Raw genomic sequence first — 231,156 nt, 5'->3', positions numbered from 1 at the left:
ATGAACTAAAATTTGCTCTTTAAAGTCAACAGTTTTCTCTATGTTATCAGTATTTCACATCTCAGAACCAGGAGTAGAACATTCTTTCCCTTAATCATTCTTTGTTTTATTTTCAAAGATCAAGTACAATTTGTACTAGTTTGATTAAAATGTTACAGCAATTACAATTTCAGAACTATTATACTAGATAATGTTTTCTGAAAAATTAACTTTTTTGGTTTTTTCTTGATTTATTCTAATAACAGCATCACATGTACATATGAAAAATGAACACTTGTAACTGGAAAATGAACTGTAGGGTGGCTTGTGGGGTTTGGCCAATGAGTAAGGAGGAAAGTGGCACTAAAAGGATGGTGGGGAAGATAAGGTTCAGATTACATAGGAACTTAAGAGTCTCCAGTAAAGACTGTGTTTTAACTGCAATGGAAAGCCATTGAATGTTTCAAGCAGGAGGATGACTTGATTTAGGCTTTTAAAAATGCTGGCAGCCCTGTGGAGAATTACAGGAAACAAGAATAGAAGCAACTGATAGGAAATTATGGTGTTCAGATAAGAGATGGTGGTGGCTTGGAAAGGGAAGGTGATGAAGCCAAGAGAACCAAAAGGTTTACTGATAAATTTGGGTAGGAATGGTATGGAAAGAAAAGGAATCCAAAATTTCTCCAGTCAGCCACTTCCCAGTCACAAACACACTTCTCATCTGCACCCCCCTGCCACACACACACACACACAGAACCTTTATACAAATGAATCATGTCATGTCACTCCCCTGTTTGATTCTGTGAGCCTGAAATCCAAGAATGGCATATGTGGCTCTTCCTCCCACAGTAGCTTCATTTCTTGGGTCACTTCACAACCCACCCTGCCGATAATGGCCTTCACTAATTTCTCTAAAAACTACGGACGTGGCAAAATTAATAATAAATCACTTCTTAGTATCTTCTAATAACTAGTTCATAATCAAATTTTCAAAATTGTCTCAAAAACAAATTTTTTTTTTTTTTTTTTTTGAGATGGTCTCACTCCAGTAACCCAGGCTGGAGTGCAGTGGTGCGATTTCAGCTCACTGTAGCCTCAACCTCCTGAGCTCCAGCGATCCTCCAGCCTCAGCCCCACAAGTAGCTGTGACTACAGGCACAGCGCCACCACCCTCAGGCTAATTTTTGTATTGCTTGTAGAGAGGGGATTTTGCCACGTTGGCCAGGCTGGTCTCGAACTCCTGAGCTCAAGCAATCTGCCGCCTTGGCCTCCCAAAGTGCTGGGATTACATCTGTGAGCCACTTTTTCTAGGCCTTTTCTAGGCTGGGTGTGGTGGCTCACACCTGTAACCCTGGTATTTTGGGAGGCCAAGGTGGGCAGATCACTTGAGGCTAGGAGTTCAAGACCAGCCTGGTCAACATGGTGAAGCCCTGTCTCTACTAAAAATACAAAAATTAGCAGGGAATGATGGTGCCACGCCTGTAGTCCCAGCTACTTGGGAGGCTGAGGCAGGAGAACCACTTGAACCCAAGAGGCAGAGATGGGAGTGAGCCGAGATCGTTCCACTGCACTCCGGCCTGGATGATAGAGCAAGACTCCCTCTCGAAAAAAAAAAAAACATTTTCTACACTTTGCAAAATAGAATTTTAAAGCCATTGGTGTGGGGGCGGGGACTAGGCAGCAGGGAGGGGCTTTAAGAGAAGAATCTGAATATCTAGAAGTCTGGCTTCAATACAGAAACTTCTAAGCTTATGTCATAACTCATAGACTGTTTGTTCTATTGCTTGTTTGTTCGCTGCTTTCGCTGCAAAGGAGATAAAAGTTCAATTGAGGAGAATTTTCAAGAATGACAAGCAGGAGGGTTTGCAGAGTAAATCCCTTAAGTGAGTCTTAGAGAGAAGACCTGGAATACACACTGGGCCAATCTCCACAAAGGGAGAGTGCTAGAAAGTCTAGCAAAGTTTCTGTAGATAGCACAAGAAAAGGAAGCTATGCCACATTTCCCAGAGAGTGGCCTCAGTATTCTGCAGATCTCAGAGAGAACCTCAGAAACTAGAAATGTGCCAGGGTAGTAAAGGAGTAAAGGTGACTGAGTTGGCTCTGTTAAGGGGACCCAGGGCAGCCTCGTGAGCCTCTAGCCCTGTGAAGGCTTTATCAGGATCATGGTTCAAGCAAACAAAAGCAGGATGCTGGTCCCCAACGATGAGGTGAGATGAGTTACATCTGCAATGGGGACCTGCAGAAGATGAATGGAGTCCAAACATAACCTCCCTGGTGGATAAGAGGAAGGGAACTAAATCTGAAAGCTGCATTTAAATGACTTTAAATCTTAAAATGACTGAACTATTCAGAAGTGACTAAATTATGTTACCTGCCATTAGGCAGACTGAAGATTTAAGAAAAAATAAGTTCAATAAAGAAATACAAAGTTTTATGTTTGCAAATATAGTCAGTGATTGAAATTCATACATGCTATATGTCCATATGCGCATATTTTGATGAATACATACTTAGATATTTATAGTAAATACCTCTAGCTGATTAGATTAGGGAATTTTCATTTTCTTCTTTTTACTTATATGTATATAAAATATTTGTTACATTAAACATGTATTTCTTTTTTGCCATAATAAAATAAAATAATTTATTAAATAAATTAAAGAAATGATGGACTATTATTCAACTTTATTTTTATCTAATTGTAGACTTACAGAAAATTACAAATTTAGTACAAATTGTTGCCTCATATCCTTTATGCCACTTATTTTAATACCGTACATAACTATAGTACAATGATCAAAATGAGGAACATTGGTACAATACTATTTCTGAACCATTTTTTAAAATAACCAAGACAATGCTGTGGAAATGATAGAAAATAAAATATTTTTTGACTTACTAAATTTTCCTACAGTTAATCAGATTTCTCTAGATTTTGGGCAAAATCCTGAGTGAAACCACAGCTGACAGGGCCAAAGGGATATAAAATTAATGCCAAGTAAAAATATTCTTAATTAAATAATACAATGAATATGAAGTGCTGCCCTGGAGTAAGCACTCAATAAGTGCTATTGTTGTAATAGAGTTATTGTCTAACAAGTCCTCTAGCACTTAAGAAATATGGTTGATTGAGGCCTATTTCCTGATTGAGGCTCAATCAGCAAGGTTGTTCCTAAATAGCAGAATAACATTGTTTGCAGAAGCCAGTCATTTTTCCAGGTGCACGTCCTTGAAGTAGACTGAGTTGTTTCATCAAGCACTAGGAGACACTCTAATCTCAACTCCGTCTCTGAGAAATCTATGGTGTTCCAGATTATACAGGCCTTTCCCAGGAGATAATTGTTCCCTCCTCCTTTAGTCCTTGACTCACTAAATGCTCTTACGTGGCTCAAGCCCAGGGTTGCAAGGCATCAGGCCAGCCAGGGATCTGCTCCCTCCTTTGCTTTCTGCCCAGGGTCCTTTCCCCAGCTTCAGGGAAGTACCACTCTAGGCCCTGGAATGATTTAGGGTTTCTGTCATCGTCCTGCCAAAGTAATCTTTTTATTTTAATGAATACTGCAAGGATTAATAAACATTTTTTCTGCCTTTTTTTTTTTTTTCTTTCAAGATAGGGTCTTGCTCTGATGCCCAGGCTGGAGTGCAGTGGCACAAACAAGCTCATTGCAGCCTCAAACTTCTGGGCTCAATCAATCATCCTACCTGTCTCCCAAGTAGGTGGGCCTACAGGCACACACCACCATGCCCAGCTAATTTTTGCTTTTTTTTTTTTTTTTTTTTTGGAGAGACAGGGTCTCTCTAGGTTGCCCAGGCTGGTCGTGAACTCCTGGGTTCAAGTGATCTTCCAACCTCAGCCTCCCAAAGTGCTGGGATTACAGGCATGAGCCACATGCCCAGCCTTTCTGCCTCCTTTATGGCTAGAAAATTAAAACTTCAACTCTAAATACACTTTTGTTATAATAAAGAAATGCTACTTTTATTTATTTATTTATTTTTTAGACAGACTCTTGCTCTGTTGCCCAGAGTGGAGTGCAGTGGCGCATTTAGCTCACTACAACCTCTGCCTCCTGGGTTCAAGCAATTCTCGTGCCTCAGTCTCCTGAGTAGCTGGGACTACAGGTGCATGCCACCACACCTGGCTAATTTTTGTATTTTTTATAGAGATGGGGTTTTGCCATGTTGTCCAGGCTGGTCTCAAACTCGTGAGCTCACGAGATCTGCCTGTCTCAGCTTCCCAAAGTTCTGGGGTTACACTGCACCTAGCCTAGAAAGTGAGCAATTATATTGTAGTAATAAATCACTGGTTTCTTTTTTCTTAGCAAATGGGTTTCACTATGTTGCCCAAACTAGACTCAACTCAGGCTGTCCTACCACCTCAGCCTCCCAAGTAGCTGGGACTACAGGCGTGGGCCATCTCACCTGGCTGTAAATGGCTTTTTAAAAGTCATTTTTATCACAATTCACCAAACTATTGCATCCTGTAGCAATACTTATGCTAACCCTAAAATTAAGGTTTAACTTGCTAACTTGCTATTTCAAATAGCCTTTTAGAAAGTTAAGAAAAAACCTCACAAAAAAACCACATTTCTCAAATTTGAAGAAAAAAAGCAGGGTGCTGTGGCTCAAACTTGTAATCCAAGCATTTTGGGAGGCCAAGGTGGGAGGATCATTTGAGCCCAGGTATTTAAGACCAGCCTGGGTAACACTGCAATACCCCATCTCTATAAAAAAAACAAAAACAAAAATTAGCCAGGCATGGTGGCACGCACCTGAAGTCCCAGCCACTTGGGAGGCTGGGGAGAAAGGATGGCCTGAGCTCAGGAGGTAGAGGCTGCAGTGAACTGTGTTTATGCCACTGCACTCAGCATGGATAACAGAGTGAGACCCTGTCTCAAAAAAATTCAAAACATTAAGCATTCCAATAGATTTTGAGAGGAACTTAATCTGATCCAATAGAATTAGAAATTCTAAGAGACTCAAATTAATAAACTGATGAAGTTTTAGGGTTAGAATATATTGATATCCTATTGCTATCATATATATATTAAATTAGCAAACACATGTTAATTATCTCAATTAATATTGAGTTGCTAACTTGGTAACATTTACAAGTAAAATTTCTAGCCAGGTGTGGTGGCTCATACCTGTAATCCTAGCACTTTGGGAAGCTAAGGTGGGAGAATCGCTTGAGGCCAGGAGTTCACGGCTGCAGGGAGCTATGACCACTGCACTCCAGCCAGGGCAATGGAGAGACTCTATTGCCAATTAAAAAAAAAAAAAAAAAAAAAAAAAAAAAAATTCCATTTCTTAAACATTTTTAGGTAAGGCATTGGGTTGAAGAGGAATAAGGTGGGATATCCCCCAAGAGAAACATTAAAGCACTAATGACCTAGGTTAATGTATTGAAGTCTGTACAGCTGGCTGTAAATATTCAGAAAATTCAGCTTATTAGGAAACATCAATAGTTGGCTAAATTAGCAATCTATGAAAAAGAAGGATAATCAAAAAGGACAAGACATATTTTTACTCATAAAAGTAGTTCAGATTTTTTTTAAATGCTGCAGTGAGAAGGGGGGAAAGAGTAGAACAAGAAGTTCAATCTGTAACTGACTGAACAATCGAGATAACTCACTAACTTCAGACTAGCCAACTTTAGATTTTTTAAAAGAATTGAAAACACAGCTAGCCTGGTATTTTAAGAAGACTTCTTCAAGATATTTCTGGTAGAAAAGAAATGACTATGCACTTGTTTAAAAGTTCCTATTTATTTGAACAAAAATTTGGATTTAGAAAATAAATGGCAAAATTGGGTACAGGCCAGGTATGATGGCTCATGCCTGATATCCTAGCACTTTGGGAGGCAAGGCAGGAGGATCACTTGAGCCCAGGAGCTTGAGACTAGCCTTGGCAACACGGCCAAACCCTGTGTTTACAAAAAAACATAATATTTAGCTGGGTGTGGTGGCGTGCACCTGTAGTGTAGTCCCAGCAACTCATGAGGCTGAGGTGGGAAGATCACTTGAGCCTGGCAGGTCAAGGCTGCAGTGACCTGTGATCATGCCATTTTACTACAGCCTGGGCAACACAGCAAGATCTTGTCTAAAAAACAAACCCTGGTACATATATATTTTTTAACTAGATACCAAATAGAATTGTTCCCAATCTTTTCACCAAGTATCCCTTTATTGTAGAAAGATCATCTAAAACTTGATCAGTTTGTTCAGTTTTTAATCAAGAAATTTTAAAAGCCAATCAAAGCTTCTAATTAGCACTAACAAACTTGAAATGATATAATTTGAGTAAAAACAATTTTAAAGGCTTTGTTTAACCTATACATTCTAATTAATGAGATATATTTAATCATATTTAACATCAAAAATAGGTAATGAGTATTTTGCCAGGGGTTCCTGGCCTTAGGCTGGGAATTACAGATGATGCTATATACACACGCAAACAAAAATACATGGCCATGAAGTATAAAAGGTGAGTAATGAGGCCCAGCATGGTGGCTCATGCCTGTAATCCCAGCACTTTGGAAGGCTGAGGTGGGTGGATCACTTGAGGTTAGGAGATCAAGACCAGCTTGGCCAACATGGTGAAATCCCCTCTCTACTAAAAATACAAAAATTAGCCAGGCATGGTGGCACGCACCTGTAATTTCAGTTACTTGGGAGGCTGAGGCAGGAGGATCACTTGAACCCGGGAGACGGTGGTTACAGTGAGCCAAACTGACGCCACTGCACTCCAGCCTAGACGAAAGGCTGGATAGATAAATAAATAAATAAATAAATAAATAGTAAGTAATGAATTGTCCCTAAATACACAAAGGAAAGTAGTGCTTGTCTTTCATGAGCTTATAAAACAAAGGTGCATAAAAAGAGACAAAAATCACTAAAATACCAAGGAGATTAACAAAGTACAGTGAGAAAGATAAAAAGTATTGTGCTCTGGGAACAAGGCTTTGCCTTGGGTATTCTGAGCTTCAAGGACTAGGTGAGAGCTAAGGGGAACTAGGAATGATGAGTGGATTTCAATGCCCGTGTTGCAAATGGGTCTTCAAAGCCAAGTCACAGAGTCCACAGAAAAAATGATGGATGAATGGAATGTTTGTTTTGAGTAGGAGGACGTCTAATGAGAAACTATATAAAACAATGAATTGAAAACTCCATCCACCTAAAGCCAGAAACAGTGCAGTTTTGTATTTCTCAATATAGGATCTGAGGTGGCTAATGAAAATAAAAAGGGTAAATATTTTCCTAAGCAGTAAGGCTTAACATGCTTTTTCTTGTGGTTATTTTGCTGAGTGGCTGTCCTGATGGCCACCACCCACCCCAGCAGTCCCTTGGAATCAATATTGCCTATTAGCAAAAATCTTCCTTAATGAAAATGTATTTCAGAAACAAAATAAAACAAAAACAAAACAAAATGGAGAGACTATCACAGCAAACTTTAACTCCTTATAATTGGCCTATGTCCCCAACATATTTCCTCTCCTACCATCCCCCAAATCATTAAACATCACTGAAAGAATAAAATAAAGGTCACATAAGTCTAAGGATCCTACTATAATACTACTACATAATGAGGATCTTGTTATCCTCCTTCTACCTGTTTACAAAATATCCTCATTCGGAGAGCTAAGGAATAATTACAAATACTACTGCTTTAGGGCCCGGCGCGGTGGCTCACGCCTGTAATCCCAACACTTTGGGAGGCGGAGGCAGGCAAATCACGAGGTCAAGAAATCGAGACCATCCTGGCCAACATGGTGAAACCCCGTCTCTACTAAAAATACAAAAATTAGCTGGGCGTGGTGGTGCGTGCCTATAGTTCCAGCTACTCAGGAGGCTGAGGCAGGAGAATTGCCTGAACCCGGGAAGTGGAGGTCGCAGTGAGCCAAGATCACCCCACTGCATTCCAGGCTGGAGACAGAGCAAGACTCTGTCTCAAAAAAAAAAAAATTGCTGCTTTACTTGAGATAGTTCAAAGTCCTGAAATAAACACAGCAAAAATGACATATTTTTCTCTACCACCACTGAAGAGTAATTATCCCCAAAGGCCTACCACCAAAGTCCTCATTTCCTCATACCGCCAGTAGAATGCTTTTCCTCCAATCATGCAATTTAATCTAACGACTGTAAACACGGAGATTAAAAGTCACACAAAAATCACAAGTTAAATAAAAAGAAAAAAAAAATCCACTAAAAAAATCTGTAAGTGACAGCATATTAACAGACTAAGCAAAAGATCCAAAACTCACCTTCTGTTTTTGAGAGGGAGTCTCGCTCTCTCACCCAGGCTGGAGTACAGTGGCGCTATCTCAGCTCACTGCAGGCTCCGCCTCCTGGGTTAACGCTATTCTCCTGCCTCAGCCTCCCAAGTAGCTGGGACTACAGGCGCCCTCCACCAGGCTCGGCTAATTTTTTTTTTTTTTTGTATTTTTAGTAGAGACGGGGTTTCACCGTGTTAGCCAGGATGGTCTGGATCTCCTGACCTCGTGATCCGCCCGCCTAGGCCTCCCAAAGTGCTGGGATTACAGGCGTGAGCCACCACGCCCAGCCACTTACCATTTTTTAAACTAAAGCTATAGCATTTTAGAAAGTACTTGAGAAATTAAGTTTATAAAAATAGGGTAAGGCCAGGCACGGTCCAAAAATTAGATGGGCATGATGGTGGGCGCCTGTAATCCCAGCTATTCAGGAGGCTGAGGCAGGAGAATCGCTTGAACCCAGGAGGCAGAGGTAGCAGTGAGCTGAGATTGTGCCACTGCACTCCAGCATGGGCAACAGAGACTCCATCTCAAAAAACAAACAAACGAAAAATAGGGTAAAAATGTGCTGAAAACTAAAATTGTCTCATACTTGGTAGAGTCTTCCTGCAAAATGTTTTGTCTGCAAAAATTAATGTCTTATGAAACCCTCTTCTTAGGCTGAATCATACACAAGATAATATTCAAGCCAATTCACTTTGTACTTGTCTTCATGCTTGCTTCACAGGTGCAGGGATATTAGCAGAAGCCTTTTCCAGGTACACCAAGTACTCTTGAGGAATTTCTGAAGGTTTTTGTGCTGCCTGTTGATGTTGTCCTACACCTGCCTTTGTTTTATCAAATGTTTCTGACCAGAACATCTTTCCATTATAATTTATTCCTTAATGCCAACACATCCTTTTGGATGCCTTGTTCTGGTTTCCTGAAAGATAACTGCAATATTTTTTGGTAGGAAAAAAAGTTCTGTCTTGCAATACCCAGAAACTTCTGGATACACTTCTCGACATCAGTTTGAATTTCTCCCTGATTAGTGCCATTAACAGTCATAAAACATTAGTCCAAGACAAGTGATATCATCTTAAGCAAATGACAGGGAAATTACACACCTCACTGATGTTTCATATTCCACTGAAAAAAGTTTAGTCAGTGGAGTGGCCACTCCTGCAGCAAGGGAAGCCAGGTAGTGATGAGCCCAGCTAGAAGTTTATTACCGTGGAAGAGAGAACAGATTTAGGGGATTTAGGGGTACAACTAGTGATCTTCTACAAATCCTAATGTTCAATAACAAAACTTTTTTTTTTTTTTTTTTTTTTGAGATGGAGTCTTGCTCTATCGCCCAGGCTGTTGTGCCGCGGCACGATCTCAGCTCACTGCAACTTCCACCTCCCGGATTCACACCATTCTCCTGCCTCAGCTTCCCGAGTAGCTGGGACTACAGGCGCCCACCACCACACCCGGCTAATTTTTTGTATTTTTAGTAGAGACGGGGTTTCACCGTGTTAGCCAGGATGGTCTCGATCTCCTGACCTCGCAATCCGCCTGCCTCGGCTTCCCAAAGTGCTGGGATTATAGGCGTGAGCCACCACGCCTGGCCGACATAACTTTTGACAAGTATACAAGATGAAATGCAAAAGTTTTTTATGGTAAAATGCCTATGTCACTGAATCAAAGTAACAGAAAAGATGCAAAATTAGAATCAGGAGTACAGACTTTCTCTCTCTCTCTCTCTTTCTCTCTCTCTTTTTCTCTCTCTCTCTTTCTGCACATACAGCAGAAAGTCTACGTGAGCACACAGCAAGGCAGCTAGCTGCACACCAGGAGGAGAATCCTCACAGAACCCAACCATGTTGGTACCCTGATCTCAGACTTCCAGCCTCCAGGACAGTGAGAAAGCATATTTATGTTGTTTCAGCTACCCAGTCTATTTTGTTATACAGCCAAACCTGACAAATAAATACGGGTTTGTCCCTATATTTTCTTCTGTAGATTTTAACTACCATTTTTAAATGCAAAAGTGTATTAGTAGATGTTAGATAGCATTTACCATGTAGAAGAGTTATTATGCAGAAACACTTCATACAAACATATTTGAAAGTCTTAATGCTGTTATATAAAACAAATCAAATTTCTACACAAATACAAGAAACCAAAAGAAATGTAATTCCACATCAACTGTTATCCAAATATCTAGAACAGAATCATCCAATAGAACTTTCTACAATTATAGACATATTCTGTATCTATGCTTTCAATAGGGTAGTCACAAACTATGTGCGGTGGCTGAGTTCTTGCAATGTGGTTAGTGCAGCTATGGAATGAATTTTTTTTTCTTTTCTGTTTTTTTTTTGAGAGAGAGGGTCTGGCTGTGTTGCTCAGAAAATGTTTTGTTTCTCTAACACAAAACATCCACACCCTTCATCAGGATTTCCCAAAATGGACACTGTTGAAATTTTATTTATTTATTTATTTATTTATTTATTATTTTTTAGAGATAGGGTCTTACTTTGTTACCCAGGCAGGAGTGCAGTGGGGCAATCATGCATCTCATCTCCTGCAGCCTTAAACTCCTAGGCTCAAGGGATCTTCCAACCTCAGCCTCCCAAGTAGCTGGGACTACAGGGGTACACCACCATGCCCAGCTAATTTTTAAAAATATTTTGTAGAGACAACATTGTCACATTGCCCAGGCTGGTCTTGAACTCCTGAGCTCAAGCGATCCTCCTGCCTTGGCCTCCCAAAGTGCTGGGACAGACATAAGCCACTACACTCTGCCACTATTGAAATTTTAGACTGGATCATTCTTTGTTGCGAAGGGGAGATATCTGTCCTGTGCATTGTTGAACGTTTAGCAGTATCCCTGGCCTCTATATGCTGGATACTAGTAGCACCCCCTCCCGACCACTTGACAGTCAAAAATGTTTTTTGGACATTGTCAAATGACCCGGTAAGAGGGGAGAAAAATCACTCTCCATTAAGAAACACTGCCTTACATGATCTCATTCACACATGACTTCCTTTTTTATTTAAAATAACACCACCTTCCAAGTCTAACACAATTGTAAATACCATCTATATGCTGATCACTCCCAAATATATATATGTATCTCTAACCCGGACTGCTTTTTTTTTTAACTTTCAAGTTCAGGGGTACATGTGCAGGATTTGCAGATTTGTTACACAGGTAAACATGTGTCATGGGGTTTCATTGTACAGATTATTTCATCACCCAGGTATTAAGCCTAGTATTCATTAGTTCTATTGTTCCTGATCCTCTGCCTCTTCCCACCTTCCACCCTCCAACAGGCCCCAGTGTATGTTGTTCCCCTCTATGTGTTCATGTGTTCTCATCATTTAGCTCTCACTTAGGAGGACATGCCGTATTTGGTTTTCTGTTCCTATGTTAGTTTGCTAAAGATAACAGCCTCCAGCTCCATTTGTTTTCCTGCAAAGGACATGATCTCCTTCTTTTTTATGGTTGCATAGTATTCTATGGTTTATATGTACCACATTTTCTTTATCCAGTCTATTAGGTTGATTCCATGTCTTTGCTATTGTGAATAGTGCAGCAATGAACATATGCATGCATGTGACTTTATAATAGAATGATTTATACTCTTTTGGTTATATATTCAGTAATGGGATTGCTGCGTCAAATGGTATTTCTGTCCTCAGGTCTTTGAGGAATCACCACAGTCTTCCACAATGATTGAACTAATTTATACTCCAACCAACAGTGTATAAGCCTCTACAACCTTGTCAGCAACTGTTATTTTTTGATTTTTTAATAATAGCCATTCTAATTGGTGGGAGATGATATCTCATTGTGGTTTTTATTTGCATTTCTCTAATGACCAGTGATGTTGGGGCTTTTTTTCATATGATTGTTGGCCACATTAATGTTTTCTTTTACGAAGTGTCTGTTCATGTCCTTTGACTACTTTTTTTTCTTTTGCCCACTTTTTTAATGGGGTTGTTTTGTTTCTTGTAAATCGGTTTAAGTTCCTTACAGATGCTGGATATTAGACCTTTGTCAGGTGCATACTTTGCAAAAATTTTCTCCCATTCCATAGGTTGTCTGTTTACTCTGTTGATAGTTTCTTTTGCTGTGCAGAAGCTCTTTAGTTTAATTAGATCCCATTTGTCAATTTTTGTTTTTGTTTTAATTGCTTTTGGCGTATTCATCATGAAATATTTTCTCATGCCCGTGTCCTCAATGGTATTGCCCAGGTTGTCTTCCAGTAACCCTGACTTCTCTCAGCTCCAGGTTCATATCTAATAGACATCTTAAGCTTATAAATAAAAAAACAGAACTTTTGATTCCACCTCTCCACCTCAACATGCTTATTCTTCCAGCTTCCCACATTTCAGTAAAGAGTATGCCAAAAAACTTGTAGTCAGCTATTCTTAATTCTTTACTTTCCCTCATACCATATGCGTCTTATCCCTCCTATTTACTCTCCTTCCAAAACACATCACAACTTACTTATGTCCATCTATACTATTATTATACCATTTAAGCCACTGTGACTTCTCATCTGAACTATTGCAATACCTTCTTGACTAAATGCCTTCCTTTTTAGAATGTAAAGTATATTATGTCATCATCTTACTTAAAACACTCCAATGAATTATGTTTGCCCTAAAACAATATCCAAATTCTTCCACAGTACATTATCTAACCCCAGCCTATCTCTTTCATCCTATTTCACATCATACTTTCCTCAGTTCTCTATGTTCCAGCAACACTGGCCCTCTTTCTGTTTATGACATAGGTACTACCAAGCTTGTTCAGACCTCCAGGTTTCTGAAGTTTCCTGTATGTGCACCTCCAGATCCTTCCACACCTGGCTCCTTCTCTTGCTTCAGACCCCGGCTCAAAAGCCACCCTCACAGGCCTTTCTTCACTTCCTGATCTACGATACTATTCCCCAGTTACTTTCTATCTCAGGGATCAACAAAGATTGTTTTCTGTAAAAGATCAGATGGTAGGCCGGGCGTGGGGGCTCACACCTGTAATCCCAGCACTTTAGGAGGCCGAGGCAGGGGGATCACCTGAGGTCAGGAGTTTGAGACCAGCCTGACCAACATGGAGAAACCCCGTCTCTACTAAAACTACAAAGAATTAGCTGGACGTGGTGGTGTATGCCTATAATCCCAGCTGCTGAGAGGCTGAGGGAGGAGAATCACTTGAAACGGGGAGGCGGAGGTTCCAGTGAGCCAAGATCGTACCATTGCACTCCAACTTGGACAACAAGAGCGAAACTCTGTCTCAAAAAAAATAAAAATAAAAATAAAAAAATCAGATGGTAAATATGTTCAGCTTTGTGGGCCATGAAGTCTCTGTGACAACTTTTCAATTCTCTTATAGTAGCACAGAAATACCCACAGGCAATACATAATGGGAGTAGCTGCATTCCAATGAAACTTTATTTACAAAACGGCCAGCCAGACACAGTTTGCCTACCATTTCTATCTCATATTTCCTGTTTTATTATCTTCACAGAATTTATAACTAACTGGAATTAATTATTATTTTGTTTTCTTGATCACCACCTGTTTCCTTCTCCTAGATAAACACCAAAGCAAGAACTTACATTGTTCACAGCTGATCCTATAGCACCTAGAAGAGGACCTAGTAAATATTAAGTATTTGTTGATTAAATAAATAAAGTAAATCACCTTTTCTTGCATCTAAGCACAACTTAGGAAAGTAATAATATAAAAAATCAAATTATATCCTGCCATGAAATATACTTTCTTCTGTAGATTCTTGTGTTATTATATTGAGTATTCCTTACCCAACATCTTAGGACAAGAAGTGTTTCAGGTTTCGGATTTTTTTAATTTTTTAATTTTTTTTATTTTGGTATATCTGTGGCCAGGTGCAGTGGCTCATGCCTGTAATCCCACCACTTGGGGAGGCCAAGGAGGGAGGATCGCTTGAGCCCAGGAGTTTGATACCACCCTAGGCAATATGGTGAGACCCTGTAATTCCAGCTACTCAGGAGGCTGAAATGGAAGGATCGCTTGCGCCTAAGAGTTCAAGGCAGCAGTGAACTATGATCAACTCTACTGCACTCCAGCCTAGGTGACAGAAAGAGACCTTGTCTCTATTTTTTTTAAAGGAGTATTTACATATATATAATGAGATATTTTGAGGATGGGCTCCAAGTCTATAAATGAAATTAATTTATGTTTCTTATATACTTGATGCACATAGCCTGAAGGTAACATCATACAACATTTAAAATTTGTGCATAAAACAAAATGTGTGTACACTAAACTATCAAAAAGCAAAGATATCATTGTATCAGTCACCCATGTGAACAATCTTCTTTTGACTGGCAACACTGTCATTCCTGATTCTGAATTTATATGCTACTGATAAGCAATCATTTTCTTACACTTATTTGTACATAAGTACTTAACAGTAAAAAAAAAAAAGGGGGGGGGACATATCATTAAGATACTGAAAAAAACAATGTTTTGGAGGTAAGTAAGCAGCACAGTAGCATCACTAGAATGCCTATACCATCCATTAACGAACAACATCAACAATGGCAGGCTTTCAGTCTCCACTTACAATGCTGTACAGGTGAGCCTTGAAAATAAAAACATGGATTTAAACTGTGCGGGTCCACTTATATGCAGATTTTCTTCCATTTCTGCCACCCCCGAGATAGCAAGAACAATCTTTCCTCTTCCTCTTCCTCATTCTTTGCCCATTTAATATGAAGATGACACAGATGAAGACCTTAATGATGATCCACTTTCACTTAATAAGTAGTAAACATATTTTCTCTTCCTTATGATTTTCTTTATAAAATTTTCTTTGCTGTAGTTTATTGTAAGAACACAGCATATAATACATATGACATATAAGATAATATGTTAATCAACTGTTTTTGTTATTGGCAATGGTTCCAGTCAACGGTAGGCTATTAATATATAAATTCTGAGGGAGTCAGTTATATGTGGATTTTTTTTTTTAAACTGTGTAGGAGGTCAGCGCTCCAACCCCTGCGTTGCTCAAGAGTCAACTCTATTTTGATTAAAAGGTTGCTATACACTGTATTTTATACTTTTAGATGAGAAGAAACATCAGAAACTGTTGAGGGTCCAGGAAATGAGTCCTCAAGGGATAAGAAGGCATTCTGCTGGATGACCTTTTAAAATATTTCCTCCAGAGTTATCTGACTCATTAACAATAGTTTTTGTCTTAAAAGTCTCTGATATCATAAACTGATATGATTTTTTGTTCTGTGATAAATGCATGCTATTCTAGTCCTTTTTTGTTTGTTTGTTTGTTTTGTTGTTGTTTGTTTGTTCTGAGACAGAGTCTTGCTCTCTTGCCCAGGCTGGAGTATAGTGGTACTAGTTTGGCTCACTGCAACCACTCTCTCCCAGGTTCAAGTGATTCTCCTGCCTCAGCCTCCCAAGTAACTGGAATTACAGGCGTGTGTCATCATGCCTAGCTAATTTTTGTATTTTTAGTGGAGACGAGGTTTCACCATGTTGGCCAGGCTGGTCTTGAATCCCTGACCTCAAATGATTCGCTCACCCCTGCCTTCCAAAGTGCTGGGATTACAGACGTAAGCCACCGTGCCCAGCCTTGCTCTAGTCTTTGATAAGTCCATCATACATTTTTCACCATGTTATCCACATGCAGTTTTTCTGCTGTATAACAATGTCATCTTCATTGTCATGTTGGAGCTCAAAAAGATTTGGATTTTGGAGCATTTTGGAATTCAGATTTTTGGATTAGGGATTTTCTGATTAGGGACACTCAATCTGTAGTTGAAAAAAGACAATTGATAATCCCTCAAAACTTCTCAGAAAGCAATTTCTTATCCAACATTTTTGATATTTCAGAAATTTTATCCAAATCACTGCTGTTTCCAGTGAGAACTTCTGCTGTAAATTACACAAAATACATCTAACATGTTTACTTTTAAGTAGAATAAATTCATACAAATCTGACAATCTTGATAAAAATTACAAACCTAGAGGAGAGTAGAGGAGGTCTCCTTCACTAGAATACATAAAAAATGAATCATATTGTTACCAAAACACCATGGGTTCAGTCTAGGTCCCGCTGTTCACCACACAGAAAGCCAATCACTGAGATAACAATTATTGCCAAGGAAGAAAGTTTTCATCCAGTGCTGCAGTGGAAGAGATGGGAGATCAGTCTCAAATCCATCTCCCTTAACAATACAATTAGGAGTTTATATAGCAGGAAATAAATATAACAGTGTGTTGGAAAACAGAAACTAGAAAGGGGTAAAGATACAAAATGAAGGGTCTGGCTTCTCACTGTCTGCATTTGGGCATCTGGTTTCAGTTCTTTGATACTTTTTGAGAGACCTGGGGGTCTCTCCTGAGGAAGGAACTCAGAGAAAAGCAAATACATGTTTCAAGCTTTAAGACCAGAAGGACCAATTTCTATGTTTATCCAAAAAAAAACTATTTGACTATTGGATTGGTCTCAATCCCCGCATTCTATTTATCAGTTCCTTAATTATGAGGAATCTGGTCATTGATCTTTCTGAATGCTGAGGAGTGGAATTTGACTCCATATCATGGGTGACCACATGGCCAGCTAGGAATCCAAGGTTAATCTAATACTATAGTTTTTTTCTGAAACACAATCTTTCTCACTCCAGTTTCCCACTTCCACCAAAGACAAGTCACAGCAAGACCAACCTACTTGCAAAATAAGCTTCTGTCACTATACTTGGCCTGATTACCCCCACAAATACAGCAAGAATCATTGTCCATATAGGGCCTCCTAAACTAACTTTGCTGGAACCTCTCACAAGGCCATTTCAGTCAAAATTCTGGGAAAATAACAAGCTCCTCCAACTGTGTCTCATTAGAAAAGAAAACAGGTTCTTATTAACCACATGCAAACAACCACATTGCCATGAATTAAGAATATTCACAAACAGTTTACAAATTCTGGAGAAATTAGGCAAAAAGAGAAATATGCCTCAAAGTCTGTTTACAAAAGTATATTCTACTCAATATACTTAAAGTATCCTTAAAGGCTATATAGCTCAAAAGAAAAAAAAATTCTCCATACTCTGAAAAAAACAAAAAGAATCAGCAATAGTTCAAACAAAAAAAGCCATGAAAGTTATTTCAGTCCTCCATTAGTTCAGTCCATGCAATCAACTCTTGCTCTGCTTCATAAAGGGTTAGCAATCTTTATTAACATATCAGCCTTAGTGCCCTCAAAGTTTTCTTTCTAATGTAATGGTACAGTCTCCAAAGTTATCAGAAACCTGCACTCAAGAGTCCTTTCACGAACTCCCCCAAAGTTCTATGGACTGTAGCTAATCATAAGTCACTTTTTGAGAAGGATCAAAACAAAACAACAATTGTAGATGGCAAAATTTAGCACGGCCATAAAGACACAGTTGACAAGATAATTTGGCTATTTCCATGGCATACAATAATTTAATAATCATAATTATTACTGATGACATACATTAGGACATACCAGAATTTTAGGAATCTCATACAATCCTGAAATACATTGGCAACACATCTAGAAATATGACCCAAAGGAAGCTAACTACCACCTCAGATTTGACAGTGCTTTTTGCATAATTCTAACAGAACAAATAAGCCTAATATGTCTCTCTTGGAGAGAGAGGCAGGTAACTTCAGGGAACCTAATATCCAAAAAAGTTTTTTTAAGGTCAAAAAGATTGAATTTAAAACCTGAAATTCCACTCTTGGAGTCTATCAAAAGTTTAAGACACTTCATATCACAAAATAGGACCATAGGTAATTATGATATAGTCATTCATCTAGCTGAAATGATAAAACAAAAATGTTTACTCTTTGATAGGGGACAGACCCAGTCTCCCAAACAATAAGACCTAATAAACTCAACGTGAAGCCAACTAAATGTGTCTCCTTGCCGTCTATTTTTTTTTCCTGCAGTTTACTCAAAAGGTAAACACAAATCTCTTAAGATCTCTTACATGAAAATTTTGTTCAAAAGAAAAAACCAAATTTTATATTTATATGGTATATTATTAATACTAAAGCTGATTTAAATAAAACCTTACAAACAAATCTATCTAATTTTAATCAGTTTGACCATAAAGTAAGATTTCCAAAAAATTTTTATAATCTTTTATGATTTTTTATTAAATAGCTGATTAATGCTCCAAGAAAACCCTGTTATTCAGACATATGGTCCCAGATGCTGGCCTTGCATCAGTATGCTTTTGATATTAATGTTTAATTTACAGAAACAGTCTAAACTAATCTTATCCCTCAAAATCAGCACTTAACAATCTCATGCACCCACCTCTTCCACTATAGTCCCTGGGCCTAGAGGGACTAAATAGTTTTAATTTCCAGCCCTGTGTCTCATGAAAGCAGTTAATTTTCATTGTTGCCTTCTCTAGCATCTGAAGACGATGCTTCAACTTGTGTCAATGCTCAAAATTTAGAAGGGGTAAGTGCCTTCTTAAGACCCAGTAGTCAAAGTCCTTAACAGCACAAGGATTAGTTAATAGGGTGTTTATACTACAGAAATTCCTATCACTCTCTCTAACATGTTACAAATTAAAACACTGTGATTTGGTGTATAGGAATTATTGCCTATAGTACTTCAAACCACCATATTAAAGTAGTTAGATTACTCATTGCGTATGTCTAACTCTAGCATTCTAGTGGTAGATCTGTGACCAAAAGCATCAAAAAGTGATAGGTCCTATGCCAACTCACCAAAGTAAGACAACTAACCTTTCTCTCCATTATTTAAAAAAAAAAAAAAAAAAAAAAAGGCAAATGCAAATATCAGTTCTGGAAACTCAGTATGAAGATAAATTATCTCCCTTCCCTTAAACTCTATGCTACAAAACAGTCACAAAGTAAGAACAAGCATACAATATTTTATTTTCAGCTATTTAAACGAGCATCATCATGCATTTCCAAGATTGGTTTCTAGATATGGTACTGACAACTGTTTAGGTAACTTTCACCATTAAAATCTTCAAACCAACTTAACACTTGTACATATTTTATTTTCAAGTACACACATGAAGGCCTAACAGTGATAAAAAGCTTAGGATCAAAGATCACTAGAAAGTCTCTCCTTTAAAAAAAAAAAAAAAAATTACTACTTAATTCAAGTGACTGTCACTTAATTTTAATAATGGTTAATGCAACTAAAGTAATTTCAGAGAAATCCTAGTCAAAGTAATTTCTTTAAGAACAAGGCTGGCTGGGCACAGTGGCTTACACCTGTAATTCCAACACTTTGTGAGGCTGAGGCAGGCAGATCATCTGAGGTGTGGAGTTTGAGACCAGCCTGACCAACATGGTGAAACCCCATCCCTACTAAAACTACAAAATTAGCCAGGCATGGTGGTACATGCCTGTAATCCCAGCTACTTGGGAGGCTGAGGCAGGGGAATTGCTTGAACCCAGGAGGTGGAGGTTGCAGTGAGCTGAGATGACGCCACTGCACTCTAGCTTGGGCGACAGAGTGAGCCTCCGTCTCAGAAAAAAAAAAAAAAAAAAAAAAAACAAGGCTAATCTTTCCTGAGCATTAAAACTTTGCACCCATATCACAGTTTTTCTTCATGACCTAAAGGAAAAGATCTGAAATCAATTCCAATTACTGAGTGAACTGAATTTCTTTGGAAATAAACACCATTTTAAAAATCTTAATCTCATCTAATTTTCCAAATAACAAGATATATAATATACTATTTCTGCTTAGAACTTATAAAAGTAAGTCTTTTATGTACTTTTTTTTTTTTTTTTTTTTTTTGCCAGGAACCCTAAAGCTCTCATGACTCTCGAGAGCATCAGAGTAGCAAAACCAATCAAATTTCAAATACCTGGTATCCTCTATCAATTTTTAGAGGCTTGATAATGGTAGCTTAGGGATTTTTGGATTCTTGGAAATTCATGGGAAACAAAATGACTATTCATAGAACCAAATAAAAGCCTTCCATTAGAAACTAAAAAAATCAGTGGTGTTATATGTGTTTATATAAGTAAAATGCAAAGGAGAAAAAAACAGCAAATAAATGAAAATTAGAAGAAAAACAACAAATAAACAGGAAACCACCCCCCAATTTTTCTCTTACTTGGTTTACCAGGGAGGCTATAGTATTGCCTGGAGCCTAAGAAAACACATGATGAATATTTTGTTGCTGATACACAATTAAATGTCTTTAAGTCCACTAATACCATTATGTATTTTTTGCAATTGAGAAATTCACTTTAGGTTCATGAGCAGTAAGTACTTTAGTGCTGAAACTATCTATGCAGAATAGCAAATATAGTGTGAAGCAATGCAAGCATATATGTGAAATTTGGCTCCATGCTAACTAAATCTGGTTTCATGCTTAACTTCATTAAAAAAGAATGACCAAACTGCCAATGTATTTCTTTACAATATTTTTTATTTTACTTTCTTCAAGATTAAGAAATTTATGAGCAGCGTTAATTTGCTGAATTTCTCCAATTTTCTAGCAGGCTTTAAAGAATAGTTTACTATCCAAACTTTTTCAACTTTTTTTTTTTTTTAAATAACCAGTCATTTTACTTTAGGACAAAAATTTACCTTACAATTTATCATCCTTTCTCATATGAAAGTATTCTCTTTTCTTTATAACCTTCCTTACCAAAAACACATCTTCATAGCTGTAACTTTCTTCTCATCACTCTCCCCTACCTCTTACTACTTTGTTTCACAAAGTACCTTTTTAAGTCCATATTTTGAATTAAACTTTAGATAACTTCCGAATTAAATAAAAATTATTATTTTTCTCACTAAGGACACCTCTTTTTGGTACATTCTATATACAGAATAATATATTAACTATAATTCTTATCCCTAGACCTTAAATTTTAGTGAAAACCTGGGAAGCAAAAAATCCTGAGCTGCCTATCAGATATTATCATTTTATAGATGAAAACTATTCCATAATTTTTACAAATATGTTTCACCATATCATAACCTTTTCTTAATTGGAAGTGACCCAGATATCTAATGAGCATTAAAAATCATTTTAAGATTTTAAATTACACAAAAAAACACCTACAACATTTATCCCATTTACAAATACTCAATTCTTTCATTTTTAAGAGTTTAGACTACTTCTGAAAACTGAGATATTAGTCACAGCTAATCATCATTTAAAGTTATTTCCTTGTTAGCCTTTATTGATTGATTGATTGATTGATTGATTTACTTATTTATTTTGAGACGGAGTCTTGCTCTGTCACCCAGACTGGAGTACAGTGGTGCAATCTCAGCTCATTGCAACCTCCGCCTCCTGGATTTAAGTGATTCTCCTGCCTCAGCCTCCAAGTAGGTGGGATTACAGGTGTGCGCCACCATGCCCAGCTAATTTTTATATTTTCAGTAGAGATGGGGTTTCACCATGTTGGCCAGGCTGGTGTCGAACTCCTGACCTCAGATAATCCATCCTTCTCAGCCTCCCAAAGTGCTGGGATTACAGGCTTGAGCCACCACACAAGCCTGTTTTATTTTTTTTACAGCCAGTGAACATCAGGTACTCACCTACGTAAGAACCTTAAATACATAGGTATTTTTGCCAGTAACTCAGAAGATTCAGCTAACAACATTGAATTAGTCTCATTTGTCAAGGCACACAAACCAAGATCATTTTGTTTTGGCTGGGTTTATAGTTTTATAACCTTCTATGCCAAAGCCTGATACTTCAAAATATCTAGCAGAGACAAATACAAAATCCAGACATAAAGGTATGCTGACAATTCTGAAGAGATTTCCATTTTTATATTATCAATAATTTTAAAGCCAGCTTGTTTATTAAAGGTTTACATAAGTCACATGAACTTGAAAAATACTTTGGGCTTAATATATTAAGTGCTCTTTTATTTATAAGCCAATTTAGTAGACACAACATATAATAAATGTATATACCTAAACACATCTAGACACGAATACACACACACAGACAAAGATCCAACAGCTTTTACCTCAGAACTCTAGCCATGAGATAGCAATACAAACTCACCAGTTTACATGGCTATGCTTTGTTTGCCTCAATAGGTAATCCAGTGTATTAGTCTGTTTTCATGCTGCTGATAAGGTTTAACTGTAAGTCCAATTAAACCTCTTTTTCTTCCCATCCAAGACTTGGAAGAAAAAGAGGTTTAATTGGACTTACCGTTTTACATGACTGGGGAGGCCTCACAATCATGGCGGGAGGTGAAAAGCACTTCTTACACGGCAGCGGCAAGAGACAATGAGGCAGATGCAAAAACGGAAAGCCCAGGTAAAATCATCAGATCTCATGAGACTTATTCACTACCATGAGCACAGAATGGGGAAAATGCCCCCATGATTCAAATTATTTCCCACCGGGTCCCTCACACAACACGTGGGAATTATGGGAGTAAAATTCAAGATGAGATTCGGGTGAGGACACAGCCAAACTGTATCATCCAGTGAACGCTGTGAACCAAAATTTTGGGTAAAGCAGTTTCCATGGCAGTTTTATTTTTAAAGGCCAAGCCTCCTAGGCTCCAAGGAACACTGAAGCCAAACAGCAGCACCACAGGAGAACACTACATACTAACCAGGCCAGGCCCTGCTTAGAACAGCAGCACAAAAACCTGAACACATGGAACTCCATTTCACTTGCCCATTTAACAGCAAACTCCAGATTCCAAACAATATTGGGGTGAAACAATATTACAAAAGGATATTAGTTTATCAAATTCAAATTTCCCATGACTATATTGACACACACACAAAAGAATCACCAAAACACAATCCAACTGCTGCAGTCACAAACTAGCTCCAACAGTGTCCTCTCTCAACAGGTTGGGTTTGGCCAACCTGCAATCAAAAATTCCTTCAGAATTTCTCAAATTAAGAGGAGCCAATCCCTCTGTCTGATATCCACAAAAGACACTCACACAACAATTGTGACGTACACACAACAGTTACAAACAAGCCTGGACGCACACACAATTACAAACAAGCCCCCAAGAGGGTCCAAACTGAAACAAGGTGTTTCACTCTCTTACTCAACTGGGCTTGTTCATCCTGCAAATGGAAATTCCTTTAAAAATTTCTCAAATTGAGAGGAGCAGATCCTGCTGTCTGGGCCCACAAAGGACACTCATCTATTCGTATACATACGTCAAATTTCAAAGGCTGTTCTTTGTAGGCTGTCAGGCACATAGTTGGGACTGGCTGCCACAAGGCCATAGACAGACCAGAACTTACCTCTTGCCAAAACTGGGAGGTCAGCTGATTAGAGGTTTTCCAAGACTTACCGGCCCCAAAGCAGCTGAGCAATGCATTCCAGGTCAGGGAATGAAATCTGTTACCGAAACACCAGGGGTTCAATCTAGGTCCTGATGCTCACGGCACAGAAAGTCAATCACTGAGATGATTATTGCCAAGGTTCAAGAAGGCTTTTCCAAGAAAGAAAGCTTTCAGCAGGTACTGTCTAGGGAGATGGGGGATCAGTCTCAAATGTATCTTCCTGACCCACTAAAATTAGGGCTTTATATAGCAGGGAACATATGTAACAATGTGTTGGAAAACAGAAACTAGGGAGGGGTAATGAAACAGAACGAGGGATTCTAATTGCCTGCATGTGGTGATCTGGTGAGTTTCAGTTCTTTGATACTTCTTAAGTGGCCTGGAGATCTTCTCAGGAGGAAGGAACTCAGATAAAAGAAATATAAATTTCAAGTTTTAAGACCAGAGTGTCAGTTTCTATGTTTATCCAAAAGAACTGTCTATGGCAGGAGTCCCCAGCCCTTGAGTGGCAGGCTGGTACTGGTCCATGGCCTGTTAGGAATTTGGGCCTGTGCACAGCAGGAGGTGAGTTGCAGGCAAGCGAGCATTATTACCACCTAAGCTCCACCTCCTGTCAGATCTGTGGCAGCACTGGATTCTCATAGGAGCCCGATCCCTATTGTGAACTGCCCATGCGAGGGATCTAGGTTGTGTGCTCCTTATGATAATCTAACTAATGCCTGATGATCTGAGGTGGAACAGTTTCATCCCAAAATCATGCCCCTCCCCAGCCTCCTGCCCTAGTCTGGAAAAATTGTCTTCCACGAAACCGGTCCCTGGTGCCAAAAAGGTTGGAGACCGCTGGTCCATGGGGCTACTGGATCAGTTTCAATATCCCCTTCTCATCCCACCTCCAATTGCTCTCCCAATTTGTGTCCCTTCTTTTCTTATATTCTTTGTGCCATTCTTTAGGTTTTTCCACTTAGAATTTGTGCTTTTACAAGAAACATAAAAATATCAGTAGCACCCATTGTGGGTATTTTTAGACCTCAAAATGTTTCTGGAATTAAACCACTTAAATAACTTTTTTTTTTTTTTTGAGACAGAGTCTCACTCTGTTGCCCAGGCTGGAGTGCAGTGGCATGATCTTGGTTCACAGCAACCTCCAACGCCTCCTGGGCTCAAGTCATCCTCCCACTTCACCCTCATGAGTAGCTGGGACTGCTGGTATGCACCACAACACCTGGCTAATTTTTTATATTTTTAGAAGAGATGGGGTTTCACTATGTTAGCCAGGCTGGTCTCGAACTCCTGACTTCAAGTGTTCCACCTGCCTCAGCCTCCCAAAGTGCTGGGATTACAGGCGCGATCCACCATGCCTGGCCTAAATGACAAATAGTTTGAATAGAAGATCACTGTAATTAGTATTAAGGCTTAAAAGTTTTCATATCTTTTGGCTAAAGGAAGTTGTAAGGTGTTTTTTGGAATTTAAATCTAAAATTATTTCTACTTGCCTTCCAATTCAAAATTTATTCAACTCTTAAAATGAACCTTGAATAATACTGTAATTTATTCTCTAAAGCTGGAGGTGGGAAAACCCGAGAATACCAGCTAAAGAAGGAACTAATAAAAAATGAGGCCTATACTTGGCCTATCTAAAAAAGATTAAGCAAGAGGCATGATAAATGGTTAAAGTATGACCCTCTAGGACTTAGCAAAATTAGGGAGTTCTTTTCTCTCCAGGCTAGACCACCCTTACATTTTTTCCACCAAGACTATTTTACTGCAATACCTAAGATAGTACTGAATATTTTGTATTCAATTTTTCATTTAGTTATTTGAAAAGTATTTATTGGTCAGCTCCTAAGTGACAGAGCCTTTTCTACTAAACACTGGAGTTACAGAGGTGACAAGTAGCTGACAATCCAGCTTATTTGGGTAGGTCTTAGTACTGTTTGTGAGCCAGACTGATTCAGTTCCAGGCTGTCATTGGAAAATAGATTGGACTATCCCATTGAGAGTCACCAGGAAGAATACTTCAGAAGGACAAATGTTCTGGACCTATAAGGTTCTCTCATGGGTTAGTTGCATAGGGGAGTTCTGCTGAGTGGTAGCCTCCTTTCCTCCACTGCCCAATGCACCTCTACCTGTCCTTCCCCCTAACACCCCGATACTTGTAAGGAAGCAGCTTGGACCTCCAAGATATCTCTGGGAAGGTACTCCACTAACAAAGACCTTTTCTGTTTAGAAAGGTTTCCTCCAGGTGTGGATATTCCTCAGGGACCTAAAGCCTCATACAATCCCCAGAGAAAATCATTCCTCTACCACCCTCTTCGCAATGCCAAGAGGCTGAGATTTACTGTGCTATAGGTCCCCCTAAATCACCACATACCTAGGAGCTGGCCCAGAAGGAGTTATGTTACTGAAGACTCAAGTTGCTTCTAAAAGGGAGGTCACCTCTTCGCTGCTCCATTTGGGGTCTCCTCTATACTCTTCTCCACTTTTCATTGTAATAAAACCATTAGCACAGTTGCGTGAGTTACTAGTTATTTCCGGGAGGTACTTCCCCATCACCCAGAAAGGAGAGAGCCTGGTTTTTACTTCTCTCTCCCTGTGGGGATCCCGGGGAGATCTGGGACATCTAACCTCTTCCTATCAAGCACATGTGCTACAGACCCCGTGGAACCTCTCATCAGTTTGGCCAACAAGAATCTGGCATTTACTGGGGAAGAAACCTACCTTCCTTCGTTCATCCTGGCATTGGTTATGGCCTACTTCTGCCTCTGGGTCAGCCCCAGAAGAAAACAGGTTTTTGTTTCTCTGCCATTTCCCAGTCCACCCTTCAACACCACGAGTATATATGTTGACAGTTCTGTGGTCAGAAGGAGGCTGTGAATGCTCGTTAATTTTTACACCATAATCTCCATTTCATCAAATGTTCCCGAAGTTCCATGTTTGCATTTTTAAATGCCGGAAGATATATTTATTTCAACCCTTTTTTTCACTCGTCTTTGTACAGTCATGCTGAGAGGTGACAACATGCTAGCAGCCCTCACTCTCGGTGCCTCCTTGGCCTTGGTGCCCACTCTGGCCAGGTTTGAGGAGCCCGGGTGGGGACTTGGAGAACTTTTGTGTCTAGCTAAAGGATTGTAAATGCACCAATCAGCACTCTGTCAAAACAGACCAACCAGCTCTCTGTAAAATGGACCAATCAGCTCTCTGTAAAATGGACCAATCAGAAGAATGTGGGTGGGGCCAGATAAGGGAATAAAAGCAGGCCTGGTAGTCTCAGCAGCAACCTGCTGGGGTCTTCCTCCGCACTGTGGAAGGTTTGTTCTTTTTCACAATAAATTTTGTTGTTGCTCGCTCTTTGGGTTGGTGCCACCTTTATGAGCTGTAACACCACAAGAGTCTGCAGGTTTACTCCTGAAGTCAGCAAGACCATGAACCCACCAGAAGGAAGAAACTCCAGACACATCTGAAGGAACAAACTCCGGACACACCATCTTTAAGAACTGTAACACTCACTGCGAGGGTCTGCTGCTTCATTCTTTAAGTCAGACCAAGAACCCACCAATTCTGGACACAGTGGCACCAGGCCAGCCTTGAAGGATGGCCATATGTGCCTGCTTGGCACAAGATCGGGCCCCAGCCTGGAGTGCAGCACAGATGCCAAGCAGGTCATGAGCATCTGAAGCACAAAAACTACTATTTCCAGGGAGCTTTGAAAATGTACCCTCTTCATTCAGGACTACGCTTCCCTGAAAGGTCCACAGGGCTTTGTGCTGGGTTTCAAAGCCTTTCTTTCATCTGGACTACAGAGACCAGGATTTATCTGTATCTTTCCCTTTGCTGAGGAAACAAAGGCAGCCCCTAGCTTTCTCCTGGTGAAGGTGTCTGTGAAGCCTCTCTTAGACTTGACAGTTTGGCACCTCATGGTGTCAATAAAAGTTCCAAGAAATTAAGACTTTGGATGGAGTGGAAAGTGTAGGAGACTCCACCGCTGCCGCTGGATTCTCCTGTGTCAAGCAGAGACAGATGAATAGAAAGGGACAGGAGACCCTATCTATCCCCCAGGTCTTTTCCTGCTCACACTGACTTGAAAGGTCTCTTGTTCTTTAGTGGTCCCAGTGCCCTGGCATCGACACCTTAGGCATCTGCTGCACAAAATGAGGTAGGAGCAGTGCAGCCACTGGCTGTTCTCTGTCTCCAGAGGGGACATGTACATAGGGCCCCAGCCTTCCCTTTTCTCTTGCTCCTGGATCTTCAGTCCTCAAATTCCACTCAGTTCCTGCTTCAGGAACTAATTCCCCCAGTCTAGGTTCAAGGATCCCTCCCCTCCAGCATGAATTTTCAACCTCTGTCCTCCAACTCTGATATCCTAGCTTCTTTCAGACTACTTTTCCTTTGGACTCTGGCATCATCCATTGTTACTTCATATTGAGAACGTCACACCTCTGGTGTCCCACTACTGTTGGTGCTACAAGTCAGCCAGGGGCTTTCAGAAGCCTACCTGGAAAGCATAGTTCTGTTCTTGGGTCTCAGTTTCCCCACTTGGTATGAAGGCCCTTGGATTCAGGACAGAGAGAAAGAACATGTGGAGATAAATGGTCTTAGCAATTACCTTCAATGGGCCTTAGTCCTCTAATTTGTTAAATGGGAACCATTATTGTTAACCGGAAAAATCAGCCTATACGTTGTCCCCATCCATCAGATTTTCCTACCTAACAGTGCAACTTTTTCTTTCTACCCAGAGGGGAAATCAAAACCATAGGGTATAGAGGAGAGGGACCACCATTACTCTCCAGATACTCTGACTGAGGTTAGTCATGTGGCTGTGTTTGGCAGTTGCAGGTATCAACCAGGGTCATGCTTGGGAGCTAGAAAAGCCCTGGAAGCTACTGGTGAATGCTGGTGTTCCTTATAATGGGAAGATATGAATATGAGGCCACTCTGGGGGAGGATGCCCTTGAGAGGAAGGGGAGGTAGGTGGACCAGTCAGGTTCCAGTTCCACAGCTATCAATTACTCTCTGGGTCTCCGTTTCCCCTTCTGTATAATATGTGTATGTAGGGGAGGGATGTGTTGGCGGGAGGAAGTGTTTTCCTGTGTTAAGAGTGGTCCTACACCAAGAAAATTAGATTATTCGTTTAGGTTCTCATCAGACCGCCAGAGGTCGCTATTGACTAACAGTATTCGTCTGAAGAGCTATTTAGTCTGTTTAGAACTTGAGGACATACTTTCATAGTTTTATACACATTAGTTAGAAAAGTGAAACAACATCTTAGAGTAAGGGCTTCGATTTATTCAGTGCTCTAAGCACAGAAAAAAGGGGTCTATAAACTCAGTGGTTCCTATTGGAATCTTTAAAAAATACTGACTTCTGTGTCTAGGCATTTTGAGAGGGGTTCTGTGTCAAGGATGCAATGAAAGATAGTGGTAGGAAAGCTTGGTTGGAAGTTGGAGACACAGGCCAGATAATGCAGGGCCTCGCAGGTCAACCTAAGAAATTTTACTTTTAATCTCAGTATCATGAGAAGCCATTGGGATGTTCTGAGTAGGAAAGTGGCACTATCTTTCTCCCTCTCTCTCACATTTTAAATTCGTGAACAAGTATTTGTTAAGTATCTACTATGTAGTTAGGTACATATAGTGAGCTTTACCTTTAAGTAGAAGTATAATTTGGAATAATTTTCTTAGTCATATGTGTTGTGGTCTTTTAAAAAAAACCTACATATTTTAAGTATATACGTTTATCCTTACAGGTATATGCCTGTAATGTTTCAGCATATGCATATACCTATAAACCCATCACCGCAATCAAGATACTGAACATATCCATCACTCCCAAAAGTGTATTTGTGCTCTTTTGTAATCTCTCCCCCTCTCACACCCCTGTCCCCTATTTAGACCCAGGCAAACTACTGCTTTCTGTTACTATAGTTTATATTTTCTAGAATTTCATATAAATGGAATTATATGGGATGAACTATTTTTTTGTCTGGCTTCTTTCACTCAGCATAATTATTTTGGGATCCATTCATGTTGTTGTGTATATCAATAGTTCATTTCTCTTTATTGCTGAGTAGTATTTCATTGTATGGATAAAACACAATTTGTTTATCCATTCATCTGTTGATGGACATTTGGGTTGTTTCCAGTTTTTCACTATTACACATAAACTTCCTATGAATGTGTTCACAAGTCTTCTTAAAGACAAATGCTTTTAATTCTTTTGGGTAAATACTTAGGAGATGGAATGGTTGGATCATGTGGTAGGTGTATGGTATATGTTTAATGTTGTAATAAACTACCAAACAGTTTTTACAAGTTGTCATACCTTTTGGATAACCACCAGTAGTGTATGAGAGCTCCAGTTGCCCCCATACTCATCTACACTTATGATAGTCCTTTTCATTTTAGTCATTGTAAGTTTGTAGTAATTTCTAATGGTGGTGTTGACTTGCATTTCTTAACTAATGATGCTGAGCATCCATCCTTTATGTGCTGATCTGCCACTATGTATCTTCTTTGGTGAAATATCTGTTCAAATCCTTTGCCCATTTTTTTTCCATTGTAGTGTTTAAAGACAGTTCTATATATTTCTGGAAACCAGCAAATATTTTCTTCTGGTCTTGTCTTTTCATTTCCTTAGCAATGTCTTTCAAGAAACAGAAATGTTCAATTTTAATGAAATCCAATACATATTATCCTATATGCATATTTATATATATATATATATATATATATTTTTTTTTTTTTTTTTGAGACGGAGTCTCACTCTGTCACCCAGATTGGAGTGCAGTGGCGTGATCTCAGCTCAGTGCAACCTCCGCCTCCCAGGTTCAAGCAATTCTCCTGCCTCAGCCTCCTGAGTAGCTGGCACTATAGGCACAGGCCGCCACGCTTGGCTAATTTCTTTTATAGTAGAGATGGGGTTTCACCGTGTTGCCCATACTGGTCTTGAACTCCTGAGCCCAGGCAATGTGCCTGCCTTGGGCTCCCAAAATGCTAGGATTACAGGCATGAGCCACCGAGCCCGACTTATAATATATATCCATTTTTTTCTTCTCTCTGCATTGTATTTTTGGTGTTGTATCTAAGAAATTTTTGTCTTACTCAAAGTCGCAAAGATTTTATGTTTTCGTCTAAAAGTTTTAGGTTTTACATTGTCTATTACTTATTTTGAGTTAATCTTCATATGGTGCGATGTTTCCAAGTTTACTTTTTGCATATTGATTAACTGTTTTCATGAACTACTTGTTGAAAAGACTATCTTTATTACACAGAATTGCATTTGTACCTTTGTCAAAAACAATGTCAATATATTTTTATTAAATATAGTGAATTATATTGATTTTTTTCAGATGTTAAGCTAATTTTGCATTTCTAGGGTAAACTCTTCTTTGTTAATATATTATTTTTCCTATATATTGTTAGATTCAATTTGATAACATTTGTTTAGAATTTTTGCATCTGTTGAGGTACATTGGTTTGTAGTTCTCTTTTCTTGTGATGACTTTGGCTTAGTCATCAGAGTACTGCTGGCCTCATAGAATAAGTTGGGAAGCATTTTCTCTTTTAACATTTCCTGAAAGATTCTGTAGAATTGGTATTTGCTTTTTCTTCCTTAAATATTTGGTAAATGTTTACATGAAATCATCTGGGCTTGGAGTTTTCTTTTTGAGAAGGTTCTTAGCTACAAATACAATTTCTTAAATAGATACAGCTATTCAGATTATTTCTTTTTGAGTGAGCTTTGGTAGCTTGTGCTTTCAAGAGTTTTTGTCCATTTCATGTACTTTGTTCACTATATTAGCATAAAATTATCTATAGTATTCCCTTATTATTGTTTTAATATCTGAAGAATCTTTAATGATGTCACCCTTCTAATTCCTGATACTTGTAATATGTATTTTTACTCTTTTTTCCCCCCCGATAAGTCTGGCTAGAGTTTTACCAATTTTATTGATCTTTTCAAAGAAACAGCTTTTGATTTTATTGATTTTATCCAATGTTTTTCTGTATTTGGTTTCTCTGAACTCTGCTCTGAACTTTATTTGCTTTCTTTTGATTACATTGGGTTTAATTTAGTCTTCTTTATTCTTGTTTCTTTTTTAAAAAAATTTTTCTTTTTAAAATCATTTTCCCCTATTCTGAGATCTAGTTTCTTAAGGTAGAAGCTCAAGTCATTAATTTCAAGCCATTCATCTTTTCTAATGTAGGTATTTTTTATTTGTTTGTTTTCATTTTCATTCAGTTCAAAAAATTTTCTAATTTTCCATTTGGTTAATTCTTTGAACTATGGCTTCTTTAGAAGTATGCTATTTGGTTCTTACATATTTGGAGATCTTCCAGACATCTTTCTGTCATTAATTTGTAGTTTAATTCATCATAGCATCTTCCTCAAATTGCATTGGTCTGGCCAGGCACAGTGGCTCATGCCTGTAATCCCAGCACTTTGGGAGGCCGAGGTGGGTAGATCACCAGAGGTCAGGAGTTCGAGACCAGCCTGACCAACATGGAGAAACCCTGTCTCTACTAAAAATACAAAAATTAGCAGGGTGTGGTGGTGCATGCCTGTAATCCCAACTATTCGGGAGGCTGAGGCAGGAAAATTGCTTGAACTCGGGAGGCGGAGGTTGTGGTGAGCCGAGATCATGCCACTGCACTTCAGTCTGGACAACAAGAGCAAACCTACGTCTTAAAAAAAAAAAAAAAAAAAAAAAACGAATTGCATTGGTCTGATGTTTTCCTCATTATTAAATTGTGCAATTTTAATAAAAGTGTCTCAGAAATGATGCTGTATTCTTATTGCTTCCCATCACATGATACACAATTTCGATTTTTCCTGTTTTTCCTATTGACTAATTCTGATTTTCTCCTTTTGGTAATTATATTGTCCTTTCCTTTGTCAGCAGGGAGAAACTTGCCTCCCACTCTTCTTAATATACTGTATTTACTGAATAGACCAACCCTCCATGCCAGGCTGCCCCTCTCACACGAACACCCTCACATGAACACTCCTCCTCTCTGCTCAGGCTCTAACACCTCAAACAAGCCCACCCCATGTGTGGATGCCCTCCTTGTCCTGCATGAGTGCTCTCCTCACTAATCAGGCTCTGACACACCATGGCAATGCCCTCTTCACCCATTGTGGCCTCTGACTTCCCACACTAGGCTGTACCACCCCATCATGGATGCCCTTTTCATTACATTTGGCTCTGCTTCCTCACTTGCATGGCTTCCTCCTCCCCCCACTATGGTGGTCTTACTTTACCCCACTTAATAGTTTTAAGATGAATTTTTTGGGTGACAGAGAAAAGGAGGGGGAGGAAAAGGTGCAGTACTTTTGAAAAAGGTCTCTGGCTGTTCTATGGAGAATAGACTAGAGGTGGGCAAAGAGTACAGCAGAGAAACCAGTTAGAAGGCATTTGCTTAGGTAAGAAATGATAGTGACATGGACTGGGTTGGTAATCGTGATATGGTGAAAAGTGGTCAGATTCTAAAGGCAGAACAGTCAGGACTTGCTGATGGATTGGATGTAGGGTGTGAGAGAAAAAGGGTCAGCCGGGCATAATGGCTCATGCCTGTAATCCCAGCACTTTGGGAGGCCAAGGCGGGCGGATCACCTGAGGTCAGAATTTGAGACCAGCCTGGTCAACATGGTGAAACCCAGTCTCTACTAAAAATACAAAAATTAGCTGGGCATGATGGCAGGTGCCTGTAATCCCAGCTACTTGGGAGGCTGAGGCAGGAGAATCGCTTGAACCCGGGAAGTGGAGGCTGCAGTGAGCCGAGATCGTGCCATTGCACTCCAGCCTGGGGCACAAGAGAGACTTCGTCTCAAAAAAAAAAAAAAAAAAAAAAAAAATACAGGAAAAGATGGGTCAGTGACATTCCAGGGCTTTTGGCCTAAGTGACTGGTGCTAGTTACCTAGTTAGGGAAGATAAGAGGTGGATGCAGGGCACGAAGGAATCAGAAGTTTAGTTTTGGACATCTGAAGTCTGAAAATGACTGTTAGGCAATAAAGATGTTAAATTGGTGACATAGTTTGGATCTGTGCCCCCACCTAAATCTCATGTTGAATTGCAATCTCCAACGTTAGAGGTGGGGTCTGGTGGGAGGTGATTGGACCATGGGAGTGGATTTCTCATGCATGGTTTAATACCCTCCCCTTGGTACTGTCCTCATGATAGGGAGTGATTTCTTGAGAGATCTGGCTGTTTAAAAGTGTGTGGCACCTCTCTCCTTTCTTTTTTCTGCTTTGACCATGTGATATGCCTGCTCCCCCTTCACCTTCTGCCATGATTCTAAGTTTCTTGAGACTTCCCCAAAAGCTAAGCAGATGCCAGCAACATGCTTCCTACGCAGCCTGCAAAACCGTGAGCCAATTAAACTTATTTTCTTTATAAATTACCCAGTCTCAGGTGTTTCTTTATAGCAATGTGAGACTAGCCTAACACAATTGGATATTCAAGGTAAGAGCTCAAGGAAGCTGAGAGCTGGAGATATAAATCCGGGGGTTCTTAATATTTAGATAATTTTTTAAGTGATGGGATTGGTTGATTTCACTGAAAGAGTGAGTATAGATGGAGAGAACATGTTCATCTAATTTTAGAGTTTAGAGAAAGGAGGGATAGGATCTAGTAAAGTAGACAGAGGAGGAAAATCTGAAGTGGACTGTCAGAAGCCCAGTGAAGAGGATGATTTAAGAAGACAGAGTAATACAATGGTGCTGACGGGTCAAGATGCAAGCACTAGTTTTGGCAGTGTGGTGGATCTTAAAGGCAAGGATACCATCTAAATACAGCAAGCCAGGAAATCTACAGAAGTGGCCTGCCTGTACCACTTTGGCAAAGAAAACTAGGGAAGAGAGGGGAGAGAAGAGGAGGCTAGGGAAGAGAGAAGAAAGGTCAGTGGAGCTGTTGTTTGCACCTCCTTACACCCCACCAACTGCTCTATCTGAAGGCTAAGGGCTGAACACCTCAATGCTGGCACTTGATTTCCCCAAGTGCCTTGGGCTTCTCTGACCATCGTGATGGTGTTGTTTAGAGATGCAGAAACCACTTCATCCATTGCTCTGAGAGAGTCATGTTCTATTCTTCCGGAAGCATGCTTACAACACCAACCTAATTTTTAAAAAGTCTTTCAGAGGCCCCTTTTTTTAAGAAGCAAAAATAATGGAGCCACCTATGCAAATAGTGGTCAGCTACCTTTTGGGAATTCCTATACACTTTCCTTGTTTGATTTTTGTGACTTTTCCAGAAAGAACTTTGAGGAAATATAGAAATAAATGAGAAGTAAATGGCATTTTGTGAGTGACTTTCTCAACACGTCTTCTAAGATCAATGCAGATATCCCGAGGCACCTCACAGATGCGATAGGGAATCAGTGCTCCAGAGATCCAGAATCCTTCTTTTCTAGGCTGGTTGAGTAGAGCTCTTTGTCCATGTTGTTGCAGAACCATTTTTGTAGCCATCCCCAGCAGTGCTGTCACCCAGAAGAAACTGGGGGGAGCTTTTTACCCATATAGTATCCTAAATCTCCCCAGCAAATACAGCTTGAAGAAGTTCTAGGGCCAGGTGCTGTGGCTCATGTCTGTAATCCTAGCACTTTGGGAGGCTGAGGCAAGAGTATCGCTTGAGTCCAGGAGTTCAAGATCAGCGTGGGTAATATAGTAAGACCCTATCTCTTCAAAAAAATTTAAAAATTAGCCAGGCATGGTAGTATGTGCCTATAGTCCCCGCTAATCTGCAGGCTGAGATGGAAGGATTGCTTGAACCCAGGTGGTCAAGGCTACAGTGAGTCAAGATCACACCACTGCACTCCAGTCTGGGTGACAGGCGAAACCCCATCTCTTTAAAAAAAGAGAGAGGAAGGAAGGAAGGAAGGAGGGAGGGAGGGATGTTCTCAAGACAACCTTTTTCAACAGAGTGCTACCCTAAGTGCATGTGCTATGGGCTAAATTTTGTCTTGCCCCCAAATTCATATGTTGAAGCTGTAACCTCCAATACCTCAGAATGTGACTGTATATAGCGATAGGGCCTTTAAGAAATAAGATTAAATAAGATCATAAGGGTGGGTCCTAATCTAATATGGCTAGTATCTTTATAAGACGAGGGAGAGACACCAGGGATGCAGGCACATGGAGGAAAGACCATATGAGCACATAATAAAAAGGTAGTCATCTTCAAGCCAAGGAGAGGGGCTTCAGGAGAAACCACACCTGCTGACATCTTGGACTTCTAGCCTCCAGACCTGTGAAAATGAAATGTCTATTGTGTAAGCCACCCAGTCTGTGGTATTTTGTTATGGCAGCCCTTGCAAACAAATACAACCTCCCATAAGGAATTGATGGTGTGCCATTGCTGCCCCTGCATTCGTAACAGGAATGCAAGTGGGCAGCCACAGCTGCTGACAAATGTGGAAACTAGACACATGCCCCACCTTCCCTTGGGTAGCATGTCTCTTCCCAAAGAATTTTAGATGAGTCAGGTGCAGTGACTATACTAAGGAAGAAGACACTATCTCTAGGAAGGACTGGAGTTCCAGGCTTTGAGCAAATCTCACTTCTTTATCCAAAATAGATATTCTTTTTATGCAGGTGAGATTACATTAAAGTCAATATCAGTCTTCATTAGGAGGAAATTGAATTAGGAGAATTAAGTCTTGAAGGAGAAAGTTAAGCCAAAAAGAATAATATGGCAGATAGTTGTAGAAATGAACCTTTTTTACTATTGATTGTGATATTTGCTCTCAAGTGTTGTATCTAGAACAAATAACTGGTGGACTATTAGTCTGGTTGTTTTCCACAGAAGCTTTCTGTGATTTTTTGCAGCCTTAGTTCCTGACCTGAGCTACCTCCATGTCTACTTCTCTGCCTCACTGAGTTTGAAGAATCTGTTGTCTCCCATTACTTAGAGATACTTTATTCATCTGAAGGGCCTAGGAAAGGGAGGCAAGTTTAACTGCAATCCAATTGCATCTAATTTACAAATTCTTGAAATAAAGGGCTCAAGAGGGTGATTGAACTGGAAACTGACTAAAGAAAATTTTGCACTTTCATTTATGTCCCTGTGTGCCTAAACAAAACAGCATCCCTCAATCCATGCTAACACATACATTTTCTAGGTGAATTGGAAAAAGTTATACTACTTGTTTCATCTAAATCTGTTTTAAAAAAAGGGAAAGCGTTGCGATCGTTAACTCCACGCTGAGATGTCAGGAATGGATCATTTACTACATAGTTTTAGGAGCACCGGACTGAAAGCCAGGGGATTTCCCTCCTAGTTCTTCTATCCTCTAGGGTTCAAACTAGTCTTTTGTCAAATGCCTACAAGATGAAATCCATGAATTCTTTCATTAAACAAATATCTTTTTACCAAGCACGTTCAAGGCGTTGCTCTTTCGCTAAACTATTCTAGAATTTCCACTATGTTTTAGCAACTCTTCAGAGTGTTTAGCCTCGAGTTGCACCCCATTTCAGTTTTTGCAACCCCATCCTCCAGAAGCTCTGGGGCTACTGAAGAGACATGAATAACGCTCCTGAAAGTAAGTACAAAATGTTACAAGATAGATGATGAATTGTCAGAACGTATTCAAAAATCAAAACATCTTGCCTGGCCCGAAGCAGTAAAAGACGAAAGGCAGGACCCAGCGGTCCCCGCACCCACCAGCCACTGAGCGTAGAGCGGTGGCGAGTTCTGGGCGGCGGAGTACGAGGCGTGGAGACCGAAAGCACTGCAACGCGTGAGCGCGGGCCAGATGGGCGTGACCGCTTTCCCGAAGCCCGCCACGCCCAGCGGCTGCCCCTTTAAGTAGCTTAGCCGCGGGCGGGGCCGGCTGGCGTTCACGTGACTCGGCGTCGCCGGCTCGCTCACGGAAGTGGTCCTACCTTCGCGTTCGGCTGGGGGTCTCCGGGCGCCCTGCGGGGCGGGCAGGCTGGGCCATCCAGCAGCCGGAGGTCGGGATGGTGCAGCTGTACAACCTTCACCCGTTCGGGTCACAGCAGGTGGTGCCCTGCAAGCTGGAGCCGGAGCGGTTCTGCGGCGGGGGGCGTGACGCGCTTTTCGTGGCGGCGGGCTGCAAGGTGGAGGCTTTCGCGGTGGCAGGCCAGGAGCTGTGCCAGCCGCGGTGCGCCTTCTCCACGCTGGGCCGGGTGCTGCGCCTGGCCTACAGCGAGGCGGGTGAGTAATCCGGAGAGCCAGGGGCCGCCTGGGGCCCGGCTTGGGGCCTCCTAGCTAGCGGACCGAGCGTCCGTGCTGCAGCTCTAGCTGGGGATGGGACTTCTTGCTTTCCGGAACTTGCCGGATGGTCTCCCTGGGTCTGGCATCTGATTGCTTGAAGTCTCATTGAGCTATGCGGTTGTCGCGGCAAGCATAGGTATGAGCTTGCTTCTGTCGGGGCGGAGACGCTGATATCTCCTTTTCGTTTTGGGTCTCCGCAGAAAGGCCTCTGGCTGGATTCCACTCATCTCGGATACTTAAGCAAACAACAAAAGACTCTTTAGTGCAAAGATTTCAAAGACTTACCAAAAAAAAAAAAAAAAAAAGGAGGAGTAAGGAGATTGGTACTGTATCCTGAACCTCCAAGTACTCCCAGCTTTAACAATTATTCCAACTCACGGCCAGTCCTTTCACATCTGTACCTCCATCCACTTCCGGTCGGTTTTTGAAAGCTCACATTATATGTTGATTTTTAAATGTGTGTAAGTAGAACTCAAGTCTTAGATTGCGCCCCTTCTCTTCTCTTAAGCAGCTGTGGCCGGGCGCAGTGGCTCACGCCTGTAATCCCAGCACTTTGGGAGGCCGAGGCGGGCGGATCACGAGGTCAGGAGTTAGGCCAGCCTGGCCAATTTAATGAAACCCCGTCTTTACTGAAAATACAAAAATTAGCCGGGCGTGGTGGCGGGAGCCTGTAGTTTCAGCTACTGGGGAGGCTGAGGCAGGAGAATCGCTAGAACCGGGGAGGCGGAGGTTGCAGTGAGCGGAGATTGCGCCCTTAGACTCCAGTGTAGGCGACAGAGCGAGACTCCGTCTCAAACAAACAAAAATAAAACAGTTGTAAGAGCAGCCATTACTCTTTCCCACCAGAAATGTAAAGCAATGCCAAGGAAATACTGTGTGGGTGAATCCTATTTTAGAAAAATCCAACATTTAACACTAGATCCCTTTTAGGTCACAGAAGAATTTACCATAGAATTCCTTTAATACACTTACCTTCGATTCATACTTTACAAGATGGGTGTAAAGTTCGATATTTACGGTGCAAAAGCTGGTGGCTGTGGTATTAATGAAGCGGAGAGCTTGAACCTGAAAGATTGGAGATGTCTCTAATCCCTACCCTGCAGCTGGTTCGGTGTCAGTTTATAGAAACCGTGGGGTCTGAATTTATGTTAAAAAAAAAAAAAAAAAAAGTTGAACTAATAGATTAGTGATATCCAGACACTGGGATTTTGTGTTAGTGATATCCAGACACTGGGATTTTGTGGCTCAATTAAAAACTGTGGGGTTACCATACATAGCATCTGACTGCTTATTTTGTCAAGACATATGCAGGCATACCTTATTTTTTTTGCATTTCACTTTGTTGTACTTTGCAGATCCTGCGTTTTCTTTTTGGTTGTTGTTTGTTTGTTTTTTGTTTTTTTACCAATTGAAAGTTTGTGGCAACCCTGTGTGGAGCAAATCTGCCAGTTCCATTTTTCACACTGCATGTGCTCGCTACATGCCTCTGAGTCACACTTTGGTAATTCTTGGCAATATTTCAAACTTTATCATTATTATTATATCTGTTATGGTGATCAGCGATCTTTGATGTTACTATTGTAATAGTTTTGGGGTGCCATGAACTGTGCCCATATGAGATGGTGAACTTAATTGACATGTGTGTGTTCTGATTACTGCTCTGATAGTCTCTGCCTCCTCAGGCTACTCTATTCCCTGAACAACAATATTGAAATCAGGCCAATTAATAACCCTACAATGTCTTCTAAGTGTTCAAGTGACACTTGGATGTCTCTCACTTTAAATTAAAAGCTAGAATGATTAAGCTTAGTGAGGAAGGCAGGCATGTCAGAAGCTGAGATAGGCTGCACGGTAGGCCTCTTGCACCAAACACTTAGCCAAGTTGTGACTGCAAAGCAAAAGTTCTTGAAATTAAATGTGTTACTCTAGTGAACACAATTGATTAGAAAGCCTTATTGCTGTTGGGAAAAAAACTTTGAGTGCTCTAGATTGAAGATCAAGCCAGCCAAAATACTCCCTTAAGCCCAGGCTTAATATAGAGCAAGGCCCTCTGTTCAATTCTGTGAAGGCTGAGAGAGGTGAGAAGCTGCAGAAGAAAAGTTTAAAGCTAGCAGAGTTCAGCTCATGAGGTTTAAGGGAAGAAGCTGTCTCCATAATATAAAAATGCAAGGTGAAGCAGCAAGTGATGATGTAGAATCTGCAGCAAGTTATCCAGAAGTCTAGAAGATCCAGCTAAGATGATTTTATGGAGGCAGCTGTTCTAAACAACGGATTTTCAATGTAGACAAAACAGTCTTAAATTGGAAGAATATGCCATCTAGGAGTTTCTTGGCTAGAGAGGAGAAGATAATGCCTGGCTTCAAAGAACAGGCTGACTCTTGTTAGGGGGTGATGCAGCTGGTGACTAAATTGAGGCCAGTGCTCATTTACCATTCTGAAAATCATAGAGCCCTTTTAAAAATTATGCTAAATCTACTCTTCCTGTGCTTTAGAAATGAAACAAGCCTGGGTGACAGCACAGCTGTTACAGCATTGTTTAAGCCCACTGTTTTGATCTGCTCAGAAAACAGTATTCTTTTCGAAAGATTACTGCACATTGACAATGCACCTAGTCCTTCAAGACCTCTGACGGAGATGTAGAAGGAGATTGATGTTGTTTTCATGCCTGCTAATACAGCATCCATTCTGCAGCCCATGGATTAAGTAGTAATTTTGACTTTCAAGCCTCATTAAAGAAATACATTTGGTAAGGCTATAACTGCCACAGATAGTGATTCTTCTGATGGATCTGGGCAAAATAAATTGAAAACCGTCTGGAAAGAATTCACCCATTCTAGACGTCATTAAAAACATTCAGGGTTCATGGAAGGAGGTCAGATACCAACATTAACAAGGGTTTGGAAGTAGTCGATTCCAACCCTCATGGATGACTTTGAAAGGCTCAAGACTTAGGTGGATGAAATAACAGTAGATGTAGTGGAAATATCAAGAAAGCTAGAATTAGAAGTGGAGCCTGAAGATGTGATGGAATTCCTGCAATCTTATGATCAAACTTGAATGGATGAGGAGTTGCTTCTTATGGATAAACAAAGAAAGTGGTTTCGTGAGATGGAATCTGTTTCTATTGAGGATGCTGTGAACATTGTTGAAATGACAGCAAAGGATTTAGAATATTCCATAAACTTAGTTGATAAAGTAGTGACAAGGTTTGAAAAGACTGACTCCAATTTTGAAGTTCTACTGTGGGTAAAATGCTGTCAAATAGCATTGCATGCTACAGAGAAACCTTTTGCGAAAGGAAGAGTCATTTCATGGAGCAAACTTAATTGTTGTTTTTTTATTTTATTTTATTATTATTTTTTGAGACAGAGCTTCACTCTTGTTGCCCAGGCTGGAGTGCAATGGTGTGATCTCGGCTCACCACAACCTCTACCTCCCGGGTTCAAGCAATTCCCAGCCTCAGCCCTCCGAGTAGCTGGGATTACAGGCATGCACCACCATGCCCGGCGAATTTTATGTTTTTAGTAGAGATGGGGTTTCTCCACGGTTGGTCAGGCTGGTCTTGAACTCCCGACCTCAGGTGATCCACCCACCTCGGCCTCCCAAAGTGCTAGGATTACAGGTGTGAGCCACTGTGTGCAGCCCATTGTTGTCTTATTTTAAGGATTTGCCACAGCCACCCCAGCCTCTGGTGACCACCGCTCTGATCAGTCAGCAGCCATCAGCATCGGGGCAAGACCGTTCACCAGTGAAAAGATTATGTCTCATTAAAGGCTTGGATGATCGTTAGCATTTTTTAGTAATAAAGTATTTTTAGTTAAGGTATCTACATTGCTTTGTTTTTTGTTTTTTTAGGTATAATGCAATTTCATACCTAATAGACTATAATCTAGTACAAACATAACTTTTTTTATGTACTGGGAGGCCAAAAAATTTATATGACTCTTTTTATTGTGTTATTTGCTTTATTGCAGTGGTCTGGAAGCAGTCCTCCAATATTTCTGGGATATGCCTGTGTTTTTTTAAAAAAAATGAAAAGTCTTACTATTTATTGTCATTATTTATAAAAGAAAAAACACTTAGCATCAAACATTGGATATCTTTAGCTTTGTGAGCAACTTACTCTGCTGTCATTGGTGTTTTTGTTTTTGTTTTTGTTTTTGCCTAATGATAACATCAACAGGCCTGCACTGGGCCACGGACCTGTTTGAAAACCTCTCATTAACTCTTTAAGTTCCCTTTTAGCAGGAATACTGCTATTTTGGTATTTCTTATAAAATCTGTCTTTAATGGTCAGACCTGTTACAACATTGGTAGTTTTCTCTACGCCACTCCTTTTAAGGCATAACAGTTCTCACTTTCAAGAGTTCTATTGAGTAACAAACTCTCCACTTTCAACTTTTATATGTGTGTGTGTGTGTGTGTGTGTGAGAGAGAGAGAGAGAGAGAGAAAGACAGAGCCAAGCATACACACAGACAGTATGTTTACATGATTTACTTCATTCTTCCACGTGGATGTTTATTTTAGAATTTGGAGTGGCAGGTATTATGTAAACTTCTAGCTTTCTTGCCTATCAGATCCTTGGATGGCCACTACCTATGCATACCAATCACTTGGGGAGTTTTTAAAAATCCCCATGCCCGGGCCACACCCTCAGAGATAACAGTAGTAGTTTCACTGGAGTGAGGCCAGCACTGGGGTAAGTCAGATATTTAATCAGAATTGAGAACCACTGACCTAGAGCAGTACTGACTGCAGGAGGCCATGAATAGCATTATAACCTCATTAACGAGGCCTTGAAGAATAAAGATGTTTTTATAATCCAGTTGGCTGCCTTAAAGCAAGTTCAAGAGTCATGTGGGATGGAATTAGCATCACGGGTCTTGTGGCTCAAGGATAAGTTTCAGTCCACAGCTTGAACTTCAACCCCTTGGGTACAGCTCCTGTTAATCTACCCGTAAAGGAACATAAATAGGGCTGACTCCGGCTATGATGGTATCCAGAAAACTTGTTTTCCACTTCACAGCATTTCCCTTTTGGCCCCTTCCTTCCATTCACAATAACTGGGACATGAGGATTTCTGCTCAATGCCCAGCGTCCTCCTCTGTAGCAAGTCTTCCTCATCAAAAATGGAAAGAATCTTACATCAGTCATCTATATTTACTAAAAATGCTTTTCAGGTCTCTACTCAAGCAGAAAACATTTTCAGGTTTAAAAAAATCTCAAATTAGCTAAAAGTTGTTTTTAAAATAAAATTTGGGGGTATTAGGGATAAAGTAGATAGAAATTTTGAAGGATGGGGGCCCCTGACATCATCATCAGTAAGGGAAAATACATTTAGGCTCTGTGTGTGGTACAGTTTGGCTGTGTCCCCACCTACAATCTCATCTTGAATTGTAATCCCCATAACCCCCACGTGTCAAGGGCGGGACCAGGTGGAGGTAATGGGATCATGGGGGCAGTTTCCCCCATGCTGTTCTCATGATAGTGAGTTCTCATGAGATCTGATGGTTTTTAAGTGTCTGGCATTTCCCCTACTCACACTTATTTTCTGTCTTGCCACCCTGTGAAGAGGTGCCTTCCACCATGATTATAAGTTTCCTGAGGTGCCCCCATCCATGCGGAACTGTGAGTCAATTAAACCTTTTTTCTTTATTACCCAGTCTCAGGTATTTGCTTATAGCAATAGTGTGAAAATAGACTAATACAGTGTGTAAAGCAAAGAAGAGGGGAGACCTGAGAACTCCCCACTCCTGAAAGAAGACCTGGTGGCCAGGGTCAAGTGCTGTGTGGGGATCTTTGGTGGTAGACACTTGTTTATGGGGTGTCTAGGGGTGGTGGGGCATGGAGGACACAGACCACAAGGCTGTCATTGCCTGGCCATTAGTATAAGTGTACTAAACCAGCCCCAGCCCATCTACCCCTCCTACAAGTCCTACTTTCTCTCAGTTTTCCTGAAGTCTGAAAACATATTTAGATGCCTTATAAGTTATTTCTGCCTTATGATACAATTTTGTCGTAGGAGTACAACCTTTAATCTGGTGTTACTGTTAGCCATGTTTGTGATCTTGCTACATAAAAGGGAAAGCTTATTTTTAAAAATCAGTAACTCTAAGCTCAAGAGCAAAAATGAGAATGATTTTTCAATGTACTTAATAAAGACAGAAGCTGAGTGTGGGCTACATAGTGAAACCCTGTTTCTACATATGTGTGTGTGTTTGTGTGTGTATATATATACACACACACGTAAATGTATATATACATTATATATATATAATGTGTGTGTACACATGTCATTTGAAGACGTGTGTGTGTGTATATGTGTGTGTATATATATACACACACACACACAAATTAGCCAAGTATGATGGCTCACACCTGTAGTTCCAGCTACTTGGGAGGCTGAGGTGGAAGGATCACTTGAGTTCTGGAGACGGAGGTTGCAGTGAACCAAGATAACTTGGGCAACAGAGCAAGACACTTAAATTTAAAAAAGGTAAAATGAGGCACCACACACATAATACTTAAAAAAAATTAGTTCCCTTCTCTTGTAAAGGGTTATAGCCTCAACAGACTCCTATAGACTTGTATTTCCCTTCTGTCAGTTGGGGAAACAGCATTATCGGGAAAAGAACATAAACTTTTGAGCTAACCAGATCTAGGTTTGAGTCCCAGTTTCCTAATTTGTTCGTTATGTTGCCTTGGGCAAGTTACTTTGCTTGTCTGTGCCTCAGATTCCTGATGTGTAAAACGAGGAGGGAGATTTATATCTTGAAGGGCTGTTGTGAGAATTAATTGAAGGAACTCTAAAGCTCTGATCATGAGGATTGTCAGGTAGGCACATTTAGCAAGTGCTGGATCATCATTTAAAGACCAGGTCATTACTCTGAAAACACACAACACAACATGGACAGTATCTACAATTTGCAGACTATAAACACTAGTTAATATATGAATTTTATAGAAGAAATGGGCATGTATTTATAGGTATATGAATAAAAAGGTTGTATTGTAATTAAATATTCTTAGTTTTAAAATTTATTTACTAACTTGAATATGATACCAAAAGTATAGGCAACAGAAGAAAAATAGGTAAACTGGACTTTATCAAAATTAATGACTGTTGTATATCAAAAAACTTATCAACAGATTGAAAAGACAACATGGAATGGGAGAAAATATTTCCAAATAATATGTCTCATAAGGGATTAATATCTAGAATATATATAATAAAGAACTCTTACAACTCAACAACAACCAAAAAAACTTGATTAACAAATGGGCTAAGGACTTGAATAGACATTTCTCCAAAGAAGAAAATACATAAACAGCAAAAAACATGAAAAGATGCTCAGCATCCAAACCACGGTGAGATAGCACCTCACACCATTAGGATGCCTGTTATTTAAAAAAAAGCAAACAGAAATTAGCATGTGTTGGGGAGAATGTGGAGAAATTGGAACCCTTATACATTGCTGGTAGGAATGTAAAATAACACAGCCTATGTGGAAAACAGTACAGCAGTTTCTCAAAACATTAAACATAGAATTACCATATGATCCAGCAATTCCACTTCTGGGTATATATCCAAAAGAATTGAAAGCAGGGACTTGAATGAATACATGCATACCAGTGTTTGTAGCAAAATTATTCACAAGAGCCAAAAGGTGGAAACAGTCCAAGGATCCATTGACAGGTAAATGAGTAAATAAAATATATCATATGAACATACAATAGAGTATTATTTGGCCTTAAAAGCAATGAAATTCTGATGCATGTCACAACCTGGATAAATCTTGGAGAAGTTATGCTAAGTGATACAAGCCTGATACAAAAGGAAAAATACTATATGGTTCAACTTACATGAGGTACCTAGAGTAGTCAAATTCATAGAGATAGTATAATGGTGGTCTTGCCCTAGGGAGAGAGAGAGGAATAGGGAATTATTGTTTAACCGGTGCAGAGTTTTTTAGTTATAGAGATGGATGGTAGTGATGGTTGCACAACAATGAGAAGATACCAGTGCCACTGATCTGTAGACTTAAAAATGGTGAAAATGTACATTTTATGTTGTGTGTATTGTACTACAATAAAAAAAAGTTTCATTTATTTACTGGGGGAATTTTAGAAAGATGGAGGCCTCAACTTCATCCCAACTCTGTCCAAACTGCTTCCCTGGAAAAGTGAACAAACTTAGGGCAGCTACAGGATCCCTTTAGGCATTCTGTGATCTCCAGAGAAAGAACAGGTTCAGGCTGCATCTCTGTGGCATAAAAAGAACCATCAGCAGGAGAAAGCTTGCTGCCTCTAGAAGCCAGGATCATTTTGGAGGAGGGAGCCTGGTCAACCCAATGAATGTCTGCAGAAAGGGGCAGCACCTGCTTGCTTGCCTCATAAGTACATGGGAAGTCAATGTAATGGCAGCATTTCAATTTCAGTTCATTGGAAAAGGGCCAGTTTGCTTAATAGTGTTAATTATATAGAGTCTACATTTGGAAGAAGTGAAATTGGATTCGCTGGCTTATCCCCTTCTTTACCCACAAAATTCTAAAGATTAAAAATGTATATTTTCTAAACCTCCACTAAAAATAGAAGAAAATATAGGAGCATATTTATGTAATTTGGAGGACATGGATGGGAACTCAGAAGGCAAGGAGGAAAAGATACACATAGTACTAAATAAAAAGGGTATGGTAAAAGATGCCATCAGCAAAGTCAAAATCAGACAATAGACTATCTAAAACCATTTACTATTTATAGACAACAGAAGGTTTATATCCCTTCTAAGTAGAGAGCTACAGTGTCATTATAAGAAAAACAAATGAACAACTTAATACAAATTGGACGTTATGCAGAAGAGAAACTATACATGGCTGATGCAGAAGAGAAACTATACAGGAAAAGATGGCCAGCTTTATAAAAAGGTCTAGAAAATGTAAGTTATAATAGCCATGAGAGTCCATGTTTCTCCCATTGTGTAGAGTCAGTGCTGGTGAGGATGTGGGGAAATAGGTTAGTTTAAGCAGTGCTGCTGGCGACATGAATTTCTATTATCTAATTGATAGTAATTGGGCAATATTGAAATTTAAAATGCTTATGTCCTTTGGCCCAGCATATCTCACTTTTGGGAATCTGTACCATTACAATAAATCCCCCAGGAAATATATAGCTATAAGCCTATGTATTACTATGAAGCATAGTGGCAAAAAAAAACAACCTGGAAATACATTTAAATGCTTATGAGTAACAGAGTTATTGAATAAATTATGCATATGTATATATGGGATGTTGAACATATTGAAAAGGATGTTAGATATCCATGTGTCAGCCTGGAGGGAGAGATTTATTAATAATTTTTAGAAGTTGCAGATTGTTAAACATATTTAATGCGATTACATTGTTGTTTTTGTTTTTAAAAAAGACAAAATACCGCTCTGTGATGTCTGTTTATATGAGAGAAGAGTGTTGAAAGACACATACCAGGCTGTGTGTTAACGTTGGGTCCCCAAGGGGGAGATCATTATGCTTTTCATTTTGCATCTCTTTACCACTTTACCATTTTGACTTCCCACAAGCAATATATGTTTATAAGTTAAAACTTATACAATCGACAATTTAGAGAAAATTAACTTGGATTTGTATTTTCTTTGCTATTTCCAGCTTTATCATGTTTCTCAGACTTAGGACTTGTGGGAAGGAGAGGGTTTGAAGTGTAAGTTCTGCTAATCTGAGAATTCCTTAATGTATACTTAATTTTGGTGTCATATGTCACACTAGTAGTGAATTCTGTGTAAGTAGAGCTTTGTTGGAACTGCAGACTTAGAGCTACAGTAAACACTTAATTTTACATTTTATTCCTTATATTAACTTTCTGTATGTTACGTGGACTATTAATAGGTTGTCTTAAGACACTAAAATGGGGAGAGATTGCATTTCAGAACCTCAAAGCCTAATGGCAGTTAAAAATACACCTAAGATTTTGTTACTTAGGGCTTATTCTACTCAGTCTTTAATTCAACCGTTGGTGTTAGAATTCATTAATAGTACTCATGTCAGCAAGGGAGGTGGTTGTATTTCTAATTACAAATTCTCAGTATAATCTTCATTCCTTCTCAGGAGATTATTTGGTAGCAATTGAAGAGAAAAACAAAGCTACATTTCTACGTGCTTATGTGAACTGGAGAAATAAAAGGACTGAAAACTCTCGTGTGTGTATCCGAATGATTGGGCATAATGTGGAGGGAGCCTTCAGCAAAGCCTTCAGAGACCAGATGTACATTATTGAAATGCCGCTTTCGGAGGTCCCCTTGTGCATTTCCTGCTGCCCTGTGAAAGGAGACCTTCTCGTTGGCTGCGCAAATAAATTAGTCTTATTTAGTTTGAAGTACCAGATCATTAATGAGGAATTCTCACTGTTGGACTTTGAACGTTCTTTAATTATACACATAGATAATATCACTCCTGTTGAGATTTCTTTTTGTGTTGGATATGTTGCTGTCATGTCGGACTTAGAAGTCTTAATCCTAAAACTGGAGCTAGGCCCTAAAAATGGAGAGAGAGTTCACCACAATCCACATAAGACCAACAATCGAATGAGACGGACGGAAGAAGGTAAATAATAAATCTGACTTGCTTTCTTGTTTTTGGAATATAGAAAACCTTCACCTTTGGCAGTCTGAAGGTCCGTGGTATATATGGTGCCCGGCCATGTTATTTATAGATTTAGTTATTCCTATTTCATGGGATTTGAGTTTATGATCTGGCTGTTCATATCTTATTCTGTAGCACGTGAATATATTTATCAGTAGAAGTAAAGGAATGACCACTGCTAGATGAGGGGCTTCTAGTCCTAGTCCTCATAGTTACTAGTTGAATGACCTTGGGTTAATAATACCATCAAAATACCATCTCTGAATTTCAATATCCTCATTTGTAAAATGGGGATAATAATACCTACCCTGTTGTACTTTATCAGTTGTTGTGGAGATTAAATGAGCAAATGCTAAGTCTTTTCACAACCATAGTGCCTTGTAAATGTGTGCATATTATAAATAAATAAAATTACTGTATGTCTGTTTAATTGGTGAGAGGATGTTGTAAAATCTAATTTTCATTCAAGCAGGACTGTTATATTTTATTTTTTTAAGGCATCAGTAATGAAAATTCACAGCTTGAGTCAGATGATTTTGTTATCTGCCAGAAGCCCCTGGAACTTCTTGGTGAAAAAAGTGAACAGTCTGGATTATCTGTTACACTGGAGTCTACGGGATTAGCTGATGAAAAAAAAGAATATTCCCACTTTCAGCACCTGCTCTATAGGTATTATAGTGCTTTTTATTTACAGCATTGAATGTATATATGCCTGCTTAAAGTACATGGAAGTTATATTTTTCCCTTTCTCTGTCTTTTTAAACCCATAGACGTTTTGCTCCTGATATTTCGTCCTATGTATTGTCTGATGACATCAAGCTACATTCCCTCCAGCTGCTGCCCATTTACCAGACTGGTAAGCATGATAGTGTAGGAGTGTGACAGTGCAGCAAGGTGAAATGCTCTGTCTGGGCTGGAAGTGGAGACCCATGCGGGTAATAGGTTTGGTGGTTTGGTTCTTCCACTGGAGTCTCCTTGTGACCCTTTAACAAGTTTTTTTTTTGAGACGGAGTCTCGCTCTGTTGCCAGTCTGGAGTGCAGTGGCGCGATCTCGGCTCACTGCAACCTTTGCTTCCTGGGTTCAAGTGATTCTCCTGCCTCAGCCTCCTGAGTAGCTGGGGTTACAGGCGTGTGTCACCACACCCGGCTAAGTGTTTTTGTATTTTTAGTAGAGATGGGGTTTCACTGTGTTAGCCAGGATGGTGTCAATCTCCTGATCTTGTGATCTGCCCACCTCGGCCTCCTGAGTTCAGGTTCGTAAAAATGTATCATGTAATAAAAAAGATGGAAAGAAAGGTATATGCAAGGATAACAATAAAAGAGCGGTATGCACCAGTAAAGTGGTGTCATGAATGCTAAAATCCCAAGAGTTGAAGCTTGGAAAAATGGCGAGGATGACAATAGTTTTTTTTTTTTTTTTTTTTTTTGTGAGACGGAGTCTCACTCTGTTGCCAGTCTGGAGTGCAGTGGTGCAATCTTGGCTCACTGCAACCTCTGCTTCCTGGGTTCAAGTGATTCTCCTGCCTCAGCCTCCCGAGTAGCTGGGAGTATGGGCGCCTGCCACCACACCCGGCTAAATTTTTTTGTATTTTTAGCAGAGACAGGGTTTCACCATGTTGGGCAGGATAGTCTTGACCTCCTGACCTTGTGATCTGCGCGTCTTGGCATCCCAAAGTGCTAGGATTACAGGCATGAGCCACGGCGCCCAACCTTTATTTTATTATTATTATTTTTTATTTACTTTTTTTTTGTTTTGAGACAGAGTTTTGCTCTTGTTGCCCAGGCTGGAGTGCAATGGTATGATCTTGGCTCACTGCAACCCTCTGCCTCCTGGGTTCAAGCGATTCTCCTGCCTCAGCCTCCCGAGTAGCTGGGATTACAGGCATGCCCGGCTAATTTTGTATTTTTAGTAGAGATGGGGTTTCTCCATGTTGGTCAGGCTGGTCTTGAACTCCCGACCTCAGGTGATCTGCCCGCCTCAGCCTCCCAAAGTGCTAGGATTACAGGTGTGAGTCACCGTGACTGGCCCAAAATTCTTAGCAAATACCTGTGGGTACTAGAAAGGGAAGTCATACCTGCTAGTTCGAGAAGCCATGGAGAAGGCATGACAGATTGAACTCATTTCCCTTTTTGAAATGGCCTCTACACCCAAAAAGGAAATTGGAGACCTGTTAGAGCTGAGGTATGTCTGGGTTCTAGCTAGGTATTTCGCAAAGCTCAAGATTGGCTTGTGAACTAGGTGTAAAAATGTGGACTGAATGGAAAATAATTTAGAGCAGTTTTCAACCCTGCCACACAATGGACTTAACTGAATGCTTTTTAAGATATTGATGCTCAGGCTCTACATGCAGCATATCAGTTACAGGGCCTGGGCATTAGTATTTTTTAAAAGCCCCCCAAGAGTCTAATGGGCACCATGATTGAGAATCACTAATAGGCCCTGCACTCAGTTCTGGTCTGATTAACATCTTTAGCTATTACCTAGAGAAAGATACAAATATTATTCCGATTAAATGTTTTTCTAGCCTTCAATTGTTTTTTCTTTCTTTTAGTAAATATTTATTGAGTACCTACTATGTTGAGCATTGTGCTGAATACTAGGGAACTAACAGTGAGTGAAGTGCTTGCTCTTATGGAGCCAGTTGTCTAATGGGGGAAGGGAGACAGTTGAATAAAGGCAGATTCACAGTTGCACCCTGAAATGAGTGATCTGTGGTAAACCTCCCTGTGAGAGCCTATAACAAAAGACCCTGACCTCAAGATTGAGGAAGAAGGCTTCCTGAGAAAGAGGATCTGAAGGGCGAATTGGACGCACTTGGGAATAGGGTTCGGTTGGTGCAGGTGAGGGGAAGAGAGCCTTCCAGGCAGAAGCAGCAACAAAGGCTCTGTGGCAGAGGGAGGATCACATTTGAGAAACTGAGAGAAGCAAAACTAAGGGGGCAGCAGTGAGACAGGGCTGGAGACCAGACAGGACCAACAGCCATATTAGAGGGCCAGCTAAAGATCCAGTGAGCTTCCCATAGTAGTTGGAATAAAAACTCCAAATCCACTCCATGGCCTACATAACCGTAACTCTGAGCCCATCTTGTCCCACTCTCACCCTGCTTACTATTCTTCATCCACAGTGGCCTTTCCCTCTTCTTTAGAGACGCCACATGCACTCTTATCTAAGATCTATTATTTGCTCTTCTGGTGCTTAGAGTGTACTCCCCTCAGACCTTGTGTGACTGGTGCATTTAAGTCATTCAATTCGCAGCTGAAGTGTTACCTCATCACAGAGGACTTCTCTGACCTCCGAATTTAAAATATCCCTTCTCCACTCACACTGGGGTTTACTTGTTTACTCTTCATCCCAATCCCCATCACTAAAATGAAGGCTCTGTGAAAGCAGTTACATTGTCTTGTACACTGTTGTATCCCTAGAATCTGGAACAGCAGCACTTAGTAAGTACCTGATGAATACTGACTGAATAGACGAATGGATGGGTGATATGTATTTGAGCTGGGCCCTAATGGATGAATAGAATTTTTAGAAGATAGAGATTTTGGTAAGATACTACATAATGGGAACCAACATTTTAGGAGGTGCAAAATATGTGTATTTGGAGATTCGTGAGCAGTTCTCTTTGGCCAGAGCACAGATGTGTGAAAAAAAAAGAATAGGGAGAAAAAACCTGGACAGTTGGCTTTCTGCCAAATATGGAGAGTACAGAATTGGACTTCTGCTATTAATTGGTGTCCTTGAAGGGTATCAGTCAGGGTACTTGTTAAACAACTTTGGTTATGAAAAATTACAGCCACATGTAGATAGAAAATAGTGCAGTGAACCCCCATGTACCCATCAAAGAGCTTCAACAGTGTTGCTCCATGCTACATTATTTTGATGCACATCACGGAGTTCATACTATTTCATTCATAAATATTTCAACATATGTCTCTAAAAGGATTCTTTTACTTAAACTCAAAATACTATTTCACATTATAAAAAAATTGTTGCCAGGCGCGGTGGTTCATGCCTGTAATCCCAGCACTTTGGGAGGCTGAGGTGGGTGGATCACAAGGTCAGGAGTTCGAGACCAGCCTGGCCAATATGGTGAAACCCCGTCTCTACTGAAAAAAAAAATAAAAAAATATATATATATATACACACACACACACACACACACATACATACGCACACAAAAATTAGCTGGGCATGGTGGCGGGCACCTCTAGTCCCAGCTACTTGGTAGGCAGGACAATCGCTTGAACCCAGGAGGCGGAGGTTGCAGTTAGGCGAGATCACGCCACCGCACTCCAGTCTGGGTGACAGAGTGAGACTCTGTCTCAAAAAAAAAAAAAAAAAAAAAAAATTTTTGTTGATACCAACAGATATCCAATAAGTGGTCACGTTTCTCTGATTGACTAAAAAACTTCTACAATTCATTTGTTTGAATCCTATTCCAAATAAAGTTCATACATTGCAATTGATTGCTATGTCTTTTAAGGCTCTTTTAATATCTAGGCTTTCCTTCCTCTCTTTTCTTTGCATCTTATTTAACAAGAAATTAGACTCTTTACTATAAAATTTCCCACAATCTGAATTTTGCTAATTGAATCCTTACAGTGTCATTTAACATGTTTCTCTGTCCACTGTATTTCCATGTGAGTTGGTAGATGGAAATGTATGCTGTTTAGTTTGGTAGCCATTGGTCACATACTGCTATTAAGCACTTGAAATATGACTAGTCTGAATTGAGATATGGCATAAGTATAAAATACTAGATTTTGAAGACTTAGTACAAAAATGTATATAATATCTCATTAATTTTTTGTTTATTGCTTCTTGAAATGGTAATATTTTTGATATGTTGGGTTAATACAATATTATTAAAATTTTAGCTGTTTCTTTTTACTTTTTAAAATGTGATTACTGGAAATCTTTAAATTACAGATGTGGCTCACATATTTCTATCAACATTGCTGGTCTATCCTCAGGCTTGTTCAGATTATTTATTATTATTGTTATTATTTTGAAACCCAAGTAGTGTTGAGCTCTGCCAGTGGACTGTCTTTGTGATGTTAACAGCCATTGATGATCATTACTTAGATCTGTTAATTTAGTAGGAGTTGTACAATGTTGATATTCTAATTATATTACTCCTTTTTTATTTCTTGTCAGCATTCTTCTATAAAGAGCAACTTCCCCTTTGCAACTCTTTGGTTACCCGCTGATACAGTTTGCATAGCAAATGATTATTTCCCCCTTTACTGGTTTCATGGTGTTTTATTTTTTTCATTTTTGCATGCAGGTTCTCTTACTTCTGATGGAAAAAATTTGTCTCAGGAAAAAGAGTTGCTGAGTCTCTTTTGCTTTTTCTCCTTACCTCATGTGGGCTATCTCTACATGGTTGTGAAATCTGTTGAATTGATGTCAGTCTACCAGTATCCTGAGAAGTCTCAGCAGGCAGTACTCACGCCACAATTTTTGCACGTCATTACAAGGTACTGTTACAGGGTCACTTGCTGGCCTGTGAGTCACTTATTTGTAAATTTTTGAGGTACTGCCTAAATCTGTAAGAATTTTGTGAACTAGCAGAGAGTACTCTAAATGCATGAGTTACATGTCATTGCAAGTCCGTCTTTTGATGACCCATACCTGCCTTTTGAATGTCAAAGATTTAGACCCTGGTTTTGTCTTTGTTTTCTTTCCTTAGACTGAATGGGGATCCCTGTAAGGAAGTATAAGATTCTTCTTAAAGGAAGACTTTCATAGGGAATTTTAATGAAAAGTCAATGCAGCCAGTCAGAGTGTCTCTTTATGTTTCTTTTTAGATTTCTTAATTTTTTTTTTCTCACTGCTACCATATTTTTCTAGTATAAATTGAGTTATTTCGTAATAGTTTAGAACTGTGAAGGGGCCAGAGAGATGATCTTATTCTCTCCCTGATTGGCACAGATAGGGAAGTAGTTACAGAGAGGTTAGAATTGGTCAAAGTCATGTGCTATGTGGTGGCAGATGTGTTGAGTTGCCTTCCCCTGTTATGCTGGCATGTAAACTGGGTTCACAAGCAGTAGCTTGATTTCATTTCCTTTTAATATCAGCAGCATATGATGGTTTTGGTTCTATTTCCTGTTTTTTGAGCTTAGATTATGTTCAGGGCACTTTGTTGTGTCCTCTGACCAAGCAACTGTGAATAAGATACACCAACCACTTTCTAAAACAACAATAGAAGAGAAAGTTAGAGAGACACACAAGAGTCATAGACACTGGGAGATTTGTGAAAAATGTCTTAAGACCTCATGAAAGTGCCATTGACATTGGGAGGAGGGAAATTACTTCTGGCTAAGTTGTATGGGGAAGTTTTCGATAGCTGATTGTGTTTGAAGTGAAGCATGAAAGCTAGCTAGAATTTTGGTAGATGAAGATGGAAAGAGATGTGCATTATAGATTGAAGGAAGACTATGAACAAAAACTGTATCAAGTTTTTAGGAACATCCAAAAGTTAATTGCACAGGACAGAGATCCCCCCACCACTGAGTGGTAGTATCAAAATCTCTAGCAGGTGCTGGAGATTCCAAACTGCATAGAACCAATCTGGAGATTCTGATATCCACTCTTAGTGGTTGTACTCCCTTCTCCACCTGATTTCTGGCTTAAGGAGAAATGCTGCCCTTGGCAGTGTGTTTCTTAAGTGAACAATGTGGAGGTAGCTAGTCTTTCCAGTGTCCAAAATGTTGGGTAGTGATGTTCTTTAAATATGAAGAAGCTGAAAAGTAGACAGGTGGTGAAAACAGTGCTTGAGAGAGAGCTCAAGGATTTGAAAATTAAACTAAGGACTTTTAAAGTTTTAACCAGAGAAAGTAATATGATCAGAACATTTTAGGAAAATTAATGGTGGCTGTGGTGGAAGATGGATTGAACATAGATAAATAAACTATTGGAATAGTTCAGGCAAAGATATTAAGGGGCGGTATTCAGGCAGGGTAGTGGTAATGAAAGGAGAAGGGAGGATGGATGGGAGAGGCTTCAGTGGGAAAGTTAAAAGACTTGTCTGATGGGATAATGGGGATGTAGGAGGCATGAAAAATCCCACCATGGTTTTGCCTGCTTTTATGAAACAATGGAGGCTGGTGAAATGTGCGGCAAAAGAGATGTTTGGTTTAGACATTTGAGTTTGAGATGCTTATAGATTATCGAGAGAATGCTAAGTAGGCTTTTGGACACATAGAACTGTAGATTAGGGTAAAGAGGAAAGCTTAGAAGTTTTATTACCACCAACAAAACAGTTGATTATTAAAGTAGTGAGAGTGTATATAGAGAGTGAAAAGTTATTAAAGAATTAAACTCTGGTGAAGGTCTTGCTCAGTAAGCAAGAGGAGAAAGATGAAAATTTTTAAGGATGCAGAAGAATCTAGGAAACTATACCATCTCAGACACAATGGAAAAAGAAAGGGAAGAGGAAGGAATAAAAATACTGATTTCTGTCCCATCATATAGATGTAAAAGACTATCCATCTTTTTCCCATCTGATTGCATATACTTGAAGTACACTGAGAATTTAGTGTGTGGACCCACTAAATCTATTGCCCCATCTGTCTTATTTATAAGTTACGTACAAGTTTGGAGTGTAGAGTCTTGAAAGCATTATGTTATGAGTTTGAATGGACTTGTAATTCGTGCATTTTGACTGCCTCCAGATAGGAAAATTCTGAGCTTATTATCAGCACTAAAGGAGACTGACATCATTAACTTGACTGTGAAACCATTAGACATTAGAATAGCAGTTATTTTATGTACATTCAGATTCTTTTTTTTTTTTTCCAAGCCAAACTGTATCCAGCTTCATTAAAGATACTTTCCATAAACAATCATGGTATTTCAGGCAGGACATGGGCAGACAATCGTTAACAGTATACAACAACTTTCAAACTCCCTTCTTCAATGGACTGCCAAAAATCAGAAAGCCACTATAAAACCCAATGAAGTCTTCATCTGATGCTCTGAACAGGGAAAGTTTAGAGTGAGGGTTAACATTTCACATTTAGCATGTTGTTTAACAACTTTTCACAAGCTGACCCTGACTTTCAGGGAGTGAAATGAAAATGGCAGAATTTATCTGAAGATCCACAATCTAGAAATGGAACCACTGCTGTTTTTACAGGTGCCATCTCAGTGGCATCACTGGAAAGTCCAGATTGCCGAACACACTGGTAACCAATGACTAGGGGTTAGTTCTCAACAGATGTCTAGGCTTAAGGGAGTTAAGTCTATGCTGAAAGATGGAAAGGGAGAAGAGGACATAAAAACAAATTTGTTTTTCCATACCACAAGGCTTTTGTGCCAAGATGGCCATGTGTGTCAAAGTCAGGGAATCCCTCCTCCTGGGAGCCAAGAGGAAGTCTCTCAAAACTAGAAGGGAACGGTGTTTTCCCCACATCAATCCAGCTTTGGAGACATTCTGTTACTGACATATGCCCCTTCCCTGCAAAACAACAATGAAGTGTTCTGTGTGCTGACAACATAGCTTTAAAAAAAAAAAAAAAAAGTAAAAATTCTGCATTTTTATAAAACTTGATAAAAAATAGTATTTCAAACTGTACAGTCACCAGAAGTACACAGTTATCAAAAATGCACACACTTCAAATGGCATCTCCAGCACCTTCAGCTGTGCTGCTCTGTTTGGCATCTCTGTTTTCTGCAGGGTTATTCCCCTCCTTGCCAGCATCAGCTTTTCCCTTTTTCCCTTTGGGTACCTTCTCTTCCTTCTTTGCAGGGGCCTTTTTAGGCTTGGGCTCTGGCTTTGGAGGAGCAGGTTTAGCAGACAACCTCGCGGATGTTCTCTGTGGTTCGTCCTTCACCATGGCTTTATCTCCTTTAGCATCCCCTTCAGCCTTTCTCTTGGGCATAGTGGCGACGGCAGCAGGACGTGGGTGCTGGACGCGGGATGCAGCGCGCGCAGACTTTGGTCGATCCAGGGGTCGTTGTTGTCTCTTCTTCACACTGCTCTACATTCAGATTCTTAATAAGAATCTCCACTCCTGTTTTTCAAATCAAATCGGAGTTTCGCTTTTGTTGCCCAGGCTGGAGTGCAATGGTCTCAGCTCACTGCAACCTCTGCCTCCGGGGTGTAAGCGATTCTCCTGCCTCAGCCTCCCAAGTTGCTGTGATTATAGACACCTGCCACCATGCCTGACTAATTTTTTTGTATTTTTAGTAGAAATGGGGTTTCACCATGTTGGCCAAGCTGGTCTCCAGCTCTGACCTCAGATGATCCACCCGCCACGGCCTCCCAGAGTGCTGGGATTACAGATGTGAGCTACTGCGCCTGGCCCATCTTTTTTATTTTACCCAATAGATAAATGTTTCAAAATCGCTTGTCCCGTAAGGTGGTCTTGAAAAGTTTCTTGAAGATTGGTATACGCCTAAAGAAAGCAATAGAGATTTTTTAAGAAGCAAAGAACAAAATAAAATCATGTAAAATGCCAACTTTATAGAAATATGTAAGTAGGAAAGCCCCCCATGAAATCCTGTTCTCCCAGAGTTAAGCATATCAAGACTTCTTTTTTTTTTTTTTGAGAGGGAGTCTCACTCTGTCGCCCAGGCTGGAGTGCAGTGGTATGATCTCAGCTCACTGCAACCTCCATCTCCCTGGTTCAAGCAATTCCCCTGCCTCAGCCTCCTGAGTAGCTGGGATTACAGGCACCTGCCACCATGCCTAGCTAATTTTTTTGTATTTTTAGTAGAGGCAGGGTTTCACCATGTTGGCCAGACTGGTCTCAAACTCCTGACCTCAGGCAATTCACCCACCTCAGCCTCCCAAAGTGCTGGGATTATAGGCGTGAGCCACCGTGCCTGGCCATGTGGTTTTTTTTTTTTTTTTTTGTATTTTTAGTAGAGACAGGGTTTCACTGTGTTAACCAGGGTGGTCTCAATCTCCTGACCTCATGATCCACCTGCCTCGGACTCCCAAAGTGCTGGGATTACAGGGTTGAGCCACCACGCCCAGCCGAAACCCTGCCTTTTTATCTCTACAATCTAAAGGTCATTGGTTTTTGTGGTCATAGCTATTCTCAACTGTCCTTCTGGTCCCACTGCAGGTGCTTTTTTGCTTCCCTCTCTCTCAGTTTACTTCCCAAGGTTGCTAACTGTACTGCAGATTTGTAAATGGTGGTGCTACTGTCCTAGTTATTGTCAGGACTCCAGAGGTCATTTCCTAGAACTTTGCAGAGATAGAGATGGCAGTGGACTGAGGCTGAAGTGGAAGCACCAGCAGATGGAGAGAGACCTGACTACCTCTTAAATTGTGCTAAGTCTCCTAACTGAAAATATCAGAATGCCTTTCTTTTTGAGGAAATTTTTTTAAATTTAATATTACTATTAGGTTTGCTTTAGTCCTTTTTCTTTTATTTTAAAGAATTCATTTTTGCTTCTCCCACTTTATAATTTTTTTGTAAAAAGGGAGGGAGAAGGAAGGAATAAAAATATTAATTTCTGTCCCATCACATAATGGGACAGAAATATACATCATTGTGTAGCAATTTCTAAGTTAATTAACTGTTTTTAATGTCAGTATTGGAGGGTTGACCTAGATGGCAACCAGGCACTTACTGTGGAGTCCCTAGGTCCTTTTTGTATGCAGAAGCAGCCTGAAGTTGTGGAAAGAGGTAGAGGAGTGTGAGGGGTCAGGAGACCTGGGATCTAATTGGCTGTACTCTCCAGAGAGGCGGTGGACCAGTCATGAACCTTTCATGCCCCAATCTTTAAAACAAGCTGCTGGACTAGATAATTCTGAAGATGCCTTTAGATGGTCTCTCATTTTCAATTTGACCATTGGATTTGAGTTTGCATAGTCTATGTTGTCTAGCATAATCCAGGATGAATTTCATCATGAGGTGGGTGAGGAAGAACAACAGTTAAGAAATGGGTTTTAATCTTGGTTTTGATAGACACCCTTCTGTACCTTGGGCAGGTACTGGGGACATCATTTGTCTGTAAAATGAAGATATTGACCCAGTTCCATGGTTCCTAACTAGGGATGCACATCAGAGTCACATATGGAGTTTTGTAGAAATATACACATCTAGATTCAACCCCTAGAGATTGCAATTCACTGGGGGTGTTATGGGGACCAGTTGTATATTTTTAAAAGCCACAGGGATTCTGAGGCATTCCTCTTACTGAGAAGCAGTTTAACTGGGCAATATTTGACAGATACTTGACTGCCACCCCTACCATTGGCGTGTTTGCCTGTGAAACCCTCCCTGGTGCGGGTATGTTGGTTCTTGGCCTCACTTTGCTCAGCAACCTGGTTCTTCCTCCTCAGTAACAACCTGCAGTGTTTCACTGTACGGTGCAGTGCGGCGACAGCTCGTGAGGAGGACCCGTACATGGACACCACCCTGAAGGTAAGAAATGGCTTATGAATACAATGAAACCTTACGATCACAAAGGAGCACATGAATACTCGTAGATTTGCTCTCAGACCTAAGCTAGGCAAGAACGAAAGAGCTTAAGGTTGTCTAATGTATTGAATTAGAACTTTTGGATGTAAAATAGTAAGGATTTTGTGATTCATGGCTTAGTTGACAGTTTTTAAGATTGCTTTGCAAACATTTCACTCTGAATTGATTTAGTGAATAGTTTTTAAAGTTTGGTAAAGAATATAAAAAGTGTGAACTGAGAGCAGTTCACAACTATAGTATACTACAATTTTATTTTTTATTTTTTTATTTTTAACTTTTAATCTTTTCGAGGCAGGGTCTTGCTCTGTCACCCAGGCTAGAGGGCAGTGGCACAATCATAGCTCACTGCAGGCTCTAACTCTTTGACTCAAGTGATCCTGCCACCCCAGCCCCTCAGGTAGCTGGGACTACAGGTGTGCACCACCATGCCCTGCTCATTTCTTTATTATTATTATTATTATTATTATTATTATTACTATTGCAGAGATGGGGTTTTGCTATGTCGCCCAGGCTAGTCTTGAACTTCTGGGCCCAAGTGATCTGCCTGCCTCAGCCTCCCAAAATGGAGGGATTACAGGCATGAGCCACCATGCCTGGAGCAATTGTATTTTATTAAATGGAAATATAGGTGGCAGTTTTACAGAGCTGTTAACAAAACAGTCCAGAAATCAATATACTTAAGAGCACAAAATTGAATACAATGCATTAAAATGATTTGTTTATACTATTATCAGCTATGCCTGTAATTTTGTATTTTATAAGCCTTTGATAACCTTCTATACTTAATCTAAGAGTTAATGGATAGGGTAGATCAGTAATCTCATTTTTAGTGCGAAGTGCTTGGTCTCTAAAAAAATCCTCTTGACCACAAAATAAATGTAGGCATTATTATGTTAAGATTCTGTGTTTTCTGACTTTGAATTTCTGTTCTAGAAATATGCTGATCATGTACATTATATTCACCTATGTTATTTTACTTCTGAAGTATAAGCTATTTGAATTGGCTGTTTGTTAGGAATATACATGCTGCAAGAAGCTCCCAAATCGTGATGCTCTGCATTTCAAAAATTGGTTTATATCTATCTGAAAACTGGAATACCTTTTTCCAGAAAAATAAGCCTTCAATAATGATGGTTGTCTTAACAAACCAGCCCCGACACAGTGCCTAATGTGTCTGAGATACTCTTTCACAGTCACTGTCGCCCAAATTGTGTCATATGATAGTGTTTTATGGAAAGCATGGTCTCTGAGTTCCTAGTGACCCTTTTTAATGGCCTGCCTGTGGTTTTCTGTTGCTGACCAGGCTTACTGCCTGCTCTCAGCCTCTTGGGAAACCAGAACCACAGATTTCCTGTGCCTTTGTCTGTGTAAGATACACACATGGCCTTTTTGAGAGATTATTTTAAAATCAGGATTATTTCCTTTGTAAAAATTGAAAAGTAACAGATAAAAAAAGTAAAACTTCCATTCTTTGTCCTCTTCTTTTCCCTCCTTGCCTTTTCAAACCTCAGAAAGACATAGGCTTATATAGGGGTGATGGTGTGATTTAAAGTACCTTATAGATTGAAGTAGGATCAATGTACATTTGGAAAAAAAATAATTACATGTATTTTCAGAGTCTTATAAAAACAGAGCAAAGGAACAAGGAAGGGACAAAGGGGAGGGATAAGGAGAGGTGGGCATCTGGTGGGGGTATGCTGCCCTTGAGGCCTGTGGAGGTAGGAGGGAGAAGGGATGATCACACCTCACGGTTGCTCCTTTCCTGTGACTCCACCAGTTCTGAAGCCCTAGGTGCCAGTTAAACAAGCACACGTTTAGCCCACCTGCCGACTCAGGCTTTGGAGCTGTGATGTCTGGAAAAAGTTTCCAACCTCAGAGTCTGGTTGAAAGTGCATGTGGTCTGTCTCCTTTTCCTCTGAGATTCTGGCTGCTCAGCACTAGCCAAGCCACCTGAACTATTTTTACATGGAGGTAACAGTGAAGATGACCTCAGAATCAAAACAGCATGCATGGACAAGAAGGCAGGGTCCTGGCAGCATGCCAGAATAGAGCTCTTCCATTAGTTTTCTTATTCATTCTACTTGAATTAATGGTCCTTTACAAGAGCAAAAGGCTAGCTCCTCTAGTTTATCTGACATGTTCCAGCCTGTCAGCCATTCCATGCACTCACTGTTCATACCTAACAGACTAACAGTCAGGGGCCATCGGAACTTACAAGCATTTCTTTCACACACACGTCCACAAAGTAACCATTTTATGTACTCTACATGCAATAGAATGTCCTTTCATAGTGTCTGGTTTTGCCTAAAAATCCCATTTCGGCATACCCCTACCCATCCTGCTAGTAGTAGGAGTTTCCCTGGGTGGCAGGGTACCAGCTTCCTCTCTTGGAGGTATCTGTGGGGCACACACAGTAGTTCCTGCAGCTGTAGGACCCTGTTTCCACATTTATTCAATCAGTAAATAACTGAGTTTGTTGACTGAGTAGCTCTATAGAATGCGCTATTGGTTACATAGGTTTAGATAACCTCCTCTGTTAAGAATAGGCATTTGGGTTGTTTTTTGTTTGTTTCTTTTTTGGTGGTGTGGGTATGGGAGGGTGGCAGCAAAAGAGATTTTATCAAATAAACTGACTGATTTTTGAAGATTGAAGTGCATGTACCTTTATTTCTTCTTAAATTTGTGGTTTTCCTTTACTAGGCTTGCCCACCTGTTAGTATGGATGTCTGTGCTTTAAGAATACAGCTTTTCATAGGCTTGAAAGCCATCTGTCACTTTAAAAACCACATCATACTTTTGACTAAAGCAGACCCTGAGGCCATTCCAGAGAGAAGACAGTCACCCAAGAGGCTTCTGTAAGCATCCCCTTGCCCCAGGCATTCCTGCCAGTTTCTGGAATGAATTGTAACTGGTATATTTTGTGTTTATCTTTTTTTAAATCGTAACTTGGAATGATCAAATGGCTTTTTTATGGTAGTCTTTTTCCAGAGAAAGAAAAGAAGGTTCTAACAATCTCTGTAATACACTTTATAACTGACCTGGGAACTTTTAGGAGAAAATGGATTATAAAATAGTTTCAGTAAAAATCAAAGGTGTTTTAGATTAGTTAAAGGACATGCTTTTCTGTGTAATTAATGGGAAAGACTGAGCCTGTAATACTAATTGAAACTATAGGAGTTTTTACTGTCTTTCTTCTTTGACCCTTTCAGTAGTTACATTTTTATCTAAAATTATTTTCTGATATTACAAAAGAAATTAATAATGTATGTTTTACCTTAAAGCACATTTATGATTTATAGATATGTGATCTATCTGAAAATAAAGTTGTATTTTGATAACATTCATCTCTTGTTATCTGTTAGGTTTCTGCTTTCCCATTTTTTAGAATAGAATGCTTAATTCCATACTAGTTATGCTTCTATTTGATGTTTTCTTACTTAGTGGTAGAGAATGCAATGTAATTTCTCTAAGGAAAATCTAATCAAGAAAGAAATCTCTTCAGGGAGTGAAGCATATAGTGTATGTCATATCAAACATAGGTTATTTTTAACATGGATTTTTACTTTTTCAAATTGTTAGTGGCTATGCTTTGTTGCATCAATAGCAATCAGAGGGGGACTTTGGTAACTGATCACTTTGAGTGTACACAGAGTATGGGGCTTACTGATCCTAAAAGCTTTCTGGCGAGAGGAAAAGCAGTTTGTAGTCTTGCACATTTGATATAACTTTTTAAATGATCTTTTAAAAATTCGAATTCATTTGATAAACAATTTTAAAAGATTACACACTAAAGAAAATGCATCACATAGTGAAAGCAAGAGGTAAGATAGTGCTTTAAGCAAACTTAACAGTTTTGTGTGTCTTCATCATATTCTCAGCAGCCATGATGTTGCTTCTGCTTAGATTTGTGGCTTAGGGCATGCTAGATTCGTGAAAGTCAAATGCAGAAACGGGCCTGGGCATGGGGACTTCCGCAGTCAAGAATCTTTTCCTTTTGATAGGACTTGCCTGTTCTTTGAACTTATTGCTCGTTTGAGAATACTTGTGGAGTGAATTGGAAGCAGTTGGTTTATCATTACATGAAAATTACAGAATATTAAATGCAGTTAGCCTATGTAGTATTGTGAACTAATATTCCATAACAATAGAGTGTACAGTTAATCACTTAAGAAAATAGTAAATGAAAATGATTTTATAGTTATTTTATATCCAATATTTACCATTTGCAACTACCATTTATTAATAATGTCATTTTAAAATTATTGTCCTTTGTTTTGCTTTTAGTTCTAGAAAAGATACCAGTGTTAAGATCAAAATACCTCCTGTAGCTGAGGCTGGGTGGAATTTGTATATTGTGAATACGATCTCACCAGTGCAACTGTACAAAGAGATGGTACTCTTTTCAAATTTCTGATTCTTGTTTGTAGATATTTAGACTGAAATTAATGATCAGAAATTGATTCTAATTATCATACATTCAGGATGCCACAGCCATTCAGCTTCCTGACTCTGTCTGACAGTGGAATGTGTATCTCTCTCTGTGTCCTTATTTTTACAGCTTCTGACATCCAAGGAACCAGTAGAAATTCCCTTCACTAGAATAAGACTGCCTTATTCGTACCCACTCTCCGAAGAAGATCCACTGGCCAATCTAAACATAGTCTTTGACCTTAACTTTGAACCCTAGCAAAGATAGCTAAGAAATGGAGAAAAAAAAAAATCTAGGATTGTATATCCCTGTCCCACTCTTCTTATTTAGAAATGTTAGCAGATTGTCCCAGGGCACTACAGCTACTGCAGCATTGTCCTGGGGGGAGGGACCCAGAGGGAGCATCCTTATTCCTGATGTAAGAGTGACAGCTTCCTACTCCTCCCTGGCAATTATTTTAACTCTTTATTTTGAAACAATTTCAGACTTAAAAAAAAGTTGCAAGAATAAGTATATTGTTCCGAACCCTTTGGGAGACTGAGGCAAGTGGGTTGCTTGAGGCCAGGAGTTCGAGACTAGCCTGGGTAACATATTGAGATCCCATTTGTACAAAAAATTAAAAAATTAGCCAGTTGTGGTGGCACATACTTGTAGTCCTAGCTACTTGGGAAGCTAAGATGGGAAGATCACTTGAGCCCAGGAGTTCAAGGCTACAATGAGCTATGGTCATACCACTGCATTCCAGCTTGGGTGACACAGCAAGACCCTGACTCTTTTGACTCTTTTTCAAAAAAGAATATTCTGTATATTCCCATTCCCCACACAGATTTCTCCACAGTCAACATTTTACCCTATTTGCTTCTCTCTCTCTTTTTTATGCACTCTGTGCTTTCTGTGCACACACGTATACATACACTGTTTTCTGATTCTTTGGGAGGTAAACTGCATACATCAGTCTTTTGCCCTTAAGTACTTCAGCATATATTTTCTAAGAATCAGGATACTCTCTTGCATACCACAATACAGTAGTATGTTTTAATACATTTAACATTGGCACAGTGCTTTATCTGGTTTGTTCATAGTCTAATTCTGTCAGCTGACTCAATGGCTTAATAGCATTCCCCCTCCTCCAGTTCAAGACCCAGTCTAGGATCAGGTAGTGTGTCTCTTTAGCCTCCTTGAATCTCGAATATTTCTATAGCCTTTCATTATATTTTATGACATGGATGTTTTTGAAAAATACAGTTTTCCCCTTTACTTTTTTTTGAGAGTATTCCTTATTTAGGGTTTGCTCTTTTTTTTAATGGTTAGATTCAGATTATGCATTTTCAGCCAGAATATTGCATAGGTGATTTTTGTGTTAAGGGTATCACATCTGGAGGCACATGCTGTTCATCTGCCCCTCTTTGGCGATGTTAATTTTGATCATCAGGTCAAGGTGTTGCCTGATTTGTCCCTGCCAATAATTTAATGCCAGTTATTATGTCAGCTGTGCCCTGTCTTTTCAGTCTTGCTTAATTGAAGGTCTTCATTTAGGTGATTTGACTGCTAGCGTCTGAATATATTGATTGAGTCAGATTAGCTAGTGATAATTTTTACGAGCCCTCTATGAGTTATGGAAATAGATGTAGTAGAGCCTAAACTTACAAATTGAAACTGAAATAGGGGAAGAATACTCAGTCTAAGTTTGAGAAAGAATTAAATCACAATTTTTTTTTAAGCTTAACTATTTCAAATATTAGTACGTTCAATAGTCTTATTGAGATAAAATTGTTGCTAAGTTTACAGTATTATTAGTATTACAATATTATTTGGACCTCTCTAATGATTAGAGCTGTTTAACAAGGTATTATTTATAATCATGTATGTATTAAACTGGCTCATAGATGATGGGAAAAAAGCCCTTCAGCTAAGCCCTTGTCAGAATGGTAAATAACTAGTTTGTTTACTTTTAGGGTTTATATGTCCAAATGTTAACTTTACTAACAAGATGTATAAATTATTTTAAGAATTGAGGAACTTTTGAGAGTCTCTCTTCAGCAACGTTAGTGTTTGTCTTTTTTGTTTTAGATAGACTATAGCAATACCTATAAGACTGTCAAAACCCAGAGCTGCATTCACCTTCTCAGTGAGGCTCATCTGTTAGTGCGAGCTGCCCTGATGGATGCCAGTCAGCTGGAACCTGGAGAGAAGGCAGAGCTTTTGGAAGCATTTAAGGAGAGCTGTGGGCACCTTGGGGACTGTTACAGCAGGTGGGTGACACCTCTTGAAACCTTGTTACAGAAGCCATCTTGAACTTTGGGTACACTTGTTAGCTTTTCCATCTCTGGTAGTTACCTGATAAATGGGGAGGTGGTTCATTTATTCACTTCTTCCACAAGCATTTATTGAGCACAGCTAGGCTTAAACATACAAAAATGAATGTGACCCATTTCCTGCTCTCAAGGAGTCACAGTTTAGAAGATGAGCAGTAAGTCTCAAGTTTGTGATTTTCCCACTGTTTAACTTAGGACTTTGACATTTTTCTCAGGCTTTGAAAATCCTGACATAGCTGTATGACTAGTTTATTGTCTGTAGCTTAAGGGAGAGCTGCCAGTTGAACAGTCTATGATTTTGGTCTTAGTAGTCAGTGCTTTTATGATGTCAGAAAGGGACACTAGTATGAATAGTGTTTTTATTTTTGAGAGTAATGTTTACACATTGTTTTGCATATGATTGTTTTCAGACTTACTTGATCCACATGAATGGTTAAAAATTAATAAAACAGACTTTTCCTCCTATAAACACCATTATTTTAGAGTCTGATCATGAATATTAGAATTAACTTAAATTGTTGTTTTTGTTTCTATTATCAGCAGGCAAAAAGAAACTGCATTAATTAGAAGTTTGTAAAATAAAACTTAGGAGTTTGTTTTAGTTACTAATGGCAGTAGAAAAGTATTTTGGAATTTATATCTTCTGGAAAGCATGATATGTTCTATTATAGAATGTGTTAGATATCCAGGTTTAAAAATCACAAATTTGACTAGGCATGGTGGCTCACACCTGGAATCCCAGCACTTTGGGAGGCTGAGGTGGGATGATCAACTTGAGGTCAGGAGTTTGAGATCAGTCTGGGCAACATAGTGAGAGACCCTGTCTTTAAAAAAATGACAAATTTCAGGTTTTTTATTTCCTTCCCTTTAGGCTTGACTCCCAGCATTCGCATCTCACCTTGCCATACTATAAGATGTCTGGTTTGTCTATGGCTGAAGTTCTGGCCCGCATGGACTGGACGGTAGAGGATGGATTACAGAAATACGAGAGGGGATTAATCTTTTACATTAATCATTCACTTTATGAAAACCTGGATGAAGAATTAAGTGAAGTGATTATACTTTTCTGTTTTATATCTAATATTTTTAACTTTTCATTTTAGTGGTTTATTTTATGTAGTACTATTTAGAAATCAGGTTCCAAATATTTTTCTTCTTTGATGTTCTTTTTCTAAAAAAGTCATGTGCCATTTTCTTCATTAATGAAGATAGAATTATAGCTTGGAAAAGAACTTATGGGTAATCTTCTCATACTTTCTCATTATACAGACAGGGACATGTGGTCTGTTGTAGTCTCAACACCTGCCAGTGACAGCAGCATGTCCTCAGAAGAGCTACACAGAATGCGGCCCTTGCCTTCCGTCTTCTCATCTGTAGTCCTTCCTGCAACCCTAATTATCCCTTACTCCGTGTGTCCAAAACTTCACTTACAAAACTCTGACCTTAGGCCAGTGACCTTAAGACATTATTAGGGATTATTTTTAGGGCTGGGCACGTGGCTAATATCTGCAATTCCAACACTTTGGGAAGTCGAGGTGAGAGGATTACTTGAGGCCAGAAGTTTGAGACCAGCCTAGGCAATAGAGCAAGACCCCATCTCTACAGAAAATTTAAAAATTAGCTGGGCTTGATGGCATACATCAGTATGTAGTTCCAGCTATTCAGGAGGCTGAGGCAGGAGGATCGCTTGAGCCCAGGAGTTTGAGGCTGCAGTGAGCCACAATTACACCACTGCATTCCAGCATGGGCAATACGGGAAAACCCTGTCTTAGAGAGAGAAAAGAAAAGATAACCCCTCATGTATTTCATACATAGTTGGATGCAAATATGCCAAGTTAGAAATTGTGGTATCAAATGTTCTAAGGTTTTGAAATGAAATTTTCTCATACAGTTTACTTAATTGGGTATATTTTGAACTAAATAGTAGTTTTTATGATAGATTTTTATTGTAATTCAATCAAATGTTTATTTTCTTCTTCTGAAGTGTTGAAATTAGAAATGCTGGTCATAACCTGGTACCTATTTTCATTGTTTTTTCTTCATTATAATCAGCAAAGAGATCACTTCAGGTTATCTCAGGCCTCCCTTGTATTAGTATCAGTTTTGTCTTTTTAAAATTAGAACATAATACTATAGTTTTATCTTACTTGAAATGTTTGTGTCTTGGCTTTTTGCACATGTTTTGCTGATTTTGTTGCTTTCTTCTGACTGACTGACCTTTTATTCCTTTTATTCCTTTGTGCTCACCAAAGGAATTAGCAGCAAAAGTGGTTCAGATGTTTTATGTGGCTGAGCCAAAGCAAGTGCCCCATATTCTCTGTAGTCCTTCTATGAAGAATATTAATCCTTTAACTGCCATGAGCTATCTAAGGAAGCTGGATACTTCTGGGTTTTCATCGATCTTAGTGACATTGACCAAGGCAGCAGTGGCTCTGAAAATGGGAGATCTTGACATGCACAGAAATGAAATGAAAAGCCATTCAGAGGTATGGAGCCCTGCCCAGTGCTAACAGAAGGCTGAAATAGGACCTGGTAATCCTGAAGTGTTTAGCTGTCTTCTGGCTTCTTTCTAGCTCATATGTTCTTGGTTGTAATGGAAAACAGACAATTTTAGAAACAAAGTGATCCAAATGGGACTTCGAATCTGGCAAATGTAAAAGAAATAAGACTGATAAGTGACAGCAGTGGATATCCAAAGACTTCAACTTAGTGTCAGGTGTGTTCAGAGCACTGAGCTTGTTACTGAAGAACTGGCTCTGCTCCGAGGGGATGATGTGATCTGGCATCAGGGATATGGTGTGTGCACTGGAAAAGAACAGAGTAATACGTATTTAAGAACAGCAAAGGGGATATTAGCCATGGACTTTAGAAGTCTAGTAGTTGCAGAAATAACCCCCACTTGGTAAAATCACAGATAACTTTATGGAGGATTGGACATTTGAATGTTGTACCAAGAAACACAGGCTTCCCCTTGGAAAAGAAGTCATTTAGGGACACTACCAAAGGTGTTAATCATTTAAGGGAAGAAAATAAGAGGTAGTGTAATTGAACACTTATTATTTACCAGCTCCTTGCATATATTACTTAATTCTTAATAATGCTATAAGGTAGGAGTATTATACAAATGGGGGAATTAAGTATTATACAAATGAGGAAATTAAGACACAGAGAGGTTAAGTAACTCATCAGGATCATACAGCTGTTAAGTGGTAGAACCAGAATTGAACCAGGCAGCCTGACTTCAGAACCTGTGCTCCTGCACTGTTTTCTTGCCAGATTGTGGCCAAAGCCCACGGTATGACTTGGGTTGCTAAAAAAAGGAAGAACATAAGTGCTTTATCGCTGTACAAATGACATGCTTTGTTATGATGAGGAGAGCAAGTCAACATCGGGATGTCTTCTGTTTTGAAGAGTAGAATTCTAGAAAAATGACTTTTCATAATTTTGAAAAAACTTAAGATATATTAGTCATCACTTGGTATTTATGGGAGATTGGTTTCAGAACCTTCTACAGTTACCAAAATCCACAGAAGCTAAAGTTGCTTATATAAAGTGGCATAGTATTTGCATATAACCTATCTACTTTCTCCAATATACTTCAAATCATCTCTATTACTTATAATACCTAATATAATGTCAACTTCTATGTAGTTGTTAATACTAAATTGTTTAGGGAATAATAATTTTAAAATCTGTACATGTTCAGAACAGAGGCAGTTTTACCCCCCTCCATTTTTTTTTTTTTTTTTTTTTTGGGACAGAGCCTCATTCTGTGGCCCAGGCTAGAGTGCAGTGGTGTGATCTCAGCTTACTGCAACCTCCACCTCCTGGGTTCAAGTGATTCTCCTGCCTCAGCCTCCCAAGTAGGTGGGATTACAGGTGTGCACCACCGTGCTTGGCTAATTTTTGTATTTTTAGTAGAGATGGGGTTTTACCATGTTGGCCAGGGTAGTCTCGAACTCCTGATCCCAAGTGATCTGCCCTCCTCGGCCTTCCGAAGTGCTGGGATTACAGGCATGAGCTACTGCGTTCAGCCATCCCGAATATTTTTGATCTGTGGTTGGTTGAATCCATGGATGTGAAACCCACAGATACAGAAAATTGACTGCATTTTCAAATCAAGTAGACCTAAATATAAAGCTCTCTACAAAAAATAGGACACCTTGATGCTTAGTGAAATGTTAGTAACTTCTATAAGACAGTCAGTGGTGTCCTTCTTTGGGTAAGAACTAGCCTTTATAGTCAAAGAAAACATTGTGATTAAATTATTGATGGCTTAACCATGCATTGTAAATGCACTAGCATGTTTAGTATTTCTAAGGTAGACAATCTAAATACAATGTACCTTTTGTTCCTAAATTTCTTTCTTATCTGAAGATGAAGTTGGTATGTGGCTTCATTCTGGAACCTCGGCTATTGATTCAACAGAGAAAGGGACAGATTGTTCCAACTGAGCTTGCACTTCACTTAAAGGAGACTCAGCCTGGATTGCTTGTGGCTTCAGTTCTGGGCTTGCAGAAGAACAACAAAATTGGAATTGAAGAAGCAGATTCCTTTTTTAAGGTTTGTCACTTTGAAAATGTGATTTTTCTGGATGGCCTCATTAAATTGGTGGTGGGGAGGGACAGAATAAGAGAAGTGAGTTTTTCATTTGTTTGCTTATTGAAAAAACAGACATACATAATCAGTTATAAAAGTACTAATTAAAAGATTATATCTGAAGAAACTTTATTTGTACAACCTAGAATCTGTTTCCTTTAAAAAATGTCTAAATTTTCTTTCGCCATGGCACTAATGCTAATGGTAAATTATTAATTGCATGGCCCATGTGATGCTTTGATATTCAGCCCAGCTGTTGCTTTATCAGTGCTATATTTATCTGGAATATAGAGGCTTCTTTTACTGTTTTCAAGGTGCTTTGTGCTAAGGATGAAGATACAACTCCTCAGCTCTTGGTAGACTTTTGGGAAGCTCAGCTAGTGGCATGTCTCCCAGATGTGGTACTTCAGGAACTCTTTTTCAAGCTCACATCCCAGTACATCTGGAGATTGTCTAAGAGGCAGCCTCCTGACACCACACCATTGCGAACGTCGGAGGATCTGGTAAGATAATGGAATAATACCTTAAATTTAACCTATGCATTGCCCATTACAAAAACATACCTTCTTATTTTTTATAATTTATTATAAAATATAACCTAGTTTTCTATTACCGGTATCTTATTTACGCAAGAGTTAAAAATACACTTAAAATTTGTCTATAACTGAAGTGGCCTACATTTTAAATAATTTTGTACTCTAAAGAATGTCCTCCACTTATTAATTTCCCTCACTTACTTGAAGTGGTAGCTCAGTTGCCAAAGCATGGAGAAAGGGACTTCTTCCAGAACATCACATCTGTCCTTCCTCAGCAGAGGATCATTAAATAGAACATAAGAGAGAAGACATCTGCAGACCTCATTGGTGGGAGAGGAACTGCAGAAGGCTGTGGGAGGGAGACTTCCTTAGTGGGCCCCCATTTCCTGTCTGTTTCACATAAAGGAGCTGTTCTGTAGCACTTGAGGCAGCCAGTAATAACTCTTTCTACCCTTCTTGCTACCCTTCTTGCTCCCAGCCCATTTCTCTCACAGCTCATTAGCCATGGCTAATGGAGGGCTAAGTGGAAACGTTACCAGCTTCTTGAATAAGCAGGGCTTCTTGGGAATTGTCTTGAGAATTTATGAAAGATATTTTGCCTTCTAAAGAAAGTAGTATTAATAAAAATTATTTCCAATATTCTTGTTAGGTATAATTGGCTTAAATGCAGTATTGTTCTTTTTGCTAGAAAGTGCGTCTTTGGAGTATTTACATTTTAAAGTATATGGAAATATTTAGTGTAGAAGCAAGCAAGACTGAAATATTTTCCAGGGGAATACATTCTTAAAAACTGTCCTTCCCATTCCCAGGAAAGTGTATACCTAATTCTATGACATGGCAGAGGATTAATGATTGCTTGCTGTTCGTGGAATGGATAAGCAAGCTTTTGTTGTTATATTTTGTTTATGAGAAATTCTTTTATGTTTTAGATAAATGCCTGTAGTCATTATGGCTTAATTTATCCATGGGTTCACATCTTAATATCATCTGATTCATTAGCGGACAAAAATTATACAGAAGATCTTTCAAAATTACAGGTAAGTAAAAATACCTCCTTTTCTTATGAAAATGCATATTACAGTATAGTGTAAGATTAAATTTGCTGAGACCCCAGGTGTCCTGTTAATCTAGAATGTAGAATTTTGAGGGGCAAAGTCCATAGTTAGGCATACTCAGGACACTTGGAGGGAATTCCTGCCTGTGCCTGAAACTGCTGATGGATGGGACACCTGTGCTGAGTGGCTGGTTTCGTTGCAGGTGGATGGACAGACTTCACCAAGTCTCCTGGGTGATTTCCTCATTTTCAGGATGCACTTGAAAACACTTTGTGAAATGAAAGTGTGGCAAATGTTTAGTGGTGTTTTTATTGATGTAGTTTGTTTTTGTTAGTGTTGACTTACACATTTTAGGCCTCTCACCCAAGCCAGGCACTGCTATTTCTCTTATAAGAAACAGGTCAAAGTAGTCAGTTTATCCAGCTCCTGAAAAGGATTTTTCAGAAATGAGGGAGATGATTAGAGAATGTGGATCATCCTTTAATAATTCTAACTGCAGCAGTGTTTTGGCTGGCAGTGAGAATTAAAGTCCATATTTGACTTGGTGGATCAGGCTGGGCCACATGAGCATAAGATTTTATTTAATGTAGTTCAGTGGCCCAAAGACCAATATAATTCCCACATCTGTTTTCTTTGGTCTTCCCAGTGTAGGCGCTAACATACAAAAATTAAGATTTCCTATTAAGAATTCTGAGTTTCAAGTCACTATTGAAAAATTTAGCAGCTCTGTTAACCCAAGGCCCTCATTGCTTCTGACCTGAGGGTTGGGACTGACCTGGAGCCTCTCCTTGGGCAGTGCTCACACTCTCCTCCCGCACAGTTATCATCTTTAGGGTATCCTGACCCAAATGCTGAGTGTCTGTTTTCCTTATCCCAGCTGCCCTTATGCATCTTCATCATTTGGTTGGCCTCTTTAGGCTTTTGAATTTGCAATGCCTCATTTACACTATGGGAACTGATATAAGTGTAGTTGTTACTTAATATCAAATTGGGAATGGGGCTTAGAGGAGGGAAGCTGAAGAGGCCATATTGCTTAGACTCAGCCTTCAGGTGGGGCTGTGGTGTTCCCAGAGATGGCATTATTTATGTGCTTCTTTAAAAAATAACAAAAGAAGATTCTTCTTGTCTCTTGTCTCTAGTACCATTGTGGTACAAAGCCTTCTGAGGGCCTAGCCTCAGATTTTGTTCACCTCACAAATATTGCTTGAGCATGTGCTGTAGATGTTATGGGGAGCATTGGACAAGACAGTGGAACTTTGCCTTCCTAGAACATATACACTAATTACATATTTAAAGTTGTAATTGGAATAAGTGCTATTAAATTTTCCTGATAAATCTTTAAAGCATATTTATAATCATTGCTTGAAAAAGTATAATTCAGTGATCTTTTAAAATTTGTTTCAAAATGTATTTAAAGGAAAATCTTTGCTATTAAAGGAGGAAAATCTTTGCTATTAAATAGCAAAATCTTTGCTGTTGAAGGAGAAACATAATCTGCCTAAACTTTTATAATTTTTTTTTTTTTTTTAAGATACAGAGTCTCACTCTATTGCCCAGATTAGAGTGCAGTGGCATGGCCGGGCGCGGTGGCTCACGCCTGTAATCCCAGCACTTTGGGAGACCGAGGCAGGCAGATCACAAGGTCAGGAGATCGAGACCATGGTGAAACCCCGTCTCTACTAAAAACAGAAAAAATTAGCTGGGCGAGGTGGCGGGCGCCTGTAGTCCCAGCTACTTGGGAGGCTGAGGCAGGAGAATGGCGTGAACCCGGGAGGCGGAGCTTGCAGTGAGCTGAGATTGCGCCACTGCACTCCAGCCTGGGCAACAGAGCGAGACTCCGTCTCAAAAAAAAAAAAAAAAAAAAGAGTGCAGTGGCAGTCGTGGCTCACTGTAACCTCGAACTCCTGGGCTCAAGCGATCCTTCCATCTCGGCTTCCCAAAGTTCTGGGATTACAGGTGTGAGCCACTGCACCTGGCCTTATTTTCAAACTTCCTGATGACATGGATAAAACTAAGTAAAAGTTCATGGGTAGTTGAAGTTACGACTAGTTTTATTTTAGTCATAATTTGGTACACGTGCCTTGCTCCTTCGTACTGCCCCCACTCCCTTCCCCATTATCTGGATTAGTCAAGAGTTAAATAGAGAGATAATCTCTTTTCTTCCATGTTGGGAGACCCTTTGAGTGAGAGATTATCAACCTTATTTCATCTCTGCCATCTGATTGTCAGGAAATTATTCACATGAATAATTTATTAAACTTTCAGGAAGAAAAGGGACCAACCTTATTCTCCTGGTCATTCCTTGGTAGATATTTGGAATAAAATCATCACACTGACTGTGATTGGATAGATCACATTCCATATTCTCCTGGGAGCCTCAGAAGATGCTGTAGCAAAAAGGAGGCAGGGACAAGAAAATTAGGATATAACCATCTCATCTTTATCCTGGAGAAAGGGAAAATGGAGATTATTTTGGTGGTAGAATCAAAAGTAGTATATATAGTTTAATTGCTTAAAGTAAATGTTGGTAAAGTTGTAAATTCCGAGATAATACAGCCCGCTGTTATTCATCTTGTGACAAAGTGGTATTGATAACAATGATTAGTTCTAAACAATCGCTTTAGTCTTATTAAGTGTTAAATTGTATTTTTGCATATGTATGTAGCACATGCTTATTATAGAAAATTTGGAAAATGGCAGGCAGGGATGTAAAGAAAACAAAGAGTAGGCTTTGTTGTCCCATCCTGTGTGCTGTTTCAAATTGCCATGCGCTTACAACAGTATTTCTGTATGTGCATTTACCTATGTAGATTTTATAAAACTGATCATGTTCAGAATATAATTTCATTTTGAAATTTTTTTACTCATTTTATCATAAGCATTTTTTTTATTAACTAGCCTTTGAAAACATAGTTTTGATGGCTGTGTAATGTTCCATTATCTGAGTGTGCCATATGTGTTTACTTATCCTTTGTTGTTAAACATGTAGATTTATTTACAAATTTTCAATATTGTGAATACTCTTGCGGTGAACATCATTGGACATAGATCTTTAACCACAATGTTGATTATTCCCTTAGGATAGAGTCCTGAAGAATGTCCATTGGTTTTAATTTGTAGTCTACACAAAGCAAATAAAATAATGTTATTTAACAGTGATTGCTTTCTATTAAACAGATCTTTAAACTAGAGGTAGTTTCAAGATTATACTACTTAGATTTAGTAAATAAGGACCACATGCATGTACTCTAATATGGCATTCTTTCTATTTTACTTTTGGCAAGTGAGTGTTTAGTCTTAAGAAACTAAATTCTGTATGTTGTGTTTTAGTTTTTGAGGTGCCTCATTTCATAACATTTCACTTTTCTGTTCATAGTCTCTTATATGTGGTCCTTCATTTGACATAGCTTCCATTATTCCGTTCTTGGAGCCGCTTTCAGAAGACACTATTGCCGGCCTTAGTGTCCATGTTCTGTGTCGTACACGCTTGAAAGAGTATGAACAGTGCATAGACATACTGTTAGAGAGATGCCCAGAGGCAGTCATTCCATATGCTAATCATGAACTGAAAGAAGAGAACCGGGTATGCTTTTTCAGATTATGTTTTCAGGCTTGATCAGTGATAATCAGATTTGATAACCTCATTTCCTTTCCTGCAAAATGGGGACAATTTATGCTAATCCAGCCTCAGGGCTGTGTGGGTCCATTGAGCATATATGTTAAATAATGTAATGTATTTTGAGTACTATTAAATGCTGTTAAATATATGAGATGGCATATTATCATCATTAAAAATCTTTTGTTTGAAGATGAAATAGTTGATTACCTGAAGATTTGGGAACAGTGTATGATGGGAAAATATTTTCTCTGCCATATGGTTTTTAGTTTAGAAATTAGAATAATTTTGGACCTTAGTTCTTTTTTTTCTTCATTCCTTCCTTCTTGCCACATAAGAGATGATAACGGGATATGTCTGTTACTTCTTGAAAATAGCCATGTACATATGTACAACATATATATTACTGGGTTTTCAAGTTTCAATCTGACTTTTATGTTATAGTTAAGGCAAAAGACTGGCTGCTGATATAACTTCTGTTATAACAAAGTTAGCTGCCTTAGACAAAATGATGTATTTTTGCCCTGTGCTTTCCTGCACAATCTTCTTCTTATTGTTTGAAATCTGAGAATAAAATGCATCAAACTAAAATTTATTCATTTTTTCCTAAGATAGACTCTGTGGTGGAAAAAACTGCTACCTGAACTTTGTCGGAGAATAAAATGTGGTGGAGAGAAGTATCAGCTCTACCTGTCATCATTAAAAGGTAAAATGATTTTTTTTTTTTTTGCTTGATTATAAACTTAAGCGTCTCAGTTTTAAATTTGGTGAAGCCGTCTTTCTCAAGTATTTTCATGTGATTCTCAAGTGAGACTGAGGGCCTTTCAGAACCGTCTGGGGAGCTTGTTTTCAGCATTCACATACCCTCCCTTTGACATTTGATATTCATTTATCTCCTAGTCACAGAACTATGTTCTTTTAACTTAATCCTTTCAAACACTTAACAAATTATCACAGTCATAGAAAATGACAGCATCAATGTTTTAAAATGTGAGTAGTCATTAAAGCAGTTACATCTTTTATCAATGATCAGAGTATTTAATTTACTTCATGTAGGAAGTTAAGATCATTACTGTTAAACATAATTATAAGCAAGTATTCATGAATAACCTCAAGGATTTAAAAGTTGAGTATCTAGATTGTACAGTATTTTACAGCATAGTAGTTATTGGAATTTTCATAATTCGTAATCATAAATCTTGATAGATATCTAATCCGTTTCTATACTGCTGTGCATTAATATAATTAGTTAATTGCTTTCCTGATGACAAAGGGTATGAGTGTATCGATTGCAGAGCACATAAAATATTAGAAATTGACAGTGTTGAAATTGTGTTTTCTAGCCAAGACAGTTGATTTTTAAAATGTAAGGCCGAGGCAGTGGCCATTGGAGATTATTTTTCTGAAGATCCCCCTTTAATTAAAGCTGTATGCTTGTGATTGGGAAGGGAAAGGGGTGACTTTATTCTCAGTCCTACCCATCTCCCTGATTGCTTTAGGTTTTCAGAAGATGGAAGTGTCAGGTGTCTGATTGCTTTGCCCTACTTGCATACCCTTTACATAATTTATTACTGACTGTTTGTGTTGGTGGAGCACTTTCCAGTACAGACATCCCGCATCTTTACATCTCAGCATCATCATTATCTTAATCAGAAGACTCTTCATCCTTTTCTGATCCACATCCACACACTCCACCCCAACTCACCCATAATCATTCCTCCAAATGTTGCATTTTTCTCTGTCTTCAGAATACATTTGTGTTCATACGTATGTGTGTGTGTGTATTGCTAATGAGACTAAGTGCCATGCATGATTTACCTTTATTAGACTGTAATACCTCAAGAGCTGGCATAGTGTTTTATTCATTTTTCATAGTTATACTTTCCTCACCAGCAATATGCCTCTCCTATAGGAAGCATTCTGTAACTGTTCATTGATTAGAAACGGAGACAGTTAAAGAACTTTACGTTTGTTTCACAGAAGGGTGTTTTCTTAATACTTGTACACTGAGAATAGCCCTGTATTGGGATCTGGAGAATTGGAACTGAGTTCTAGGTATGCTACTTAGAAGTGTCCTAGAGCAAGCCAGTTTTCTAGTGTCGTGAGACTAAATGAGAAGTTCAGGACTGAATCAAAAGTTAAATGTTAGGCAAAATTGCAAGAGGGTGAGGTTGGAGATGGAGCTCAGGGACTTACATGCTTAGGAGTTTGGATTTCTTATCTCTGTAATACAGCATTTCTCAACCTTGGCACTGTTGACATTTTGGACAAGATAATTGTCCTTGTGCTTGGGGGTTTCCCCTGTGCATTTTAGGATATTAAACAGTATCCCTGGTCTCTACTAATTAGATGTCAATACTACTGCCCTAGTTATAACAAGCAAATATGTCTCCAGATGTTGCCAGATGTCCCCTGTGGGGCAAAATTTTTCTGGTTGACAGCTACCACACTAATGCAGAACCATTAAAACAGGGGTTAGTGGATTGGTTGTTTGTTTTAAGGAAATATTCAGTACTGTTTTTGTAATGAGTCATGTTTATTTTTTAAAATTCTGGTACTGTAGTAAATTACAAACATTAAAAATAAAAATAATTTAAAATCCACCATCCAGAAATAACTATTTTCAACCTTTGACAGATATTTTCTAGACATGCTGGAGAAAGATTTTAAGGGCACAGGTTTACATTTAGATAGATCATTTGTATGTAACTTGTAGATTTAGGTAGCTGGTGAGTGGAGTAGAGCAAGTAATTTTAACCTTCTCTTAACCTCAGTTTTCCCAACTCTAAATCAGGGATAATATCCATTAGTTAACCCTGTTTGGGATGGGGCTTGGATTAAATAAATAAAAACCTCAAAGGATTCTAGAAGGAATTAAAGAGAAGTTATATATGAAAGTATTTTATTAATTTTTAATGTACTCTATGAATTTAAGATATTGACCTTGTTCTTGGAGTGATAACCTATATTATCCCCTCCTTATTTGGGAGAAGAGGAGAATTGGGAAGTGGTGATATTTTTGTTGACTCTATAGCAACTCCACACTAGCTCTCCAACTTTATTTTTTTGTTTCTGAGATACTACTTACAGGTTCCACATTTAGGTAAGTAAACTGCTTTGATAGGAAAACATCAATAATTCATATTTTTCACATATATTTTGCAAGCTAGTTAGTAGTTGCTGTTTATTAAGGTCTGATTTTATGTCAGATGTGCATCATTGTATTTTAGCTGAATTTTCACAGGAACTGTGGAAGCTAGCAGACAGTACAACTACATTATAAATGAGGAACCTAGGACTTGGGAGATGAAGTGACTTTCTTAAAGCCACTCAGTGAGTAGGTGGAAGAGTCTGGATCTCTTCCCAAGTCTCTCTGGATTCCAGAACTAGGAGTCTTTTCTATAAACCATTGCTGCTTTATTCATTAACTATTTAGCAACAAAGGCAGTTCATTCTTTTGTGTAAAGAAAAATTTAGCTGGCTGCATATTGGACAGATGACTTTGGAATGGATCTTATATTTCACTTACTCTACAAATAGAGGAAGTGACAGGCATGCAACGATCACACAGGGAATGGCACTGACATGTGGATAGAAGATGTAAGACCAAGTGGGTGTTTATTGGGAACATTGTTCATAACTTTCACCCTTCTATTCCAGGAGAGGGCAGCATGTATCTATTAAGAAGCAGGAGAATCATAAAGTTGCATTTTTTTAAATGTATGTTACATTCCTTAATATTAAAAATGTTCATTGGGGCTGGGCACAGTGACTTATGCCTGTAATCCCAGCACTTTGGGAGGCCAAGGTGGGCAGATCATGAGGTCAAGAGATTGAGAGCATCCTGGCCAACATGGTGAAAACCCGTCTCTACTAAAAATACAAAAATTAACTGGGCGTAGCGGTGCACACCTTTAGTCCCAGCTACTCGGGAGGCTGAGGCAGGAGAATCTCTTGGACCCAGGAGGCAGAGGTTGCAGTGAGCTGAGCGTGCCACTGCACTCCAGCCTGGTGACAGAGCGAGACTCCATCTCAAAAAAAAAAAAAAAAAAAAAATGTTCATTAGAACACCGTTGCAGTTTGGGGGAAAAAGAAGTAAATGGTCATGAAAACAGATTTGTGCTTATTAACAACATGAAATGTTACAATAGGAACTAATTTGGGAAAACATTGGTGTTTTTTATCCTATCAAACAATCTTTATAAATTAGCTTTAGTATAGACTTAGCATTAAAAAAAGTATTTAAATGATTGTACTTTTCTTTAGAGGACAGTAGAAATCAATTGCAAAATAATATAGTAATTCAGCAATGAAATAATAAATCCAAATTTCATGTGGCTGATATAAAATAAACTTCAAAGGATTCTAATAAGGAAAAATAAGTTACAACCATAAAGAAACCTATGGATTTAAGAGATTGATTTTTTTCTTTGAAGTTATAACATTTTGTTACCTGAACTAGCTTCTATTTTTTTTTTTTCCTCCCTGAGATGTGTCTTGCTCTGTCACCCAGGCTGGAGTGCAGTGGCACGACCTCAGCTCACTGCAACTTCTGCCTCATGGGTTCAAGCAGTTCTCCTGCCTCAGCCTCCTCAGTAGCTAGGATTACAGATGTGTGCCACCATGCCCAGCTAATTTTTTTGTATTTTTAGTAGAGACAGGGATTCACCATGTTGGCCAGGCTGGTCTCGAACTCCTGACCTCATGATCCACCCACCTCGGGCTCCCATGCTGGGATTACAGGCATGAGCCACCACGCCCAGCCTGAACTGGCTTCTAATTGGTTGGTTAAGTAAGAATAGATTGAATGAAAGACAGAGTTTCAGTTCTAATTCAGATATTCTTTTCTACAAACAGAAACATTGTCAATTGTTGCTGTGGAACTAGAACTGAAGGATTTCATGAATGTTCTCCCAGAAGATGGTACTGCAGCATTTTTCTTGCCATATCTTCTCTATTGCAGTCGAAAGAAATCATTGACTTAAAGGTATCATTTGAAAAATACCATAATGGCATTTGAGACTGAATTTCTAAAAATTGAATACCAAAGTACAAGTAGAGGAGTTTTTGACTTTATATATATCACACACACACACATTTATGATGCAGATGTTTTCAGGCTGCTTACCTTACCATGTAGTGGTAACTATTCATTTCTTAACTTATGACCTCAATCAATTTAATTGTCTAGAATGTAAAAAGTGTTTAAGACATAAGAATTCCTCAGAGAAGCCATATATTTTTTAAGGTGGGGATTGACTTTTATTCCAAGGAACAACATCAGTTCGCTGCTGTTGGAGACATGACAATCATTTTCATCCCAAGAACACTTTAAGGAAACATTTTGCAAGTATGCTTGAAAGAATGTCACTAACTGGTCCAGAATTTTATATTCTTGATTTTTCCAGATTTCTCTATGTTTTTGAGAAAGATGTTAATGTTTTGCCATGGTAAAAAATTTCAAACCTCATTTTTTTTGTTCCTTTCCTTGTTACTTTAAGAAAACTCATGCTCTGTTTCTCTGAATCAAATGAAGAAGTTCACAGAGCTAACTTTGTTCTTGTCTAGCTATTAACATTATTTGTCAAATGCATGTTTTTTTTCAGCCAAAGCCTTGTTTCCATTTTTTGTTGATGTGTACTCTTGCTGTTTTAGCTAGAGTGTATGTGAAAATAAAGAAATATATCATTGTATTCACAACCATGTGTCTTTATTTATAATTTCTTGTTTAAAAAATTTTTAGTTCAAGTTTAGTTCATTGATATTATCCTCTGAATGCAATTAAGGTTGGGCAGAAATTCTACTCACGTGACATCTGCCACAGGTGTATTTTGAAGCTTTTCTTCTAAAATGGCAATGTTTATCCTTACCAGGATTTGATCTATAGAATTGTCTTTCAACTCTACTTTTCAGAGTTGGACGTTCCAGTTAACGTCCTTTAGACCTTCTCTTTAAGGGTTCACAAAACTCAGATTTGCGTCATTCTATTTTATTTATTTTATTTTTATTTCTTTCCCTCATACCTTGCCCATTCCCTCTGAATATTAGGTATCATGTCAATGGCATGTTAGAAGGATCAATGGGAAGGCAATGATTGAAAACATTTCAATGAACCTTAATAGTGTTCCTTTGAGGAGCACCCAGGAGAATATCTGGTCATAGATCTTTTTTTAAATGCAGTTTTATACAACCCTAATAGTGGTGATATGATTAGACTATATGAATCCATTTTATTACCTAATGTACAAGTGTCAGTCATGTATCATTATATAGTCTGTTGATCTTTCCATTTGCAAAAAATTAATAGCTTTCCCCCACAAATGCACAAAGTTGTATGTTTTCAGTCTTCTTTTAATGTTTATAGTCATTCCAAAGTAACAGTCTATTTTACACTTTCACATACATTGTTATGAATCATTGGTTTTTCTCTTTTTTCCACTTATCACCAATTTATTTCATTCAGCCAGACTTGGTGTCTATAGAAAAAGAAATTTTAAGACCATTATTAAAAATAATAATATGGTTAAAAAATTAGTAGATGGTTCTTTAAATGTATTCTGATTTTTTAATGTTACTTTATTCCTGATTCATGTATTTTTTCTATTTTTTATATGTTTAAAAATCTCTCATTCCATTGCTGATTTATTTAAAGAAAGATTACTTTCCTCCCTACAAGATCTTTATTAATTGTAGAGGGAAGATGAATAACTTTACAATGGAGACACCTGGCAGACACCACCTTAACCAAAGCTTGAAGTTAATGAGTAATGGAACCGATCAATATCTTGTGCCTCCTGATATGGTATACTAAGAAAACACAACATCATGCCATGATAGTCTTGCCAAAAGTACATAACCTAAATCTAATCCTGAGGAAACATTAGATAAACTCAAATTGAAGGACATTCTACAAAGTTGCTGCCCTGTATTAAGGAACTATTCAGAGTAAGGGAGACTTAAAAGATATGCCAACAATGCAGTACATGATCCGGGATTTTCTTTTTCTATAAAGAACATGAGTAGGATTATTAGTGACGTTGGAAGAAGATCTCTAGTTTTTAAATCATTGTTACTTTTCTGATTTTGATCATTGTATTGTGGTCATGTACAAGAATATTCTTGTTTTTAGGAAAGATAGTTGTATGTGTCTATACACATCTGTGTGTGTACATACAGAGGGTGAGCATAAGAGGGAGACGAAAAAGAATGAGAAAGCCAATTTGGCTACACAAATCATTAATATTCAGGGAATCTGGGTGAAAGGTATATGGGAATCTGAAATTATGTCAAAAAAATGTTTTAAAAGTTTCTCTTCATTGAATTAATACGTTGTTATATATTCAATAAGCAAACTATTGTATTGGATTTGGATACTTAGCTAGAAATACAGAATACATAGTCCCTGCCTGTAAGAAATTTAAAGCTAAGCAGACTTTTCTAAGACTCATAATTAATGTAAACTTGCTCAAAGCTTTATTGGACTTATTTAAAGATGATTCAGACTGATAAACTTAGCTACTGATTTTATGGGCCAAAGATAGTTCAAACTATCTTTTTTTATTCAGTCTGCTGCTTTCAGTCTCATGCAATACTTCTTCTCTTTGCAAAAGTCAAATTTCTCTTTAATTCTTTATCCAGTGTTGATTTTTCCTTCATATTTGCTATTTTTTCTGTAATTTGTCCTATGGCTTTAAAAACTATCTCGACTTTCTTAACCAAGCAGTAATCTCCCTCTTTCACAGTTGTTATACACAGGAGGAATCTTCTCTGTGGCTGTGTGTGTAGGGTTGCCCTGTAGTACCATACTCTGCATGCCAGGCATTTATTTGCACACAAGTTCCCCAAATGCCTCCATGTTACTTACTCACCATTATTTTTCTGAGCAAGATCATCCTTTTGTGTGGTTTACATGCAACCACATGTAACCACATGGTTTACTAGTGTTATTTAAAGACTAAAGTTTTCTTTCTCATCATATTTGGCTCTCTTCACCTTGTTCAAGTTATTGGCATTAAATTTAGTGGCTTGTCTGTTAGAGTCTTTGATATTCTAGTGTTATCAGTGACTGCTCTAATAAAAAGGGCATTAATGTAAATAGTTTTTCATGATATAAGTTGTTAGTGTAAGACCCAGGAGTAGAAATTAAAACTTTTCATTTACACTAAAGGTTAACCTTTCAGAGCTTTTTAAATCTTGAAATATATTTACATTTATATTTTCTTCATTTGTATGTTCCCTTTTTTCCCCATTTTAGGGAGGAAAGGCATAGATTGGTTTTCTTTACATAATTTCCTCCTTTTGGGTTTACCATTTCCAATTACAACAATCTTCAACTCGAAAGACCCAGGAAAGACCAAAACCTGCAGCCACAGTGCAGGAATCCTACGAAAAGAAACTGTTCATTTTTCTCCATTTTAAGTTGTGTGTGTGTGTGAGTGTGTGAGTGTGTGTGTGTACCTACACATGGGGAGGGTTATTGCAGGGGTTGGGGAGCAGTACATGTAAATTTTGTTTCTTCCCTGGATCTTTCACAAACAATAATCAGTAAGGTTCCTCCTTTCCCTTGGAAGCACAGAAAGACACTGCCTATTTGAAATTATATTATTTGGGATTGTCTTGGGCTTCTTTTACATGGAGGTGCCACCTAGAAAAAAAATTGTTTTTTATTAAGAAAGAAATTAGATTTTAAATGTGTCTTATTTAAATAGTGGTTTGTTTCTTGGTAAATAACATGACTCCTCCCTTATATCAGCTTTAGGTGTAATTACACATTTGTATTAACTTAGAAATGACTGGTGCTGTTACAAGCACTGGCTGTCAAGAAATGAGCAGTATCCCTCACCATTTAGCAGGAAAAAAACCTATTTGGAGGTAGAGAAGGAAGAAATCAGGGCAGCAGATTCACAAATGCTTCATATTGATGCTTCATATTGGGGGAAGTATTTAGGAAAGTAGTTCCTTTAATTATATCTTTTACATATGGCTTCGAGAATTACTACCTGGATATTCACCTTCATTTTGTAGAACTGTGTAAGTGGTTTCCATTCCAGCATGAATGTGGTCGGTCACATGGCAGTGGAGTAACCAGATTCCAGGTGCTCTTGGAAACATTTCTAGGGTTTGGTATGTTCCAGGGAAAATGTCAAAGACATCAGAACTATAAATGCCCCTGTGCTTAATTAGAAAAATGACAAATAATGTATAATATTGTATATGAGAGTTCACTCATGTCATTTGTTAATGGTCAGCTCAAGGATATTGAAAAAATTGATAAATCTGTTTTTAAAAAATTGAGCTCGTTTCTGTGTTTAATACAAACGGTAAAATGTGTTTTTTGTCTTCCTACTAAGTCTTTGATACCCACATCTAGTGGGTGTGAAGATGTGATGAGAATGAATTCATTAATCAGGACTACCCACAAACCTCCTGTACCTTGATTCTGGTTTGCCCGTTTGTCATAGCACTTAAGCTACACAAAAGGAACTCAGCTGTGGCCCCATTTCAGCCCTAGCCTCACTTTTGCCGAATCTATCCTAGCTTGTCTGTGAAGCTTTAAGTCAAGGTAAATAATAAAGGAAGCAGAAAAGGATGCTGATGAAAAAGACAAAAACCAGAGGCACTTCAGGGAGTCTCAACTGGAAACAATAGTTGGGTGCTAATAGTCTATTTCTACAAGGATAGAATTGCAAGCCCACTAAGAATACAATATATCTATGTAAAACAAAATGCAGATAACAAAACAGGCTTTCTGCAGTATGCTTTTTGATAACTTCTGCATTTTCTAAATTAGCCCAAAGCATAAGGAAAAAGCATTTCCCGGAGGGCCACTGGCTTCTGCTGAAATCAGTACTGAGAAAGAACAGAAGCCTGAGATGTACAGACCAAGTTGCTTGTCACCTAACTAATCTTGCTCACCTCGAACCATTTAAGATACAGAACTTAGAACAGGCAGGGAAAGGGTTATAATAAAGTCTTGTGGTCTCTACTCTCATCTATCATTATGTGAACATTCCTACCCTCTTTGTTAGCAATTCCACTCAGTTGCCTTAATCAGGAATCTGTGAGCAGAAAATTCAGTTAAAAATCCCAGGAAGAGCTCAAGGTGTAACAAAGGCTGGTGTGTCCGTTGAAATTGCTGTGCCTTATATAGTCATCCCTCAGTATCCGTGGAGGATTGGTTTCAGGAATGCCCCCTTACCAAAGTCCATGGATGCTCAAATCCCTTATAGCAAATGGCATTTTCCATATAACTTACGCACATCCTTCCATATACTTTAAATCATCTCTAGATTATTATAAGACCTAATACAATGCCTACAAATCATTTCATTTCCATGGATTCAACATAGTACTCAGTGCAGCAAATTCAAGTTTTGCTTTTTGGAACTTTGCAGAATTATTTTTTCCTAAATATTTTCAATCCATGATTGAATCCTGGATGGGGAATCCACAGATATGAAGCACCAGCTATACTCTTTGCAGCTTTTAATTTTTCATAAGTCTCTCTGAGGAAATGTTTTCTTCACTTGTATTAAAACATTTTCAAACAGCAAGAGTAATTGCCGTGGATAGCTCTTACCTTGTATTGGAAACTATGGCCGTGAAAATGTACAGTGTGTAAGTCTATTTCATTGCCCATTCCCATCAGATACCAGTTGACTTCATCTCCCACATGCATTGTGAGGCCTTGTAGGTTTCCAAACATTCTTCCATTAATAGCTAGGGAAAGCATATGGTTTTATGTTACTTTTCAGGATATTTTAAACCAATGGCTATTTCAAAGAAAATACGATCATTAGCTTAATGTAAAGAATCTTTTTGATGTAATAGGACTTATTTTACTACAAATGAGGGAAATCGATACTTTAAAGTGAATAATATCATACACTGCTTTTCTAGGCACTTTGCACCAAAAGTCTTAATCTTAATTGTGGATTATTTCAAAGGAAATGAGATTTTGGAATTGGAAAATAAATTAGCAAAAGATTTTGAGCATAATCCCCTTTTTGTTGTGAACAGAATTCTACCTCACATACAAAGTGAGGCAGAAGTGGTTTATTTTAAGACAAAACAAATGAATAGTCTCCAAAATAATTTTATTTGAAAGAGAAAATGATAAAAAAAGAAAAATTCTTTTAGAATAATGTAACATACCATGCATTTTATTGCTTTCTATGAATTCCTCATCATCTTTGTTTACTTTTTCAGGGTGATCAGAGTATGTTTTGATGTTGTCATCTAAGTACCAAGATTCATTTTCATCAAAAACTAGAAACAGAAGGGCAAATTCCAGTTTCTTTCTGGGATTGAATACTTTCAAGTAATGTCTTCGACAAACAATCAGGGGGCCAATTAATCCACTGTAGAGATCCTGGAAATGAGGAAAATCTTCAGTAACCCTTGTGATGTAGGTCAGGATTTCAGAGAACTAAGACTTTACACCCACGGCCTCAGGAATTTTGGAGAGACTGATTGAAGTAGACTTTGCCCAATGTGGTATTGCCAATTTAGTAACTTTTCACTTGAAGTAGTTAAATTGGAACAACGGTGAGTAGTCAGTAGGTCATGTGGCGATACTGACATAACAGAATGTCTGCAGAGGCAAAAATTAGCTCAGCTAATGAGCAGTGATTTTAAAAGAATCCCAAATGAACAGTGTTGGTTTGTTCTGTAAACTCATGAACTCCTGAGTATGAGCCAAGCACTATGGCAGTCTCTAAAAAATTCATAGATGAATGAAATGTATAATAATAGCACCACAAATACCAGATTTACTCATTTGTTTGAGCCAGAACTCTGAATTATCAAGGAGCTACTTCCCCCTGGCTCACTCAGGCACTTCACCCACCTATCTATAACTCACTCCGTTTCTTTTCTCCCTTCTCACAGTAGAGGTCCTTGAAATTTGCCTCATGTATTACAACGGCCTCCCAACCTCCCGTCTCTTCCCTCTCCAAGCCTTCCTTCATCTACCAGAATGAATGATCTGAAATGCAAATATACTGCCATTCTTTGTCAATTTTTCAGTGGTTACCTGTGACCCACAAGACAATATCGAAACTTCCCGAATATAATCTTGAAAGGCCTTTGAGCTGTATCATATTAGGAAATGTTAGATTTTTGTCTTGTGTGTCATAGGTAGCAGCATATTTGCCAAAGCAGATTGCAAAACAGCTTATTTTCCTAGGATTTTAACATATAATTGGACCACAGGAAAATGCTAACCTCATCTTCCTTCAATTGTGTGTCTATTTTGGGAAGTGTCACCAAACAAATGATTTACATTTTACCTTAACTTGATCCACAGTTGAATAGTAAGCCCATGGAATACAAGCAGAATCCTCTGTTCCAGCTCCAGATCTTTCTGGGATTTTCCATACGTAAGTGAGAGTTTCACCTAAATTCATCAAGTGTTAATGGATCTGGTTGTTTTGGTTTATATTACACACACACACACACACACACACGCGCGCGCGCACACAGCCTGGATAACTAGGACCCAGGAACTGGAAATGTCAGTGTCATTAGTTTTTAAAAATTGTGGTACTCAAGATTCTTTTCAGGAATTTAGTTTTAAGACAAACTAAGACAACATTTTGTCATTTTTTGGGTTAATATAAATTAGCTATAACCCACTTGCCATACCACAAAGCTAGGAGGTGCACTTCCAATATTACAATTTGAAAAAACTTTGCAACCAATCTCTTCTTAGCTTGAAGTATGTTTTCCTAACATACTTTTTTCTCTTCAGATACCAAGTGATTCTTCCCCAGTGGCTGGCACCTTTCCCATAATCTTCTCTGCATGTGTGTATCTGGACTATGTTGTGTAATTCCCTCAGCTTCAGCATGGTCTTCCTTTCCTTGTCCTCTCTCATGATCATCCTTAGTGAGCTCATGATTCCTGGCGAGGAGCCATTAGACCTCTTGATCTCATGAGTCACCGACTTGCCACAGTTTTGTTTACCTCCCCTCCGGTCCCTCTAATTCGATCACACCATGGGCTGTTTTGTCACTACTCCCACATACAGGACATAACCACACCCTGGGCCTTGGCACTTTGAAGACGACTAGTTGCTTCACCCTCCTACTTTGCCAAGGCTCTTACCCTCTTCCCATGTGCTCTGGGCTTTTCTCCAGTCTGATCTGCATTTCCAGTCACTTCAGGGCTTCCTGTGCAACTGCTCACAGACCTCGGCTTTTGGCCATGCCCACTCACCAATCCCAGCCACACTCATTTTCCATCCCATTTATTTAGACCACACCATTACATCTTCATGCTCTCACACTAACCTGCCAGAGTCTGACAGACATTCACTAGAGGATCAAGCAAGATGACAGAGATGGTCTCAAGTGATGTGGTAGACATCTTACTTTTTCTTCAAGCCTCAATCTGAGCTGTTCCTACGTCCTCACCCTTTTTCTAAGCAGAAAATTTCACTAGAATATAAAGTATTCACCACCTGCACATATTACTTTCTTGCCATCTCTGCTTTTACTTATAAGCTACAAAATAACATTCCCTTCTCTTTTCCACACCCCTTTACAACCTGCTCTTCTACCAGTGGTCAATGCCCAAAACTTTGGGATCATGCTTGACTCCTCTCTTCTACAACACTCCCTAGTGCCCATTTTCCAGCAGGTCCTTTTAGCACCACCTTTAAAATAGAACCAGAATATGATAACATCTCACCACTTCAGCTGCTTCCACCATGTTCCAAATTTCGATGATGATGATGATATTATTATTATTATTTTACCCAGATTATTGCAATGGTCCTTAACTGACCCCAGATTCTGTCCTTCCCCCTTATGGTCACTTAACCACACATCAGCCAGAACAGCCCCTTAAAAAGTGTCCATCAGAATATCAGTCTTCAATCTCAAGTCTGAGGTCCTCCCTACTCCCATCTGGTTCCAACTCTCCCTGGATCTCATCTCTAGCGTTCTGTCCCTTGTGTGCACTTCTCTATCCTCTGGTTGCCTTGCTGCTGCTCAAACACACCAGGCATGCTCCTATCTTCAGGGTCCTAGAATCTCTTTGTGCACAATTACCTGAATTTCATTACTTCTCAATCTTTAGGTGTTTTCAACAATGCCACCTCCTCAAGGAAGCCCTCCTGACCACTCTACCTAAAAGAGCACCCTTGCTACTCCCTGGTAAGTTATTGAGAAATAGTCTTTTCCTGGAAGCCAACTTTATAACTAATAGAAGAAAAATATGGTTCTTGTTAAAGAAAATGCTCACCTATGTATATAATCTGTTTAAGATTTTACTCTGTGTTTATTAAAGAAACATTTGATGATCCCCTAATACATGCCAGATACTGGACTAGATAGGGGGAATTTAGAGTTCCAAGTGGCGGCCTCTGGCCCTTAGAACCACATGTGCTGGAGGCAGGCGTGGGAACATCCAGCCACATGCAGTGTGGTAGATGTCCTTTGAGCTGTGTTCTATCTAGCTGAGCGAGGAGATAGCATCTCTCTGATTCACCCTTGAGGATTCATAGATGTCCACTACCTTTGGGTTTTTCTCTTAAGCTCTCCTGTGGACTTTTTTTTAGTATGAACATGTGCATGTACTTGCATACACACAGATACCTCCTTGCATCCCCTCTTCACAACTACCTCCCTTTTCACTTTCTTGGTTCAGACTCTCTATGATGAAAGTCATTTGTGGAAAGGCTGTATACCCCTGTTAAAATGCCCCCCCCCAACTCTGCACCATGAGTACCTGGTAATGTTGGAATAACTGTAGAACTCTCTGTTTGTACCCCATGGGCATGTATTGAGTAGGGCCTTGTGGCCATGTTTTTAAAGATAATTTTGACTTTGTCTCCAACATCTGCATGAAGTTGTGGACCTGGCAAAAGTGAAAAGGAAAAGTGGCTTGTATATCTGTCCAAGCAGAAGGTCTAACTTAGTAATAAAAGCAAAGATCAGCAAAGATAACTTGTTTCTCTCCCCATGGGTTTGTGCTGTAATACTCTTGGATTTATACTGCACCCCAGGGAATTTGGAATCAACACACTGGAAATAAAGATGGAGACCATTTGTTTATCTCTTAAGAGTTCTAGGGGAGGTTTGGCCTGAAAGTCCTTTACAGAGTACTGGTCTAATCATGGTGGGTTGGATATCTGGCCAGGAGTCATTTTGCAGCCCTTGGTGTGGGGATACCCCTCCCATTTCTACCCTTTATCAAATCTTAGCTTGTCTCTTGTCTGGTAGAATTTTTGTGCTCCAGGAACAATGCCATTTTGCTTTGGTGTCTTAGCGTAGGGGTTGAGGATAACTAAACCTCAGGGGAATGCTGACCGTATGGGAACACAGTGGGGTGGGGATAGGAGTGGGGATCCCTGCAATTGATAGTTTTAAAGAAATGTCTCAAGACCAGTGTTGCTCGAGTTCTAGACATTCTGTCTGAAAGTGAATCCTAAAAAATTGAAAGCAGCTTTTGCTCTGCTTTGTGCAGTATGTGGTACCATTTTTTCTTTTCTTTATTTCCTATTGTAATTAATTTCCTTTTGTATATTTCTTCTTGTAATTAATCATTTATATTTTAATTTTAAAAGTAAATAGCTATAATTTGCGAGAAATGGGTAGGATGATGGGGAGACTTTGGTTAAGAATTTCATTAGGGCCAGGTGTAGTGCCTCATGCCTGTAATCCCAGCACTTTGGGAGGCTGAGGTGTGTGGATCACTTGAGGCCTGGAGTTCGAGACCAGCGTGGCCAACATGGCGAAACCTCATTTCACCTAAAAATTAAAAAATTAGCCAGACGTGCTGACTCATCCCTGTAGTCCCAGCTACTTGGGAGGCTGAGGTGGGAGACTCACTCGAGCCCAGGAGCGGCAGGTTGCAGTGAGCTGAGATCACGCCACTGCACTCTGTCTTGGGCGACAGAGCGAGACTCTGTCAAAATACAGAATTTCATTAGAAAATAGTTTCTGGGAACTTCACTAAAACTACAGGCATCAATTCGATAAAAACAAAATATATATAATTTTATCAGTATATGGGATAATACATTGTTTCTAAGAGAAATAAGCAATATTTTAGTATGCCATGTTATTTAATAAACTTAGGTCTTATTTTTTTAGATAACTAAGTTTTAAATTTTTATTTGAACAACTTTGATGTATGAACCAAGAAAATGAAACCCATAGATATGAATTGACTATTACTGCAGGTAGCATCACATCATTAACCCACACCTAATAAACTGGAGCTATTAACATACCTAGAATTCCCAGATGTTCTTCTTCAGCTTCTCTCTCCACTGGAACACGGAACGTGCTATCAGTATACTGCCGATACACAACTTTCTTGTACTTCGAGCCTATGTAAAACTCTTCCTTATCTAAAAATGCATTTGAAACACTTAAAAAAAAAAAAAAAAAAAAAAACTAAGGTTAGTATTTGTCTTAATGAAAATGTAACTTAAGTTTTAAACTTTAAATTTTGAATAAAACATATAGTTTTTATTAGAGTAATTATAGTAGTTTTTAATCAAAGAAAGAATAATAAGACTTTATGTGTGGTAGAAGGCACACCTAGCCATTTAAGTGTAGTCATCTGAGTCCTGGCCTCTACCCTGCCACTAGTGAAAATTTCCTCCAGCTAGTCACTGCCTATTGGAACCTCAGTTTTTTCATCCCTAAAATGAGATATTTGAACAGATCATCTCTAAGATTATTTTATAACTCTAAAATGTTATAAGTGCAGTATTTCTGATTTATAGGAACTGAAATGGACATATTTTCCTAGGCATTCCCTTTTCCTGAAGTTTTTACTTCTAATGGCACCTGTAGCCTTTTAACCATTTTACCCAATTACAAAATAAATGTTTACTCCTTTACACTGCAAACCATACTCACTACTGCTGTGAAGCTAACCAGGTAACCACTGGTAGCCACAGGTCACCAGTTGTGCTATGCACCCTGGATCCGAACACCTGCCCACCCCCCAATCCCTCAGATCATCGCCGTGCAGTCAGTGCATGATGTAAGTGGGATGATGGAGAGGAAGGTGCTTGGAAAAGTATGAAGAAAGGGCTAACTAGAAGTGATGAGTGATCCTGCTCTAAATTAATGTTTCTGAAGCTCTATTAATCATCCTCTACTTACATCTATTCATACAGAATTTATTTTGTACTTTTCCATAATGCACATGTTACTGTTAATTTTGTGCCATATTTTCCTGTATAAGTTCTTGGAGGGTAGAGACTATATCTGCTATATCACTTTCAAGCGTTTAAAATATTCCATACATAACAGTTTTAAGAATGTGAAATGACTGTTAGACTAACAATGAAAACTCTGAAGGAAAAATAAGCAACAAACTGTTGCTAAGGGGAATAATATTTCTGCTCTGAATTTGGGAATTAACTTTTGTTAAGTTTGAAAATAAATGACACGTGAGAGCACATGAATGTGAGAAGACACTGCAGCAGAAAAGAAAGCAAGACTCCAAAGGATCAAAGGAGGTAAATGGAAATTTTCCCTTGAGGAAATTGAGAGAAGCAGAAATGAATGAGGACAAGTTCCTAGGAAGTGTTTTGTTGTTGTTTTTGTTGTTATTGTTTAATGCAACTTTTTTTTTCTCTAAAATTTGGTGTAATTCTTACTTCTCTGAAAAGGAAACCTAAAATTACAGCTGAAATTGGGAATCAGAGTCTGGAGAATTACTTCCGCTCTTGTAAATGATGCAGCTCCTTCTCCCACTGCCTTTGTGGGGAGTAATCCCATTCCACCTCCACTGCTGCGATATAATACGTCCTCTCTCCCAGGTAGAAGGTGGAATCCTCAGACTGCTGCCTGCATTGGTTCACAGTATATTTTTGCTTCATGCCGCCTGTGTAATGATCAGTTGTAAGGCATTCAACATTAAAAGTCCCTGGAGTGGTAAATAAGAAAACATGTCACTTCTTTGCTAGTGCCCTCTGGGGCTCTCCACCTTCCTCAGAATTAATGCTGAAGTCCTTATTGTGGCCTCAGTTAGGTGATCTAGCTTTCCACACCTCTGATTACATCCCCTCCTGCTCACCCTGCTCCATGCACCAAGGCCTTTTGCTGTTCTTAGAACAGGTCAAGTGTGTGCCTGCCTTGGGACCTTTGCACTTGCTGTTTCCTGTGCTGTCTCCCCAAAATATCTTCATGGTTCATGTCCTCATTTTATTCTGGCCTCTCCTTAAGTAGCACCTCCTGAGAGAATCTTGACCCTTTCCCCTTTCACCACCCCCTTCCCCTGCCTTATTTTTCTTTATGTACTTATAATGACTTGACATACATGTATTAATATACTGGCTTGTCTGTCTCCCTGCATTAGAATTGCAGCAGCATAAGACATCTTATCTCTTTTGTTCATTGTTGTATTTACATTTGTTGAAGGAAGGAAGGGTGACACTGGATTGGTCTTCAGTTTCAGTGGCATATCGTAAACCAAATAAAGCCTGAAACAAGCTAGCATATTTTCACATTTTGATTAAAATTCTTTCTCTTCTGTTTTAGTTTGTTTTACTCATTCAGAGCCAGGTCTATAGATGTCTCTGAATCTGCATGGCTACAATGCTAGAATAGAATATTCACTTGCAACCAACAAGCCTCTACTTACAGCCTACATCTAGGCTACAGAGACATGAAAAGTTTAGGTGCAGAATATTTATGGGAGTAATTCCCCTTCTAGTCTGATTTTCCAGCTCTCTTTAAAAGGACCACAATCTAAAAAGGGATCATCTTGAGGAGCCTATGGAAACGGAGAAAACCACACCCTGTTCTTTTCTTACTCCGCATTCTCCTCAGTCACTACGAAACAGACCCATCTGGTATATACTTCAGCTGATAGTAGCCTGGACTTGCTCTTTCAGAGATAGGAAGGGCACTTGGGAGGCTTGGGGAAGGAATACATTTATCACCCAACACATTCTGCTACAGAATTTTAAACCAAAACTACACAAATTCATCCACTAGAGACTTGGCTTTAAATAAATATACCTTCCGTGTCAGGCCACATGAGGAGTGTAAGACTTGTTTGAGGGAAGAGGTTTACTGTGTCTCTCCGTTCTCCTCTCCACAGATATGTGTTTCCTGAAAAGTATATTCCATGTACATCGGCCTCATTTCCAGCGCTGAATAAGTACCACACGACCGAATCTCCTTTGCACATATTGAGACCAGGCTGATTCCCATACATGAATCCATTCATGGCTGTGAAAGTTGGGAAGTAACATTTTGGAAGTGGTTTAGATTCTACTACATGACAACCTCACAGACTTTCTAGGACCAACTTTTTTTTTAATTTTTAATTTTTAAAAGGCCTATTCAGGCCTGCCCACGCTTTATGTGTCAGGAGTGTCCTTGCAACTCCTTGCTGTTCCTGGCACTTCCAGAGCAGACGCTGGCTGAAAGGACCAGAGCTGAATGCATAGTTCTTGAAGTTCTATGCTAGTATCCCTAGCAACCTGGAAATCCCACTGCTCTTCCTGGCTAAAACAATGATTCTGTCATTTCCAGTTCTTTAAGTGATTATAATTGTGAGCACCCAAATCTGTGAATTATAACAGCTTTTTCTGTGCACCATATACTGGGAGTGTGTTGCTGTTCTAGATGAAAAAGTCTAATTCATCTTGAATAACAGGGAAGGTCATATGTAGGAGGTTTTTTTCTTTATCTTGCATATTTAATTATTTTTGATGAATAATAGTCTCAGTGCTTCCAAATATACAAAAATGCAGAATCAAAAGAGATATTTTAAAAGTTGTGGGTAGCGTGACTAGTACCTAGCATGAAAATACCAGTTTGTAACACAACTTTACATGTTTTTCTTCTACTAGCTACAATAATTTTTACTGATGTCCATTAATGGTGTGGGCCTTTTGAATAATGAACTCACTGTCTCTGAGCTCTAGCCACTTTTTAGAATTACACTAGGTATTAAAAAAATCTAATATTAGACTTAAATAAAAATCTCTGGTGGTATTCCAGGGCACTGGTCATTTTTTGAAAGCTCCCAGGTGATTCTAATGTGCAGTCAAGGGTTAGAATCATTGAGGGCTGAGATCATCTCTTTCTGCATATTGAATAATCAAATGAGCCTGTCATTATTGAGCCACACATGAGAAAAGCATCTGCTCCAGCAGTTTTCAAACTGTAGCGTTCATCAGAATCACCTGCAGAGTTTGTTGAAAATAGATTGCCGGGATCCATCTCCAAAGTTTCGGACTTTGTAGTTCAGGGTAGGGGTCCAAGAATTTGCATTTCTAATAAGTCCCTCAGTGATGCTGAGGCTGCTGATATAGGGACCACACTTTAAGGACCATTCATGTAATTGACATATCTTGAATTAAGTGAAATAATGACTAATTGACACATCAAATAACCAATGATATTACCTTCAGGACACTATTGTAATCATTTATTGAAAAATAATCAATGAGCAAAGCTCTTCACATTTTGGTTTAGTTAAAAGCATTACATATGCAGTACTAAAATAACTTGGTAGATTGGTGGATGATGCAGTACTTACAGTGCATTTTATTAGATTCCTGAAAGTCTTCATCTTCCTTATCCACCTGATCAGGTGCAGTTGTAAACATTCTAATATTATCTTCCAGGAGTAAACTCTCATTCTCATCAAATACTGTAGGAAACAAATAGAACTCCTTGTCTACATCTTTCTGTAAATCAAAACAAAATGAGATGAAGACAGAATGAGTAAAACAGAAGACTCCATGTGCACAATACTATTTGTGCACAAACACGCCTAAGGGAAGGAATGAGGACAGAAGTTTCTGTTGCTCTTTGTAAACTAGGGTTCATGAAATATTTCAGTTTACCACCAGAGCTTTCTTTGGTATCTGTTTAGTGGATTCGTGGTTCAATATAGTAATCTGAGCCTCTCTCTGCATCTAAAGGTTCTAACTCTGCCTTCCTGCTCACATTGCACATACCAATTGAAGCCACCAGAGGAAAAGAAATTGTTAAAATAGAGAATATGGGTCTGTGCTGGAAATCAGGGAAGATGCCATCCACATTCATGAAAACGGGAAGAATTTCTGTAAGGCAGAGCAGGATGGAAGCAGATTTGAGGAAGAAATCATCCTGGATGAAGAAATAACCTCCCAATGAATTCCAACAGAGATTCAAACAATCTCCAGCCAGCTGTTCAAACATTATCACCTCCTCCCACTTCTCCCAGTGGAAAAAAAAAAAAAGGAAGCAGAAATGCTATCTGTTCTTCGAAATGATTCAGTAGTTCAGAAGAAGGCAGTCAAAGGAATCAAAGCAAATGAGCCCCTGAGAATAAGTGACTCTCAAAGGAAAGAATAAAGATTATTGCCTGTCTTTCCCTTGAGATCAGTCCTTCAGATACATGATAAGGTGATTATCAAATTGAAAAAATCGAACTAAAGTAAAGACCTGAAGGTTAGATCCTGCAGAGAACTGAATCAATGATGAAGGTGATCTAAAGAAAGCTCCCATTAGCTGGGCGCGGTGGCTCACGCCTGTAATCCCAGCACTTTGGGAGGCCGAGGCAGGCGGATCACGCGGTGAGGAGATCAAGACCATCCTGGCTAACACGGTGAAGCCCCATCTCTACTAAAAATACAAAAAAAAAAAAAAAAAAAAAAAAAAAGCCGGGCGTGGCTGCGGGCCCCTGTAGTCCTGGCTGCTTGGGAGGCTGAGGCAGGAGAATGGCGTGAACTCGGGAGGCGGAGCTTGCAGTGAGCCGAGATCGCACCACTGCACTCCAGCCTGGGCAACAGAGCGAGACTCCCGTCTCAAAAAAAAAAAAAAAGAGAAAGCTCCCATAAAACGGAGGAGAGCAGTTGAAGATGAAAAATATACACATTGTAATAATTTTAGAAGTTATAAAAGGAGAAGGCACAATCGTAAGAAATACTAGTGGAAGTGTTTGCCACCACAAAGGGAAAAGACTAGAGGATTCAGATTCAAAAGCCTCCTGAAAACAAGACAAAATTAGTAATAGAGATCTATACCTAAAAATGTCCTGGTAAATTTTCCATTTTAAAAATGTTATCATGAAAGGAAAAAATCAGGTTGACATTGAAATTACCAAGTACAATAAATGCCAGAAGAAGGTGAAGTAGCATTTATCTTTTTGAGAAGAATACCTTATGATACAAAAATGTAACACCAGGTAAAGAACAACAAAAGTCATTTTCAGATGTATAAGGATTCCAGCAGGGACTGGTACAATCACCTATATACTGATTGACAGAGAAAACTTTAGTGAAATGTTTTCAGGCATGTTTTCTGATCATAATGCAATAAAATTAAAAATTACTAGTCAAGGACAAAAAGTAAAAAAAGAATGTCATTTTTGATCCAAATAACTCTTAGATCAAAGAGAAAATAAAAATGAAATATTGAGATAACAAATCTCAAGTAATTGAGATAAAGTAATGTCTGTGAGAACGCTGTAAAGAAAAATGTATGGAATGTAAACATATAAACTAAGAATCTGAAAAGCTTTTTATCTTAAAACCAAATAAAAATAAATGTAAATATCTGAAAAAATTTTTTAAATTAGTTACAGAGAAAAATTAATAAAGACAAAAGCATAAATTAACAAATTTAACACAGGTAAAATGATTAAACCCAAAAATATATTTTGTGAAAAGACCAGAGAAATATATAAATCTCTGGCAAGTCTAATAAAAAAGGTGGAGAGAACCAAAAAATACCACATTAGAAATGAGAAAGGAATATAATCACATATATAGGGAAGAAAAATGTAAATCATTATATGCAATAAGTGTGATCAACTGACTTAGAAAGAAGTGCCTGACTAGACCAGTACTCATGGCTGAAATGAAATAGTGATTAAAAACATAAACAGGCTGTGTGCGGTGGCTCACACTTGTAATCCCAGTGATTAAAAACATAAACAGGCTGTGTGCGGTGGCTCACACTTGTAATCCCAGCACTTTGGGAAGCCGAGGCAGGCAGATCACTTGAGGTCAGGAGTTCTCGACCAGTCTGACCAACATGGCGAAACCCCATCTCTACTAATAATACAAAAATTAACTGAGCGTGGTGGCGGGTGCCTGTAGTCCCAGCTACGCAGGAGGCTGAAGGACAAGAATAGCTTGAACCCAGCAGGTGGAAGTTGCAGTGAGCTGAGATCACACCACTGCACTCTAGCCTGGGCGACAGAGCAAGACTCTGTCTAAAAAAAAAAAAGAAAGGAATGGGGGGAGTCCCATACATAAACAACAAAACTACTCCTTTTTAAAAGTCAAAATAATTTTACAGGCAGTTTCTTTCAGCTCTCTAAGGAGCAGATGGTTCCCAACTATTTAAACTATTCCTAGTTTATTTAATAAAGATAGTATAACCATGGATATTAATTTCATTTATAAGCTTAAATGAGAAATTCTAAATCAAACATGTTCAAACTCAGCCCACCAATATATTAAAGAAAAATTCACCATACTCAAGTGTTGTTCTCCCCCAGAGTGCAAGGATAGTTTAACAAAGATAGTTTAACATTAGAAAATCCTTAATGTAGCTGGTCATATTTATTTGTAGTTGATCACATTAAAGGAGAAAAATTATATAATGATTTCAAGAAAATCTAAAAAGAAATTTTTATAAAATACGACATCTGGCATTAGCTCTTCCCTTTGCTTTTCTCTCAGATCTTTGCAAGGCTGCCTCTTTGAAATTTAGGTATCACATTAAATATTATCTCCACATTATCTGAACTAGAATTTCTGTTCACTATCTCATTACCCTATTTTTCTTTTTTTTACAGAACTTGTCACTTTCTGAGGTTATCTATTTAATTTTCTTTTGTTTGCTTATGTTCATCTCCTTTCCTCCCATCCCCCTCCTTCCTCCCATATACACTAGAATAAAAACCTGTCAGAGCAGGAAACTTACTTGTCTTATTTACCAGTGAATTCTGTGCCTAGCACAGGATGTTTTTTGAGCAGCTCAAGTGATTTGTTTTATAAACAAGTGATTTGTTTTAAAAACACTCTGTGTAAACTAGAAGTAGAATAAAGCACAACCACTAGCCAATTCATACTTAGTGGTAAAATAAATAGAGATGTTCTCATTAAGATCAGACACAAAACAAGGCTACTGGCTATTACCACTATTGTTTAATATTATTTGTAATATTCTACCCATCATAATAAGGCAAGAACATAGAACAAATTTGAAATACTGGCAAAGAGAATTAGCATTATTTGTAGATAATATAGAACCTATATGAATCAGTTGGAAATTACTTGAACTAAGAAACGAATATTTAGATGTCCAGCTCCAAAATAAATGTTAAGCAACTAACAGCTATTTCTATAATGACAATATGCAATTAGAAAATACCATGAAATGCATAATATTTTTAAAAATAGGAATTCAATAAGAAACATGCAGGACAAATATGAAAAAGACTGTAAGAATTTACTGAATTATTAAAAAGACAACTTGAATTAAAGGGCTCCTGGTGAAAGACTAACTATAGCTAAGAGATGAATTATAGCCAAGAGATGAATTCTCTCCAACTAAAGCTATTCATTTAATGTAATAATAATAAAAACTACCAATGGCAGTTTTTTAGTTTAACAAAATTTTATTAAAATTGATCTAGAAGAATGTGTACGTGAGGGCATCTAAGAATAAAAGGGAAAGTAATTCTTTTCAGTAATGGATGAACATGTTCTATCATGTATTTAAAACTTTACAAACTATAATAATAAAAACAATGTGGTACAGGTAGGGTACAGATAGGTCACATGGTAAACTAGGAAACCTAGAAAAATCATCCAGATATATTCAAGATTTACAATGTGATAAAGGTGACACTTCAAATCAGTCAGTAAAGAATAGATTGGTTAATATATAATGCTCAGATAATCTAATAGTTGTTTAGAAAAGGTAAACTTAGAGCTTAGAGCTCTACTTGCCAAACTCAAAATGTGTTACAAGTAGAATTTTAAGATACTGACTAGAATGTAGATGAATATTTACTTACCTATAGAGTAGAAAATAATTTTCTAAGTATGATACAAAAGGCAAAAAAAATAAAAGAATTGATAATTTAGCTATGCAACACTGAAAACAGCTATATCGTCATAGGCAAACAAAAAATAAAAACACTCAACTGTAAGCAATAATGGAATATGAAAAAACACAAAAAAGAAAAAGACCTGCATTATATGTAACAAAGGTAATATGTATATAGTATATACACACATATATATATTATATGACTTAATATGTAGATATTTTTATGGATTAATAATTGAAAATGAATATCTGCCATCACCAAGAAATTGACAAAAGCAGTACAAATGGTCAAAAAACATTATTAAACTATAAATTTAAATGAGAATGAGGTGCAGTAATTCACCTATGCTGTTTGTAAAAACATAAAACTAAGTATTAGTAAAACAGCAGAGAACAGCCTCTCTCCTACACTTTATGCAGTGATTTTCAAACTTTTCTATTGCAACCACATAAGAAGTACATTTCATGTTGTGATCGTATACACACACACACACACACACACCAGAAAAGAAATTTCCTTAACACTTACTTGTACTTACTGTATGTGGTATACTTTGACAACACTTACTTGGTACTTACTGTATGTGGTATACTTTGACATTGTCTCTTCTTTCCCACTTGATACTTCAAAAAATTCTACTTGCTAGTTACAACCGACTAAATGAGTCGTGATCTGCAGTTTGAAAAATACTACTTTATGAAGAGCAGTTTGACAAGCACATAAGTTGTGCCTAGCCTGTGACCTAGAAATTTAAGTCCCAAGATTTGTTCCCATGAAGTAAAAATGGACATATCCTACTCTTTAGTTAAAACAAAAAATAGTATGCCAAATACACAGGGTTCATAACTGTAAAAAATTGCAAACCATCTAAATGTCTGACAATAGGGAACTGACTGAATAAATTATAGTGCATTCATATCATGAAATACTTTGCAGTCATTCAGAATAATGATGAAGTTTTTTTAATGATATAGAAAGATAGTCATAATATTTTAAGTGTATAAAGCAAATTGCAAACAATATATGCAATTGTGATCCCTTTTTTGTGTTGAGACTATTTTCTTTTACTTCCATATATTTTCATAATTTTAACAGTGTTTATGAAATACTTTCATATTAAACGGATTTTTTTTTAAAAAATAATAGTTATAAAGGTCAGGAACTTGCTTTAGAAATTGATTGACTTCACATTGTGTTGTATGCATTTAGACAAGATAACCGTTCCATGTCAGCTTAATATATTTTAGCTTGCCCAGGGCTTTAACCTATATTCATTCCATTTGTTTCTTTCAAAAAGAGAGAATGCAACCCATCAAGATGCGTCAGCAGGGCAGGTTTCATCTCCATTTTCCTGATGATTCAGATGGACATGAGAAATATTAAATAACTAATCTGTAGCCACATGACTAGTAACTGAGAAAACCAGGATGAGGACTTCTGATGCCTCTGTAGGCCTTCCTGTGTTGTGATTTCTTCATTTGCAAAATGAAGATAATGAAATATGCAGAAGGTAAATCTCATTTTAAATCTCAACTCATTGAGCATCAGTTCTTTGTCCACCAAATGAGCATAAAAATACATAGCCTCTTGTGTTGTTGCAAAGGTTAAATAAGGTAATATGTGTGATGGTACCTGGAGAGAGTTTAATAAATATTAGTCTTGTTTTATTCCTTCCAAAGTAAGCACAAGATCAAGAATAGGAATCTAAAAGTAGAAAACCTTTTTTTCTTTTTCAGTTACATATTTAAAAAAAATTTTTTTTTTTTCAAAACAGAGTCTGGCTTTGTCCCCCAGGCTAGAGTGCAGTGACGCGATCTCTGCTCACAGCAACCTCCACCTCCTGGGTTCAAGCAATTCTCATGCCTCAGCCTCCTGAGTAGCTGGGATTACAGACATGTGCCAGCACGCCTGGCTAATTTTTGTAATTGTAGTAGAGACAGGGTTTCACCATGTTGACCAGTCTGGTCTCAAACTCTTGACCTCAAGTGATCCACTGGCCTCAGCCTCCTAAAGTGCTGGGATTACAGGTGTGAACCACCGCACCCAGCCACATATTTAAAATTTTAAGTGATCGTATTACCATTTACAAAGGTCAAATAAAAATAAAACATCTCGGCGTAATCTTAAAAAAAATCCAAGATCCATATAAGAGGAACTATAAAATACTCTTGAAAAACACAAATGTAGACTTGAACAAATGGAAAGACATACATTCTTATGTAGGATGACTCAACTTCATAATTATGTCTGTTCTCCCTACTTACATCGTTTGAAACAATCCCAATAAAACACTATCAAGCCTTTTTCTGGATCTAGGTAAGTTTTTCTAAGGTTCAGTAGAAAGAATAAGTAAGCAAAATTAGTCATTAAAATGAAGGAAAAGAAGAGAAATGAGACATAGCTATAGCCATTAAACATACTAAAGGGCCCTCTAATTAAAGCAGTATAGTATTGGTGCATGAATAGATAAAGACCAGCAGAACAGCATAGAAAATCTAGAAATAGACTCACTTATGTATTAATATTTTAGTAGATGATAAAGGCAGCATTTCAATCAATGCGGAAAAGTTTAGCTTTTTTGTGGATAACTGGATAGCCATATAGAAAAAGATAAATAGGATCCACTCCTCAACTGTACCACTTATGTCCTATCAGATTTGTGCAAATCCCCAAATTTGACAATATCGTTTGTAATAATGCTGTGGAAACACAGATAATCTCACTTGTAACTTCTGGAAATACAAACTGGCACAACTACAGAGGGGGATTTGGCAATATTTCACAAAACTGTATAAGCATTTACCTTTTGTTCCAACAATACAATTTTTAGGAATTTATCACTAAGGTATGCTGGCAAAAATACAAAGAGACGTGAGCAAGGCTAACAAAGCTGTACATTATTTTGTATTTGTGAAGGCAAAGACTAGAAGCAACCCAAACACTTGTCAAATAGGGGACTGATTGTATAAACTGTAGCATGTCCACACATCAGAGTAATATATACTATGTAAAGAAATGAGGAATGAGCAATGTTTACATACAATACTATGAAGAGATGTTCAGATTCTATTGTGAAGTGAAAAAAGCAAAGATATGAATACACACACATTTGTTTATTTAAAAATGGAAGGATAGGCTGAGGCGGGCGGAAAATACAAAAAAAAATTAGCCGGGTGTGGTGGCGGGCACCTGTAGTCCCAGCTAGTCTGGAGGCTGAGGCAGGAGAATAGTGTGAACCTGGGAGGCAGAGCTTGCAGTGAGCTGAGATCCTGCCAGTGCACTCCAGCCTGGGTGATAGAGCGAGACTCCATCTCAAAAAAATAAATAAACAAACTATAAAGCAAAAAAAAAAAAAAAGTTTACTATAGTGAGTTATGAATACTTTACATAAAATAATATTACAGTTTTAAAAGCAATTGCTGAAACAGAGAAGTATAATGAATTAACCCGTATATCCAGTGATGGCAAAACTATGTAGAGAAGAACTATTCCAGGTGACTTTAAATATGTAATTTGGCTAAAAATCTCTAATGGGATCTACCCGAAGGACAAAAAGATTGGCAAACAAATCTTAAACTGTTTTTAGTAATCATATTGTTGATTGTAGTGTTGTAATTGTGATTCTGAGACTGTTGTGTGTGTATTGTAAGATGATTCAAGTGAATATGTTAGTGTCATTAAAAAAATAAGATTTTTCAGTGCAGTTTAAGGCAGATACAAATACAAGATTGATGCAGTCAATAACAAACCAAAAAATCTGTAGACTCAAATTTGAATAGAAAGTATTAGTATGAAATCATGATGAATTCATCTGAAAAGTCTTTTCCCATGTTCTTCCACTGAAAAGGCCCAGAAACAATTGTTTGCCCAATAGCAACAAGCAACTCTAGTGCCCACATTGTGGTTCCAAAAATAATTCCTCACCAAAAAAATAAACAAACAAACAAAAAACAGGGCTTTTGGGAACAAATGGTTAGTTCCAGTTCTGGCTCAGAAAATGTGCAAAATTAGCCTGGTGTCTCGTTATACTAGAAAGCAAAGAATCTTCAGACTACTGTGATGTAAAAATAAAGGAATCAACCTGAACAAGTCCTTCGGTGTCAAAAAGGATACTTTGAACATCAGTAGGAATAATGGCAGTGAATCATAACACACCAAATATACTTAAATCCATGAGTGCACAATGCTACTTTAAAGTAAAAAAAATATTGAGAAGCTTTTGAAGAATGCTAGAGGAGAGTGATTAATTTGAAAACTTGTAAATACAAGGAATGAATCAAGTATTTGTCATACCCTTGCTGTATACTGTGTACCTCAGGGTAACCAAATAATTCCTTAAGAAGTTTCTGTTTATAGAGAAGTATGCCAGCTAATAAAGAAAGGAAGATGGAATTAGAATATTGCCATTATGCAACCCTGATTAGTTTATGAATCTAGGAAACCATCATCAGTAGCTGATAACATCCCCAGTTAAGGGCCAACTATAAATTACGTACTCCCTGATAGAAGTGCCCAGTACCACATTTGGAGGCGTCTCGAAAGAAAAAAAATATATATGAATTAGATCAAACTTTTAGATCTAACTACTAGTTATAGGAAATAGAAGCAGAGGGAAAGAAACATGTTTTAGCGACCGCCAACAGTTTTGGCACCAGGGACCAGTTTCACGGAAGACGATTTTTCTACAAAACATTGGGAAAGGGGAGTGGTTTCTGGGTGAAACTATTCTACCTCAGATCATCAGGCATAGATTCTGATAAGGAGCATGCAACCTAGATCCCTCACATGCATAGTTCACAATAGGGTTTGTGCTCGTATGAGAATCTAGTGCCGCCACTGATGTGACAGGAGGCAGAGCTCAGTCAATAATGCTTGCTTACCTGCTGCTTACTTTCTGCTGTGCTCCTAACAGACACCTAACAGGCTCACCTCCTGCTGTGTGGCCCATGGGTGTGTGTGTGGGGCGTGTTGGGGACCCCTGTGTTAAATGATACCATACGATAAAATAAATAAAATCAAGACATGGGAAACTTCTACCAGACTGATGACTCTTGCAACAGAAAAACTGCAAGTAAACAATGTTAGGAAACATATAAATTGATTGTAATATGTGTAATTGTTTGGATACTGATCCAAACAACAGACCTAATAAGTCAATTGGAGAAATGTGAACATTGATTGGCTATTTGATAACTTTAAAGAGTTATGATGTGTGTGGTTATTATTTTAAGGTGTGATCATTGTGGGCTTTTTTAAAGAAGTCTTTATCTTTTAAAGGTATATACTAAAGTATTTTTGGAGATAATGATGAAGTTAGATATTTCTATTTCTGTCAAAGGATCATTTTCAAAGAGATTGAACAATCTTTTTCCCCCAATTGCACTTACCTGTCTCCCATTTGCATGTAAACTTCCTTTCCTGCATATTTTCATTGGCCCAATAAGCCCAGTGAATATATCTTTAGTGGGATCTACAGCAGAATAATACATCTTAGCTAGACACACAGGATCTGCATAAGTGGGTCCTACTTCTTCGGGGACAGTCCATTCATAGGTGAATGTTTCTGTGGGTGCCACATGGGAGGCTGAAGGAGGCACACCTGTGAGAAAGGTCACAGTTGAGAGGTGAAGTGTGCTTTCTAATATGGTCATTTGAGCCACAAAGTAGACTAAGTTTAGTCTAAAATAACCCACTTTTGAGTTCTTTGTTATAAATTGGAATGGAATCCCACTTATCCTCTGGTGTCAGATAACAGACTGATTTGACTGCATCCAGACAGACTCTTCTAAACCTTCTCCTGGGATTGGTGTCCCTCTTTGTGCTCACACATCTTCCGGGAATGTCCCTAGCACCTTTCATGTTACTTTGTGTGTATTTCTCTCGAACAGAGCTTAACTTTCTTGAAGGCAAGTGCTGTCTCTATATTTCTATCAGCTAGAACAATGCCTGACAATACAGTGTAATCAATGCATTGTCTATTGAATAAAATGGAACTGAAAATAACTGTAGAACTGAAAGGAACTTTGCAGGTGATCCTATTTAAATCTCTCAAATTTACACTCGAGAGAACTGAAGCCAGAAAGATTGAATAACCTGCTCACAGTCATACTGCAAGTGGTAGCAAAGTCTCCAGTCTTCACTGGTCCTTCTTGATATGTAAAAATAGTGAAAAAATCCACATGATGAAATATTTTATATCATTAAAATTATGTTTCTAAAACCCTTGTAATGCTAAAAGAACAAACTCTAATTATGAAATTAAAATAACATTTATTTGCTATGATCTCAACCATATTTAAAATATATATTATATATATACAGATGAAAGTGGAAGAATTATATAAAAATATGAGTGATTGTTTATAGAACTATAGATAATTAATATTTTGGGCTACACCTTTCTAAATTCTAAATTCTTCAAATATTCTAAAGTTAACATGGTACAATCTTATAAGAACTTTTTTAAAAATTAAAAATCACCCAGAGTACTCCAGAAATGTATAATTGATACAACCCAACTAAATTACTCTCAGGATTGTCAATAATCATCCAATTAAGGCAGGACAAAATTCCATAAACCAATTGGAGGTAGGAAAAGGGGTTTATTTGTTTCCTGGCATGATGCCTAGAAATGATATATGAGCAGTTTCCTTGGGAGTTCCTGCCTTCAGTTTTTGCAGGACACTGTAAGTGACCAGTACAATAGGTTATTAAACATTGTTGATTTGTTACAGTGCTGTACTCACTTCCGCTCTGGGGGTTGTAATGTGGGGAATAGTATGTGCCCTCGTTGTTCTTATTGAATCTCACCCCAATCGGCTCAATACTGAGGGGGTATGCTCCTTTGTTACGGAATGTTACTCTGATGGTGTCTCCCACCTCTGCCCAAATGACAGGACCTGGGAACAAAGAGAGAATTATTATCCTTCCTTGGTATATAACATGCAGAATGTATAAGACAGTTACCTTCTTTGACTGTGTTCTCTGGCAAGAACTACTAGGAGCAACATGCTTATTTGTGGTGAATGGAAAGCTTGGTTTTTGAAAAATCCATAATCAATCTGATATGTTGAGGTTGGAAGGAGAGAAGGGCTTTTTAATTCAACTTCAGATTAATGAAATTGATTATCATTTTTGTACAAGCCAGTTAATAAGTTACACATCTACAAAAACTATTCAGAATATTGACACTCCTCAGCCTAATCTTCTGTTGGCTGGAGGTGTGTCATTTGTACCAAGAGTTAGGTGCTATAAACTTTGACCACCCAAAGCAGGTAAGTTGAATTGTTTTGGATGTGACGGATAACACTGTTTTGGATTTTCCATGACCAAAATTAATGATTACCAATTAAAGAATAAAAAAATATATTTTACATAAATATTTTATGTAATATACAAAATGACATTCATTGAGAGCTTCCTCTCTGTTTTTCTGAGTGTTTATGTCTGTTAACTCATTTAATCCCTATACCAACTTTAGTAACTATTGTTCCCATTTTATAGAAGGGAGCAGGGACAGACAGTGAGTAATTTTCTTTTTTTCTTTTTTCTTTATTTTGAGAGGGAGTATCATTCTGTTGCCTAGGCTGGAGTGCAGTGCCATGATCTCTGCTAACTGCAACCTCTGCCTCCCAAGTTCAAGCGATTCTTCTGTCTCAGCCTCCCGAGTAGCTGGGATTACAGGCGCTCGCCACCATGCCCTTCTAATTTTTGTACTTTTTTTTTTTTTTTTTTTAGTAGAGATGGGGTTTCACCGTGTTGGCCAGGCTGGTCTCGAACTCCTGACCTAAGGACCTAAGTGATCTGCCCGCCTCGTCCTCCCAAAATGCTGGGAATATAGGCGTGAGCCACCGCGCCCGGCCAAGTTCAGTAACTTTCAAAGGTCACGCAGCTAATGTATGCATTGTGTACTCACAAAAAAACAGCTTTTTATAAGAGCCTCCAATTCTTGTAATACCTTGTTCAAAAAGCATTATACCTCTGAGTCACTGCTAGAAAAATAAAAGTGAAGAGCCAGGACAATCTGAATCCATACTCTGTTTGCTCACCCACTAGGCTTTTCTGCCTGAGTGCCTTGGCGAGAACACGTCTCTGGACTCTGCCTAGGGGCAGCCTGCAGAGGGCTCTAGGACAGATCCTGCTTGTCTCATTAGTAGCCTGGGTTTTATTTATTTATTTATTTATTTATTTATTTATTTATTGAGACGGGGTCTCGCTCTGTCACCCAGGCTAGAGTGCGGTGGCAGGATCCCGGCTCACTGCAAGCTCCACCTCCCGGGTTCACGCCATTCTCCTGCCTCACTCAGCCTCCCCAGTAGCTGGGACTACAGGCGCCCGCCACCAGGCCTGGCTCATGTTTTGCATTTTTAGTAGAGATGGGGTTTCACCGTGTTAGCCAGGGTGGTCTCGATCTCCTGACCTTGTGATCTGCCCACCTCGGCCTCCCAAAGTGCTGAGATTACAGGCATGAGCCACCGCCTCCGGCCCTAGCCTGGATTTTATCTAAGGGAACACATCTTTAAGTGCGGAGGCTCACAACTTAGTTATCTATTTAAACCAAGTCACATAAACACACAACACACAATTCCCCTTCCTCTTTGAAGAAAAAAAATAACCATTTGAAGTCAGGTCAGCGTGTGTGTGTGTGTGTGTGTGTGTGTTTCTTTCTTTCTTTTTTAGATGTAGTCTGGTTCTGTCTCCCAGGCTAGAGTGCAGTGGCAGGATCTTGACTCACTGCAACCTCCGCCTCCCAGATTCAAGCGATTCTCATGCCTCAGCATGGAGGCACGAGATACTAGGATTACAGGTACCTGCCACCACGCCCTGCTAATTTTTGTATTTTTAGTAAAGATGGGATTTTGCCATGTTGTCCAAGCTAGTCTCAAACTCCTGACCCAAGTGACCTGCCCACCTCGGCCTCCCAAAATGCTAGGATTACAGGCGTGAGCTACCACTCCCAGCCCTCAGCAGGGCTTTTAATGATGAGAATTTACTATTGGTAATTTACATTTGGAAAAGTAATTAGCTGCTGCATTTTATTGTTTTATCTTCCACACACCTACTTTACACATAGAAATCATGCAGTAGGTCCTGAAGTTACTATTCTTTCTGAGGTTGATTTAGCCCATGGGAAGCATATACCAGCCATAAATATTCTGCACGGACTCACCCAGGATGCCAAGATGCTCTTCTTCAGGGCCTCTCTCCTTTCGATTTGTGAAGGAGGCATCTGTGTACTCACGATAAACCAGCTTTTTATAAGAGCCTCCAATTCTTGTGGTACCTTGTTCAAAAAACACTGCTGAGTCACTGCCGGGGGAAAAAAATGTTTAATGCTGGGGTTGAAGTAAAACAGAAAGCAGGTATTCACTTAAGGTGCTAATTTAAGAGAAAAATTCTGACCAGTGCTTAGAGATGAATATTATCCATGATTTACAGCAATCCGTACCAGTTACTCAAACAAAGGAGACAGTTCCAGGCCACTCATAGAAGGATGGTCAGTTAAGAAGTAGAGAATCATGGAGGATGTTTATTTTTTCAAGTAAAGAGAAAATTTTCAAAAGGGCCCCTGTCAATCCCTTGACAAAGGATTCTACCATAGAATCTTTTTATCACATTGTGAAATGTTTAAAAACACAGTGGCTACTCTTTTTTTTTTTTTTTTTTTTTTTTTGAGAGGAAGTCTCGCTCTGTCGCCCAGCCTGGAGTTCAGTGGCACTATCTCAGCTCACTGCAACCTCTGCCTCCCGGGTTCAAGCGATTCTCCTGCCTCAGCCTCCCAAGTAGCTGGGACTACAGGCATGTGACACCCTGCCCAGCTACTTTTTTGTATTTTTAGTAGAGATGGGGTTTCACCATGTTAGCCAGGATGGTGTCGATCACCTGACCTCGCGATCCGCCCGCCTCGGCGTTGCAAAGTGCTGGGATTATAGGCATGAGCCACTGCGCCTGGCCCACAGTGGCTACTCTTTGTTGTGTATTAGCACTGGCCAGCTGCTCAGGAACATTTATTTATTTATTTATTTATTTATTTATTTATTTATTTATTGTTTTTTAAGCAGAGTCTCCCTCTCTTGCCCAAGCTGGAGTGCAGCGGTGCGATCTTGGCTCGCTGCAACCTCTGCCTCTCTGGTTCAAGTGATTCTCATACCTCAGCCTCCTAAATAACTGGGATTACAGGCATATGCCACCATGCCCAGCTAATTTTTTGGTTTTTAATAGAGATGAGGCTTTGGGATGTTGGCCAGGCTGGTCTTGCACTCCTGGCCTCAAGTGATCCACCCGCTTTGGCCTTCCAAAGTGCTAGAATGACAGGTGTGAGCCACCGCGCCCAGCCAGGAGCTTTTGTTTATTAGCTGAAACTCACGTGACATCACCACAAAGTCGGTATTATTCTCCCTATTTTGCAAATGAAGAAATTAAATTTCAGAAAGGTAATTATTTGACTTGCACAAAGCCACCTCATTGATTATGTCTTTCATTTGACAACTGCATCAAACACCTGCTCTTTGCTGGGAATCTTGCTACGTGTTGATGACTTAACCATAAGCAAGGTGGACTCATCCCTATCCACATGAACCTTACACCTAGCAGAGAAGACAGGCCAGAACCCATCAATATAATACAGTGTAGTAAACACAGGGTGTTATGGAGCATTTCTTTGAGGTTGGGGAAAAGTGCAGCGAAGAGGCCACAAAGATGTTCCAGAGGAAGTGATTACTTAAAACTATCTAAAGGGGGAGTAGAGTTAGCAAGATGAAGTGTGTGTGTAGCGCGGAGACTAGGGCTGGTGTATACAAAGAAGAAACTGCCTATGAGAAGGCTTAGAGAAAACAGCGAGTGTGCCATGTTCTAGAAAATATGGCAAAGCATAGCATGCAGGGCAGGGCAGAGGAGTGAAGAATGAGGCTTAGATAGATGGGAGATAGGCAGGAGGACCTAGTTAAGGTTTCAGCCCATCCCAGGGCAGTGAGAAGCATTTGAAAGATTTAAGCATCCAGGATTAGCATTTTAGGAGGATCCCTCTGGTAGCTGTTTGGAGAATGCGTTGGAAAATAGAAGATTGCAGTAGGGAGACCAGTCAGGAGCCTGCTTTTCTAATCTCAGTAAGAGGCAGAGATGAGTTCATAGGTATTGGCAAAGAAGATGGAGAGAAGTAGATAGCTTTCAGAGATAGTTTCTATAAAATGAGGCAGTACTTGATGAGGAGAGAAGTTTGAACAGCCTCATCCAAGTGGGATGTCACTAAGTTAAAGTTTGAAATGCAAATCTGAAATTCACGAGAGCCTTCTGAGTTGGAGATGCAGCTTTAGGAGTAATCACATGTAGGTGTCAGTGTAGCCTGGGACTTACATCTCTGCTTCAGGAGTCACAGGTCTGGGCTGAGCGAGGCCTAGCTATCCATTTATTGTGTGATGTTGGATGAATTACTTAACCTTTCCAAGGAGGGTATTTTTAATATGGATGACAAACAGGGATTCTCTGAGGAAGTGATATATGAGTAAAGACTTGGAGCAGGGGAGTGGCATCATCTCATTGACATTTTTGAAAGATCACAGTACTGCTTTGTAGAAAATCGATAGTAGGAAAGGAAGACAAACAAAGAATGGCTGGGAGGCTGTGGAAGTCATTCAGACACGTACAAAGAGTAGCTTGTATACATTAAAGGACACTATCAAGAAAGTGAAAGACAACCTATAAAATGCCAGAAAACATTTGCAAATAACTGATAAGGAATTAATATCCTGAATACATAAAGAACTCCTACAGGTCAACAACAACAAAAAACCCCACTTCAAAAATGGCTGAAGGACTTAAATAGATATTTCCCTGAAGAAGAGACACAAATGACTAAAAAGTACATGAAAAGATCCTCAACATTACTAGTCATTAAGGAAATGCAAATCAAAACCACTATGAAATATCACTCATGCTCATTAGGATGGCTATTAATTAAAAAAAGAAAACAGAAAAAGTGTTGATAAGAATGTGAAGAAATTGGAACCCCTGTACATTGCTGATGAGCCTGTAAAATGGTGCAGTTACTATGGAAAACAGTAAATGTGGTTCCTCAAAAAATTAAAAATAGAATTACCATATGATCCAGCGATTCCACTTCTAGCTGGATATGCAAAAGAATTAAAAGCAGAGGCTTGAACAGTGATAGTTGTATAACAGTTGTTCATAGCAACATTAGTCACTATAGCCAAAAGGTGGAAACAACCCAAATATTTATCAACCGATGAATGAATAAACAGAATGTGGTATATACATACAATGAAGCATTATTCAGCCTTAAAGAGGAATGAAATTCTGATGCATGCTACAACATGAACAAATCTTAAAACATTATGCTAAGTGATATAAAAGACACAAAGGAACCAATATTGTATGATTCCACTTGTATGAGTTGCCTAGAATAGGAAGACTCATAGAGACAGAAAGTAGAATCGAGCTTATCAGGGAGTGGAGAAAGAGAGGAAGAAGGTTGTTACTGTTAAAGGGTTCAGAGTTTCTATTTGGGATGATAAAAAAAGTTCTGGAAATGGATAGTTGTGATGGCTATGTAGCACTGTAAATGTACTTCATGCTGCTGAATTGTACAGTGCCATGTTTTCTGAAATGGAAAGCAAATTAATTGATTTATCTAATTGTATTCAGTGTTTTCTTAGGACTTTGTCAAGCATTTGATATCTTTTGAACCCAATTTTTTTCATGGGCTCAAAACTCATAGTTCTCAAACTCAGACTCTTATACCAAATACCTTAATAAATATTTAGCAGTCTAGTTACTCAATTTCAGATACCAGTTAAAATTGTAATTGCTGAATTAGCCTTTTGTAGTTCCTTTGTGTGGGGGAGAGCATATTTTGAAATAGTACTCTTTTTGTGAATTACCTTCCAGGTGCTGTTAAGTTTTCTTTGGTGAAGATGTCTATACCAGAGGGAGCATAGTTCCAGATGATTTCCTCAGCGGCAATGTAGTAGTGTCTAACCTGCTTCCCATGGGTATTACCCTTTGATGAAGACTTGTTACACTCCTGGACCTGGAAAAAGGCTTGCAAACCAGCTGAAATGAAACAGAAAGAGGCATTGATTAATGGAGCCAATGTTTCTCTCTCCTATTGCCCTGTAAACACTGCTCGGGTGATGACAAGTAGAAATTGAAGGAATAGACAGATAGAAACAGTACTATAAAGGAGGGCAAACAGCTGTAAATAAGTTCGTGATGGAAAACTCAAGTTTAAAACAGACATACTTTGTTTTTTATGTACATACAACATAGAGATATTAAGCATATGTGTTTTCAATATGGTACCAGTTTCTGTGGGGTTTCACTTGGTAGTTCTTTTGATGAGAGAAAAAGAACAAATCTGTAGATAAGCAGAGAAGAGAGGCTTTGACATATTTTAAGGGGTTGCATTGGGTGGAGGAGGAGGTACCAAATGAGCATGTATTATTGCTCTCTTATGCAAGATGGTTGTGCATCTGCCGTGCTGGGCCTTCTGTGGCCCAGAGCGTATTTGATAAAAGCAATTATATTTGCAGGTCAAAGTAAAGTATCCGAACTCCTGTGTTAAACTTAATTTATTCAGTAGACCAATATTAAAAACTAATATTTTTCAAGAACAAGGAATGTTTTTATTGCCTAAGTTAAAGAGATAAAGGAAGAATTTATCGAGTTAAACTAGGGGATGGCCAGGCTCAAATAAAGAACAAAGTTAATTATACTTGATGGAAATAAGTCGAAAAACAGGGTACTTTCCACTGCAACATACAATTTTTCTGGATTTTACAACACTGTACTGTATATTTTACAAAGTTGAGTAAGTATATATAGTACTATACTTTCAGGGCCTGTTGTTCTTTCCAAAAACTAATGTATTTTCAGATTTCATTACTTTATAATATACTTGTCTTATAGTCTTTTTTATTACATTATTTTATATATACCATCATAGGAATAACACTAAGATGCCAGTTCAACGCTCAGATTATTTCAAAGATATTTAGCTTTTATATTCTGATTCCCAGTAACCACCTTTTTCAGCTGACTGCTAATTTCAGATAAAGATGTCCTACCTTTCAGATGGTTTAGATTCTGACAGCTGAGCATCCATTCTCCAGGGTTCTGGGCCACCATATAAGCATCAAACAGGGTAGCAGGAAAGAGGTTGATTGTATCAATACGGTAGTTCTTGTTGGTCAATGCTTGCCCGTGAAAGAAAGCTGCGTGCACATCAACTTCATTACCCATACCAAAAAGGTACCATTTTACTCTGTCTTCAGCACACATGGAGAGTCCTGGGAGACTTCCAAAAGTGTATCCATTCACAGCTGTAAGTCAAGAGCAGAGTTTGTGACTAATAGTTATTAATGCTTGAGATAGTGAGAGTTACCTCTATATAAATAGAATCAATTTGGAATAGAAAATATCTGGCACACATGCTGGTATTCCTCCCTCCTATACTCATGTCAGACATTGCTAATCAATCACAGCACTCTTTCATTTTGGAACTGAATTCAGCCTGAAGATTCTTATCAATACCATATTAACAGATGAACACAATACTGAAGACAAAACCTATTTGCTGTCTTTGTTATAAACTATACAAATTGTGTGTGTGTGTGTGTGTAAATACAGATGTGTGCATATATACATACATATAAACAAAACACACACATAGAATTAATAGAAAAAAGATTGAAGATTAGTATTCAATCAGTTATTAATCATGTTGGTAGTAGTAGTATGGATGTTTTTGCTTATCAGAAATTTTCCAATTTTTTACCATAAATTTCTTTTGTAAAAAGAACATAAGAATAGCTTTTTTGAAAGATTGCCAGACAAAATTTTTAAGATTGGAAGAGATATGAAGGAGGGAAAAAATATAGAAGGACAGCAGGGACAGAGCCACAAAGACCTAAAAGTTCATATGCAAGGTGGCCTGAAACACTCAGAAGAAACTTATGGTCATTGTTCAAACTGGGTGGCCCTAAACATTTCCAAAGTGGAAATTAGTTCTGGGAAGAATCCTGAGTTTACCACATGTGACACTGGTACCAAATCAAACCTGCTCAGGCTAGAATTTTGAGTATCTTTTTATAGCAACTATTTTTGTTGGTACACAACAGAGATAGGATTAAAGTATGGAAAGAGGACCTTCCACCCAGATAAAAGTAAAAGTTAGAAACAAAATCTGTACTTTGTTAATTAGTTTCTTTTTCTACTTTGGTAGTATAGTTATTTTTGTGCTCTTGGTTTCTGAGTACAGGTTATTTTGAAGAAGTTAAACACAAACAAAAATCTCTACTTACTGGTCTAGTTGTTGTTAAGGGATGCTGTTTCTCATGCAAATTATGAGAAATAGATAATCTTACTAAGCTCATTATTTTGTGTCTGAGAATTAAGAAAAAGTCTAAACTGTAAAAAAAGCATTTCTAGAAAAGTAAAGTGAACTGAAATGTAGAAAAGAATGATGCAGACTAGGGGGCTCAGTGAGGGCAACATAGTATGTATAATGAATACTTTCAGAACTCGTGGTTTGAACTATTTCTTAAATATAGTTAGATGCTTTAAAATATAATATAGTTTTAAGTATTTAGTTCAATAATTTGGAGCTGCCTCAAATAATTTTTAGAATGAGTCTAGTGGATAAATAAATATATTAATGTCACATACATAGGCATTAAACCATAATTGATGTTTTATCCTTACCAGTTTGGGAAACAAGTTTGGTGCCTCTGGCTTTACCTGGCTTAGAATTTTTATTTTGACTTACTTGGCTGAATATCAAATTGCACATCCAATATGCTTTGTTATAAGGACCACAGACTAGACACGCAGTACTTACTTATATGAGGGAATAAGCTTAGCAGAGTTAATGGATTAAGGGGAAAAAAAGTAAAGTTAACATGTCTTCTATAATCTTACAATACATTCTGTTACTCTCCTGGAAGTCTTTGTTGTCTTTGTCAACTTTCTCTGGTTCTAAGCAGTAGGCTTGAATGTTGTCTTCTAGGTACCAGCTGAAATTTTCATCCACCACAGAAAACATCACCACAAATTCTCGGTCAATATTTTTTTCTTTTTCTTTGTCTAGAGAATCTGGAGTTAAAATTACTATTTTAGTAAGATTAAACTTTTAGCATGTATTTTGACTTATGTTTTCAGGTGATTTATAGTTTTTAAAAATTTTAGTATTTATTTTTTTCTAAGAAATCACAAGTCTGGACCGGTCACTCCTGTTTTACAGACATAGAAACACTCAGGGAATTTTTATGATCAGTATCTGGTGCTTGGAAGACATTCCCATATCTGGATATCCGCTGACCACATAACTATTAAATGCTTTTTGGCAAATGGGAAGATTAGAATTCAAACTTGTGTGTCTGTTTTGTGGTGCATATAGCCACAAACTGAGACAAGTCTTTATAGGTAACTATTGTTCAAGTTAGGATTGTATTTCAGGCTCTCGAGCTACGTTGTCTTTTTCATGATGTTAGAAATAAATACTATGATATTATGTTTACCAATATAGTATGAGTAACTACAGATCTATCACCGTGAAGTGCCTTTTTGGTAGTCACATTTGGTAAAGTCATATGTCTCTTCAGCACCACTGTTGGAAGTTAGATACAGCAAACTGATCCCTGGGAGAATATATTTCTTTCAGCTTCGCTTCATTGGCATTTTCCCCATATGAATGCTTGTTCCATTTATCCCTTCTTCTGCTAGTCCTGCCTGGCTCTTCCCTGCCTTTTTTTCTAGTCACCACCTCTCTACCTTACCTACTCAATCTCAACACAGAAGACTTGACTTATTTTTAAAAGACAAACTGCCCTGCCCCTGTCTTTAATAATGTAAAAAATAATGTAAAAAAGATGTACCTTTTTTACAGATTATTAAAGGTCCGATGAGTCCTGAGGCAATATCTTTTGGAGCATCAATGTGGGAATGGTAAATCCTAGTCACACAATTGCTATCTCCTTCACCAGGACTTTGTTCTTCGGTGGCAAGCAACAAGTATGTATACTGCTGTCCTGGATATACTTTGTCATCTGCTTTTTGAAAATCTGTGGTGTTATCAGGGTAGATGGCCCCTAGGAAGCAACATGCAATGAAGGTACAAAGTGAATGTGTTTGAACTTAAATGAGAGAATAGATAGTCCATTAATTCGTTCAGCAAACATTTATTAAGCATCTACTGTGTGATCCTTGGGGATGTGATATCCTATTTGGACACAGGAAAATGAAAGGCTAATGGCTAGGATGTTTAGAAGCTTCACAGACATTTTTAATTTTTTTTTAGTATTTGACTGGGTTTTCAGAAAGCAAAATGACTTTTTGTTTGCAACGTAAAGAACTTGGGTCATGGTATGGAAGTCTGAGAAAAATGGCTACCCTCTTCTAAATTCAAAACTTCTTATGTGATCTCACAATTTTGCCCATGAATTAACCATAAAATTTAAAAAATTTCTACTCTTAATTTTGGAAATTTCCAAACATACACAAAGGTTGAGAGAAGAAAATGCTGAACCTCCGTGTACCCATCAAACCAGCTTTAACAGTGATCGACTCAAGGCCAACCTTGTTTCATCTGTACCCCCACATACTCTTATCCCCAGTATCATCAAATTATTTTAAAGCAAATCTCAGACATCATATTCCATTCATAAATACTGGAGTATGTATCTCTAAAAGATAGGAACTCTTTTTTTATTTTAATAAAACCACAGTACCATTACCATAATTTTAAAATGAATGATAATTCCCTAATAAACCATGAAATTATTAAAAAGAAATAGGATGACAGCCTTTTATGCTATGAATGTAATTATCCCTAAACAACAACAAAAACAAGAAAAGTCAACACATTCACCTTCTAAAACAATATCTCTTTAAAAAAGACAACAAATAATGAATCAAATCTAATTTTAAATTAATTTCCCTACTTGATCATTATAATTTCAATGAACTGTAGCATGACTTCAGCATTTTTGCTTATGACAACAGCTGATATTTATTGAGGTATTACTATGTATTCTCATTGTCTCTATTTTACAGGTGAGGAAACTGAAGCTGAAAGAATTTCAGTAATTTGTCCAAGGTCACTCAACCAGTAAAAGGTAAGGCTGGGGCTCAGACCTTGGTCTATTAATTTCACCTTGCTTTTCGTCACTACAAAATACCACCTTTTTACCATCATTGTTAAGGACTAAGAATAAGATCACTGGCACCAAACCTTATCTTTGTTTTTCAGGTAATATTTTCAAGTTTTCCAAGTCCTACATTCAAATGACTTTTTCAGTTAATTGTGTCTCATATGTGACTAGAGTCATCCAGGCACATACACCATTTGACTGACATATGGGACTACTATATGCCACCTTAGCTGGGGCAGAGTTTATCTAAAGTTAGGATGGGAGGTAACAACAGCCACAGTATGTTTACATGTAGGAACTTCAGAGATAAGGCAATTCACATCTTGAGTCCTTCTTTCTCTTCCCTCTGGATTTTTGCCTCTTCTAGGCTCTAAAGCACATTGTCCATTTCTCTTATTCTAACTATTTGGCCAGAAAGGATTGGGCACAGGGAAAGAAGCTCCAGCTCTCTCTGACTCTCACTGAGTCCACCTAGAAATTCTCTCACATTCACGCTTTCCACGAACGAGCACAACCAAGAGAAATATGCCATTATTATATGGAAACAAAGTACCTATTAATAAAATAGTTGACCGGGTGCAGTGGCTCACGCCTGTAATCCCAGCACTTTGGGAGGCTGAGGCGGGCAGATCACGAGGTCAGGAGATCAAGACCATCCTGGCTAACATGGTGAAACCCCATCTCTACTAAAAATGCAAAAAAAAAAAATTAGCCGGGCGTGGTGGCAGGCGCCTGTAGTCCCAGCTACTCGGGAGGCTGAGGCAGGAGAATGGTGTGAACTCCGGACTTGGAGCTTGCCGTGAGCCAAGATCGCCCCACTGCACTCCAGCCTGGGCAACAGAGTGAGACTCCATCTCAAATAAATAAAATAAAATAAAATAAAACAAAATAAAATAAAATAAAATAAAATAAAGAAATGAAATGAAATAAAATAAAATAGTTAAGAACTGAATGGCAGTTATAGGTCTTATCCAGGAGAGAAGTCCACAATTTTAGAAGCTAAAAGGCACTTCTACTGAAAAGTAAGAGGAAATTCCAGCTACATGAGCTGAACTTACCCTCATGTTCCTTATAGTAAGTTATTCCATGTGAATGAAAGGTGTAGGGCCTAGAGGCAAAGTTTTTTAAGTGTACATAAACTTTATCTCCAGTTTCAGCTTTGATAATAGGGCCTAAAAACCCAAGCCAGACCGGTTTTTCTATAGTCGTCCTAAAGGTTTCATCTGTGTACTGAAGATAAAGGGCCTTCTTATATAGTCTCCCAATTCTATCTGGGCCATTTTGAAGATAGATATTGGAATGTTCCCTGCAAAGAGAAAGAAGACAACTCTATCAGAAGCCATCATTTCTAGGGATGACATTATCATTATAATTTAATAACATTATAATTAGAGAAATTAATGACCACATCACATTGAATGTTTGCCTGTTGTAGGGATGCCTCCAAAATTGAAGTGGAGGGCTGGCCGTTAGCCCTGTTATTTTAATTATGTGAGGCTTCCTTATCAGATATATGTCAGAGAACTGTCTGCGAAGGCGTCATAGAAGTATAGTGCATCTTACTGAAGTATTCGCTCCATGATTTTTATACTAAAACACAGACATATTATGTAATGGAATAGAATACAAACTTAAGCTGAAATATTAAAATAAAGCAGTTAATTAAGACATTTTTTCACTTATACCTCTCTTAGCTACTGGAAAAATTTGAGTTTATAACTAATCAATCTGGATATTTGAGACCTCAAAGTATGTGTGTGTGTGTTTATATATTTTTTTCCTTAAAGTAAGATTAATAAAGCTAAATTAATTCTTTTTAATTTCTTTTAACAGCACTAAATCAAAGCTAGAGTTGTTGATGCATGCAATATGTGTGGTTTTTAAATTACTTTTGAATTTAAATAATCCCTGTGTTTTTTAATCCCTCACTAGTGCAGATACTTAACATTGAATGTTTGTATTCTAGTGAGTGCCCATTAATAGTTGCTTAAAACTTCCTTAAAAATATCAGGGAAGAAAATAGTAATCTGGAAAAGAAAAGATGGAAAGAAAGTAAATTTGGTTTGAACTGATTTCTTGTATTATCCAACTGCTGTATATAGCCCAGTGGGATCTATTCGTGGGCAATATCATGTAGCCATTTGGCAGGACCCACTTAGATTCTGGCCTTTGGCAAGCCCCTCCACAACCAAGGCTCTTCCATTTGAATAAAAACTGCTCATCATTGTGGGTGGGTGGGGGTGTGTGTGTGTGTGTGTGTGTTGCCTTCTTTCATCTTAGTGATCTTTGATCCTTTACCAATTTCTATTCAGCATTTGTGGGGCTGAGTAACCTGACTGAGGAACAAATTTTGTCTTGTTTTCTTAGTTGTAAGCTCATTGGTAAAAGTGAGATATATTTTTCTTTCCCTTCTTCAAGACAAGAGCAGAGCTTGTATGAGAGCTCTGGACTTTCACTGCTACAGAATTTAAAGATGTGGTTTTTCAAAAGTCTAAGGCCTGGTGTTTCTTAAGTTTGAAATGCACAGGAATCTACTGATGAACTTAGTGAAGTGGAAACTCCTGGGGCACAACTCCACTGATTCTGATTCTGTGGGTCTGGGGCAGGGCCCAGGCATCTGCATTATTAACCAACACGCTGGTGTGTTTTGATGAGATAGGCTGCTCTGGGCCCCTGGGTAACCTGTGTTGAAGAGGCTCTAAGGTTGAAGGTTAAGAGAGCTGCCCAATCCCAGAGGCAGTGGGATTTCTGATACCATGAGGCAGAAAGGTAGAAAGCTCTGTTTCCAGGTCATATGCGGTGGTGGCTGTGTAGATTAAGCCTGAGTGCTGGGGCCAGGTAGCATAGTCACTTGGCAATGGTCCTGGTGGCTGAGTTTGGGCAGAGTGAGCAGGTGTTGGAAATAAGAGCCAGCATTCTCTGGATTGATCAAGGAGTTTCTATGATGAGCGTTTCCTACTAGTCACTACCACATACCAATACACTGAGAATGCCAATTTCCCTGAATTGTATAAACCCAAATTCCCAAAGAAGATAAAATTATTCACTAAAAAAATGACCGAGATGATGTTTCCCTCCCCATCCCCTATCCTGGTGGGAGGGCTAAGCTAGAAGTTAGAAAAATAAAGTGTCCTTATTTGCAGCCTGTGTGGAGCAGCAAAACTGTGGGTATACCCTCATTTTTCCTATTTGTTTTCACCTTCTAGTTGTTTGTTGCCATTTCCCAATTTGTTAAAGCAAAACAGGAAAAGATTGGGAGAGACTTCGTGGACACAGGTAGGCATGGGAAAAGGGCAAGACACTGGTGTGAACTCTGTCCCTAAACCCATAGCAAGGAACGTGCAGAAAGAGTCTTAATAAATATATGCCTTAACAACAGCAAAATTGTTGCATCAAAGACCACTGAGATTAAAAGCAGAGAGTCATTCAGTTCATATGACTGATAAGAGGTCAACAAGAGTGCAATTTCAGTTAGGTACACAACTGCAGCTGCAAAGTCTACAGTACAAAGGTACAATTCCACTCTGGTCCCACCAGAACCCTGGACCAATCAGTCTCACAGAGACTTGTCTGAGCCCCAGGGTAAACTTTCTTAAGAGTCTGAACACACTTTTATTTCTGAGAGATGAATTTGATAATATTTGGAGACTTTACTCCGTGCTTTACCATGTCCTATTGGTACACATCTTACATAGGCCAAAGTTAAAAGTTAACCCTCAAATTCTTAAGGCTTCATTTAAATAAAATGTGTATTTATGTTTTCTGAATGTAAATACACTTTGGCATACATCACATCCTATTTTGATAAACTATAGCAGACTTTCAAAATGCTTTTATTGCATTGAAATGCTCCTGTATTAATCATTTCCTAAAATAGGAAGAACATTGCCATAAACAAATACCTAAGACCAAGACCAAGACCTACATTGCCTAGGCTTTGTAACTAATTTTTCTAAGCAAAGTTTTTTTTTGGGGGTTAAAATTGCTTTTAAAATTATTGATCTGAAAGTGTAACATGTCTAGGCATTTTAACATTTGAAATTCCTTTTATACACATTGCAATATGCAAACTGCTTTTTGCATCTTGCCTTTTATTGTGAAAAAAACTGTCTTAACCAAATTGGAAAATATTTTACACTGTGTGACACTTCGGGAGAAGTCTATTTGTTTATGCTTTGTCTCCAAATAAACATTAAAAGGTCATTAGAGGCTCTCTATTTAATTTCGACAGCACAGCTTGGGGACAAAGGGTCAGTTACTGGAAGCTTGCGGGAAGTTTGCCAGTCAGATATTCAGCCACAAGAATCTATTATAGCTGTTCTTTGAACCAAATAATTCACATTTAATTGTAGTTCTTCCTGTTGACAATTGTAATATGTTCCTTTCTACTCATTACTATAGACATATCTCCCTTCAAGTAATCAATCACATTCCCTCTTTTTAGCCCCTTATTTTAAAAAAGAAAAGCCCACTCCTATAGTTTCTGGTAGTCTTAGACCCAGAAATGCGTTTTTAGTAGTAGGATAATTATTTTTAGTATTGCTTTAGTAAGATATTAATAATGCTATTCCCTCCCATAAATTTAGAATTCACTCTTGGTTTATGCTTAGACATGGTTCCCAAAACTCGGGTATTATAGGTGAAAAGTTTCTGGATTTTTGACTTCATTAATTGAGACATAATATATTAGTTTTTTATTGCTGCATAACAAATGATCACCAAGTAGGTTGAAACGATACCCATTTATAATCTCACTATTCTATGGGTCAGAAGTCTGGCATGGTGTGGCTGGGTTCACTGCCTCGGGCATCACCAAGCTGAAATCAAGAGGCTGCTGGGCTGAGTACTTATCTGAGGCTCTGTGGAGAAATCTGCCTAGCTCATTTGGGTTATTGCCAGAATTCAGTTCAATGGGGTCATAGAATTAAAATTCCTGTTTGCTTGCTGGCTATGGGCCAGGAGCCTCTCCCAGTTTCTTAAGGTCACCTGTATGCCCTCCTAGATGGCCCCTTTCATCTTCAAGTCAGCTCCAGTGTGTGGACTCTCCAGATAATCTCACTGACTAAAACATAAATCATGATGGTGATGACTCATCCTGTTCACAGGTTCTGGAGATTTAGGATAGGATTTCTTCCTGGAACCACTTTGGAAATGCTGCCTGCCATAAACAAGAATCATAAGGAAAACAGTCAAAAATTAACTACTGCAAGAATATGGCAGAGACTCAACCTAGGTGTATATAACACAAATTCAAGTGATTTGCCAGTTCTAACTAGCCTTCCTCCACTGGCACAGCACGAATGCAGTACCTAGTGATGAATTTTCTTTTGTCTGTGTTCTCAGGAGAAATAGAAACTTGATAATAAATGGAATTTGGTAAGTGTGAAATGTAAGTCACTTAATTAGCTCTTCCACACAAGCTGTCTTATGTGAAGTGTTTGTACTGCACTAGCGATTGCTTGCTTTTTTTTTTTTTTTTTTTTTTTTGAGATGGGATCTTGCTCTGTCGCCCAGGCTAGAGTGTAACGGTGTGATCTTGGCTCACTGCAACCTCCACCTCCTGGGTTCAAGCAACTTTTCTGCCTCGGCCTCCCAAGTAGCTGGGACTACAGGCACAAGCCACCACACACAGCTAATTTTTGTATTTTTAGTAGGGATGGGGTTTCACCATGTTGGCTAGGCTGGTCTCGAACTCCTGACCTTGTGGTCCATCCGCCTTGGCCTTCCAAAGTTCTGGAATTACAGGTGTGAGCCACCATGCCCAGCCCTATTGCTTGCTATTTTTTATTTGGCAACCTTGGAGAATGAGTCATTTAAACTAAATTTTCCAGAGAATTTTAGCTAGTAATTGTACCTATTTAAGAATCATTTAAATATTTAAAAATCATTTTTGAAGGAATGGTAATAAATTGGGAGGCCATTAGGCTGAGACAGTGTCAGTGCTTTGGGTTCCTACCTAAGCAAACCAAAACCCAATTCAGTGTAGTAAACAGTAAAATGAAACTTCTAATCTGTAACTAGAGACTTTACCAATCGGAAGCCACCAAGTAACATCTAACTAGGGAGTCTCCACTTTAACCAGTCTAATATCTATTTCTTAGGCTGAGAATACGTTATAAAAGTTTCCTGGCTGGGCGCAGTGGCTCACGTCTGTAATCCCAGCACTTTGGGAGGCCGAGACGGGCAGATCATGAGGTCAGGAGATCGAGATCATCCTGGCTAACACGGTGAAACCCTGTCTCTACTAAAAATACAGAAAATGAGCCGGGCGTGGTGGCGGGCCCCTGTAGTCCCAGCTACTGGGGAGGCTGAGGCAGGAGAATGGCGTGAACCCGGGAGGCGGAGCTTGAGGTGAGCCGAGATTGCGCCACTGCGCTCCAGCCTGGGCGACTGAGCGAGACTCTGTCTCAAAAAAAAAAAAAAAAAGAAAAAAAAAAAAGGTTTCCTCCCTGCCTAGAGGAGCACTGATTGAACTGCTTGTGGTCCTAGGGCACCCAACTGATGTGGCTGAATGCTTGAATAAACTTGTTAAACTTTTAATATGCCCAAGTTTGTCTTTTAATAGGGGTAAAATCAATGCCTTTAGTGCAAGCTTTTTCTTTAAAAATATTTTATTTGCTTCCCTGTTTTCCAAAACAGGGGATATAATGGGAAAAAAGCAACTTTTTGGATAATAATAGTGAAATGAACACTTATTGAATACTTACTATGTCCTGATCACTCAAGATCATATTATAGGTATTATGATTACTACAGGGTGGAATGTTCTTTGTTGTCTAGTTTTTTGGTCAGGATTTGAGCTGTTATTTCTTCTTGGTCATTAGGCCTGCTTATAGTGACATTTTCACTTTACTATTTGTTTTGGAAACCTACAATGGAATGAAAAACCCGGTAATAATGTTTGTAAGAACTCTGTGTTAAGGAAGTCGCCAAGCCTGAGTGAGAGCCTATGAAGTCAAGTGTAAAAGAGTTTTGTGATGGCTGTTCTTATGCTTAAAAATTTTTTGACTTATTTCCAGCTTCCTAGAAGTCATCAGAAAAAAAAAGTAATCTGAAGATATCAGAATTATTATAATTTTTGCTATTATATAGTCAATTAATTCAGTAAATAATTAACTAATGCCTACTATGGGCCCAGAACACACTACTGTGTTTACTAATTGTTTTTATATGTATGTCATTTGTTTTTAATTGAATATATATAACTTAGGATCCAGAATTATATCTTATAAAGTCTTTAAATATTTATTGATATATTGAAGTGACAGATAAAGCACCAACCCAAGTAAATGGCAGTATTGAGTATAAGGAAATTATTTTCCACTTCACCCTTTTAGAAATAAATATCATTGGCATTAATACCAGAGAAGTAAACTCTACTTTTTTAGTCCCCCCCAAACCTATACATTTTTGTCTTTTAATATCTGCCAGTGTTTTCAGTTGCACTAACCCTGCATATAATCCCCTCAGGTGAATTTTCTATTTTATTCTGTTGCCTGATTTGTTCTATAGCATGAATCTCTCTACATGAGGAGCAAGGAAAAGTTTTTACAATACAGTTTATGATTTCTCCTATCTTCCTATGTATCTTTTACTTACTCACTTAAACTTATTCAGAAATGTTTATTTAGTGTCTTCTATATTCTAGGTACTAGTGACCAAACACTAGTTCCTGTCATCTCAATGCATATTTTCCTGTTCATCATCCAAGACCTTGAAGATCAACATTCAGCTTAAACTCGATTCTTTACCTAAAACTTATATTGCACTCTTTCACATCTTATTCTTCAGCCCATTTATTTCCACTCCTTTGTAGTTATCACACAATAAGGAGTGCCAACCATGTCTTGTGATACTCCATCATCCTTCACTGACTGGGCTAAACATGCTGCAAATCTGGGACAAAGAAGGGACCAAAAGGTTGCTATCTGCACACATCTATGCAAAAAGTTTAGCATAGTATTGGCAAAATTGCTGAAGTTGTATTCAAAATTCACTGGTCAGATATATGGGGGAAAAAATCACAGAGCAAGCAGTCCCACCTAGAGTTTGCACAACTGTAGCATATTGTTGAAGCCAAGGGAGATGTTAAAGTCACAGGACAATGACAAAAAGAGAGGTGGACTTTGCAACTAGAAGATGCTCCATTTTTCCTTTTAAGGATCCTAAAGTATCGCTATTAAGTATACTTTTTAAGTAACTGATATGGTTTGGCTGTGTCCCCACCCAAATCTCAACTTGAATTGTAATAATCCCCACATGTCAAGGGTGGAGCCAGGTGGAGATAATTGAATCATGGATGTGGTTTCCCCCATACTGTTCTCATGATAGTGAATAAGTCTCATGAGATCTGATGGTTTTATAAATGAGAGTTCCCCTGCACAAGCTCTCTCTTACCTGCTGCCATATAAGATGTGCCTTTGCTCCTCCTTTGCCTTCTGCCATGATTGTGAGGCCTTCCCAGCCATGCGGAACTGTGAGTCCATTAAGCATCTTTTTCTTTATAAATTACCCAGTCTTGAGTGTGTCTTTATTAGCAGTGTAAGAACAGACTAATGCAATAAATTGGTACCTGGAGTGCGGGACTACTGTAAAGGTACCTATAAATGTGAAAATGACTTTGGAATTGGGTAGCAGGCAGAGGCTGCAATAGTTTGGAGGGCTCAGAAGAAGATAGCAAAATGTGGGAAAGTTGGAACTTCCTAAGGACTTGGAGGGCTCAGAAGACAGGAAGGTGTGGGGAAGTTTGCAATGTAAGACATGCCTTTGCTCCTCCTTTGTCTTCCACCATGATTGTGAGGCATCCTCAGTCATGTGGAACTGTGAGTATATTAAACCTCTTTTTCTTTATAAATTACCCAGTCTTGAGGATGTCTCTATTAGCAGCATAAGAAGAGACTAATATAGTCACAATGGGGTAAACAAGCTTGTACTCATTGGATAGCTTCCCTGGCACAGACAGGCCATGGGAGTAATTAAAAACAAAGGAATTTCCTCTGCCCCCATTCACCAAATTCTAAATAAACTCTTTCACTCTTCTACTCCCTGATTTTTAGAATGAAAGATTTTTTTTTTTTAATTGAAGCATAGTCAGGGCAATGTCTTGCATTTAGTTTATGCCTGATAAAGCTGATTTGATTTTTGATCATAAACAATGACAGAGTAGTGGTGAGTGGGGGCATGGAGAAGGATAGTATTTTTATTTTTTTAATGTGTCTGACTTTTTCCTTGGAAATAAAAATCATGTGTAATTTATATTATATTTAATCAAGAAAATACTGAATCCATGCAAAATAATGTTTTTGATGAAGCTGTAAAAATATGTCATATTCTTTAGAAGATAATACCATCTTAAAAACAGGTTAAAAAAAGAAATAATTACAAAATGTATTAGTTTTATTTACAACCACTTATCTTCAGGTCAGAAGCTTTCCTTACTGTATATTATTAACTTCATAATATAATAATTGGATGTTATTATCAGTTATGTATTTATTTTTATGGTGAAAATTTTCAACATAAAATTCAACATAAAAATTTAACATAACATTAAAGAGAATAGTATATACTCATCAATAACATTCAATAATTACAAACTTTGGCATCCTTATTTAGTTATTTTTTAAAGATATAATCTTAGCAGCTGATGGTCATTAGGCTTGTTTGTGTTTTATTACCACTGAAATAGATTTTAATGTAGTGAATATTGATTTTGAATTCCAAGTTCCCATTTGGTGGTTAATGTTTAATTAGCATTACTAAAAGTGAAGACCTCGGTATAGATTAACTTCTGTACAAAAAACTTCAAGGAAAACTAAACATTTGTTGTTTTTCTGTGTACTGAATATTGCTTTCAATAAGGGGATTTTCCAACTGAAATATGAAGATATTTAAGTTACATGGAGCTTTTTGAGGACCATCCTAATAAGTGCCTGACATTTTTTATGCATATATGTGCCAAGCATTGTACTAAGAGCTTTACATGCACTCACTCTTTAAATAACCTTATGAGCTATGCTTATTATCCTCATTTTACAAATTAGGACTCTGACGCTGTCAAAGATTAACCTACTTAACTGTCTGGAGTCTCTCAATAAATATCAGGCAGAATCATATTTGCTAAAATCATATTTTATTTCTATAAGTGATGTTTTGAAAGATATAAAAAAATTTATCTCTCTCATGAATAACCATTAAATGGTGTAATAAACATAACATTTTATACAATAATTGTTTAAATTAAAGAACTTCTGTATAAACAGACAAAAAGACAGAATCCTAATCAGAGGTGGAGTAATGACCATGGGAGGTAATAAGAGGTGAACACAGATCCCAGGAACAACAGGAAAGAAGCAGAGTAGTCCCCCAAATAAAAAATATACAGGAATATAAGGGAGATTGATTCAAGTGTCCTGGGTTTCAAGCCCACATTTTACAGTTTCTGTATATAAGATATTTTAAAAATATTTCATCTTATTGGCTCTATTCTTTAAAAATAATTTAAAATTTGGGTCTATAAACAATAAAAATAGTGACTTACGTGTCAACAGAAATAAGTTTCTTTTCCCCATGGTCAGAGGCATAATCCCAAGTCGTTTCAATAATTCCAATGTAATAATGCTTTTCTTTCGCCCAGGCCGGGGTAGTATATAAAAACAGAAAAATACCAAGTATCAAAATCTTCATTTTTTCCCCTTCTTGGAGGCTGAGAAGCAATGAAGTAAAATCAGGAGCAGGCAATTTTATAAATAAGACTTTCTTCCTTATTTGCTTGATTGACACAATTTAGTGTTGCACAAGAGTAAATTGTTTCATTAAAGCAAATATTTTCCAATTCAGTTAAGTTCTCGTAAACCACCAAAAAACCACTTCTTGGTTGCCAGGCTTCTCTGACTGAAAATAAAAAGTCAACAGTTATTGTTGGAGACATTAGAGTGTGCATAACTCTGCGCCTTTTTCCATTCATCGTGTAAATTCCAGGAGGGCAGACAACATGTCTAAATGCTCCCTTTGTTCCTCTGACAATGTGTCACAGCACAGAGTCCTGCAAACAGTGCACTTTTAGTAAATCAGGATAAGGATTATGTAAAATGAATCAAAAGCATGTAGCTTTTTACTACAGTCGTTCTTAATGACAGGGATATGTTCTGAGAAATGCATTGTTAGGCTCGTTTTTCACTGTGTGACTATCATAGATGTACTTACACAAACTTAGATGATACAGCCTACTATACATCTAGGCTATATGGTATAACCTATTGCTCCTAGGCTACAAACCTGTACAGTATATACTATGCTGAATGCTGTAGACAATTGTAACACAATTATATTTGTGTATCTATACATATATAAACATAGAAAAGGTACAGTAAAAATACATTATTATAATCTTATGGGACCACCATCACATATGCAGTTTGTCATACACTGAAACATTATTATGTGGTTCATGACTATTTCTAAAAGTCTAACAAGTGATTAATTGCAGCTTTATGATATGGAACATGATATCTAGCATGCCAAATTTAAGTAAACAAAAATAAGAATTTAATTTGGAAGAATGTATCTATTTTATGAGCTTGGACCACATCTGCATAAAAACTTTACCAGATCATTCTGTATTGCTATATGCAAATAACTAGCAGAGCCTAACAGGGGCTAATAACTTTATTTTAATCATCAAATAAACCAACCATAACTAAACCTGTCTTCAGAAGCAAAGATTAGTCTTAGTAAGCAGAAAGTACCCCAGTTTATTATATTAGACTGAGATTTCTCTCTTTGAAGTGGACATGAATTTTAAGGTGGAAGGCTTTTTCTTAAAACCCTGCTTTTAGTCAGGAAGTATATGTCTAAAAGTATGAAGTGGCTTTTTTAGCTGAAGAAAATCCTGATAACAGTTGACACTGTGTTAGTATAATTTTTTTCTCTCAAATACCTCAAAATATTGTGTATTTGCTAAAGGCCACTTGTTGAAATAGATTGGTATAGAAGAAAGCATCCTGATATTTGAAAAATTCATTCATTTAGAAAATATTACTGAATGAGCCTCATTGTGTGCCAAGTTCTGTTCTAGTCATTGGGAATACAGCCAGTGAACAAAACACCTACCATCATGGAACTTACATTCTACTTGGGGGAAACTGACAATATGAAAATGGAAAATGAAATACACAATATTAGTGATAAGTGCTATGGAGAAAAATAAATCAGAGAAGGAGAATAAGGAGTGCTAGGGAAAACAGCAGGGTAAAGATCAAAATCTGATGCTACCACATGACCTCCAGTAAGATACTTCAGCTCAGCCTCAGTTTCCTCATCTGAAAATCTCAGGTTAATCGAAATGACCCATGTTAAGGCAGACGGTGGAGGAGCTTCTCTCACCAGCTGGTAATAACCTTAACTAAATGGCATGATACAGAAAACTGAATCATGTTGCCCAGGATGCCCCAAGACCTCCGTCTAGGACTGCCTTGAACAATTGTGCCGTCATGTCCACTGAGAGGACTGAGGAGGGACTAAAATCTTGCCCAGATGTCAACCCCTGGCCAAGGTTTGCCCTTGGCCAAACCCTGTGCCTTGCAAGAGGCTGCTTTTCGCCTAATGGTTCACACAAACAGGAGGCATCTTTCAGCCGTTTATCCTCCCCAGAGCATGGGGAAGGGGGACAGTGTTTTTTCTAATTGGCATGAAGCCACGATGTGAACCAGCAACTGTCCCAGCCATTTGCATTTCATTTTTCACTCAGTGCGCAAACTCCACCCCAATCCTGTGGATAGAAAGATGTTGATCAGAGCACAGTAACCATGCCCAAAGTCACTGTTTCAGCAAATTGTACCAACCAACCATCCAACAAACAAACCTGTTCAAATAGTTGCTGAAGGTTCCAGAATGTATGCATAGCACACCCCTCATATTGGTGGTGAAATGAAATGGTTAAACAGTAACACTGTGACCAGTGCCCTTGTGAACATTTAATGGTGTAACGCAAAAAAGGTCATGCAGTCCATATTTCTGTTCTGTTTTGTGGTAATTACTCTTGTCATCAAAGGTCATGTGACAGGAAGTGGGGAGAATTCTCTGAGCCTTAGGACTATTTAAACAGGAGGGAGAGGGGCCGGGCGCGGTGGCTCACGGCTCTAATCCAAGCACTTTGGGAGGCCGAAGCAGGCAGATCACCAGATCAGGAGATGGAGACCATTCTGGCTAACACGGTGAAACCCCGTCTCTACTAGAAATACCAAGAAAAAAAAAAAAGAAAAAGAACATAGCCGGGCGTGGTGGTGGGCGCCTGTAGCCCCAGCTACTCCGAAGGCTGAGGCAGGAGAAGGGTGTGAACCCGGAAGGCGGAACGTGTGGTGAGCCTAGATCAAGCCACTGCACTCTAGCCTGGGCGCCAGAACAAGACTTTATCTCAAAAAAAAATAAACAAATAATAAATAAATAAATAAATAAAAACAAATAGGAGGGAGAAGCCCCTGGGAGCTATTAAGCTCAGCCATTGGCAGAGTCATTTTGCACTGCAAACTTCATTACAGTGATTCCAGAGATAGTACTTTAAAATGAACTTTGGATAATGTTGCAGTTGAGAGTTTTCTGCACTCAAGAAATGCACCACAACAGCACAGACTGGGGTGAGACAAGAAGGAGCAGAGGGGCACCAGAAGAGCCTAGCAAACTTACAGCGTTGCGAGAAAGAGAGGAACCTAGACTGCAAAACAGCCTGTCCTCTTCGCTGTGCTTGTCAAAAGGTTTTTACCTCAGAATCCCAGGGTAAATCTTTGTTATAAACAACTAGTATATGTCTAAGTTAACAGCTTAGTAACCTGAGTACAGTTATGTAGCAGAAGTTTTAATCATTTTCCACATTTTCTTTTTTTTTTTTTTTTTTTTTTTTTTTTTTTTTGTCGTCTTAAGGATTTCTGGACTGGGTGAATCTTATCTGCATCTGGCACTCACGATTCTGAGACTGTGGATGGCTAACGTCAAGGAAGCTGCCTTCTTTAGAGAATATCCCCTCTGTTTATTTCTGTCTGGCAGGATGCAATCTCTCTTTACTGCCACTATTCCTGTATATACCTTCTAGTTCCATTTTTTGCTGATCCTTGAGAACTGGCTCTTAACCTCTACTCCATGCCAACAGAATTATTAGGAAACCATCAAGAACTGTCCTTCACTTTGTGACAGCTGGAGACTCTAAGTACAAAATAGCAGGTCATTCTGACTATGACCAATTGGACAGATAACCATGCTGCTTTCTTTTTTACAGGAAATTGTGTAACTCTGGAATTTTAGAGGTGAGTGTGGTCACGTACAGACTTTGCTAATGAGTACACTGACTTGCCCTAGCACAGTGTGAGCATTGCTGATACTATTCTCCCCTATCGGTCAGGTCATGACTATTTTGGAAATGATCTGTCAGATAGGTCTTCAGTCATGTCACCATCCCCCTTTGGCTGCACATTAATGGGGTCATGGCCCTAGTCGCCAGCTCCTGGGATGTAAAATGGTCCCAGGCAAGGGAAGAGAGAAAGCCCAGACTCTAACATACAGAAAGCCTTAACATACAGTAGGGAAAGAGACTTTAAAAAAACAGCATAAGAATGTAGCTGAATCCTTCATTCTTGTTCACTCACTACCTTGACTGTTATAGAAATCAAAGCATGTGATTTATCAAAAATGAAATAGAACCACAATAATATAATTATAATTTTTAAAAAGATTAAAGAACAACCCTTTTTAAAGGAATAACTTAATTCACTACTTTGACTACACAGAAATTTAATGCATGACTTTCTTGAAACGCTCTCCTCTCACAACACCCCTGGCCCATTTTCTCTTGCTTTGACCCCATGTGAGGGTTATACACACTGCATAGCTCTTAACACTGATTTGTGTCTGGGTCTTAATTTACAAAAGGTGACTGAGTGACAATTCTGAGAGTCCAATGCCATTGAGAGAAAAGCTTACTGCTACTCATGGCTCCCCTGGAAGCAGAAGACACAGCACACTATAGAGGGCCATGTGGGAAAGCACCGGAGTAGCTCCAGGCCGGGCTTCCCAGTCTGTCTGCACTCTAGAAGGAGTTTGCCTGGGTTGGGGTTGTCACATGGTACATTCCAAACCTTCGTTTTGTCAGTTTACTTAAAGGTGACTGGGTTTAAAGGCGCTGATTGATTGTGAATAGCTTGGAGAATAAATCATTATTCATTAATAAAGTTAAATAATTCATGTAAAATTAAAGTATAATAAAACATAATAGTCATAATTTATATCATTTATATTATTGGGTTTTTTTCAATTTGGGGGCATTCCGTCCTTGTTTATAGATTCACTCAGAAAATTGTATTATGGAACACAGTTTCCTTCCCAAGTATAGAGTTTGAGCAAAAGGGTAGGTATTTTTTAGAAATTAATTTTGTAAATTAATTTTAATTTGTATTTTCAGTTCTAGAGTACATATGCAGGATGTGCAGGTTTGTTACATAGGTAAATGTGTGCCATGGTGGTTTGCTGCACCTTTCAATCCATCATCTAGGTATTAAGCCCGCATGCATTAGCTGTTTTTCCCAATGTTCACCCTCCCCCTTACCCCACCCCCCAACAGGCCCCAGCGTGTGATGTTCCCCTCCCTGTGCCCATGTGTTCTCATTGTTCAGCTCCCACTTATAAGTGAGAGCATGCAGTGTTTGTTTTTCTACTCCTGCGTTAGTTTGCTGAGGATAATGGCTGTCCCTGCAGAGGACATGATCTCGTTCACAAAAGGGAAGATACTCTTAAAGCATGTTTCTTTTCTTTTTTCTTTGACATTTTAAAAATTAACATGATTTCTGTCTAAATACTGGGTACTCATTATTAGAATAAGAGCACCTTCCAACAGCTGTGCAGGTGACACATTCCATTGACACATTCTTAGTCTTTGACTCTCTTCTGTTAAGAATTCATACAGATTACTACCCTTCCATTCAACTCCATTTACTAAATCATACTTCGTCCACCTGATAAGTCAAAGTTTGGAACTGTGTTCTTAAATGAATGAATGAATGAATTAGTTAATTAAACATTATTCTTGGTGAAATTTGGGCAATATCTTTTGCAGTTTATTAAAGAATGTTCTAGTTTTATCAGCACCTTTGAAAAGTCTCAGACTTGAATGTTTCTATGGAGGGAGTTAGTTGCATCCATATTTCATAAGTTCTTAATAGTTTTAATATCAATAATGAGATATTACTGCAAATTTTGTCTGATTTTATAATAGCATTATTACTATATTACTTTTTTTTTTTTTTTTTTTTGAGACAGAGTCTCGCTCTGTTGCCAGGCTGGAGTGCAGTGGTGTGATGTCAGGTCACTGCAACCTCTGCCTCCTGGGTTCAAGTAATTCTCCTGCCTTAGCCTCCCGAGTAGCTGGGACTACAGCCATGTGCCACCGCGCCTGGCTAATTTTTGTATTTTTAGTAGAGACAGGGTTTCACCATGTTGGCCAGAATGATCTCCATCTCTTGACCTCATGATCTGCTTGCCTCGGCCTCCCAAAGTGCTGGGGTTATAGACGTGAGTCACCACACCCAGCCACTATATTACTTTTTAAAAGTTATTTTATGCTGGAGATATATAGTGGAGTATTTTGGAGTGAAATGATATAATATCAGGAATTTGCTTGATTACACTCCAGGTTTTCATGTACTGCCTACACAGCTAAGAAGCTAGAAAGTAAAAACCTGAACTCTTTTGTTTAACCAAGCTCTGATTTCAAGTATTCTTACTTATTGTCTAAAGCAAAGGCTGTTAGCCAACCCACAAGACATTTCTAACCCAGTCTCCCTTGTTCCTTTCATGATAGAGGCTACAAAATTCTTTTCCAGTCTCCTCTGCAGTTAGGAGTAGCCAGCTAATAATGGTTTTGACCAATAAGACAAAGACAGAAATTGGCTGGTGTCTCCTCAGATGTGACTGATGCTCCCCCTTTTTCCATCTTCTCTGCCTTCAATGTGGATGTAATATCTGGAGCTGCAGCAACCATTTTGCAACCGTGAGGCAACAATTATGAGGAAAAGGCCAAGGGAATTAAAGACACTGGCCCTCATATCATCAAATTGCTAAACCAGGCTGGGTGCAGTGGCTCATGCCTGTAATCCCAGCACTTTGGGAGGCCGAGGCGAGTGGATCACTTGAGGCCAGGAGTTCAAGGCCAACAAGGTGAAACCCTGTCTCTACTAAAAATACAAAAATTAGCCAGGTGTGGTGGTGCACACCTGTAGTCCCAGCTACTGGGGAGACTGAGGCAGGAGAATTGCTTGAACCAGGGAGGTGGAGGTTACAGTGAGGCAATATCATGCCACTGCACTCCAGCTTGGGCAACAGAGTGAGATTCTGTCTTAAAAAATTGCTAAACCAATCCTAGCAGCCACTTATCTCCAAACTTTTTTATTATATAAGACAAACAGCACTGATAATTCTCTCTTAGCTGGGTTTTCTGTTGCTTATGGAACACATCCTAACTGGTTAGTACTGCCAGATATGAGCTCAGAACTTGAGTCCCCCAGCTCCCCCCCGGCCCGCCTTTTTTTTGTTCTGGAAAACTGAAAATTATATATTCTGTAATCTATTATCTTCCAATCCTAAGGCACAATATAATATATAGATTTACATTTCAAAGATTGATTTAAATGCTTACACATGCTATGAGAATTTAATTTTTTAAAGGTTTACAAATGTTGCAGTCTAGGGTAAAGTCTTGGGTTGCATATATTTGGTACATTTTTATAACTGAGCAAGACTTTGCTCTTGCTCTCTTTGTCTCTCCTACCTACCCCCATTGCATTTGTTAAAACCTTATTACATCACTCACAAGACAATACAGACACCACTTCAGGGTCAATTTATGAAAACAAGAAGCAGCTCTCACATAAAACTTACTAAGAAAACTTTTATTTCAAACTACTTTTCCTGGCACATTGTCATGAAAGTCTTCAGCTGGTTCCTCCCAGACTCCTTTGTCCCTGGAGTTTTCCTTCTTTGGCAGCTTTACCTTGGTTTGTAAGCTTGTCAATATTCAGATCATATCAAATATTTATGCTGTAGAAAAGGAAGTTTCAAAAATAGATAATATTATATAATAGCATGTAGTTCTAAGTTAAAATACTAAACCAAAATGATTACATACATTTAAGGAATAAACACAAAATATATATTAGTCTTAGGAACATCCTTAAAATGATTACCATCACTTTTGCCACAAAAAGTTTACTTACTAAGTTAATAGCAACATCAATATCACCCTTCTGTGGGAACAGATGCCCTATAAATCCAATCAAATTTGACTTTATATTCTTTGAAATGCAAAATCTACTTTCCCAAAGGAAGAGTGTTAGCAATGGGGGATTTATTTCGTGGACAGCACACCAAAGTCTCTTTTACTAAGAATGTGCATGAACACTGATAGGAATAAGGGTAATGATTATTAGAATTGTATCAGTAACATTAATAGGATGTTGTAGGTAAGAATTATATTGGTGGCTAATCAGTTTTTGGTTTTGTTGACAAACGTAGTCCTGATATTGAGAGAAGATTCTGACAAACTGTTCATGCAGACTCCCCTTTCTCTGTTTCAGAGGTTCCGCTCTATCAGCCCTGCAAAGAGCCCTACAGAGAAAATATTCACATAAGTTGAGAGCTGCATGGTATATTTTAAATAGTGTATGATATATATGTTCAATAGGTTTCCTAATTTTGAAAGTAATTTAAACTTTACAGAAACCTTGGAAGAAACAGATTATTAGTGAGATTTATTATTTCTGAATACATATTATTTTCTTAATAAATCTCACTAATAATTTCACTACCTAGAGAGAATCATCAGTAACATCTCACTAAATTTCTATTCAGTCTTCATATATATATTTCAGATACTATTCTGTAGACTGCTTTTTTTGCCACCCAGTATGGTATTATAAGCATTTACTGATTAAAATTTTTAAGACATAATTTTTAAAGTTGGATATTTTAGATGATACGTTGCAATTTTTACACACATTACATATATCATTTGCTTGTTTTCGGTTTTCCATTAGCATAAAATAATGTGGTGATACATATTTTTCTTCATTGTTGATAATTTTCTGAGATCAAATGCCAGGTGGAAATACTGAGTCAAAATATGGGGATCATGATTTAGGTTCCTGCAAGATCTGCAGAACAAATTTACTCATCCACCAAAGTATATGCAATGCACCCTATCTCACTGTACTGTTATTGATGCTATCATTAAAAATAGATAAATATTTGCCAAAATATACTCAAAAAGGTATTTTATTGTTGCTTAAATGTAATTTTGAAGTGATTTGATTATTGGCAAGTTTGGATATTTTTATAAGTTCAAAAGATATTTGTTTTTGATCTTCTATGAATTGTCTGTTTATACCTTATATGTACATCTTATGTGAATCTGGAAATTACATTTAACTCTGGAGTATCTTTTATCAGATCATGAAAAGTTATCTGAGTTTTACAAAGAAAATAAAACTAGAATATCTTGGTCATCTCCAAGTAGTAATCTTTGAATGAATGAGTGGCACATCACATTATGTGACTGTACAATGCATTTATAATATCCTTATAGAAATACTGCATTTGTTTAAATATCACTTCTAATTAATTTAGCCAATGGATCTTACCTTTTCTTTCAAGTACAGTGTAAGTGCTTTCCATTCCAGCACCAATGTGCTCAAAAACATGGCAATGAAATAACCAGGTTCCAGCATCTCTTGGATACATTTTTACAGTTCGATAGACACCAGGAGGAAGGTCATAAACATCAGATCGATACACTCCCCAATCCTTAACAAGGAGATTAAACACCATTACATGGCTTCTAAAAGATGTCACTCTACCACTTGCTGTAATTCCCAAATTCTGATATACCTAATTAGGTGACAATTAGAAAGCATTAGGTGCTGGGCTGGGCACAGTGGCTTATGTCTGTAATCCATCACTTGGGAAGCTGGGGCGGCAGGGGAGGATGATTTGAGCTCAGGAGTTCAAGACCAGCCTGAGCAACATAGCAAGCTCCTCATCTCTAAAAAAATATATATTTTAAAAATTAGCCAGGCGGTGGTGTGTGCCCATAGTCCCAGCTACCTGGGAAGCTGAGGTGGAAGGATTACTCAAGGCTGCAGTAAACTATGATCATGCCACTGCACTCCAGTATTCCAGCCTGGGTAAAAGAGCAAGATGCCATCTGAAAAGGAAAAAGAAAGGAAAGGGGAAGGGAAGGGAGTGGAAGCCAAGAGAAGGGAGGGGAGGGGAGGAGAGGGGAGGGAGAAAAAAAGGGAAGAGAAAAGGGAAAGCAAAGGAAAGGAAGGGAAGAGAAGGGAAGGTAAGGGAAAGGAACGGAAGGGAAGGAAAGGGAAGGATTGAGCTATTAAAGCTATTTTGTTCTCTTCTCTGTGTACACTTGAGGCTTTGGAGAAGTAAGTCCCAGAACATTCCAGTGTTAGGTAGAACACAAAGAAAATGTTTCACTCTACAAGGGTACCTGTAGTTAGTACTGGTGTCAGAAACTTGCCAATGTCTCACACCACTGAGCACTCTAGATTTCAGAGAACTTCTAGTCTCAAATCCCAAAGGTTCTAACTGACATATTTCTAACTCAAGATGTTATGTTGATGTGACATAACATGTTGATGTGAAGGATTGTCATTTCTTGAGATGCAGCTAATCAGAAAAACTCCTTGTTACAGGAAAGAGAAGGGGAAAGGGAGGAGAAGGGAGGAGGAGCTCCCTTGGCATCTGCAACCAAGTCTGCCTTCTGGAGATTGGAGCTGAGGGCTGAGGGCTGAGGGCTGAGGGCACTTTTTAGCTAATTTCTCTCCTAAGCAAAGAACCCAATGTTTAGGAAACTATCTCTGTAGGCTGCTTAGAGTTTTAGAGATGAAGTCCTAGGCCCTAGTCCAGATGGATTGAAAGAGACTAAAAGGAAGGTGAATTGCTCTACAAAATAACATGAGAAGTATTTGGAGGATGGTGGTAGGGGTGGGTTGGGGAACTGCAGCTCAAGAGTTCTGAATAATTTGAGGAGAGAAGGGATGCCAGAGAGTCTAGAGAGGAAAAATGTGGAGAAACAAGTCCTGAGGGTGAGCGTAAAAGGCAAATGAGCTAGAGGCTCTCAGCGATGCTGGTGAAAGGGTAATTGGGGGTGGGGCATCTAATGTCAAATGGTAAGTGCTTTCATTATGTAGCACTGGAAAAAAAACTTCATTTATCCCCACTCTTTCACTAAAAGTCTGTGACTCACAATGACCTTGATTTTGTGGTTGCTTAAGAGTACCAAAGGAAATGGGATGTGCTGCATTTTTGGAATTGCACACAGATATGAAAAAATACCAGCCACAGGCGTTGAGAGGCAAGGGAGATGAGCAGAAGCAGGAAGTTAGAGTTGGGGTAAATAGAAGACATTTAAGCTCTCAAGACTCCCTGCAGATATCGGAAGGCAGACAGGAGAAAGACTGAGCTGTTTCTTACTGGATGCAGAGTTGGAGCTCTAGCCATGGTTATTTAGGAACATTAATTTTGCAACTAAAGTGAAAATAATACAGATGACCTAGGATACACTTTTTGGATATCAGAAACATGTAGAGAACAGTATGAAAAAAAAATTTAACTACAAATTGACAATGTCCAAACCATCAGTAAATATGGAAAATATACCTAGAGCCCTGGCACCCAAGCAGACTGTAGCTTTAGGGACCAAGCTGTGACTGGCTGGCTTGTCCCAGAACTCGGTTAGTAACCACAGAGGGCTGCTTCACTGCCCTGGGAGTTTCAGGGAATAGAGCCCAGTGTCTGCATAGATGCTGGTGTGATAGCATTCTGCCTCAAGGTGGGAGGCTAGATATATCCTGCAATGGGTTTAGAGTGAGTGGTTAAAGTTGAGAGCCGGTGATACTAGGCTCTGTGATATAAATAGGATTATACTTAAGGGAGGCGGTTTTGTGAAGCACTAAAGAGTTCAGACTCTAGAGTGAGAGCCAGGGTTTAAATCCAACTTCTATCACTTCCTGCTTCTAGGAAAGTTCCCTATTTTGTTAATGCTTCATATAATTTCCCTGCAATTGTCCCTGAAAAACAATTCTGATTTCCTTTCAGTTCCATGCAACACTTAGCATGGTTCTAGGTATGTCAGAGGCATTTGCTGGACTGAACTATTATATTTGACAAAATCAGATAATCTGTAAAACATGATGACCAGATTTTAAATATCTCTTTTGGCCCAATTTTTTTTTTTTTTTTTTTTTTTTTTTTGACAGAGTTTCACTCTATAGCCCAGGCTAGAGTGTAGCAGCGTGATCTTAGCTCACTGCAACCTCCACCTCCTGGGTTCAAGTGATTCTCCTGCCTCAGCCTCCTAAGTAACTGGGACTACAGGCGCCCGCCACCACGCATGACTAATTTTTTGTATTTTTAGTAGAGATGGGGTTTCACCGTGTTAGTCAGGATGGTCTCGATATCCTGACCTTGTGATCTGCCCACCTTGGCCTCCCAAAGTGCTGGGATTACAGGCGTGAGCCACCACACCCGGCCCTTTTTTGGCCCAATTTTAAAAGTCTTTAATATAAACACTTATGAAATGAGTAATCCTAATATGTAGGCTTTTGCTTTAAAAAAAATGGGGAGTGTAGATGAAAGTGTAGTGAGTTCACGGTGATTAGATTTGGGTAATAGGGGTTTGTTACATTATTCTGTTTATTATATAAAATTCTCCATAATAAAGAGTTTTTATGCCAAAAATAAATTTAAGAGGAATAAATTTGTTCATTAAATGGTGGGAAATAAAGCAGCACACCAATAAGGCTTTGTGCAAACCAAGAGGTGCTTGCTTATCTAATTTATTTATACAATAAACACTGCATTAAAGAAGCTATTAACATAATACATCGGGAATTCAGGAAAGCTTTATCTGAAACTTTTATCTGTGTGGAAAAGGTGAACTGTACTAATGCCTAGTGGTTGGATTAAATGTCTAAGGTGTGAAACACAGAGAATATAATTGATCCTAAATTATACATTAATGTTTACATAAGGAATTAGGATGAAGAAATAAAAAGCTCTTTAAGTAAACATTAATGAATGATACAAACTTGGAAACTGAAAGAGGAAGGATAAAATTTAAAATACTTATCATAAAGAAATGATGAGTCAAAAGTGGTCATGATAACAATTGTAAAGAAGTATGGGGGAGGGGCCAAGATGGTTGATTAGAAGCAGCTGTAGTCTGCAGCGCTCGTGGAGAGGAATGAAAGAAGCAAGTGAATTCAGCAACTTCAACTGGAATATCCAGGTTCTTGCACTGGGACTGACTAGGCAAACCACTCAGATCCATGGAGAATGAAGAAAAGCAGGGTGTAGCGACAGCCCATGTGGGAGTGGCATGGAGCCAAAGGAACTCCCAACCCCAGCTAAAGAAAGTGGTAAGTGGTTGTGTGACACCACCCAGGAAACCATGCTTCTCCCATGGATCTTTGCAACCTGAGGATTAGGAGATCCCCTCATGAGCCCATGCCACCAGGGCTTTGGCCCCATACACAAAACTGTATGGACTCAGCAGAGCAGCCATGGAGTCACACACAGAGACCCAGAAGTTTTATATACTCCAGCCCCAGGAATCCTGGCAAGTCAGGAGATCCATCCATACATTCCCCTAGAAAGGGGGCTGAATCCAAGGAGCCAAGCAGCATTGTTCTGCAAGCCCCAATTCCATGGCACCTCACAAGTTAAGACCCACTGGCTTGGAATTCCAGGCAGCCAATGGCAACAGGTTGGAAACTGCCTGGGACAGCATAGAATTCCTAGGGGGAAGGACAACCACCATCTCTGTGGTTCAGTCAACTCAGCTATTTCAGCCTGTGAACTCTGGAAAGCCCAGGCAATCCGGATGAGGAGGGGTCCCCTACAACATAGCACAGTCACTGTGCCAGGTCATGCATGGCCAAACTGCTTCTTTAAGTGGAACCCTGATCCATTCCTGCTACTGGGCGAGGACTCCCTGCAGGGGTTTCAGCAACTGGTTTCAGCCAGGGTTATACAGACAGAACTCTGACCTCTCCCTGAGACAGAACTCCCAGGGAAATGGGCAGCTGCCATCTCTGCAGTTCAGTTGACTCAGCCATTCCACCCTGCTGGCTCTGAAGAGTCCAGGAAGGGTCCCCAGCAACGCAACACTCCTGCCCTACCAAAAAGCAGCCAGACGGCTGCTTTAAGCAAGTCCCTGAACCTGTTCCTCCTGACTGGGCAAGACCTCCCAACAGGGATCTCCAGACACCTCCTACAAGAGCATTCGGGCCAGCAACAGGTTAGTACCCCTCTGGGATGGAGCTTCCAGTGGAAGTATCAGGCTGCCATCTTTGCTGTTTTGCAGTCTTCACTGTTGATACCTCCAGGTACAGGAAAAACCAAGGCAACTAGGGTCTGGAGCAGACCCCCAGCAAACCACAGCAGCCCTATGGAAAAGTGTCCTGACTGTTAAAAATAAACAAAGAAAACAAAGAGAAAACAACGACACGAGACCCCTTAAAAGCCTCATTCAAGGGTCAGCAACCTCAAAGATCAAAGGTAAATAAGCCCACAAAGATGAGAAAAAATCAACGTGAAAATGCTGAACACTCAAAAAGCCAGAGTGCCTCTTCTACTCCAAATGACCACAACACCTCTCCAAAAAGGGCACAGAACTGGGCTGAGGCTGAGTTGGCTGAATTGACAAAAGTAGGCTTCAGAAGGTGGGTAATAACAAACTTCACTGAGCTAAAGGTCCATGTTGTAACCCAATGCAAAGACACTAAGAATCATGATAAAACAATACTGGAGCTGATAACCAGCATAGCCAGTTTAGAGAGGAACATAACTGACCTGATGGAGCTGAAAAACAACACGAGAACTTCACAATGCAATCACAAGTAACAATAGTACAATAGACCAAATGGAGGAAAGACTCTCAAAGCTTGAAGAGTATCTTTCTGAAATAAGACAGGCAGACAAGAAGAGAGAAAAAAGAATAAAAAGGAATGAATAAAACTTTTGAGAAATATGGGATTATATAAAAAGACTGAACCTATGACTGATTGGGGTACCCGAAAGAGATGGGGAGAATGGAACCAAATTGGAAAACATTCTTCAGGATATCATCCAGAACTTTCCCAACCTAGTAAGACAGGCCAACATTCAAATTCTGGAAATACAGAGAACCCCAGTAAGATACTCCATGAGAAGATCAACCGAAGACACAAAATCATCAAATTCTCCAAGATTGAAATGAAAGAAAAAATGTTAAGGGCAGCCAGAGAGAAAGGCCAGGTCACCTACAAAGGGAAGCCCATCAGACTAACAGTGGACTTCTCAGTGGAAACCCTATAAGCCAGAAGAGATCAGCGACCAATATTCAACATTCTTTTTTTTTTTTTTTTTTTAATTTATTTATTATTATTAAACTTCAAGTTGTAGGGTACATGTGCACAACGTGCAGGTTTGCTACATATGTATACTTGTGCCATGTTGGTGTGCTGCACCCATCAACTCGTCATTTACATAAGGTATAACTCCCAATGCAATCCCTCCCCCCTCCCCCCTCCCCATGATAGGCCCCGGTGTGTGATGTTCCCCTTCCCGAGTCCAAGTGATCTCATTGTTCAGTTCCCGCCTATGAGTGAGAACATGCGGTGTTTGGTTTTCTGTTCTTGTGATAGTTTGCTGAGAATGATGGTTTCCAGCTGCATCCATGTCCCTACAAAGGACACAAACTCATCCTTTTTTATGGCTGCATAGTATTCCATGGTGTATATGTGCCACATTTTCTTAATCCAATCTGTCACTGATGGACATTTGGGTTGATTCCAAGTCTTTGCTATTGTGAATAGTGCTGCAATAAACATACGTGTGCATGTGTCTTTATAGCAGCATAATTTATAATCCTTTGGGTATATACCTAGTAATGGGATGGCTGGGTCATATGGTACATCTAGTTCTAGATCCTTGAGGAATCGCCATACTGTTTTCCATAATGGTTGAACTAGTTTACAATCCCACCAACAGTGTAAAAGTGTTCCTATTTCTCCACATCCTCTCCAGCACCTGTTGTTTCCTGACTTTTGAATGATCGCCATTCTAACTGGTGTGAGATGGTATCTCATTGTGGTTTTGATTTGCATTTCTCTGATGGCCAGTGATGATGAGCATTTTTTCATGTGTCTGTTGGCTGTATGAATGTCTTCTTTTGAGAAATGTCTGTTCATATCCTTTGCCCACTTTTTGATGGGGTTGTTTGTTTTTTTTCTTGTAAATTTGTTTGAGTTCTTTGTAGGTTCTGGATATTAGCCCTTTGTCAGATGAGTAGATTGCAAAAATTTTCTCCCATTCTGTAGGTTTCCTGTTCACTCTGATGGTAGTTTCTTTTGCTGTGCAGAAGCTCTTTAGTTTAATGAGATCCCATTTGTCAATTTTGGCTTTTGCTGCCGTTGCTTTTGGTGTTTTAGACATGAAGTCTTTGCCCATGCCTATGTCCTGAATGGTACTACCTAGGTTTTCCTCTAGGATTTTTATGGTATTAGGTCTAACATTTAAGTCTCTAATCCATCTTGAATGAATTTTCGTATACGGAGTAAGGAAAGGATCCAGTTTCAGCTTTCTACTTATGGCTAGCCAATTTTCCCAGCACCATTTATTAAATAGGGAATCCTTTCCCCATTTCTTGTTTCTCTCAGGTTTGTCAAAGATCAGATGGCTGTAGATGTGTGGTATTATTTCTGAGGACTCTGTTCTGATCCATTGGTCTATATCTCTGTTTTGGTACCAGTACCATGCTGTTTTGGTTACTGTAGCCTTGTAGTATAGTTTGAAGTCAGGTAGCGTGATGCCTCCAGCTTTGTTCTTTTGACTTAGGATTGTCTCGGAGATGCGGGCTCTTTTTTGGTTCCATATGAACTTTAAAGCAGTTTTTTCCAATTCTGTGAAGAAGCTCATTGGTAGCTTGATGGGGATGGCATTGAATCTATAAATTACCTTGGGCAGTATGGCCATTTTCACGATATTGATTCTTCCTATCCATGAGCATGGTATGTTCTTCCATTTGTTTGTGTCCTCTTTTATTTCACTGAGCAGTGGTTTGTAGTTCTCCTTGAAGAGGTCCTTTACATCCCTTGTAAGTTGGATTCCTAGGTATTTTATTCTCTTTGAAGCAATTGTGAATGGAAGTTCATTCCTGATTTGGCTCTCTGTTTGTCACTGGTGTATAAGAATGCTTGTGATTTTTGCACATTAATTTTGTATCCTGAGACTTTGCTGAAGTTGCTTATCAGCTTAAGGAGATTTTGGGCTGAGACAATGGGGTTTTCTAAATATACAATCATGTCGTCTGCAAACAGGGACAATTTGACTTTTTCTTTTCCTAACTGAATCCCCTTGATTTCTTTCTCTTGCCTGATTGCCCTAGCCAGAACTTCCAACACTATGTTGAATAGGAGTGGTGAGAGAGGGCATCCCTGTCTTGTGCCAGTTTTCAAAGGGAATTTTTCCAGTTTTTGCCCATTCAGTATGATATTGGCTGTGGGTTTGTCATAAATAGCTCTTATTATTTTGAGGTACGTTCCATCAATACCGAATTTATTGAGCGTTTTTAGCATGAAGGGCTGTTGAATTTTGTCAAAAGCCTTTTCTGCATCTATTGAGATAATGATGTGGTTCTTGTCTTTGGTTCTGTTTATATGCTGGATTATGTTTATTGATTCACATATGTTGAACCAGCCTTGCATCCCAGGGATGAAGCCCACTTGATCATGGTGGATAAGCTTTTTGATGTGCTGCTGAATCCGGTTTGCCAGTATTTTATTGAGGATTTTTGCATCGATGTTCATCAGGGATATTGGTCTAAAATTCTCTTTTTTTGTTGTGTCTCTGCCAGGCTTTGGTATCAGGATGATGTTGGCCTCATAAAATGAGTTAGGGAGGATTCCCTCTTTTTCTATTGATTGGAATAGTTTCAGAAGGAATGGTACCAGCTCCTCCTTGTACCTCTGGTAGAATTCAGCTGTGAATCCATCTGGTCCTGGACTTTTTTTGGTTGGTAGGCTATTAATTACTGCCTCAATTTCAGAGCCTACTATTGGTCTATTCAGGGATTCAACTTCTTCCTGGTTTAGTCTTGGAAGAGTGTAAGTGTCCAGGAAATTATCCATTTCTTCTGGATTTTCCAGTTTATTTGCGTAGAGGTGTTTATAGTATTCTCTGATGATAGTTTGTATTTCTGTGGGGTCGGTGGTGATATCCCCTTTATCATTTTTAATTGTGTCGATTTGATTCTTCTCTCTTTTCTTCTTTATTAGTCTTGCTAGTGGTCTGTCAATTTTGTTGATCTTTTCAAAAAACCAACTCTGGATTCATTGATTTTTTGGAGGGTTTTTTGTGTCTCTATCTCCTTCAGTTCTGCTCTGATCTTAGTTATTTCTTGCCTTCTGCTAGCTTTCGAATGTGTTTGCTCTTGCTTCTCTAGTTCTTTTAATTGCGATGTTAGAGTGTCAATTTTAGATCTTTCCTGCTTTCTCTTGTGGGCATTTAGTGCTATAGATTTCCCTCTACACACTGCTTTAAATGTGTCCCAGAGATTCTGGTATGTTGTATCTTTGTTCTCATTGGTTTCAAAGAACATCTTTATTTCTGCCTTCATTTCTTTATGTACCCAGTAGTCATTCAGGAGCAGGTTGTTCAGTTTCCATGTAGTTGAGCGGTTTTGATTGAGTTTCTTAGTCCTGAGTTCTAATTTGATTGCACTGTGGTCTGAGAGACAGTTTGTTATAATTTTTGTTCTTGTACATTTGCTGAGGAGTGCTTTACTTCCAATTACGTGGTCAATTTTGGAGTAAGTACGATGTGGTGCTGAGAAGAATGTATATTCTGTTGATTTGGGGTGGAGAGTTCTATAGATGTCTATTAGGTCTGCTTGCTGCAGAGATGAGTTCAATTCCTGGATATCCTTGTTAACTTTCTGTCTTGTTGATCTGTCTAATGTTGACAGTGGAGTGTTGAAGTCTCCCATTATTATTGTATGGGAGTCTAAGTCTCTTTGTAAGTCTCTAAGGACTTGCTTTATGAATCTGGGTGCTCCTGTATTGGGTGCATATATATTTAGGATAGTTAGCTCTTCCTGTTGAATTGATCCCTTTACCATTATGTAATGGCCTTCTTTGTCTCTTTTGATCTTTGATGGTTTAAAGTCTGTTTTATCAGAGACTAGTATTGCAACCCCCGCTTTTTTTTGTTCTCCATTTGCTTGGTAAATCTTCCTCCATCCCTTTATTTTGAGCCTATGTATGTCTCTGCGTGTGAGATGGGTCTCCTGAATACAGCAGACTGATGGGTCTTGACTCTTTATCCAGTTTGCCAGTCTGTGTCTTTTAATTGGAGCATTTAGTCCATTTACATTTAAGGTTAAGATTGTTATGTGTGAACTTGATCCTGCCATTATGATATTAACTGGTTATTTTGCTCGTTAGTTGATGCAGTTTCTTCCTAGCCTTGATGGTCTTTACATTTTGGCATGTTTTTGCAATGGCTGGTACCGGTTGTTCCTTTCCATGTGTAGTGCTTCCTTCAGGGTCTCTTGTAAGGCAGGCCTAGTGGTGACAAAATCTCTAAGCATTTGCTTATCTGTAAAGGATTTTATTTCTCCTTCACTTATGAAACTTAGTTTGGCTGGATATAAAATTCTGGGTTTAAAATTCTTTTCTTTAAGAATGTTGAATATTGACCCCCACTCTCTTCTGGCTTGAAGAGTTTCTGCCGAGAGATCTGCTGTTAGTCTGATGGGCTTCCCTTTGTGGGTAACCCGACCTTTCTCTCTGGCTGCCCTTAAGATTTTTTCCTTCATTTCAACTTTGGTGAATCTGGCAATTATGTGTCTTGGAGTTGCTCTTCTCGAGGAGTATCTTTGTGGTGTTCTCTGTATTTCCTGGATTTGAATGTTGGCCTGCCCTACTAGGTTGGGGAAGTTCTCCTGGCTGATATCCTGAAGAGTGTTTTCCAACTTGGTTCCATTTTCCCCCTCACTTTCAGGCACCCCAATCAGACGTAGATTTGGTCTTTTTACATAATCCCATACTTCTTGCAGGCTTTGTTCATTTCTTTTTCTTCTTTTTTCTTTTGGTTTCTCTTCTCGCTTCATTTCATTCATTTGATCCTCCATCGCTGACATTCTTTCTTCCAGTTGATCGAGTCGGTTACTGAAGCTTGTGCATTTGTCACGTATTTCTCGTGCCATGGTTTTCGTCTCTTTCATTTCGTTTGTGAGCTTCTCTGCATTAATTACTCTAGCCATCAATTCTTCCACTTTTTTTTCAAGATTTTTAGTTTCTTTGCGCTGGGTACGTAATTCCTCCTTTAGCTCTGAGAAATTTGATGGACTGAAGCCTTCTTCTCTCATGTCGTCAAAGTCATTCTCCGTCCAGCTTTGATCCGTTGCTGGCGATGAGCTGCGCTCCTTTGCCTGGGGAGATGCGCTCTTATTTTTTGAATTTCCAGCTTTTCTGCCCTGCTTTTTCCCCATCTTTGTGGTTTTATCTGCCTCTGGTCTTTGATGATGGTGATGTACTGATGGGGTTTTGGTGTAGGTGTCCTTCCTGTTTGATAGCTTTCCTTCTAACAGTCAGGATCCTCAGCTGTAGGTTGTAGCTGTAGGAGATTGCTTGAGGTCCACTCCAGACCCTGTTTGCCTGGGTATCAGCAGCAGAGGCTGCAGAAGATAGAATATTTCTGAACAGCGAGTGTACCTGTCTGATTCTTGCTTTGGAATCTTCCTCTCAGGGGTGTACTCCACCCTGTGAGGTGTGGGGTGTCAGACTGCCCCTAGTGGGGGATGTCTCCCAGTTAGGCTACTCAGGGGTCAGGGACCCACTTGAGCAGGGAGTCTGTCCCTTCTCAGATCTCAACCTCCGTGTTGGGAGATCCACTGCTCTCTTCAAAGCTGTCAGACAGAGTCGTTTGCGTCTGCAGAGCTGCTGCGTTTGTTATTGTTTACTGTGCCCTGTCCCCAGAGGTGGAGTCTACAGAGACAGGCAGGTTTCCTTGAGCTGCTGTGAGCTCCACCCAGTTGGAGCTTCCCAGCAGCTTTGTTTACCTACTTAAGCCTCAGCAATGGCGGGCGCCCCTCCCCCAGCCTCGCTGCTGCCTTGCCGGTAGATCACAGACTGCTGTGCTAGCAATGAGGGAGGCTCCGTGGGTGTGGGACCCTCCCGGCCAGGTGTGGGATATGATCTCCTGGTGTGCCTGTTTGCTTAAAGCACAGTATTGGGGTGGGAGTTACCCAATTTTCCAGGTGTTGTGTGTCTCAGTTCCCCTGGCTAGGAAAAGGGATTCCCTTCCCCCTTGCGCTTTCCAGGTGAGGCAATGCCTCGCCCTGCTTCAGCTCTTGCTGGTCGGGCTGCAGCAGCTGACCAGCACCGATCGTCTGGCACTCCCCAGTGAGATGAACCCAGTACCTCAGTTGAAAATGCAGAAATCACCGGTCTTCTGTGTCGCTCGCGCTGGGAGTTGGAGACTGGAGCTGTTCCTATTCGGCCATCTTGCTCCGCCCCTCAACATTCTTAAAGAAAAGAATTTCCAACCCAGAATTTCATATCTGGCCAAACTAAGCTTCTGCATAAGTGAAGGAAAAATAAGATTCTTTTCAGACAAGCAAATGCAGAAGGAACTTGTCACCACCACCCTGCTTTGCAAGAGCTCCAGAAGGAAGCATTAAATATGGAAAGACAAAACCATTACCAGCCACTATAAAACCACAGTGAAGTACAGAGACCAGTGACACTATGAAGCAACCATATAGTGGTTTATGAAGCAGCCACATAAACAAGTCTGCAAAATAACTAGCTAGCATTATGATGACAGGATCAAATTCACACACTAATCTTAAATGTAAATGGGCTGAATGGCCCAGTTAAGAGACACAGAATAGCAAGCTGGATAAAGAACCAAGACCCATCTGTATGCTGTCTTCAAGAGAGCCATCTCACATGCAGTGACACCCATAGGCTTGAGATAAAAGGATGGAGGAAAATTTAGCAAGCAAATGGAAAACAGAAAAAAGCAATTCTAGTTTCTGACAAAACAGACTTTAAACCAACAAAAATAAAACAAGACAAAGAAGGGGATTACATAATGGTAAAATGTTCAATTCAACAAGAAGCACTAACTCTCCTAAATATATATGTGTCCAATACAGAGCACCCAGATTCATCATGCAAGTCCTCAGAGACCTACAACAAGACTTAGACTTCCACACAATAATAGTGGGAGACTTTAACACCCCCTCCTAACAATATTAGACAGACCATGAAGACAGAAACTTAACAAAGATATTCAAGACCTGAACTCAGCTCTGGATCAAGCAGACCTGACAGATATCTACAGAACTCTCCACACAAAAACAAAAGAATATACATTCTTCTCATCACCACATGGTACTTAACTCTAAAATTGATCACATAATCAGAAGTAAAACACTCCTTAGCAAATGCAAAAATAATTAAAACCACAGCAGTCACTCAGACCACAGCATGATCAAATTAGAAATCCATTTTAAGAAATTCATTCCAAACCAGTCGGGCATGGTGGCTCATGCCTGTAATCCCAGCACTTTGGGAGGCCAAGGTGGGCAGATCATGAGGTCAGGAGATCCAGACCATCCTGGCTAACACAGTGAAACCCCGTCTCTACTAAAAATACAAAAAAATTAGACAGGTGTAGTGGCAGGCACCTGTAGTCCCAGCTATTCAGGAGGTTGAGGCAGGAGAATGGCATGAACCTGAGAGGCGGAGCTTGCAGTGAGCCGAGATCATGCCACTGCACTCCGGCCTGAGCGACAGAGCGAGACTCCATCTCAAAAAAAAAGTACCAGACTCTTGTAAGTTCATTCTCTCCTGGATCAGGAAAAAGACCTGGAAAGGGAAGAGGATTCTCTGCAGAATGCAGATTTTCCCCATAACAGTTAGATTTGCAGGGCTGTTTCAAAAAATGTCAAAGAAATATATTTTAGGGTAAAATACTTTGATTTCCTAATTTAGGGCCTGCTAACTGTCATGTTGGTATCTTATTACTACAAAGAGTCTGTTCTTTCAGTCTTCAGGTCTTCATGTTAATATTAATGCTGGTCAGCTAAGAATGAATTCCAAAGGGTGGAGAGTATAATGAGGCATATCCAACCCTCACTTCCCATCGTGGCCTGAATTAGTTCTTCAGGTTAACTTAGGAATACACTTGGTCTAGAGGATACTTAGAATTTTATTCAATTTTTCAATTGTTTGGGGGGCTTAGAATTTTATTTTTGGTTTACAGTGAGGATTGGTCACCAGAAAGACCAGGGCAGGATTAGAGGATTGGGACTTTCAGCCGCATCCCCTAACCTCTGGGGAGGGAAGAGAGGCTGAAGGTTAAGTTAATCACCAATGGCCAATCATCTAATCAATCATGCCTGTGTAATGAAGCCTCAATAAAAACCCAAATGGACAGGATTCAGAGAGGCTCCAGATAGCCAAACATGTGGTTCCTGGAGGGTAGCTCACCTGGAGAGGGGATAGAAGCCACATGTGCTCCTCCCATACCTTACCCTAGCATCTCTTCACCTGGTATTCATTAATACACTTTCTAATATCCTTTTGATAAACCAGTAAATGTAAGCAAGTATTTCCCTTCATTCTGTAAGTCATTCTAGGGAATTAATTGAATTCAAGGAGGGGGTCATAGGAATCCCAATTTATAGCCTGCTGCACAGAAGCATATGAAAACAACCTAGAGCTTATGATTGGCATTGGAAGTGGGGGCAGCCTTGTAGAACTGAGCTCTCAACCGGGGGGTCTGACGCTGTATCAAGGTAGATAGTGTCAAAATTGAATTGGAGGACACCTAGCTGGTGTCCAATGAGGAACTGATTGATTGGTTGCAGAGGGAGGGAAATCTCCACACACTTATTTGTGACCAGAGATCAAAGAAGTCTTCTGTGTAACTGATTTTGAGTGAAAGAATAGGAAATTCACTTTGATATGGTTTTTATTCCTATATTCTCAGAATCACCTTAATCAAGTTCTTAAACTTAGCCTCAGCAATATGAGGACCTATTGCCATCATGTACCTCTTGATGTGATGCATGGGGAGCATACAACATCACCTTTGTGGTGTTCTAGGCAAATTTGTTAAACATGGATCCAATCATGAGGAAACTATCAGGTCAATGTAGAATATGGAACATTCTACAAAACAACTGGCCTGGACCCTTCAAAAATGAAATGTTATGAGGGAGGAATTTTTTTAAAAGGCAAGGGGATCTCTTCAGATTTTAGGAACTGTATGGCAATGGCAAACAAATGCTATGTATGCGTCTTGATCAGGTCCTAGGTTTAAAAAAAAACCAAAAAGCAGCTATATGGAGCATTTTTAGGACGACTTGGGACATTTGAATGGATTATACATTAGACTATATTATTGAATTAATGTTAATTTGGGGGTGTGATCATTTTATTGTAGTTGGGGTGAAGGCTATCTTTATTCTTAGGGATGATTCAGTATTTAGGGGTAAAGAGTCATAAGGTTTGCAACGTACTTTGAATTGCATTCAGAAAAAAACATAGAAGAGAAAGCTAATGTGGCAAAATGCATATGAGCATTCAGAGTATTTTTCTTTATGTTACTGAGGGCATAAAAAACATTTTTTTAAGTTGGGATAGAAAGTGAAAAACTAGAAATGACTATAAAAGTCTTATTTATCTATTAACTAATAATAGATTAGAGTGAGAATCTCTTTCTTTGGTCGGCATTTCATTCTTTGGTCAGCATTTATCAAGTGTCCATGGGATATAAAGAGCTAAATTATAATTATTTTCTTGTACCTGATATAGATGATATGGATCAAATTTCTGACTTGGTCATTTTCTTTCCAGCCCTGTTATCCTGCCATACTACTCCATAACTGGTTTACAAGGCCTCACAGTATATGGACCCATTGAAGGCTCTTACCTTGTATTCATAGCTATGGCCATGAAAGTGAACGGTGTGCACATCAGCTTCATTTCCCATGCCAATCAGATACCAATTCACTACATCCCCAACGTGAAATGTTAGACCTTGGTTATTTCCGAAGAGTCTTCCATTAATTGCTGTGGGTGGCAGGGAAAGGCACAGTTTATTATATTCAACAAGGATTTAAAATAATGTGGGCTTTTTAAAAATAACCACTTTATAAAAGCATAATCATCCTTATAGAAAATATCATGAATGTTTTCAGAAGCAATGGGGATTTTAAAGCCAGCCTGAGGAAGCTGTTAAATGTGACCAAGACATCCATTCATGGATGTGTCTAATTCTAAGGAGTTTATTTTGCCCAAGGAAATGAGGCACTGACTTTGTGTTAACACAATCGGGTTGAATTTGACTATTTCACAGCTAAGCATACTTATATTGGTGAATTGTGTATTTAAAATTATCACAAGAGGCTTAGAATATCAGGAATGGCCAGGCACGGTGGCTCATGCTTTTAATCTTAGCACTTTGGGAGGCTGAGGCAAGACAATCACTTGAGTTCAGGAGTTCAAGAACAGCCTGGGCAACATAGTGAGACCCTGCCTCCATAAAAGACAAAGAAAAATATTTAGAGTGTGCATTCTTATTTAGCTGCCCTAAGTCAAACTTCTGTGATCTGCCACTTGTATGTCTGGAATGGCCATTTGTGAGGTCCAGGCCCCCTCTTATCCTCTATAGGTGTGGTCTCCAAAGGGTAATGTAAATAAAATATGAAGATTATACACACACACATACACACACACACACATACATACACACATACACACACACATATCCTCTTTTTACTTTGCTATTTTGTGTGCATTTTTAAAATGTATAAAATGCATTGGTACAGTGGTGCAAGTATATAATTTGTAACTAATATATCTATGGAGGCTAAACTCTAATGCTTTCAGCTGATGGAGGGATGTAATAGAAGAAACTAGAAGACACTGCTCTAGACTAGTGCTTCTCACACTTTAACGTGAATATGGCCTGGGGATTTTGTTAAAATTCAGATTCTGACTTAGGTCTGTGAAGCCTGAAATTCTGTATTTCTAGCAAGCTCCCAAATGATGCTCATGCTGCTGGTCCTTGGGCCATACTTGGAGTACAATTGCCCAGGTGAGTGCCAGAGTTATTCCTAAAATCTATCCCCACCAATCCCTAGCTCAGTATACTTGGTGCTTTAGTACAGTGGTTCTCTCCAGGAGGTGATTTTGTTCTGCAGGAGACATTTGGTAATGCCTAGAAATATTTTTGGTTGTCATAACTTGTGGGGAGCTGCTACTGGCATCCAGTAGGTGGAGGATATAGATGCTGATAAACATCTACAATGCACTGGATAACTCCATACAACAAAGAGTTATTTAACCTAAAAGGTCAGGAAGTTAAGAAACTCTGGTTTAGATTAAGTCTAAATTCTTAACAAGGTGTTTGAGGTCTTCCACAATTCTGTTGGCTCTTTCTTCCCAAGTGCTATGTGACTTAGATCACATTCTTCCATCTACCCAGAATGTCATTTCCCTCCTTTTCCAAGTGGACAGACTCCTATGCAACCTTAAAAAATCAACTTGAATGTCTCTTCCCTATCATGAAGCCTTTCCAAATCTTCCAAATAAGGATTTAAAGCACTGCACTGTGTTTAAATTCCCATGACAGCATCCCACCCCGTGTCATACTCCTTGGATTGTCGCAAGTCTGGCGTCCCTTAGACTGTAAACAACATGAGGGCAGATGACCCATATTATGGGCCTTTGTATCTCTTTAGGGCCTTGCAAGGTGCTTTGTGCCCTCTATGACACTTATTAAAAAGACTATTGGTAAAATGGATGTCACCCTTGAATTAACTTTAAATTTACATATATTTCTAAAAAAGAAAAAAAAAAAAAACCTTAGAAGTGGGAAATCACTATATTTGAATTTGCCTTAGTTAAGGATCTTTTACCCAGTCATATCTCTGAGCCCCCTCAGCTGAGCGGCTTAAGACCAGAAGTTTCCCTGGCTAAGAAAGTAAGTGAGATTGTTTATGTGCTTTCTATTGGAATAATTGTCTTGTTACTGTGATTCTAGATGGGGGGAGGTCATCTAGATGTACCTACATGCATCTAGTCACAGTCAACTCATAAAATAATTTTGGTTGATGAGCATGAAGTTTTCAAAACTTCTGCCTGTGAAGGTAATGTGATGGAAGGGTGGGTGGGACCATGTTCACTTTGGTTTGCCCCAAGCCCCACCTCTCCCTGTGTTCATCCAGGCAAAATACTTAGAAAATTATGGTAGTAAGGCCTTCCTGAAATGACAGCTGATGTTCCTGGTTTTACATTGTCTGCATAGCTCTAGAAAGCATGAGCATTTGCTGTGCTGGCTATGTCAGTAGTCTGTGGCATATGGGCAAGGCCCAACACACTGCCTCTGTTACTGCAGCCCATGAGCTAAGAATGGTTTTAAAATTTCTAAATCGTTGAAAAAAAAGGTAAATAATATTATTTCTTGACATGGTATATGAGATAAAAATTTCAGCATCCATAAATGAAGTTTTTGGCTCTCAGTCACTTTCATTTGCTTTCCTATTGTCTATGACCACTTTCGTTCTACAGTGGCAGAGTAGAGTATGGCTTATGACAGAGACCATGTGGCCTGCAAGCCTAACTTCTTTACTATCTGGCCCTTGCAGAAAAAATTTGCCGACCTCTGGTCTACATGATCTATACCAGTCCAATGTAGTTGAATTCTATAAACTGTGCTGAGTGAGGCCCTTTCATCTGTTTCATTTGTGCAGAGCAGCCTGTGGGTTACCATTGGTGAGTCAGTGAGTGAATGTTACCATGCATGTGGTTGCTGAGTTGAAAATTATCATCTTCCTTGTCCACTTTGTTTGGCTCTGAAGCATAGGTGTTGATATTGTCTTCAAAGTACCAGGATTCATTCTCATCGAAAACCATGAAGTGGAGAACACGGTGAACTATGTTGGGGCTGATGTCTTTGCGGCATACAATCAGAGGGCCTACCAGTCCACTGTAAAGGTCCTGAGGAGGCAAAGCAAGATCATTCACTGTGGCCACAACTAACATTTTCCCTCACAAAATAAAAGAGGTAGATTCAAGTTTTAGTTTTTAATGAGGTCAGATCCTGAGTTTTTAATTATCAGGATTCTGAGAGTGAGGAACAAAATGTTTGACATGCTCAATGCTTGATTGAAGAAAAATTGTAACCTCATTCATTAGAGTTGAAGTCTAAAGAGAACACCAGACCTCTGAAAGGGATTTTAGATACATTTTTCAGTGGATTTAGCTCTATTTTTGACATTTTAATAAAAAAAGAATTTTGGTTTTAATTAGAATTCCTGGCATTGAAGTTGGTTGGCAGGAAGTCTAAAGGAGTTAGTCCCTTCACCTTTGTGCTTTTGCCCCTGCAGCAAATTTTAGTTGAGAGTCTTCATTTTGTTTTTGAATTAAATCTCTGTGTAGATTCTTGTTCCAGACAGAGTGGGCCAAGATAAGAGTTCAAACAGAACACTTGCACTGTTTTTTTTTAGTGCAAATAAACCTGAACCCTATAATTGAGGGTTTTAAATATAAACACACACATACACCCGCTACATACACACACACACAATATGTATATATTCATTTCTTATTAATCAGAATTATACCATTCTTCATTATTACTATTGTTACTATTATTATTATTATTTAGAGACCGAATCTTGCTGTGTCACCTAGGCAATAGTGTGACCATAGCTCAGCATAATCTTGAACTCCTGGACTCAAGCGATCCTCCTATCTCAGCCTCCCATAGCTAGGACTACAGCACGTGCCACTGTGCCTGGCTAATTTTAAAATTTTTTGTATAGATATCAGCCACCACATCCAACTGAATTTTAAAATTCTTTACAGTATGTTGTTTTCTGTAATTCAAATACTATTCAGTGGAACAAAGTATAGTCTATTGTTGTATAATTAGTTATATTTTTCAACTCACAGTGAGATTATGCAACGAATTATAAACTTAAGTAACCATAATGTAATAATTTATTTTGCTTTTGAAAAACGCAGACCCACGTAGGAATAAAAGCTGAACAGTAGTTAACTTACTTAATAGAAAGTTACACAGAACTAAGATTTTTAAGAACAATGATAAACACCTTCTTTCTTCCATTATAATTTCTAAGAGGAGATAGGATAAGAACTCTTATTTGATTTAAACTTTACCTTAGCCACAGATACAGTTGAATAGTAAAACCAAGGTATGCACTCAAAGTCCAGTGAGGTAGGACCAGTTCTATCAGGTATCTGCCAATTATATATTTGAATCTCTCCTGAAATAGACAAATGAAGTGTATTTAAATAGAGCTTTTAAAATCAGACTTCTTTATGGAGAACCAGACGATGAGCAAACACTAAAGCTATAAAAATAGTAGGCAGCATAGTCCTAGCTTTCACTTCTGGTTTCACTTCTTGCTTTCTGATCTTAGTCAATGTGGCAATTACTCAACGTGACAAAGCCTTGAATCCCAGCTCTGAACCTTCCAATGTGTGGATCACATGTACTTCCTCCCTGCCCTCAAGGCTGTGCATATTAGTCCTATTGGATCTTAATTCTATATTCTTGCAGTAAAGTTCTTTTGCTCCCTCCCCACCATAATCCTGTGTCTCCCACTTCCAAAGCTCCATGGGAGTTACAGTCCTGTGACATTAACCAACCCTAACCCCAGCTCCCAAATCTGTAACAATCTACTTAGCACTAACCCTTGCCTTCCAGTACACCACACAATGCCTGGCATATAGCAGGTAGAGTACTCAGAAGTGTTTGTGGAATGCATGTAGTAGATCCTTTCCTAACTAATCAGAACAGAGGGCTGACTTGCAAACTCCCTTAATACGAGACTCAACAGACCATAAGACTGTTTTTAAAAACAAAAAGAAATATTTTGCCCACCATCAAAGTCTATCATCAGTCCCTCTGCTTTACACATCATTTCTTTCTGAATTTGGCTTTCATTGATACTCTTAATTTCCAAAACTACTTGTTTTGGTGAGCAACTATAGTGGACATTCTAGGACACCCCTAGATCCCCAATCAAGAATGAAGAACATTTCACTCCTGCAGGTGTCAGCCTGCTTTAGAGAGAGACTTGGCTGAAGAAAGCCACCTTGCTCAAGATTGCATCTAATAACTGCTGCAGGGACATAACAGCCCAGCTCTGTCACTCCAGCTTAGGACAGCTGAGGGTCACCCTATCATCAGAGCGGGGTTGACTGTGACTTCTGTTGAGGCTGCATCTCTGCTCAACCTCACTCCCTGTCCAATCCTACTCATTTCTCATTCTTTCCATATTAGCTGATTCCAAGAGCACTATCTACACACAAATCCTCATATCAGAGTCTGCTTAATGGGCATTTTTTATTAAAAAATATGAATGTTCTTCTGAGTTAATTATGTTGAATGGCACGCTGTGTAGCAGTGATTCCATTTCATGGAAATGTTAATACATGGGGTCCATCATTTCCTCTTATTGACTCAATCCTCCCCTACTTTCTCACATATTACATCTTGTACTCAACTCCTACCTTAGCACCTTAGTTGGAGAGATTGAATATAGTATAAGAATACCTGGCAGCTGGACAGGTAAAGAGGTGGAAGGGAGGGTGGATCTAGAGGATAAATTGATACACCAGGGAGGTGGTCCCTGAAGACCAAACCTTCACTTCACAGTTTTGCTCATGGTGCCCCAATCGGGAAGTAAACTTGACTTGCAGAAGGAACTTCCCCGCCAAATGCTTTCTTCAGGCCCATCTTACTAGTCCACTGGTCTCTCTCATCTGGAACTGCACCCATATATTTAAAAGAACATTAGCCTCATAGTCCTGCATAAAAGCTTTGGAGATTTTTTTTTCTCCCAGAGTAATTACCTGGCTGAGTTGGAACAACAGTGGAATTATTTGTTTTCACTCCATGAGCATGAATAGAATACGGTCTTGAGGCTTTATTTTTAAAGATAATTTGAATTTTTTGACCAGGGTTGAGCAATATTAATGGACCTAGGGAATATAAAAAGGAATATGTCTGGATAATTGTTATTTATTTTAAATTATGAGTCATCTGTCTTCTTAAGTATTTACACAGTGACTTGTTCTTATCCTTTTACTTAACATGCAGCCAAATGAAATAAAAACATTTAACAAGTAGATCACTGCTGATTTATGAGACATGATTTTTGCCTGAAATTTTTAAATCATTTAGAATTTTGTGAGTTTTTGTTTTGTCTTGTTTTTGCCAGAAAACTTATTTTAATGAACATCGGTTTATGCCTAGGAAAACATACAATTTAAAGATGAAACCCTTTCTATTCTTTGTTGACCAATCTCAAATTTCAAGGCTTTTATTCTCTTGCTCCTTATTCTACTGGAGGATTGCAAGGAGCTGCAAGGCCCGTTTATTGACCCAAAGTGATTTTCTCTCTTACAGACTAAAAACCTTCATTTTACTCTCTCTCCCTTTCATCCTAAGCCAAGAACTACAGGTATAAAATTAATTTTAAATCTTCTTTCTATTTGGAAGCAGATTGAATCAGTGGCTCTGAAAACTTCTGAAACACAGGTGGTTTTGAGATGAGATAAGCAGCAAGAACTCTGCAAACCTGTGCTACAATTACTAAAATTAGAGCCCTGAAGATGCCTGCTGGAGGCTAAATGCTAGCTAAAGACAGGGTCTCTTTGCTCCCTGTGACCATTTCACCTCCCCAAACAATATGCATGTTTTTTCTTTTTAATAAGTGTTTTCCTTTTTGCATACACAATGATAGAACCTTGAGGGTCAGATTGCATTATTTCTCTACATGCATTCAGCCAGAATCCTAGAGAAAACAAACATCCTGTGGCTACTAAAGATAGGAGCCCACTCAAAAGCAGCAGCAACAGGATAGCATAGGCTTCCCTCCAAAGAGGCTTCCCTCCAAAGAGGCTTCCCTCCAGGGCTCACAAAGAGACAAGCTCTAGAGGCTCACGGAGAGCCAAGAGGAGCAAAAGTTCCTCTTCATCAGCATGTAAATCCATCTCCTCAGAGTCCCACATCATAAAATAACCTCTAACATACACATAGATATTAAGACTGAAACAGGAGTTGGTCGTGTGGAAATGTCGCATGTGGGCACCTGGGGTGACTCAGAGGTTTCCTAGTTGATCTATCAAGGGTGGAAGAAAGAGTTGTAATTTCCTCACTCAGACAGAAGACACTTCAATTTACATAAAGAAGTTCCTTTCCTCACTATACTAGGGTCCCCTGGACTTTGTTTTAATTTTATTGAAATAATCCCTAAATGCTACTTCTAAACTCCTTTCTAGAATTTTTTAATTCCGAGAGCAAGAATCCAGGTAATCTGACACTGAGCACATTACTTTTCCACATTCTCCTTATTTTTTAGGAAACAACACTTGAATCATTTTTTTCCCCAGTGAAAATGCCTATCAGCAAACGAATTAGAATTACAGGAACTTTCCTCTTTCAAAGTAGAGGTTGACAACGGCCTCCATGCGTACAACAATTTCTAATGGCTGAGGACAAGAAAAACTCGAAAACCAATCGTATGGCATATCAATACCTAGTATATCGAGATGTTTTTCATCTTCATTCCTTTTTGTTTGATTTGTGAACGTGTCATCATCATATTGACGATATAAGACTTTCTTGTATTTGGACCCAAGAAGTGTTCCACTTTTATCCACAAACATGCTCGTTTGGCTTTAAGAAAATAAGAGCAAAAACAAAAAAAACCCACAAAGTTAGTTAATTTAACCATTAATTTAGACAAAGAACTCATATGGAAGAACTTCTTATATCTGGAAGCGGTTTTACCTAGAAATGTAAGTCATCTTTTTAAAATATATATTAATTCTAGCAAGATAGTTATTCACTCTACATTTTAAAGCATATTTTCTGGATAAAATTTAGTTTTTATAAATAAATAGTAAGAGAGAAAAACCAGAAAAAGAAATCAAATTGTACAAAAAGAGAAAAATGGGTGTCTTTAATTTGAAGTTCTCAGAAGAACAGAGGTAGAAGAAAATGAAGACAAAAGAAAAACCTGACAGATTGTAAATACCGAAAGTAGCTGAAGTTATGTTACTATTCCTGTGGTGAGATCAGACAGTAACATATGTCCAGGAAGGATGCAAGAAGTGAAAAGACAGGCAGGAAGAAATAAAGCCCATAAGTAAGTTATATAGATATTTAGAAAGATTTGAAGCCCTTTGCAATTGAATATGTCACACACACGCACACACACACACACAAATTTTGAAGTGATTTATAATTGAGACTATCCTAAACACACAAATATCACACCCATATACCCATTATGCACACCTATACCATAACAAACACAAGTAAATATACCACACACACCCACTATACCAAACACAAATAAATACAACATGGACACAGACACAGACACACACAGACAGACTGAAAGGAAAGACAGGAAGACTCAGAAAGAACCCTTAGAACGCTTCCCATTTAGAGACTGGAGCTATCACCATACTTCTCTCTTTGTAAGCGGTGGAGTTCATTCTCCCACTTTCTGCTAGGAGAATAATCCCATTCCATTTCCTCGGCTGCAATGTAAATAATTTTCTCCTCCTGGTATTGTGTTTGATCAGGGTTTGGCTTCCCACATTGCCTCACGTGATATTTATGTTTCATGCCTCCTAGATTGTGTTTTATTGTTATGCAAACCAAATCAAAAGTTCCTGCAGACGAATAAGAAAGGAATGGTTAAAGCTTTGCCTTCAGATTTCTTTCCTCTGTAAAATTATTCATAAGCTGCAACCCTCAAAAGAAGTATAGTAAAATCATTCATTCATTCTTTCATTAATTCAACAAATATTTATTGATCACCTTCTTTGTGTCAGACGTATTTCTAGGCATTCAGGAAACATCAGAGAACAAAATAGTTAAAAATTCTTGCTCTCAGAGTTCATATTGCAAGGTGTTGTGGAGACAGACAAGAAACATGTTAAGCAACTTGTATGTATGCTGGAAGGTGATAAGAGCTATGATTAAAGAAAAAAAGGAAAACAGCATAAGGAGGACTGAGAATTCTGGTTCTGTGTTGGGAAGGGCTCAAGAGAGCAGTGAGCAATATCATGGGTAAGTAGGGTAGGCCTCGATGAGAGGGTGATATCTGGGCAAAAATGAGGTGGGTCTGGAGGAAAAGTGTAAAAGTGTGTTCTCTCTAGGCAGAAGAAACAGGTAGCAAAGGCCCCAGGCCAGGAGTCTGTTTGGTGTGTATGAAGACCACCCAAGAGGCCAGTGTGTCTGGAGGGAGGGAGCAAGGGTGAGAGTACTAGTGAGCGGAGGGCCAGGTCGTGGAGCCCTTGTGGGCCACTGAATGAATACATGATAGCTTTCACTGAGTGAAATGGAGAGCCACTGTGGGATTTTAAGTCAATGAAGGATATAAGGACAGTCTAGCAGCTGTGCTGAGAATAGACTGGCGTGTACAATGGTGGAAGAAACGGGATCTGTTGAGAGGCTATCAAAAATAATCGATGAGAGATGATGGCTTTGATTAGAGTGGTAGGTAGCAGAGGAGGGAGTGAAAAAAAGTTGAATACATTAAAAATACATTAAAAATCCAAAACAATGACAAAAACGAAAACAAACCACCATAACAAAAAAAACTCTAGCCTGATTCCGACCAGAACATTCCACCTGAATTCCAGTTTTCTTTCTTTTACCTTGGTAATTTTAGGCCCACCACGTGCTGACACTGCTTCTTGACGAATGCTTTTTTCAACTCTACATATTTCTGTTGTTGCTGTGACTTTTGTTGAGGGTAAGGTTTAAGAAGATGTACGAGAAAGCAAAACCTTCAGACTCAGAGGGTTTGAGAAAAAGAATTTGTTTAAAACGAAATAATCCCTGTATAAGCTCTAACACCATGTTTGACATATAGTGTACATGTCTCCACTTGTTTGCTACAGTTGATATGCCTTGGAAAAGAGAATGAGACAAGGTAGTTTTTAAATCCAGAAAAACACCTGCATGGGAGAGGTGAGGAAGGACTGGGGCAGGAAAAAGAAATAACTTGTCCCTGAATGAGCATGCAGGTACATCTCTAACAAAGAGGAGGGGAGAAAAGCACCAGAGAAAGATCTCTCTCTTTTTTTTCTTTTTTTTTTTTGAGACCGAGTCTTGCTCTGTCGACCAGGCTGGAGTGCAGTGGTGCGATCTCTCACTGTAAGCTCCACCTCCTGGGATCACACCATTCTCCTGCCTCAGCCTCCCGACTAACTGGGACTACAGGCGCCCGCCACTACGCCCAGCTAAGTTTTTTGTATTTTTAGTAGAGATGAGGTTTCACTGTGTTAGGCAGGATGGTCTCGATCTCCTGACTTCATGATCCACCTCGTCTCGGCATCCCAAAGTGCTGGGATTACAGGCGTGAGCCACCGCACCCGGCCAAAGGTCTCTTTCTTTTCCCCTCCAATTACTCTGAATCACAAAGTAATTTGTTTGATTGAAAAGTAAAATTTTAAATGTTGAAATGAAGAAAATGTAGTCAAATGAATATCTGGCATCACAAAGAGTCAAGATACCAATTCATGGTATTTACACAGTAGTTTATCATATAGCCTGGTTTTGGTTGGTATCAGTCATTTTTGACCAGGATAGATGGATTTTGGGGGACAGGTGTAAAGGACAAGGGTTGATCTACTGGATTAAAGAAGGAACTCGCATTTATTGAAAGTCTAACATATGGCAGGCACTTTACTATACTTTACCTATCTCATTGATCATTGTCTATTCCTTTTTGCAAATTACAAGTTTTTACAATTCCTATTTTACAAATGAGGAAATGAGGTTCAGAAAGAAGGCTGGTTTCCTTTGATCCCCACACAGTTCTTTGATACGGGGTGCCTTCTTAAAAAAAAATGTTGCCAGCAAGGATCAATCTCACTGAAGCTAAAACATTGATCTAGAGAGCAAAGCAAGTAAGGAGGATAGAAAGAGGAAGGCACAAGGCAGCAGGGTAAGGTCGAAGCAGGAGGAAGGCCTGGGAAACAAATGGACCGAAGAGTAAGAAATGCAGAAGACAACAGAATGAAAATGAGTTTAAAGGGTTTAAAACATCTGCATCATGTTTGAAGAGCATTGGGATGGTTTAAAGCCTAAAGAACTAGGAAGAGGACCTGAAAAAACTGAGGGGATTTATGTGTACAGGAAAATGAGACACGAAGGCTCTTATAAATGAAATGGAGCAGGGCAAAGGTTTCTCAAGCATTGTTTGCATCAGTTCAATCTTTTTTTTCTGTACAAAATATTCAGTGCATATAAAGATAGTGCTTCTGCATACTTTAATGTTTCAGGCTGAATGAAAAGACCCACTGCTCACCTATAGAATCAGGTGTCATCAAAAGTGTCTGAGAAGTATGAGGAAACACAGGTATTGTGTCCTTTCTTGCTCCTAAAGAAGTGAAGGTATTTCCTGAAAAATATATCCCGTGTAAATCTTCCACTGATCCTACACTAAAAACGTGCCACAAAACGTTGTCTCCTAAGCACATATCCAATCCAGGCAGATTTCCATACATGTATCCATTTATGGCTGTAAGGCATTTGTAACAAAGGAAAGAGTATTTAATGTACTGGTACTTGATATCTTTTGAAACCCAGCAAAGTATTAATCATGAAGCAGCTCATTCATGTAAAAAAAGCAAAACAATTTTTTCAACTTTCCTCTCCTCTATTGTTATTTAATCACTTCATGGGGGCTAAAAATGACATTATAGAATTAGAGAATGACAGAATTCCATGATACTCTCACTGGGTTATTCCAGTCAAGCCCTTCCTTTTAGAGTTGAGGAAACCAAGGCCAGAGAAGTGGTTACTTGTCCAATGTCATATGGCTAATAAACTAAAATGTTAAGACCAAAGTCCAAGTCTCCAGATTCTGGATCAACCCTTTTCCCACTGCACTGTACAGTCTTCAAAAACCAACAACCAACCAACCAGCCACCTACCAACCCACCCAACCAGCTCAACAAACACCCTACTCCACCCACTCTTCGAATTTGGCAATAGAGAAGTACGTGACTTTTCACATTTAGCTATAGATAAAATATATTGCACCAAGAAGGTGTTGGTAAATATTTGGTAAGTTAAATTCAAAATAATCACCCTAGAAGATGATATTCTTCTTAGGAAATGATATTTATTTATTATGTATATATATATATATATATTTTTTTTTTTGAGATGGAGTTTTGCTCTTGTTACCCAGGCTGGAGGGCAATGGCAAGATCTCATATCATTGCAACCTCTGCTTCCTGGGTTCAAGCGATTCTCCTGCCTCAGCCTCCCAAGTAGCTGGGATTACAGGCATGCGCCACCACTCCCGGCTAATTTTTGTATTTTTAGTAGAGATGGGGTTTCACCATGTTGGCCAGGCTTGTCTCAAACTCCTGACCTCAGGTGATCCACCAACCTCGGCCTCTCAAAGTGCTGGGATTACAGGTGTGAGCCACCGCCCCTGACTGGGAAATGATATTTAAAGGAAACATAAGTGTATTAGCCAACTGTTGTGGGGAAAACCTAAGTCCATTTTAATCCATAGTTCTTTAGGCAAAATAAAATTCAGTGTTTAATGCATTTATCTTGTAAGTTAAATTGTTTCTTACAGTACATCTTATTTGAGGCTTGGAAGTCTGGATCCTCTTTATCTATGTTTTCAGGCTCTGTGATAAATGTTCTGATATTTTCCTCCAAGAGATCACTTTCATTTTCATCAAATATTGTGGCAAGTAGGTAAAACTCTTTGTCTACTCCTTTCTGTGGAAGAGAATAGAAAAAGGAATAGACATGAAGTATAGACGGTCCATATTCAAATCTAGCCAAATGGTTGATCTGCATACAGTGTTTCCCACACAAGGAGATTGTGTACTTGTGAAAAATTTGATCAATGGACTTCCTGATTTTGGATAGTCCATAGAAAGGCACAACTCCCAGTGAATGAATTATCACAGAACTAAGAAGCTGGGAGAAATCTCTGTGACTTTTTTAATATAAAGTGTTTACTCCAGAGATTCTTATATCTAAACTTCATAAACTAAACCATAAGATGTTTATAGTGGCTTTTAACATAATGTACTCTATGGAAAGTAAGTTAAATAAATAGTTTCAATTCTAGAAAGTCTGAATTTTTAGGGTTTTTGAACAAATTTAATATAAACATGTTACTAGATTAAATGTAAAAATTATATGTGTTATAAAATGATGACACTATAAATATGACTCATTATATAGATAAATATAAATATATATTTATAATTTTGAATAAGATATACATTGTTATATATGTATGGATTTATAAAGCTTTGTTACCTATACTTTTTATATAAATGTAGAAAAGAACTAGATATTAGTTCACTTCTGAGTGAGAAAAAAGGGAAATTCATTTAACTAACATTTATTGAGCACATATTATATGCCCAAGAGGAGCTGTGGTTATTAATAAAAAATTAATAAAATCTTGTTTATACTTTCTAGAAACTTTCTAGAAAACCTTGTGTATACTTCCACTAGAAACAGCCTAGTGGAAGAAACAGGCCAATGGAAACAATTGCATGGATAAATATGCTAATAGAAACATACCTAAGGGACTATGGTAACCTGCAGGAGCTTCAACTGACATTAGTCAGGAAACATTGTCCAAAGGAAGGTACTCTCAGTCTGAGTTTCAAAAATGTCTCCCACTTTTGGCAGATAAAACAGTGAGGAAAGGCCATTCCAGATGGAGAGAAGAGGGGAAAATCAGAGAGGTCAAATAATCTTCCTTACTCAGGGCCTAAGGAGCTAATTCCACCATAATGCAGAATTCTACTTTGCCATTTAGAAGCAGCTAATTCTGCAGTGTAGGGGTGGGAGGGGACATAAATCTGAGGGAATTGTCAGGATCTGATGTGTTTGTTTCTGAGTCAACAAATTGTGGGGAGATTTTGTTTCAGGAGTGTTATAACCAGATTCCTTAGGGAGGGATGTGGACTAGCTGTACTAAAGCAAGATAAGAGTGGAGACGGAAGTTAAGAATGAAAGGAATTCAGAAAGAGATGATAGTGCCTAAAATAATGCAGAGGTATTGGAGACTTAGTGATAAATGTGTATGTGAGACAGAAGGAGTTGACGAAAGTCCAAGGTTTGGTGATATTATTAACTAAGGCATAGAGCAGAGGAAGAAAAGAGGCTGATTTAGGAAAGGGAGGGGCGGTAAAGGTCTGCCCAAAAGGATGAGATGTCTGTGGGACATGCCAGGGTGCATGTTTATTGGGCAGAACCAGGTGTTTAGTTGAGGAAAGAATAGAATTGGGAGACATCAGTACACAGAAGTTGAAGCTGCTGATTCCTCTGGCCCTGAGACATTGTCATTCCTCTGCAGTTCTGTCTCAGGCACCTTTCACCAAGGGTTACCTGGCCATATGCCTCAGGACTCACCTGTTTGCCATCCTCTCCAAGACTTCCATTTCTACATACAAGGAGAGGCCCCAGAAGGCCACTGTTGATGTTTCTTTTCTCATTTACTGAAGAGTAATAGAACCAGGTCAAGCAGATGGGATCTGTGGAGGTGGGACCCACATCTTTTGGAACTTCCCATGTATAGACAAATGTTGTGCCAGGATTTACATGTGAAGAGGGTGGAGGGGTACCTAACAAGAAATAAACATTTATAGAATATAACCTAAAACCATAAGTACACTAGTCTAGGCTGTGAGATCTCTGAGAGCAAGAACAGATCTTTCTCTTTGGGTGACAGTTGAATAGGAACTAAAGTAATAACTCTGCCACAATAACTATGCAGAGCTGTTACACTGTGACAGGTAGGCTGCACAATAGGAGTTATATTTCTTGCTGGCATTATATGGCGGTATGGCTCACTTGGACCTCCCTTGAGCTCTACTTACTTTCTCCAGGTGTTTTGTAGAATGAGCCCTCTTTGCTCTTGTTGTAAAGGAGTCCATGAGGCTGAATGCTGAGTGGTAGGGAAGCGTTGTTATAGAAAGTGATTTTGATGGTCTGTCCCACCTCTGCCTTAATAACAGGGCCTAGAAACCAACAGAGTTAGTAATTAATTGTCAAGCTGTGTTACTTGAGTAAAGTTCTTTTAGGAAGAAATTAAAGGGATGATGCCATGAACCCAGAAATGGGTGCAACTGCAAGAAGACTAGATGATTCAAGGTCTTATAAAGTCACTTTGGATCAAAGATATTACATATTACATGAAGATTAGTCTCTTTGGATTTATAGGAACAAAGAATGTAGTTAAAATCACGGTGGGCTGGGCTCAGTGGCTCATGCTTGTAATCCCAGCAATTTGGAAGGCCGAGATGGGCGGATGGCTTGAGCCCAGGAGTTCGAGACCAGCCTGGGCAACATGTTGAAACCCGGTCTCTACAAAAAATACAAAAATTAGCTGGGTGTGGTGATGTGTGTCTGTGGTCCCAGCTACTTGAAAGACTGAAGCACGAGAATTGCTTGAATCTGAGAGGAGAGATTACAGTGAGCTGAGATTGTGCCATTGCACTCCAGCCTGGGCAAAAGAGTGAGACCCTGTCTCAAGAAAACAAAACAAAAACATCACAAAAATTAGCTGAGTATGATGGTGCGTTCCTGTAGTCCCAGCTATTCCAGAGGCTGAGATGAGAGGATCATTTGAGCCTGAGAGGCAAAGGTTGCAGTAAACAGAGGTCACACCACAGCGCTCCACCCTGGGCAACAGAGCAAGACCGTCTCAAATAAAATAAAATAAAATAAAATAAAAGTCATTGTGTGAATTGATGTATTATTTTCATAAGGATATAATATTATCGCTAAAATCTCTAACTGGGTTGATGAATACTATTTTGATTGCAGAATATTTATAAATAATGTTTATAACCCCACAAGCTATGAACAGAATTTTACCAAGGATTCCAAGGTGTTCTTCTCTTGCCTTCTGTGTTTGGAAGGAAGCATCTGTATATTCACGGTAAACCAGTTTTTTGTAAGTTCCTCCAATTCTGGTTGGACTTCGTTCAAAAAATAACTGGGATTTACTGTGCAGAGAAGGTAGATACACAAAGAACTTTTATATTTACAGTTATCATGTGAAAAGATAGAAAGAATCCAAACACATCTGTTTAAAATATTTGTAATTTATTTCTGATTATAAAAGTAATGCATGCTCATTATCCAAAATTTGAAAAAGAAAGAAAAATACAACAAAGAAAACAGAAATCTCTGTAATCCCACCATCTATATGTTACCACAGTCAATATTTTATGTAAATATCCTTTCAGTCTTTTATCTATGCACATATATATATAATTATCTATATGTATTTACCTACTCATTTGTCTGAAAACTTTCTTTTGGAATAAAAATTAAAAAGATATGATATCTGACTTTTTTTCAGGCAGGTAATAACAAATATTGCTATTAAAACAACTATTTGCAGAGATGCTATATTAAAAAGATAGATGTTATTATTTTTAAAATTATTATAATAAAAAGGAGCCTCTGAGAAGAAGTATTTCCCAACAATGAAGTGGTAACTTGCTGTGCCAAAACATCATAGAATTTTACAGCCAGGAGGATCAAGCAAAATGAATCTATTAATTCATACTTATTTTAGTCGATATAAAATGAGAGTAAGCCCTAAATCTAAATCAAGTTTTTTGCTCTAAGCCCAGTTATCTTTCTGATATTTAATAACAAAATTTCCATTACACAGATTGAGTAATTTATTGATAAGCTTAAAATGTAAGAAAAGGACTAAAGGCACCCAGCACTCACATTCACAAAGAAGGACCAAAATACTGAGTAGATAATCACAAGTTGAATAGAGCATCGAAGAGAGAACACTGGAATTCGGCAGAAAAGTGTCAAAGAACATCTGAGACACAGAAGGAAAGGGAAGCAAGGCAGCTGTCACTGCTCAGATTGGCTGGGAGCCAGGAGAGGCTCCCCAGTGTGGGAAAAAGAAAAGTGAGAGATCTTCAGCAGTCCATACTTCGACCATGGATTCTTGCAATCCTAGCCACAGGAGAGCCCCTCAGCCCTTGCAGGCTGTGAGACTAGTAGAGAGAGTGGCTTGGAGTTGATACAATGGCATCATTCCAGAGAGGGAGTTCATGCTGGGTCCCATGTAACCCCCGAGACCCAAGTAGCTATAGCATGGCACCATTTTGAGCTCCCAGCCCCCACCAGACTGTATCCTGCCCCAGGGCCCAACAGCCCCTGTATCTCCACATCCCTAGAACCCCACTGAAAGTCCCCTGTGTCCACTCAGATGGCTAAAGCACAGTGACACTAGCTGGATCCAGTAGAGTGGCCGGGTCCCCAGCACTCTAGCCCATATGTTCTACACTGTGGGGGATGGGCTGTGCAGTGCACCAGGGAGGCTACCCCAGAACAAGGTGAGCTGTGCATACCCTCTCCAGAGCCTGAGAGCCACCTGCCTGGAGTGACTGCCACTGATAGCAAACATTGCCCTTTCAGCAGCAGAGCTACTACACACCTGAATGCACCTTTGGTGGACATGAAACCAGCCCATCTAGATGCTGTCGTGGAGTCTGAGGACAGGCACACCTGCCCACTGCTGCTTCCACCCAAGTGTGCCATCTTGGGTACTGGGATCGACTTCCCCTGCCTGCCACAGCTGTTCCTCATGTGCACTATCAGGGGACCTGAAGACTGTCTTGCCCCACCTGCTGTTGGCACCCAGGCATGCCATCTAGGGACCTGAGGGTGAGTCTGCCCACTCTGCTGGTGCCCACACACATTAACTGGGAACCTAGGGATTGACCCATCCTATTCACCACAGTCTACACTCATGCACATCATCGAGGGCCTGAGAACAGGCCTACTATGCTTGATGCCACCTCTGCCATTGCCCACATGTGCTGTCCAGGGACCTGGGGATCGATCCGCCCTGCCTGCCATCACCAGCATCTATGCACTTCTTCTGGGGACCTGCCTGGCCTGCCAGAGCCCACAAGTGTTATCGAGGCCTGAGGATCAACCTTCTCCACCAACCACCGCTGAATGTGTACACTACTTCCAGGGTATGAGGACAGGTCTGCCCAACCTGCTGCCATCACCACTGCTAGCACCCACTTGCATGTACCACCTGGGGCTCTAGGGAATGACCTGCTCAGACTGTTGCTTCCACCACTGGCACTTATGCATGTCCCCTGGGGGCCTGAGGGTTGGCCTGCTACCACTCCTGCCATCACCAACACCGTACATGCCACCCAGGGACCCAAAGATATGCCCAAATCACCATTGCCACTGCTGACACCTAAGAAAGCCACTTGGAGGACCAATAATTAGCCTGTCTGGATCCTCTAACACCAGTGCCCATGTATACTGCTGGGCCCCAGGGATGGGAAGACTCAGCCTGCTGCCACCACCACTGGGGCCCAAGAACTGTCCCATCAGGCATCCCCATCCCCAGCAAAACCACAGCCTCCACTAAAAACCACAGCATAAGCCACCAAGGAACTCACAAGCACCACTGATGCTGATTACAGCTGAAGAAATCGTACAGAAACCAGATGACTGCACGCAGCAGAATCAAAGTTCAAATATCCTACCTAATCCACACTATAAAGACATCTAAAGAGAAAGTCTTTTCCTACAAAAGCCAACCCTCATCCCCCCAAAATGGAAAGAAGTGCAGATATTAATGTAAAACACAAGAAGCAAGAAAAAGCAAGGAAACATGACACTTCCAAAAGAACACAATGATTCTCCAGCAACAGATTGCAATGAAAAAGAAATCTATGGAATGCCAAAAAAAAAATCAAAATAACAATATTGAAGCTCAGCGAGATACAACAGAACACAGATAAGCAATACAAAGAAATCAGAAAAAAATTCATGATCTGAATAAGAAATTCAACAGAGATACAACTTTTAAAATCCAAAAAGAAATCCTAGAACTGAAGAATTTTTTAAAAATTAAAAATATGATCTAGAGCTTCAACAATAGACTTGAAAAACTAATTTTTGAACTTAAGGGCTGGTATTTTGAAACAACCCAGTCAGACCAAAAAAAAAAAAAAAAAGAGAGAGAGAGAGAGAGAGAAAGAAATGAAGAATTAAAAAGAATGAAAAAAGCATATGTGACATATGAGTGACATAAAGCTACCAAATATTCAAATGTTGGGTAATCCAGAAGGAGAAGAAATTGACAAAGACATAGAAAACCTATTCAACAAAATAATAGCTGAGGACTGGGCATAGTAACTCATGTCTATAATCCCACACTTTGGGAGGTTGGGAAAATCGCTTGAGGCCAGGAGTTTGAGACTAGACAAGGCAAGGTAGTAAGACTCTATCTCTACAGAGCATTTGAAAAATTAACTGGGTGTGGTGGCATGTGCCTAGAGACCTAGCTACTTGGGAGACTGAGAGATTGAGGTGGAAGGATCACTTGAACCAAAGAGTTTGAGGCAGCAGTGAGCTGTGATCATGCAACTGCCCTCCAACTTGGGTGACAGAGCAGGACTCCGTCTAAAAAAAGAAAGAAAAAATGTTGTTTTCATTCCTTGTTGAAACACACACACACACACACAACACACACACACTGTTAATGCAAAATAATAATAACAAGCTGAAAAGTTCCAAAGTCTTACAACTTAGACATTCAGGTCAGGAAACACAAGGATCCCCAAATAGATCAACTTGAAAAGGCCTTCTCTAAGACACATTAGAGTCAAGAGTCAAAAACAAAGAAAGAAAAAAGAGAATTCTAAAAACAGCAAGAGAAAAGCATCAAGTCTCGTATAAGGGCGCGGTGGCTCAAGCCTGTAATCCCAGCACTTTGGGAGGCTGAGACAGGCGGATCACGAGCTCAGGAGATCGAGACCATCCTGGCTAACACGGTGAAACCCAGTCTCTACTAAAAAATACAAAAAACTAGCCGGGCGTGGTGGCGGTGCCTGTAGTCCCAGCTACTCGGGAGGCTGAGGCAGGAGAATGGCGTAAACCCGGGAGGCGGAGCTTGCAGTGAGCTGAGATCCGGCAACTGCACTCCAGCCTGGGTGACAGAGCCAGACTCCGTCTCAAAAAAAAAAAAAAAAAGAAATCCCCATCAGACTAACAGCAGATTTCTCAGCAGAATTCTTACAGGCCAAAACAGCATGAGATGATATACTCAAAACACTGAAAGAAGAAGAAGAAGAAAAAAGAGTCAACAAAGAGTACTATACTCAGCAAAGCTGTTTTTCAAAAATGAAGGAGAAATAAAATCTTTCCCAGACAAGCAAAAACTGAGGAAATCCATCACCATTAGACAGGCCCTATAAGAAATGCTTAAGGGAGTACTATATCTGGAAGCAATAGGATAATATCTACCATCCTGAAAACATAAAACTCATTGGCACAGCAAACACACAAATGAGAAAGACAAAGGACTCAAGGACTACAGAAAACCACCAAACTGAAATTATAAACATTAAGAGAGAAACAGAAGGGAAAAGGATACATGAAATGACCAGAAAACAATTACCAAAATGACAGGAATAAGTTCTTGCCTATCAATAATAACTTTGAATATAAATGAATTAAATTCCCCAATCAAAAGATGTAGACTGGCTGAATGAATTTTTAAATGACCCAAATATATGCTACCTACAAGAAACTCACTTCACTTGTAAAGACACATAAAGACTAAACCCGAAGGGATGAAAAAAGATATTCCACAGAAACAAAAACCAAAAGTGAGTAGAAGTAGCTATCCTTATATCAGATAAAACAGATTTTAAGTCAAAAATGTAAAAAGAGACAAAATCATTTTATAATGATAACAGGATCAATTCAGTGAGGGAATGTAACAAGTCTAAATATATATGCCCAACACCAGAGCACCCAGATACACAACGTAAATATTATTAGAGCTAAAGGGAGAGATAAACTCTAACACAATAATAGTTGGGGACTTCAACTCCCCATTCTCAGCATTGGGCCAATCATCTAGACAGAAAATCAACAAAGAAACATTAGATTTAAACTATACTTTGGACCAAATGGACCTAACAGATACTTACAAAACATTTTAACCACTAGCTGCAGAACACACATTCTTTTCATCAGCACATGGAAAATTCTTCAGGGTAGACCATATCATGGGCCACAAAGTATTTCAACAAATTTCTAAACATTGAAATCATATCATTGTATAATAGAATAAAGCTAGAAATCAAGAGGAACTTTAGAAACTGTACAAATACATTGAAATTAAACAACATGATCCTGCGTGATCACTGGGTCAATGAAGAAATTAAGAAAGAAATTTAAAAATTTATTGAAACAAATCAAAATGGAAATGCAACATAACAAATCCTCTAAGATTCAGCAAAAGCAGTGCTAAGAGAGAATTTTATAGCAATAGATGCCTACATTAAAAAAGTTGAAAAAGGCTGGGTGTGGTGGCTCACGCCTGTAATCCCAGCACTTTGTGAGACGAGGGTGGGAGGATCACTTGAGGTCAGGAGTTCAAGACCAGCATGACCAACATGGTGAAACCCTGTCTCTACTAAAAATACAATAATTAGCTGGGTGTGGTGGTGGGTGCCTGTAATCCCAGATACTTGGGAGGCCGAGGCAGGAGAATCACTTGAACCAGGGAGGTGAAGGTTATAGTGAGCTGAGATCATGCCACTGATCTCTAGCCTGAATGACAGTACGAGACTCTGTTTCAAAAAAAAAAAAAGTAGAAAGATCTCAAGTAAACATCCTAATGATGCACCTCAATGAACTAGAAAAGCAAGATAAACCAAACCCCAAATTAGCAGAAGGAAAGAAATGATAAAGGTCAGATCAGAACTCAGTTAAAAAGAGACTAAAAAAAAAATACGAAGGATCAACTAAATGAAAAGTCAGTTTAAAAAAAAGGTAAGCAAAATAGATAAACCACTAGCTAGACTAACCAAGAGAAAAGAGAGAAGACACAAATAAACAGAATTAGAAATACAAAAGTAGACATTACAACTGATAACATAGAAATACAGAGGATCATTAGAGATTATTATGAACAACTGTACAATAACAAACAGAAAAACCTAGAGGAAATGGATAAGTTCCTGGACACAGACAACCTACTAAGATTGAACCAGGAAGAAACAGAAAACCTGAACACTCCAATATTTAGTGATGAGATTGAATCAGTAATAAAATATCCCCCAAGAAAGAAAAGCCCAGGACTGGATGGCTTTACTGACAAATTCTACTAAACTTATGAAGAAGAATTAATATCAATTCTTCTCAAACTATTTCAGAAAATTGAAGAGGAGGGAATTCTTCCTGACTCATTCTGCAAGGTCACCATTACCTTAATACCAAAATTAGACAAGTACACAACAAAAAAAGAAAACTACTTATCTCTGATGAATATAGATGAAAAAATCCTCAACAAGATACTTGGAAACCAAATCCAACAAATATCAAAAAGATAATACACCATGATCAAGTGGTTTTTTTTTTTCCCCCAGGGATGCAAGGATGTTTCAACATATGCAAATCAATCAATGTGATATATTACATTAACAGAATAAAGGACAAAAACCATACAATCATATTAGTAGGTACAGAAAAGGTGTTTGATAAAATTCAACATCCTTTCGTGACAAAAACTCTCAACAAATCAGGCATAGGAGGTACACTCTCAACATAATAAAGGCTATATATGACAATCCCACTGCTAACATATTGAATGGAGAAAACCAGAAAGCCTTTCCTCCAAGAACCGGAACAAGACAAGGATGCCCACTTTTACCATTCCTATTTGACATAGTATTGGAAGTCCTACCCAGAGCAGTCAAGCAAGAGAAAGAAATAAAAGGTATTCAAATTAGAAAAGGGGAAGTCAAATTGTTCTTTTTGCAGATGACATGATCTTATATATAGAAAAATCTAAAGACACTACCAAATAACTCTTAGAATTGATAAATGAATTCAGTAAAGTTGCAGCATACGAAATCAACATACAAAGATCAGTAGTGTTTCTATATACCAATAACACAGTAGCTGAAGAAGAAATCAAGACAACACTCCCATTCACAATAGTTACAAAACAAAAACCAAACCACACAAAAAACCTAAGAATAAATTTAACCAAAGAGATGAAAGATGTTTACAAGGAAAATCACAAAACACTGATGAAAGAAATTAAAGAGGACACAAAAAGTGGAAAGACACCCATGCTCATGGATCAAAATTAATTTTGTTAAAACGACTATTACACCAAAAGCAATCTACAGATTTAAGGCAACCCTATAAAATACCAATAACATTATTCACAAAAATAGAAAAAAAAAATCCTATAGGCCAACGACACATAGGCCAATGAAAAAGAGTAGAAAACCCAATGACATATAGGCCAATGAAAAAGAACAGAGAACCCAATGACATGTAGGCCTATGAAAAAGAATAAGAGAACCCAGAAAGAAATAAGTCCACATATTTACAGCCAACTAACCTTCTTAAAAAAAAAAAAGTGCCAAGAACATAGAATATACACTCGGGAAAGGACACCTTCTTCAATAAGTGGTGCTGGGAAAACAGGATATCCATATGCAGAGGAATGAAATTAGAGGCCATATCTCATCACATGCAAAAAATCAACTCAAAAGGGATTAAATACTTACATGTAAGACCCAAATATAAAAACTGACCAGAAAAACCATGGGAGAAACACTCCAGGACATTGATTTAGGCAAATATTTTATGACTAATACTTCAAAAGCACAGACAACAAAAACAAAAATAGACAATTTCAATTATGTTAAACTAAAATGCTTCTGCACAGCAAAGGAAACAATCAACAGAGTGAAAAGAAAACCCATTGAATGAGAGAAAATATTTGCAAACTATTCATCTGATGAAGGATGAATATCCAGAATATACAAGGAATTCAAAGAGCTTAACAGTAATAATAATAATAATAACAACAATACTAATCTTCCCACTAAAAAGTGGGCAAAGGGTCAAATGAAGAGACATTTCTCAACAGAAGATACACGAGCAGCCAACAGATATATGAAAAAATATTCAGCATTACTCTTCATCAGGGAAAGGCAAATCAAAATCATAATGAGATATCATCTCACCCCAGTTAAGATGGCTGTTATCAAAAATACAAAAAGTAGCAAATGCTGCTGAGATTGTAGAGAAGGAACTCTTACACACTGTTGGTGAGAATGTAAATTAGTGCAGCCATTATGGAACACAGTATGGAGTTTCATCAAAAAACTAAAATTAGAACTATCATATAATCTAGCAATCCAGTACTGGCTATTTATCCAAAGCAAAATAAATCAGTATATCTACACCTCCATGTTTATTGCAGCATTATTCCCAAAAGCCGAGTGTGCATTAACAGGTGAATAGTAAAGAAAATGTAGCATATATACACAATGGAATGCTATTCAGCCATAAAAAGACTGAGACCATGTCATTTGCAGCAACATGGATGTAACTAGGGCACATTATATTAAGCAAAATAAACCAGGCACAGAAAGACAAATATCATATGTCCTCATACATGGGAGCTAGAAAAGTTGATCTTATGGAGGTAGAAAATAGAGTGATGGTTACCAGAGGCTTGGAAGAATGTTTGGGGGTGGTGGTGGGGAGTAATGGATAATGAAGAGAGGTTGGTTAATGGGTACAAACATACAATTAGATAGAAGAAGTATGCCCTAGTGTCCAATAGCTCAGTGGGGTGACTATGGTTAACAACAATATATCGTATATTTCAAAATAGCCACAAGAAAAAAAATTGAAAAGTTTCCACCACAAAGAAATGATGAATGTTTGAGACAATGGATATCCTAAATGCTCTGATTTAGTTATCACATGTTGTATGCACATATCAAAACATCACATGTACCCCCTAAATCTGTACAAATATCATGTATCATTTAAAAACAGTAAAAAAAGAAGGGAAAATGTCTACTTGACATAATATTCTTTGCTTTCTCAAATTCCTATGAGTGAATTAGAGAAAAATAAGTATCATAAAGAAAGTTATTTTCTGGTGGTTTTAGAACTTTGTCTGTTCTAACATGCATCTTCATTCAGTAGCCAGAAGAATTAAATCTGCTGTCGTCCTCAATATGGTAAATATACTTGGCAGTTGGACTATCAGAAAAACTTTTTGCCCACTTTTAAATGCTAATGCCAGAGTAATGTATTTTAGTGTTAGTTTTTGGTTATTAAGACAACAATTGCTAGCATAGTCTTAGGTGTTATTGAGTAAATAATATTTATAGAATATAGTTGAGGGATATCACATTCAATGATTTAATTATGCCTTCAGATCTTAGCAGGAGTGTATAAGTTACACATAAAGAATGTTTTAAAATTTTAATAAAATGTTATTGATGACATTGTCTGCTATGTTGTTAAATGTTTCATAAGTATAAAATAAATCCATTTTAAAGTTTTGTGCTAGGAAAAAGATGAATAGTATATTTTCTTTTACATTGTTGACCAGGCCATTTAGAGAAGAATTTTGTCTAGCAATGCTCCTTAGCTTCAAAATTTTCCAATTATTTTCTTATATTTATTTTGTCAGTATATTTTAATTAGATGCCTAAATCCTTTTTAGAAGGAACTAGATTATGAAATGTTTCAGTTATCTTAATTATTTAACTATAAATATTTTAGCCAGTGAATCATTACCTTCCAGCTGCTGTTAAATTTTTTTTAGTGAAGAAATCTATACCAGATGGAGCATAGTTCCAAAGAATTTCCTTAGCAGCAATATAGTAATGTATAACATGTGTCCCAGTAACGAAGGCTTCTGTTGAAGGTTTCTGGCAATTACTTACTTTGAAAAATGCCTGCATACTCTCTGAAAAACAGTAAACCCAGACAGAAAATGTTATTAAAACATTAAGACAATTTTCTTGGTCAATACATATTTTCAATTTTAGTAAACAATATTGAGACTTCCTATTTCTTTGAGAAATATGATGTATGAAATTTATGGAAAAATTTAAGATGTATGAAACAAGTACAAAAGTCAGGATGCAAAAATGAATATTAAAGGGATATATATTATTAGAGAATAATAACCAGCTTTGGACCAACTCTTATGTGAAGATGGTACCTACATACTGAGAAGAATTTGAGAGTCCAAGAACATCTTCCCTCAGGAATATGAAATTACTACTACTAGTCACTGATGAGTTCATTGGTTTATTCAATTAACTAGTTGGCTGGAAGAAAGAAACTAAAGGCATGAGAAGATCAGTCCTGCGTTTTAGTTTTGGAGCACTGTTGGTAGGAATGTAAATTAATATAGACTTTATGGAAAACAATTTGGCAAAATTTGTTAAAATTAAAAGCCCTGGCAGGCAGTGGGTCACATGTGTAATCTCAGCACTTTTGGAGGCCAAGGCAAGCGGCCTCATTTGAGCCCAGGAGTTTGAGACCAGCCCGGGGCAACATGACAAAACCCCATCTCTACAAAAAACAGAAAAAATCAGCTGGGTGTGATGGTGTGTTCCTGTAATGCCAACTACTCTAGAGGCTAAGGTGGGAAGATTGCTTGAGCCCAGAACATTGAGGTTGCAGTGAGCCATGACTGCACCACTGAACTCCAGCCTGAGCAACAGAACATGACGCAAAAAAAAAAAAAAAAAAAAAAAAAAGGCTCTCTGCCATTATATAGTTTTACTTCTTGAGAGTCATGAGAAATATTTTCACACACATGAAGAGACATATAAAAATGTATTAACTAAGGCCAGGCATGGTGGTTCATGACTGTATTCCCAGCATTTTGGGAGGCCAAGGCAGGCGGATCACCTGAGGTCGAGAGTTCAAGACCAGCCTGACCAATATGGAGAAACCCCATCTCTACTAAAAATACAAAATTAGCCAGGCGTGGTGGCGCATGCCTGTAATCCAGCTACTCGGGAGGCTGAGACAGGAGAATCACTTGAACCTGGGAGGCAGAGGTTGTGGTGAGCTGAGATCGTGCCATTGCACTCCAGTCTGGACAACAAGAGGGAAACTCCATCTCAAAAAATAAAAATATATTAAAAAAAAGTATTAACTATAACATTGTTAATAAACCAAAATAGCAGTAGCAACGTAAGCATCTGTCTGTACGCAAATGGTTAAATAAATTACAGTACAACCAAAATATGTAAAACTATGCAACAGTTAAAAAGAATGAGCTAAATGTATAGGGAATGCATGGAAAGAGACTTCAAGACTTTGATATGAGTGATGAAAACAACAGAATATTATATGCAGTGTGATCTGCTTACATAAAACACAAAACATAGCTATGTGTTTTTTTTCCCTACATATTCATGTTTATGTTGTGTGAAAGTGCATAGTGTACAGGTTTTCAAATACTTACACAAATTGATCACAGTGGCTAAGATGGTGGTGGGGTGGAGTTGGACTAATGGTGTGTCCTTAAAGCAGCTCTCCTGAACTAAACACAAACTCTGATTTATGTGCTAATTTTTTGCGGTGTAAGCACTCCCATTGTGACTAATTTGAAGTTACCAATAATTTAACAGCTGGATTATTTAACTCTCAGCTCTTTTGAGCTGGTGTGAACAGGCTAATGTATGCTGCATTAGACTTCTTTCACTTTTTCTGCCTGCTTTCCTCCACCTATTTTTCTGCCTATTTTCCTCCTTTCCTCCTTCCATTTCTCTCTCTTTTTTTCCTCCTTTCTTTCCTTCCTACCTTTCTTTCCAGCAAAGGTCTATTTATATATTCTTGTCATTACTAAAAAAAAAAAAAAATGGAGTAAATTAAAGAGCAGAAAAGCTTCAGAAGGACGTAGAAAGAGAAGACACACAGGAGAAAGTGATGGGATCCCATCAGCCAACTAGGCTCTGAGGCGTTTTTCACCTGGTCTAGGGCTGACAGTAGTCTTTCTGCAGGGCTGAGGTGGAAAGACTGGCTTGAGGGCATGAGCTGAGAATAAGGTAGATAGGACGTATTTGTGGAGCCGAGTTTACATTTTAATCTGAAAATGATCATCTTTTCTAAGTGACAGCTTTTTATCACTAAATTCAGTCCTTGAGTTATAATAGCCGTGAGTGGTTCTTCTTTTTCTTACACCCCTGGGAGGGATGCAGCACATAGAAAATCCTGATAAATACTTATCATCTAGTTTGAATAATTAATTGAAACATGATACTAACCAAAGTTCGGGACTTACAAAAAGAAAGGTTTTCATCAGAGAAGTAAACTCTATTTTTCTACCAAAAAAATAAAGTTAAATTCCTTAATTTCTAATGAAAATTATGTTTTCTGATTAAAAAATAACACAGAACATTTACATGATCATATATAGAGTTTTGTCATATTCAAGAATAAAAAAGATAAATAACATCATAACTGACCGTTCTGTTATTAAATGGCAAATGTGATTGGAGAGGGAAATAAACAAAAATAAGGAGGTTTACTTGAGTAATCAATTAGAATTATTGGGTTCTGCATAATTTCTTGCTCTGCTTCTCATAGGATTTTGATACTTGTTTCCTCAATTAAAGAAAAAGCTGTAATAATATCTGCTCTGTCTGACACTCAGGGTTTATATTCTCACAATGAATATAAAAGTTTTTGTAAAAACAGCAACCCAATTCTATATATTTAAAAGGATTTATAGTAATCGAGTGAAAAGTTTTCAGGGACCTGGGCTTCATCACTGACTGTTTCCAAAAGGAATCATATCACTTTCTTGGATATCGGTTTCTTCATTTGTAAGGTAAGACATTTGTAATGGGCTATGACCTTGGAAGTTCTCTGACTCTGTGTTACGCAAAACTAATAAATCCCTACCATGTATCTGGCATCCCAGCATCCACACTCCAGTGCCCTTGGCCACCATGAAGGCATCTTCCAGTGAGGAGGGGAAGACCACAATGGTGTCCTTTCTGTGATTCCGAGAGATCAGAGTTTGTCCATGGAGGTAGACGGGGTGTATGTCAGCCTCGCCACCCATGCCAACAAAGTACCACTTGACCCTATCTTCAGCACACATGGTGAGATTGGGCAGATTGCCATAGATGTATCCATTTATTGCTGAAAATAAATGTATATTAATCAATCAGGCATGATAGATCAGTGCAACCTTGTAAAAATTCTATGTATTTCCTCGTTATATTAATACAAACCTCACAATGTCAACATTGTTCTCATACATAATCTACAACATCTGATTTGTGTTTCATGGGAAAGGAGTCCATATGCATTGTGTATGATGAGAAGTGAGCGGAGCACAAAGGTTTAAAGGCAAGAGGAGAAAAAGTCAGCTGAAAGGCAGCAGTGAAAAGGGGAAAAAAAAGAAACTAAGTTCATGAGAGAAGAAAGCAAGGATAAGGGTGACGGATTATGACGACATCATTTCTGAAAAATTCTATATCGGATAAAAACACATATTCATAAAATATTTGGTCAATTATGTCTTTGTTATTCCATATTTTATTACTTAAAGTTACATCTTTCTTAGGTATTTACCATCTATTTATATCAATATAAGACTTCAGAAAACAAATGTTGACCAAACTTTACTTGCTATAGGACTTAGGAAATGAGCAGGCTTTAACTAGTGATTTGCATTTGCATGTCAGTTCAGTATACTCTGAGTGAAACGCTGCAAAATATAAACTCAACTAAATAAACTTGAACAAAGGGAAATGACTGAATACGATCATAGAAGTTAGAATTATAAGATGTTATGTATGAGAAAGATCTTTTTCATCGTACATTGCATGCTCATGCTCTCCTCAAAACCGGGATCACTAGTATTAATTTTGCCAGATTCAGTAAATGCACGAATATTTTCATCACTATACCAGCTTCTGCTTTCATCAGTTGTAGAAAACAGCAGAAAATAAGACCTGTCAATATCTTTTTCAGTGTCTCCATTCAGTGTCCCTGAAACAAAAAACACATTTCTTACTTTTCATATAAACATTAATTAGAACCATTGTTACAGATATAACTAAACTACTTTTACGATCTACAGTTTTGTTAATTGTTAGGGCACATGAAAAAGGTAAATGTTTGGGATGTGGGATGCCAGTTTTTGTAAAGTTTACAACAAACTTTTAAAAGCATATTATTTATATGAAGCCATATTTAAATAATCCATACTCATCTCTACATCAAATCAGTAACTTTCTGCAGTGTCTGCATCTGATGACCATTATCGCATGAGATTGTTCAAAGTCTCAAAATTTGTACTTCCTCAAATGAAGGATAACTCTAGTTCATACCAATTTATTTATTCGTCTATGCTTATATTCAACAAATATTTATTGAACATGTGTAATGTGTTAGGTACTATGGCAAGTTAAGTTCATAAAAGTGAACAAGACAGTTATCTACCCTTGCAGGGCATATAATCAAGGGTGGACGCCATAATTAATAAGATACTATAGTATGTAAAGTTCTATAGTAGGGAAGAGCTCAGTGTTTGGGAGCTGGTTAATTTAATCTTGGGTATGGAAATCTTTTCTGAAGGCAGTAACACCTCAGTTGATATTTGAAGGATGAGAAGTTTGCTGGGGTGTACCTGTAGAGAAGATTACAGGCAGCAATTAAGACAGAAGGAATTTGGACTTTATCGTCAGAACATTCAGCAGTCTTGCCATTATGCAATTGAGTTCCTTGCAAGTTTGAGAAGGGCAAAAAGCTCTTCCAAAGTTGGTTTAAAAAGTTATTTCCCAGCCGGGCGCGGTGGCTCACACCTTTAATCCCAGCCCTTTGGGAGGCCAAGACGGGAGGATCACAAGGTCAGGAATTCAAGACCAGCCTGGCCAATATGGTGAAATCCCGCCTCTACTAAAAGTACAAAAAAAATTGGCTGTGCGTGGTGACATGCGTCTGTATAGGCTGAGGCAGGAAAATTGCTTGAACCCGAGAGGCGGAGCTTGCAGTGAACTGAGATCAAGCCACTGCACACCAGCCTGGGTGATAGAGCAAGACTCTATCTCAAAAAAAAAAGTTATCTCCCAAGCAATGTAATTTGTAGTCATGAAACTATGTGTGTTTGCCATAGGAAACTGCAATTGTTAAAATATTTATTGTGGAGAGCTGTTTGTTCACCTAAAATTTAAACTTTGATTGTCATAGGAAGTTAAATTTGCTCATTAACTTCATAATTAATCTAGTGCTGTCGCTTTGTTGATCTTGTTTTAACGAACCAAATCAGAATTTTCAAAACTCTATATTCCCTTGCAAGTTAGAAACATATCGGTAAAACTTCCTCCTTGCAAGAATTAATAAACTGATGATTCTAACTGATTCACCTTAAAACATAAACACAAAAAGGTGGCAGTAATTTTGAATGAAGATGGCTGAAGTGAAGTTCATTGGGTTTGACTACCATCTAGTGACCAACCTGCATTATTGGTTGAACTGAGGGTTGGAGTTGAGATCGCCATCTAGTGCTCAGAGTCCAAGATGGCGAGTTTCCACTCTTGACTGGAAAACCAAGGTTACGGCAGGAAAATGGGGTGCCTTGGATGGTAAAATTCCTCTAGGAGAGCAGGGGACAGCCTACACATTCTGGTTTACTCTTTTACGGCAATGAGATTTTTCAACAAAGTTACCTCTTTTACAAGTCAGAATTGGTCCAATAAGTCCCGAAGCTACGTCTCTTGCAGTATCTATATGGGAGTGGTAAATCCTTGTCACACAATTACTGTCATTGGGGCCCGGCCCCTGATGTTCTTCTACATACCACTTGTAGGTATATTGTTTCCCTGGCTCCAGATAGTCATCTTCCTTTTCCTGGCCTGTTGTATTATCAGGATAGATGGCACCTGGAAAACATATTCTGCACTGTGGTTACAGTAAATATTGGATAACACTATTTTGAATGTGACTCAGGCTTCCTCCATTAATCTATTTTGCATTTCTCAAAAAGTATGCATTTCTCCCCACCATTTCGCATATTCCTACCTCCCTAAATCCCTTTTAGTTGGCTTCTACCTGAATGCTCAGCTTGGCTGCAGTTTTTGGACTAAATTAGAATGAGGCAGGCAGTATATTAATAGACTATCATCACCTTTACTGATAGATACAACAAATATTTATTTTGCACCTACCATGTGCCTAGATCTCAGATGCAGAGGTAACCTCTGGACTCCCGGGTTGCCCTCCGTATTTTCTTCATTGCCAGTCAGACTTGGGACCCAGGGCATCCAAGGGTGTCCCTGTTACTTCCAAGTAGCCCACTGCAATCTGAAGGTGGCCCATGCCACTACTCTGAACTATTACCTCAGTTCTGACTTTGGACCCTTCTCGCCTTTCATTCTTCTTCTCTGGCTAAAAGGTTGCCTCAGATCCTTACCCCTAGTGACTGGGATCCTGCTAACTATGAATAAAATTCCTTTAGTCAATAAAAAACTTTGAAACATGAGCAGCCTCTGATTCTCTGTTCTTCTTTTGGGACCCTCCTGTTCCACATTGATCATGAAGAAATTATGACTGACTGACTTTTGTACTTTTTTCCTACCCAGCGGCCCATCTGGAACTGGCTCCAGTCATGGTCTGGTTTCCTGAGTCTGTTTCAGTCTAGAGGATTAATTCAAGGCCTGTTTCTAGTTCTTCTTCATGCTTCCCTGAGGGAGTCATCAAACCTCAGTCTAAGTTTCGAAAGTTGATTAAAAAATAAACAAATAAAGCAAACTCTTGTTAACATTTTTCACATTATACGTCTATAACATAGACTATTTTTCTTTTATTTTTTTCATAGAATATATTTAAAGGGCAATAATCATTGCAAGATGGTCATGTAACATGGCAAAATAATAATGACAGATGAATGGAATGGCATATGGGATTTCCACTGCCCTGTATTATCATAGAGCCTCTGTTGGAAAGAGCACATATTCTATAGGTGGTACTCTTATCAACTAAGTTCCAGTTTTCTAAAGAGTTATGACAGGCCTTTTAAAAACCGTACTTCAAACACTGGGAAAAATATCTGTGTTCTACTAAAGACAAGTCCAAACTCTCTTTTCCTAGCTTTCCTTGTTGTCTTCCAAAAACTCACAAAATCCTATTTGTTGACTTTCTCTTCCCTTCCTTTTTTTCAAAATCATGATGTATCTGTGACTATAGTTGTGTAGGAGAGAAGATTCTGTCTGGAGAGTAGTGATTTCTCTTGACACTGATATCTTCCCAGAGGGTGATCCTCATCTACTAGGAAATGGAAATGAGGTGGGGGCAGAACAGGATTTCTGCCAAGCTAACATTTAGCTGTGTTTCCTACAAAACAAAACAAAACAAAACAAAATAAAACGCCTTTTTTTTTTCTTTTCTGGTGATGAAGGGAAAAGTGTTTTATTTCCTAGGAATTGCATAAGGGCTGTCACTCAAGATGAGAAACTGAAAAAGGACTGTTTTGGGGATAAACATTAAATATATGAGAAGTAGAGTCTGCATCCACTCTAAACTCCATGTAGCTCATAATGCTGATCACCTGGCTTTTTCTAATGCAATGTGCTCATACTCTCCATAAGCAAAACTCAGGAATGTCAGGAAAGAGGATCCGCTTACCTTCATTTTCTTTGGAGTAGGTGAGTCCATGAGGATGATAACTATAAGCTCTTGAAGCATTATTTTTTACATGTACATAAATGAAGTCTCCAGTCTCTGCCTTAATCATTGGACCTAAAAATCCCAACCAGGATGGTTTTTCAATGATCCTTTGAAATGTATTATCAGTATATTGAAAATACAACGCCTTTTTATAAACAAAGCTCTTCCTTGCTTGACTTCCTTGTAGAAATTCTCTACAAACAAACAAGAGAGAACTTTAACAAATGTTGATTTTTGTTAAATAAGCAAATAAGAAACGAAGGTTAAATAAGCTAAAATGAGAAGTCAGAAGCTCTACAGCCTAATTTTGGCAGATAAAACCCAGAGACTGGAGAGAATGTGAAGGGAGTCAAAAACAGGTGTAACTGGTGAGAAGAATGTTGAAATACTGAATGGAGAAATCAAATACAAATGTAGTAAGTAAAACATGTGGCATTTTGGTTTAAAAGATATACCAAATTCTTTAAACTGAACTGCGTCTAAGTTTCTAACCCCACTTTAAGGTTACTTTAGCATTTAAATAGTCGATCAATTTCCATGATTTAGGACTGTTTACACATTTAAATGGATTTGTGGATTTGTTGGTAGCATTAAGGTGTTTTCCTCTTAAACTGTGGTAAATCAGAACCCCACTCATGTCCTCTATATTTCCCTCTCTCAATTATCTGAAGAGAAAAATCGAGAAAACAGCTACACACATATCAAAAGGAAAGTGTTGTTTTATACCTTATCATGTGAACAAAATGATAAACAGAATTAGCTATGATCTGCGAAATAACGTGTCAGGAGGACAAGAGCGGCGATCATCCCAGGAAAGAGCAATTTTGGATTTACTACCTCTTTTCCATACCATGTTTAAGCTAAACAAACAATGTGGTTCTAATGGCATATGTGCCCTGCAAGTATCAGTCACGAGAAAGTCTTCATCAGCATTTCATCAATGATCAACAATTACCAACTTTTGCTTCAGATAGTAACTTTTTAAATGCAAAGGATTACTTACAAGTCTTCAGAAAAAGGCTTTCTACTGAGCATGTTTTTACCAGAAGGAGCATAGTTCCAAATGCTTTCTTCAATGCCTATGTAGTAGTGCCTATCTATTGCCCAACCTGGAGAACTAATAAAAAACAGAAAGATCAATGGTAAAAGCGCCTTCATTTTCAAATTTTGAGTCTAGAGAAGCTAACTGAGTAGGGCTTGCCCACCTTTTATAATCCAGGCTTTCTTCTTTCACTTGTGTCTATTTACATACATTATGTATTCATTAGCATATATGTCATTTGCATTCCAAGTGGTTTTGGAATTCATTGTCAGGTGAGGTGAAATGTTGCACAACACACTGGATCGGTAGGTTGCCCATCATCCACTGTCCCTTGATATTGATTATCTGTTCCTAAATTATAGGAATATTCTACTGTCTAGTCTCCAGTCTCCACTTTCTTTCTATTTAGTCCATTCTACATATCATTCCCAGAAAATTCTTGAAATGCTACCTTTATCAAGTTTTACTACTAGATGATAATTGAAAATTTCTTGTCATTTAAGACTTTCATTAAGTTATTCTCAAATTTCTTAGCATTTAAGACTATCCATATAATCTAGGCCCCAATCTGGTATCTCTGATATTCCAGATTTGTCCCCAGAATTCACTTATATGATCCCTTCCCTTTGGGGAGTTTTCTTACTAGGAACACAGTGTGAGGTGGGACAGAATGCAGAAAACCTGGAATCAGACAGCCTGGGTTTGACTCTTAACTCTGTCAGTTATCAGCAATGCGTAATTAGGTAACTTCATTTCTTCGTTTACAAATTGATAGTATTACCTACCCAGTTAGGAAGTCGTGTAAATTCAATGACAGCCATCTTATAGAGGAGCTAGTGGGCACACAAGGAAGCTGATGCATAGGCAACATTTAACAAGTGTTATTTACAGTACTTCCTTTTCCTTCTTGTTATAATGTGTTGTCTGAATTTTTCCCATCTTATTTGTACCCATTTCCCAACCTGATTTTGCCTCCCTCCGCCTCCCTTTTTCTCAGCTAATCCAAACTTTTTTTTTTTTTTTTTTTTTTGAGACGGAATCTCGCTCTGTCGCCCAGGCTGGAGTGCAGTGGCCGGATCTCAGCTCACTGCAAGCTCTGCCTCCCGAGTTTACCCCATTCTCCTGCCTCAGCCTCTCGAGTAGCTGGGACTACAGGTGCCCACCACCTCGCCCGGCTAGTTTTTTGTATTTTTTTTTTTAGTAGAGACGGGGTTTCACCGTGTTAGCCACGATGGTCTCGATCTCCTGACCTCGTGATCCGCCCGTCTCGGCCTCCCAAAGTGCTGGGATTACAGGCTTGAGCCACCGTGCCCGGCCCCAAATTTTTATCATTCTTCAAGGCTCAACTGAAACTTCACCTTCTCAGTGAAGACTTCCCTGACCATTTCAGCTTACAAACATGCCCCTCTCTGAATTCACCAGCTGTAACACAGACTGCCAACCAACCACATCCTGCTTCAGACTGTTGCTTACATTTCCATGTGGTATTTACTTTACTCCAGGAGGTTATAACTCCTATAGATTAGGAAGCATTTATTCTTTTTATTTCCTGGTGCTACCAAGAAATGTTAAATTTAAATGTCAAATTTATTGAACAAACAGAGTGCCTTGACTGAGAATACAATAAGTAAGGAAAGCAGAAGGAGTGTTTATAAGCCATTGATATGATCTGGGTATTATCATGTATTGTAATATCTATTACTATTAGGTATTGTTTGAGATTTTAGAATTGGAAAGCCACAGTGTGTTTCAAAAGTTAGACTCTGATTTAGGTTTAGAAACCCATGGTTAGAAATATTAAGACAACACAATCATATGATATATGAGTAAGACCTACTATTTGATAACACAACAGGGTGACTATAGTCAATAATAACAACTATACATAAAATAACATAAAGAATGTAATTGGATTGTTTGAAACTCAATGGATAAATACTTGAGGGGATGGATACCCCATAGTTCATGATACGCTTATTTCACATTGCATGCCTGTATCAAAACATCTCATGTACCCCATAAATATATACACGTACTATATATCCACTAAAATTTTTTAAAAATGTAAAGAATATGGTGTGTATGATTCTGTAGCTTGCTTTTATTCCTCAACTATATGTCTTAGATGTCTTTTATGTCAATACCTAGAAGTCTAGTTCTTTCATTTTAACTGCAGCATAGCTTTTCCTGTTTTGGATATACTATTAATATACAAATATACTATACTTTATTTTTTTTCTTTTCTTTTTTTTTTTTGAGACAGAGTTTCACTCTGTCACCCAGGCTGGAGTGCAGTGGTCCAATCTCAGCTCACTGCAACCTCTGCCTCCTGGGTTCCAGCGATTCTTGTGCCTCAGACTCCGAGTAGCTGGGATTACAGGTGTGTGCAACCACACCAGGCTAATTTTTGTGTTTTTAGTAGAGACGGAGTTTCACCATGTTGGCCAGGCTGGTCTCAAACTCCTTGCTTCAAGTGATCTGCCTGCCTAGGCCTTCCAAAGTGGCAGGATTACTGGCATGAGCCACGACACCTGGCCTATTTTTCAAAACACACAAAATCAAAGTATATTTTTCCCATGTGTACATATAGATATCTATACATATTTAGGAATATGCCACATACTCCAAATATCAATACTCCAAAAAGTGTTGGAGTTTTGGATGAAGAGATCAAATATAAAATGTAGCAAGTAATACATGTGGCATTTTGTTTTAAAAGACATACCAAATTGTTTGGGCTGAACCATCTATATGTTTCTAGCCTCACTTCAAGGTTACTTTAGCTCTCAAGGAGTAGATCACGTTCCATGATTTAGGACTGTTTATACATTTAATTGCATGAGCCACCAAGTGCTTTGGCAGATTTAAAGTCACCAGCAGATCTTGGAAGGAATTCAGAAAAGCTGGGTCTCCTTGAGGGACCTTAGCATTGGGAGAAACCACCCACAGGAGAACCAAGAGAAGAGATTTCACATTCCACACCTTTTGGGAAACAGTTGAAAGGGCTGGCAAGAAGAGCCCAGTCAAGCACAACGTGTCACAAGAGAAAAGGATTATACATGGGTTCTCTGCCTCAAGGAAGAAACTCAACTGGATTTGAATAGTTGGAAGCTATAGGCCCACAAATTTAGCTCTGTATATGGAAGAACCTTAAAACCTACCCTGTTACTGTGGCCTGGACCCACCAGGTGGGAATGGGATTCTTTAAATGAGCTTTCAAAGGCCCCTTCCTCCCAACATTCTATGACTTCTTCCTCATTCTCATAGGAACATTAATTTTACCCTGGAATATGGATAGCAAAGGATTGATTCAGCTGGCATTGTTTTTTTGTACAGAAGTTACCCCAGAAAGTGCAAAAAAAATCTCCTATATTCAATTCAAGCAGATCTACCTCCAGTTCAACTCCACCATTTACTACCTGTGTAATGTGGGACGAGTTGCGTAATCATTCTGACCCAGAGACCTGTTATTTGTAACGCAAGGGTAATAATAATTAAAGTTTATGGCTCCTGCGAGGACTTGGCCTCTACTTTGATACCGAGCAGGCACATGGAGAAAATTAGCTCTCGGCCCCCTGACAATGAAAATGGTAGAGCATGGTATTGGTAAATATTTGTTGTTTTGGTTCTTCTCAACAGGTGACTAGGAAAACTGGCTTCTATTTTTTTTTCTCAGTTGAAGAGTGAAGGGTCAAACACTTTTTCTTAGGTCATGTTACATATTATTGTTTGTCAAGATGACAATAACTGTTCCAGTCCTTTCTGTACCTGCTTCAATAGCCCTCAGTAGATCAGTCTTTTGGTACAGCAGTGTTTAAAGTTGGTCACTATCATTTGATTACGTTCTTGGTTACAGCTCAAGAACATAACTCACTTTATTAAGTTTACTTAGATAAACTTCATTGAATTTAACCTGAAGGTGTGAGGCTAAATACCTTGGAGGAAATTTAGATTCCTTCCTGGTTGTTCCATTCCAGAACTGTAAATAAGTTTAAGAAATAAATAGAGATAATAAAAATGTACATAAGGGACTAGTGATAATAGCATCTTATGTTTGTAAAAAACTCTACTATACAGGAAATATTTTATAAATGAAAATTATTACCCTATGTAATTTTCCCAACAGTCTCTCCCTTACTCTTGCCCCTTCTTTACACCTGTTTTGTAGATAAGATATCAAAAATTCAAAAGGTCAAGTAACTTGCTGTAGAATGCACATTTCCAAATTGTAGTGCCAGTAGTCAGATATAGATTATTGCATTCCAAATAAAATTTTCTGTTCTTTTCGTGTTACCTGTAATAGCAGTGGCTTTAATAGTTTAAGTGTGTAGACTTCTATATTATCTACTAATGCTCAGTTTTTCTCAGAGTATATGGCTCTAATTATATCTTCTAGTAAGGATGATAAATTAGATATAAAAGATGCTGGGGCAAGATGGGGAGTTTAAAGACACCATGGAGGATGTTAGTCACTGTTAGATCCATTTCTATTCTTTGTATTATGTCTACCAAGAACCACCATGTGTTGAAAGTCAGCTCTTCCTTAACCCTTTTGTAAATATTAGCTCTAATTTTGCCAGCAACCCTGAAAGGGAAGCTTATTAAGTTCCCTTTTATAGATAGGGAAACTGGAACTTGGAAGTTTTAAACAACTAGCCAAAACAACTAAATGTCATTACCAGAATTTAAATCCAGGCCTTAAAGCCTGGTGGATGCCCTATCATTAAACTCCTTGCCTTATAATCGAGGTTATTCAATGGAAAACTATCAACCAGATTAGAAAAATTTAAATTAGTAGAGCAGCTAGCAGCTAGGGCAGTGAGTTCCACTTGTGCTGGAGCTCTGAGTTCTTCACAGTTTAAGGCTATGCAAATCACAAGCTTTCGCAGTATGAGGTAGACTACATAAGAGACTGGAGGCCTACAAAGCAAGGCACAGAAGGGAATAGTGGGAAGATACTGAAGAACAGTAAGAAAGAGAAAAGCAGCCCCCAACATCCAGGAGTTGTCCTGGTACTAGTGGGTAAGCTTTGCCCAACTAGGAGCTGACCTGGCACTCACAACTAGGCCCTGGTGTCCTCCTCTTGGGCATAAACAATCTCCCAGAACACCAACATCAGACAGCTGTGACCCTAATGGAGCTAGAAAGAAAAAAAGCAATACCACTCCAGAAAATGTCCGAATATCATCGATGAAAAGAGTCAAACTCTGTAAAATATTTGAAAACATTTATTCTGAACCAAATATGAGTGACCTTGGCCTGTGACACAGCCCTTAGGAGGTCCTGAGAACATGTGCCCAAGGTGCGTGGGTGCAACTTGGTTTTATACCATTTTACAGAGGCATGAGACATCAATCAAATACATTTAAGAAATACATTGGTTTGGTCAGAAAGACGGGACAACTCAGAGTAGGGGCTTCCAGACTCTAAGTAAATTTAAACATTTTCTAGTTGAAAATTGGTTGAGTTTGTCTAAAGACCTTGGATCAACAGAAAGGCATGTCTGGGTTAAGATAAAGAATTGTGAAGACCCAAGTTGTTATTTGCAGAGGAAGCCTTTAGGTAGTAGGCTTCAGAGACAATAGGTTGTAAAAATGTTTTTTATCAGACTTAAAAGTCTGTGTTGGTGTTAATGCTGAGAGGTGTAATGAGGCATGTCCAAACTCTGCTGCCCGTCAAGGCCTGAAACAGTCTCCAGATAAAATTTTAAAAGAGCCCTGGCTGAAGAGGAAGTCCTTTCAGATGGTTGGGGGGCCTTAGAATTTTATTGTTGGTTTACAGTATACATGAGAAACATTAACATTGTCCAAATCTCAAAAATAACCACGCATTTCCTGACTATATTTTATGGCTTTAGCTTTGTTTTACTCTTTACCAATTATAGCTTTAGCTTTATTTCATTCTTCTTGTCTTATAGATTACATTTCTTAAGATACCCAATTATAAATTTCCCCCACTTTCTCACTGCCTCTGATCCAGAGCAAAGCCCTGCTTCCTCAAACATCCCCCACAAATCACCTAACACAAACCCCAATCATATAATAAGTTCTTTTTAACACCGTTTTTTTTTTTTTCCTGAGATACCTCAAGGTTCTATATCATGTATGTTCTCTCTTAATGCGTTAAGCAACAAACACAACTTGTTCATCTACAGATGTGTTCCTGTGGTTTAGTTGGAGTACACTGATACCAAAGTCCATGATGTAGGTCAGGGAATCTGTTTCATGGCTTAAAATACTGCCAACATGACAAAAAACTCAGAAATGTGTGTCTCTGGCTTGAACCTCTCTGCCTAACAGTATATACAATAATCTATGCCACATTTCCACTTAGGTAGTTAATATAGCAACTTCTTAAATGCTCATGCACAAAAAAAAATCATCTGGAGATTTTTTTAAAAGCAAATCTGTATTCTATATGTCTGGGTGGGTCTGAAATTGTGCATTTCCTCACTGGCTCTCAGATGATGCCAGTGCTGCAAGTTCATGAACCACACTTTGAGAAGCAAAAGTCTAATGAACTCTTCAAAATGAAGATGCCCAAATACAAACCCCTTAGACTTCCAGTTTCAGCTCCAGCATGTAAAGAGCATGGAAGTCATCATCCTTACAATGAGAGAAACTGGACAAACTGAAAATCAACAGCTTTTCTTAAACCCATCAGATAATGGAGTTTGTAGGGCAAATCCCCAAATCTGCAGAGACAGGCAATCTAGAGTCACAGAAGAAATACACTTACCTGGAGCAAAAGCCACTGGCAAAATAAACTGGTAATTTTAACAGTTGCTGGAGGCTGAGTTTGGACTGGATAAAAGTCAGCTTAATTAAAAGGCTAACATCCAAGATGTGTGTGTGTGTGTGTGTGCATGTGTGCGTGTTTGTATTTGAAAGGCCTTAATATTTTTGGTTTTGTTTGTTGGTTTGTTCTTCTCTCCTAAGACCTTGTCTTTTTGAGCAAAAGTTTATTTTTTTCTTTTTTTCTCAGTTGACTGAATTCTGTTTTCACCTGGTTTTTTCATTTGTTTGTTTTTTTGACTAAAGTTGTTACTGCAACAGAGGCTACCCTTGGGATTTTAAGGAAGAGTGTAGATTAATTTTATGTTTAATTTGGCTCAAAGAAAAATAAAAGTGTCTCCTTCTAGCACCACCAGACATTTTCTCTTTCTATTTTATAATGTAAATTTTGCTATTTGATTTTCACCTGAGTTGTTTCTTTTAATGTGCACATTTTAGACTATCTAGCTGACAAGTGCCTAGGGTTGTGAAACAGGTTATCAAGAATCTGGAAGTCTAAGATAGGAAAAAAAAAAAGGAAGGAGTCTTTGTAAATCTATAAAATGTACTGTAAACACCCAGTGGATTCACCTTGCCAAGACAGACTGATTTATCAAGATAGGAGAATTGCAATGGAGAAAGAGTGATTCACTCAGAACAGCAGTTCGGGAGACCAGCGTTTTATTATTACTCAAATAAATCTCCCTGAGCATTTGGGGATCAGAGTTTTAAAATATAATTTGGCAGGTAGGGGCTTGGAAAGTAGGGATTGTTGATTGATCAAGAAAGAGATGGAATCATAGGGCGTCAAGTTAGGTTTTCTTAATGTCTTCTGTTCCTGGGTGCGATGGCAGAACGGGTTGGGCCAGATCCAAATGGTGTCCACTGATCCATTGAGTGCAGGGTTTGCAACAAATCTCAAGCACTGATCTTAGGTTTTACAATAGTGATGTTACCCCCAGGAGCAATTTGGGGATGTTTAGACTCTTGGAGACAGAGTCTGCATTATCCCTAAACTGTTATTTCCAATCTTGTACTTAATTTGTTAGTCCTACAAAGGCAGACTAGACCCCAGGCAAGAAGGGGGGTCTTTTCGGGAAAGGGCTGCTACCAATTTTTCAGAATCAAACCTTGAACTGAATTCCTTCCCAAAGTTAGCTTGGCCTATGCCAAGGAATGAGCAAGGACAGCTTAGAGCAAGATGGAGCCAGTTAGGTCAAATCTTTTTTCAGTGTCTCAATTATAATTTTGCAGTTGTGATTTCACAACTTTAAATCATGACTGTTATAGTTTTCATAAATAATCTAGGTAAACAATTAAAATGAAATAATTAGGTAAATGTAATGGGATAAATACTTGTAAATAATCTAGGTAAACAATTTTCATAAATAGTCTAGGTAAACAATTAAAACAAAATAATTAGGTAAATGTAATGGGATAAATACTTGTAGACAAACTGGTCATAATTTAGAATATAAAGTTATACTCAATTAAATAATAGATATTTTACTATTTGAGTATTTTCCAATAAATATATAATTAGGAAAACATTCTTGCTAAAAAAAATTTGTCTTTAAAAAAATGGTGAACAAGTTTTGTCTAATTCAAAGCTTATTTAAAGGTCATGTATAAAACAAGGTAAAAGGAACCAGGAAATAAAAAAAGATGCATAAAAAGTTATAAAAATAAAGAGGGTTTTTTTGGTGAAAAAGCTTAAAGAGAAATAATTTTATGTAAGAAAAAATTTTGCATGGTAAATATAGTCCTAAAATAAAATAACTTGTTGTTTAAAAAGAATGTTCAGAACAAATTAGAAAGCCTGACCATGTCATGAACAGCCAGTATAAGTCACAATAAGATGATATATATATATATCTTTTATATAATCAAGTTGTCATATTATTATTAAGTTTTGGTTTGCTTAGAAATACATACATAAACCTTTTATATAATCAAGTTGTTATATTATTATTAAGTTTTGGTTTGCTTAGAAAAAAATTGAGATAATTTTTTTTAAATTAAGGTTATTATATTTATGTATCTTTCTTGTATATGCTTTTAGAATCTTCATAACATTGAGTTACAGGGTTTTTTACACCTGGGTCTAGAAAGTACACAGTCCTGCTAAATCTTAAACACTGACAGCAATTAAAGCCTCACCTTCAAGCCCCGTAGAAGATGCCAGTCAAAATAAACTGCATTCCTGAGACACAGGGCAAGAAATTAAAGCTATTCAACTCCTCAAGGCCCAAGGACTATTGTGGAAGAGGTGGGCATGTAAGATTGTAAGGGCTGATTTTGAAAGATTAAAAATGTTCAGTTTCTCTATAAATTAATTATTAATGTCAAAGGCACACTGATGCAAAACCAGTGTATGGACTCCTGCCAGATTAATAAGATTTTCTTGAAGCATTAACCAACTCCTCAATAAAGATTATAAAGGTTATAAAAGGCTTATGAAAGTTATATTTTATAATCAAGATTAAACATTATAGATTGTTCACAGAATTTTGAAAAACAAATGTAATTGACTTCCTGCTGTTTTTATTAGGGCTTCTTGTTTAGAAAATTAAGTCTTCTCTCTTAAAGAATGAAGGTTTTCATGGTTTTCTGAAATCCTTGAATTATCACTTTGGTTAAATAAATGACTTTACAATGACCTGTAATCCTATTTTGCAATATCAAGTGTTTAAAACCTTTTATATTTGACAGGCTTTCCAAAATCAAATGTTAAATTATGTCTTTTTCTAACCTAATTAATCCTTTAAGACATTCCCTAAAGTCCAAAAATGACATAATATCATATACAAATTATAGAGGAAGCATTGTCAAATATGAAATGGTGTTTGGTTTTTGGGGAGCTGCATTTGCTGTATTTATATAAATATGTTATTGGTATGTGTTTCAAAATTATGGGAAACTCCTGAAATTCTGATATAACTTAGTGTACATTATCAGCAATAATTATAATTGTTACATTAAAATTACTGTGTGCCACAGAGGTCACAAATTTCCTTGTCAATTGTGTTGTTTATGGCTGCCTTAAAACTATGTTTTTCATCCACAGACAATTGTCTTGTCTTATTTTAAACCCTCTTCAAAAGGTGGGTTTATAATCAGCTATAGGATTCTAACAGGTGTACATAAATGCAGGTTTTCTGTTAACTTTGGAAATTGTGACATTGGAATAAAGGAAAAGAATTTCAGAACTCTCACAGAGAGTTGAAATATTCATGACTACCAAACAGAACAGGAGTTAACTGAATTAACTGAATCAATAGAAAACTGAAGTAATATTTTTGACTTTTTGCTTAAAAGGTCGCTGATACTTTGTTTTGTTTTTCAGAGTTGGGGAAAACTTTTCTTTTAAGTTATTTATAGCTTTTAACACTTGAGTAAATTATACTCCGGTGAACAAATTTGGGAGCATATTTGTTTCTGTGATTTCTCCAGAATTTGGAAACTATTTGTTAGTATTCTTCAATTATGGCAATATAATTATTTGCATAAGTACAATAAGAATCTTTTCTTTCGCAATAGGACATAATTGGAGAAATTGGTTATTTTACCAAGGCTTTGACTGGAATGGTGTGCTTTTCTTTAAGAAATCAAACTTGACTTGTGGAAGCCAATAAAGCCCTTGGAAAAACTGATCTCATATTTTGTATACACAGTTCCTGTACAGGGTTTCTGACCTGTGGTAGTAAAGACTATAACCTTCTGACAGGCACAGAAGCCCCAGGTTTATCTTGGAACCTCAAGAGGAGAGGGAATTCACCCAACTCATAGGTATCTAATGGCACAAATCCATGGCTCGGCTCAGCTTTCAAAAAGTCAATCTGAGATTCCTCCCTTGGAACAAAGTTCCATCAAAGTCAATTTAAAAGCCAATGTAAAAAATAATTATTCTTGCTGCACTCTTTACAAATAATTATGCCAAATATAATAAAACAAACCAGTCCTATCATGATTTGTGTTTAGTAAAAATAAGAAAATGGAGAAAGAAAAATTATGTTTCAAAACTACAGTAGACCTGTTGTTATACTCTAGTCTTAACTAATGTTTTCTATTTTTTTTATTATTTTCTACAGTTTGTACTGAATTCTAATTTTTCTTGGCTACAAGTCTTCGGAATAATGTTTTCATTATTTTCCTCCTTTCTTTTTTCCCCATTTTTTACTAATTTAGAGTCCCTGAAAACTAAGCTGTGGTTTCTTAAAACCCTGCAAACTGAAGCCAGACAACTTAAACTTTAGAATAAAGTAGCAGAAACCTGTTTATATACATAAGCCACTTTCATTTCTGCTTACTCATGTATAGACTTCAGAGTAATGTGGCCTATATCAATTTTTCCAGGATTGTTCTTTTGTTTGTTGTTGTTTTTTCTTCCTTCCTCCCACTTATTTTATCTTCACAGGACATGAGACTTCACAATCTGATAAAAATGAGCTTTTGGGACCTATCTATCTAGGAATAAACCATCCTAGCCATGAGAGATCAGATGAAACCTGAGACCAGAGATTCATTTTCTATCAGGGGAAACCCCACCCCCAATATTTAACGTGGGTTCTTTTCTATTCCCTAAGTGTCTTGGCTGGTTTGAGAAATAAAGGGAAAGAGTACAAGAGAGATAACTTTTAAAGCTGGGTGTCCAGGGGAGACATCACATGTTGGCAGATTCTGTGATGCTCCCTGAGCCTTAAAACCATTAAGTTTTTATTAGTGATTTTCAAAAAGGGAGCGAGTGCACCAATAGGGTGTGGGTCACAGAGATCACATGCTTCACAAGGTAATAAACTATCACAAAGCAAATGGAGGCAGGGCAAGATCACAGGACCACAGGATGGGGCAAAATTGAAATTGCTAATGAAGTTCCGAGCACCATTGTCATTGATAACATCTTATCAGGAGACAGGGTTTGAGAGCAGACAACCTGTCTGACCAAAATTTATTAAGTGGGAATTTCCTCATCCTAATAAGCCTGGGAGCACTACAGGAGACCAGGGCTTATTTCATCCCTTCGGCTTCGACCGTAAAAGTCGACTGCCCCCACAGGGGCCATCCATAGGCCTACTCTCAGGGTTCATTCTCTTTCTCAGGGATGTTCCTTGCTGAGAAAAAATTCAGCGATATTTCTCCTGTTTGCCTTTGAAAGAAGAGAAATATGGCTCTGTTCCATCCGGCTCACCGGCAGAGTCCAAAGTCTTGTCTCTCTTGTTCCCTGAATATTGCTGTTATCCTGTTTTTTTTTCAAGGTGCCCAGATTTTATATTGTTCAAACACACGTGCTCTACAAACAATTTGTGCAGTTAATGCAATCATCACAGGTTTCTGAGGCAACATACCTCCTCCTCAGCTTATGAAGATGATGGGATTGAGAGATTAAAGACAGGCATAGGAAATCACAAGGGTATTGACTGGAGAAGTGATAAGTGTCCGTGAAATCTTCACAATTTATGTTCAGAGATTGCAGTAAAGACAAGCATTAAGAAATTATAAAAGTATTAATTTGGGAATCTAATAAATGTCCATGAAATCTTCACAATTTATGTTCTTCTGCCGTGGCTTCAGTCGGTCCCTCCATTTGGGGTCCCTGACTTCCTGCACCAATTTTCTTGTAAAATGCTTTCTCCAAAAGATTTTTAAAAAGAAAGGGAGGGAAATGTGAAAGGAAAATATCTTGGGTCCCCAAAATCACTAGGAAAATTCAAGCTGGAAACTGCTTAGGGCAAAGCTGCCTCCCATTCTATTCAAAGTCACCCCTCCACTGAGATAGATGCATATCCGATTGCTTCATTTGGAAAGGCTAATCAGAAACTGAAAAGAATGTAACTGTTTGTGTATCACCTACCTGTGACCTGTAAGCTGCCTCTCTGCTTCCAGTCTTCCTGTTTTTGCTTCAAGTTGTCCCACCTTTCCAGATCAAACCATTGTACTTCTTACATATATTGATTGCTGTCTCATGTCTCCCTAAAATGTGTAAAACAAAGCTGTGCCCTGATCGTCTTGGGCACATGTTGTCAGCACTTCCTGAGGCTGTGTCATGGGTGTGTCCTCAACCCTGGCAAAATAAACTTTCTAAATTAACCGAGACCTATCTTAAATTTTGGGAGTTCACAAGGGAAACAAGGGTAAGAATTATAAAACTTAACTAATATTTCTCACCCTCCAAAGTCACTTCAACCACTGCCTTTCTCATTTCAGTTAATAGCAACTCCTATCTTCAAGCAGTTTAGGCTGCAAAACCTTAGCTCCTCTCTGTCTTACACTTCACATCCAATCTGTCGCCTCTTCAAAGTATCCCCCAAATCAAGCAATTTCTCACTGTCTCTTACTAATACTCCTCAGGTCCAAACCACCAGTATACCTCCCTAGAGTGCTCCAATAGTGTCCTAAATGACTTTCTTGCTTCTACCTCTCTTCAGGTTATTCTTAATAAAGCAGCCTGAGAGGCCCTTTAAAAATATAAATCCAATCAGGTAATTCCTCTGCTCATTGCCTTATAATGGGCCCATATTTTGATATGTACAGGAGACAGGGAAATACTGGATAGAAGAGGGCAGTTCCCTGGCAAAGGCCCCACCCTGAAACTTGGAGACCCATGGCCTTAAATGGGAACAGCAATTTCTGTTTTCACACCCCAAAAGTTGCCTTTTATCCTGCCATGCTCCCCTATCCTGTACCCATATAAACCCCAAACCTCAGACTCCAGAAGCAGATGAGTAGATGAGGAGACACCTCTATTCTCTGTTGTTTAGAATGAGCAAACCGCTGTCTTCACCACTCCAGACAAGTAGATGAATGGTGAAATGACACAGCAGAGAAAGAGAGAAGAGGAACATCTGAACGCCAAGAGTTCAGTGGAGGATGGTCAGAGAGGAGTTTGGCCGCCCAGCAGGCAGATCATCTTCCCACTCCATCCCCTGTTCTGGCTCTGCATCCATCCTTCAGAGAGCCACCTCCACCACTCAGTAAAACCCTGCATTCAACCTTCAGGCTCATGTGTGGCCTGATTCTTCCAGGATGCTGGGCAAGAGCTCAGGATACAGAAAGTGGTCACACTGGCCCTCTGCCCTTGTGAAAATGCAGAGGGTCCATTGAGCTGACTAACACTCAAGCCATCCGTGGACAGCAGGGCTAAAAGGGCACACTGTAACACACGCTCATTTAGGCTCCTGAACCTGTCCATCTGCATGCTCCCCTCCCCTTAGGGGCTTGAGAGTGTAGCAACAGAACAAGCGAGCCACACCCTGTAAAGCCCTGGGGCAATTGAAGGTATTTTTTGCTGGAAGACCCCAGGACTGAACTCTGTTGGCCAAAACCCCCAGATTTTGCTCGGTGTCTTCTCTTCTCTCACAGTTTGAAATGGCTCTTATCTTTTCCTTTATAATGTTACGGGTTTTGGTTCAGGCTGCGCAATATTAAATAGAATGAGCATTTGACTCAGCCATCAGAAGTGCAATTCAGGCCGGGGGTGGTGGCTTACACCTGTAGTCCCAGCACTTTGGGAGGCTGAGGCGGGCAGATCACGAGGTCAAGACATCGAGACCAGCCTGGCCAACATGGTGAAACCCTGTCTCTACTAAAAGTACAAAAATTAGCCAGGTGTGGTGGTGGATGACTGTAGTCCCAGCTACTGGTGAGGCTGAGGCAGGAGAATTTCTTGAACCCGGGAGGTGGAGGTTGCAGTGAGCCGAGATTGTGCCACTGCACTCCAGCCTGGCAACACAGCAAGACTCCATCTCAAAAAAAGAAAAGAAAAAGAAAAAAGAGAAAAGAAAAAAATGCAATTCAGAACAATGTGGTTTCTGTTTATTCTTAGAGGTGTCATCACCATCCCCACCCCCACAGTCTCAGGTGCACATGACACCTCCTTTCCTTACTCCCTGCCCTCCCAGCTCAGGCACCTGGGCATGTCCACAGCATGCAAAAGCCACACGCAATGGCCACGAGGGGCAGGAGAAAACTGCAACTGCCACCAGGACTCTGCATGGCCGGCTGACTGGTGCTTCCTGCCCGCAGCATCAGTGGAACTTTTCCTCTCCTGACCAAATAGTTCAGCTCAGTTCAAACTGGGGGAAGGACCCATTTGCAGTAAGCAAGGGGTTCTTCCCCCAGGACCTCCCCCTTTTGACCCTTTAACTGTTTTCTCTTTTCTCCTTTTCTAAATTAGAGGGTTCCTATCCCCAGCACTCTGCTTCTGATAGGGAAAATAATGGAGGAGCGACTCCTGCTGACTGATAACTGCAAATTCATCAGGGCTCATTTGATGCTTAATCTAAACAGATACAGGCAGCCCCCTAATATACTTTTTAGTCCCAAACTTGATTCCAAGCTTCAGGCTGAGGCCCTAGAGAGGAAAACTAAATCTGAGGGATCCAAAGCCAGGCAACAGGCAGAATGTAAATGGGCAGGACTAATTCCTGCTGACTAAGCCCCCACTTCATGGAAGAAGGCCATGCTCCATGGCATAAATGAAGCCCAGGGAATTCAAAGGTTGCTGGCAGTAGGAAAAATGGAGCCAAAGGTAAGGGCAAATAATTCCTATTCTCTAGGTCTTACCTGCTTCATGGGTGCATGCTGCATTGGTAACCATGGGTGGTGCCTGCCAAGGTTACCGAGACTCAGTTACAAAAAGATGGAAGAAAAAGAAAGGATGCTTGCTTCCTCTCTCCACCACACCCCAAGTTTTCACTGCAATAAGGAAGGGAAGTGAGGGACACCTCTATTCCCTGTCTTTCATAATAGACAACCATTTCTTTTCACCACCGCCAGCCTATACTCCTCTGGAGTGTATCCTAAACCACTGAGACTGCTTTGACGCTCAGAATTTGAAGGGAAAATGCCTCATAGCCCTCTGCACAAAGGTTTGTCCAAATTATGAAGGACTGTGATGGCCTCAGGAAGGAATGATTCATTCTGATACCATCTGGCAGTTGGACCATTTCCGTAGACGTGAGAACTGATGGTCTGAGACCCCATGTATGCAGGCTTTCTACACCTTGCAAGGCTATCCAGGCTTTTGCTGACAGTGTAAGATTGGTCCAGGCCTGCTGTTTGCCATCTCAGGAAAGGCTGCAAGGGGCAAGCCCAGGGAACTAAAGATACGAATCCCAGAGGCACTCCCAGCAGAGGAGCCAGCTCCCTCCAGCCCTGCTCCTCTGGGTCCACCTGACCTCCCTATCCAGTTTCAGCCTCTCACTTGCTCCTTCCTAGAAATCCTCACCCTAGACAAGCCCCAGTCTCAATCTTGCTCCTCCAACACATGCCTGGTAAATTTGACCTCAGTAAGGCTCAGGTCCCCTTCTCTCTACTGGACTTAAAGCAAATTAAGGGGGGATCTTGGCAAGTATTCAGATAATCCTGGCAGATTATATAGAGGCTTTCCAGAATTTCACCCAAATATTTGAATTCTCCTGGAGAGATGTTATTTTACTTTTGAATCAGGCCCTAATGGGCACTGAGAAGCAGGCCGCTCTCCAAGCAGCAGAGAGATCTGGGGATGAGCTTTATATCACATATAGTGATACAAAGGGGATGAACATTATCCAACTGGAAGAGAAGCAGTACCAATGGATGACCCTGGATGGGACCCCAATGACGAAATGGGAGACTAGTAGAAGAGACACTTTCAGGTGTGTATAATGGAGGGCTTCCGTAAGACTAGGAGCAAGCCTCTCAATTATACTAAGTAATCCATGATCGACCAGAGATTTGATGAAAATCCCACTGATTTCCTGGAAAGGCTAAGAGAGCCTTTGGTAAAGCACACCTCTCTATCTCCTGATTCAGTTGAGGGACAACTAATCTGAAAGGATACATTTATTATCCAGGCAGCTCCTGATATCAGGAGGAAGTTGCAGAAATGGGCCCTGGGACCAGATAGGACTTTGGAGACCCTCAGTAGATAGTACTTTAGTAGCCACCTCGGTCTTTTATAATAGAGATAGGGAGGCCCTGGAGAGACAGAGGAAATACAGGAAAGACACAGAGGCTTCAATAGCCACCATGCAAGCCCACAAACCCCAGAATTCCCAGGGTGCACCTGTTAACTGCTACAGATGTGACAAGCCAGGGCATTTCAAGAAGGATTACCCAGGCAGCATGAGGAAGCCACCTCAACCCTGTACAATCTGCAGTAGGGACCACTGGCAGGTGGACTGTCCCTGGGGATGCTGGTCACCAGATTCAGAACCAATCTCTACATGATCCAGCAGCAGGATTGATGGGTTCTGGGTCTCCTCTCCCTGGCTCAGGTGGTCCAGACCACCATTACCATCGAGGAGTCCCAGGTAATTCTGGAAATTGAAGGGAGGAAAGTGGACCTTCTTTTGGACACCAGGTCTGGTCTCTGGGTTCTCTCCTCCAATCCTGGGCCCTTCTCCTCTCTTAGCACAATCATGAAGGGTGTCTCAGGGAGGACTTTAACCTGGTATTATCCCCAATCCCTTAGTTGTAGCTGGGGAGACCTTTTGTTCAACCATACTTTTCTAATTATGCCTAAAAGCCAAACTCCTCTGTTGGGCAGAGATATTCTGACCTGTATAGGGACCACCATCCTGATGGCTCCTGGGCAGACTCGTTGTCTCCCCCTATTGGAGACCGATATTAACTAAAGAAGTTTGGGCAACTTGAAGGAAGATTGGCTGAGCCACACCTGACATCCTGGTCTGGGTTCATCTTAGAGATCCCAGCTCCTTTCCTAACCAGAAACAATATTCCCTGAAACCAGAAGTTAGGAAAAGACTAGAAGTCATCACTGATAACTTGAAGATGTAGAGCCTCCTCAAACTCTGCAACAGTTCTTGTAATACCCCAATATTGGGGGTACAAAAACCCAACAAGGATGAAGACTACTTCAGGACCTCCACCTCATTAATAAGGCTGTGGTTCCAATACACCCAGTGGTTACCAATCCATATACCCTGCTAACTCAAATACCTGAGGGGACTAAATGGTTCACAGTTCTGGACCTAAATGATGCCTTCTTTGGCACACTGTTACACGCTGACTCCTAGTGTTTCTTTGCATTTAAGGATCCTTCTAACCAAACCGCCCAGAACATTGTTACCTCAGGGGTTCTGAGACAACCCCCGCTTGTTTGGCCAGGCATTATTGAGAGACCTCTCTGAGTTCCTTTATCCTCAGGTTAAAGTTTTACAATACATGAATGACTTTCTCCTCTGCGCTCCAACTGAGGAAATTTCCCAGGAGGGCAGTAAGGCCCTTCTTAGCTTTCTGACTAACAGAGGATATAAGATTTCAAAATCTGAGGCTCAGCTCTGTCATACTTCAGTGAAATACCTAGGTCTGGCCTTGTCAGAGAGGACCAGGGCATTGGGCAAGGAGAGGATTAAGCCCATCTCCTCCTTTCTGTTCCCTAAAACCCTCAAGAAACTGAGGGGATTCTTGCACATTACAGGATTCTGCAGACCATGGATACCTGGGTACAGTGAAATAACTTATCCCTCATATCACCTAATAAAGGAGACTCAGGCAGCTGAATCTCACTGTCTAATTTGTGAACCAGAAGCTCAAAAGGCCTTTGACCAACTAAAACAAACCTTGCTTAAGGCACCAGCCCTAAGTCTCCCCATAGGGAAAATATTTAAGTTTTATGTGTCAGAGAGAAAAGTAGCAGCACTGGGAGTTCTAACACAGACCTGGAGTTCAGCCCAGCAGCATGTTGGCTACCTGAGTAAGGAGCTTGATTTGGTAGCCAAATGATGGCTAGCCTGACTCTGGGCATTCACAGCAGTAGCCTTGCTGGTACCAGAGGCTATTAAGTTAACCACAGGGAATAACTTAACCGTTTATACCCCCGATAATGTGGCAGGACTACTGTCTTCTGAGGGGAGTCTCTGGCTAACAGAAACCACCTCCTCAGATACCAAGCTCTGTTACTAGAAAGCTCTGAAGTCCTTCTAATTAAGATCTTGTCCCTAAATCCAGCCACCTTCCTCCAAGAGGAAGCCAGGAACTTGAACATGACTGCCAGCAAATAGTAGTACAAACCCATGCAGCCAGAAAGGACCTCAAGGAAACCCCCTTAGATAACCCAGACTGGATTCTGTTTATGGAAGGAAGTTTTTGTAGAAAAAGGAACCCACAGAGCAGGGTATGCAGTAGTTACTCTGAATGATATTGTTGATAATGCACCTCTCTCCTTTGGCACAAGTGGTCAGCTAGCTGAACTAATCACCCTCACGAGGGTGCTCAAATTAAGCAAAGGAAAAACGTTAGCATTTATACTAATTATAAGTATGCTTTCCTGGTCCTCCATGCCCATGCCGCTATCTGGAAAGAGGAACTTTCTCATAGCTAATGGGTCTCCCATTAAATATCATCAGAAAATTAATAGACTATTATCTTCAGTTTTCCTCCCACAGGAAGTGGCAGTAATACATTGTAAAGACTACCAAAGAGGGACAGATGAAATAGTTGAGGGAAATAGGCTGTCAGACCAAGCAGTTTAATCAGCAGCAAGTGGGCCCCAGGTCTCTGACCCATTTGAAGCCCCACTGATCTAGGAGGTTCCCATGATAGAAATAAAACCTCAATATTCTCTTGTGGAAATAGAATGGGCCACCTCTTAGGGATATATCCTTCAGTCCTCAGGATGGCTATAATCAGAGGATGGCAAGCTTCATCTACAGCTGCCAACCCATGGAAAGTTCTTAAAAGCCTTCACCAGGCCTTCCACCTAGGTAAGGATAAAGCCTATCAACTCGCCCAAAGATTGTTCTCAGGTAAAAACCTGATACAAACGGTTAAACAGGTCATTAATAAGGAGTAAGGAAAGGATCCAGTTTCAGCTTTCTACTTATGGCTAGCCAATTTTCCCAGCACCATTTATTAAATAGGGAATCCTTTCCCCATTTCTTGTTTTTCTCAGCTTTATCAAAGATCAGATGGCTGTAGATGTGTGGTATTATTTCTGAGGACTCTCTTCTGTTCCATTGGTCTATATCTCTGTTTTGGTACCAGTACCATGCTGTTTTGGTTACTGTAGCCTTGTAGTATAGTTTGAAGTCAGGTAGCATGATGCCTCCAGCTTTGTTCTTTTGACTTAGGATTGTCTCGGAGATGCGGGCTCTTTTTTGGTTCCATATGAACTTTAAAGCAGTTTTTTCCAATTCTGTGAAGAAACTCATTGGTAGCTTGATGGGGATGGCATTGAATCTATAAATTACCTTGGGGCAGTATGGCCATTTTCACAATATTGATTCTTCCTATCCATGAGCATGGTATGTTCTTCCATTTGTTTATGTCCTCTTTTATTTCACTGAGCAGTGGTTTGTAGTTCTCATTGAAGAGGTCCTTTACATACCTTGTAAGTTGGATTCCTAGGTATTTTATTCTCTTTGAAGCAATTGTGAATGGAAGTTCATTCATGATTTGGCTCTCTGTCTGTCTGTTACTGGTGTATAAGAATGCTTGTGATTTTTGCACATTAATTTTGTATCCTGAGACTTTGCTGAAGTTTCTTATCAGCTTAAGGAGATTTTGGGCTGAGACAATGGGGTTTTCTAAATATACAATCATGTCATCTGCAAACAAGGACAATTTGACTTCTTCTTTTCCTAACTGAATACCCTTGATTTCTTTCTTTTGCCTGATTGCCCTAGCCAGAACTTCCAACACTATGTTGAATAGGAGTGGTGAGAGAAGGCATCCCTGTCTTGTGCCAGTTTTCAAAGGGAATTTGTCCAGTTTTTGCCCATTCAGTATGATATTGGCTGTGGGTTTGTCATAAATAGCTCTTATGATTTTGAGATACGTTCCATCAATACCAAATTTATTGAGAGTTTTTAGCATGAAGGGCTGTTGAATTTTGTCAAAGGCCTTTTCTGCATCTGGATCCTTTCCTTACTCCTTATATGAAAATTAATTCAAGATGGATCAGAGACTTAAATGTTAGACCTAATACCATAAAAACCCTAGAAGAAAACCTAGGTAATACCATTCAGGACATAGACATGGGCAAGGACTTCATGTCTAAAACACCAAAAGCAACAGCAACAAAAGCCAAAATTGACAAATGGGATCTCATTAAACTAAAGAGCTTCTGCACAGCAAAAGAAACTACCATCAGAGTGAACAGGCAATCTACAGAATGGGAGAAAATTTTTGCAATCTACTCATCAGACAAAGGGCTAATATCCAGAACCTACAAAGAACTCAAACAAATTTACAAGAAAAAAAACAAACAACCCCATCAAAAAGTGGGCAAAGGATATGAACAGACATTTCTCAAAAGAGGACATTCATACAGCCAAAAGACACATGAAAAAATGCTCATCATCACTGGCCATCAGAGAAATGCAAATCAAAACCACAATGAGATACCATCTCACACCAGTTAGAATGGCAATCATTAAAAAGTCAGGAAACAACAGGTGCTGGAGAGGATGTGGAGAAATAGGAACACTTTAACTCTGTTGGTGGGATTGTAAACTGGTTCAACCATTATGGAAAACAGTATGGTGATTCCTCAAGGATCTAGAACTAGAAGTACCATATGACCCACCCATCCTATTACTGGGTATATACCCAAAGGATTATAAATCATGCTGCTATAAACACACATGCACACACATGTTTATTGTGGTACTATTCACAATAGCAAAGACTTGGAATCAACACAAATGTCCATCAGTGACAGACTGGATTAAGAAAATGTGGCACATATACACCATGGAATACTATGCAGCCATAAAAAAGGATGAGTTTGTGTTTTTTGTAGGGATATGGAGGCAGCTGGAGACCATCATTCTCAGCAAACTGTCGCAAGAACAGAAAACCAAACACCGCATGTTCTCACTCATAGGTGGGAAGTGAACAATGAGACCACTTGGACTCGGGAAGGGGAACATCACACACCGGGGCCTATCACGGGGAGGGGGAAGTGGGGAGGGCTTACATTGGGAGTTAAACCTGATGTAAATGACAAGTTGATGGGTGCTGACAAGTTGATAGGTGCAGCACGCCAACATGGCACAAGTATACATATGTAACAAACCTGCACATTATGCACATGTATCCTAGAACTTAAAGTATAATAAAAAAATAAATAAATAAATAAAAATTAAAAAACAAAAAACAAAAAACAGGGCATTAATACTTGCAAGACCTGCCTTGAAAACAGTCCCCTTAATTGACAGCTTATTCTCCCAGGAACCCAAAGGATAGGAGGCTACCCAGGAGAAAACTGGCAAATGGATTCACCCATATGCCAAAAGAAAGGTACATGCAGTACCTCCTAGTATGGATAGATACTTTCGCTAACTGAGTAGAAACATTTCCATGTCAGACAAAGAAAGCCTCCGACGTAATAAAAGTACTAATTGATGAGATAATTCCTTGTTTTGGACTTCCTAAGTACCTCCAGAGTAATAATGACCCTTCATTCAAGGCAACTGTCACTCAGGGTGTCTCAAAAGCACTAGTTATACAGCACCATCTTCATTGTGCCTGGAGACCACAATCCTCAGGAAAGGTAGAAAAGACAAATGGTATTATCAAAAGGTACCTCAGGAAACTGTCTCAGGAGACTCATCTCCCCTGGACTATCCTTTTCCCCATAGCCCCTGTTAAGTATTAGAAATACTCCTTCAAAGCTAAGTTTCAGTCTCTTTGAAATGACGTATGGTTGGTCTTTTCTCACCAATGATTTCTTGTTAGATGAAGAAACATCTGATTTAATTAAGTACATAATATATTTGGCTCATTTCCAATAGGAACTGAAACAACTGTTGGAAGCCCAATCCTGCGTACCAGGGCCACCTCTATTCAACCCAGGGGACCTAGTGCTTGTAAAGGTACTTTCATCCCTTTCTCCTTCTATAGCCCAAGTTAGGAGGGACCCTACATTGTACTTCTTTCTACTCCTACGGCAGTGAAGGTCACTGAAATAGACTTTTGGATTCACTATACACGAGTAAAGGCCTGGAAAGCCAATGGAGTCACCTCTGTTGACCCAGGAGAGCACTCAAAGTACCAATGTGAAGAGATCGGGGGCCTCAAGCTAAAAAACCCAAAAGATAAATAGTAATAACTAACCTTCGGTGGATATCCTCCTTACTGTCTTGTCTATGCCTGCTGTTCTTATCTTTGTTCTGTTCTATACTATGGGGCACAATAGTGTTTTCAGAACAAATAGTATATCTTACTTCTTATTTCTGTAATCTTTGGCATTAGATTCTTTCCTTGTGTAATACACATTTTTAATCCATGCACACTTAACGTTATAAAACTTGTTTTTTTTCTCTCTCTCTCATCTAGAGGTCATTAAACTCCAAATGGTCAGGCAACTGGAGCCTCAGATAATGGCTCCCTTTTGCTGGGGACCCTTAGACCTCTGGGAGAAATCTGATTGCCTTTTTCCCCAAACAACAGTCCCTATCAGCAGGAAGTAGCTAAGATTGGTCATGGTCCATATTCTAATGGCAGTTAGATGTGCCTCTTCAGAGTGGGGATGATACGGACAGGAGACAGGAAGAGGGCGGTTCCCTGGCAAAGGTCTGACCCTCAAGCCTGGAGAACTGTGGCCCTAAGTGGGAACAGACATTTCTGTTTTTGTGCCCAAAAAGTTGCCTTTTGGCCCGCCATGGCTCCCTATCCTGTACCCATATAAACCCTGAACTCCAGGCTCCAGAAGCCTATGAGTAGACAAGGAGACAAGACAAGCAGGTGAATGGCAGAATGATGTGGCAGAAAAAGAGAGAAGAGGAACATTGGAATGCCAGGAGGAGTTTGGCTGGGGGCAGTCAGAGAGGAGTTCAGCTGCTGGGCGGCCACATTTCAGGGGAAGATAGTCTTCCCACTCCATCCCCTTTCCAGCTCCCCATCCATCCTGGTGAGAGCCACGTCCACCACTGAATAAAACTCCACGTTCATCCTTCAAATCCATGTGTGACCTGATAGTTTCAGGACACTGAGCAAGAACTTGGGAAACAGAAAGCTGTCACACTGGCCTTCTGCCCTTGCAAAAAGGCAAAGGGTCCATTGAGCTGGTTAACACTGAAACCATCTGCAGATGGCAGCACTAAAAGGGCACACTGTAACACATGCCCACTTGGGCTCCTGCGCCTGTCTGTCTGTGTGCTCTGCCTCCCCTCAAGGGTTTGCGCAGCAGTGGCGACTGAACAGGTGAGCCACACTCCTGTTGCACATCCTGCAAGGGGGATCCAGGAACTCTCCTATTTCTATTTCATACAGAGTAAAAGCTATAGTTCTTTCTATGGCTTTCAAAGCTCCTTAGAGATCTCACCTCCCATTATGTGTTTTCTCTTATTTCATACTCCTCTCTCTTGCTCACATTACTCCAGCTAGTCTTTCCTTCCTGCTGCTCCTTGTGCATACCAGTCATGCTTACACCTTAAGGCCCTTGCACTAACTCCTTCTCTTGCCTAGAATCCTCTTCCCTCAAATATCTTCATGACTACCGTCTTCCCCTTCTTCAGGTCTTAACTCAAATGTCACCCTCTCAATGAGTTCTACTGTATTTTGTATCCTCTGCCCTACCCCTCACTCAGGGTCCCCAAGGTTTAGTTTCCTGTCTCTCCACCCTCAGAGTTATTCTTTTCTCTATTGTGATAGTCATCTTCTGATTTACTGAAAATTTCTCTTAGTTATCAGGTTTATAATTGGTCTGTCTCTCCTTACTAAAATGGAAGCTCTGCAAGGGCAGGAATCTGTTATTTTTGTTTGTTGATATATCCCCAGTGCACAGAACAGTGTTTGGCAGCAAGTAGGTGCCTAATAAGTATTTGTTGGATACAAGTATTGTGAGATACTCTGAAACTGGCTATGTGACCTAGGAAAATAACAGCAGCAACGATAATGATGCTAATAATAAATGATACCATTTTGAAGACACTTTCTATATGTTAAGTGCTTAATGAGCTTAATTCATTTTGAGAAATGAAAGTAAAATTCTCAGTTCCCCAACCAACTGACCCGACTCCCACCTTGGCCAAGGGGACCCCAGAGAAACCTTGGAAGCTGAGTTCTGGGCAATGATAGGATGTGAGGTCTGTAATGCCTCCTCCCTTGCTCACTGCCATTAAGTTTTCTTTCCTAAAGGACAAACAGAAACCAGCCTTTTCCAAAAACCATCACTGCTTTCAACCAACTGCCTGACGCTGCCCCTCCCTTTAGTGGTTTTGACACAACTGACCAGCCTTCCTTCCTGATAAGAGACAACCAACTATGGAGTGGTTCTTGCCCATCTAGGGATGATGCACTGAGGGTTTTTGTGTTCTCTGCTTCATCTTTTGATGTCACAGAGCTGAAAACTTTACCCTCAGATCACGCTAATGCCACCATTTTTTGAACATGGGTCCCATGGAGGAACAAGAAGCTCAAGTACATGTTTCTCCTTTCATAAATACTCATGACTTCTCCTATAGTTTATTGAATATGTATGCTTGGCCACCCCATTCAGCATCAATCCTTCTTATTCTTCCAACCCTCAAAGTATTGGTTGCTGGCTTCTGGCCTATCAGAATGGCCACGCTGTCAGCTGCAACTCTTTATGAGAAATAAAGCTCACCTTTCCAAATGTTTGAACCTCATCATTCATTAGTTGACAATTCAATTCTTACAATCCCAAGTGCAAGGCAACTAAAGCAGAAGAAATGTAAGACTCCTATCCAGGGTCACATAGCTGGTTAGAGGCAGAGTCATGCTTTGGTTCCAAAGCCATGTTCTTAACCAACGTGCTGTGTGGGAAAGAGGATTATCCTTTCTGCACCAAAGGCATTTTCTCCTTTATTACAAGTTGTTGTGCCAGACTATTTTTAGAGATCCTTTCAGATCCACAAATGATATATCACTCTGTTTCACCACTTTATCCACTTCACCAATATATTGCAGACAAAATTACCACATAATGACCTGATGGAACTAGGAACTAGTTGTTCTGTTTTTCTGCGGACCTCACATTGCAGATCCTTCACAATGTTCCTCTCCTTTTTCCAAATGCAATGATACAAGTGTGTATGAGAAAACTTTCTTTCCCTTTGGCATGATGATACAATAACAAACAGTTCCGACTATCCATGGTCCTAGTATTCTTAAGGCTAAGCAAACAGTCATTTTATTCTTCAAAGGAAACAGAACAATTTTAAACAGACAGGTTAATCAAAACTAGGCAAAGCCCCAACTCCTGCGGTTAGGAGTAGATCAGGACTTTTGTGGGAAAGAGACCAGGGGAATCTGGCACAGCTTAGAGATATTCAATGAGCAAAAAATACTGGGATGGAATAAAGTGGCAGGATGGATAAAGAAAATTGTATTGGGAAAAAAACTATGTTTTACTTTCTTTGTTCCCTAACTATGAGCCATTCCTACTTCACTATATATGTGAATGACAGTTCTAAAGAGGGAATCAGATCACCCATATATTCCACATTCAGCAAATATTTGAGACTTTCTGTGCCCCTAGCCTTTTGTCCAACTGCTATTGGCTATATATATGGCCAATATATATTAAAAATGGGGCCAATATAATGAGTACAGAGGGTCTGCAATCATGGTGCAGCCACAAGTAAAATACAAACAGTATTTATGCTTTTCTATGCTCTCATATATGTTGCCCAGCTTACTTACTTATTTACCTGTTTACTCATTAAAACCAACCCCATCTTCAGTGGATGAATATTTGCCAACTCAAACGACACCAAGAAAGCAGGGTGTGGTGGCTCATGCCTGTAATCCCAGCACTTTGGGAAGCTGAGATGGGCAGATGGAGTTTGTGACCAGTCTGGCCAACATGGTGAAAACCAGTCTCTACTAAAATTACAAAAAGTTGCTGGGCATGGTGCCACATGCCTGTAATTCCAGCTACCTCAGAAGGCTGAGGCACAAGAATTGCTTAAACTCAAGAGGCGGAGGTTGCAATGAGCTGAGATTGCACCCTGCACTCCAGCCTGGGTGACAGAGTACGACTCTGCCAAAAAAAAAAAAAAAAAAAAAAGACAGTAGAAAGAATTATTGCCACAGAATTTTTCAGGGCAATTCCAGAGGAGACCCAGCAACTGTTAGGGACTATGCCGCTATTATTAAAATGTCCATATAACCTCTGAGGCTGATGACTTTGAGAAGACCTACACCTACAGAATGTGAAAATTCACATTCTGGTGTCTTTCTTTCTTTCTTTAAGACAGTGTTAGTTTTACTCTGTCACTCAGGCGAGAGTGCAGTGGAGAGATCATGGCTCATTACAGCCTTGAACTCCTGGGTTCAAGCAATCCTCCCACCTCAGCCTCCCAAGTAGCTGAGAATACAAACATGCACCACCACACTCATTTAACTTTTTTTTTTTTTTTTTTTTTTTTTTTTTTTTTTTTTTGAGACGGAGTCTTGCTCTGTATCCCGGGCTGGAGTGCAGTGGCTGGATCTCAGCTCACTGCAAGCTCCGCCTCCCGGGTTCACGCCATTCTCCTGCCTCAGCCTCCGGAGTAGCTGGGACTACAGGCGCCCGCCACCTCGCCCGGCTAGTTTTTTGTATTTTTAGTAGAGACGGGGTTTCACCGTGTTAGCCAGGATGGTCTCGATCTCTTTTTGTAGAGACAAGGTCTTGTTGTGTTGCCTAGGCTGGCCATGAACTCCTCACCTCAAGTGAACCTCCTGCCTTGGCCTCCCAAAGTGCTGAATGTGTTCCTATTGAAAACATTTACAGTATGTCATAGTCACAACTTTTTAGCATACTGTTAGCTAAAAAAGAAAAATATAAGCCGATTGCAAAAATTTATTTGCAATTCATCATTTGGGCCTCACAATGACTTTTCTCCATTGAAGCAATGTTGCAAGTGGTTGGTGGATTTCATTTTTGCCTTCCCAATGCCATTGTAAACCCAAATGTAGACAAAATACCAAGGATAATTGCTACTAAAAAATATCCATTTAAAACAAATCCATTGGAAACTGGAAACAAACCAAAATATTGTATTAGGATTTTATCATGAGAAATGAAACCAATCAAGAAAATAAGCTTATTTTATCTTATATTATGTCTGTTTAAAATTTATTTAAAATGGCAGTTATTGTGGCTCAAACCAATATTTAACACAATTTTGATTATGTTTGTAACTCTTTACCAAATCTTAGAATGAACCAAGAATAAATCAAGTGTTTGGATTTGAATGCTACAATTTTTGTTGACAAAGCTGTAAGAGGAGCACAATATAAAGTCCTTTATTTCACTGTTAATTTTTGCAGTACCTTCACAAATAGGGTCATTTTGCCTAAATATTAGAGGGCACTTCACTTTTTCCAAGGGCATCTCTTAATCTATGCTATTCAAACTGTTCTTTTGAGATGCATAGCCTATCATTACCCCCTTTGCTTTTCTTCAGACGTTTACCAGATTCTTATTTGTCAAATCTTTATGTGTGACTTAAGTAGTTCCTCATCACATCTGATCACTTTTAAATCCTGCTATTTGCATTTAGTTGGCATTCTGTCTGCTTCATGAGAATAACAAATATATTGACACAATAAATATGGAAATATATTTGCATCACATGGGAAGAAATGTTTACATGGAGACTAATATCGTAAGTGGTCACTTCTAAGAAACACTCCATTCTCATGTAATTGTATTTATAATAAAAATCATGGAAGACAATTCAGATACAAATCTGACAACTAAAAAAATTGTAAAAATTATGGAATAGTTTTAAAACTTTTTCCTTGAATGTTGGCTCTTTAAACAAAGAAGTTTTAATTAGAGAAATTTACGCATAAGCATGTGATTCTGAATGAGTCCTTTCAAGGACTTTATATACGAGTATTTGACTTTTGAGGTTAATAGAATCAATTCTTTAATATGGCTTGAGAAATAAAAATAAAGTCCTAAGCTTCTCCAGCTGATTGAACACACCGTCTCTTGGCCCAGGGGGCCCCAGAGAAACCTTAGAAACCGAATTCCTGGCCATGATGGGCTAGCAGGTCGAACGTGCCTCAGTATGCCCCATTCCTTCTAACCTTTAACCAGAATTCTTTCCTAAGGTGTAAGTAAGCAGAAACCAGCTCTGGAAAATGAGAAATGGATGACTCATTACTTTGTCAATTTTATCCAGTCCTCTGAGGCTGCCACAGGACTCCCTTTCCTACGTTGCAGTTTCAACATGACAGCTCACCAGTTAAACAATAAATCCCTTCCTGATAAGAGACCAACAACTGTGAAGTGGTTCTGGCCAATCTATGCAGGGTGCACAGTCAGGGCATTCGTGTCCTCCCCTTCATCTTTTGACATTAGAGGGCTGAAAAGTCCACTCTCAGATCATGCTAATGCCACCATTTTTTTGTACAGGGAACTCATGAAGAGGCATAAAGCTCAACTGTGAAGCACATGTTTCTCCTTTAATAAATATTCATGACTCCTCCTACAGCTTAATAAATAGGTATTTTCAGCCATTCTGCTCAGCATAAATTCCCGTTTCTTTTAGCACTACCTTGAAGTGCCTGTTTCTGGCTTCTGGCCGGAGGTTACACTTCCCAGCCTGTCAGAATGGCCACCCTACAGGTTGCAGCCTTTTGTGAGAAATAAAGCTCTCCTTTCCAAATTTATGAACCTTGTGATTCTTCAGTTGACAGGGTGATTCATCTGAAAAACGTAGTTTTTCTTCTTGGAAGTGGACTTTCAATATCATGATGCTAAAAACATGTCATACTGTAATAAGAACTGTTTTGTACTTTTACAGAAGGCATTTTTAAAAATGTATTTTTAATTTTTGTGGGTAGATAGTAGGTGTATATATTTGTGGGGTACATGAGATATTTTGACACAGGTATACAATGCATAATAATCACATCAGGGTAGATGAGGTGTCCATTACCTCAAGCATTTATCTTTTGTGTTATAAACAATCCAGTTGCACTCTTTTCATTATTTTAAAATGTACAATTAAATTATTATTGACTGTAGTCACCTTGTTGTGCTATCAAACAGTAAGTCTTATTCATTCTTTCTAACCATTTTTTATACCTATTAACCATCCCCACTTGCTCTCCACTACCCCCCGCCCCAATACCTTTCCCAGCTTCTGGTAACCATCCGTCTACCCTCTATCCCTGTGAATTCAATTGTTTCTGTTTTTAGCTCCCACAGATAAATGCAGTTTGTTTTTTTGTGCCGGCTTATTTCACTTAACATAATGGCCTCCAGTTCCATCCACGTTGTTGAAAATGACAGGATCTCATTCTTTTTAAAAATGTATATAACATTTTCTTTATCCATTCGTTTGTTTATGGACACTTAGGTTGCTTCCAAGTCCGGCTGTTGTGAACAATGCTGTAGGTATCTATCTCTTCGATATACTGATTTCCTTTCTTTTGGGTATATACCTAGAAATGGGTTTGCTGGATCATATGGTGACTCTATTTTTCGTTTCTGAGGACGCTCCAAACTGTTCTCCATAGTGCTTGTACTAATTTACATTCCCACCAACCATGTATGAGGGTTCCCTTTTCTCTACATCCTTGCCAACATCTGTTATTGCCTGTCTTTTGAATAAAAATCATTTTAACTGGAATGAGATGATATCTCGTTGTAGTTTTAATTTACGTTTCTTTGATGATCAATGATGTTGAGCATCTTTTAATATACCTGTTTGCCATTTGTGTCTCTTCTTTTGAGAAATGTCTATTCAGACCTTTTGGCCATTTAAAACATTAGATTATTAGATTTTTTCCTATGAAGTTGTTTGAACTCCTTATATATTCTGGTTATTAATCTCTGTTAAATGGGTAATTTTTAAATGTTTTCTCCCATGCTGTGGGTTGTCTTTTCCCTTGTTGATTGCTTCCTTTGTTATGCAGCAGGTTTTTAACTTGATGTGATCCCACTTGCCCATTTTTGCTTTGGTTGCCTGTGCTTGTGAAATATTACGCAAGAAATCTTTGCCCAATCCAATATTCTAGAGGGAGAGTTTCCCTCAATACTTTTTAGTAGTTTCATAACTTTAGTTCTTAGATTTAAGTCTTTAATCCACTTTGATTTTATTTTTGTATATGGTGAGAGATATCACTCTAGTTTCACTCTTCTGCATATGCATATCCAGTTTTCCCAGCATCATTTACTGAAGAGACTGTCCTTTCCCCAATGTTTGTTCTTGGCACTTTTGTTGAAACTGAGTTCACTGTAGATGTATCAGTTTGTTTCTGGGTTCTCTGTTCTGTTCCATTGGTCTATGTGTCTGTTTCTATGCTAGTACCATGCTATTTTAGTTACTATAGCTCTGTAGTATAATATAGTATAGTGATTCCTCCAGTTTTGTTCTTTTTTGCTGAGGATAGCTCTGGCTATTCTGAGTCTTTTGTGATTTATAAATTTGAAGTTTTTTTTTTTTCTATTTCTGTGAAGAATGTCATTGGTATTTTGATAGGGATTACACTGAATCTGTAGATTGCTTTGGGTAGTATAAACATTTTAACAATATTAGTTTTCCAGTCCATGAATATGGAATATCTTTCCATTTTTTTGGTGTTCTCTTTAATTTCTTACATACATGTTTTTTAGTTTTCATTGTAGAGCTCTTTCATATCTTTGGTTAAATTAATTCCTAGGTATTTTATTTTATTTGTAGCAATTATAAATGGCTTGATTTCTTTTTTAGATTGTTCACTGTTGTCATATAGAAATGTAAATTTACTGAATTTGCATATCAGTTCTAATTGTCATTTTGTGGAGTCTTTAGGTTTTTACAAATATAAAATTATATCATCTGAAAACAATAATTTGACTTCTTTCTTTCCAATTCATATGTCTTTTATTTATTTCTCTTGCCTGATGGCTCTAGCTATTCAGTACTGTACTGAATAACAGTGGTGAAAGTGGGCACACTTGTGTTTCAGGGCTCAGAGGAAAGGCTTCCCCCCATTCAGTATAATACTAGCTGTAGGTCTGTTGTATATGGCTTTTATTATGTTGAGGTATGTTCCTGCTATACCTAGTTTTTTTTTAATTGGGTTGGTGCAAAAATAATTGAGGTTTTTCCAATTAAAAGTAATGGCAAAAACTGCAATTACTTTTGCACCAACCTAATATCATGAAAGGATGTTGAATTTTGTCAAATGCTTTTTCATCATCAATTAAAATGATCATTTGGTTTTTGTCCTTCTTTCTGTTGATATTGTGTATCACCTTGATTGATTTGCATGTGTTGAACCATCCTTCTTCCATCCCAGGATATCCACTTGGTCATGATGAATGATCTTGTTATAATAATATGCTGTTGAATTTGGTTTGCTAGCATATTGTTGGGGATTTTTGCATCAGTATTCATCAGGGATATTGGCTTGTAGTTTTATTTTTATTATGTGTGTTTGTCTAGTTTGGGTATCTGGGCCTCGTAAAATGAGTTTGGAAGTGTTCTCTCCTCCTGTATTTTTTTTTTGAATCGTTTCAGTAGGATTGGTATTAATTCTTCTTTAAATGTTTGATAGAATTCAGCAGGGAAGTCATCTGGTCCCAGGCTTCTCTTTGCTAGGAAATTTTTTATTATGGCTTTGGTCTTACTATTTGTTATTGGTCTGTTCAGGTTTTGGATTTCTTCATGATTCAATCTTGGGCAATTGTATGTGTCTAGAAATGTATCCATTTCTTCCAGATTTTCCAATTTATTGGCTTATAGTTGCTCATAGTAGCCACCAATGATCTTTTGAATTTCTGTAGTATTGGTTGTAATGTCTCCTTTTTCATCTCTGATTTTATTTATTTGAGGCTTCTCTCTTTTTTCTTGGTTAGTTTGGCTAAAGGTTTATCTTTTCAAAAAACCAACTTTGTTGATTTTTTGTACTGTTTTCTTCATTTCAATTTCTTTTATTTCTGCTCTGATCTTATTTCTTTGATTCTACTAATTTTGGATTTGGTTTGCTCTTGTTTTTCTAGTTAAGAAGCATCATTATGTTATTTATTTGAAGCTTTTCTTCTTTTTTGATGTAGATTCTTATAGCTATGAACTTCCTTCTTAGTACTGCTTTTGCTGTATCCAGTAGGTTTTGATATATTCTGTTTCCTTTATCATTTGTTTCAATAAACTTTTTAATTTTCTTCTTAATTTCTTTATTGACTCACTGGTCATTCAGGAACATATTATTTAATTTCTATGTATTTGTATAGTTTCCAAGATTCTTCTTGTTATTGATTTCTAGTTTTATTCCATTGTGGTCAGAGAAGATGCTTTACATTATTTCAATTTTTTTAATGTTTTACAACTTGTTTTGTGGCCTAATATATGGTCTATCGTTAAGAATGATCCATTTGCTGAGAAGAATGTATATTCTGTAGCTGTTGGATGAAATGTTCTATAAATATCTGTTGGATCCATTTGGTCTATAGTGCAGATTAAGCCCAATGTTTCTTGGTTGATCTTTTTCCCTGGAAGACCTGTCCAAAGCTGAAAGTGGGGTGCTGAAATCCTTAGCTATTATTTTATTGGGGCCTCTCTCTCTCTTTATCTTCATATGTTGCTTTATATATCTGGGTATATAAATATATCTGGGTATAAAAATACTCCAAAGTTGGGTGTTTATATATTTACAATTGTTATATCATCTTGCTCAATTGACCTCTTTATTATTATATAATGACTTTCTTTGTCTCTTATAGTTTTTGACTTGAAATCTATTTTGTCCAATGTAAGTATAGCTACTCCTCCTCATTTTTGGTTTTATTGGCATGGAATATCTCTTTCCATCTCTTTATTTTCAATCTATGTGTGTCTTTATAGGTGAAGTGTGTTTCTTATCGAAAACAGATCACGGGGTCTTGTTTCTGTATCCATTCATCCACTCTATGTCTTTTGATTGGAGAATTTAGTCCATTTATACTCAATTTTATTGTTGGTAAGTAAGGACTTACTCTTGCCATTTTGTTATTTGTTTTCTGGTTGTTTTGTGGTATTCTTTTATTTCTTTCCTTCCTTCATTGCTTCCTGTCTTCCTTTTAGTGAAGGTGATTTTCTCTGATGGTGTGATTTGATTTTTTGCTTTTTATTTTGTGTGTATCTGCCGTATATTTTTTTGATTTGAGGTTCCCACAAAGCCTGCAAATACTACCTTATAACCTATTATTTTAAACTGACAACAACTTAACACTGATTGCATAAACAAGTAAACAAAAAGAAAAATAATAAAACCCCTATGCTTTAACTTCATCTCCCCACTTTTTCACTTTCTGTTGTTTATCTTTATGTCTTATTGTGCTGTTTATGTCTTGAAAGGTTGTCATCATTATTATTTTTGAGGGGTTCCTCTTTTAGTCATTCTACTTAAGGGTAGTTTACACACTACAATTACAGTGTTATAATATTCTGTGTCTTTCTGTGTACTTACTATTACCTATGAGTTTTGTAGGTAATTATTGTACCTACAAATTGTACCTTCAGATAATTGCTTATTGCTGTTAGTGTTCCTTTCTTTCAGCTTGAAGAACTCTGTTTGGTATTTCTCGTAGGAAAAGGTCTAGTGTTCATGAAATCACTCAAGTTTTGTTTGTCTGGGAAAATTTATTTCTAATTCATGTTTGAAGCATATTTTCACCAGATATGCTATCCTACAGTAAAAGGTTTTTTTTCAGTACCTTAAATATTTCATGCCACACTGATAAGATTTCCACTAAAAAGTCTGCTGCCAGATATATTGGAGCTCCATTGTATGTTATTTGTTTCTTTTCTCTTGCTGCTTTTAGGGTACTTTCTTTATCCTTGACCTTTGGGAGTTTGGTTATTGAATGCATTGAGATAGTCCTATGGATTAAATCTGCTTGGCGTTCCATAACCTTCTTGTACTTAAATGTTGGTATCTTTCTCTAGGCATGGGAGGGTCTCTGTCACTATCCTTTCAAATAAAGTTTCTACTCCTATCTCTTTCTCTTTACCACCACTTTCAGGTCAATAACTCTCAGATTTGTTCTTTCGAGGCTATATCCTAGATGTTGTATATGTGCTTTATTCCTTTTCATTTGCCTCCCTTGACCATGTATTTTCAAATAACCTGCCATCAAGCTGACTAATTCTCTCTTCTACTTGATAAATTCTGCTGGTGAAAGACTCTGATGCATCCTTCAGTATGTCAATTTCATTTTTGAACTCCAGAATTACTGCTTGATTCTTTTAAATTGTTTCAATCTCCTTGTTGGCCAGGTGCAATGGCTCGTGCCTGTAATCCCAGCACTTTGGGAGGCCAAAGCAGGCAGATCACTTGAGGTCAGCTTGGTCAACATGGTGAAACTCGGTCTGTACCAAAAAATACAAAAATTAGCTGGACATGGTGGCACATTCCTGCAGTTTCAGCTACTTGGGAAGCCAAGGCACAAGAATTGCTTGAACCCTGGAGCCCGAGGCTTCAAGGAACTGAGATCATGCCACTGCACTTCAGCCTGGGTGACAGAGTGAAACTCTGTCTCAAAAAAATTATTTAAATTTCTTTATTAAATTTATCTGATATAATTCTGAATTTATTCTCTGTGATATCTTGAATTTTTTTGTTTCCCCAACACAGCTATTTTGAATTCTCTGTCTGAAAGGTCATATATCTCTCTCTCCAGAAATGGTCCCTGGTGCCTTATTTAGATCATGTGGTTAGGTCATGTTTTCCTGAATAGACTTGATGTTTGTGGATGTTTGTCAGTGTCTGGGCTCCGCAGAGTTAGATATTTACTGTAGTCTTTTGCAATCTGGGCTTGTTTGTACCTGTCCTTAGGAAGACTTTTCAAGTATTTGAAGGGATTGGGTGTTGTGATCTAAACTGTATCAGCATCAGGGAGCACCCCAAGCTTCATAATGCTGTAGTTCTTGCAGACTTGAAGAGGAACTCCCTTGGTGGTCTTGAATAAGATCTGGAAAAATTCTCTTGATTACAAAGCAGAGACTCTTGGTCTCTTCCCTTACTTTCTCCTAAACAAATGGAATGTCTCTCTGTACTGAGCTCCATAGAACTAGGGGTGGGGTGACACAAGGACCCCTGTGGCCACCAATACTGGGACCGTGCTGAGTCAGACCTGAAACTAGCACAGCACTGGATCTTGCCCCAGGCCCACTTAAGACCCTTAGGGCTACTGCCTATGTTCACTTAAGACCCTTAGGGTTCTACAGTCACCAGGTGGTGAAGCTATCCAGGCTTGTGTCCTTCCCTTCAGAGTGGCAAGTTCCCCCAGGCCCCGGGTGGGTCCAGAGATCCTGTCTGAGAGGCAGGAACTCAAGTTATAAACCTTAGAAATCTACCTGGTGCTTTTTCTGTTGGAGCTAAGCTGGCACTTAAACACTGAGACAAAGTCCTTTCCACTCTTCCTTCCTCTTTCCATAGGCAGAGGAGCCTCTCCCCATGGCTACCACCATTGCAAGCCCTTGGGGACTACTGCCAGTGTACTAATGATGTTCTCTTAAGGCCCAAGGGCTCTTCTGTCAACTTACAGTGAACACTGCCAGGCCTGAGTCTCACCTTTCAACACAGTGGGCTCCCCTCTGGCCCAGGGCAGGTCCAGAAATGCCACCCAAGTGTCAAGACCTACAACTGGGGACCCCAAGAGCCTATTTGGTGCTCTACATTACTGTCATTGAGCTGGTACCTAAGATGCAAGACAAAGTTCCCTTTAGTTTGCTCTCTGCTTTTCTCAAGCAGAAGGAGTCTTTCTTCTTAGCCACCATAGCTGGGAATGTGCTGGGTCTCACCTGAAGCCAGCACATCTCAGAGTCTCACCTAAGGCCCATGGTGTCTTGCTGATGGTTATTCAGGGCCTGAGGGCTCTCTAGTCAGCAGGTGATGAATCCTGGAAAGACTAGTTCCTTATATTCAAGGCAATGGGTTCCCTTTTTGCCCAAGGTGTGTCAAGAGACATCATCCTGGAGCTGGGGCCTGGAATGGGGGCCTCATGACTCTGTCCAGTGCCCTATCCTACTGTGGCTGAGCTGGTATCCAAGATGCAAGACAAAGTTCTCTTTACTCCTCTCTCTTCTCCTCAAGTAGAAGGAAAGAGTCACTTTCACTACTACAAGCTGTGCTGCCTGGCGTTGGGGGAAGGGTGGTACCATCATTCTCTTAGCCATCCTGACTGGTGTCTCACTAGGTTATGTGCTGCCCAAGTTCACTGGCTCCCAGCTCAGCACAGCACTAGTACTTGCGTAGGAGTTGCAATCCTTGCAGCCTAGACTGCCTTTCATTTATTTGGGATCCCAGAGCACTTTAGCCCATGGTGGCACTCAACTTGGTCACTTGAAGAAGGTGGTGTCTGCCAGAGCTCTTCATTATAAAGGTATCTTTCCCGTTTTGTAATTTATAAGTAATCTCAAACGTAAGATTTTGAGATCAAATGAATATCTTAATACCCAAGCACATTTTCACTTAATCTTAGTATTATTCATTCATAACTCCTTAACACAGTGGATCAGATCCTAGTTCTGATCTCTGGGCTCCAAAAATTTGTAATTAATGAAGCTTAATCTCACCTGAGCTCCTGATGCCTTTGAGTCTTCCCCTCTGGCTATCAGCTCAGGTCTTCCTGTTCAAAGGAATTCATCCCTAGAATTTTTCTAGTGTTATAGAATCTGACCCAAGATGCCAGGAACTGCCTCCAGGATTCTTGCACATGTTTTTCTTTCAATCTCTCTGTCCCTATGCCTACAGCTGGGTCCATCTGCACTTTGCCAAACTAGATTAAAAGGAAAGGCCTAGAGCTCAGAGGCAGAACAAAGAGACTTACCCTCTCATATTCAAGAACACTAAGAGACTCTTAGGAACCTCATTTTTCAGCTCAAGTGAACATGAAGGACAGTCCCATAGAAGGCAGTGTTTGTACTTACTAGAGTTCCCATCATGATAGACTTGATGGATTCCCTAGAGCAGCAGGACTCAGTTAACATATTGTAGCCTGACATCTGAGGTAGAAGCTCCCATGTTCCATTCATTTACCAGGCTTCTCATTTCTAGGGTCTTTTTTCCCCTAGATCCCTCATGAATAGCTTCATCTGGATGCCCTAAGGCCGAGAAAGCTCCTTCAGTTCCCGTTTAGCAGGGTTTTGTGTCCTTTATCCTCAGAGGAAATTCCAGCTCCCAGACCAAGGAAACCTAAACAAGCTCCAACTACCAATGAGTGCCTTCTGTTATATCCTTACTAGGTATAGTGTTTCTGGAAGTGGAGAAACAGAACTACACTGAAGATAAAAGGGGGTGGGGGAGCCCAGAAGCTGTATCGAGTTCCTCTGTAAGGATTTCAGGCTCCAAATTTGTCTATAGACCCAAGTGAGTTCCTCTCAATATGTTTAGAATCACTCAACTATATTAGTCTTTGTGCCTGGAGTGTTAGGTTGTGAGCTCTACCACAACCAAGGTTCTCAAAGGTACTTAAATATCTGAAGGCAGATGGAGCAGGACCAGATCTGGGTTATACAGAAATTACTTACAAATTTTGGAGAATATGATAAAGGCCCCAAGACCTCAGTATTAACATCAGTTCTTCAGCTGCTGTGCTCGAGGCTTTTTGTAAACTTGAATTCCTCAAGTTTCCTCCAATAAGACCTTTTGTAAAAAATCCAGAACTTATTGCTAAAGACTCAGCAATAGCCAGAGTGACACTGGAATCTACCTTGGTGAACACAGTTCATCTCCTGGAAAATACTCTCTCCTGTATCATGTATCACCTGTATTTCTAACACTAAACAATATATTGTTTATTTTTGAAGAAAGAGGAATAACAAGTAATATGGTTTGGGTCTGTGTCCCCACCCAAATCTCATATTGAAATGTAATCTGCAATGTTAGAGGTGGGGCCTGGTGGGAGGTGATTGGATTGTGGGGGCAGATTTCTTATGAATGGTTTAGTACCATCTCCTTGGTACTGTTCTTGTGATAGTGAGTGAGCTCTTGCAATATCTTGTCATTTAAAAGTGTGTGGCACCTCCCTCCTCTCTCTTTTGCTCCTGGTCTTACCATGTGAAATGCCCACTCCCCTGCCTTCTGCCATGATTGTAAGTTTCCTGAGGCCTCCCCAGAAGCTGAGCAGATGTCGGCATCATGCTTCCTGCACAACCTGCTGAAACATGAGACAATTAAACCACTTTTCTTTATAAATTACCCAGTCTCAGGTATTTCCTTATAGCAATGTGAGAATGTGCTAATCCGGCAAGTATAACCTAGTCTCAATCAATTTAGAAGTTTATCCTGCCAAGGTTGGGGTATGCTTGGGAAATTAGTCTGTGTCTTTCTCCAAAGATGATTTTGAGGGATTCAGTATTTAAAGGGAAAAAGCAGTTGGAGGGGAAAATGAAGGGTATGGTCGCAATACTGAATCCACATGTTGCAAGAGAAAATAAGCAGATGGCGAATAGTCAATTGTGTATCCATCTCATACTCAGTAAATCAGGACTTTACATAAGATGAGGTGAACACAGAGCAGTTGCCTGTGCAAATATTTAACCTTTATTCTGTAGTTGTTTACTTAGGAACAAAAGGAAAGGCAGCTTCTTGCATGACTCAGCTTTCAGCTTAAATTTTCCTTTTGGCATAGTGAATTAGGTTCCCAAGTTTTTACTTTCCTTTCACAAAACTATTTGTGAGAAAAGGGCAACTGTGCTACTGTTTGATGAAGGTTCCTGGGAGAAGATCAGCTGAGGTGTTTTTTTAAGTCACAGTTTGGTTTCAGCTACCTGAAGTTTTAAGAGTCTTGGAAAGTCAAGGGTGGCTTCTGCTAAACACAGGGCTCGCCAGAGTCAGAGAGGCTAGCAAGCTCGTGGTTTGGACCAGGTACTAAATATTTGACAAGAGTATGCCAGGCGTGATGAGCTACTGTCTTTTCCCCTTTAAAGCTCCCATGGCCTAACTCCAGCTCTCAGAAGTAGGCCAAGAGAAGCACTTCTGTGTAGGAAAATGAGTGTTCTTAGCTGATTCAAACAGAAGAATGTGGAAGGGAAAGCAGGAACATCTTCAGCACAAAGTTAAGTCAAGCCAAGTAAAGATGAGACTCTCACCCAGGCATGCTTTCCTGAAGTTAAAAGAAATGTACATTGGTAGCAGGGATCTTGCTGACGAGCACTCTTGGCATAGCTAACTCTCAGGTCACACAGCTCCCATGAACTGATTGCTCTACACCTGCTGAATGGCTGTCATTCTGGGATGCTCTTTCCTGGGCATTCCTCTTGCCTCTCTCTTGTGCCTTGTTTCCTGAATCCCATTTCTTCCTGTTCTTGGAAGAAGAGGAAATCTCTCATTTTGGTGGAGTGCATTCTCCATTGGCTTCTTGGGAGGGAGAGTTTTTGAGAATTTGTTCATTTGAAAATGTGAAAATCATGGAAATAATTTTCTTCAGAATTTTAAAGGCATTGCTCCACAGTCTTAATCCAGTTTAGCTATTCAGAAGTCTAAAGCCAATGTAATTCCCTACACTTTCTTTGTGACCTTTGCTATTTCTCTTGGAGGCTTGTAACTATCCATATCACCTCAGAGTTTTAAAATAGTGAATTATGCCTTCCAATCCTATGTTCTTTCAAGAAATTCCTATTACTTGGGCTGGGACTACATAGCCTGACTGGCTTTCTAATTTTCTTAGCTTTTTTCTCCATTAAAAAAGACCTCTTATTCTTTTTGCTTTAGTCTCTGGATGATTCCTTGACTTCATTTCACAAATTTTTGATTGAGTTTCTCATTTATGCTATCTTATTTTTAAATCTCAAGAATTATTTTTGCGTTACTCTGTGAATGGGTTTTTATTAAAGCATTTTCATATTGCTTCCTGAACACAGGATCATTTATTACCCCTCTAAGAATATTGATAACAGTTTTTAAAAAAGTTTTCTTCTCTCCAAGATTGTTTCATCCAAATTGATCTTTTAAAAAATTGTTCTTTAAAAAAACATACTAAGGGTCAATAAAATAAAAAGCTGGTTTTTTGAAAGGGTAGACCACTAGCTAGATTAACAAAGAAAAAAGGAAAGAAGATCCAAACAAGCACAATTAGAAATTAATAAAGGTGACATCAAAATAGATCCCACAGAAATACAAAAGAGCCTCAGAAGCTACTATGAGCATATCTATTTGCACAAACTAGAGGAAATGAAATTTATGGAAACACAAGGAATTGAACAAGGAAGACTGAACAAAGTTGAACAAGGAAGGAACAGAAATATTGAATAGAACAGAAACAAGTAATGAAATTGAAGCAGTAATTAAAAACCTACCAGTCAGAAAAGCCCTGAACTGAGGAAGAGGGACTCCTCCTTAACTCATTCTATGAAATCTGTGTCATCCTGATACCAAAAATCTATCAAGGAACAATAAAAAAAGAAAGTGACATTCCAATATCCCTGATGAACATAGATGCAAAAATCCTCAACAAAATACTAGCAAACCAAATCCAGCAGCACATCAAAAAGTTATTTCAAGTGGGCTTTATTCCTGGGATGTAAGGTTCAACATATACAAATCAATAAATGTAATTTACCACATAAGCAGAATTAAAAAGGAAAACCATATGATCATCTCAACGATGCAGAAAAAATATTCAATAAAGTCCAACATCCCTTCATGATAAAAACCCTCAACAAACTAGGTATCAAAAGAGCATACTTTAAAGTAGTAAGAGCCATCTATGACAAACACACAGCTAACATCACACTGAATGGGAAAAAGCTGGAAGCTTTCCCCCTAAGAAATGGAACAAGGTACTGACTCTCACTACTCCTGTTCAGCATAGTAATGGAAGTCCTAACCAGAACAATCAGGCAAAAGAAAGAAATAAAAGGCATCCAAATAGAAAATGAGGAAATTAAATGACCCCCCTGTTTGCTGAGGATATGATCTATACCTAGAAAATCCAAAAGATTCCACCAAAAGGCTCCTAGACCTGGTAAACAATTCCAGGAAAGTCTGTGAACACAAAAATCAATGTACAAAATTTGTAGCATTTCTGTACACTGATAACATTCAAGCTGAGAACCAAATCAAGAATGCAATTCTATTTACAATAGCGCGCGCGCACACACACACACACACACACACACA

The 231,156-nt window shown here is 38.8% G+C and overlaps 3 protein-coding genes across 9 annotated transcripts; 1 reads left to right on the top strand and 2 right to left on the bottom strand.

The window, feature by feature from the left end:
• The first annotated feature begins 37,368 nt into the window (after positions 1 to 37,368).
• On the top strand, positions 37,369 to 82,123 carry HPS3 (HPS3 biogenesis of lysosomal organelles complex 2 subunit 1). Of its 4 annotated transcripts, none has more exons than XR_012095569.1 (17): positions 37,369 to 37,717; positions 47,895 to 48,389; positions 48,926 to 49,097; positions 49,199 to 49,284; positions 53,720 to 53,912; positions 59,735 to 59,816; positions 62,574 to 62,728; positions 64,158 to 64,266; positions 66,373 to 66,554; positions 67,489 to 67,669; positions 68,870 to 69,103; positions 70,995 to 71,180; positions 71,531 to 71,719; positions 72,682 to 72,789; positions 76,215 to 76,390; positions 77,039 to 77,129; positions 81,281 to 82,123. XR_012095569.1 is itself a non-coding variant. In XM_008008755.3 (17 exons), the coding sequence occupies exons 1-17, from the start codon at positions 37,501 to 37,503 to the stop codon at positions 81,406 to 81,408; spliced, it is 3,015 nt and encodes a 1,004-aa protein (XP_008006946.1). In that variant the 5' UTR covers positions 37,371 to 37,500; the 3' UTR covers positions 81,409 to 82,123. The 4 variants fall into 4 exon arrangements, 2 of the variants coding, with proteins under 2 accessions (XP_008006950.1, XP_008006946.1); XR_005241878.2 differs by having other exon boundaries at positions 37,370 to 37,717; positions 76,184 to 76,390; positions 77,035 to 77,129; XM_008008755.3 differs by having other exon boundaries at positions 37,371 to 37,717; positions 76,184 to 76,390.
• LOC103241503 (ceruloplasmin) lies at positions 71,535 to 130,606 on the bottom strand. 4 transcript variants are annotated; one of them, XR_500450.3, is made up of 21 exons: positions 130,169 to 130,605; positions 120,687 to 120,934; positions 118,354 to 118,566; positions 117,398 to 117,571; positions 115,546 to 115,800; positions 114,361 to 114,532; positions 110,634 to 110,773; positions 108,211 to 108,363; positions 106,852 to 107,063; positions 96,947 to 97,097; positions 95,416 to 95,628; positions 94,111 to 94,318; positions 92,664 to 92,803; positions 91,157 to 91,285; positions 88,714 to 88,820; positions 87,578 to 87,794; positions 87,003 to 87,142; positions 85,423 to 85,597; positions 75,090 to 75,194; positions 73,153 to 73,233; positions 71,535 to 71,716 (listed from the first exon to the last, which is right to left on the bottom strand). XR_500450.3 is itself a non-coding variant. In XM_008008763.3 (20 exons), the coding sequence occupies exons 1-19, from the start codon at positions 130,312 to 130,314 to the stop codon at positions 75,103 to 75,105; spliced, it is 3,285 nt and encodes a 1,094-aa protein (XP_008006954.3). In that variant the 5' UTR covers positions 130,315 to 130,606; the 3' UTR covers positions 71,535 to 71,716; positions 75,090 to 75,102. The 4 variants fall into 4 exon arrangements, 2 of the variants coding, with proteins under 2 accessions (XP_008006954.3, XP_008006956.3); XR_500451.3 differs by having other exon boundaries at positions 85,435 to 85,597; XM_008008763.3 differs by lacking the exon at positions 73,153 to 73,233 and having other exon boundaries at positions 130,169 to 130,606.
• Positions 130,607 to 137,286: 6,680 nt separating this feature from the next.
• Positions 137,287 to 189,498, bottom strand: LOC103241501 (ceruloplasmin-like). The gene is made up of 19 exons (XM_008008754.3): positions 189,344 to 189,498; positions 188,299 to 188,534; positions 186,345 to 186,557; positions 184,495 to 184,665; positions 183,568 to 183,810; positions 180,436 to 180,607; positions 170,671 to 170,801; positions 169,671 to 169,811; positions 169,204 to 169,415; positions 167,394 to 167,544; positions 166,109 to 166,321; positions 163,253 to 163,460; positions 162,314 to 162,453; positions 160,626 to 160,754; positions 158,925 to 159,031; positions 157,538 to 157,739; positions 154,669 to 154,808; positions 139,305 to 139,467; positions 137,287 to 137,706 (listed from the first exon to the last, which is right to left on the bottom strand). The coding sequence occupies exons 1-19, from the start codon at positions 189,496 to 189,498 to the stop codon at positions 137,702 to 137,704; spliced, it is 3,132 nt and encodes a 1,043-aa protein (XP_008006945.3). The 3' UTR covers positions 137,287 to 137,701.
• Positions 189,499 to 231,156: the final 41,658 nt, after the last annotated feature.

This window comes from Chlorocebus sabaeus, chromosome 15 (assembly GCF_047675955.1).
Source record: "Chlorocebus sabaeus isolate Y175 chromosome 15, mChlSab1.0.hap1, whole genome shotgun sequence".
Classification (NCBI taxonomy): Eukaryota; Metazoa; Chordata; class Mammalia; order Primates; family Cercopithecidae; genus Chlorocebus; species Chlorocebus sabaeus.
Note: the sequence above shows the minus strand (reverse complement) of the source record. Positions and strands in the feature narration are given on the sequence as shown.

What these genes read in the sequence shown, in the direction of transcription:
- HPS3 (XM_008008755.3), top strand. Translation starts at nt 37,501, where the DNA reads ATGGTGCAGCTGTACAACCTTCACCCGTTCGGGTCACAGCAGGTGGTG. An exon ending in CCTGGCCTACAGCGAGGCGG is followed by an intron (nt 37,718 to 47,894) that starts GTGAGTAATCCG and finishes ATTCCTTCTCAG; the next exon opens with GAGATTATTTGGTAGCAATT. An exon ending in AAGATCTTTCAAAATTACAG is followed by an intron (nt 72,790 to 76,183) that starts GTAAGTAAAAAT and finishes TTCTGTTCATAG; the next exon opens with TCTCTTATATGTGGTCCTTC.
- LOC103241503 (XM_008008763.3), bottom strand. Translation starts at nt 130,314, where the DNA reads ATGAAGATTTTGATACTTGGTATTTTTCTGTTTTTATATACTACCCCG. An exon ending in GGAGAGTAACAGAATGTATT is followed by an intron (nt 115,801 to 117,397) that starts GTAAGATTATAG and finishes CTTGACTTACAG; the next exon opens with CTGTGAATGGATACACTTTT. An exon ending in CATCATTTACAAGAGCGGAA is followed by an intron (nt 92,804 to 94,110) that starts GTAATTCTCCAG and finishes TTTTTTTTTAAG; the next exon opens with TGTTTCAAATGCATTTTTAG.
- LOC103241501 (XM_008008754.3), bottom strand. Translation starts at nt 189,498, where the DNA reads ATGAAGGCGCTTTTACCATTGATCTTTCTGTTTTTTATTAGTTCTCCA. An exon ending in GGAGAGCATGAGCATGCAAT is followed by an intron (nt 183,811 to 184,494) that starts GTACGATGAAAA and finishes ATTTATTTTCAG; the next exon opens with CAATAAATGGATACATCTAT. An exon ending in TTGGAGAGGATGGCAAACAG is followed by an intron (nt 167,545 to 169,203) that starts GTGAGTCCTGAG and finishes TCTCTTCCACAG; the next exon opens with AAAGGAGTAGACAAAGAGTT.